The sequence below is a fragment of the Topomyia yanbarensis genome, chromosome 3 (genome assembly GCF_030247195.1).
Source record: "Topomyia yanbarensis strain Yona2022 chromosome 3, ASM3024719v1, whole genome shotgun sequence".
Classification (NCBI taxonomy): Eukaryota; Metazoa; Arthropoda; class Insecta; order Diptera; family Culicidae; genus Topomyia; species Topomyia yanbarensis.
Genome location: NC_080672.1, coordinates 73551968 through 73769280, shown reverse-complemented (window position 1 = coordinate 73769280; position 217313 = coordinate 73551968). Strand labels below are relative to the sequence as shown.

Below are 217313 nucleotides of genomic sequence, written 5' to 3'. Positions count from 1 at the left end.
CTTTGGGCTCCATACTCGGCCCAACGCTCTCGAATATAATGTACAATGGAGAGTTAACATTGAAACTGCCCAGGGGAGTGGAAATCGTCGGCTTTATAGCTGACGTAACCCTGACGATATCCGACTAAACCCGCGAAGAAGTGGCGATGGTGACGGCAGAGACAATATGTATTGTGGAAAACTGGATGGCTGACGTCAAGTTACAGCTGGCTCACCACAAGATGGAGGTAGTGCTGATCCAAAAAATCCAGCGCGTCGTGATCGGCGGTTGCGGACACTCAGTCTCATCGATGCGTGCGCTAAGCCACCTGGGTGTGATAGTCAACGATCGGTTAAATTACAACAGCCATGTGGACTATGTATGCGAGAAGGCTACGATAATAATGTATTTGCAAAGATCATGCTGAACATCGGAGGAGCAAGATGTAGTACGAGACGTTTCCTGACGGGTGTTTCATCCTCAAGACTGACGTATGGCGTATCGGCCTGGGCTGCTGCACTGTACTCAAAGCGGAACCAGACGAAGTTGACAAGCATGTTTCGCCTAATGGCCGTTTGTGTCACGAGTGCGTACAGAACGATATCATCGGAGGCAATATGCGTCATTGCCGGGATGATTCCCATCATATCTGGCATGCATCATATCTGGCTGAGGACGTGGAAAGCGGAGAGCGGAATCGTTGGCTCAGTGGCAGCAAAAGTGGAACATCGCGGAGTAAGGAAGATGAACTTCCAATTTATTTGACTCAGTCTTTGTCCGGGCACGGATGCTTCCGGAAGTACCTGCATAACCTTAGAAATGCCTTGTCATCTTTTTGCCCGAGTTCGTGAACCTATGAGCCACCGGAACACGTGGTCTTCGAATGCCAAAAGTTCGAAGAAGTTTGAAGGAGTATGCCTGGTGTGACAGTCGATATCGTCGAAGAGATGTGCCATGATGAGCATATCTGGGAAGCTCTCAATAGAGTGGTTACGAGTTGCAAAGGACGTGGCGAAGGGACCAACAAAGAAGCGCCGTCTACTAAAAAGCCGCCGTGAAACCACCAAACGGGTATCAAGAGAAATTTCGGCAGCGGGAAACTCTCCGTCGGTGTAGACTAGATCCATCGCCGGAGGCCAGTTGAGTAGTACGCAACGTAGCACCGGCTTCAGGTCGCCAGTGCACCAGACGACAGGCTTCACCAGGATCGCCGAACTGATCGCGACTCCCTACTGGGTTGCTCGTGAGTAGGCTAGATCCATTGTCGGGAATTAGAATGAACCGGAAGCTACGCTCTATCCGGAATCGCTAGACAGAATTGGCACCTACTGGCTGGCCCGTTGAATAGGCCAACCCACCGCGAGGGGTTAGAACGCTTGCGGGTTGTCGAGGTGCCAGTATACCGGAATCTCCGCATCGACCTCTGCACCCTTCCGGGAAGCTCATGTGTAGCCTTGATCCACCGTGCAGGACTAGACTGAAAGGACCGCGTCCAAGGTACCAGAATCTCCGGCACGTACTTCTTGGTCAATTGAGTAGCCTAGGTCCCCCGCCGGGTACTATTTGAGTTGATCGCGACAAAGCTGGGAGCTATATGGATAACGGAAACAGGATCTCAATGGCTCGCGGAAGTTAATCTGCGGGGACTATCCGATTAGTGTTCGGAGCCAAATGGCTCAAGTAAGTAGAAGGTCTAACCTGTCTAGGGAACGCGAATTATGAAACACCTTAAATAGTTCCACGGCTTGTTGACAAAACTCCAATTTAATTCCACCACACAGTGTTCTCAATTACTAGGTTAGTCATCGTGATTGTTAAACTATGCCCTCTCCTCTAGGTTGGTCCAAATGGTACGACTTTTGCGATTCGGATCTACGCACGGCCATGCAGCTAATCCGGTACACCGACGGGTTCAACACGTTGAAAATACACTGGCCGCTGATACAGGGTCTCTGCGAGAAGGTCGCTTACGGCGGTCGCATCGACAACGATAATGACTTCGAAAAACTGGAACATTTGCTACGAGAGTTTTTCGATGAAAAGATCATGACTAGTCGCTGGCAGCCGATGTTTATGAACGTTAGCTTTCCGAATTCTAATAACTTGGAGGTGGGTTAAAATTGGTGAATGTTTTATTTTATTAAAATTCAATTTTTTTTCTTCAGGACTACGTGAAAGTGCTTGATCAACTGCCCGACACGGAAACTCCCAGCCTGTACGGAATTCCTGTTTCAACCAATGCTTCGCGGGATGTGATTTTCTGTAGGAACACCTTGAAGGAACTACGGCTAATGTACTTTAGTAGCACAACAGCCCAAAATTACGAGAAACGCGTCAAACCGATTATTAACCTATGGAATAAGTTGATGGTAACTTTTTGAATTGGTGTTTCTGCTGTGAAAATATTCATGATTCTTGTATTTCAGAATGGCACGATCGCCCAACGGCTAGACGGAATTGTCGATCGCAACAAAAACAAGGACGATCCTTGGATGATATTCGTCTTGTCGGAGTTGACGATCGTTAGCAATCTTTACGACGCGATCAACGAATGTCTGCAGACTATCAAGAACTCGTTGAAAGAAATCAATATTATTTCAGGTAAAGATCGCTCGATGCTTGTTACCATATGCGACAATCAGGTACCCCTGCAATGGCGTCGAATCTGGAGTGGACCCAAAACTGTGATCGAATACCTGAAGGCGATTGGGTTCAAGACCAAGGAAACTGAAGAGCTATACAATAGTTTGGTGGAAGAGAAAGCGATCAAGGAAATCAATTTCAACTGCCTGTTCAATGTTGAAGGATTTCTAACAACGATCAAACTTATTAAATCGCACGAACTGAGTGTGTCAACGACGGAGCTACAGCTGTGTGCTTACTTCGATGATCGAAGAAGGGAAACGGCTCTAACTATCGCTCAGTTGTTGGTACGTTAATTTTACTGGATACCTAACCTGTGTTAACCTAAAAACCTTGTTTTTTATTCAAAGATTGATGGTGGTTCTCTAGCGAACGGAAGGCTTACGATCAAACAAGGAGCTATGGAGCAAACCGGTCCCGTTTACACAGGAACTTTCAGCTTAGATTATACCTTGTTGCCTAGTAATGTGCAAACCAGCTCTGCTAGCAAAACTCGCGACGATCGGTTTGAAATTCCACTGTACAGCAACATTTCACGGGATAATTTGATCTGCGAAATTACTGTCGATGTTGGTCAAGGGATTGGCAGATCCCAGCTGGTGGCAGCAGGAATTGCCTTCGTCGTACCCGAAAGCTACTAGAACGTCATTGTAGTAATACTCGCAAACCTTCATTTACTATTTTGATTCAATTTATAGGCCTAAAATAATGTAGAATTATTTACAGAATTTGTTTATATAGTCTTAAGCACCGGTAGTTTTTAGCTCCTAGTTTGTTCAATAAAGCTACGATTTCACGTCGTTGGAATCGCTAATAGGAACGGACTGAGGATTGCTACCGCTGACAGCGCTTCCCGATCGATCTAGATTTCGGACCAAACTGGTCGCTGGTCCTTGAAGTACTTTGCGTGAAAGACGCATAAACCCGGATACCGGATCCCGGCCGAAATATTTAACTTGTATCTCCGTACCGACCTCGAAACCCAAAACCGATGGATGGGCAATCTGCAATAATTGGAAATTACAATTGCCACAATGAAAAGAACTTATTTCAACTCACCTTCCGCTGATCCAGCTGCGAATTGTGCAGCAGTGCCGGTGGCATCGTTGGATATAGCTTCACCATGACTCCGGTGTCCAGCATTTCCACAATTTTGGCAGTGTAAATCGACCCAAATTCCAGCTCCGGCACCCTGTCCACCTTCATCAGTTTTTCGAGATACTCTTTCGCTTCGTGCATTGCCGCATCCGAGGGAGCAAATATCCGGAACGTGTTTTCATCTTCCTGGGTCAATTGAACGCCCGTTTCCAAATACAGACGTCGGATGTTGATTCCCCCAGGCCCGACCAATTTTGAGCGCTGGTGAGGTTCGATTTGCAATCGATCCGTCACTGGCCAGCAGTCTTTCTTTAACGTTCTAGTCGTTCCGATGGTCTGATCCATTATGTCCAGGACTTTGAAACGTGCTTCCATCGCCTTCTGAAGCGATTCCATTACGACCTGTCAAGTCCAAGTTCGATCACTGTGAGAATAAAAAATATCCCCTTGAAACTTACCTTCAGTGGGATTCCCGGAACTTTTATATCAGCCTGAATCGCCGTCATTCCCTTTCGGGTTCCGGCTACCTTCATGTCCATATCACCCATGTAATCTTCGATCCCCAACAGATCCGTCAATATTCGATAATCTTCCAGATGCTTAGTATCGTTGTTTTCGTACTTCGTCATTAACCCAATGGCAACACCGGCTGCTGCTTCATGCACTGGGATGCCAGCGTCCATCAGCGCCATCGATCCCGCACAAACCGTCGCCATCGAACTGGAACCGTTTGATTCCAGCACCTCCGACGTCAGTCTAATCGTGAAAGGATGGTCGTTGGGAATGATTGGCAATAGACCTTTCTCAGCTAGTGCACCGTGACCAATTTCCCGCCGACCAACGGGACCAATCTTACCCGTCTCACCAGTCGCATACGGTGGAAACTCATAATGAAGAAAGAAGTTTTTTGACTTGACGCCCGTGTCTAGCGAGGTAATCGGATCTAGCTTGAGGGCGCTTTCCGGAGAATCCAAAGCCACAGTGGCAAACACTTGCGTTTGACCGCGTTGAAAAAGTGCTGACCCATGCAATGGCCTGTGTAGATTCACGGAACAGGATATTTTTCTTAGATCGTCCAAATATCGTCCGTCACATCTTCGATTCTCTTCGAAGACCATCTCGCGGAAAACAAACTTCGCAAACCGATTAAAGCAGTCGGTGATCAACGCTGGATCTGAGCTCGGATAACATGACCACACTTTATCAATTGTGTCGATTCTGGTGTTGGTAACAGCATTATCCCTACTGAATTTGTCGTGCGCAAAATCCCTAAAAATCTCCCGCAACCGCATCTCTGCCATAGTCCGTACGGCAGCCTCAATTTCCTGTTCCGCCTGCGGCAATGGTTCCAACGTTCTTTTCGGTTTCCCAAACGATTTCTGAAGCTTCTCAATTCCATTAATAATCAACTGAGCTTCCTTCGTGCCCTTCTTGATTGCCATCCTCAGCTCGTTCTCATTAACGACATCACCCCGACCTTCCAACATCACAACCAAATTCTGCTTCGTGGCAGATACTACCAAGTCCAAAGCGGAAAGTTGTAGTTCCTTTCTCGTAGGGTTGATAATCACCTCATTGTCTACCAGCCCCACTCGAACTGCCCCAATCGGCCCGTTCCAAGGAATATCACTAAGACTTAACGCTGCCGAAGCAGCATTAATCGCCTGCACGTCCGGTAGGTTACTGGAATCGATTGCCAACATATTACACACCAGCTGAGTATCACTTCTAAACTCCGCTGGGAACAATGGCCTCACCGAACGATCCACCAAACGGGCCGCCAGTATCTCCTTTTCCGATGGTCCCAGTTCTCGACGCAGAAAATTTGTTGGAATTCTGCCAGCGGCCGCAGCCTTCTGCCGATAATCAACTACAAATGGTAGAAACGAATTACTACCGCTGGTTGGTTTGCTTTTGGCTACCGCCGTTACCATCACGGCCGTATCGCCTATCGATACAACGGAACAGCCATCCGCGAAGCGGGCGTATTTGCCGGAAGAAATACGGACGATGCGACTGAAATGGACAATAACTTATTGCGAACGCATTAAATTTACCCATATCGCACTAACCCTGTACTGAGCGATACGTCCACATCCGGTGTCTCCAGCACGGAACTGAGCGAGCGGTGGAAATGGTGATGAATACGAGGTCCTGACAGTATCCTAAAGCCTACACGTTTCCGATTGATGTGCCGTAACATTCTAATTTAGCTAATATAATCTTACGAATATTATTAACTATTTCGATTAAACGGGACCTGTTACGACAACGAATGGCCTAATGTACTAGCGACTGTCGATTTCGATTTGTTTTGCACGAGTACCGGTCGTGCTGTCAGAAACACGTTTTTTTGTTTTGGCCTTCTTTTCGCGCAGAGACGTCGTGTAAATTGGGGGCATGTTTTCAAAAGGTTGCCCTGATTCATGAGCCTATTGAGTTCTACAAGATGACGACACGAACGAACTCATAATGAATGAAGTTCATGTTTGACAATTCTCGGTGGTTTGTTTACTTTGTCAGATGCGTGAGTGCGAGCGCAACGGGTGCTCATCTGTTACATTCGAACTCACGTAACTTCCATGTAAACAAACCACCGGGAGTTGTCAAAAGAAGTTCATCCGGCTCGTTTTGTGGGGTTATGTCGGTTGGTGTAAAACTTAATAACCAGTAAACCAAGAGGCGGCTAGGCGAATTAAACTAGATGCTGGCGATCGGTACACTCAAAAAATAAATCACGTTTCTTCTACGTGAAAACATATGTGAATCTCATCCACCGCACTTTTCACGTAAGTTCTATCGGATGCTCCGGTAAATTAAAATCATTTTCAATATCTGATTCATCAGGTAAAAGTTACGTGTTTTAAGGATAATTAGCAACAGAAATTCACGTAAATATTACATGAAGCCTGACATAACAACTACATGAAGCCAAACGTAGTAATTATGTGCAACCGAACGTAACAAATATATGAAACCAAACGTGAAAATTACTTGAAGCCGTTCATAGATTGTATTTTCAATAAATTTGCATTCTAAAAAAGAAAAATCTTTTAATGTCAATTTCTTTCAATTTATTTTAATCCTTAATTGCGATAATTAAACATAAAACATCCTAATTTTAAATCGTGTGCCTCAGAATTGTGTTAAAACACTCTCGAGAATAAAGCAGGTTTGGTACAACAAATCCTGTTTTTGAAAGTAAGAATCAATTTACTGTTGACGACGTCTTGGGCCGTACAATACTGGAACTATTTCTTCACCCCGAGATGCAAGGTTGGGCAGATCGATTTCCAATTCGCCTTGTGTCACTATATGAAATGCAAATATATAAACACGTTAGTAATCAGATTTAGTAACTGTGATAATGGAAATAACTTACCATGTATGACGAACTCGAATTGCCAGAAGACATTTTTAAGCGGTGCTTATGGTTGACAAACGTTCATCCAACGAAATACCTATTGGGAACTCCTGACGACATGTTTGACATCCGTGTGTCGCCATCATCCATGGGAGATGCCAGTAGTCACCGCGTATTCCCCGGATAAAAAGTTTATTTCGTCTCTATCTATAATTTAGTCAGTATTATTTCGGAATAATTTAAACAGTGGCTGATGTTTCAGCCATTTTTTTCACACAGGAAATTCACGTGAACTACGTTACGACAGTCAACGTTGCATCACTTAAAGGTTACGGGTGAATCAAATAAATTTTACAGGATTATCAAATGTCGTTCATATGAATCACGTAATGTATGTTAAAAGATGTAAAATATTTATTCACGTGACAATTCATGTAAATTCAAAGTGATTTATTCTATTGAAACTTTGTTCTACACTCAAAAAAAAGTAAACGTTATGCCTATTGATTTTACACATAAATTTTTGCAATTAGCGGAGGCAGATAGACACTATTTGCTGGCACATAAACCTAATGTGTGCATTTACAAGACATATTAATCTCACATTCACATTTCATAACTATAAGGTACATAAAACCCGATTCTGTAACAATACGCACATATAACTTATGTGTGCGCATATATAGTTTATACAGTTGACACATAGAAGATATGTGTGCGCGTGATAACATTAGCATTTCTTCTTTACATGAATTTTAAGTGGTTTGAAGCAAATAGAATTAACGTTTGGTTTTTTTTTTCAGTGCAGGCTGTAGTGTATAAGATATTGTTGGAAGAGGAATAATTTATCTAAAACCGATAATTTTAAGAAATATCATTCCAATATTAGAATATGTCAGTATAAAGTATACATTCCACCTTAATGAATCGGTATATCGGTACGAATGTGAATGCAACAGAATAAGAACATTCAAGCAGTCTCGTTGATGTGTATGTTTCACTATATATGCCATGTGAGAAGAAGAGGGGTTGACTGGTTGACTAAATACAAGAGCAATGAGTACAGCTGTGTGCGTTTCAGCGTGTCATGCAGTGACTACAGACATCGAACACACGTAAGCGAGTGTGTTGATATATTTTGCGGCAGGGAAACCGATGGAAGTGCGAATACGATTCAGTCTGTTAAGAACTATTGATAGGTGAAGACGCTTTGAAGCGGAAAATACTTCGACCATGGATGCGACAACGGCGCAGTGGCTCCCAGTGACTAGTGCTTGAGAAAAAAAAGTGAAGTAAATATGTATTCGCGTTTTAAATAGCATCATGCACTTTTGGTTTGGCTTTGCAAACTAATGAAAGCAAGAGAAACTTTTTGCAGTTTTGTTGAATTTGATCGTGTGAGGTGGAAAGATATTGACGTGCGGAAAAAACGACAGAATATCCATGTACAGTACAACGGAATTTGTATTTTTGTTGCCTCTAAGTTTCCGTAGTGGTAATCAAGAAGATGAATATACAAATGAGAACATGTTTGTTAAAGATTTCTTGCGTTTTGACCGAATATTGATTCGTGTTTGAAAACACGAATCAGGGTTGAATTGTATTGATTCGTGCGAGAGGACGCGAATTATATTTGCATTCGTGCGAGAGGACGCGAATTATGTTTGAATTCGTGCGAGTGGACGCGAATCAGATGGAATATGTTTGAATTCGTGCGAGAGGACGCGAATTATGTTTGGGTTCGTGCGAGAGGGCACAAATCGGATGGAATATGTATGAATTCGTGCGAGAGGACGCGAATAGGTTTAGATTCGTGCGAGAGGACGCGAATCATGCTCCGATTCGTGCGAGAGGACGCGAATCGGATGGAATATGTTTGAATTCGTGCAAGAGGACGCGAATTATGTTTGGATTCGTGCGAGAGGACACGAATCGGATGGAATATGTATGAATTCGTGCGAGAGGACGCGAATCAGATGGAATATGTTTGAATTCGTGCGAAAGGACGCGAATTATGGTTGGGTTCGTGCGAGAGGACACGAATCGGATGGAATATGTATGAATTCGTGCGAGAGGACGCGAATCAGATGGAATATGTTTGAATTCGTGCGAGAGGACGCGAATTATGTTTGGGTTCGTGCGAGAGGACACGAATCGGATGGAATATGTATGAATTCGTGCGAGAGGACGCGAATAGGTTTGGATTCGTGCGAAAGGACGCGAATTATGTTTGGATTCGTGTGAGAGGACGCGAATCATGCTGGGATTCGTGCGAAAGGACGCGAATCGGATGGAATATGTTTGAATTCGTGCGAGAGGACGCGAATTTTGTTTGGGTTCGTGCGAGAGGACACGAATCGCATGGAACATGTATGAATTCGTGCGAGAGGATGCGAATAGGTTTGGATTCGTGCGAGAGGATGCGAATCGGGTGGAACATGATTGAATTCGTGTAAGAGGACGCGAATAGGTTTGGATTCGTGCGAGAGGCCGCGAATCGGATGGAATATGATAGAATTCGTGTGAGAGGATGCGAAATATGTTTGAATTCGTGCGAGAGGGCACGAATTATGTTTGGATTCGTGCAAGAGGACACGAATCGGGTAAGATAGGTTTGAATTCGAGCGACATTGTTTTTTTTGTTTGTGTGCACAAGGAAAATTTTATTTATCCATGATACAAGATAATGGACTATGGGATATAAATAGCGAATACAGAGAGTTTGTGAGCGAGACGTTCATATAGAGAACAGTACTCAATAATACAGAACATTCATGACATATTTTGAATTTTTCGATACCGTATTTACCGTTGGAGTAGAGGTGAGAAAGGATGTAGTGTATAAGATATTGTTGGAAGAGGAATAATTTATCTAAAACCGATAATTTTAAGAAATATCATTCCAATATTAGAATATGTCAGTATAAAGTATACATTCCACCTTAATGAATCGGTATATCGGAACGAATGTGAATGCAACAGAATAAGAACATTCAAGCAGTCTCGTTGATGTGTATGTTTCACTATATATGCCATGTGAGAAGAAGAGGGGTTGACTGGTTGACTAAATACAAGAGCAGTGAGTACAGCTGTGTGCGTTTCAGCGTGTCATGCAGTGACTACAGACATCGAACACACGTAAGCGAGTGTGTTGATATATTTTGCGGCAGGGAAACCGATGGAAGTGCGAATACGATTCAGTCTGTTAAGAACTATTGATAGGTGAAGACGCTTTGAAGCGGAAAATACTTCGACCATGGATGCGACACAGGCTTCCCGCCGTAACTTGCCGTTCACTGTAAAAGTAGTGTGGATAACGACCTGGGGTGGCATTGCGCATCTCGCATCTTGTATGACAAAGTCGATTCGAAATGGTTCCATAATGTCGCCTCTGTTCAGGGTATCATCCAAACAATATGTGGAATCGTAGGACTATATGGGTTAAAGTTCGTGTATAATATTTTTATTAGGGTGAGATAATAAAATTCATGACATAATTATATAGATCACCCGAATCGACTTATCCCAGGTATCCCTAATAAACATCTTATGATTCAAGAGCCTACCCTAACAGAAAGCAATATCGAAATTGATCGTAGAAACGTTGAATTTGCAACAGTTTTATTTGTTAACAACAACTTTTCTTGTAACATCAATGTACACTGAGAAACAATAATATGCATAGTTAGCATACTTTTTATTCCCGTCTCTTTTCTTCTGCTGTAATTTTTATGCATTTTCATGCATATACTTCTAGTAAGCATTCCATGAGTGGATAGACCGAATATGTCCAATGCATAAAATTTACAGCAGAAGAAACGAGAGGCAAATAGAAAAGTATGCCATCGATTCATAAATAAAATTCTGCGTGTACATATGATGCAGTCCTTCATGCCTCCAAAATCTACAACGGAAAAACAATGTAAATCGATGTTTTTTATTTCAGAATGTATGGGAAAAGATCAATTTTGTTATTGTTACATCCCTTAACAACCCCCCTTTTTCATGGAAAAAATCGGGTTTACAATGAAATTGGCCGTAGAAACAACAAATGGTATTATATTTCCATTGTAAATTTTCCACAATAACATTATTTTTCGTTGTAATGTAAAAATAAAAAAGGCTGTAATACCGTTGTGCATTTCTATTCGGGTAACGACCTGTTCAGGGTATCATCCAAACAATATGAGGAATCGTAGAACTATATGAGTTAAAGTTCGTGTATAATATTTTCTATTAGGGATCTGCAACGCCGCCATGATTTCTATGCTAACATCTACACGCAGAATTTTATTTATGCATCGATTGCATACTTTTCTGTCTGGCTCTCATTTCTTCTGCTATAAATTGTATGTATTGGACATATTCGGTATATCCACTCATTGAATGCTTACTAGCAGTATATGCATGAAAATGCATAAAAATCACAGCAGAAGAAAGGAGATGGAAATAGAAAGAATGCATATTTTTGTTTCTCAGTGTAAAACGTCGCGTTAGGGCCGATCCACAATAAACTGAATCAATTTCATTCGACACAATTTTGTTGGTGCACCAAAGTTTTTGTTATTCACCGACATGTCCAAAACAAGACATTTCTTCAATAGGGATCTTTAAGGGTGTGCGGGTTAAGGCATATTCTGATGCAGATATTAACTCACTGTGCTCAGTCTCTTTTTCAATTTTTAGGCCCGAAACTATTGAAAAGAATATTTTTTAGTTTGTTTCCTTTTAGGACAATAACACATCCAAACCCATGCGACTTGCACGACTCTATAGGTTGCCTTATCAGATCTACCATAGTTTGCAGATGAAACTTGGGATGGCAGGCTTTTGCAAAAGTACCACAATGATAAAATCAAGTATCCATTAATGCGTAGAAAACTACTCATTTTCAATAAAAGTGGAATAATCCATTAAATGGGTAAAGCGTTTGTACCCTAGGGGCAGATTACTTGTGATGTATTTTTAAAAATCAGCGAAATTAAATGCATTTATTTCCATCAAAATAGAAATTCATAATGTATTTAGCGTTGCGTGCAATGTTTTTGCGTTGCCTGCAATGTGGTTTGCGTTGCGTGTAAGACGTCAAAACCCTACAGAAAAACTAGCCCTACATTTAACAAAACGTCGAATAAAGTGGATCAGCGTAGGACGTTCGTTAAACAAACTTTTCTGCGAGGGAGTGCTAAGCTGATGCAAAAATGGAAATTAAATGCATTTTTTCTAATTTGATGCAAATTTGTTATACATTCTTAGAGTGATCTGCCCCTAGTTTGTACCCATAAATGAGTACAGACCTTGTACGTCAACCTGGGTATGTTTCACCCATTATTTTTCGTAGAATGGTTACAAAAAGCGTAAAAAATACTCATTCATGAAATTCGCGCCAGAATGAAAAGTACTGTCAATAGAATTATTTCTGAATTTAAAAAAAAAAAACATAAAATAACATTCATTTCACATTATTGTTTCGATATAAAACTATATGAATATAGATAGAAATCCTATTCTAAAACTACTTAACAAAATAAAACCGCCAACTGGATATATTTTTGATGGCTGGATCTTTTGGCTGCTCTAAAAATGCCGAACTGACGCATATTTTCAACATCCTCAGTAGTCTAAACAGACGTTGTTTTCGGAGCATTGCCGAAATGTTCCGTTTCCGCCACGGACTCCGATGCAGGGCGATAATTTGCAGGTTCCACTACGATCCTTAGTTTGCAGGTTAACTCGCTTGAAATAATGCTTAAGGATTTTTCACCCATTATCAAGATCAATATACCCATTGACATTACCTCATCGAGTAGTTGTGAAATGGATAAAAAGTACTCATTGTTAGAAACAAAAAATACCCATTTTTTGACAGCTCGAATAACTTCCGAAAATGGGCAATTTGAATACATAAAATGGGTAAAGTTTTTTTTACCGTGCAGATCATGCTGTGTGGGGTGCTGTCCCGGTTAACAATGAGGCGAACGAGATATTTGCAGATACGTCATTTAGTAGGACAACTGTCAGTTTGTTGGTTAACTTTAATTTGGTTTTTTTAAATTTAAAAATCAGAAAGGAATAATTAAGGTTTAAGAATGATATGAGTGTACTCGTAAGGACACCCGCTATCAATACATATAAAAAACTGATACCATTTTTCCAAATTAAAGATCCAATATTTCGCTTTTTAACAAATGTCTAAAAATTGAGTCATGCCGTGCAGTATCTCACTAGTGAAAATCCTAAAACAAGACGTGACAATCGGCTTCTTATTTTTCTTTCGACGTTCTTCTTTTCGCACATTTTCACCCTGCCGAAATCTTCCGAACAGTGTTGCTATTTTTATTAATGAAAATGAAGTCTTCTTAATTTATTTTATGCCGGCAATATTTTGCATCTTGAATCCACTATATTGAACAAGGGCACCGTTTTTCCATGTCATGGGTGTTTAGTAAGGTTTGATGAAGCTATTTTCTGAATAATTTTAGATTATGGTGTGGTTTCTGTCTTATTTTTGTTAAAGTTAATCAACCACGTATACGGTAAATGCATGATAAATACTTGTTTCACTTCGCCGCACAATTTCAGTTCAATTTAGTAATTTTTACTTTTTTAACGATAATAATTTTATTTGTCAAAAGTAATGACAATCTTTTCCTATAAATAATGCAACACTGCCAAACATCATTTCGCTATCCCTGCAGCAACATTGCGTACGGTGCAAAAAATCAGAACCAACCATTTTGACGTAAAATTGGAACAAAAACGGCCCCCATATTGTCACGTCTTGTCTTAGTGAAAATAGAACTTCGAGCAAAACAAGCAGAACAACTTGAACTGTCAGTGGGGCCCATAATTTGTGTGCCCGCTGAGATGTTGACTTATGTCAGTTCAATATAAATGGGATAGGGGTGCCATATACGTGACTTATCCCGTTGCGTTGGGATTTTGCTTGGTACTTTGCCGTTTAAATTTTTGCAATGGGAGACAAACAAACCGCTTCTGGGCCAATGGGAGGGCAGTAGAATAAATGAGAAATTTCAGTGTGTGTACTTATTTATAACGTCACAAATCTCAATAGGGATCATTAGGGGAATGAGGGGCGAGGGCTACGGCATTTTCTGAAGCAGATTATTACTGTGAGTCAAGGGGCAGATCACTTGTGGTACATTTTAAAAATAGCAACAAAATTCTTGCCATCAAAATCGAAATTTACAATGTATTCTACGTTGCGTCTGCGTGTAAGACGTTAAAGTCCCGCAAGAAGCTAGCTCCAAATCCAACAATATATCGATTGAAGTGGATCAGCCTAAGGCGTTTGTTGTACAGACTTGTCTGCGAGGGAATGTAATGTTGATGCAAAAATGGGCATTAAATGCATTTTTTTAAATTCGATGCTAATTTTATGTACATTTAGAGCAGGCATTGTAATTCTCTCTCACTCATGCGAGAAGAGGCTTATCCGCTGTCCAACTTTTCCGAGATAAGATGAGTCGCAAAATTCTCCGTCTCCATAAATAGCGTGAGAATATTTTTCCGGGTAAAGTTTATTTGATTTTTCCTTCTCACCGGAGAAGGTGATAATTTTTTAATTTCGTGAAAATCAATGAAAGCGACAAAACTTACACTTAATTTGAAATAAAAGCGGCAAAGAAGTACGACAGACTTGTTTTTTTCGTGTTTTGGAATAGCAACGGCAAGGCAGCGACCGCAAAAAGGATACCATGATAAACTCATTCGCTCATTCTCCGGTGGTTTTCTTTATCTGGAGAAATAATACGTTGTATTTATCCGGAGAAGTTGTGTGAGTGCCAATAACTTTTCGTGTGAAAATGTGAGTTTTTATTGTCGCAGTTACAAATTATCCGGACGCATTTACTCATATGAGCGATAAATGCAATGCCTGATCTAGAGTGATCGGTCCCTATAGATTGGAAAGGAACTTCGGATACAACGTCGACCTGATAAAGCTCATTAGATATGCTTCTGACGTTGTGTTCCGTAAACTCGTGCTTGTCCAATTGGGGAACTGCAATAATAAATATGCATTATGTGAAAAACCAAATGCGCAAAAACATGTAATAATAATGATGTTTTTTGATAAGTCGCATGATGAAAATTTGCGATTTGATGAAAGTGACCCCCTGGGACCATATTCCGGATTCACCGGAAGTGGCCCTCAAACTTGATTTCAATGGCATTCACCATCTTGTGAAGCTCACTAGATGATTTTTGCGTCATCGCAAGATGAAGGTTTGCGATTTAGTGAAAGTGACCCTCTGGGACCAGATTCCGGATTAACCAGAACTGACCATCGCTGCCAAATGGCCTCGAAATTTGTTTTGAATGCCTTCATCCACCTTGTGAAGCTCAGTTGATGTTTTTTTTTATACGCCACATGATGAAAGTGACCCCCTGGGACCATATTCCGGATTCACCGACGAACCTGTCAAGTGTCCTTGTAGTTTGAAAATGGTTGGAATGGTTCTTAAACATACTCATGACTATGTTACTGCCACCTACACTGACTTTGTCATTATTGAAATCATTTTTTCGATGGATCCAATGAGCATTCATTACTGGCCCACTGTAACCGGTTCCAGGACCTTCGGGGAAGATTGGCCAAACCTCAAATTACTTTATTATAATGTCCTCCAGTAAATCCTACAAGTTTTTAAACGGTTTAAGATTAGTCCCATAGAAACTTTTCATGTTGTTAATGAAAAATCACAAATGGCAAAACCGACTTACCCCAACGCAATCCGAAATAACTCCGGTGTTTTTGGACCATAGTGGTCAAGTCGCCATTGGTATGAACTAGAAGAATGTATATTGAATCAGTCTGTTTACCGCGTGTTTTCGACTGCCGCTTTTTTTTTGGTTTTGTTGAAAAAACGCAGTTTCTAGTAAATGCATTTAATTTCGCTGATTTTTAAAAATGCATCACAAGTGATCTGCCCCTAGTATAATTCACATAAACTTGTGTAGTCCTACACGTCTACAATTCGTGCAACCCCATAGGGCTGCCCCTAGGGGCAGATCACTATAGAAATGTATAACAAATTTGCATCAAATAAGAAAAAATGCATTTCATTTCCATTTTTGCATCAACTTTGCACTCCCTCGCAGAAAAGTTTGTTTAACAAACGTCCTACGCTGATTCACTTTGTTCGACGTTTTGTTGAATGTAGGGCTAATTTTTTGTAGGGTTTTGACGTCTTACACGCAACGCAAAATACATTGCACGCAACGCAAAATACATTACGAATTTCTGTTTTGATGGAAAGAAATTCATTTAATTTAGCTGTTTTTTAAAAATGCATCACAAGTGATCTGCCCCTAGGGCTGCCCCTTGTAGTTGTTTTAATCGAGGCGGAAATTTATAAACTCGTTACAATATAGGTTACAATCAACAATTTGTATGTGATTATTTTTGTACGTCGTGTTTGCTGAATATGTCACGGCATTTAATATTCCAAGAAGTTATCTAATTTGACGTCGTTATTTAATGTACATCGTTTTTTATTGCTCATCGCTGTGAATTACGACACCGGTTAATTCGATTTTATTTGCTATTGAGATATCTGACGTTTAAATTACTCACACTGAGATTTCGCATTTTTATACTACCGCCCTCCCCTTAAGCCCAGAAGCGGTTTGTTTTCCTCCCAATTCGCCGTGTAAACGATTTGTTTTCCTCCCAATTCAAACGTCAAAACGCCACAATACTAACGCAGCTGGATAAGTCTATGCACATGCACATTTTATATTATTTTACAATTTTTTTCTGGCGTCATTCATGGCTCCACCCTAAATGAACGGTTTGATCTAACAAAGCCGGTGCTAGCAGGCATTTCATTCAAAACAAAAGGCAAAAAAATGCAATTTTGTTTTGAACTCAGTTTTGTTCTACGCGTCGCAGAAAAGCGAATCTGTTGCAATATTTTCCCATTTACCGGTCAGCAAAAAAAATTTCAACGCATTATTTTCAATCCAGTGCAACCTAAACTAGTGATACAGTGCGATAAAATGATTGGTTTAAGGAAAGCCACGTGCTAACGGCCGATCTCTGCTAGCAGCTTGCGCCGAAAGTGATAAGAGATGGCCACCGGTAACAATAGTGGTGACACGAACAAGAAAGAAACCTTCCGCCAGCGGCAAGAAACAGAATTGGAAGTAATTCGTTCCATCTACGAGAGCCAGGTGGAAGATTTACGACCGGCAGGAGGGAAATGGTGTCCCCTGGAAGTACGACTACGACTTACCCCGCAAAAGGGTTCCGCCCGACAGGCATACGTAAGAACGGACTTGCGAGTCAGTTGTAACAAAAATTATCCGAAATAGTGAGATAACTGTTACGTAGTGTTTTTGGGGTCAGCTTCAAGCTAACGATTTGTATCTTTTAGCCCACCGAAAATAGAGTTGGAGAATACCGTTGGTTTGTCGGATGAGTTGTCCAATGAACTGCTGCAGCAGCTGAAACAACAAGCTGACGAATTGAAGGGTGAAGTGATGATCTATGAGCTAGCAGGAACCGTGGAAAGTTTTCTCCACAAGTATAATGTACCACCAAAAGGAAGTTTCTACGATGAAATGTTGGCCAACCAGCAGCGACTGGCGATGGTTCGACAGAACACTCTTAAGGCAGAAGAAGATCAACGCCGGCAGGTGATACAAGATGAGTTGCAGAAGCGCAAGAAGGAACTACAGAGAACTAGGAAAGAATCGAAACATAGCGTAAACGAAGTTAGTCCCCTACATAGAAATACCAGCTCGTCGGAGAATAGCGACGGAAACAATTTCAGAAGGTTGTCCAATTTTTGTCTGGATCACCGACGGAGTGAGACTTTGTTCCTCCGGGACGGTAGGAAGATTGTGAAGGGATGCTGCTTGGGACACTCACAGCGAGGTTGTGTTGCATATTCTGGCATCGATGTTCAAACAGGGCAGCTGGTTTATCTGACTGAATGGAACATTGAGTTCAACGAGGATGGTAAGACGGTTAGTGGCCGGACGGCGGAGGAGATTGTAGCAGACATCGAAAAGCAGGTGGCCGGTTTAGTTTCCCTAAGGCACAAAAATCTGATTTCCTATGATGGAGTTATGTGTAAAGTTGGAAATGATGGCATTGATATCTTTTTGGTTCAAGATTTCATTTTGGGGACAAGCTTGTTTACGATATCCGGTTCGCTCGGGTGGTCAGCTGAAGGAGCCAGCATGGTGGCCAAGGGTATACTGGAAGCACTTATTTATCTTCATAACAACGGAGTCTCGCACGATAATCTTTCTGATTCCACCGTATTCATGGATAATTCCGGTAGCATTAGAGTAGCGGATTTTAAACTTATTCCTTACATTCAGGAGCTCATAACTGGTCAACAGTGCGTACGAAGTGACCTTCCCTCGCTGGGAACATTGGTCGAGTCTCTGTTTAATGCACACTCGGAGATGAAGGATTTTATTGATCGTTGCAAATCGGAACGTACGATATCGGCTTCTGATCTTCTGGAGCATCCGTTCCTGCGGCCTATACTCTTTCAAGATGTCTTGAATAACCATCTGCAACATCGAGAAATTAAGCCATCTGACCAATTGCCACCGGACAAATCCCTCCACATGATGCCTGCTTATATGAACACTTCGTTGACTTGGGAGAAATCAAGACTTCAAACCGAATTCGAAGTTCTGTCCCATATCGGGAAAGGTGCCTACGGAGACGTATTGAAAGTTCGAAACATTCTGGATAACCGTCAGTATGCTATCAAGCGTATACTTCTACCGGCGCGCAGTAAACAGTTCTACAAAAAGATGACCCGTGAAGTAGAGCTTCTGTCAAGGTTGAACCATGAGAATGTCGTTCGTTACTATAATAGTTGGGTGGAATCTGTCAGTCCCGGAGATGATCAGCATCATGGGGTGGAATCTAGCTGTGATTGGTCCGTAAGCGCGGGAAGTGCTCGCAAACGAGTTGCCAAGAAGAATAGCGAAAAGAATTCGGACTGGGTGCTTGATTGCATGGCGATAGATTCCAGTAGCGACGACGACGATGACGATGATGAAGATAGTTCCGATGGAATAGAGTTTGTAAATTCGCAAGGGGAAGTAGCGACATACGCGAGCTTCAGTGATGGTGTGACGCCGGAAAACGAAAAGGTAAAAACGAGTGGAGGAACGCCGGCAGTACCAGTGGAAATGCTGTACATGTACATACAGATGGAATTTTGCGAGAAGAGCACGCTGAGGTAGGTTTCGTTGGTTGATGTCCTCAAAATATTTTGGAAAAAATTATTTTTTCTAGGACCGCTATTGATTCAGGTTTGTATCAGGACGTCGATCGAGTTTGGCGCCTTTTTCGAGAAATTGCTGAAGGGCTTAGTCACATCCATCAGCAGGGAATGATTCATCGGGATCTGAAACCGGTAAATATCTTTCTTGACTCACGGGATCAGGTCAAAATTGGAGATTTCGGTCTAGCCACAACTAGCATTTTAGCGCTTCAGAATCAACAACAAGGTAGCAATTAGTTGATTCCGTTTTTATTTCTAAATATCTAATGAGAGATTATATTTTACAGAACGCCTAACTCACAGCCATCAGATCAAATCGTTAGATATGGGCAATTCGCTTACGGGTAAAGTTGGCACTGCTTTGTACGTGGCACCAGAACTAACTGGAAATGCTTCGAAATCCACCTACAACCAGAAGGTTGATCTATACTCACTGGGAATTATTTTATTTGAAATGAGCACTCAGCCGCTTGCAACAGGGATGGAGCGTGTGAAAACACTGATGGACCTCCGGACGGATACAATCCGATTCCCTGAAAGTTTTCTCAGCGAAAGCAAATACTCGCAGCAGGTTCAAGTCATCCGCTGGCTGCTGAACCACGATCCTAGTAAAAGACCCACTGCCGAAGAGCTACTTTCTTCCGAGCTGGTTCCACCGATCCGCCTAGAAGCGGGAGAAATACAGGACATCGTCCGACATGTGCTGTCCAATTCACAATCGAGACACTACAAACATCTGATAGCTCGCTGCTTCGCCCAGGAAAGCGATACAATCGGAGAACTTAGCTACCATCTTGATATGGTTCCTATCATTCCCCACTTCGATTTCCTCAAATCAAAAATAGTTGAACTGTTCAGAAAGCACGGCGCGATTGAAGTTGTAACTCCCCTCCTTACACCATACACAAAGTCAACGGCCCGGAATAACTCAGTCAAACTGATGACCCACTCCGGCAGCATCGTATCCCTTCCCGATGATCTGAGAATTCCGTTCATGCGGCATGTTGCATTGAATGGAATTAAATTCATCCGACGATACTCTATCGGTCGGGTTTACCGAGAGAAAAAGGTTTTCAACTTTCACCCGAAACAGGTCTACGAGTGTGCGTTCGACATTGTCACTCCAAACCGTGGCAACCTAATCGTGGATGCCGAGTTGGTCTCGATAGCCAATGAAATCATGCACGAATTAAATCTCCTCGATCAACAGCGAAATGTGTTCTTCCGTATGAATCACATTAGCTTACTGCGGTCTATTCTACTGTACTGCAACGTTCCACTGGATAAGTACAAAGAGCTTTTCGAAATTTTGCTTGATTTCCTGGATGAAAAAATCTCCAAATTTCAACTGGTAGCCTCGATCAATAGTCAAATCACACAACCGGGAGTCAAAATCAACACTGCCTACCTCTGCGAGGCGCTTCAGATAGAGCTACCACTGGGACAGATCAACGGAACACTTCTCAAGGCATTGATCCGTGGGAAAGGGGAAGCTGCTATGTTGGCTAAAGTGGCCATCAGAGAACTGGAAACGGTTGTTTCTCTAGCCCAAGGAATGGGCGTTCAATGTCCGCTGAACATTTGCCCCGGGCTGCCCATCAACTATGAACGAGCCAAGAGTGGTGGGGTGGTATGGCAGCTGATTGGAGCCCTGAAAACGAAAAAGAAAAACCCACTAACTACGATTGCCGTTGGCGGCCGGTACGACGCTAAATTAGTCGAATTTCAGTAAGTGCTCTTATTTCGCTTCTCAAAATAATACAATCAAACAAGGTTTTGTTTTTACTACAGAAAATCCGGAATCAACAATGGTCTGCAGGTTCCTAAAGTTGAACTATCCGGTGCTGGATTCAGTTTTCATTTGGATAAGCTGGTTAACGCTATTGGATCTTCGCCGGGTTGCGAACCCGTGGAGGTCATGATCTGCATCACTGGTTCTAGACCTCCCCTCCGGGAAGTCGTCCAAATTCTTCGTTCTCTCTGGTCTAACGGAATTAAAACTGGAGTGCTGGAAGGTGCCCTATCGGTTGACGAATCTGCAAAAGAGGTCGGTGCCAGCCTGGTAGTCATGCTCGGTGATGGTGGTGAACTTCGTGTTCGCTGTTTGGATCATGATCGGTTTCATGAGCGGCACGTAACCCGTGTAGAACTAATCGCTTATACGTTGAGAATTCTTCGACCAGATTCGACAACAAACGATATAACAGTATCTCTGCAAAATACGTCCCTCACCAGTGCTACCTCAACCAAAAGTGCTCCTTCGTTGAGTGGTCAATCGCAGAATAGCAGCACTGCCTCGCTTGATCTCATCTTTCTTACCTCGGAGAAGATTAATACGAACAAAAAGCGACGCTACGAGAACCAGGTCGAACACAAACTTTCCCCCGTGCTGTCCAAATTTCAAAAGAAGGAGAAAATTACCTTGATCATGGTTGATCTTCCGAATGCCCCGCTCCGAGGGCTTATCGGATTGCTCGATCCGACTGAGTGCGGAAACGATGATGAATCATCACCGAATTCGGTGGAACTGAATGCCCTCATTGAGCGCTACCCCAAGTACAAGCGTAACATTATGGAAATTTACGGCGAAATTGTGGATATTTTTAGCGAGAGTAAAGCGTTGCCCGTGGTCGGGGTGTACAGTGTGATAGATTCGTTCTGTCGACTTATATTGTAGGGTGCGTTACTAACTCGAGTATTTTCGTCAGTGTAACACGTAAGCCTAATGTCTTAACATCTTTGGCATAAAACGCTTCTAATGATGATTGATTTCATTTTTCAGAAGGAATTTGTCAGAATATATTTTATATATGTACCTATTTGTTTTATTTGCGTGACCAAACTTCATATACCAAATGATCTTAAACCACCGACGAACCGACGTGCCACATGGAACAAAAAATGCGTCAGATATTGTCCTAATTGTTTAAATTAAATCGTTATCGACGAAGACTACCATGCGAACCATTATACAGATGCCGCTTGTGTAACAACGTATTTTAATTTAAACAATTAGGACAATATCTGACGCATTTTTTGTTCCATGTGGCACGTCGGTTCGTCGGTGCCATGATCATGATACCTACTCAGTATGCTGAGTGTGACAAAACCAGTTCCTTTCAAGTTTTGTGACTCGTCGGAAGAACTAAAGAAACTGTTACTTTCATTCTTGCTGTGCTGATATGTCGAGATGAGTGAGTCGCAAAAGCAAGCGGTGGAGCTCCAGTTAAATACGGAGACAATCGACATCCGGCCTTTTAGCATAAGACCGAGTATTCGTGATGTGAAACATTTGCTGATGGTGAAAATGGAGGTTATGCTTACGAAAGTCGCCTTTAACGAGTTCTACCGTGTCAGGCATTCAGTGCTGATAGTGTTGAAAAAATTAACCCAGGTGAAACAATTCATTTTGAATAACAACTTGTAACATGAGGTTTCTGTGACGCCGCTATATTTAAGGGGTTACATAACCTTCTAATTCTCAAAAAATCGAATTTTTGTTTATTACGTTATCTGAAAGTACAACTACTTAAGAAGATTTTCCCAAATTTTTATAGATGTCCGAGAAATAGATAGCAAGTTATAGCGCTTCCACGCGCTTCTCGAAATGTCGTTTTTTCTAAAAATGATTTTTCCGTGATCACGATTGCCGAAAAACCACTCAGCCGATTTTCTTCAATTTTTTTTTTTTTTCAATTGACTGCAATTAATTTTTCTCGTACCTTAACGATTTAGTTTTTTATGCATAAATTTTCGTTTTGAAGATTTTGATGAGAATTTTGACACAATTTTTAGTGCTTAAAATAGCGATTTTTAGGAAAAATTTTCCAGAACGCAGGAAAATAATATTATTTATTCTACTAATCGTTAAGGTACGAGGAATACTCATATACTAATGGAATTTTTCGAGTTTAAGGATTTTAGTTTATCACCGCAAACCTCTTAAATAAAAACCTATTTTAATCCACCTAGCGGTGCAATTGTGCCTTTCTCAATCATGAATCACGAGAATGTGTGCGTTGTTTATATTCATTAAAAACTTTTAAATGCATATATTACATTTTATTATTATACATCACATGACAACTATATACAGGAAAATAAATCATTATTCGAGTTCTAAAATTTTGAAAAACAAAAAACAGCCACGGTAATATTGAACTGAAAAAAGGTGCGAAATCGGCAAAGTCCCAAAAAGTCGATTTTTATAAAAAAAAATTTTTTCGAGATAACATAAAATCTCGACGTTTCATGCATTTTAAAGATGTTTGCATCAAAAATACGAATTCGATTTCTGAAATTTCATGGGGTCCCCCCTTTGGAAAAAAAAAATTTGAGTTCCGGCTTATATGGGAATTTCATATGTGACCGGACGATTTAGTCTATATTTCCGGACCCATATAAGCGATCCGTACGAAATTTTATAGACATCTGTGGGGATAATATAGCTATCATTTGGGACTAAGTTTGTGAAAATCGGCCCAACCATTTCAGGGAAACTGAGGTGAGTTCGTAAATTTTGAAAGATGACCGCTTTTCCCGGGCACTTCCGGAACCGTCTATGGTGGTCAATGTAGTCAACGAAAGTTTGTTTGGCCGTCGGTGACCTAGAACTGCAAAGTTAATTTATTTGAGAGACATTTTAGCGAAATTTTTACCTTTTTTGCTTCCATCGGAGTATCGGTTTGAATCACAATTTGCTATGTGATCGCACGCCACAACCCGTAACTCCGGAACCGGAAGTCGGTTGGGGATAAATTTTAATAGCCATTTACGGGGAAGCAACATCTTTCATTTGAGACTAAGTTTGGTTGATTCGGTCTAGCCACCTCCGAGAAACCGATGTGACTGTTAGTCTGAATTTGGATACTTCCGCCGGGGCTTCCGGAACCGATGATGGTGGCCAATGTGACCAAAGAGACTTTGAATGGCTGTTAATGACCTAGTACTACAAATGGAAGCAATTGTGGTCACATTTTGGAAAAATTTTCACCTTTTTTGCTTCCATCGGAGTATCGGTTTGAATCACAATTTGCTATGTGATCGCACGCCACAACCCGTAACTCCGGAACCGGAAGTCGGTTGGGGATAAAATTTAATAGCCATTTACGGGGACGCAATACCTTTCATTTGAGGTCAAGTTTAGTCGAATCGGTCTAGCCATCTCCGAGAAACCGATGTGACTGTTACTCTGAATTTGGATACTTCCGCCGGGGCTTCCGGAACCGATGATGGTGGCCAATGTGACCAAAGAGACTTTGAATGGCTGTTAATGACCTAGTACTACAAATCGAAGCAGTTGTGGTCACATTTTGGAAAATTTTTCACCATTATACATTCATTGCAGAATTTCTTAAAATCGACGTTTTCTGCGTGATCGTACTCATCACCCTGTAATTCCGGAACCGGAAGTCGGATCCATTAGAAATTCAATAGCAGCCTATGGGAACGTTGCACCTTTCATTTGGGACTAAGTTTGTAAAAATCGGTTCATCCATCTCTGAGAAAAGTGAGTGAGATTGTGTTCGCGTACACACACACAGACGCACATACACACACACACATATATACACACACACATACATACACACACACAGACATTTGCCGAACTCGACGAACTGAATCGAATGGTATATGTCACTCGGCCCTCCGGGCCTCCGTTAAAAAGTCGGTTTTCAGAGCAATTGCAATACCTTTCTATTGAGAAAGGCAAAAAGGGGTTTCGGGCAAAAACCATAACTCCGCCAATTATCAATATAATTTGATAAACTTGTACATCTTTAATTCACTAAAAATGTGCTACCAAAATACTATAAAATTGATTTAATCGTTACCTTATGCCGTAAATTCAAACTTTCTTGACATTTTTCCCACAATAAACATCGATCCGGCAATTTTCCCAGTACACTAGCACCACCTTTTATTCACAGTCCCAAACACTCATTTGCTAATGGGTTACCCCTCAGGTTTGGGAACAATTTTTCACTATAGTGGTCTATCCCCCATATGCTTGTTCATATGTCAGTGGCGCCATAATTTCAAATGCTGGCCACAATCCCAACTACAAATATATTTAAAATGACCGTTAAAGCGGGCGAAGCATTGTTTTCGACTGTTATGTCTGTTAGTCTGTGCCTGTACCTCCAGGCGCTAGCGATGTCCGGAAATAGAATCCGACGACGTTTTTGGACATCTCTTTAAGGGCCAATCGGCACTTCGTAGTAATGGCAGAAACTATACAAACAAGATAGAAAGTTAGATTTGAATGGAACGCAAACTCAGAGAAACCTACCTTTTCATTTTCTGAACGTTCCGCGTTGACCATCATGGTTTCAATCGATGTCAAATTCCACGCACTTTTACTTGAGAATAACTATTTTTTCACCCGAAACTTTTAAAATTTTATGGTTACTCACCAGTTGAGTTTATTCTACTCAAATTAAAACTCATTTTTTGACATAGAGTCGGAAAGAAGTAAAATGGCTAGGCTACGTCGTACTGGAGAATTACGGTGATTTCATTCCTTTATTATAACTTTATTAATTGGTTTATTATTCTACCATGTAAATGTTTTTAATTATTCTTTTATAATTTGCTTTGCAATCGACAAGTGTATCAATAACTTTGGTGGATTTTCCTCCGAACAAACATATCAACGCTTTTTTGTGAAAAGGGCGATACTTACAAATGTAAACATAAGGCTTTTTCATACATGCTAATGAGGGCTTTGAAACGCAACAAATTAACCAAAAATTTTGGATTCTACGATATTGCTTTCTTAAACTACAGCAAAAAATACAACGGGCGAAACTGTATTTTTGTTTGTTTATTTAAAGTTTCGCCCTCCACGCTCCATGCAAACAAACAGAGCGATACTTTTTTTGCAGTATAGAGGCGAAGCTATTTTTTTCGTATTTTTTTAGGATTATCAAGCTGATACCAGCTGTAAATAGTAACAATGATCGCTATTGAAAAAACCCGGACGAAATCAGTGGTGTAGAACGGTAGTTATTGTAAAAAAACGTAAGGGCGATACTTCAATGCTGATAGGTGGGACCGAAAAGTAAGCAATCGCCAAAGGGGCGATACTATAATTTTATCAATTTCAATAGCAAAACCAAATTCTAATTTAATAATTTCAAATACTTTATGATGTTTTGGGTTTCGATCACTGAATCATGCAATCTAGGATGTTAAAAACACAATAGATCTTAAATAGGAAATAAAACCAAGTCTGGAAATATTCACTGTTGATTTTCTTTGAATGGTGTCACTGCTAGTATCGCCCTTTTCAAGAAAAAGCGTTGATATATATATTATGTCGTTTTCGATTGAGAACCTAGAAACTAAACCAGGTTAGTTGCTTCAAACGAACGTTTTCAATGAAACTGAGTTGGGTTCTCGCCAAACAGCGGTGGTGTGAGCGAACCCGAAATATATTTCAGGTTGGAACCCAACCCGGTTTTCAGTTCAGTGGTGCATAACCTAGGTTGGAAACTGCCCCGCTTGGAAGAAAAACGGGCAGCCAGTAAAAATCCGTCAGGATTCCGGCAGCTGTCAAAATTATCAAAATGGCGCTGCCAGAAATCAGCTATACTCCTTCCAGTTATGGCAGGCAGATTCGCCTCACCGGTTCTGTTTTGTTTATCGTTGTTTTATTTTCGCCATATTTACATTTTTCCAAGAAGGATAGTGTTGGCAGATGAAAAAATAGGAAGAAATAAAGATTTTGGTTTCAAACATGGTAAGTAATATGGATTTCATGTCCCCAGACATGGTTTTATTATAAATTTACATAAAATTTAAAAAAAATTAAGAAAAATACAAGCAAAACCTGAAACGGTACAAAACCGGTCCTGCCGGTGCGCGCCTGGCAGAAATCCGGCAGAAAAAACCGTTAATAACCGTAAGGCGAAAAATTCTGCCAGAAACGGTTGTTGCATTTGAGAAGGCCGGCTGGGCAGCGCTCTGCCAGCCAGACCCCCAGAAATTCTGCCAGACTTTTGATTTCGCTGCCGGCTATCTAGGGGGAAATCTGCCAGGCACGTCCGAGCGGGTGGCTTCAAACAAACGGTTTGACAGCAGTTAGGTCCGAAACTGAGTTAGTTTCTGCTTCAAGCGAAAACGACATTAGTGTCGTCCGCTCGTGGTTTTACAAAATCCAGCTACTGTTACACAAACTAATGTAAAGAGTGTGAACTCTTTAATTTGTTTTACCCATTGGCTCTCAAACGTGAAACTTTTTCGCTCGATGCGCCAACTGGATTTCATTTTCGGAACTAGTCAAATGATGATGAAAACATTTTCTTGCATTGAAGGTATAGGATGGTTGTTCTATTTTAATTGCTATAAAATAAATATCACATAGTTTTACAAAAGCTTGATTACACGTGATAAGAAAACACTCGTTCTTTCGTTTGACACCAAAACATTCAGTTGAACTCAATATTTTATTACGAATTATTGAGATCCGGAATTATTTTTGTATTGTTGAGGTTAGGTTGGTTGTTTTAGATATGGAAAATGTTTATCTAGAAATTGGACTTATCAGTGGATAACCTCGACTACCAACAACTACACTCTTTAATCGAGTGATTTTTGCCCACCATCGTGTTTTCTATCGAAATTTCAGTCTCTGAATTTCATTTTAGTATAAATTGAAACCGGAAGAACAAATGTGAGTGAAGTAACAAGAAATTTACCATCTGGATATTTTTCAGAGGCAGGAAACATATTTTCTTCACCAATATTACTTTTCATTAGAAGAAATAACGTTTAATTATAATATTGATTGAATTTAAAAAAATCAGAATTTACTTTCCAATGCGTTTTGACAGATGAAATAAAAACATCATCATTGAACTTCCGTGCCCTCTGGCGGTCGACATCTAGCGTATACATACTAATGTGGTTTTCGTTTGAGGCGAAACTGAGTCAGTTCCTAACCCCAACTGCTGTCAAAATGTATGAACTGACAGCGGTTGGGGTTAGAACCTGACTCAGTTTCAGGTTCAAGCGAAATCGCCATAACAGTTAGTGTTGGGCAATGTATTAGATTCTATACAGGTGTGGCAATGTTGTTTGCTCTCTTGCTCAATTTGTGTAAAATTATGACGTAATAATTCTCAATTCCCATATACTTTCTTCGAGTTTTCAGTTACTGGTGCATTCAAATGTGACGTTCACCCACACGTGTTTAATATAGTACATTGATGATTGTGAGTTTACATAGCACAAACTGGGTTTGTTATAGAAAGAAGAAACTACGATTGGCGCTTGTTTCATGATGTTCGAAATGTGTACAGCTAATATTATCATTTTTATTATTTAACATTTTCGTAGGCACTGATCGATATTTTCCCACTCGCTAGATGATAGAACTCTTCGCAATTTGCATTTTCTAGTATTTGCACGTTGTTGTATTAAATAAGTGCTATTCTTATCGTTTTTCTTGTCTGTATTCTTGCTTTATTTCTAGTAGTTATCATAAAAACTACGCGCGATTGTCGTCGGTTGTATGTTCGCCGTGCAAAGTCGGTTATTTTTGGTACTTATGCGATGCTTATATTTTACTCATAATGCACTCCAGTTAGCATAACAACGCGTGCCAATGGCTATTGCGTGGCGTCTTCGTCGAGAAAGAAAACAATACATAGTTATCGTCTCGTTGCATATAATAAAACCAAAGTTTTAATGCGATAAATAATATTTATAGTGCGAAATAATCAATGGCTCAAGATGATAAAAGTAATCGCTTTGTATTATATTGTATTATTCGGATGACGCGTTTCGAGGGAGTAAAGAAACAAGCAATAATTACATCGTTCACGTACCGTTTTATTCAACTAAACATAAGCAACACTTCCGACGGCCGGCAGTCCGGAGTTGAAGTTGCATTTCTAACAAACCAAGCATTTCTGAATTAATTCAATAAACGATAAATCTATTATAAATTCTCGGCAGCCGGCTGCCCAGAGCAATAAACACATGATAATACTTCTGAGAGTTGCATAGATTGTATCACTTATCAAGGTGAATCCAAATTTATGCAACTTTTTACCCCATCCCACTAACAAAAACTCCTTCCGTGACAAACGTGGAGATGCAGAGGTATACCGGTCTCCATAACAACGTTTGTTACACTAACATTCCTTTCCTTCCCCGATGACTGTAAGGACGTGGCCGGCGCTGTTATTGGCATTTCAAAGTATAGAACTCTCGAAACGTGCACATTGAGGATGGATAGCTACTCCCAGGCTCCATTCGTTGATTCATTGTGCAATTTCGCCTGTTCTGGCCAATCACGGAGTAGCAACTACGAATTGTGCGGTCATCATGCTCATGCTCATGCTCAAATTAAAACTCATTTTTTGACATATTGGCTCTATTTTTGAAATTGAGTGCTCTGTACTCAAATTTTGAGTAATTTTGAACGAGTGTGATCACCATTGTTGCTGCTGGGCGCACTACCTAAAATCTGGGATATGTGCGTTTAGCATGTATACATGCCTATAGGCCGACTAGAAATGTTGCTGCTGGGTGCACTGCCTGGAATCTTGTGCAGAGATGCCAGATTTGCAGACATGTCTGCAAATTCGCAGACTTAATTTTAGCTGCAGATTTTTTCGATGACGCAAATATTTGCAGATTTTTTAGTTTGGTTGCAGATATTTGTAGATTTCTTAGTTTGGTTGCAGATATTTACAGATTTTTGAATATAAAGGCTTTTGGTTACACTAGCTTTCCTGACATTTTTTGTTCTTCCCAGACTACAAATTATTATTGCAGACATTTGAAAAAAGTATCTGGCATCTCTGATCTTGTGCATCCGCCTTTAGCTAGAAACCGCAAACGTCAGCGAATCTCAAGTCAGACATTGCGCGAAGTTAAAAGCTAAATTTCGTAGTGCTAATTAAAATTCCTTAAACCTACGGGAGTGATTTAAACTAAAATAGAACCCTAGGGGCAGATCACTCTAAGAATGTATAACAAATTTGCATCAAATTAGAAAAAATGCATTTCATTTCCATTTTTGCATCAGCTTTGCACTCCCTTGCCGAAAAGTTTGCTTAACAAACGTCCTACGCTGATCCACTTTGTTCGACGTTTTGTTAAATGTAGGGCTAGTTTTTCTGTAGGGTTTTGACCTCTTACACGCAACGCAAACAATATTGCACGCAACGCAAAAACATTGCACGCAACGCAAAATACATTATGAATTTCTATTTTGATGGAAATAAATGCATTTAATTTCGCTGATTTTTAAAAATGCATCACAAGTGATCTGCCCCTAGATAGAACCTAAATTTATTATTCTAGTTTTAAATCGGTGAATTAATATTGTAAAAACTAATTTGTTATTCTAATTAAAACTCAGAACTAATGCTGTTTTCGGTTTTAGAATCGAGTCGCCCTAGGTTCGCTCTAATGTTTACAGTTTCCATACAAAAGTGACAGCTCCGAGCGAACCTAGAGCAACTCTGATCTAAAAACGAAATCAGCATAAAAGTGGTTAGGATTTATACCCTGAGCTCTCCACGTGTAGAGTGGATCATCAATCCAGTGAAAAATACCGAAAGTGTAGGTAAAATATTAGACAATTGTATAACCTAATTAAAATGAACATATTTGGGACCATTCATAAATTACGTAACGCGTTTAGGAGGAAGAGGGGGTACGACAAGTTGACATATGGGGGAGGGAGAGTAAGCTAGATCGTTACGTAACATGTTTTCACTGAACAAAGCTTTTTTTTCGAAGAATTTGTTACGTAATGGAGGAGGGGTGATAGAGAAATTTGTGACAATTTGTTATATGGGGGATGAGGGAGTCAATTTTGAGCGATTTTCGCGTTACGTAATTCATGAACGGTCCCTTTGCAGTATAAAGTTGCACTGCACTGCATTGAAGCAACGGAACATGCTGCTATTAACCGATGTTTCATTCACACTTCTCCCCAACACAATTTTATAACTTTCGTTATAAGCGATCAAAATTCCGGTTCAAAGGACCAGGACGGTCCGGGAAACAGTTCGCAACAAACGCCGGACGGGAGGCTGCGTCGGATGTACGCGCCCCGATTTCTGCGATAATTTTGTGCAGTGCGATAACTGAGACAGCTGTTGGCATATGCGTTGTGCGAGAGCAACCAGTTCGATAGAGGAACGGCCGTGGACGTGCCGCAATTGTTTATTACAGAGTGTGGTATCGTCATCCAGCAACATCGATCCGACAATTTTTCCAGAACACTAGCTCCACCTTTCATACACGGTCCCAAACACTCATTTACTGGTGGGTTACTCCTCAGGTTTGGGAACGATTTTTCACTGGTGTCTATCCCCCACCCAGTGAGCAAATTTTCTGGCAGAGACCGCTCTGCTAGATTTCTGTAAGTCTTGGTTTGGCAGCCCTGTCAGATTTCTGCGCGTATCCTGTCGGGTTAGTTGAGCTAGTGCGAACTCGGTTTCGCTCGCGTTGTCTGGCAAATTTTGACAGGAACCGAGCAAAACCCTGGCATAACTCGGACATAAACTGTGCAAAGATCCTGGCAATTCCTACCTGGTAGAATTTAGTACGAATCGAGCAAAACATCTGACAAAGATGTGGCAGGAAGCGGGCAGAGATCTTGGCCGTACATTTCTGGCTGGATTCTGGATAAAAGTGAGCAGCATCGGTTGATTTAACCGATTCTGTCAGAAACGGTTTTTGCATTTGAGCGAATTCGTTGCCAGAATTCTCGCACAAATCGCGCAAACTGCTCGCAGAAACTTTTGCTAACTTTCTGCTTGCCACGCTGACCGGGCATATGCTTGTTTATATGTCACTGGCGCCATAATTTCAAATGTGGCCACAGTCCTGAATACAAATGTATTCAAAATGACCGTTAAAGCGGGCGAAGCTTTGTTTTTGAGTGTTATGTCTGTTAGTCTGTGGTACGAACGAGGGACGGTCAGTCGGCAAAAAAAGCCAGTACAGCGGGGGTGGAACGCCCTACAGATTGACGTCAAAAGCAGGGAGTTCTGCAGCGAAATACTGGGGTGATACCTAAAGAGGTTCCGTATTATCGCTCGAATTCGTATGGAGCTAGCTTTTTCCCCACACTGCCCCCCTTTATCAATGCATTTTCCGCTCAACAGAAGATCCATACCATCAATTACAGACGCAACTAGGTTCAATAACCATCCTCCGTTCTATTTCCCACATTGAGTGGTTTGCTCCCAGACCAATGATACAGCCCAACTTCAGTTAAGTGAATGCGCCTTTTCTTTCGGCGACAAACATAACGTCTGAGTAAGCCCCTACTCCCTCGCAGTTAGCCGCGCGACAGATAATGCCCCGTGATTTACCTCCCTTCGCCGGTGATCCCGCGGACTGGCCGATATTTATCAGTGCTTTCGCGAATACGACCGCTTCGTGTGGATATTTCCGTGTAGAAAATCTTGCGAGATTATAGCAGTATTTGAAAGGTGTCGCGTATGAAGCCGTCAGGAGCCGTCTTCCCCTACCGAAATGAGTGCCACAAGTGATCAGTACGCTACAGCTTCTCTATGGACGACCGCAATTACTGATCAACGTGCTGTTGGATAAGGTACGATCAACTCCAGCACCCAAGGCGAAAATCTCGAGACACTCATCCGGGGGGATGGCCGTGAAAAGCCTGTGTGACCATCTCCTAGCAGCAGGACTACAATCTCATACGAATCCATACTTGTTGATAGAGTTGGTTGAGAAGCTCCCATACCATGTAAAGATGGAGTGGGCAAATGTCATGCAGCGGTATCCAGAGACGAGTCTACAAACTGTTACCTGTTACCATCCTCTGTTACATTTCAACCGCAGTGACCGAACGTCTGGAGAAATGCCAACGCGAAATATCGAAGCGACTGGAAATCATATGCATCGCTTAATCAATCGTTGCTGTTTCGTATCTTGCCAGTGACTCTGTATGGGCCACGGAATGTGATTAAAACGTTTGCTTTCCTCGATGATGGATCACATCTTACGCTTGTTGAAGAACAACTCGCCAAGGACCTTGGGGTTAGTGGCAGTAATGCCCCACTCTATCTAACGTGGGCGGGCGATGTTTCGAGAGTAGAACCAGACTCGAAGCAATTGCAGCTGCTAGTATCAAACTTGAACTTGTGCGACCACCCCACTCCGTTATCGATCTGGACTAGCTGAAGTTGCACAGGGAATCAGTAGATAATTATGCTTGAGAGTAGCGAAACATCTTTCAATGTGCAGCTCCTGGTAATCCTACACTTTTATTGATCAATTTCGGCGCCGGCCAGGCCCGAATGTAGATCGCGGAAGGAAAGGGAGCAATGCTAGTCCGATACTTGCTTTTGCTAGAGGCCGTATATAGTACTGCGCACTCCACCAGTATCATGGGAGGAGCGCTTACCACTAAACCACTGGCGCCGTCACTAACATTATGTTTGATTCTGATGAGACGAAGTCGATGCGCAAATTTCATAACTCATTTCGTTATAGGTTTTGTGCCCTTCGCGCGCAAGTGATTTTACCCAATTTTCGTAGTGGAGAAAAATTGGTTCTCATCCAATTTTTTCTCCTTAACGAGAAATATTGCGAAAGTTCATGAGCACGTTAGAGAGCCATGGTTGACCTTGGATTCTTTTGACAATGGTTTCCGCATACTAGACTATAGCACGAGTTGCGGCATAAAAACCACCGAATATAAATTGACAACAGCTCAACGCAACATCTTATGTTGCTCAAGATGCATAGGATCCCAAATTATCCATCCAGCCTACATACCGTACATTATTTCGGTCCGTATTTATTGTTCAGTCGCTTAGCATTGTAGTTTTGGAATTGTCATCCTAATCTCATGTCATTGGTTACAAATTTTGAGATAGCTCTTAGCTCCAGATAATTAAGTAATACAATTAGGAAAAAACACCTTCCATTCAACAGCAGCCTTTATATTTCCATTTTGTCTTGCCGCAAACCTTTACTCATCATCGTCCTCTTCGTCTTCTTTTCGCAAGCTACCAAACACCTTTGCAGGGACTGCTTGCTTCTGCACCGGCATCTTCTTGCTGACATCCTCCTCGTCATCTACACCTTCCGCTCCATTCATTTCGTCTTCTTCCTCGTCATCCTCCTCCTCGTCAACGTCAATATCAATCTCGTCCGGATTAACCACCTTGTCCGCCTTCTTCGACCCACCCTGCGTTTCCCCTCGCACAAACATTATATTTCCACCGCTTGCTCCTACAGCCGCAATCGCTCGAGCCGCCGTCTCGGCGGCCTTCGCTTCCAGTGTCCGCATCGCGTCCTTCTGTTCCGACCCGGCCCCAGTCACTGCCGAATTGATTAAAGTAGCCGACATCATGTTGATCTGAGTGTTGTAAGTAGCCTGGATGGAACGTTTGATGCGTAGCATTTCCCGCATCGTGTCTTCATTGCCGTGCCGGATTTCGAACTCCTTCCACGTTTGCCAGAACTCGGCAGTGACTCGCGGATCACACATCTGACTGCAATGAGCGTAAATAGCTCGAGCCCGATCGATCTCGCCCAGCTTGGTTTCCATTTCGGCAAAAAGCATGCACATTTGCCGAGACTGTGCTTCCGGTAGCGCTTCGATGGCCTTCTCGTAGATTTGACGCGTCCGGGGGATACCGTATATTTCCGCTGCCTTCTTGATGTACAGATTGAACATGGCGAATGTTTCATCTTCTTTAACGGCAGTAGTGGCCCGCTCGTAGACGGCCATCGCGTGGCGGGCGAGACCGTGGTCTTCTTCGAGTTTAGCATATAGAAGGTAGAGATTTTTTGCCAACTCTGGTGGACAGCCGTCCAGACATTGCTCGAAGAGATCTCGGGCTCGTTCTAACTTTTGACCGCCATAGCGTTTGAGAAACTTGGTCAAATAAGTGTTCCAGATGTCGTACACATTTGGCCATTTGAACAAAGAAATTCCCTTTTCGTAGGCTTTGAAAGCTTCCTCGAAATAGTTGTGTTCTTCCAGAAACAACCCATAGTTGATGATGATTTGTGGGGTACAGATCTTAAGATCTAGAATTCGATCGTAAACCTGTTTACAGGTTTGGAACGTTCCGAAAGATTCCTCCAGATCTGCATACATGGACCAAAGTTTGAGTGACTTATAGACTCGCATCTGCACCGTTTCGGTGTCGTCGTGGTAGGCAACCTTCCGTTTAGGCATAGCAGTGGCCCGTTGCATTATCTTCAAGGCATCGTCAAAGTTTTCCGCCCGGATTTCCATTTCTGCCCATTCGCACCAAACACTAGCCAGTTCGTCTACCTTCAAATAATCGACTTGAACTGCTTTTTCGAACACGATGCGAGCATCGGATAGTTGCTTATTTTTCTCGTAGAACTTTGCGAATTCCACCCATAGCGTGTAGAGCTTACCAACTGCCAATTTAGGCTGTACCGTGTGCACTGCTTCCGTGTAGGTATTGATGATCTCATGTGGTTTCCCTTCGTACAATTCGACACGTTTGTGCCATTCCGCTACATTATGCGGATTCTGTCGCAATAGAACACTGTTCAACAGCAGCAGTCTACGTTCCATCAAATACTCAAAACGAGCCATCCGCAGTTCGATATCGATTTCTTCATCTTCGTTTGCATTAGGATTCTTAGCCATCTCTTCCATGACTTTGCTCAGACTCAACTCTTCGAACTGGGCATACGCATCGAACACTTGACTGAAATCCCGAACAGTCGTAACCGTTTGAATGGCTTCTTCGTAGATGTCTCTTGCCCTATCGAAAAGACCACTTCGCACGTAATAATCAGCCAACGAATTCCACAAATGTCCCAACTGATCAGTGTATCTTCTCAAACCCCCACGAATGATTGCATCAACGTTCAGCGAGTGAACCTTGTCGGGATTCTTCGAAATTAACTCGCAAAGCTCATTCCACAGCTGATGGTTTGATTTGCCGTGTTTCGAAACAAAATTCTCATTATCAACTATGCTGGCCAGCTGCTGCGCTGCTTCGTCCAGGTGACCGATGGAAACTAGAAACTCTACATACTCTTCGGCGTCCTCCGGACACAGCTTCAAAAATCTCCGCCAGACTCGTACTGCCGTCTCCGGGATGTCAAATCTACTCAGAAACTCCAAATACAATGGCCAAATCCGCTGATGCTGCGTAATCGGTAAAGCTCTCAGTGCTCTATCGAAAACTTGCCTGGTTCGCGTAATCCGGCACTGCCCCGTCATAAAGCTGCAATAATCCATCCAGATCCGGGGCATCTTGTGCATAAAAACCAGCGATCGTTCGAAAGCATTGTTTACCTCTTCGTACTCGGGATCGGTTATGCATTTACCCTTAACCTGCCTTCGCAACGTCTTCAGGTAGTTGTACCAGAGCTTGTACGATCCGGGCAGTTCTTTTAAGGCTCGCTCGAACACCGTGTTGATAACGAATTTCGGAGCATTCCGTTTGTGTTCCACATAACGCATCCAATGTTTTACCGAGTAGGCATTCCGCAGGATTTCCTCCTCGTACGGAAGGTCTTCTTCGTTCTGTGAAGCAAATCAGATGGAAGGTTGGTTACGAATGATCGGTAATATTGTTACCCTAAAGTGATACTTACGAAAAACACATCGGTCAAATCAACTTCCGATGAAATCGGCATCGTCGCTGGGCGTTTTCGGCAAAGTTAAGTGCGAAACAATGCAACAATTGTATTAGTAAGTTAATAAAATTGCAAATTACAAAATTACGTTGTCGCAAAACGTTTCCAAACAAAGTCGGCTTCATCGTTTGACAGAAGATTGCTGATGCATTAGGGGTGTCAAGATCATTTATGGATGAATTCGATGAACTGAATAAGCCGGCTAGCACCATCTTTATTTGATTGTCCGAAGCAGAGCTGCCATTTATACAAACTTATACGCCACCAAAAAAGCACTGAACGGTCACGTTAAAACTACCTAATAGTTCAGTGGAAAATGTGGTAAAAAACAAAAAAGGAAATTACCTGAAGAAGTGGTGGACAGATGAAATCAACGAAGCGTACCAAGCGAAAAGAAAAACACTGAAGGAATACAATAGGGAAAAATCCCTGTCAAAATATCTCACACTACAAAAAGCACGAGCCGTGGTCAAGAAGCTGATTCGCAAAGCAAAGAGAGAATACTGCAAAAAGCTATCGGAAGCGATAGACGAGTCCACCCCGAGCCGCCAGCTGTGGAACATAGTAAAAGGAATAGACACAGCGCTAACACATCCAACAAACAATAAGCGTGAACTAAGCCTAGAGGAAGGGAGGACATTCATGCACCATTACTACCAGGACAAAATGAAGTGGGTCCTAAAAATCGAATCAGAAACAAGCCCGGACATGAACGGCTATGAAATGGCACTCACGGACGCGGAGCTAATGTCACAACTGCGGAAAAAGAGCAACCACTCTGCTCCAGGCGACGACGGCATGTCCTACGAAATCTTAAAGGGACTAAACATAGATTTACAATTAAAAATATGCGAAATGATGAGCAGAGTTTTCGTCACGGAGGATATCCCAGAAAAGTGGAGGATCTCTGACGTCAGACCAATCCAAAAGCCGCGCAAAGTCCCAAACAACCCAGCCTCGAAAAGGCCAATCTCACTGATGAACGTAAACCTTAAACTCATAAACGCGGGAATTAAAGAACGATTGGCAGAAATCGCTGAAATCCAAAAGATCATCCCCCAACTTTCTTTCGGTTTCAGGAAGAACTGCTCTGCAATAACATGCGTCAATTATTTAGTGAACAAGGTCAAAGTGGCCCAAGAGGAGGGAAAGATAGGAATGGCCATTTTCCTCGATATGTCCCAAGCCTTTGACTCAGTTGAGCTTCAAACCATGTTACTCCAGCTGAAAACCCTAAAAATACCGAACAAGATCTTATCATGGCTACATACATACCTGCAACGCAGAGTAATGAAAATTCATACGAACGAAGGCTGAGATTAGCGAAGGTTTACCACAAGGCTGCCCGCTCTCACCGATCTTGTTCAACCTCTACACCACAATCCAATTCGCAGATGACTTATCGGTACTGGTCATAGGTGAAACCATGGAAAATATAGAGGAAAAGGCAAACAGATTCCTCAGGAAACTTAACGAAGAGCTCCCCAAATTAAACTTAAAAACGAACGTAAGTAAAAGTGCTGGGATAGTTTTCTCCAAAAGGAATACCGATGGACTACGAATACGCCTGGGTCATGATATAGTCCAACTCAACAACACACACAAATATCTGGGATTCATCCTAGACAGACTCCTGACCTACAGAAAACACATTGATTATGCACGAGAAAAAGGAGCAGACAAACTCAAAATCATCAAAATGCTGGGAAGGAGAAACAGCAACGCCAACCCACAAACGCTCATCAAAATCGCAAACGCAGTCGTAAGAAGCCGAATCGAGTACGGAGCGCAGATATACGGAAGTGCCGCGAAATCCAACATCCACAAGCTTCAAACGATCCAAAACGCTGCCCTCAGATCGGCCATGCGCTACCTCAAAACCACACCCATCCACGTCATCCACGCGGAAACAGGTCAACTGCCTGTCGCCGAGAGAACAGAGTGGCTGACCTTAAAGGATATCGCAAAAAGCACATACCACAACAACCAGATCCAACAGTTCATAGAAAAGGCGGTGAACTACGACAAAGGAAACGGCTCCTTTCTAACGAACATCGCAGCTAGAAACAACGACATTGTGATGCAAATTCACCCAAAAGATAGGACAATCTACAGGCTTAACAGAAGGGTCTATCTGGAACTAGGCAAAGATCATCAAGCCAAACCTGTTTGAAGGCCAGAAAGCAAAGCAGGAGTGCAACCCTGAGGTATGGCAGCAACACTTTCGAGCGATAAAAGCCCAACACACTCATTTCAACTACCTATACACGGACGCGTCGAAAACAACGGCTGGAACAGGCATGACCGTTTTTGATGAAACAGACAACACGGTGTTAAGAAGGAAAATCAGCAACAATTACACCACTACCAACGCAGAACTCCTTGCAATCGATAAAGCTGTATAGACGTAATATTAAATAAAAACTACAAGGGGCAGCCCTATGGGGTTGCACGAACTGTAGACGTAGGACTATACTACTTAATGTAAAATATTTATTTTCTTAGTACTTAGTGTGTGGGAAAAAACACCCGGACCGGTGAAGAAAAATCAAATTTTAGACAATATAATCACATCTCATGTATAGACCAAGCTTTCTAGTTGCTCTCAAACAGATCCTAAAAGTTCAAACACCCATGGATAACCCCAAGTTTGTAGATGTGTTTCGATGCCACAGGATTGTATAAAATGGTTAATATTACGTCATGAAAATTCAATTCTTCCGTGACAATTTTTTTTGCCTGCAAAATGCCCTGTGTGTATGCAAAGCTCATGATTTGTTGGGATATTTGCATTGATCGGAAAATGCTTTCCAGCGCTGCGCATTGCATACATACAGGACATTTTGCAGGTCACCAGAAGCTGTTCATTTTACCACCGCCACATGTTCATTTTACCCACTCGTTATAAACATGTCTTATTTTTGGACATGTTTAGAAATCAAGAATCATGTTTGAAAAAATGTGTTTATGACGAATTATTTTTACCAGATATGTACAAAACATGTCTAACAAGAAACATATAAGGAGATTGTAATATCTCATTCACTTATTAGTTAGAAAATAATGACTTTTCTTAACGTGTTCATTTTACCGCCAGTTCATTCGCCCTAAGCATTGAACCCAAGTGCACAATGCAAAATGAGTCAACGCTGATGATGATGATGGGTAGAGCGAAAGAGACAACTAGTACCACCACGACACTATTAGTGCGTTTCACCAAAATTCCACGCGGCCTTTCCCGATTGAAAGGAACGGCCGCGCTTAGCCCACCTGTCATAATATCGCGATTTTGCATAGCGAAGGGCTGAATGATAACACATTTCGTTCCAAAAAACAGCCCTGCGTTATGCAACACTTTGTGCAGGTTGATTATACCAGTTGCAAGTGGGGCCAAATTCACCAAGTTCCGTAAAATTCCTCTTAAATTACAGAATTGATAAAATTGCTTAGATGAGCTAAACTAATTAATCAAATCCTGTTTTAAAAACTGTCCTTGCGTTTAAACCAAAATGGGAAGCTTATTACTATCACTACATTACTTAATTTCAAGCGCAAATAGCAAATACATGTGCTAGTTAAACCAAAAATTTACTGGCAATTTACAGCGGCATTTAGGAAGCAGTTGGAGCCTGTTGGACGACACACGGTAGCGTCCCTCCACAGCCAGTGTAACGGACTTCTAATTCAGCTACACTGGCTGTAAAAACACAGCGCAGTGATCTGCTTCGCCAGCCGTTCAACAGGGAACTGAGCGTGTCTGGCCAAGTCCGTTCTTTAAATAGTCGATGATGACGTCATTCATAGAAGCGTAGCGCGCTAGGTACACCAATCTGTCGTACAGGGCTTGGGAAGCGCTATCTTCTGTGTGTTAATGCGTGATATTTTGACAAGGTTGTATATTATTTAATTTTTTAATGCTATGATATCAAAAATCTTTGGGTTTATCTATTGGAATTTATTCTTAGAAGTATTTCGGGGCGATTTGCGCAAAAAAATTGAAAATTTATCGTGAGATGGCTGAATTATATGCGTTTAAAATTGGACCACTTTTCGTTACATACCATTTTTGTAGAATTTGCAGAGTGCACCCCCATATCGAAAACAAAGACGTAGTCCTACGGCAAAACTACAAAAAAGCAGTTATATTCACCGACTCACAAGGAGCGTGCAAGATCCTTCTAAACAACAACATCGCACATGAACATTTCATAGCCTGGCAGGTGATAAAAAAACTGAAACTAGCACAAAATAAAAGAATTCTTATCCAATGCAGCTGCAACGGTCTCCAAGACGACTTCACCGCGCTTCCTCTCGCAGACGTCTATACATTAGCCAAAAAGGAAATACAGGAAAGCTGGACTAGTTCATACCAAAAAAACAATCGGAAGAGAAAGGCAAATGGCACTACGAATTCATGGAAGTACCCGGGAACAAAATATGGAGCCATGACCTGGCTCTCAACTCAGAAGAACAAATTATTTTGAATCGGGTCAGAACTGGCCACACCCTAACAAAGGAGCGCCTACACAAATGGGGATGGGAAGCCGATGAACTTTGTGATATTTGCGAGGAAATAGAAGACTTGGAGCACATCTTATACTTTTGCACAAAGTACAACAACGAAAGAGCAGAATATCCAACCCTAGAGTACTGCAAACCATTACAACAAATACTCAAAGAAAACTCCGAAAGCGATTTGAAGGAAATAGTACACTATCTAACAAAAATTAATATCTCGACAAACATATGATTACGGCCTAAAAGCCAACTGTCAAAATCCACTTTGAATGAAAATTCCAGGCAAACCGTTACTAGTCGAACACAGTTCATAACAGTTTATGAAAGAGAAAACTTTTCTCTTTCATTTACTACCAACATCTGTGATTGGCGTGTAACGGTTTGTCCGCAATTTATTTTCAAAGTGGATTTTGACAGTTGGCTTTTAGGCCGTAATCATTGTTTGTCGAGATATGCACCTTTAATTCAAACAACCAAGCCTACCAAGTATACATCAAAGAGAATAGGGAAAGAGACGAATAGTGTGAAGCCAAAAATACCTTATTGAGCAGACCAATCGTGCAATGTAAATAAACATTACTCATGCCTGAGTTGGAGGAGATAAGTATTGTACTTCTATCAAAAAAGAAATTTGAATTTTCATCAGAATTTAGTTCAATCGTGATTGTAAGGTGCATTCTAGAGTATATGTATGAGTAAAAATAAGCTTTAGAATTATTTCATCTCTTTGTTTCGAAATGCACATCGTTTGATAAACAAATCCATCGATCGACATACGGTTTGTTTTCAAAATATAATAGGAGTCATTTAAAGTGCTGCCTATAGAAGCGGTTGCCAAAATTCTAGTGTTGAAATCATCATAAAGGGCGTGTTGCCGTTTTGACTGATTTTCACTCTTCGTCTCTTTCCCTATTCTCTTTGGTATACATCAACCACGGAAAACCGAAATTCCAAGAACACACACAGACCACAAAAGGCGAGATGGACCGTGAACGATCTCAGCTGTCAAGTAATTGACACAGCAAAGAAAAAAAAAAAGATTTCACAAATTTTTCCTGAGTAATTGCAACGTCCAAAGTGAGAAAACAAGTAAAAATTGCTAAAAACCGCTAATAAACTTGTTCAGTTACGTTGTGCCACTCAACCAACTGCGACAATGGCTTCGATTAATAATTTACCAAACGAGATCCTGGAGTTCATATTCAGTCTGCTTCCTCCGTATCAGGATCTGGAACAGTGCGCCTCAGTTTGCAAACGTTGGGTTTCTTTGGCCAACAGTATGGAAAAGAATCGTAGTAAAAAATAATGGCTCCAATAATCTAACAATATCCATTACAGATGTACGAATACGGAAAAAAGCATGTCTACAGAAAGGACTGATGGATTTCAACCTCTGCTGGAAGGAGGAAATTCTGACTGGTGGCCAAATGCCTAGCATAGCTGCCCGTTTCGCCCATGCCAGCTCACTGCATCGCAATTCGATGTACGTGTTCGGTGGAGCTTCATCTTACGATACGACCTTCAATGACCTGTGGCGGTTCGATCTAGGTCGGAGGGAGTGGACTCGCCCGATTTCGATGGGCACCTATCCTTCCCCGAAGGCTGGTGCTTCGTTAGTATGCTTCGAGAATTTATTGGTTCTGTTTGGTGGCTGGAGGCACTCTTATACACCGTTTCAGATGTGCACTTTATTTGACGAGCTGCATTTCTACAATATTGCTGATAATAGGTACGTCTATTTAATTTCGCGGATAAAAAACTGTTTTAATGCATAATATTACAGATGGACAATACACGTTCTTGCTTTTGGACCACCGCCAATGACCGGTCATTCGGCAACTGTGCATCAGAACAAGATGGTTGTATTCGGCGGGTATCAAAAAACCATGGAGAATATTGGCACAACAAACGACATTTGGGTACTGGATTTGGAAAAATTGACTTGGAAGAGGCCAACGGTTGGCGAACAAAAACCACCTGCTCGCTACGGTCAATTTCAAATGGCTATCGGAAAGCATCATATTCTGATCTTAGGCGGAACTGGCGGAGTCAACAGAATTTTCAACGATGCTTGGTTACTGGATATGAGGAACGATATCTGGCGCTGGAGGATCGTTCAGGTTAAAAACAAAAAGAGCACTGTGACCCATAATTGGAGCTATCCTGCATGTAATGTTGGATCTAAAATCGTGGTTTTAGGACCAACTTCACCAAATGATTTCCAAATCATCCGACAGCATAGACCCACAAATCACGGACTTCACCCACCAAACCTGGGCAGAGCGAGACCTGCTAATCAAGCCGAACGTAATAGGGCTGCTGCGAATGAACAAAACATTCCGCCACGTCAAAATCCTGTTCGATCGCCTCCTCCTCCACCACTACCAGCGCCGATAGCGCCAGCTCGTGCTCGAACCCCATCCCCCACAAGCTCACGTCAACTGGAACCCCAGCCCGGCCCTTCGAGGCTATCTAGCTCTAGCTCACCGACCCAAGCAACAGGTGGACCATCGCGATCACTTCCTCTGATTCGCAGTCCCATTTATCGACATCAGCAAGATGATGACCATATGCTGCCCAAACGGTTCAACCAATCGACTCCCCCCGATCACGGTCACATGGCGATGGCTGCCTTTAGCGTCCCTCCGGCAAATCCGCCTCCTTCACATGCATCTCGTGAACGTCAATTGGAACGACTTCGTAAAATGGAGGAGAAAATTTCTGCCATGCGACGGATAAAAGAACAGGAGCAGCGTGAACAAGAACAAGCAGCGGCTGCAGCTGCAAAAGCCGCCCAGGAACAATCCGTCACGTCGAAACGGATCAAACGCAACGGACTGGCCATTTACGTGTGTGACATCTCACAATTGCTGGCTAACGATGGGAAGAATCCAATTATCGAGTGGCAGGAAACCAAAAACAGTGGTCTCATAGTCGGAGCTCCCGATCATTTCACATTTTCCACGATGGTCGGTGGAACTGGAGAGCTGATTGTGTTCGGTGGTTTGAACAAAAATCCAAAATCAGAAAGCTCCAGTGTAACAAATTCTGTACATTTACTAACCGTACCCACGACAGTGGTTTGAAAAACTACACAAATTATTGCTACAATCGAGTAAATTAGGTGTGCGATTTCTTTTTTAAACGTGTTTTGTTTAATTTTCTCGCATTCGATCAGTTGCAGCCTTTTTGCCCAAGAATTATGGTCTTATTTTAAATGTTGGCTCCAATAAACTAAAATGCTCTCAAAATTTAAAAAAAAACTAGGGTTTTTCTATGAAAGAAACAATTGGAAATTCATTGAATTATTTCCCATTTATTATTCGCAATCACAAACCTTACCTAGTTCTCGTCAAGTAACTTATCTGCCACTTGAAACTTCAGGGCATTTCTAGCCTCCTTCTTCTAATTGACTACATCCGCTAGATATCGATTCCTTCCTGCTGAATGAGAATGGTTTTAATCTTTTGCAGTAGTTCCTTTTTCACGGTGTCCGGAATTAAAGCTCGTGCCTTCGGGGTAACTTGCTGCACCAGGGCGTCACAATTGATGGTGTCCTGTTCCTTGATAGCCTCTCTGCAAAGCAACCGAACCTGATCGCTCCAGCCGCAGGCATTCAAACGGAGTCGTAGGAGGTCCTTCAATCTGTACCGAACAGAGGTTAGAACTCCGAGCTATACTAATCGAAGAAAATGGTACTTTTATAATGTACTTACTTTGATCGGTCTCCTTGTAGAATTGTCGTCTGATCAACGCTTTTCGTGAATGTCATGGTTGTGTGAAGAAAATTGAGTTGGTAAGCAGCGGAGTCTAATTATTGGTACGGTGATTTTATTTGTTTTAGATTATATATCAAGGTATATATTTTTTATATTGCGGCTCTTTTGTTTTGAAAGATTTTGTTTGACTGCAGCTGCTGATTTTTCGTGAGCTTTCATGCTCGCATGCTTTAATGCTGTCAGTTTATGTTTATGCTGTGAAATTTACAGTGGGTAGGGTACAGGGGATGGTGTAAAAAATACAACCCGAAAGTGAGCGACCGAAAATAAAAGTCGCACGGACAGAACATGATTCATATAATCAGCTTCAAATAGATTAGAATGTAAAAATCGGAAATAAGCTTCAAGCGTATCGGAATTTTTCTCTGTAAGAATCGGATAAAAACCTTCATTATAAAAATCGCAAAACAATTTATCCGATTCTTACAAAGTAATTTCATTGAGCCGATTTCTAATCTTGAATGTCACAATATGCAGAAGCCATTACGTAAGAATTATTTAATTTGAATTGTTTTTTATAGTTTTTTTTTCAAAATCGCTTAACACATCTCTACAAACATATGATTAGGGCTCAAAAGCCAATTGTCAAAATTCACTTTAGGTGGAAATTCTGGATGGACCTAGAGGCAGATCATTTGTGATGTATTTTGAAAATCAGCGAAATTAAATGAATTTGTTTTTATCAAAATAGAAATTCATAATGTATTTGCGCTGCGTGTAAGACGTTGATCAGACCCTGTTCATTTTGACAAAATTCTGTCTTCAGTTCAGTAAAGCCATCGAACCAGTTCGCATGGAACTAATCATCTGCTCATTTCACACACCTACACTAATACAGAGTGTCGTAAAGTGCACGCATATGTGTGAGCTGTCATTTTTTTTTCTGTTCCACGCTTCAATGCACACGGCGCATTTGAGAATATCGTTCTGTTCGCACCGACATGAGAGCGAAGAGAATAGCAGATAAAACAAAATCATCAAAGAGAAAGGAGCACATCGTTTTGAAGGGCATTAGCAAGGCAGTAGAGAATGACGGGTACAAACTGGAAAGAGTCTGTTTGAAAAGTGCTTTTCGGTTCTTGTTTTCATCTTGCGGCTGCCAACACAGGTTAGAGAGATCCATAGCTGAGTCAGTCTGCCGGGGGGCGAATTATTTTTTTAATAATGAAGTGTTCGGTCAGTTCCTGAAAGATCTACACGCCGAAATCTTTCCTATTCTCTTTAAACCATTATTATATGCTGCCTGCAAAATCTGTAGCCCTTTAATAAATATTACAGTAAGAACTTTTCTTTAGAAATTTTCACTATAAACGATGCGCTCGGAAATTTCATGAATAATCAGGAATCAGTCGCGACTGACTCAAATGGCACGTTCCTCATGTTGATCGGAGATTTGTGCCTTGCCATGTTTTGTCTTTTCATCATTTTCCTGATGGGCAGGATTGGGGAAGTGGTAAGGTTAGGGATAAGGAAAATAACGACACAGAGAACATAGACAATACGGAAGTATTCTTCACTCTCAAGGGCAAAAAACACTTCTCGATGAGCGGATATATCAACACCCCTCAGGGGATATTGAGATAACCGAACGACAACCCCCCTCGAAGAGATGCTCACATTCAAATTTGGCTTAAACCGATTTAGGTTTATAAACTTTCGTCGTGACATTTTGGAAGCCATAGTCCAGTTTATAACACTTTTTCGCTAGAAATATTAAAGAACGGTCGTCGATACTGCAAAAATACGGCTGTATTTTCTCTGTAAGTGACTTGATTCTCAGAACTGCCCACAAACCAGGATTATGGAACTTTAGCCTCATCAATACATCAGTACTCTTCCAACATTCGTTGGGATTCCACGGAATGCAAAAGAATACATTATTCTGGTGAAGGCTATATGGTTCGACAATAAAATGGAAGTCCCCTGCCTTCTCACTTATCTCCTCCAATTTCTCTTTCAGCCAGGTACAGCTTTGTTCGTAATCCGGAGCAAACCAAACAATAACCTACCTAGCCAAATCCACGGAAACTGGGGATGAATGAGTTAGAATAGATTGAAAGGAGCTCCCGTGAACAGCTTTTAACAGATCATCCTTCAGCGCAATCGGAAAGTGACCTTTCTCCAGCCTTGCTTGCACTCGATAAGTATTGAGGCTCGAAAACTCTATACAATGAACTGAAGCATTGCGCCTTTGCTTCTTTCCTTTGATTTTGATAAATTTTTTCCCCATTTTAAGGTATTAGAAGGAGCACGTTTCTCGCAACTACTAGTATTCACACCTGATGTGACTCAATTTTCGATTCCCCGAATCCAAAAGGATCTTAACGCATCAATGGTTTCATCAATACGAGTGGGAATTTAGAATCTAGCAAAGTCCACACAATTAAATACAAATTTTTCTACCATTTATTCAAAATTAAATTATTACCCAGTAGAACCGCAAGAGGTTGCTAGATCTAGGCGCTCAAATGAGCAAAGGCGATGTACTTATGATCAGATAACGATGGCTCGAGCTCGTTGGGCACAAGTCAGTTTGCCAACTCATGCGTAATACAGTTAGAGCAGAGAGTTACATCTAACACCTCTTCTCTGCCAGATCGTGCAAATGTTGGGTGATTTGCTACATTAAGTATGTGCAAATTTGTGCTGCTTAAACAGTCCATCAATTCGGTGCCTCTCAAATTGATATCTGAGCTACCTCAAATTATGCATCATTGCCGATTTTGAGTGGAAACCCATTTCTGCCACAGTATGACCCTTTTGAAATTATCAGAAGGGTATGATTCATTATGCGGCAAATATGCCGAATAATAGACGTATTTTCTGTTTACGTTATCAACAGTCACATTGACTGGGGCAGATCAAATATCACGAGTGTGAGGTCAGAAAAAAATATATGCGGCGATAGCACTACAGCGAAGACCCGTTTTTATCAGCCCCCTTTGTTTATGTTAGGTTGATAAAATGGGGACAATGGGAAAACATATTTGTTTATTTCTTTTTAATAAACCGAAGCTCTACAAATATTCTTCTTTAATCCCTAGACATAGTCTCATTATGCTGGTTGGTCGATAAAATCGGGTCAAAAAACTGATAAAAATGGGTTTTCAATTTATTTACAAGTTTACCAGCACGATGCATTCAGCGTGCATTTGTCATGCCAATTTTTTATAAGCTTACGGGTTATAGTAGCTTTCCGACATAGAAGTTTCCTTCATGGAAATACGGTTCATGTACCTATGAAAGCTTTTGCTTCCTGCAATAGGCGGGATAGATTCATAGTTGCTGTACGTCTATGTTGAAGATTAATTTGGGCTACTCGAACCATGGCCGATCATAGCATTGCACATCTCATAACCGGCACTTATTTTACAGCTACTAGAAAACAAAAAACACGTTGGCTTATAATTGCCTCCCTGTCAAAAAAATGCGGACGAACATGGTCAGGCGATTTAAACAGTTTGACGTTTAACTCAACTCGCATGTGCTACTTGCCCCTAGGAACAAATGCAATTTGCGAATGCGATTTAAAGGCAATTTCAACACTTAGACAAATTTTCTGGCGGCTGAAAAGGACCTGGTTGTTTTTGCGTTTTTCAAACATGGCAGTTCATGTTTAGCTTAAGCTTAAAATAGTTTTTTAAACGATTGGCGTGTTCTCGCTTGTGTTTTGTTTATCTAGTGCACTTCATTTAGCCAACAAATGTGGGAAATTGTGGAATAGTGTGTAAATATAGTGGAACAAGATATCTGACCCAAAATCTTAATAAAAGTCAGATTGTGGTAAGTTTTTGTGTGCAATGTCAGTTTCACCATTGATTCTTCCTATAGTTTGGTGGTGATTACCTAATGTAGTGATAAGTTTATGTGAGTAGCTAATGAATCCGAAAATAAGTAATATTTGTAATTTTCGTATCAGGCAATTAAGGGCGATTAAATGGCGCGTTCCCTGGGCGATTAAATGGCGCGTTCCCTGGGCGATTTGGGGGCGATTTAAGGGTGGGTAGAGCGGCTAAAAAATGACGGCGGCAAATCGCCTAAATGTTGCATTTGAAATAGCCTCCTAATTGCCAGCAATTTGCTGGCAAATTGAAGGGCAATTAGCGCATTCGAGTTGGCAAATAGCCCCCCGTTAGCCAGCAACTTGCCCTTTTTGACTGGGAACGAACCCCGAAATGGGCATTAGTGACGTGATCATCATTTAAATCGGAAAAACAAACGTCCACTGTGTAGATATTCGCTTAACACAGCAAGGACAGTACCCACGACACTCTGTGTGCGACGAGTGGATCAATTCATAGCTGAGATACTTCAACACGCCGGATGCCACACGGTCTCTAGGCTGGTTGAGTTAGGAGAAAGATAATAGACTGTTATCACAGAGAACAGACGTCCATCTTCAGCATTCAACTAGTGTAAAATCTCTAACGGTTTCGAAGGTAGTTGGGGTATTCAAACCAGGTGCGCTATTGTTGTCATGTTTTTTGAGGCTGACTTCGACAGAATTGACAGCGGTTATTCCTCTACCCATTCAAACTAGTCCGGAACCGGGTCGGAATTCGTGCATGAATTCCAGCTCAAATGCATCAACCGATAGAGTCGGAATTGGTTGTTTTCTTTCAGCAAGATTCCATACTGAATCCATTCAGGATTTCGAACCAGTTCCGGAATGGATTTGACGGATGGTTGGGATAGGTTGGAAAAGATTAAAATCTCTGCCGTTTTTCAACCGATTTTGATCACAAATAGGATGTTGGATGGCGAATTAAATGCTCTCTTTAAAAATTTACTAAAACAAAAACGCTTTCTAATGAAAATGTTAGGCAATTTTCATATTTTTCATATATAAATCGAAAAATAATAGTAAATTTCATATTGTTGTCCTTAAACCGCGTAATATTTTTAACAAAAAAGCATAACATACCAATTCTCCTTCTTTCCAGGACATCCAACAAATTGAAAACCGGTTGAAAAATGACCACGTAGAAAATTGTTTAGTGCCGAAAGTCCTGAAATTTTTTTTTGTATAAATCAAGATTTTGAGGGTATACTAATCTACAACTTTTAACAGGTCACTTGAAAAGTGCATTCAATTTTTATTATTTTGTAGCACCGTGTAGTGAATTTAGCAGTACGCTATTATTTGTTGTTATAAAACCAATGCTAGCGAAATTAAAATGTACATAGATTTATATTTAAGTGCAGTTACACCATGAAAGGTAATAAGGATGCAGGAAAGCGTGAAATGAAAAATTGAAAATAAAAATTCACGACTGTTCGGACGTCGCTAAACGCAAAAAAAACAAAATCTCGAAGCAGCTGTTTTGGACTATACGAGTCAGCACGAAACTATTTTTTATTTAAATTTTCGTTTTCGTTTCCGGTTTTTCAAAAATGCTAGTTTACTGGCATCCTTCGTTTTTTCTCCAATAGACTAATCCACGTGCAGTCGTGTTAGTACGTAATTGAGGTTAAATCGGGTGAAATTTTGGACAAAAAAGCTTAAAACAGGTGGAAAATCTCAAGCACACTTTTATTTCGTAGAAATTTATACATATACACACTGTATTTGTGTCTTTAATGTCAAATAACTCAATTTTCAACGTACGACTCTGTGATGCTTCACAATGTTAACAAGATGCGCATTAGTTGCTCACTCCAATAATAGAAGAACAACGAAAGGCACAAATTCACTATTTTCGAATTTCAATTGCAACAAGAATAATAAATATTCGGAATATTCATAACTTTCGTCTGATTAATTTCGTTAAAAATATCCAACGCGCATTCAAAATGACAAATATGTCTACCTTTCTTTTTCCACACCGTGGGACTGGCACTCACGCGATTGCGCAAAATCATAAAAGCTCCGATGACGAATCAGCTGCTTCGGCAAGGGGATTGACAAAAGCAATGTCTTTAGTGCATTGTCGCTTTACGGAAATAATAATTATTATTGTAGTTTTTTTGCAGGGTTTAGAAAATGTAATCCCAAAGTATTGCTAGAAGTTTTTCCAAGTATTATTAGTACGACAGTTGTGGATTCTGGATACTGATAGATAGGGGAAAATTTAATATTACTCGACAAACATATGATTACGGCCTAAAAGCCAACTGTCAAAATAATCTTTGAATGGAAATTCCGGACAAACCGTTACACGCCAATCCCAGATGTTGGTAGTAAACAAAAGAGAAAAGTTTTCTCTTTCAAAAACTGCTGTGAACTATGTTCGGCTAGTAACGGTTTGTCCGGAATTTCAATTCCAAGTGGATTTTGACAGTTGGCTTTTAGGCCGTAATCATATGTTTGTCGAGATATGAGTAAATGCATATCGTCATTTATCTCCAAACCCAAAGCAAAACACTCATTTTACCAGAGAATTTTTAAGCTAGAAGCCGACCAGGTAAGCTCGTGTGTTCGGTTTCTATGCTCCTGCGTTCCTTCGGAGCTTCAACTCTCGTTCCGCTTCGCTTTGTGGAAATCCATCCGTTGAAGCTCTCGGCTTTGTGTTTGTCCATCATCAGATCAGTTTCGAACGGGACTTCTGAGCGGTTGCAAGTTTTGTGTGTACGGTTGGTTGTTTACTTTCTTTGGGTAATGCATATAACCGTTGATGGTGTTACAGTGTAGAGTGAAAAAGGATTCGCGCGCGCTGCTAATCTTATTCTTTTGGGGAGTTTTTGGTGGAGAATAATAATCGTGACCGTAGAGTGGAATTTAATCAAGCGTGGAATTCGATTATGTGCTTGTGTTGATGCGGAATTTTACAGCAAACCGGTGTACTGAATTACTGAAGTTTTGTGTAAGTGTTTCGTTTCTAAACATGTTTCAGGATTCAACATTGCTTATTTTGTTGCGGATAGAATCGAAGGGTGCGGTGCGGAGGTGTTCAAACAAAAATACGCGAAATAGGAAACTGAAGCGCAGGATGCTTACTATATGTATAAAGGTGGCGCGTGTTGTTGGTTATTACGGTCAATGGAATGGTTGATGAGGGGGGGGGCGGAAGTGGGATGAACTAGGAAGTGCAAGGAAGTGAAACGTGAACCACACGTAGAAAAGACGGAATATATACGTGTAGATTCTTCGCTGGTGTATGTGTGAGTCGAGGGTGGATGTTGGCGAATGGGGAAGCGTGTTTTTAGTGTTGTGTTTCTTTTTTCTGTGTTGCTGTTTGTGTGCTCAGGATATATTCCACCGACCGACCAACCGACCGCTGATGGTGGAGCACAAAAAAATCGATATCGTATTTGCAATTTTGTGTGTTCCCGTTCGTTTCTGTTTTGCTGGTCCCCCCTCTTCTCGCGACCGTATACGGGAGCCGAACGCGTGCTGTTCACGAGTACTCGTGCAAATAAAGGATACAGACAAACAAGGCATGAGTCATGCAATCCAGGGGTGCAAAAATTTACAGGATGTGACCTTCGGAGGTGGACTATGTGTCGCTGATGCATTGCAGAATATGGTGAAAAGAGTTGTGTTGGTTACTCTTCGTAGGCAATAGTGTACCGTAAATCAGTAATTTTTGAAGGTGTACAGTGTTGGACAAAACATTTGCAACTGATGTCGTACTTTGGTATAAAGCGGCAGAAAATTTGATCGTTTTTTAATTGTAACACAGAAACATTCCGCCTTCGACGGTTTAGGAGTCTAGTTTCAATCCTTAGGATATTAAGTGCAATCAACTGTTCACTAGCAGTAGTTCATTAGTCATTTTTTATTGACGAATGTAATTCAACATTTATAAAAACAAGTGCAACTATGAGCTTTCTTTTGATCTATGCTATATTTTTTTTTCTTTTGATGTTTTCTATCGAAGATCTGAAAAAACAAGTGAAAATAGTTGCATTTTAAAAAACAATTATATAGCGTTATGGTAACACTCGTAAGTCAATTAAGACAAAAGACTACACTTCACACGATCGCATATTAGACCCATAAAGATAGGAAATCCCATAGAAAACGGGACACCTATGTGACCATGGGTAGTACACTACTGTAGAATTATAAAAAAACGGATTGGTTTAAAATTTTAAATGGCTTTGAAATGATATACCAAAAATGGAAAACGACAATAACAGCTAAATGTTTGAATTTGAAATTCTGCCAGCGTACTGAAAACTAATTTGAACTTGCCGAAAACTTAATTTGAACATATGATTTCTTATCGGTTTGAAATTTTCAAAGTATAATACAAATTTATTTCTCCAGCGACGCACGTAGGATTTGTATTGCTCTATTTTTTGAATAAACAGTTCTGTGTGATTATTATGACATTTTTTGCGTTTTTCTTACTAAAAAGGGTACCATTTCGAGAAACATCAAGATAATCGACAAAATCCTACGTACGTCACTTGCTATTGTTATAAGAAATCGACTTTTTGACCGTTGACCCTTCCAGAACAAAAAAGCGCCCACGGGAAAATGCTGCACAGCCACCATCTTGTGGCAAAATTATTTGAAAAAATGTTTTTGTGCTAGTATTATAAATCTTAAGTTACAGAGATCTCAATGCACCACTTCATTGCGACAAGAAATATTCCTGAAACATGCCTAATTTGTTTTGTGTTCTACAGTGGCGTAATAGTGGTAGCCCTTACGAATTTATAAACGCTATGCCAACATACAAACGCCGGTTTTCGCGTTTCTTAAAGCATAATCTTCCGGGAGCTCCTACTCTAAAATACAGAAACCGCACAAACTAGACCCAGGACGCCATAGTTATAGGCCCCAGGGAGGTGGGTGAGCTCACTTTCTTCCTTTATTTGAACCGTACACTCAAAATTAAACATCAAACTCGCGCGAACGTTCAAAAGCTCACGTGAATATGCAGACGGCTACACGGTTATATAAATAAATAAAAGTTATGAACACGTTAGTATGTGCGAATCGTCCATGCGAAACCCGTTTACATAAAAACACTTGTGCCCTTCGCGATAATACAATTCTGAGCACGCATGGGATCATGTTTTTTTTATAGTAAGGTTTAAAAGTTTCAAAAGCCTGCCCTGTAGTGTATTGGAACTGTGTGTGATTCACGACTCACGTTCATGTTTAACCACTAAATACACTCATTACTCTTTTATCCCCCATCTTACCCACGAAACTACATTAAGGCACAGAGAACAGACGTCCATCTTCAGACTTCAACTTGTGTAAAATCTCTAACGGTTTCGAAGGTAGTTGGGATATCCAAACCAGGTGCGTTACTGTCGTCATGTTTTTTTGTGGCTGAGTTCGACAGAATTGACAGCGGTTATTCCTCTACCCAGTCAAACTAGTTCGGAACCGGTTCGTACTTCCAGCATGAATTCCAGCTCAAATGCATCAACCGATAGAGTCGGAATCGGTTGTTTTCTTTGAGCAAGATTCCATACTGAATCCATTCAGGATTTCGAACCGGTTCCGGAATGGATATGACGGATAGTTGGGATAGGTTGGTGTGGCGGCGCTAGTGCTTATCGTATATTAATTCAAATGTTTACACAAGTTTTTTAAACATTTTTGTTTGATCATGGATGTCTGTTCTCTGTGATTAAGGTGTTACTTCGTGGGGGGCTCGTTATGCTTTCGTCGCATCTCTTTCTTCTACTCTATCTCAGAGCCTCACTAGATTCATGCAATGGCTCGAGCTTTAGGCTTTGATTTAACTATCGACTCTCCTCTTGCTTCTTGTCTCCACCTATTACATCATCATTTAACTCTCGTCTCCGTGAGCCGTTTAGATACCGATTCCATGAGCCATTTAGCTCCTGTTTCCGTGAGTCATTCAGCTCCCGGCCTTATCACGATCTACTCGGATAGTCCCCTACGGTGAACTAACCCTACTTTTCGTCGGAGGAATTTCTCCCGACGTCGATACACGCTTTCTTGAGCCATTTAGCTCTCATCTTTATCGAGATCGAATCGAATATTATCCGGCAGTGAACTACCCTACTCCACCTGAGAGTTCCCCGGCAGCGGAATTTCTCAGTACCGGTTTTTGTTTCGTGAGCCAATTAGCTCCCATTTTTGTCACGATATAGTCGGAATGTCCACGGCGGCGAATCTACCCTACTGTGGATTCCCCGGCGGTAGATTTGTCTCGATATTGATGTTCGTTTCCGTGATTCATTTAGCTCCCGGCATCGTCCCGATCTACTCGATCTAGTCTCCGGTAGTAGACCTAACCTACCCAGCGGACCAGGCAGTAGGTGCTGAGGTCTGTCCAGCGATTCTGGATGGAGCATAGCTTCCTGTTTACTGGTGCCCAACGACACAGTGTTAGCTATTAGGATCATGTAATCACAATCATCTGTGCACATCTACGCCGATGATCAAGTCAATATGTTAGGACTTACGAAGTTGTAAACTTCGTCTCAAGTGTGATTATAACATTCCCACGAGAACATGAATCGGTCTCACGCGATCAAACACGTCAACAGACAAACGCTCGATCCCTTCACGATCATTTACGCACACTTATGCCTGCGATCTCGCCAACATGGAAACGGTGATTAAATTAACGTTTTGCACTTATAATTTTATAAACGCGGTCTCAGGTACAAAATCTAATATTCAAATTATTTGTAAACTAAGATTTTTTTTGCAAATGTCCGATGGAATAACAGATCGAAATATGAATGGCTTCAGCCTGTTATTTCGTTGGACCTTACTAAATATCTCAAATAACGGTACGGACAATTATGTCAAAAGTTAAAAATGAATTTTATATTGTAACATTACGAAACAACATAATAATGAATAGTAAAAACTTCCTTAAAATTCTTTGGTTCACTTTTTTGAGTCGAGTAATCCAGCAAAACGAATAAATTTAACACCTTTGTCAATTTTTATTGTCTAAAGAGGTAAAATTGAAGAAGTTCCTCATCTCATTCGCAAAAAAGATGTTCACCCATGAAAATTTAGAAGATCTTAAAAAAATTATATGTATTACAATAGATAAACATTTATTTAATGTTTTAAAGAAAAGTGCTTATAAGCCCGAAATGAAAACATCGTCTATCAATACTTCTCTCTCTCTCTTTCTGTTTCTTTCTCTCTCTCGCTCTCACTTTCTCTCTTTTTCTGAACCTGAACCTTTTCGAGCTCTAGGATATGGAAAATATTGCTTAATTTCCCTATAGGCAGATATAAAATCAATGTATAGAAAGAACAGCTCATGTTAAAAAGAAGGGAAAAATCCACAGAATGTTTAGATGAATAACAACAAATACTGTAAATACAAGATTAAATAAACAGTATTTTATTCAAGATAAATAATATTGGTTACTAATTAGATTGTACCTATGTATTTCTCTATTACGTTTATCCAGTCAAATAGAATGGGTTTTTTTGTATACTTTTAGCCAAATAATTCTAGAAATGAAATCAATCGGCCCAATGACATTCGGCAAAATGGCATTCGATAACCCATTCGGCTAACAGTCATTCGGCTAGGTGCCAATCGGCCTAATAGCGTTCGGCCAAACAGCGTGGCTTTCACTCAAATGATCGGACACCGTCAAACTGCCATTCGAACTGCTGGCGATGCAATCCATTGCGCGAGTGGCTACACGGCAGTAGATCAGTTCACGTGATTCTTCATTGCAGAAAACATGTGATACTAAAAGATAAAATGTGTCTCAGGCAATTTGATATTCTTTCTATTCAGTTTCACCATGTACGTGATGTTGTACTGATAGGATTCAAAAGTATCGGCTAACCAAACAATTTTTTCCGTTCACAACATGCGCCACTCTGTTGACTAAGACAATGTTAGGATAAAGATCCCCGTGTATCATGAAGATAACGAAGGTATGACTATATCTTTGCATGCACTCGATTGCACTATTCGCCAGTTTATGTCGCAATGCAGAAAAGTTCGTCCTTCTTGCCAGACGTTGACAATGGTGTTTGTGTGTTTAGAATGCGGTTGAAGCACCCTATTCCTTCGTGACCCTGTGTCCTGGCTCTATCCGGGCTTATACCACGCGGTGTACTTATGACAATCAGTCATTTATCAGTACTGCAAACAATCTGCATACCTTAGGCAACCTTGCGCTGGATTACCGAGCAAAAAACACCTACTACAACTAAAATAGATTTTATCATATCCAATTAATTCATAAATTGTTTTCCAATTACCAACACATGTTGAACCATCGACGAAAATTATTTACGACTACAGTCAGTACCTCTAAAACAACAAATAGCACCGTCAAAAAAATACAGGAAACGAGGAAGATAGTTTCACGACCATAATTCGCAAACTAAAGAAGCAAACCAAAGAAATCAATAACTTCCAAGACAGCAGTAATGATGAAAGTATGGACTAGACTAAAGCGACGAAGAAGAAAGTCGATTGAATGACCCTTAAGCATACTCGAGTGACGCTGAAAATGGTCCTCGGCATCGGAAAAGAATCTCCGCGCGCACTGATAAATTGCGTGCGAAGAATCCGATGGACACACATTAATAGATATTCGTTGAGTTCATGCATCAAGCCGTGTTAAATAAATATTCAGGTAGATTTTTTTTGTGGAACGGTGTTATTTTATTTTTTTTCTCAGAAAAATAAAGCAATACATAACTGTCGTTTTATTGCCTAAAGTGCGCACGGAATCAAAATGTATCAGTTCAAAATTACTGCAGCTTTTTTTTCCAGTGGCTATTTTCTATTGAAATTTTGGGTGAAATTAGTGCAGTGTGTATGGTTTACATTGTGTACGTTACACTGGCCATTGTTCAACTATAGTCATGATTCGCTGGTTGGACATTTTTTAACTGAACCGCTTTTTAGTTGGACCTCCGCTAGTTGGACCATTGCCCAACTGAAAAGCATCTGAACGTCAAAATCTCGTGTCAAATTTACTTTGACAATCAATCTGACAATATTTACAGATGTGAACAGATGCATTTACACCAGGGGGTGTCACTACTGTCATCAGCTATTGAGATATACAGACTTTGACAGTAGTCAACATATGTGGGCCTAGCCGGCTCTAGGCCCATGTCGCCCGTGCAATAGCATTGGGTTGTTTTGATTTTAACAAAGGCAGATGTTGGCTAGGACAAAATGGCTGCCTAGCAGGGGCCTGATTTACACTGACAACATCTCCTTCGGAGAGTTTTTGACATTTGTCAGTCGACCTAGGACAAGACAAGACAACTAGTAAGCGATTTCTCTAGCCAGCGTGGAGCCCAAATGACGTCTTCGAATTTGACTAATGGGATACTGTTTTCGTTACCACAGGGCCCATTTCACAGTGTTGGCATCATGATCAATGCAAGTTGTCTAATAATATAATTTGAATTCGCCAATTCTGTATCGTAAATAATTAATATATTAAATAACTCTGAATATTTCAATAAAGACTCGACATATTAATCATTTGGTTACCATTCATATATTAGTTTCCTTCCGATCGAATACCTGTCAATAGAATTCATATGAATCAATATCTTTTCGATTTCTTTTTGAAGAACATTTGTATTTATATGTGAATTTGTGACGTTAGTCTGTTAGCGTATTCAAATTTACTGTTCTCGTGTATGATTAGAATGTCACTGACCTATGTATAAAAAGAATACAAAATATATAGATGACGAGTCATTATCCAGTGTTCTGCGTTTTTATTATCGTTCTTGCTTGAGGCAGAAAATAACTCAGTTTCGGATCTAACTGCTGTCAAACTGTTTGTTTGAAACCAGTTTCGAAATATAGATTATGCATCACTGAACTGAAAACCGAGTTGGGTTCTAACCTGAAATATATTTCGGTTTCGCTCACACCACCGCTGTTTTGCAAGAACCCAACTCAGTTCCATTATAAACGTTTGTTTGAAGCAACTATCCTGGGTTAGTGTCTAAGTTCTCAATCGAAAACGACATGGAATCGGCGAAAAATCCAACACCATTTGAAATTTTTTTTTGAGGAAAAACTAAAAGACTTACAAACTTCTGCTTTTGAATTCCTTAAATAAAAAGTGCGTAGTTTGCAGACTGTTCTGTGAGTCGAATAGATTTATGAATGTTAGTTTTGTTCGTGCGGTCTGATATGATATGCTGGCCAGATTTGCTAGAAATATGTAGTGTTTGATATGGCGAAATGTTTGTTAATGAACCGGACATTGTGTATTATAGCAACATATCTAAATATGAAAAAGAAATTGGCGGCACTGCCAACATCGCTAGCTACATACACGCTCATTCATAAAAACTCAAATTTGAGTGGCCAGCCACTCAATTTCATAAAAAGTGCACGTAGTCAAAAAATGAGTTTGCCTCGTTTACTCAGTTTTGAGTTTGGGATGCTAATGTCAAATTTGAGTAGATTTTACTCAAAAAGCAAATACGGAAAATAATAATTCCGTATTTTTTATATAACAACAAAGAATCTCACCGGCACTTCACATATCATTTACCTGAACCTCCAGGCGCTAGCAATGCCTGGAAATATAATCCTTAAAGGTTTCTCCGCACGTATTCCATGTCTATCGGCGCCTCATAGTAATGGCAGAAACTACAAAAATACGAATGGATGTTTGATTTGAATATCAACAAACCTCAAAGAAACTTACCTTTTTGTGAATGATCCAAGTCGGCTCTACAACTACAGGATTTGCGGCTTGATCTTTCATAAAACTTTTAGTCAACGACAAAGTTCGTTCATTTTCTTTTGAAGTTAACTATTTTTTTCACTCGAAATATTGAAAATTGAATGGTTACTCACCAGTTGAGTTCAATCTACTCAAATAAAAACTCATTTTTTGACACATTGCTTCTATTTTTGAAATTGAGTGCTCTGAACTCAAATTTTGAGTAGTGTTGTATGAGCGTGTACAGTCAACTGTCATCAATTATTCAGCAGGGCACAAAAAAACAAGAAAACCACAAGTGAGAAGCCTTTTGTCTCGTCTTGTCTTGGTATTAAAATTTGCACAACACTGAACGCAATAACTAATGTTGGGGAGACTTGACGAAGATTTTATGGGGAGACTTGACCAAGTGGCAATAAACTGAAGTAAGATACAAAATTTCAGATATTTACTATGCTGTGGTACCTACTGTTAGTGTTAATCACGTCACAAAAAATCTCACCTCAAACATCAGTCTATATCTTTTAGTACTACTAAAAAAAGTTAGCAGTAATATGGCTGATTTCGTGACATGTGAACACGCCAAAGCAGCAGTACAATTAATCCATTAAAAAAATCGAAATTTATGAAATGCAACCCTTTTATATTTTTTACTGATACCTAAGGATCTCTACTTCATAAAAAAGGATTACAGTATATTTTATGTCATTATTTTTTGCTCTGTTGTTCAAAATTCAAAAAATCGCGAACACGCACAATACCTTTGCAAATCATATCTCAATGAGTTTTGTAGGATTGAAAACTTTTTTTTGGTCAAGTCTCTCTATGTTCCCCTATATTAGGAAACTGGAGTTATACCTATTAGCATATATATTTCGCTAAGTGTCTTGTTACAGTTAAGGTAATCGCTTTTTGTTACATTACATTGTTCATAAAATGTCGTGTTTAGGCGAAATAAAGAATAAGAAATGATAAAATGCCTGTTGATACAATTAAACATAAGTGTCCAACCGTCGCTTGTCCAGAATTGAAATAACATTTTTTTCAAGCTGAGATTTTCCGCAATAATTCAATAAACGATATATCTCATAAATTCTCGGCAGCCGACTGCCCAGACCAGTGATCGTATGATAACATTTCTGAGAGTTGCAAAGATCCGGAATTCTTGAACTCTTTATTCATTTCCTCAAGCAAAAACTCCATCCCACAGTAAACGTTGACATGCACACGGTTTCCAGAACAATGGATCTTACACTAACATTCCTTTCCTTCCCTGATGAATGTAGGAGTGTGGCAGGTGCCGTTTTTGCCATTTCAAAGTATAGAACTCTCGAGAAGTGTACATTAAGGATGGATAACTACTCCCAGGTTCCGTTCCAATGTTCATGATTAAATGTGTGTGCACCACTGCATATTATTTCCAAAGCATCATAAACAAGATTGAAATTGTTTAAACTACGACAGGTTAATTTTTGAGCAATAATTCGTGTGTCTATTACTTCGAAACCCTGTAATATTTTTAGATTTCCCGTAATCAACACTAATATTCAATCAAATTTGCTTTGTTTCTTTTTGCAGAAAGCAGCCGACATCTAATTTTGCGGAAAGTGCTGCGATTCGGTTTCTTTTGATCGTGGACCCATAAAAAAGAGCCAGAGGATTATCTGAATCTTTGGTCGAGAAGTAAAATCTAAAAAATAGTGAGTGCTGACAATTAATTTCCAACCGGAATAAATGAGGATAAGTGTAACAGTGAAAGGTACAGCAAAAATATAAAACGAATCCGTTGATTGTATTTTTTGCAAACACCTAGCAGTGAAGCCGGAGCCAGGGTGAATGAAGCAATTGGAATTGTGATCCGGATACCTATTTGTGCTGGTCGGCATCTACCATCAAATTAATAATCTGCTTTAATCACCATTTGGTACACTGCGGCAGTGTAACAGCAGCTGCTGCTAGAAACGGCGAAGAAAAAAAAGGTGAAATAACATTTTGCCAAGCTTGCACGAGCACAACAGGAAGTCGCCGAAACGAACAAATCGTACGGAACAGATTTGAGAATAGAAAAAAAAATATTGAAAGGTGAGTACCTAACCGGGCCTGTACATGTTACCTGTGAATACGAGCCTCTTTACGGCGAGCTCTACGGGAGGAATCGAATTGATCCCAGCATTTGCCCAACTTTCTTTTGCTATTCACATAGGACTAGATTAATCTCTATTGTGTGTCAACTGGGTACCGAGCAATCGGATGACGGGATTGGGTGGGGAGTGGATGTTTGATAGCTGGAAATGAAATATCTATACCTTTATTTACGGTTATAAATCTTGCGGTGGAAAATTGTTCCTCTTGTGATGAATGCATTAAAATAAATTGAGGTGGGTTTTTGTCAGGGATATTTGGGGTCAACTGAGCGGGCGCACATTTGATTGGATAGTCACCATATTTCGAGAAAATCAACTTATATTTGCTGTCATACAATTAAAATAAAATTTAATTTTGACATTTCAATTTAACATAGTGCGGCGCTTTGCTTTGATATACATAATTATCAAGGTATCTAATCTGGCTTCGTATACCGCTTGCTTATAAACAACTGGATCAACTTTCAAGCATAGAGACCACCTCGCTAATGACCTTTTCCGATGCCGGCTTGTTTCTCCCTTTCCCATTCATTCATTCATCAAATTCCGTTCTCCTATTCACAGTTTCCACCGTAAAAGTAAACAAAACATACGTACCTATCTGACGGAGGCAGGCGCGCAAGACCACAGCAATTTTTCCCATTCCGCGAACCTCGCTCTCTCTTCATCGCCACAGAGTGTTGGCGTTAGCTTTCTGTCGTCTTCTACTTGGCAGCCAGGCACTGGATCCTCAACTGGAACATGACTGTCGTTTTGGCGAAGTATTCCTCGTAACAATTCTACAGTTACACGTAGTTGCTGAATCACCTGCATGTGTGTCGTGAGGAGAAAATGAAAAGAACTATTTTCGCAACACCGGATGGAATTCGAACTTACCATCTCACCGATGTGTGCCATCGTATTCAGTGCCACGCTAATAGCAGTCATACTGAAATCTAAATGTGCCCATACTTTGTAGAAACCGTTTGACGGAGCCATGAAGTGGCAGCATAGCAACAATGAACCTCTTCCGTCGGCCGCTACTATGTATTTTGGATACATGAAAGCGGCTTTTTGGCGTCTGATGTGGTTCTTTACATAATGGTAGCCAACTGTTTGTAAAGAAACGTCTCTCCTGAAGTCCCGTTACGAGATAATAATAGGTGTATGTACAGATCCAGTGGTTTGTTTCCCACTAGTAATTGGATTAGGCGCGTTGAACATCGTTTATTTTTTTTAAACGGCTCACTTGACCCACTGTGCGTCGCATGAATGTAAGTCGGTTACTTTAGTGTTGACTACAATGACAAAGTTTTTCAAAATATTGGTTTCAGAACCATGAATTTGTTTTAATTTTTTTAGTAAGTAAACAGCTTGACGTATTTCCAGCAAACACAGGATTTCTGTGGGTTTTAGAAACAAACTTTTAATGGAAAACTTACAATTTTTTGTTAGAAATCTGAAATGATGTATTTCACAACCTTTCGTGAAACTGGAAACATTTTTAGTTTAGTTTTAAGGATGTTATAAATACATACATACATATTAGACCTCTCCACATTTTGAAACAGTTTTGAAATATACATGGGTCAGATCAAATTTTTGTTCTAGGTGTAAATTTAAGAACTTTTGCCAAAAATGGCTTAATTTGGACATGATTTAGAGGTGTCTCCAATCAAAAATCGTGTTTTTGCTATGTTTCCATAGGAAGATGACTTACACTCTGATTTAATAGGCCCTACATGCCCACATATCATCAGAGGTTGTTCCTTAGACATATCTTAACATGTTCTAACAGGTGAACATAGCTCTAATCGCAACAGAAAATTTGTTAACTAGATTTTCATATAGAAAATATATCAAAACCAAGGAAAATTAGTAGTATTTTTTCTTGGTTTTTGTGCTCTTTTCTATATAAAAATCCAGGCAACCTTTGATGATATGTGGGAATGTAGGACCTATTAAATCAGAGTATAAGTGATCTTCCTATGGAAACATTGCAAAAACACGATTTTTGATTGGAGACACCTCTAAATCATGTCCAAATTAAGCCATTTTTGGCAAAAGTTCTTAAATTCACACCTAGAACAAAAATTTGAGCTGACTCATGTATATTTCAAAACTTTTTCAAAATGTGGAGGGGTCTAATACATATACATCTAAAATAAATAACTGTCTTAAGTTTTCAAGAAACACCCTTATGTCTCACATAAACCCAATTTTCTGGCTGTTCCACTGTTTTCTGGGCAACCCCTATTTGAGTCTTCAAACAAAGAAACGATTTCGTAATCAGGAGCATTACTTAAAACAGCTGTGTCGTATGCAAATTTATTCCAGCACTCTGGGTAACCGCAAACTACACGACCTACCCGTACATACATTTGAACAAATAAAATTGAAATTGGAACCACGTGCGTCAGTGTTGTCTCCAAGTCAGGGATTTATGACCTTCGTGTCTTTGCATATTTCGCCCGCTCCATGAGCCCATTATATCTTTAATGTCTTTTATCTAGCATCGCAATAGAAGGAAGAGATTCCGAAAAATCGATTATTCCTGGTTCGTGAAGTGTTGGATTTTCCCTGCCATTACATTAGACAATATACATTTTTATTTGTCTTACCTTCCCAATCCCTTGCTTCAGAAAATCTGCAGAGATTTACACTTATACAATTAAAGAATTAAAGAAAAATGAAAACAATTGGCCACCGAATAAATCAATCCATCAAAGATTGAATGCAGATGCGGAATGACGCAAATTCAACCCACTGTTGAATGCCTCTGCATTTCTAGCTGTATCATCTGATCTTCCACCCGGTATTTCCAACTGCCTGTTACTTTTTTCTCTTCAACCTGCTCGATTCCGTAACCGGAAAGGTGGAATCATTATACTGCTTCCGGTCTTTACGAACGGCGCTTTCCTATCTAATGGTAATCCCATCGCAACCTGAACGGCTAGTGCTGGTTGTGAGAAGATGTTATCCGACACTGTCCGACTGTTTACACGTTCTTCTCATTCGAAAGCTCTCCAGATGATCTCCCTAATGACTTGCGTAATCGGTAAACGTGAACTTGTTTTAATGACTTATGCACCCTCGTTTCATTCGGACTGTCCTCACTTTCGTTGCCAGCGATGACTCACGGTGGAATTTTCTTTTTTGCTGAAGGCTGCCACAGCCGGCAGAAACCGCACCAACGTGCCACGTTCCAGTCCGTTGGATCCCAGTTCGAGCAGAGTTGATTGCGTTTTATTCCCACGGTGATGGTTAAATGCCACAACTAGATGGGCAGCACGCAATTTCAGAAAGAAAAAGGGTAACAGAAAAGGCGATGAAAGTCCTAAAATAAGACAAAGTAGCTTCGGCCGTTCCCATCAAGGACCACCGCGGTCCCGATCATATTTCACTTCAGTCTGTGGATAGATGAGAGAAATAATTAGCAGTCACTAAAGGTGGTCTCAGGAATATCGGAGCTATGCTGCTTTTTAGCGTTCTTATATTTTAAAATAAATTAGCTGCATACCATTAATTAGCAGCGGTGACATGTAGCAATATAAATAACATATATTTTTGTTGATACTTTAAGAAGTCATTCGAGTTAATTTTGATGCAACTGATTGGTGTACCTTCTAGTATATTTTACAACATATCCTGTCTGTTGACTACTTTAAAAAAAACCTTTACCCACCAAAATAGTGATTTCTCCTGAAAACGAGGCCTGATCTTAACATTTGACACGACCCTCGCCGTTCAAAAATTCATCGGCACACATGTCCAACCATAGTTTCATTCATAGGTGTCAATAGTTTTTTGACGTAGGACTACGTCTTTGTTTTCGATATGGGGGTGCACTCTGCAAATTCTACAAAAATGGTATGTAACGAAAAGTGGTCCAATTTTTAAACGCATATAATTCAGCCATCTCACGATAAATTTTCAAATTTTTTGCACAAATCGCCCCGAAATACTTCTAAGAATAGATTCCAATAGATAAACCCAAAGATTTTTGATATCATAGCATTAAAAAATTAAATAATATACAACCTTGTCAAAATATCGCGCATTAACACACAGAAGATAGCGCTTCCCAAGCCCTGTACGACGGATTGGTATACCTAGCGCGCAACGCTTCTATGAATGACGTCATCATCGACTATTTAAAGAACGGACTTGGCCAGACACGCTCAGTTCCCTGTTGAACGGCTGGCGAAGCAGATCACTGCGATCTGTTTTTTACAACCAGTGTAGCTGAGCTGGAAGTCCGTTACACTGGCTGTGGAGGGACGCTGCCCTGTGTCGTCCAACAGGCGACCGCTCCAACTGCTTCCTAAATGCCGCTGTAATGTTGCCAGTAAATTTTTGGTTTAACTAGCGCATGTATTTGCTATTTGCGCTTGAAATTAAGTAATGTAGTGGTAGTAATAAGCTTCCCATTTTGGTTTAAACGCAAGGACAGTTTTTAAAACAGGATTTGATTAATTAGTTTAGCTCATCTAAGCAATTTTATCAATTCTGTAATTTAAAAGGAATTTTACGGAACTTGGTGAATTTGGCCCCACTTGCAACTGATATAATCAACCTGCACAAAGTGTTGCATAACGCAGGGCTGTTTTTTGGAACAAAATTATGTGTTATCATTCAGCCCTTCGCTATGCAAAATCACGATTATGACAGATGGGCTAAGCGTGGCCGTTCCTTTCAATCGGGAAAGGCCGCGTAGAATTTTGGTGAAATGCGCTAATAGTGGTGGTACTAGTTGTCTCTTTCGTTCTACCCATCATCATCAGCGTTGACTCATTTTGCATTGTACGCTTGGGTTCAATGTTTGGTGTCAAAGTGTTGGTAGGTAGGGGAACTGGCGGTAAAATGAACACGTTAAGCAAAGTCATTATTTTCTAACTAATAAGTGAATGAGATATTACAATCACCTTATGTTTCTTGTTAGACATGTTTTGTACATATCTGGTAAAAATACTTCGTCATACACACATTTTTTCAAACATGATTCTTGATTTCTAAACATGTCCAAAAATGAGACATGTTTATAGCGAGTGGGTAAAATGAACATCTGGCGGTGTTAAAATGAACAGCTTCTGGTGACCTGCAAAATGTCCTGTATGTATGCAATGCGCAGCGTTGGAAAGCATTTTCCGATCAATGCTAATATCCCAACAAATCATGAGCTTTGCATACACACAGGTCATTTTGCAGGCAAAAAAATTGTCACGGAAGAATTGAATTTTCATGACATAATATTAACCATTTTACAATCCTGTGACATCGAAACACATCTACAAACTTGGGGTTATCCATGGGTATTTGAACTTTTAGGATCTGTTTGAGAGCAACTAGAAAGCTTGTTCTACACATGAGATATGATTATATTGTCTAAAATTTGATTTTTCTTCACCGGTCCGGGTGTTTTTTTCCCACACACTAAGTACTAAGAAAATAAATATTTTACATTAAGTAGTATAGTCCTACGTCTACAGTTCGTGCAACCCCATAGGGCTGCCCCTTGTAGTTTTTAATTAAACTGGAATATTTTTCAAATAAAACTGGAAAAACTTGATTGAAAAAAAAACAAAAATTGTTCTTTAATTTGAAAATGGACAGAAACCTACCATTATTTTAATTTTAAATTTCTATAGACTCTGCATTCTATGAATATCTATTTTCTATTGTGTGTTGGAATATGAGTAGGGACAAAAATCGCTACTAATAATTAACTTAATTGATCGTAATTTTGCGGCAAGAAAAATTATCGAATAGCTTTAGGTAGCTAATTTGCAATATTTAGGAATGTCTCTCTTGGTCTGATAACATTGTGAGAATCCGTTTTGACCGCCTAATCCCATTTGTTATCATACTTAGGGTACGTTTTACGCTCAGACAACAGTATACATCTATGCAGATAAGATACGAATCTACTCTGTTGGATGATTGGTTTGCCTCTCGATTAAAAATTGACAACTAAAACGAAGAAGTAACACCACTAACTCGTCTCTCACAATACGATAACAAATGAAAACAAGCAATCAGTGGCCGCAAGCAGTAGGACAATAATATGGATGAAAGCGTAAGTAAATCTTCGCATGCACTATGGAATTGGTCATGATTTGATAATACTACAGGATATTTTGGAGTCACCATAGATTCATAACACCATATTTCTCCTTAGTGGACAAAAATTTAGGTAACTATTTTTAATCACTAATGAAAAATCACACAAATCTTGTTTTCGTTTTTGGAGCTAGTGTCCGTTCGGCGTCCTGTCACCATATTTCCCGGATTCTAATGGGACGAAGTGGAAACGCAAATTCCATAACAAATTCACCAAAGTTTGCAATACTCCTTACCTTATAAGGCATATACGCATATTTTTAGGAAAGATATAAATTAGTATTAGCAGTTTAAAATTGCAAGCAAACAAAATATATTTTTTTTAAATACAGTGCAGACCCGATTTTATCAGCTTTTTGATCTGATTTTGTCAGCCTCATATGAATTTTTTTTTATGAACTCTGGTTGACGAACCAAACTAAATTCGAGTAAACACTTTCTGGAGTATACTTTTCTTCAAAGTTGTAGAATAAGCAAAAACAAAAAAAAACTTTTTTTAATTTCTCGCTGGAATACCCCCTTAAGTGAAATTTATTCCAAATAATCAGAAAGGGTTATGGGGTTACATCTAAGAACTATAGAAGAATATATTAGCATCTTCGATTAGTTTGAAAGACAGACAAAATGTGTGCCGATTTTGGCCATATCCTCATTTTATCAGCGTAAAATAAACAATGGGCTGATAAAAACGAGTCTTCGCCACACGAAGACTTCTCAGACCCTCTTCAAACTGGTCGATCCACCTTGTTTGCTGCGCATGTCTTCTTCTTGTACCTGTCGGATTAGTTTCGAGAATCAAAACCAGAAAAAAAACAAAACCCGAGATTAACCAGTTTACAATTAAAATTTCTTGAAATATTGGATAATAATTAGGATTTGTTTGAAATTTTAAATTATTTTTTCTAATACTAAGAGGAAAATATTTTGGCTATGCTCTACATCTTAAAACAAGAAATTCAGATCGATATAAAAAAATATTAATGCAATTTTGTTCAGACAAAAAAATGCAGAAAGAAATATTTTTAAAGACTAGATACACAATTTGTAATTTTTTAACAAGAACTATTATTTGATTAACAATTGAAACAAGGAGAAACACTATTAGGTTTTTTATATGGAAGTCAAAAGACACACACACAAGAGGGGCTGATTCCAACATCAATGTAGCAGAGACCGTATCACGGAAAGTGAAGAGAGGATGGACTACAATATCAGGGAATATAAAAAAAATAAACTTTAAGCTTTTCTGGCAAACGGAAGGTCACTGTCAGGGCATCATGAGTCGAATCGCCGACTGGTCTCCTTGGATCCACTTGGAACTCTATGGGAACCAGATTTCCAGGTAGCTGTTAGCATATCAACCAAAAGAGAAGAGAGAACTAAATTTGGCTGTTTTGTATAGGAGATACATATATGGGACATCTCGGACTGGAACGAGGACGAAGAGATTCGTTTAACGGAAATCTGGTGCTAGAGCACTAAGCGCAATACCAGACAACATGTTTAATGTCGCGAAAACCGTCACCAAAAACGCAGAGATTACTCTCCACGACCCCAATACGCCAGAGGTACCCAAGTAGCATTTCTAGTTTTATAGCACACTACAAGTGCATTCTAAGTTTTAACAAGGGCTTCAAGAGTGCCATAAAAGCTCAATTGTTACTATGGTAGGAATTCAACGTATAATGATTGTACATGACCAGAGATATTGCCCAAATTAAGTCCCGACCCTCATTCATCCCCTTATACGAAAGTTTGTTGTTACCTCAGGGATTCCTAAACTTCCATTGTACCATTAAATTTGTGCATCTTTTTACAAAAAATACAGTTTTTGTGCATCTTTTACCAAAAAGTACGTTGTAGCTACGCGATCTTTCATAAATACGACCTACTAATGCGTAAAGTGACCGATTTCTCATGACCATTCTAAGCTAAGTGTCCGCCTCCTCATTACTCGAATTGGAACAATGCGAAAGAACTCAAATTAAGGTAATCTGTTATTATTTTTCAGATAAAGTACTCAGGAACTCTCATGTTTTCCCCACGAAATGCAAAGAGTGCTTCCGATCAACAGTAGAATCAAACACATAACGAAGGCTCTAGCCACAAGACGAAACATTGTTTCTCTCGTTAATCCGTCGACGGACCGGTGCCAATACTCACGTTTTTCAGCTTTCATTTGCGTTTCTAGCGTCGCGTATATTCGAAACAACTCGGGCGATCCGACGTTCGTTTTTTAACTTCAAAATTAATTTACGACAAATGTTTACGTGTGATTAAAGTATTTGAACTTTAGAAAAATGCAGTTTTCTAGGGGGTAGTGCTAACTTTACTGTAAAGTTAGCACTACTATGCCAAATTTTTAAAAATAAGTGTACGACAAATTTTTGGATTTAACAACTAATTTACGACGATTAAGCGAAAATTAATCCATGTACATATCAAGGTTCACTTTTTCGTAACTTTATCCACATCAAAAAGTCCTTATAGAACCTTTTCGCGTACAATTGTAAGCAAACTCTGGTCACCACACAGTGGGAGACTGTTCACGGTTGTTCGCGATGGTATTCATTTCGTCTGACCTTTAATCGCAGTGCAAATGTCATGTGTAAAATCTGCAGAAAATAGGGACTGAAATGTAGGGACACGTGTGGTTTTTGATGTCCCATGTGGAAATTCCTGCTAGTTACTAAGATTTCCGAGACCAGGAACCACTTACTTCGATTTTTTAACAGGCACCCTTCAAGGGACACTCAGGCCGTTATGAGGAAACTTAGGAGAGAAAGTGATTTTCCTCTTTCGAAAATTTATAGGCACATTAGAAGATGTTCCCACAATGGGATGGTCAGACTATCGCTCTTTAGTTAATAAGGAAGCGTAGAAATTAGTCGTTGCCAGTGACGTGGCCCTCCTTAGAATTTCTTCTTGGAGCTCCTTAAAAGAGTGCTTCATTTTTTCCCAAACAATTTATATGCGGGATATATCGAAAGATCATGCGGATTCTCTCCACAGTAGGACGATTTTTCATGATTATATCTACATTTTCCAAAACGTGCCTTGTTTCTACAATAGGTAACTGTAGACCTAATTGTTTTCAACGACAGCAGATCATGCCCGCAACAGAAAAAAGTGAAGAGGTAGAAGAGCCCTGCTCAAAAGAACAAAATTTGTAAGAGCAGATACGGCCAATCGCTCGAAATAAGGCTGATTGAAAATAAGTTGTGTTTTTATACTCCTTGATTTTTGCAGAACGTGCAAACACCAGAATTTTTAGTGACCATAGCAACGGGTTATTGGTGGAGCCAACTCCTTACTTCGCGATTTGGGCCCCTGACTGAGACTACTCCATCAATCTCTACTTCCTGGACGGGTACGTAGATGCTTATTCGAACACGGCCGACGGTTATGTAGTTTGATTACGAATAGATTGCTGATGTTAAATGACTTATTTTTGGTCCGGAATGTATTATCGAGGGGCCGGTTGTATTAAATGGATATAATTCGCATCGAAAAGAAGATTTATCGGCATTGTGCCATAGGAGAAATATCCAAATTGACCTCCTTTGAGTCTGAAGAGATGTCGGTCGTCGGAGATACCTTCCCATTATCCAATACTATCATGCGGGCTTCAGTACTCGCGAAAAGATGGTTTTTATCGGAGGGAACGGAAAATTAATGCAACGTAATTTAAATGAATGCAGTACTTAGTTGTGGAATATTTGTAGTATCGTAATCAACAAAATAATTTTCGCTGAACCGTCGGTCATACAGCCCTTGAATAAAGGGTGTTTCCAAACAGCCACCAGGTATTATCCGGAAGTTTTCATTTTCACTTACACACACCACGTCTGAACTTTCGTCACTAGGGGTAGAAATCACTCCAAATCTTACTATCCACTCGGGAAAAAGTATTCCGCCAGTCCGGCCACCGCAGCACAATTAACACGCAAATCGTAAGAAAAATTTGGTATTTTAAACTCAACTGTGCACTTTAAACGGAAGCCAGTACCACAATCTACAACGAAACAATTCGAAAAAATAACAATTTGCCGGCGTACACTTTACCGTAAACACTGCGAATAGATAGTTCATTATTGAATTATCATTGAATCGTACTTTACATTTTCGCGCCAAAAATTAAGTGAAAACGATGACTATTATACTGAAAACGTTGAAGCAACACCAAACGATATTACATTTGCCGACGAATCGAAATTCGAGCGGAAGGTCTTGGTGTAGGCAGTCATTTCTGAGAAGGCTTTTTCAGTGACTCTGAAGCTGGTTGATACAGATGTTTATATCAGTAGATGCTTGCTCTTTCAAACTGTCATTATGTGAATAATACGATGGATTGGTTGAATAGACAAAAATATTTGTGCAGAATAAGGACAATCCTCCAAACGTGCTACAAGAACGTCAAATCGAAAATTAAGGTTATTTAGGAACCCTAATTTGACAGGCGATTAACCTTTACAATACTAGCTTACAATTTTTCTGAAAATTTGATTATAATCTTGCTCTCATTTCGTCAACTTTTGACTGACTTGGATGGAACTGGCTTTAGATGATCTGGAATTTTGTCCAGTTTCTGAGCACCTATTAGCACTAGAATCCGTAGACCGGTTCCGGAATTAACCCGAATTCCCATGGGGTATATCCGGAATCCCAGAGGGGTGACGGACGAGTTTTGAAGAAACATCTAATAAATTTACGTAAGCGTTTTTTGAAATGCGCTACATTGATCCAATCTTGGCCACCGGAAAACTGTTCCGGGAGAACATACACAAAAAGTAAATATTTTTCTATCATTCCAGCATTTTGGGTTGATAAATTTATAAGGAATGCGAAGTTCTTTCACGGTCCTACAGCTCCTTCAACGTATGGCGTCAAGAATCAATTTTTGTTTTCTACTGACCACTCCCTTTCAAATGATACCCATATTGATGATAGTTTTCACTGGGTTGTCGTAACCGGTTTTAACTCCATCCGGAACCGGTGGCGGAATGGCCATATGTTGATGGACCTGCAGGACCGTCCGATTGAAAGAACTTTGCATTTCGTATAAACCTAAAATGATAGAAAAGTATGTTCTTCGGTTCTCGCGGAACAGTTTTCCGGTGGCCAATATTGGTCCAATTCATATCTATTGTGAAGAATCAATGGAAAATAGTCATACGTAGCGCATTTCAAAAAACAATTAGGGTAAGGTGGGGCAAATCCGACCGTTGGGTAAACCCGACCCCCCTCTGTTACCGAAAATCAGAAGCACTACGCGAACTAATATCAATGTTATCGTGTAGAGCATCGAAAATAATCATAGTGGTGGTATGACAGCATTTCATTAGTCTACATTGAGATGCTCAAACGACAAAAAGTGTGTTTTTACAACTTTTGATTTGACTTTTGTGCATCATTGACTACAGGATATTTCTGATTGTTAAAGTGATTACATAATAAATGTAAGTGGATTTAAATTCTTTGATTAAAGTCCTACAAAGTGCGTAGAAGAAGTTAGTTCAATCTTTTTCATATTTTTTTTAATTGCCTCGTAATGAAAAATGACGCGGTGGGGCAAATCCGACCACTAAATATTGGGGTAAATCCGACCGCTTTTTTTGCTAAGAAAATTTTTATTTTTCAAATTGAAATATATTTTTATTGTTATTATTTATTATTTTTATGCAAAATGGTTTATAATTACAAACGAAAGACACAAAAACGTGATGATTATAGTATTCGCCGAGCAATTACTCCGATGCAAATGGGAATATCATTACGTGCTATTGCTCGTGATTTTAGCATTCCAAGGTTGACATTGAACTCCATTTGCTTCATGTTACAATTCAATGACACAACTTTCATTGATTTATCATCACCATAAAATTTGGATAATATCTGCACTAAATCAACCAAAAACATAGGGGGTCGGGTTTACCCCACCATTTTTGAAAACAGCAAAAATAAACATTTTTGTAAAACGCTTGTATCACAAGATATTCCCAAGATCAAAATAATATGCTATATACAGAAAGTTGCGCAGGAGTCTAACCTTTAATTTGGTATATAAAACGACTTGATCCTATGTAAAATGAGCATTTAACAGCCAAAACCATTCACTAGGTCGGATTTGCCCCACCTTACCCTACTTAAATTTATGAGATGTTTCTTCAAAACTCTTCCGTCACCCCACTGGGATGCCGGATATAGCCACACTGGAATTCGGATTACTTCCGGAAGTGGTCTATGGATTCGAACGCTACTGAGTACACAGAAACTGGACTTTCCAGATCTTTTAAAGCCGAAATGAGAGCAAAATTAAAATCAAATTTTCCGATATACTGTAAGCTGGTACTGTAAAGATTAATAGCAACGGGCGTTTGATTGCGCGCTTCTTGCACTACTCTCACCATCCATTGTTTCGTCATTTTGATGTTTGTCTGGCTAAGTCTCAACATTGACAAATTGCTACTGTCAAAAAAATTATTAATTTCAGCACAGAGATCATTTTCGGACTGAAACAAACGAACACTTGTGTTTTTGGCACTCAGTGAAGTATTTGGAACTGCTTGTCATATATTAATCTTCCGAGACCAGGAATTCCTTGCTTCGGTTTAGTTACAACACACGCGTGGAATGTTCCTTAAGGGAATGTTTCACTTTATCCCAGCGCAGTTTGTACGCGGGACATATCGAAAGATCATACAGATTTTTCCCACAGTAAGGACACTTATCAGCATTCTCACTGCATGGATCATCCATGATTCTCGTCGCACTTTCACGGCGCGCCTTATTGCTACAATAAGTGACTGTGTGGCCCAGTTGTTTGCAAGCAGTTCATGATCCGTGTAAATAGATAGACATACAGACGCTTATACAAGAGGATATAGCTCGGCAAAGAAGATCCAGCAAAGATTCACGTTTAAAACGGAATGCAAACGATTGCTATCCAGTATTTTCACCGGTTGTAGTGAGGGGTCTTTAAAATAGCCAACCATGCATTTCAGCAGATTTTGTAGGTTAAACTCTCATCGGTGATCACACCACCGATCTCGACTTCGCGATCAGAGATGTAGATGCGATAATGCATGAAGAAATCGCAGCAAGCATTATTGTCTACCTGCCCTGTTGCTTCAAACAACAGCACCTATATTGGATTCGGTTTCGAACGACGCACCAATCCAGACTATACTTTAATCCTCGTGCTACGCGAACTGTACAACGTGTAATATGCACAAAGCGAGCAGAAACAAAGCATCTATTATCATACGTCGCACAAAACAGAAAAAAATACCCGGACAATGAAATGTATTAGTTACGACCATTTCGAAAATGAATCTTATTACCATTTTGGAAATAAGAGTCTTCATATGCGGGGAACTTGCTCTTATTCCCTAGAAGTGCCTGATTTTGAGTGTATTTTATTTGAACAATCTCTGCTACTGCTGAAATATGCATTTGCATGGCCTCCTTCCATCACAACACCATTCGATGGTTCACCCATCTACTACTCACAAATATGCATTGCAAATTAATTCTTCTGAACCGCCGAGTAAATATTTACCTTTATTTCAAACAACACGAACCAGGGCACTCATAGGCGCTAGGCATATTAACGACGCCAGCCTTCCCAGATCACACATCTGCCCCCTGGTCCTCAAAGCTAATTAAAGCGTTTATCGAAGTGACAGGCTTGCCTGGCAAACTGAATCGATCCGATTCCTCTGTTGGATTAATCCCAGCAAAGAAAGCACTGCATTTAATAATATTTTAATGACCCACACGAGATCAACAACCGTCTGAGCCCTCGACAAAATTGTTTACACTACCACTGTGCTTCAACGTCCTCGTGTCGAGAAAGTTTTTTCCACGCCGCCACCACCGTCAATAGGAAATCGTATCCACCATAAGATGCAGCGGTTACGATTATTGAAATGCAGAGTTAAAAGCATTTTGACAGATTGACCCTTCACCGCCTCTCAACCCCCAGTGCAGCTCGCATTTGGAAAGTTACTTCTCTAATTCAGCGCTGTATCACTTTTTTTATGGCCCAATGTATACACCAGCCCAAAACAGGCCTAGGCAGACGCGAAATTGTTTATCTTTCGCATCGAAGCCAAAAGTGGTCTTGCTATATAGATGAAACGAACGACCAGGTGGAGCCTTATAGCGGCCGTTGGGTATTTGTACGATTTCGGGTAACGGAAAAATAAACATTCGAGAAGAGGGTGTTCCTATTTTGGATGGTGCGAAGAATAGAATACGCTAATAGAAAAAGGATCTGTTTTGGCATTGGTTGAAAATAGATGGACTGATGAGCTCTTTATATAGGCTTCATCAACGGCTTAAAATAGTGTGATTGACGAAATATGATGAACAGGGGGAGACGTAACGCATAATGAATAGCCTTGCATAACATAAGACTTAAATTGAAGAGCCTAAATGCACAAATGATATGTTTTAGGGCTCTTCGGCTAACTGCCTAATAATCATGTTACGTTCATTTCTAGTAGTTAGTGAAATCATCAACCATACTAATTGTCCAAAACAATCTTTAATCGAAATCGTTGGTTGAATAAGTTGTTTTCCGTGAAATGAAGAAAAATGCATTTCTGATACATTAATAAAATCGATTCAGCTTATCTAGAACATTATGACTCAACAGATGGAAACGGACCGTTCGCGCTAATTAAACGCTCCATTGGCGATGAAAGGTAGAACTAGCTACCACTAGGTTGCGCAATAGAAGGCACCATTACTGCGAAAAAATTGCAACAGCACTATACATGCACCAATTACCGTCCGTTTTTTTTTTTTCCTTTTTTTTTCATACGTTTATTTGACACGGCATTTGCAAAAGCTTTTTACGCCAGTTTCTTTTTTACATAGCACGTTACAAAAATCCTTAAGACTAATTTTAACTATACTAGTACTTTGTCTAAAACTAACACTGAAATCACTTTATTGTTTGCTTTTTTCCTTACATTGTTGTATTTCATAATGATCTAGTATTTTCGGGTGCATTTATTTACTTTTTTTCTGTTTTTGTCTAAATTTAAAAACTAAATATTCTAGGACACTTTAATTGGTGAATGATTAGCCTTGGATGAGAGTATGAGGAGATGAATTTAATTAAATTTTGACAGACGCTGTTTTTAGAAAATGATAGATAAGTTCCATGTATAGAGGATCGCGATACGCCAGGATGTCTCTAACAGGAACATGGATTGGTCTTCCTCGGACTTGTAAAGAATCTACTAATTGTGATCTGGCTTCACGATATTCAGTGCAGGACCAAACAACATGCTCAATGTCGTGGTAACCTTCTCCACAAGCACAATGATTACCCTCAGCGAGCCCAATACGACGGAGATGCGCATCTAAAGTATAATGATTGGACATGAGCCTAGACATCACACGGATGAAGTCCCGACTTACATCCAATCCTTTGAACCATGCCTTCGTTGATACTTTAGGGATAATTGAGTGTAGCCATCGTCCCATATCTCCATTGTCCCAAGATGTTTGCCAACTAGCAAGTGTCCTCTGTCGAGAAGCGCTATAAAATTCATTGTAAGCGATGGGTCTTTCATATATTTCACCATCTAGTGCACCAATCTTGGCTAAATTATCAGCTTTCTCATTGCCCGCAATAGAGCAATGGGCGGGGAGCCACACTAGGGTAAATTTATAACATTTTCTTGTCAGGTTACTCAGAGATTCTCGTATCTTCCCCAAAAAGAATGGATCGTGATTATCAATCCTCTTTGAGCGTAGAGCTGCAATTGTGCTGAGACTATCAGTGAGGATAAAGTAATGGTTCGGAAGTAAAGTATTAATTATTTGAAAACTATAGTGAACTGCTGCTAGTTCCGCTATATAAACAGAGGCGGGTTCTGCAAGTTTGAGAGAAATTGAAAAATTATTGTTGAAAATACCGAAACCAGTGGCCTCACTGATTCGTGACCCATCAGTGTAAAACATTTTAAGGCAGTCTATGTGTTGATATTTACTTGTGAATATTTTAGGGATCTCCCGCGAGCGTAGATGATCCGGAATTCCACGAATCTCTGCTTGCATGGACGTGTCGAAGAATAAAGTGGATTCAGGAATTACCGTCCGTTTTATTTCTTTCTCTCTTCTAACCATCAATACGAACATACCCTTGTTTCTATCTCACTCAAGAACTTGTACAGCTGAAGGAAAATGGTTAGGAAATGAAAAGAAAAACTTGTTGAAGCGTCAATTGAAAGAAAATTACGACCATGGCTCGCTTATCATTGCTTGCTTCCCCCTGGCTCGGGCGGTTAACCGAGGTGGTAGCACACCAGCTGAGACCCGACCGAACCAAGAAACTTTAATGAATTACAGATACAAAAACAGATGCGAAAAAAAATTGCAGCTGAACGAGACAGAACCCGGCTACGGACGCACGGCAGCAACTCGCAAAAAGGCAAAAAAGCGGAAATCGTCGTATCAATAGTTAATTAAATAGTTTCCATTGTAATTTCTACCTTTAGACAGCGTTTAATTTATTGGACCGTTGAATCGGATTTAGCAAAGCATTTTTTTCTGTTCTGCTGACTCGCTGTTTCATGTTTCGTCGTCGTGTGCTTGAAGTCCGATGTGCAATCTTTGCCAAGATAGACATGAAGAGAGCCGTTTCGCAACAAAAGCGAACAACCATCGAAAGCCGCCGCGTGCAAGAACGGAATCATGACCCCTGGCAGGTAAATAGTCAAAAGTCGGGGAAAATGTACGGTTAGTTTTAGGTTGGCGCCATCTTCGCGTGTAACCGCAGACTTATTCGAGAGTCTCTCCGGTTATCTCCGAGGTATTCTACCGATAACGATGGACAACTTTTACAGCTTTAGCTTCGCGGTAAACTCGCAGATTTCTTTGAGAGAGGAAAAACGCCTAACCATAACCGCTGAAGCACTGTAAGCGGATGTGCAAAGTCTTGTGTGCGGCGAGAAAAAGTTCCATCAGGTACACGGACAACATTTGATCACGTCTTGAGATGTCTATGATTTCACAGCAACTTACGGAACCGTCTCCTTTGTCGGGGAGGAGCACGCCTCCGGGTTAGGGTTGACTGGCAGCGGGTAATTGTTGAATCAACCGTGTGCGACAGATTTGGGTCAGTTAATAGTTGATTTCCATTACAAGCTATAATGTGGTTGATGATGGCCGTTAAGTGACGCATCACGAGAGTTACTTGAAAGTTGAAGCTGGGAGAGATTTCAAAAAAGCTGCAAATATGGTTGCCACATTTAATGTGATTTTGACCCTGAGAATTTTACTGATCTGAGTGTAGATCTTAAAAGAAGCATGAGTTTTCGCTGCAACCAGACTGAAGTTCGAATTAATGCGATTGCCAGATACAATGTTAGAACACTTTGGTCAATTTGAAAAACAATCGACAGAAAATACGATGTTCGAAATGAGGGATTCCATGAAAAACAGGCCGACCACAAAATATGACCATCGCCGATACGAACGAAACTTTGCAGTTGTGTTCGGTTTATGAATCTCTATAATTTTCTCTGCCAATTGCAATATTTTGATACAAGAGCTATTTTTCAAAAGGACGCAAACATTTCTGCGTGCATTAGCTTCGAAAATTTTCTGTTCGATTACTGTATTTTAAACAGCTAAATAATCTGAACACGAGCTATAGGGAATAAATAATTCTATACGAAAAAATATACACTAAAAAAATGTGTCATTTTTCAAAAACAAAAAACAAAAATTTATGTTTAAAATTTAAACTACAAAAAACCCATCTTTTAAATTTTCAACGGAAACCTAAAGAGAACAGAAACATTTTGGATGTGATTGCTTGCTTCCCATTGGCTGCTATTGAATTTCTGATGGATCCGACTTCCGGTTCCGGAATTATAGGGTGATGAGTACGATCACGCAGAAAATGTCGATTTTAATAAATTCTGCTATGAATGTATAAAGGTAAATTTTTTTCCAAAATATGACCACAACTGCTTCGATTTGTAGTATTAGATCACTAACAACCATTCACAGGTTATTTGACCACATTGGCCACCATAATCGGTTATGGAAGCTCCGGCGGAAGTATCTAAATTCAGAATAACAGTCAAATCGGCTTCTCGAAGATGGCTAGACCGATTCAACCAAACTTAGTCTTAAATGAAAGGTGTTGCGCCCCCGTGAATGGCTATTTAATTTCATCCCGAGCCGACTTCCGCTTCCGGAGTTACAGGTTGTAGCGTGCGATCACATAGCAAATTCCGATTCAAACCGATATTCCGATGACAGCAAAAAATGTAAAAATTTCGCCAAAATGTCTCTCAAACAACTTGAATTTGCAGTTCTAGGTCACCAACGGCCAACTAAACTTACGTTGACTACATTGATCACCATCGACGCTTCCGGAAGTGCCCGGGAAAAGTGGCCATCTTTCAAAATTATCGAACTCACATCAGTTTTCCGGAAATGGTTGATTTTCACAAACTTAGTCCCAAATGATAGCTATAATATCCCCACAGATGTCTATGAAATTTCGTACGGATCGCTTATATGGGTCCGGAAATATAGACTGAACCGTCCGGTTACATATGAAATTCCCATATAAGCCGGAACTCAATTTTTTTTTCAAAGGGGGGACCCCATGAAATCGAATTCGTATTTTTGATGCCAAACATCTTTAAAATGCATGAAACGTCGAGATTTTATGTTATCCCGAAAATTTTTTTTATAAGAATCGACTTTTTGGGACTTTGCCGATTTCGCACCTTTAACAATTTAATATTACCGTGGCTGTTTTTTCTTTTACAAAATTTTAGAACTCGAATAATGATTTCTTTTCTTGTATATAATTGGCATGTTGTGTATAATAAAAATGTAATATATACATTTGAAAGTTTTTAATGAATATAAACAACGAAAAAATTCTCGTGTTCATGATTGTGAAAGGCACAATTGCACCACTAGGTGGATTAAAACAGGTTTTTAAAGTATAATTTCAAATCAAAATTAATTTAACCAAAAATCTTCCAAAATGCGATAATTTTCGAGATATTTGGAATTTCGCTCCAACAAAATCAATTAATTCGTGTAATTATGCTTTTTTAAAAGTTATTCGCCTTTACGCATCATGAAATGTCAACAATCTAATGTTTATCGTTTTAAAGACGGAAAAGAAACTTTTTAAGTGTATTTGGATCATGAATAATTTTTCCTAACAACAACTTTTGACATATTTTTATAATTCATGCTATTTACAGTCAAAAATACATTTTCTGTTTGGATATTATTCTAAACGCCATTTCAAATCAAAATGCTCTCAGCAAATTTTTTTTTTTGAAATGTTGTAGTTCACGAGATATTTTAAAATTTGTTTTAACAACACAAATATTTTGTTTTATTATGACCTTTTCATAAGTTGTTCGCGTTTTTTTTATCAACAGCAAGAGGTTTTCCAAAAGGCCGACAACATTGTGTAGTCAGAAAAAAATTTATTGAAAACCTCTCCATCAGCTGAATATACTGAAAAAGTTTTTTACGTTTTTAAACGATAAATATTAGATTGTTGATATTTTAAGATGGTGAAACGCGAATAACTTTTAAAAAGGGCACAATTACACGAATCAATTTTTTTGTTGGAGCGAAATTCCAAATATCTCGACAACTATCGCATTTGGTAAGATTCTTGTTACATGAATTTTGAATTGAAATGATACTTAGAATTATATTCTGTAATAAAATTATCGTTTTGTATGTGAATTAGTATGAAATTTAAAAACATGTAGGGTGAAGTGCCTATTTTCACCATACTAAGGAGGGCGCCTCACTGATTCATTAATTATTCGGCCTACAAACAATGGAATGCGTACAAATTGGCATCAATAGCTTTGCTACGTTGTTAAGTACCAAGATAATAACATACATGCGCTGAAAACAGTGAAATTCTCGTGTTTGAGCGCAACGAAAACACGAATCGAGTGCCCCTATTGTTGCGCTACCATTTGACTCAATGCGTTAAACAAAGATGGCAGACACTGCTCTAACCAACGGCTTCAAATAGGTAGCGTGATAATAGAAACATAGCGATAATGGGCTCATCACCCTATAAAGTTATTGTTAGAAGAACTATTCTACCGATAAGTTCTCCATCATGAAATTACATTCAAAATGTTTCTTTCCTCTTTAGTTTTTTATCGACAAAATATAAAAATTTAAAAAATGGCTTTTTGCAACTCAATTTTTATAAAAAAAATTGTTTTTGTGAAAAATGACACAATATTTTGTTCAGCGTTTATTTTTTTAACAGAAATATTCACTCCCTGTAACTCGTTCTCATATAGTTTTGTTGTATAAAATACGGTAATCAACATTTTTTTTCGAAAATGCTACACGTAGAAACTTTCACGCCCTTTTAAAAAATGCTCTTGAGTCAAAATACTATTATTGACTGCGGAAAATGTTTAGTCTTCCATGCCGGTGATGGCGGATCTTCCTGGAATTCCTCAAGAAGAAGTTGCTTCCTTTCGGCCAAGTGAAGCAACTCCTTCTTTCAAAGTCCATCACAGATCACATTTTTCCGCTCACTTTTGGCAAAATGCTTTTATTCGCTTGTAAACAATACTCAGAACTGTCATTCAGCTTGGTGATCCTCCGATCTGCATTTTCGGTCGTTGTTGTACGCATCCATGTTATTGTCGCTATTGTTGTCTTGGTGATTATTGTTGGATGTTTCTGACTGATTCTTGATCTTGCATTTTGCGATCGTGTATCTGCTAGCAGCATTTGCCTTTTCGCTTGCTGTTATGTCTATTGCTTTTGAGGTACTAGGTGCAGTGATGAATATTAGTTTTTGATGCGCAATTATTAGTTTAGCAATCTTTGGTGGTTTGTGACTTAACTCTTTCATGTCTAACTTTTTTCTGACTTATATAGGGTTCCAAAACTATTTTAAAGACTCTAGAGGTCAACTTGTTTTAATCAAAATATGTGTTCTCTCGTAGTATTTGACTCTGCTCCATTTTCACTTTTCGATGCTAAGTGCAGTTCTATAGTATTCACAATAGTCCAATTACATGAAAAAGATAGCCGAAAACAATCTAAATTGATAGAATGTATTAGCTTTCAATGTAGTTTCACCGATTGAGCTTAGAATTTGCAGTTATTCTAGGACCCAAATGGAACACAAAAAGTTGCTCGGAGCAAAATTTAATTTTTTTCATATAACCATGTCCCACTCTATTGTGTATTCGAAGATAGATTATCATTCGTTATCGAGCACTCAGTCGAGATAGAAGTCTTTTGTCATCGGTCCGTACACTCTATAGCGACAAATAGTGTTAATCCGCGTTCAAGGTTATTGGCACACTCTACGCCTAGTTGAGGTTTCATTATTTTTCCCTTCTTTTGTGTTTCTGTTTCTGAGTACCGTTAGCCGGTCAGTGAAGTGAAGCAGTGTTCTTTTAGTAAGCCGTCTGGATACCGTTACATACACAAGCTAAGTATTAGTTTTCGTTTCCCCTTCTTGGTTGTCTTAATAACGTGCACTGGGCAATAGGCCCGTGCAAAAATGACTTCCCCTGACGGCGGTTCATCTCAAGGTGAGATGGACGTCGAAATAAAATCGGCTCCCCGGCTCAAGGTATATCCGAGCTCGGCCACCGGGCCATTTGTGATCTTCTTCCGGACCAAAGAAAAAAAGTGTTTGAATCTGTTGCAGATTTCTCGAGTTCTGACGGATCGGTATTCGGCCGTGACAGAAATATCGAAAATTCGCCCTGATAAGCTTCGGGTGGTGGTTAACAGTTCTACTCAGGCAAACGATATTGCTGGCTACGAGCCCTTTACGAAGGAGTACCGGGTTTATATTCCAGCTAGCAGGGTTGAAGTCAGTGGGGTCGTTTCCGATTCGAGTCTGAATTGCGAGGACCTGCTAAAATATGGGACTGGCTGTTTCAAAGACCCCATGCTTAAGCCAGTGAAGATACTGGAATGCAAACGTTTGCATTCAGCATCAGTCGCAGCTGACGGCAAGAAAATATACGTCAACTCAGACTCTTATCGGGTGACCTTCGCCGGCTCTGCCCTGCCCAATTACCTCCTCTTTGACAAGGTTCGTCTACCTGTTCGCCTCTTTGTGCCGCGGGTCATGAACTGTACTAATTGCAAACAATTGGGACACACAGCCTCCCATTGTAGCAATAAAGCCCGCTGTGGGAAATGCGGTGGGAATCATGCGGATGATTCCTGTGGTAGAGATGTCGAAAAGTGTCTCTACTGTGGGGGAAACCCACATGATCTCCCTTCATGTCCCGCGTACAAACAGCGCGAGGAAAATCTTAAGCGTTCCCTTCAGGGACGCTCTAAGCGATCTTTTGCAGAAATGCTTAAGATAGCTACGCCACCTGTCTCTACGAACATCTTTACCAACTTGTCTACTGACGAAGGCGACTGTGATGAACCCCAGGAGGGGACATCTTCTGCTGTGCCTAGAAGTAGTAGAAAAAGGAAGAACATTTCTTCTTCCAAGCTTCGTCGTAAAGGCCAGAAGGTGTCTCTTCATGGTCCCCCTAAAATAACTACTCAAGGAAGTACTGGTGCAAAACCGAAGCAAGTCGCTCCCGGTCTCAGTAACCTGAGCTCAGAAAAGGAGTTCCCAGCACTTCCAGGAACATTAAAAACCCCAAGTGTTCCCATATCTCAGCCAGAGAAAGAAAACACTGCTGGCTTAATAAATTTCTCTGACATTGTGGACCGTATTCTTACAGCGTTAAACATTTCTGACCCCCTTAAAAGTATCTTGATAAGCTTTCTCCCCGCAGTAAAAACATTTTTGATGCAGTTCACTGCGAAATGGCCCCTTCTTTCAGCGATTGTATCCTTCGATGGCTAATTCATCGAACGAGGTCAAGGATTTAATCACTGTTCTACAGTGGAATTGCAGAAGCATTATCCCGAAAATCGATTCGTTTAAAATCTTACTAAATAATTTGAAATGCGATGCATTTGCCCTATGCGAGACATGGCTCACTTCAGAAATAACCTTACACTTTCACGATTTTAATATTATTCGCTTGGATCGAGAAGACTCTTACGGAGGAGTACTTTTGGGGATCAAAAAGTGCTATTCTTTCAATCGGATCGACCTCCCCTCGACACCAGGCATTGAAGTTGTCGCTTGCCAAACCAGAATTAAAGGCAAAGACCTTTGCATTGCTTCCACCTACATCCCCCCTAGAGCCTCAGTTAGCCACCGACGGCTTTGCGATATTGCGGAACTCCTCCCCGCACCGAGGCTAGTTTTAGGTGACTTCAACTCCCACGGCACGGCATGGGGTTGCCTTCATGACGATAATCGATCTACCCTACTCCATGAGCTTTGCGACAACTTCAATATGACCATTTTGAATACGGGTGAAATGACACGGATTCCTGCCCCTCCAGCGCGTCCGAGCGCCTTAGACCTGTCCCTCTGCTCGACATCGCTGCGGTTAGATTGCATGTGGAAGGTAGTCTCTGATCCCCACGGCAGCGACCATCTGCCAATCGTAATTAATATTGCTAACGGTTCAGGGCCACCGAATACAATCAATGTTTCGTATGACCTCACACGAAATATTGATTGGAAGAGCTACGCGTCCGTGATATCCGAAAAAGTAGAATCGACACAAGAGCTTCCTCCGGAGGAAGAGTACGGGTTCCTGGCTGGCTTGATTCTCGATACCGCGATTCAAGCTCAGACTAAACGCGTACCAGACGCGAATTTTTTTTTTTTTTTTTTTTTTATTTCAATTATAGAGGTTTTAACCTTAAGGTCATTCGCCTCTTCGGGTTAGAAAAATCTCTTAGGAAAAATTTCTAACCCTATGTGCGGGGTCGGGACTCGAGCCCAGGTGCGCTGCGTACAAGGCAATCGATTTACCAATACGCTACGCCCACTCCCAGACGCGAATTCACGCGGGCGTCCTCCCAATCTATGGTGGGACAAAGAGTGCTCAGACGTGTACGCGGAGAAGGCCGCTGCGTATAAGACCTTCCGGGACGACGGGCTGCCAGCTAGCTACCGACAGTACGCGATGGCGGAAACGCGCATGAAGAATTTGATAAAAGCCAAAAAACGTAGCTACTGGCGCCGGTTCGTCGACGGACTAACGAGAGAAACATCGATGAGCACTCTTTGGAGTACGGCCCGACGCTTACGAAACCGAAACAGTACTAATGAGAGCGTGGAATATTCAAACCGTTGGATATTCGATTTTGCCAAGAAGGTTTGTCCGGATTCCGCCCCGGCACAGAAGATCTACCGCGCCGCGTCCCCTCACAATAACGCGAACGAAACACCGTTTTCGATGGTGGAGTTCTCACTTGCTCTCTTATCATGTAACAATAAAGCCCCAGGGCCAGACAGAATCAAATTTAACTTGTTAAAGAATCTGCCAGACTCTGCCAAGAGACGCTTGTTGAATTTATTTAATAAGTTTCTTGAGGGTAATATTGTCCCTCATGACTGGAGGCAAGTGAAGGTCATCGCCATTCAAAAACCAGGAAAACCAGCCTCCGACCACAACTCGTATCGACCGATTGCAATGCTGTCCTGTATCCGAAAGTTGTTCGAGAAAATGATCTTGTTTCGCCTCGATAATTGGGTTGAAGCAAATGGCTTACTGTCAGATACACAATTTGGTTTCCGCAAAGGCAAAGGGACGAACGATTGTCTTGCGTTGCTCTCAACAGAAATTCAAATGGCTTATGCTAGCAAAGAGCAGATGGCATCAGTTTTCCTAGATATAAAGGGGGCTTTTGATTCAGTTTCTATCAAAATTCTTTCTGAGAAGCTGCACCAGCATGGTCTTTCACCGACTCTAAACAACTTTTTGCTAAACTTGCTGTCTGAAAAACATATGCATTTTTCGCATGGTGATTTATTGACATCACGAATTAGCTACATGGGTCTTCCCCAGGGCTCATGTCTAAGCCCCCTTCTCTATAACTTTTACGTGAATGACATTGACGAATGTCTTGTCAATTCCTGCACGCTAAGGCAGCTTGCAGATGACGGTGTGGTCTCTATTACAGGTCCCAAAGCCGTCGATCTGCAAGGACCATTGCAAGATACCTTGGACAATTTGTCTGCTTGGGCCCTCCAGCTAGGTATCGAGTTCTCCACGGAGAAAACTGAGCTAGTCGTATTTTCAAGGAAGCGTGAACCAGCGCAACTACAGCTTCAATTAATGGGTCAAACTATTGCTCAGGTTTCAACTTTCAAATATCTCGGGGTCTGGTTCGACTCTAAAGGAACCTGGGGATGTCACATTAGGTATCTGAAACAGAAGTGCCAGCAAAGGATCAACTTTCTCCGTACAATAACCGGAACATGGTGGGGTGCCCACCCAGGAGACCTGATCAGGCTGTACCAAACAACAATATTGTCGGTGATGGAGTACGGGAGTTTCTGTTTCCGCTCCGCTGCGAACATACATTTCATCAAACTAGAGCGAATCCAATATTGTTGTTTGCGTATTGCTTTGGGTTGCATGCACTCGACCCATACGATGAGTCTCGAAGTGCTGGCGGGCGTCCTTCCGCTGAAAAATCGATTTTGGGAACTCTCATATCGATTGCTCATCCGATGCGATATCTTGAACCCGTTAGTAATTGCAAATTTCGAAAGGCTTGTCGAGCTCAATTCTCAAACCCGATTTATGTCCTTGTACTTCGATTACATGGCACAAAATATCAATCCTTCTTCATACTATCCCAACCGTGTCAATCTCTTTCATGCTTCTGATTCAACTGTATTCTTCGACACATCCATGAAAGACGAGATTCGTGGAATCCCGGATCACATACGTCCGCAAGTGATCCCAAGCATCTTTCATAGTAAATTTCGAGAAGTCGACTGCAACAAGATGTTTTACACCGACGGGTCAAGCCTCGACGGCTCCACTGGCTTCGGTATATTCAATCAAAACCTCACCGCCTCATTCAAACTCAATGATCCTGCTTCAGTTTACGTCGCAGAACTTGCTGCTATTCAGTATACCCTTGGGATCATTGATACTTTGCCCACCGATCATTACTTTATTGTCTCGGATAGCCTCAGCTCAATCGAGGCTCTCCGTTCAATGAAACCTAGAAAGCACATTCCATATTTTCTGGGGAAAATCTGGGAGCGCCTGCGTGCTTTGTCTGTAAGATCGTACAAGATTACCTTAGTTTGGGTTCCCTCGCATTGCTCCATTCCAGGTAATGAAGAAGCGGATTCTTTAGCTAAGGCGGGCGCTTTACAAGGTGACATATATGAAAGACCAATTAGCTTCAGCGAATTTTTCAGTATTACTCATCAGAGAACCCTCGAAAGTTGGCAAACTTCATGGAGCAATGGTGAACTGGGAAGGTGGCTACATTCGATAATCCCTAAGGTATCGACGAAACCTTGGTTCGGAGGGATGGATGTGGGTCGGGATTTCATTCGCGTGATGTCTCGGCTCATGTCCAACCACTACACGCTGGACGCACATCTCCGGCGTATTGGGCTCGTGGATAGCGGTATCTGCGCTTGTGGCAACGGTTATCACGAAATCGAACATGTTGTCTGGGCATGCGCCGAGTACTGTTCTGCCAGATCTCAACTATTCGATTCCCTTCGGGCCCGAGGAAGATCACCCAATGTCCCGGTTCGAGATGTACTAGCAAGCCGCGATATTCTCTACATGTCCCTTATATACACGTTCCTCAAAACCATCAATATCCAAATTTAAATGCCCCTATCTTTTCTCTTATTATTCCCAGAAGTGCCCTCTTCCGCCTACCGTACCCCAACGATGGTTGGATACGACTCCAAGACGAGACAAAACATCTGTCGAATGACCCAACAACACGAGATCTACAGTACAACATCACACACGCAGCGCGGTGTGTTCCCGATCCGTATCTGAGCCGTACTACGAAATCGTCTGGAGGAACCCCTGCCGGCTCGAGGAAAACCGCCCGGCGTCCCAATACTTGATACATCCGTTCGAATCTGTAATCCTGGTCGTTGATTCCTGATGCCGGAAACTGAAAGTTTATATCCCCCCCCCCCTATTCAGCCTTGTCCACCCTCTCTCCCATGTCTCTGATACACAGATGTATGACTTCACCCCTTCTCCCCTTGAATATCTTCCCAAAACTTATGTGCCCCCCTATCTTCTAGTGTTAGTTGATCAATCCGTTCAAATCTGTAATCCTGGCCGTTAATTCCTGATGCCGGAAACTGAAAGTTTATATCTCACCCCCCCTTCAGACTTGTCCGCTCTCCCTCCCATGTCTCTGATACACAGATGTATGACTTCATCTCCTTCTCCCCTTGAATATATTCCCAAAACTTAAGTGCTTAGTTTTAGTTGATCAATATTTAATCTCGTTAAGAAATGACCAACAGTACCACTACTTTAAAATAGCCCTAATTAATTCCCCTTAATCTTGAACCACTCTTTCTAGTTATTTCTAGTTAATAAGCTTGTAAAATGTTCCGCTTAGTTAATAATTAATTTCTCCTACAATCTCCCTTCTAAAAATCATAAAGTGAATTACTATACAAAGAACACACAAAATGACCCGTCCCCCAAATCTTACGAATATTATATTATACCCTCTTTTATATGTATAAGTTAGCTGTAAAGTTTTTTTTTTAGTTTCATTATATAAAACAAAATAATATTGAAATGTGTAACCCCCTAGTTTTAAGAAATTCAAAATGTAAAACAATGAAAAAATGGCACCTTTAAGCTAACGCATACGTGCCTTATCAAATAAACAAATTGAAAAAAAAAAGATAGATTATGCAATCGGCTTTCTATTGCGTTATCTTCATTGTAAAAGAGCGTTTGGAGTTAACATTGCTACACTCAACAAAGTGTTGTATGTTATTACGGGGAAAATTGATTTGTGCAGCCATTATTCATTTTACAAAGCATGTTAGAAAAAATTTCAGAATCCAAAATATCAAAATATTTTTGAGTATATTTATTCACATTTCATTTCTGCTGTTGACAGTATTTTAAACGAAATTGAAATTTTGGGGAAATATAATGTTGGTGTCTGACTTGCCGAGGATGAGAGCATGAGAACCTATTGCTAAAAAATGTTTGACAAGTTATATGGATAAAGGATCGCGGTAGGCCAGCATGTCTTGAACAAGAACATTGATTGGTCTTCCTCGGACTAAAGAAAGACTAAAGAATGTATTTTCACGATAGACGGCGCCGGTGGTTGAGTGGTAAGCGTGATCGCCACTCATTCCAGTTGGCCTGGGTTCAATTCCAGCCGAGGTCGTTGAGATTTTTCTGAGGTGAAAAAATCTGTGGTCAAGTCTTCCTTCGGAAGGGAAGTAAAGCCGTTGGTTTGGTTTGGTGGATCGATATCTAGTCCAGGTAGTGGAATCACCTCTCTGGCGTCAGTAAAGAAGAAGTATATCCAACTTCTTTACTCTACTAACAAAAAATATCCTCCTCCCGTGATACTTGTGGAGTGCGCAGTAGTATATACGGCCTCTAGCAAAAGCAAGTATCGGACTAACAATTCCTTTCCTTTCCTTCCGCGATCTACGTTCGGGCCTGGCCGGCGCCGGTATTGATCAGAAACACTTCAGGATTACCAGGAGTTGCACATTGAAAGATGTTTCGCTAATCCCAAGCATAATTATCTACTGATTCCCTGTGCATCTTCAGCTAGTCCCGATCAATAACGGAGTAGCAGCCAGGGGTGGTCGCACAAGCTCAAGCTCAAGCTAAAGAATGTATTTTCACGATATTCAGTGTATGACCAAACAACATGCTCAATGTCGTGGTAACGCTAAGCCATTGTTAAATTCTATCAGTACGATATTGTGTATATAGAATAGCTGAATAAGACTAGCTTGAGTGTTTCATTGACAACTGGAAGAATACGACGCGCGGAACTGCTAGAGCTGCACAGCCAAACGTCCGTTCAAAGTCGACCAAATTATGTCAAATAGGTGCAAATTATTGATTCTCCAGAAGCACTTCTTTTCAATCCACACGAATAATATTAATATCGTCGAAGCTGAGATGCAATTGTATTACATCTCAAACTGTTTAGTAAAGTTTTGAAGAAATCTATTTGTGGAAGGATGCTTCTGCAATTCCACAGTGCTCGAATCGGTGACCTTGTTCGACAACTTAGCTATTAAATGATTCGATCACTGCAAAAGGGATCATTTAGTTGTCAACTGCTTCAATAATGTATTCAGTATAAGAAGAAAAGTTATCAGAAGACGTATCAGTAACATTGAAGGCTGTGAAAATTAAATTCAACAACTTGCTTTAGCTTTAAGACAGGATTTGCATTGGATTTATTGGGTGTAGTTGGCGCAGGCAATCTAGGGGAGGAAAGATATTTGCTCTTCCTGGTCCCCCCCCCCCCAAAATTAATAAAAAAAATTCCCTCAAGTGGATCATCAGATTCATACTCAACACAAGGCAAAAGAGGAAATAAATTTTCCGAAAGGACCGGGCTATGCATTCTTTGAGCGTTCCATATGAGAGCGTTTAGTTTAATTTTCACACTGCTTGTACTCAGTGTATTATAGACGATCATGCGTAGTACCCCCTCCGTTTCTTATTACCACAGCAGGTAATGTGAGACCCAACTGTTTGCAATTGATGCAGCTGGTACAAAACAGGCGGTACAAAACAGGCGAACAAGTAGACAGACTTTATCTAAGAGGATATAATTAGGAAGTGAAGACCTGGCGAAAATACCTGGAAACGAGTCTTTTTGAAGGTAAGTAGTCTTATTCTCCTCAGTGTTTGCTGAACGCAACTGCTTACAGTACAAAATCTTCACATGTTGAAGTGAGGCTTCCTTAAAGCAGACAACCCCGAACTTCAACAGATTTTCACCTGGCAGGGCGAATACGCCATCTATTTCTACTATCTTTGCAGGCACGTAGACGCGTAACTGTCACAGAAACCAATCTGATTTGCCTGTTCGAGGCTATTCATAACAATTTTTCATTACTTTCTTCCGCCCTTATTATTCGGGTCACAACCGAAGTGAAATTCGTAAAGTCCCGTGAAATTTTTAGTATATTATAAGCTCAACAGGCCCAGATGACTGGCGAGTAATGTTTGATGCGATGTTTATTTGCATAGTGCTAGAGGAGATGTTCTGTGGGTGGATCACCATGCATAATATTTGATGGGAAGATTCCTTCCCCATTTTAGGCGGTGAACACGTGATGCGACCAGAGAAAGGTTTACTTATTTAACTGAGACAAATCTCTGTTTACTTGTTATGGGTAATGAATACGTCACCACCCTGAGATTTAAAATATTCGAAAAGCTTACTTGAGCTTCTAGAAAAAATATGCAAGAAATGGCGCAGTATTTAACTCACAACAATTTACTTCTGAAGATTCTCATTGTGAAAATTGAGATAGATTATATTTCAAGTGAGCAAGTAAACTTTATATGAATTACTTGTTTATTAATCAGTCTGCATAAAATTTGAAAAGTTGTAAAGTGTAAACTTGTAATTTAATTCAAATTCATCAATCATAATGATGGTTTTAAAGTACCATTGTTTTCGTCCAAACTGTCCAAATGAATGAACGAATGGCAGTAGACACTCCAATTTTTATAGCGTTTTAGTTTATTCCTGCGGTTACACTGGAGTAGTGTAAAAGAGAGACATTACACCCAAGTTTGTAGAAACCAAACCAAACACAGAAACACCGGTGCAGTGCATTGTTGCAAACGACAATACCATTATTAAAATTCGTTGAATAAATTCCTCAATCTGGTTAAAAAAATTAGTACAGTTCGATGCAATAGAAAAAAAATCATGAAATCAAATCTACTCACAAACATGCTAAATATTACTCATTGTGTATCAGGGGATATAAGATTTAACCAACTTTACACTGAAAATGCGAAGAGATAGAACGTTGAACCTCTTGGCGCTTCAATAGCGGTTAAAACACTTAAAATGTGTCGGAGAAATAAAGTGTCTAGAGAACCCAAAATCTTTCGAATTGGATACAACAGACTCGGAACTGTACTCTTGAACTTAACCTTCGAAACATAAATCACCGAAATCACAGCCACAAAGCAAAACAAACCGTAACACTTCAGCATCCTTAAACGGTTTTTTTGCGTGCCTTCACCCACCATTCGCTTGTCGTGATCGCAAACCATCGCTATTCGGGGGAAATCGGAACCCGCGCCGCTGCTGATGGCTTGGGTGGCGAAGTAACTCAATTCTTATTAATATTAACTCTTTATTTGCGACGTTCAAACTCAAAGATTCATAAATCGAGCTGCACCCCGGTTACCATTCCACGATTACCCGCACCTATACGGGACTGATCTTAGTCCGAACTTCTTCAGTATTCAAAATTATTTACATTTACGTTTATTCGAGAGGAATTGCCGGTACGAGGAGTCGGAATGGAGGCAGAAAAGTGGTTTAAATTTACTTCAACGAAAATATTTCACTTATCACTGTCTGTACGCCTTTTCCTTGTGGGGGCTGCACAGGACGGCGGCAGTCACTCCGCGCGATTCAAAAAATTCCAATTCTGGCAGTAAACTGTGAAACGACCGTTCAACCGTGTTGTGGCGGCGGTGGCTTATGACATCATCACCGTTTTACCGGTTTTTGCATCGGTTGTTAACCAGTTGGCGCATTACTTCGCTGACTCTTCAGACTGGGAGTGACGGCTCTGGGGCTCACAGATAGAACGAGGTAAAAAGCGTGAACGTTAAAAAAAAGTCGTTAAAAATTATCAACGCAAGCAGCGAAAAAAACAGCTGCGTCTCGCCAATTTGAATGAAGGAGAGCAATTCAAATTTGAAACATTTGCAACGAAAACAGAGTTGGATGAAGAGGTGAGGTGAAGAAGAGGATTAAGTTAGTAAGTAACAAAGTCAGAGGCCTAAAGGAAACAATTGAATGAGGAAAGAAAAACGGTAACGAAATGAACATTACTCAAGTGAATGTTTGTTGCTCTGCGAGTGATTAGCTTTAGAGTCTGCATTTTTTAGCTCCGTTTTCTCCGAGCCACCAATTTTCGCCGTCTGTTGCGAGGTACAAAATTATGCCAAAAAATGTAGCAAATCGGCATAATATTAGGTCATGAGCCGCAGAGGCGTTGCACATTCGGACAACATGTTTGATTCAGGCTAAAAAAATTGGATTGAGTTTTTCGTGTTCAATGTTCAGATATTTCATTGCCTAAAAGTTATCATCCGTATCTAAAATATATCTTATGACACATTCATTCACAGATTCAAAGCAGCGCAATTATCTAGAAAAGAATGTATTTTGCTGAAAATTACACTTTAAATTCAGTCTGACTAAAAACAAGTTTATAGAAAAAAAAATCAATTTCTAAGTTCATAGATCGTATCTTCTCTCATGGCACTGTACTGTGAAACATTACCCCGGTGTTCGTGTTCGAATGCGTATGAGCGATTCGCGAAAAAGCTTCTTGAGATAATTACAATATTTGAGTGCTTCCCGTAACGGATAATGATTGCAAATCGCCACAGGCAGAGGTTAATTGGATGTGAGTGTAGATTAATGTACGTAGAAGACTCGGCGGGTGCAACCGCGGTGGCGCCAACTTCGGAAGAAAATTACACAAACTTTGCACGGAAAAAAATTGTTCCCAAAATCGTGAATAAAGTGCCATGAATTCTGCAACAATCATGTCACGGGTTTTAAGCGGATTTTCCAAATAACGCAGTTTTACAAAGACTTCGAAAACCTTCGGAAAGATGGAAGAGACGGGTCTGGAAGACTTCTGACCCGCATATCAACAATATGGGTATTTTCAAAATGGTCTTCACTACCAGGTGCCAGAAATTGTTTGACATTTTGATATTCAAGATGGCGACTTCCGGTTTAGCAAAATTCGCTATAACCCAATCAATATAAATATTTCCGGAATGGTCTTGATGAGTTGGTGCCAGAAATTGATTTTTGACACCATTTTGAAATCTAAGATTGCGACTTCCGGTTTAGCGAAATTCTCCATTACCCAAACTATGGTTATTTTCAAAACGGTCTTGACGAGTTGGTGCCCGAAATTGTTTTTTAACACCATTGTGAAATCCAAGATGGCGACTTCCGGTTTAGCGAAATTCGCTATAACCCAATCAATGTGGGTATTTTCGGAAGTTGAAGCAGTAGTACAAAAAGTTTTAAGTAAACAGTTGAATTTATTTGAAGTTTAGCAGAGTGTTTAATTTGAATCAATTCAAGCCTCCAAGTCGCACCACATCCTTCTCTTTCTTCTCTAACTTGTATTCTCACCGGATGACCACATAAAAATATTTTGCGTTTCGCTGGTTTAAGATCAGATCTTATTCGAGGAAGTTTTGGATGATAACCCAGGTTTTTTGTGCGGGAGATAGCGCGTTAATTGAAAAATTCATATTGGTTAATTCATAGAGAATTTCGGTGCACCGGAAATCGCCATCTTGAATTTCAAAATGACATCAAACATTGACCTTTGTCTCCCACTCGTCAAGTCCATTTCGAAAATACCCATATTGATTGGGTTATAGCGAATTTCGCCATGGATTTCAAAATGGCGTCAAAAATCAAGACCATTCCAAAAATACCCATATTGTTTAGGTGCGAGGTTATAAGGACTCTTCCAGACCTGTCTCTTCCATTTTTCCGAAAATCTTCTAAGTCTTGTGCATTCCAAAGCAATTAGAATATTTTTGCAAAAAACGTAGTTATTGTGAAATCTGTGCAAAAAAAACTGCCAAAATTCTTCCTTTTTCCTTTTACTTAGAAGTTTCCTTTTACTTAGAATATTTTTTTAGAAAAAGTATGCCTTTTGCATTCAAAAGGACATTTTTGCAACAAACGCGTTTATTGGAATTTCCACGTAAAAAGAAACCGCGTTAATTGGAAAATCCTCGCAAAAAATACCCCGTATAGTAGTTAAGCCTACCGACCAAACCTAAACCTCTTGTATTTCGCAATCGTCATCCATGCTGGGCAACCGTTAGGCGTTACTGCAGTTGGGATTGTGATCTTGCTCTTTTATTTGTGGTTAATCGTTCATGTTTCCTTTTCATTGCTGCCTTTTCTTGCTTGTTGTCCAACCTTCGCGGTATATCTGACCTTCTCAGTTCTCCTGCAAATATCGCTACCTGTTGAGACACCAACCGATCCAGAGGTGTCGACCATAATAATTTACATTTCTTAACAACCTCCTTTGCTGGAATTCTTATCGTGCTGGGTGCTACCTGTTCCAATTTATCTGCTAGCTGACGCTGAGACTTCCTTGGCGGCTGTATTTCTCCCGATACTGACGCCAATTTTTGCAAGCCATTTAGCTGCCAGTCACTCCGACGGAGAGATAATCGGCGATGAAATTTCTCCAAACAACGATATCCTGATTTTCTACGACTTCGTGTTTTTCTTCTTTATCTCCCGTTGCTAGCCCGCTGACCGACCTTTGCTGTGTAACTGGTCTATTTGCAACAGTTACTAATATCGAAACTTGTCGAAACGTGAACAGATCCACTGAAGCCGACCAACTTATTATACATTTTTTTTCAGCGACTCTCTCAAGGTTTTTTCAACGGCTTGGCTCTAGAGTGACCGAACTCAAATGACATTTTGTGTGTCAAAAAGGCTCGCATTATATTTTTTCCTGAACAGGAATTTAATAAATTTTTAAAAACTTCAAAACTCTCATGGGGAGGCTTGAACCACCAAAGCCCTTCCTTGCGCACGGGCCTGGTCGGGACTGACCATATGTGCCCGTGAATTAGTTCACAAAATCATCAAATACTCATGTAATCGTGAACTGGTCTATGATAATAGTATAATAATCACGACTTACCATTCGTGCTCGTGAAATAGTTCATCAAATCATCAAATATTATTCATGTATACGTGAACTGGTTCATGATTCCTAATATAATAGTCACTACTGACCAAACATGCCCGTAAAATACTTCACAAAATCATCAAATATTATAGATGTATTCGTGAACTGGTCCCTGAATCCTAGTTCAATAGTCAGAACATTGCACAGTGGTCCAGAATACAAATTTAGCGAGAATTTTGTAATTTTACTCAAACTAACCAACTTAGCCTTATTAAGTCTTTAGAGAAATTTTTGTAGTTTATGAGCCCCTCCTTTTTGTTAAAACAACAGTTAGGGTGGTTCTAATTTTACCAGCATCAAAAAATTAACTTTTTCATCATTCTAACTAGAGCCAATCGACCTTCAGCGAAGTTGTAGAACAACAAATTTTGGAAAAGTTTGCTGAAGACATGTAAGTTATACCTGTCATATTTTTAATTTTACAACAAATTTAAAATCGAAGGTTGGGATGTTTGTTAGAAAAACTGTTTCATTCAAATAACTTTTGCGGTATTGATTTCAAACTGAAGTAGTCTTCAGGTAACTTTAAAGCGAATAATTTGTTTCATGGCACCACATATCTAACTATTTTCGCTGAAAAGTTATAGGGACTTTTTTTGTTTAAAATGGGGTTCTTTGGATTAACAATATCACACATTGGGGCAATCAAAAGATAATTCTTTTTCAACTATAAATTAGTTCATGATTTGAGTTATAATTGAGCAAAAAATGGCGAACACGGTATAAAAATAAAATTGATTCAAAAACTATATTTTTGATATATTAGGTGCTTATATATTTTGAATAATAGAAGCTGAAGTTTTGATGTGTTACAAGAAAATTTTTGTCTTCAAGAACTCCGAAAAACATCTGAAGGATAGGTCGAAAAAAAAATTAAAACTGAAAAAGTTATATAAAAAATGTGGTTTTTAATTAATTGACCATTTTGTAATATGTTTAAATTACTTTCACGGTAGATAATATAAAAATATAGTTTCGTTTTCATGATAAAATATTGAACTTTACAATACTTTTCTATTATTTTGAATAGTGGGTAGGGTTCTAAATTTAGTAAAATCAGATTAACGTTTTAATGGTTCGAGATATAGTCTCGCGGTCTTCCAGAAAATTGAAGAAAATAAAATTTAAAAAAACTTTGTCGAAAACACAGGAACTCTATGTCGTGTACTTTTCATTTTACAAGAAATTTACCAAAAAAGATTAGAGTGCTTCTTAAAAAATGATTTTCTTTGTATAACTTTTGCAGTTTTGATTTTTCATTAAGATCACTTTAGAAATACTTTAAGATATTTTGGAGAAAAACACTTTGTCTCAATATACCGAACCTCTAGCTTCTCTCGTTAGAAGGTTATATATATACTTTTTACTAAAAATAAACTATTTTTGAGTAAACATTGCAAGATATAAAAAATATCGTATTTTCCATTTTTTGGTGATCTATACTACAAAGCATGCTATTTCATATGACACCAACGGTATTTAATGTTAAGTGCCCTAAACAATGATCTATTTGAAAAAGTTCATTTTTTTATATAAAAGTTCTCATAGCTTTGAAACGGAAAAAATGTACTTGGTGTTTTAAAGCAAATTATGCGCACTAAAATAATCTTCAAGTTGTCCAAAGGGTAGCATCAAATAAAACTACAACAGTTATAGAAAAAAAACCGAACACCCTAAAACTTACATTTGGATGTCTCGTGCAATGGAAAGTATAAAAGCTAGAGCTTGCGCGTCTTCGAAAATGAAGAAAATGAAGAAGTCAAGCTCTATCTCGAACTGTTAAAATTCAACTTCAAATTTTGCTTAAATTAGAACCACCCCAGTTTCTGTTTAAACAAACAGAAGGGCCTTGCAAAGTGCAACAACATTGCCAAACATATTGTAAGGCTAAGTTATTTAACTTCAGCAAAAAGTTAAAATTCCTGCTAAATTTACATTCTGGACCACTGTGCATCGTGCTCGTGAAAAATTTCACAAAATCAAGAAAGGCTATTCATGGATTCGTGAACTTGTTAATAATTCCTAGTACATGATTTACGATCTATCTTGCGTGCTTGTGATATTTGGAAGATATCCCCAATCATTTTCTATTTCATGCAACATTGTCAAGACATTTTCCTATAAACTACACAGATAAAAAATTTCATGTAAAATTATGCTAACTATACTGCACATAAATGGAACGCGACCAATAGTATAAAATTATGCGTGTTGTTAATTTTACATTGGCCACAAATCGTGCTATAAATAACATTCGTATGTGTTGGTGACCATACCGACATAAAAAAAATATCCTCGTGAAATAATACCAAGACTTGAACCGACGATCATTGACTCACCAAAGACACACTCTTACTGACTGTGCTAAAGTGACACATAACAACTTGACTGCAAAGTAGCGTGCATAAGTTTCGCTTGATCGTGAACGATCTAAGCGCATTGAGTTGCGGCTCGTGCATGTATTGGGTACAACGCAGTTAGTTTTTCTCTCTGCTCAACACCGTTTCGTATAAAATCGTGTAAAAATAAAATATTTTGGCTGAACGTTGAATGAATAGCGCGCAAGTTTCGAGCAGAATAATGTAAATTTTCATTGGAACATGCAGATTAGCATGATTTTCAGGATTCATTTTATGTGCATGATATATAGCGAATAAATTCGTGAAACATACACACCAAAAATAATGAAATTTAAACGACATGTAAATCAATACGAATGTAAACATACAACGATTGAATCAAAAATTTGATTGAAAATTTCTTTAAAATCAATTGGAGCATCAAACAGCATACAATTTTACACTTTCATTCGTGTAATATTACATGTCATTCATTTTACAGCAGTATTCGAGTAAAAATACGTTGAAGTGCATTGGTTTTCCGTTTAAAGAAACTGTAATTTTCAATCCACGTGTAAAATTATAATAAAATTCATTGAAGAAAGCACGACAAGTCGTGTATATTTGTGGTGAAACTTAATTTTACATTTATATTCATGCTCCAAATATGTGCATGAAAATAAACTTAAAATTACAAAATATTTTTTCTGTGTAATTACACGAATAGTTTTTCTGCGATGTTATGAAATACGCTTAAGTTAATTTTCATATATTTTTGCTGCGTATTTCACAAAATTTCAAGTATTATTCGGAAAATCATTTTTGTTCCATGCGCTATTTCATGAGTTGTCCAGCTGTTAGCGATTAGTAATATGTACGAGGAGTAAATATAAGAAAATTGTTGGGACCACAATCATCGATATTTCTTTGATAAGGTTCAATGTGATGTCTGGCCAGAAAACGAAAATTGCGAGAGATACAAATCGTGTTCGTGATATAGTACACAGAACAAGATCCAGTTAAAATTGTCACGTTATTCCGAGCAAAAAATCCGTAAGCAACCAAAGCCTAGATGAAGGCATAGGACCTGCGAAACTTTAGTGATAGACACAATAAAATATTATTCTAAGAAACCCGTGACAAAACGCCATATCTCATTACTGAATACAAAGTGGTCGTTCGTCTTTCTATCCAAATCTGAGAAATTGCGAATCTCATGATAAAACTGTTGATATCATGAACATAAGTCACATCATTCCACGCATCAAATTGGAAAGTAAGCTCATGAATAAAATATCACGATAACGTGCATATAAATTACGAAAATCGAGGCTAAGATCCTGATATCATAGCACAGCATAGCATAGCATAGCACGAACACCTGCACAAATCGTAGATGGAGTTGCAGAAGCATATCCATTGTCAAATCAGTTTTCGTCACGATCTACGTTGACGTGGACCCGCTCATCTCCACACACCTGGCCACGTCCTTACAAGCGTTTTTATTTTATAATAGTCTTATCATCTACTGGCAAAGATCCTGATATCATAAACAAAAATCACTCTACTCTTCACTAAAATATCACATTACTAGTGATTAAAATATCAACAATCGTAAAATCATGAAACTTGAATCACTCTACTCATGACGTGAAAAGAAATTACGAAGATAGCGAATAAACTCGTTAAATCATGAACCTCGCTTAACTGTCGGCTGAGTATTCCGAAATAATGAACCAGAATCATAACAAAAACTAAACATGTCCAGGTAACAATAGCTCAACCAAACGTTTGAATGTAACGCCATGTATGGTGAATTGTTTTTAGGCTCACAAATAGTTTCATGAATGCAAGGTTTATTATTCATAATTCCCGAAATTTGAACACGATTTTCGAAAAATTGTTCAGTTCAAGAAATTGTGATCTTTTTTCTTGAATTTGTGAACCGATTTTTTTTCCGTGTGCGCATTTTCACCTTTCCGTGTACCTACACTTCTCTATCTGTAGTAGTTAGCATGTCAGCCAAATTGCTGTGGGGACCGAGATGATGCCCAGCTAACCCGTTAAATACAAAGCACTTGTATTTACCATGATTTCTTGACAATTTCCATTACAAGTGAATGATGATTGAATGTCGACGTACGCACTTTCCTATTCACGATACATGTGAGCATTGTACTAGTATACCCCGCCTCAAGCATATTTCCTAAAGCTATCATAGAAATCCATTCCAGAACCCTTGCCAGGAAAACAATTTTGCCAGGCAAATTGTGTCATTAAAATTCTATAAACTCACTTCAAGCCAATCTGTCGCTTTCTGTTGTATGCTGGAAGTGAAGACAGAATCTGGAGAAGAGGGTCGACGGAATCTGTCGCTCAAATATCCAGACTAATTAATCAAACGAACGAACGCGTCACCCTTCGTCGGTGATTGCGGTTCCTTGGCAATGTACGTGTCATTTATCTGGCCCCCAGTACATCCCTCAGGACTTCAGGACTCGAATGAGTTTTTCAATGTGATATCGACTCAGAAGAGTTAAAAAATACTACGCTTAATTATAATGTCTCACGATTCGCTTCATCATCGCGTCATTCTGATAGTTCCACAACAAACCTCAGCGAGTGAGCCCTTCCCACTCACGAAACCGCGGACCGACCCGATTCTGCCTATCGGTGTATAGAGACCGAAGCACACCAACGAAGGTGAAGGTGAAACAAACAAGTTTCAATCATAATTTATTAGACCAATTTAGGCAGTTGTGCTAAACCGGGCAAACGACGACCTCCGGCAGCTTTCGAACGTACTCTCGGTTCTCGTGTACCATCGGCCCACTAGGTAGTAGAGCCGCAAGGGTAGTAGTAGTAGTAGCAGCAATGCATCACTGTTCCCGCAACTCGTGACTGGACTGGGCTCTTCTTTTACCTCTTCTTCGGCACGTTGGGCCTATGTATTCAGATCAAACACGCCAATTTGTGCTGTACTGAAGCGAATAACTTCATAAACGCAAAAAGGATGGTCGGAAGAAGGCACCACCGTGCCCTAGACCCTCGGGGGTGCAATAGTGAAACCTGCACAGCTGTATGCAATCGAAGACGACCACCTTCGCGTTCGTTGGTAGGTTGGCAGTCTTCTTTATGACATTGAACTACACATTTACCGGAATAGCATCCATTTAAGGTTGGTTTATGCGGCAGAGACGATGGTTTTGCTTTAGGGAGTTTTATGCACCAAAGGAAAAAAACATTACAAACATAACATGATTCTTATATGTACACGTGGTTATATTTATTGCCTATACCCCGTCAACGTCGTCGTGATGCGGATTCCGCATCATTTGATCGGTACAAAAATGCAATATTTCACGTGGTATGTTAGCGTTATTGGACGATAAAAAAAATCAAGTGAAGTGTTTTCCAAAAATATAAACTATACATCAGGAATCAGAATATATTGGGTCGATTGACACGTTCCTAATGTTACTCGGAGATTTGTGCCTTGCCATGTTGTCTCATCACTTTCTTGATAGTAAGAGAGAGGGAGGTGGAAGAAAAATAGTAGAGAAAGAGAAAATGACAACGCAATACAATCACAACATTAAACAGTCCCGAAGGAATGACGAGCCCTACTGACAGCCTATAGCTATTCACCAGACTGGGTTAGAAACAATAGCCTATCCTTGGTTTTAGTTTTTTTACATAGGTTCATCTATGGATGGAGCACCAAAAATCCGGATACGTAATTGCATTATTGCAGGGCAGTTATCAAATGATGTGAGGTTCCGTAATCTAATTCACAAAGAACACACGAATAATACTCAGCACGCTGAATAGTATCCATGTCAAAATTGAATTTGCAATGTCCAGTCAGTGTCCTAACTAGAATACTGCAATTGTGCTTGGAACGCAAGTTTGCAAGCTACGCCAATGGTTCGCATGTTCGGATGCAGCCCAAGCGTGAATCTTGTACTTTATCCAACTTATCGACAGTGGTAGAACTGGTTCTGTACTAACGAACGCAGCACCCGTCCTAGTCAATTCGTCCGTCCATTCATTTCAAGTAGTACCGGAATGGCCAGGTACCTTTAAATGGAACATAGCATTTGAAATGCTAAGTACTCTGATTAGAGCTCGACATACGATTTCTAATTTCGATCTCGAATTTACCAAAATAAGTGGTTTTAGGGCAGCCTGACTGTCAGAACAAAAATAAATACCTTAACCTCAAATTCGCCGTTGAAGCGCCGATTGTACGTCACACAGAATCATGAAGATTTCTGCTTGGTATACGATGCAGTATCTACCAAGCAAATAGCATGAATCTAATCGCATTTCGCGACGATAGATACCAGCACCGGTTCGATCCTCCAACAAAGAACCTACGTGTAACAAAATACGTATTCTTCAAGCAGCCGCATCATACAACCAGTCATTCCTCGCGAGGAGAAATTCTCATATTAAAAGGAATAAAAAGAAAACTGGGTACACTTAGTATAAGTATATACTCATCTCATATAACCTTTTGGGACCCCAGTCTTGTGTGGCTAGTTACACGATCTATTGGGTTACTGTTCGAAAGCCCAGTAACCTTAAGACACACAAGTATGCACAAGAAAGTGCTTCTTGTTTCTAAAACACATATAGTGGTTTTATGTTCAAGAGTTGTCGTGAACGCATCAATCATAGTCATCATGATCATTCTCTGAGGATCGTTTAACTTTGACTGGATTTTCGCAACTTCTGCCTTCTGCCACCGTACAAGGCAGGCCAATATTGATCTAACAATTGTTGTGAGGATCCGCTGAATGTACTTGGGTTTGAGTCCCCAAAATTGGCCGAAAGCCCGTCATTGGCAGAATAACATGCAATCTCTCTAGATCAATGTGAGCTGACCAATCGAGTTCCGCGTTAAGAATTATCCCTAAGTACTTCATTTGATCGTCGAAAATAATTTCAGAGTCAAACAACTGCAACGGACGAGCTCTGGTTGTAATACTTTGTTGTGTCATAAGCACCATTCCTGTTTTATTTGAATTGACTGATAGTTCAACATGAAGACAACATTGCTCAACAGAACATAAAACTTGCTACATCAAATCAAAAACTGTGTTAATGCACGTACCGGTGATCATTATATGATAATCATCGGCGAAACCATACGTGGGAAAGCATGGCTCATTAAGTTTCCTCAACAAACCATCAGCGATAAGGTTCCAAAGTGGTGACAGCACACCACCTTGAAAACATCCCAACTTTTACCTATCTTAAATATGAGCACGGATGTCGGTTGCTAAGCATTGCGTGTATCCAGTTCTTGATGTATATAGAGTACCTCGTTCTGTTTCCAAAATGTATACGAAAGACACGTTGTCAAAAGCACCTCCCAAGCTAGATTACTTTTGCGAAAATATTTTTTCCAACACATGATGGTTGTAGACTTCCCCCGCTGATATGCAAGGTGCATTGCAGGCAGCGGGTGCTCGGCGAAGCTAACATTCGGAATGTAGTGGTCGATTAAACGTTCCACTGATTTGAGAAGGAAGGAGGTTAAACTGATCGGTTTAAAGCTCTTTGCCTCCTCATAAGTGACGCTCTTCGGGAAAATCGAAATAAATAGCGTCGACCCGTTGTCGTTCCACAACAACTATTTATCTCGAGGACTTCCATTTACCAAATCGTGAATGAGATATATATTTTTGGGCGTAGCTATTCAGTTGATCTCCTTGTACCCAGCTCATCTGGATTCGACTCCCAACTTACGCACGTAGGGTTTGGAATTTTTTCTATGCCGAAAATAGAGGCGAATGGTTCTTAGGTTAAAACCTCTATATTCGAATTTAAAGAAGCTTCAATATTTCTTTACATTAGGGCTGCTTATGGAAACTTTTTTGTTTCTTTTTTTTAGCAAGAAAAACATATAAAGATTGTAATTGATTATTAATAATTCACGCTAGATACTGTTATTTTAATACACATATACCGTAAATATATATGTAGCTAATTACGCATAAATATAACTTACGGATATTAGGCATAATGTACGTTAGGAATAAATCGTTAGGCCTAATGGACGTTGGGCATTAATTATTATGTTGATGAATCATTTAATGAAACGCATTTTCGGCGTTTGTAAATGGCATTAGATGAAGCTGTCCAAATTCGATTTAATTCTGTTGTATATGTTTGAAAAATCTTTGGTATAATAAAAGATGCAGATGTAACTCTAAACATTGGGAAACTCGTTAATATTTAGGTATGGAAAACACACTTATACATTGAGTAGCGTTACATACATGCATGTTGCAATTATCCATGAAGAAGATGTTTGCCTTGAAGAACAGCTAATGAAATGAAGAATGACCATTTTATCATTATTCAATCAACAAAAATAAAAATATTGCTGTTTCTACAAATATTTCCTTACATATTATTCGATTTAATAATTATTTTCTAGATGCCATCAAAGATAAAACTACGCAAACTGTTCAGAGCAAGGTACAGATTATTCCATGAAGTGCGACAAGTTTCTGGAATAAACATAGTGCCTTCCCGAACGTATTATCCTTGCATACTTTACCTGTCTAAAGCACTGCAAGCTTTCATAGGCTCCAGAAATTGATAGATAAATGGACAAACCAGCTTAAAGTTGAATTCCGTAAATTGAAAACGTAATCGTTTTATGTTCATTATTGTGCAGTATTCATCACTATTTGACTACAATTGTGTCGGTAATACAATTTAATAGACTTGAATAGTGTTTGAACCAAAACTTCACTTACATGAAGCAAACATCCAGTCCTTCCTTTGCAATAGTACAAAAAAGTTACGCTTGTAAAGGATAAATAACTTGCATAGTATTGTTCATTTCTGTAGATTCTTGTTAAAGTTATACGCGCTGATGGTATAGCATAGCGTAACTATTTCTAACCTAAAAACGATGTTAAGATCTCTGCAATAAAAAAGATATACAGCTATCCTATTTATTTGTGAATTATTCGCTACGTCCATTATGTCTAAGGCAAATTATACCAATCGTCAATTATGTCTAGCGTACACTAAGCCTAACATACGTATGCCTGACGTACTTATACCTAACGCATCCATGCCTGGTTTTACGTTGGATACCGTCTATCAAATTTTGCGTTGTTCTCGTATTCACTTTATATGATACCGAACCTCAATTTGCTTTGAATTGTTTTCAATTTCCAACTATTTTTGGAGTTTTGCTTAAGGATTTCCCAATAATTTTCAATTGGACGCAACTCTGGCGAATTTGGAGGATTTTTGTCCTTGTGTACGACTGGCACTTTGTTGGAGGTATACCATTCCTCAGTCATTTTCCCGGCCGCTTTTCCGACCATATGCGCAAAGTGCCTGCCAAATCAGAGATTTTTTTCGGAAGCTGCCAACTTTTTCTGCTTTAACATTTTCCTTTTTCGGTACCCCTATGTAACTTTTGAACTGGGAGTTGGTTGAAATCCGACTTAGCGTATGGTTCAACGCCCATTACGACGCAATTGCAATATTGAATACAAATTTATGCGTTCTTTCTCTTGCAATGGTGTTTGTCATCGCAATGGTGCATGTCATCTCGATTGGGCGTCGTTGTCGGCTCGTTTTTTGGCTTTTAGCACGGTGTGATATTCCTAATTAGTTGCCGACATCTCTAATGGAAAAGTTAGAATAACGTTCGGATGTGTTATCTACTCTTATTTTTGTTTTGGTTTCATCTTGTAATACCCCGAAACAAAATATGTTTGACGAAAACTAAATGTCCGACGTTTTTAACCATTCTTATTTTTTCATCAGTAATACAATCCTAATCCGGAATATTAACCTCCCGAATCACAAAATTTTGCGAACATTTAAAATCACTGATCCCCAAACATGTCACAAATCGCCTTGAGTAGTTCTGACTGTAAGTATAAATGTTATGAAATTTATAACTTCGATCGGCATTCTTGAGCTTGAGATTTTGCGACCACCCCTGGCTGCTACTCCGTTATCGATCTGGACTAGCTGAAGTTGCACAGGGAATCAGTAGATAATTATGCTTGGGAGTAGCGAAACAGCTTTCAATGTGAAACTCCTGGTAATCCCAATGTGTTTATTGATCAATACCGGCGCCGGCCAGGCCCGAACGTATGGTAATCATCCGATACTTGCTTTTGCTAGAGGCCGGATATACTACTACGCCCTCAACAAGTATAACGGGAGGAGGATATTTGTTAGTAAGTATAGAAAGTAGGATTCTAATTCTTCATAATCGACGCCAGAGAGGTGACTCCACTATCTGGACTAGATATCGATCCATCAACTCATGGACCAGGGACCAACGACTTTACTTCCTTTCCGAAGAAAGACGTGACCACAGATTTATTCACATCAGAAAAATTTCAACTATCCCGGCTGGGATTGAACCTAGACCAACTGGAATGAGTGGCGGTCACGCTTACCATTCCACAACTGGCACCGTCCCATTGGAAGCTCTTAATTAAGTATCAAAACTATTGTTGACCACAATTTAACCTATTAGTTCTAAAGGTTGGTCGTAGTAGTTCGTCTGCCATAAAAAACCTATTTTGACTATATCAACTTATTGAGTTTCAAAAGTTTCAATTGTGATATTCGTGTGATTAATGAATGTGAGATATGAAAAGAATTTCTTCTTGATTTAATTATATTCTTTTACACTAAACAAACAAATCTCAGCAAAAATTTTGTAGTTGCCACTAGCCCAAGAAACATAGTATAAAAGGAATACTTTTGAAAATTTGAAGGAATTTTTTGTAGAATGGTTCTGTGGACTAATTCTAATACTTTTTTTTTCCTTTTCATTCATTTTCAGGTAAATATCGCCAGTTCTTCACATGGATTTTCAGAAATGAAAATAAAAAAAGGAAAGAGCCTATTTACTACTTGTAATATACTATATAAGAAACAGTTGTGGAACATAAAAATTACAAGTTTAATGAAACAGCAAGATGGAAGATATTATTTATTTGCTTTTGTTAACGTCTAGCGGAGCGGTTGGATGCTGCTCTTCACAAGATGAGAAGATAGACGGCATAAAATTAAACGGAGAAGTACTAGTGTGGTGAATCGGTATACATAAGTACGAAATTATCTTTAGGTATTTAGTAATGCTTTGCGAAAATGCAGAACCGGGAAAATTGGTTTTCAGAACCTATCAATCGCTCCGCTATTGCTATCTGTAAACCGGTTCCTCCTGATCTTGGTTTTCTAGCAGTTGTCAGGCGTTCCTCGAATACTTCAATAAACGTTTGACACAGTTGTTCATCCTGCTGTGACGCCATTTTGACAACTGCATGGAATATTGCAAAAAATGGGGCCATCATTCCGTACGCACAAATCTGTAAAATGAGGGGTATTCAAGTTAGCTTTCTACATTTAAACGAAATTGGCCATTTTAAGGGTTTCACAACTGTAGAACACGAAAAATTAAGAAATATTGTGAGTTTTTTTACTTGATTCAATAAAAAGGTGAATCGAGGACTTGTAAAATGAGATTAGTAATACTAATTGTGCAGCACAAAAAATAATGCTTTAATGAGTATTTTTGTCACAAGATGGCGGTTGTGCAACATTTTCCCTCATGTGCGTTTTATGGAAAGGTTCGCGGCCGGGAATCTATCTCCCGCAATTTAAGACTAACAGATTAAAAGCAAACGTTTTTCAATTCTTTAGAGCGACAGTAGACAACGTACGTAGATATTTTTATTTTGATTTTTCGCGAAATGACAAACCTACTAATCGAAAAACACTAAACATGTCAAACATCATCACAAAATTGCGATGCAATAAACAAGGAAAATAATCCATAAGTCACTTTGAATTTTGAAGAGACTGTGGACATTTCAGAACGAAAGGGTTTTTACCTTTGTTCGAGTTACCTTTCCGGCCCTCTCAGAAAAGTGGTATCGAGAAAAACGCGGTTAAAATTTTTAGTACACTCAAGGTATACATAAAATGTATAGCGATAGAATTGAAAATTTGAACATTTATATAGTATTGTCCCCTTCCATAGTTTGACATATCATTTTTAAGAGCCTAATGCACATTTTAAGCCTATAAAAATTTCGAACTCCTTAAGTCTACTACTTTTGAATCGTGTCACCCTTTATATGCCTGTATGACAATGCAAATATGTCTTTATAAGAGCAAAATTTCACTCAATTATCCACAAAGGGTCTCCGTCTGTGGGTCGGCCCAGATTGTGAGCCTCCTGCAACTTTGACATGTTCATCGTATTCGAGACGCGTAATGAAGGATTGATTGCCAATAGGAACACTTACATATATTTGTCCTTTCCGTCAATAATGATCGACTGTAAAATCAGTCGAAATTGAAGAACTATGCTAGGTTGTTTTCAATATTATCAAATCTAAATATAAACTTAATGAAATTCCATACAAACTCTATTGAATCCATTGAAAAAATGAAGTGTCCATTATTTACAACATGTTCCATCCTTTGCAAAAGTTAGTTGAACCACGAAAGCTTTCTGCCAGAGACCCTTCTGACGGACGGCCCTTGCAACGACGTCCGTGGCTGACCGCAGCAAATCGATTCTGCTGGCTTGCCCGCCTCCCGGCAAGACCCGCTATGCCTATTAAAGATTTGATCAATCAATCGTGTACCTGATGCTAGAACGAGTGGACCGGCACCACCAAGCACGACACGGTGCAGTGAGCAAGTGCATAATCTGAAGAAGAAAGAAGTAAAAATATACCGTTTTACGGTTCGCCTAACCTTGCCCGAGTCGAAGACCGCTTCGGTAGATATAGAGGTAACTTAATCTTTCATTCGTCTTCATCACGTGGTATTACCGTGAACACTCAAACACTGGCTCGGAAAAATGCACAATTGTAAACATCCGGGGTGAGTCTCGTGGATCGATCAATAGGCGAATACTCTCGCGAAGCATGCAAACCAACCGCAAACGTTTTCCGCATATAGCGATTCTGATGTTTATTGTTCCGCAGCATTTGGCGTGATGTTTTCTTCTAGCATTGCTTCTCTAGTGCGAAATAAACAATCTTTTCTTGCATTCTTCTGCATATTGGTGCCGTGGCAATTCTTCTTTCTCAGCCGACGAAGCACACCATTTGCCGAGTTGTTGAGCGATGACTCCTTCCCGTCGCGTCGCGTCAGTTACCGGTTACCGCAGAAAGAGCGTGAGAATGCATTCGAGAGTTACATTTCGATTCCACTCCCACAAGAATGAAAGAAAGAACAGAAACTCATTAAAGTCGTGTTAAAAGTCAAATAATGACAAACTGCCACTTAGTCAAATCAATACCCAGTGTAGGGCGGTTCTCAGCGGTCCCGAGAAGATATTGAATCCGTCTTGTATTCCGCGGAACAGTGCAGGGCTCGGTCGGGAGTGTGCTCTAATTTGATTTGCCCGCTAATGACTCCGTCCGGTCTAATTGATTACTTTCCACCTCCCGGCCGTTGGTTGGCCGAGACTGTACTGCACGGAATGGGTGGTTGTGTAAATGGAAAAAAATTGAAGGATGACTGTTAGGATTATTGTTCGAGTTGGGGAAGGGTTATTGTTAGAGTTGCAGATATCTGTTTGGTTTCGATGACTGCGGGGTGGTGGCGGACTAGGATGGAAGGAGGTTTATTAAAACGGCGTCTTGATGGCGACGTTGATAGAAATATACGAGCGCTGCCACACATGAATGTGTAAATAAAGGAGTCGTCGTGGTCCGCAGCGGTATGGACTGAATCCCTTCGCCTTCCATAAAGTTATTGATAAACATTTAATCAAAAGTTCGAGAACAAGTCGAACGATAACCACACAAATGAAACGTTAGTAGTTTTTGGTGGGTTTCGTAATGTGTGAGTGCTATTTGGGTTCATTTGGTCAATTCTGAAAAGGATTCACTACTTTTTTGATCAATTTATGCGATACTACCGAGGTTATTACGAACCAGATATTGCTTTTGCATATTTACTAGAGTGGTGCAAAAAAAAATTTTCGTGCGATGATGTCCCAACCGGATTTTGAAAGTATAAGCAAAAATAGAACAAGAACAAACAAGCCAAACAAGTTTATTGGGTTAAAAAAAGAAAATTACGGGAGTACATAAAGACATTGCTATAGAATCAAGTTGAAGATATCCATTCCAATCAGTGTGGTAAAAAGGATGGGATCAGATTTCATAAAACTTTATACAGTGTGATAAGTGTGACAACATTGGGGTGCTATTACCTCCATTAGGAATGGGCAAAAGAATACTAAGAGAATTTTAGTTTATTCTTAACAAAACTCAAAGTGAACGAAAAATGCAAAGTGGCACGTAAGAGAAAACTTTTAGACAAAAATATTCAATAATTTAAATGCAAAGATTTCATTGAATGAGCACCCCCCTCCTCTCGCAAACCGACGGTGCAGGTTCTCGAGAATTCTGTAATCTACAGTGATTCTACAGAATTAAAGAATTGAGAGAAAAGTCTGTTATATTTAAGCAGACAAGGGAAACAAAGTAGTAGTCATAGACAAAGTACAATATGGGACCATTCATAAATTACGTAACGCTTTTAGGGGGGGGGGGGGGGGAAGTTGGAACGTTACGTAACAGGTTTTAAAGTAGAATACTTCTAACGTTTCAATATAGGGGCCCCGTTTCAAAATTTTCTGCGGATGTTTTACCCGATTTTTAAACGTGTCGTGTTTCTGTCGTTGCACTGAATGAAAAAATAAGATTATTGCGCTATCTGATTGGAAATATGTACAACATTTTCGTATCCAATTACGTAGGATGTACAATTACTAAAAATAATGGATTTTATGAGAGCAGTAATTATCTGATCCATAATTGGTCGGTACTATTCGACTAAGCAGCGAGCGTTGCTAGGACTGCCCCTTTGTCATCGAATGAACTGCGATACATATAAAAAGAGGGCATAAGAAAAAATCGTTAGTTTGTGTTCTGACGTTGTAAGCGTAGCAGCTGCTGCGTTTCATGTCAGCTCGCATTCTTCGGTGATAGGTAATACATCCTATGACTGCCGCCAGGCGCTGATAGCATTTCATTCTAACGATGCACTGGTGTGCCAGTTTCATGCATACACGGAATATACAATAATGACATACCACAGATAAAGCAAAAAGCTCTTTATTTTGGTGGTTTGGGCCGAGAGAACCGCGCTCTCTTGCTCTTTAAATTATATATGGCGTCAGGTGCGTGTACAGATAAATTCACCACGGTTCCGCTTTAGGCTGTTAATTCGAATGCTACAATGCTACTAATTTCTGAAAGGTTTTATTAAAATAAGTTATTTCGGCATTTCTAAAGGAAATAGCGAAATAACGGTACAAGTATATCCGATTCTCTACTGTTGCCAAATAAATTGTTTCACTTTCATTAAATGCTCTTTCCAGAGTTACCATATGAGGATAAATATGTTAGAATATTTTAGATTCCGTGGGACGTGTACCGAAATTTCGGTATTTCCATTGGAAATAACGAAATAACTGGTTTTAATACAACCTATCAGAAGATAGCCATAATTGTAGCATTTGTATTAACAGCCTAATAAGTATTCTACTTCATTCCGGTTATGTCTCTGACATTACCCACCCATCTTTTTTAAAGAAGAAAAAATTCGTTTTGAAGAATTTGTTACCTTATTGGGGGGGATAGAAAAATTTGTGACAATTTGTTACATGGGAGGAGTCAATTATGGGCTATTTTCGCGTTACGTAATTTATTAATGGTCCCTATAACGCTGACATGAGAGTACAGAGAATAAATCCTCTCCCCGAAATGATCAAACTAGTGAACAAATCTCTCAAAGAGTGCAAACCAATCCCGGAAGGAAAAAACTCGACTTAAAGTTTCGAACCACTCCTTGCCCAGGATAAAGGAACTTCCAAAAATTCATAAACCTACCAAATCATGGAAATTATTTCAGCAGTATGTATCCCAACCCAAAAACTTCAAAATATGCCAAAAAATTCCCCAGCCGATTCGCCCTTCAACTTAAGAATTCAGGTGAAATCGAAGAGGACGAAATAATGGTCTCTTTCGATGTAATCGTGTTATTCTCAAGTGTCCTTTCTTGAGGATTGGTTACTTCAACAAAATGGCGATTGTCTGTTGAAAAACAAAGTGAGAGCTTACATGAAACCTACACGCCTTTGCTTGGAAGAAAATTATTTCACATTCTGTGGTGTCTTCTGAAAATAAGCTAAGGGGAAGCCCCAATGGGTCACCCGCTCTCTCCATTTATTTGTGAACTACTCATGCAGAATGTCTGAAGGAAAAAGGTGTGAGAATAGAGCTTTGGTGGAGATACGTTGATGATATATTCTCCATCATCAAAGGTAAAAATTTATCCCAGATGTTGGAAGCCATTAAGGGGGATATATTTTGAGGTCAGCAAAAAAATTGATTTTTTTTTTTTCATTCTTCTATCGTAAAGAACAAAATCACTGCTTATGTTTCTGAATAAACCCCTGATCTTGCGTGATGTCCCGCAACAAAAGGAGTTCTGATAAGGCTGATGAGAATTAAGAGAGCTAACCTGGGCTTATACATTAAGTATACGTTTGGGTCAATTACAGAATCGGCCGCATTTAAATATGATCGGTGGCGCAGCACAAAAAGCAACATCGGTATGCTAATTTTCCTGAAATTGGCGGCGTGTGAAAATCATCGGCGGCGGCGGCAGCGTGGCGTGGCGGCGCTCACCTCTAGTTTCAAACGCATTCTCACCACTCGAACTCCGCTGAAAATACTTGGTAAAAAATTGCCGGTTGGATAACTGTATATTTGTTCTTGTTTGTTTTGAGAGCTTTTCGTGACCGATGTTGTCGGAGGATGGAAGCTGTTCATTCTTACTGCATGAATTCAGTTGTCGTCTTTTTGGATAGGCAATTTTAGACGTACGATTGTGCAAAGCAGGTCCCGTTAGCACAGAGAAGAGAAAGGTAGACTCGACGTCACGTTCTGTAGTCTTTCACTGACGACGAACATGGACTGGAGAGTATGCGAGAAGTATACTGCCCGCTATCACATATTTGTCCCGCGTTCTATGGGATTTCCTATCTTTATGGGACTGATTTGTGATCATGGGTAGTAGTTTTCGGTCGGACAGCAGAATCGAGAACGTTGAAACGGCAGATCTAAAAAACGGCCGAAGCCGCGAAAACTGGAGTCACGTAGTAGACGACTTCCAGCTTACTGGTGAAACGAGACGCTCTGTACGCTACGCGCTTTCTCTCTCAGAGCTAGAAGGCGGGCTCAGAGAGCAATGTCGGAGCCAGATGGAGAGGAGCGCAAATCGAAGTTTCGGGAAGCTGAAACCGCTTTTAAAACGGAAGATGAAGCTTAGCAAGTTTGATTATCACAAGGAGTTATTCTGAGAAGTAGACGCACATCCCTGGAGCACATGTACTGTGTCGTGAGATGAAGAGACCTACTGAAATGTGCCCGGGAAAGCTGAAGATAATCGTTGAGGGTCTTTTACGATCTGTCGAGACCGTACGACGAAGAAGAAAGAGCAAACACGGACGATCGGAAAATGACAAACGGCGAGCTCGCAGAAGTGTCGATGCAACTAAAATCAAAAAAAGCCCCCATTCCAGATGGAATACCAAACGTGGCACTGAAAGCTGCGATCCGGGCATGTTCAGCATGGTACTCCGGATACCCGGGCATGTTCAAAATGGCACTGCACAAGTGTTTAGATCAAGGTAACTCTTCGAAATGGAAGGTACAGAAGCAAAGCGGATGCAGATCAACATCAGCGGACACGAACAAGATTAAAAACAATAAGAACGAAAATGAACTAACATGTCATCTTTTGCTTTAATAATTAATCTACAATATTTTTATACTCATGAAGAAATATGGTTAACGTGACAGTGATATAGTGCATGTACTACTCCAAAGCATAGTCAAAAATTCATTACAATAAGAACAATTAATATAGTTCATTGATGAATTAATGGACTAAAACTAAACCAATGTTCTTCGTGCTGATATAATTAGAAAGTCATCATTCACTCAGACAAGATCATGCGTATTCCATACGCACATCAAATTAGTTTCCTAGATGGTCAAATTATTCAACCGGCAGATACGTGTTCTTATACGATGCCATCAAATCAAATAAAATTTAAAGTAACAACGACAAAATATGTGCAATTCAGAATATAACGAAATGAAGACTGCCTAATTATTTGCATTAAATAAGATCGGAAAAAATTAGTTGCATAGCCGAGGTGGTTCATTTTCAAAGATGGCACTTATAAATAGAAGTGATAAGGGACGCGGACGAAAGTAGCTGACCACCGCCTTTCACGAACCGAATTTATTGACATGAACATTAAAACTTATAGCTTTGCGTATATCCTAATGACATACCATTCTACTACATTACATTAATGGTAGTGTTTCATGCCGCTTTAAATTTGAGTGTACTGAACCTACATGCATCAAGATGTTTATATTTTTAATTGGCGAGTGCTTGCAGCAACGCTTCGTATACGGCGGTTAAAATCGGTAATTTTTTAGATATTTGAATCTTTGCAGTCAGCTAGAAAACACGCGTTTTCTAATTGATTACAACCTAATTTAAACTAAAAAGCAAAAAATATATTTGCATATGGCGCTTTGTTGAGAAAAGGGAGTTCAATTATCATTAATGTTTACGAACTTAAAAGCAACCCTACGATTTCCAGAGAGATCCTTCAAACTTCAAACTATTTCTTCGGAACTATGGTAAGGTCTGCAATATTCTAAGGAGTCATATTAATTCAAACACTTCAACTAACTTCAGTTTTTTTATGTGCTTCATGGAAGCTCTACGAATTTCAGTGATGCTCTATAAACTCCGTATTTGCCGAGTTTGATCCTAGAAATCTTACCCATTTCGGCAATACGTTTTACCGATTGTGCTACAAACATTTTTTATTAAGGAACAGAACTTATAACTAAAAGCACTGCAATCGTTGTCAGACCATCAACGAAAGAATTTGGAGAAGGAGGTGCGTATGGCAACCTTTTGGCCACACAGTTTTTGTAGGTCATGGTTTTCAAATCAATGCTACCTTCAAGATTCAGTACAATTGATCTTCAAAACGTATGGACAGTAGAGTGGGACATGGTTATATGAAAAAAATAAAATTTTTCTCCGAGTAACCTTTTGGGTCCCATTTAGTTCCCAGAACAATCCTGCAAATTTTTAACTCGACAAGTGAAACTATATTCTTGTGCCCACGGTTTAATGTTTACATAGAATTTCGTATGGGGAAATCGTTTTTTGCAAAATAATTCTTCCAATATATGCCTGTTACCTCCTAAAAATAAATTAATGTTTAACTTTTATAGGCAATTTGTCAAGGAAACAAAGTCTAGAAGACCGCGAAACGATCTGAGGCTTGTGGAAAAAGTTATTAAGCAGAAACCGATTGATGCCCTGCACTTTGCATAGCATCACTGCTGCTGACGGTCGAATTACATACAAATTTTTTAACTTTCTCCTATTATGTACAAAAGAAGCCTCATTTTATCCCCCAAACCTTTGCGAAGGGGCCAAACAGTATAGATAAATTAAAGCATTTAATTGGACAACCAACGGCAGTGGTACTAGAAAAAATGAATATTTTATAAATCGTCAGAGCATCATTCAGTTTCTGCTTAATAAATTTTTTCTCAAGCGTAAGATCGTTTCGTGGTTTTCGAGACTTTGTTTCTTTGTTAAATTTCCTATAATCGCCACATATCGATTTATTTTTAGGAATCAATGCGCGACTCCTGGAGGAATTATTTTGTGAAAGTTAATTTTCCCATACAAAATCCCATGTAAACTGGAAACAACGGGCGCAAAAATATAGTTTCAGGGATCGAGTTAAGAATTTGTACCATTGTTCAAGGTACCAAATGGTACCTAAAAAGAAGCTCGGAGCTGGAATCTAATTTTTGTCCCACCCTAACGAATAGTGATCAACAACCTTGACTGAGTAGCCTGTTGTTCTGGTATACTAAACAGAGCTATTTCCGTTGAAAATAGCGTCAAAATATGTTATCATCATCATCACCTTAAGTATATCATATGGTAAATACCCCGGTAAATGACCGACAATAGACGATATTCTTAGAAAATGGCAAACGAGACCGAATGTGTGTCACGCTTCATTCACTATAACCCCACCCAGGTCGAGATTCATCATCCTGTGCTTGGCCATCTCACTTCACTTAGTTCCAGCTCGTTTGCAACATCGTCTCGTGTCCATTGCCAATTCAGTGCCGCTAAATCAATTTAAATCAATTGACGAAAAAATATTTTCACTTTTTGTCTTGCGTTGCGGTCGAGCTATACGAGAAACTCGTTTAATACCCAGAGAGCGCAGGACATCTATTCCCCAAGATGATGCTGATCGGGAATCATCGACCCATCCGAGAGTAAGTCATCACACCGGGCGTCCAATTGTGCTGTGATTTGGAACCGACCCTGCGACGAATGGCGAGCGAAGAAACGCTAGGGAAAAAATTATCCATCCCGTGGCTGGTGCGTCATGATGATGTCCATAACGGATGCTTACACCGTACGCCTATACCACCCCACTAAGCAGCATTAACTGGCGGATGATTCGTTCCAATTTCTGGAAAGGAACGAAGGAAGAAAAAATAATGAAAGATTGTGCACAAAAGGGTACGACTCACGCAATTAAGACGCCCGAGTCATATGTTGCGTGATTGCGCGGTGATTTGCTTGCCCATAATGGAGTTTAAAAAAACTGGATATGCCATCAGTGTGCAATGTTGCGCGGCCTACCTTTCCGACGTGTATTGTTGCGTGTTTGGGACGCTGAAGACGACGACGACGACTACGACGGTGCGGTGGTCTTTTCCTGCCCGCTACTGCATAATGAAGTCTCAGAGGATAAGACACTTACCAGTTTACGCCGGGAAGCTGGTTAGCTGTTGGCTGTCGTTTGCCGGTTCGAGCTACGCAAGAGGACCGTCTTTTCGAACACATATACTACTTCGAAGCAGAATAAATTAAACCAGCGTACTGTTATAGTACTAGTGTGTAACATTTGATGAATGAGTCGTGATTTATAATACACGCAGTTTGTATTGCTTTCCATTAAGAAAAAATGGTTCGTATTTTTTACTGTGGAAATTATTCAAGGTTCCAACCGTGTTCATCGAGCTGAACTTGGTCATGATACTTAAGTGATTAATGTTGGAGATTACACACAAATTAGTGTAGGTGTACTCACATATAGAGTCACCATGTGCTCTGCAAAATGAAATAAACATGAGTTTACTTAAAAGAAATAAAATGTATTTGCTGTTTGGCTTGGTTCGAGATTGTAACAGTTTTTTTTGGGAGATAACCACTGATGACACTATTTACTTTCTTTGGATAACACACATCTGAAAGACCGCGTAACACCGGTACCTGACTTCCTGTTCCCATACCGTAAGAGGCAACAAACCATGTTTCTTCTTCAATTCTTGCATCTTTTAGATTTTCTTGCTAAATTTTGAGTAGCCTTTCTTGCTTCTATCTCCGAGATCTATAAAATAATAAAAAATTCAAACGTCTACATCGTCTTCTTTGGCACATAGTTGATACTTATAGTATGCTTAAAATGCTTTTTTTCATTATAGTCGTTTAAAATGCTTTTTTTCATTATAGTCGATTCTTTTTTTGTTGTTGTCTCAGTTTGTTTATTATGTACCCTCAATTAAATTCTTGACACTATTTCTTTCCTTTTCATCGGTCAACTTATCTTAAAAATTCCAGACGATTTCTCGCTACTCACACATTGCGGTAATTCTACATAACGTTTATGCGGCGCTCAATGAATCTCCTGCTAGGGGTGGAGATAGCGTAGTTGGTAAATCGATTGCCTTGTACGCAGATCACCTGGGTTCAAATCCCAACCCCGCACATAGTGTTAGACATTTTTCTAAAGAGATTTCTCTAACCCGACAAAGAGGCGAATGACCCTAAGGTTAAAACCTCTATAATCAAAATAAAAAAATGAATCTCCTGGTAGCAGGCGCCTAGAAATTCTGCATTCCCACGTATTCAGTTACAGTTGTTAAACGAATTCCTATCAACATTCAAAAGACCACACGAATATGCAAGCGGTTACATAGTTATACGAATGAATTTATGCGCGCGAAGTTACATACGCGGGATATATACACGCCCACGCCATAAAACCCGTTAGTATACAAACACTCGAGCTGTGCGCGATAATATAACCTTGATCACAAACTCGAACATTCAATTGCGATCGTCCACGCAAACCTACGCCCGCGACCTCGTAATATACTTAACGCGTGTTCCCACACGATAATGAATCGGTCACTTCCGGGAATCCCTACCCCCTATCCGCCTAGGCCCATGCCGTCTGTTGCATCCATTGCTGGAAACTTTCAGTCATCAGACTCGAGGTCCGCACAAATATTCACACGGTTATGCAATCGAATCCATAAGTGTGAAATTACATACACACCTGCATTCGCGACAGACAAACGCCCATGCCATCAAACACGATCATCCATCTACGTCTGCGATCTCGCCAACATCACAAAGCTCCGGTGATCAAGTGAACGATTTAGGTCTTAAATTTACAAACGCGAACATATAAACGCTCGTTCCCACGCGATCATGGAATCTCCACGTACCAATATCGGAAACGTACACTCAATATAAAAATCAAAATCACGCTGCAATTGGCCTTAAGCAAAGTTTTAGTGGGTGGGTTACATTTCTCATCTCGTTTGCAATTGTAGTGGGTGGTTCTGACAGGGAACCTTTCCGAGAATCCAGCTCTATAGCTCTGTAGCTAGACCACTCTAAAAATTCTGTCAATACCTTCAGTGCGAACAACGAAACCGGAAAAACCTTTTTTTAATTTGGCCCGCTTTTACATATTTTTAGTCTTCTTCATTTTTTAAATATTTTATTTCTATTCTTATATTTTTCAATATATTTAATAATTAATTCATTATATTTAATCTAATTAAAGAAATTTCTATTTCTCACATTTTGAGGGATTTTTGCCTTTTTCTTATTGTCGATGGTCTCATGTTCATATCTTAGTTATTGCTTCCATTTCTTTCATTCAATTCACCTGTTTCTTATTTCATGATCGCATTTTTAATTTTTCTTCAAATTTAGATTTTCCATTATTCTTCTTTTCTTATTTTTGTTATTAAATTTTTCGTTGTTTTCCGAATATTTGCAATATAATTTCATATTTTTTTATTTTCCATTGCTTAAATTTCTTTATATTTTCTTATTGTTTCTATTGTTCCAGTATTTTTCCTTTTATTTCATTTTCATTTTATTATTCTTTCTATAGTAGTTTTTCATTTCGATGTTTTTTTATCTTTCACGTTTAGTTTCCATTTACTATATATTTTTTATTTTGTTTATTTTGCGATTGTTTTTTTCCCTTTTCATGTTATTTTTTTCATTTTCTTCTTGGCAAGCAGACAACACGTTTGAAGGTGCCATAGCTGGAGACTAGTGTCATGGAGGAATTCATTCTCTTCTAGCATCTGACCCGTAAACTCCAAATTGAACATCAGAATCACGGCCCGCTGCAGTTAGCCAATTATCCTGCAACTTGGGAAATGATACTGACAGAATTCCCCCCGAAAATGGATATCTGTTATCTCATTTGTTCTGGTTCTATTCCATATGTTCTATTTGTGCGTTTTTATCGTCTTGCTCATTTTTTCGTTTTTATTATTTGCTTATTTTTATTTAGATTTTTTCATTTTCATCTAAGTTTTTCATTTCGTTATTTTTTATGTTTTACATATATTTTTTTTTGTTTTTTAGATTTCTGTTATTTCTTGAATGTTTCTATTGTCTCTTCAATTCCATTTTTATATTGCTAATATTAAATTGCTATCAAATTTAAGTTGTCTTATTTCTGTTTCCAAATTTACCATTTATTCCATTTTAGTTCCCTCCCCTAGGTTGACGCGTTTGATGGTATTTGCCAACATCCAACAATAAAGCATATTTGTACATCTGACATACAATTGCTTTAATATGGTCATTGCATTACGCCTCGACAGTGGTGCATCGAGGAGACTGAGAGGGCTTATGGGGCTTTTTTATTTTTGTCTTTTTCATACTCCGCACCAGCCCAAACTAACGGTTAGCCAACAGCCTGTGCATACTGTCGGGTCGCCGTGGATTGACTTTTTCTGTGGGCCGTGTTTGCACGACTTCGTCATCGTGCACAGGCTAAAAAATGTAAAAGTAATAAACTTTTATGTCACCAAAATGTAGCTGAGGTTTTAAACTAACAATTACGACCTTTGATCGATAAATTCTTTCACATCTATCCACCTAAAAGGGCGATTTGCTTAGGTAGGTCCGAATAGCCCCGGGTTCCCCTATGTGTTCACGCGATCATTAATTGGTCACATCCGGAGATCTTTATCCTTCATCCTAGTAACTTAGCTCCATACATTTAGTTGGATCAATCTAAAAAAGATCCTATCCACTAGGCAACACGTTCCATGGCGACATGACTGGGAACTCTAGTGATGTGGAAGAACTCACTTTCTTCTAGTATCTGAACCGTACACGGAAAATTCACTATTAGATTCATGGTCCGCCCACTATCATCCAAGAACACACGCGAATATTCGAAAGGCATACTTTGGTAAAATAGAATTACACGCGAGGTTACATACACGTTAGCACACGCGACTTGCAAACGCACACCCGATCGAACTCGTTAACATTCAAACGTTCGAGCTCTTCGCGATGATAATGCGATCATGAAGTCCCTACGCCTGCACATATCTGAACTGTACAATAAATATCACATTCAGAATCACGGCTCACTGCAATTGGCCTTAAGCAGTTTTTAGTAGGTGACATTTCCCGACTCGTCTGCAATGGTAGTAAGTGATTCTGACGGGGAGCTCTTCCGAGAACCTAGCTCTACAGCTCCATTAGGACAACTCTCGAAAAAAATAAAGTTGATAAAAATATTACAAGTTGATCTATTCTATCATTTAAAAATCTCCAGCAAATGACCATACCTCATACCTCTCGTTGGCCAATCGATTTCCAATTGAATGAAGTCTCATTTTTTTCTAGTTCAAAAATTCCTCTAAATCAAAATATGTCTCCCGAATACCTTAACTGTTTATTCCACTATTTGAAACCTGTTCTATAAACATCTAGATTGCATTTTTCTACCCTCCTATCCCGGTGAAACCGTTGATCATCTATCAAGCCTATGCAGATCCAGCAGACAACCTTGCTATAATTTGCATACCGTCTGTCACAGCCGAAGCACTTAATCACTTGAGAAATGAGTTCGAATCAATTACCAACTATGATTCGGCCGGAGCGAACGGCCAACGTCCACATGACTGACTATGCGACGAATCTATTTGTTCCATCTGACTGGCGATCTGATGGCCGTCTTTCCGTCTCGTCAGCCAATGATTATACCGACCTAATCGGGAGTTAAATAGTTATGCGCGCTAGTAATGAGCCGCGGATCGCCATTAAGATAAAAAACCGTTATAACCTTGCGGCTAACGGATTAGAGCGCATTAATTAGATAGTTAATTATTCTCGAAGGCGTAGTCCCTGTTGCGCTCAATTGAGCTAGTAGCGGGAAATCTTTTCATTGGTTGCTTTAAATTGGTTAAAAATGGGACAAGGTTCGTAAAGTGTTTACATTGGGCTAATAATTCTGAAGGTTAGGCAATTAAATACCCATTAATTTCCGATACTAACCACATATTTCAGTGTAGTTATTCTAGCTTTATAGCTTTTATAAACGAGCATCCGTTGGTGCTTAAAGACGATTTCCGAAAGTGGTTTACTCAGAGCACTATCGCTATTACTGAAAGGTTGAGTAGCTACTACTACCCAAGATTTGATGAAATGGTGCGGTGCTATGGAGATGTTTGCTATGAACTAGTACTTTTTGGATGGTGGTCTACCCGTAACATTCTGTTTATTGAATAAATTTAATTTTGTCTCAATATTTGTTTTAAAGGGGTGTCATTTATAATATTTCATCGAATAAAGCAAATCAATAAAAAAATAATGCTATAAATATTATATCCATTATTACTCATAACAGAGCACGTTGTCAAGGATGCTACAAGCGCTCTCGCACCACCACCCTACTGTCAAGGACTATGCCATGCACTAAACGCGCGTGTCGAAGAAATATTTTTATTATAAGGGGGAAAGTTATTATTGTCGACCCGTTGAATCATAAAATATTGTAAACAAGCATAACTACTCGCGGTTTGAGGTGGCTGTGCATAAGAAGGGCTGCGTTTGTCGCAATAAAAATTGAAATAAACGTGCAATAAATTGGATGAGTCGTGCTCAATACGACTATACCAACGCCCGTTCTCACGCGATTTTGAATTGGCCAATCTCTTACCTTAGATCCTATCAGCCCAGGCCCATGTCTTCAAACAAAACAAACTCGTATACGTTAAAATTCTCAAGCGCTTTGGTCGGATACTCTAGTGCTATTGAAAAAAATCACTCTCTTCCAGATCTGAACCGTACACTCAAAACCGCGGTTTGGTCGAACATTAAAGAAACCGGCAAAAATATAAAACAAAGAAATTGGCAAACTCAAAACTAAACATTCGACTCGCGGTCCACGGGAACATTCAAGAACCCACTTGAATATGTAAAGTGCCAAACTGTTATTCCATCGCATTTTTACACGCGAAGTTTCATATAAACTAGCACACTCGACATACAAGCGCCCAAGCGTTCAAACATGGTAACATACAAGCGCTCGAACCGTTCGCGATCAAACACGGAACCTAAGGCGCAATCAAACACGAACGATCTTGTAGACATCATAATTCCCTCCAATATTAAGTGAAAGTTTTAGCACTTTTTGAATTTATTTACTCGATCCCATGCATAAGATTCCATTATGAGGTTATTCATAACACTTTACACAAGATTTCTACCAGTACTTCCACTACTACCGGTATTTTGACTACTACTTGTAAACTTCTTCAGTGTATGTATTGTAAATAGACTGATACAAACACTGAAGAAGATTACAAGTAATAGGGGAATCCGAGAAGACTTGAAACAGAGAAAAGTTCAAACAAAGCCCATTTCTAGCAAAACCGTACCGTTAGGAATTTTGCAAAAATACTTTTGTTAAACTGTACAACAGAAGTACTTTCGCCAGATTTCTAGCGGATTTGGTTCGCTAGCAATGGGCGCAGTACAAACTCTCCTCTGTCTCAACTCGCCTCGGTTTCCTCTAGTCGAAATACCGGTATCTGTTAAATAGTGAAGTGCAAGAGCATTTAACTATAAATAAACATAGTGGAATTAAATGGTAGACAACCTGTGGAAAGTGTTATATACATTTCACTTAGAACTCCGTTTGCATGTATATTGTAAGGTTATTCATCTTTGATAGAGAATTTTTACCGTAAAACATTGATCAATTTTTCTACACTTTTTCGAATAACTTCAGGTTGTTGTAACTGGTTGCATTTTTAAAAGTACTGGTACCCATAGATTGAAAACGTCCAAATTGTTTGGTAATTTATTTCGTTTTACTACAAAAATAAAATAAATTTGTTGTAAATTCTCATTCGTTGTTTTCGAAATAACTTTGATCAGCAAAATATGAGTATCCAAATGAGAAATAACGCTCACAATGTTGTGTAAATCGCATATTTGCAGGCGATTTCATGGCACGATATTGTGATATCTCGAGAGAGAGAGAGAGAGAGAGAGAGAGAGAGAGAGAGAAAGAGAGAGAGAGAGAGAGAGAGAGAGAGAGAACAAAATCGCCCAGAAGGATACAGCTGACTTTTATCGAACTTTAGTCTCGGGTTTTGAAATAAATTATTGGACAAAAATATTAACGGTTTCCAAAAAAATGATCTGTTTAGTTTAAGTTGATTTATTTTATTAATATACAAGGAATTGTTTGAACAGATTGAAACGATGCATGCAAGTTCCATCATTTCCAATTTAAATTTGTGTTCATAAAAATTACATTGAATGACGAAAAAATCATTGGTGGTAAATGTTGAACGTTTTTAGAATATGGTTTATATTTTGTTTCGATGATTTTGTTAAAGGGAATCATTTTATCGTACGTTACTTAAAAAAATCTCATTTGATCAAACTTACCCCGGTGATCAAATATACCCCGTTTTACGGTATCCCTTACCCAGCCGCGGTACCAACACGTGCAACCTTAATAAAGATCGGGTAACCAACCCCGATGAAATCTTTGGTCGTATGCAGAGAGGAGGAAAATCGGACAGTATATGTTCTCCATGTTATGAGCGACCTAAAACAGCGTCTGTCCCGGAACGGGTGACTGAGGTAGAAATGCTGTGCCACGTCATCCATATCCAATAAGAAAACTTCATAAGGATGCTAGTTATGGCAGCTCTTGTAAGCTGGCATTCCGTTTCTACAAGCAACAACTAATGAAAAGGAATATGCAGGCAAGAACAATCGGCTGGTGAGCGAGAATTCAGCACCCAATTGCTGGTGCCTCGTTAAAATAAGACATCTACGACAGTACCGAAGACAAGGCCGAGCATGGAGTGAGCTTTGTAAAACTTGGTAAGCAGCAGCGATGTGTCATCAGGTTAGTAACCGTATCGGCGTGTTGAGGATAAAGAACATTGACCGCCTACGCGCCGACAATCAAAAAACCCGACGATATGAAAGATGAGTCATATGAGCGAATAGACAAGACGCCCAAAACAAAACGTAAAATTAATCATCAGTTATAGGAACGAAGATCTTAACCACGTCAACCACCAACGACCTAAGGTAGAACAATATCGAGGCATGACTATTTAGAGCATTCGGCAAATAGAGGCATGACTATTTGTAGCATTCGGCAGCACTCCTGGAGACATCTGAATGTGCGGAACATGCTTCCAAATCGACCATATTTCGATAGACGACCGTCATTCGATGCCATTGATTTCAGGACCAAACGTCGGCTGTGATCATTATACGGTGGTGTATAAAGTATACTTAATACTATCCAGTATTATCGGTACTACACGTGAGAGAAGTATGTACTACCGGGGAATACACCCAGAAACGTAACGGACGAATCCAAGAACGGCCAACACCTGAATAACCTGAACGCAGTGTGGTAGTAAGTCCATGAGGCAGTTAGTACAACAGCTACAGAGGTGTTGGGTAGTACACGTGGAAATCAACAGAATGGCTGATTCGACGTTAAGTGCTAAAAAACTACAAATTAGAAAAAAAAAGGCTAGAAGCCGAATGCTTGCAGCGGATACACGTCTGAACAGGCGAGACGGTGAGCTTATGGAGGTCGAGAAAAAACTATCGATTTAAGAAACATGGGTATGTCGAAAAAGTACTCGCTGATGCAAGGGAACAATTGCATTGGATAGCCTCTTATTCACTATCTACAAGAAGTGTCATGAACTCGGGTGTAATAACTATCAAGGAATAACGATTGTAAGCCTTCCTCACTCGTGCTAGTGCACTGAGAGCACGCCGCTATGAATTTCTAGCAAAATCGTCTTAGGGCACCAGCTGGTCGTTCAGTCAATTTCTTGCGCGTATTCCAGAGGGTTAATATCGTCTTTAAGGTAGTCTTCCGGATTCTGTTTAACAGACTGAGCCGATTGGCTGAATCCTGTATCGGCGAACAACAATGCGAGTTTCGAGAAGGATGACCAACGAGGAACCTGTTGTTTACTCTATGACAATTTCTGCATAAACTCCGGGAACACAACTTGCAGACTCACTATCTGTTTGTGAATTTCAAGGCAACGTACGATTCAGCGGAACTATACAAACTGTGGCAGATAATGCTTGAACATGGTTTTCCAGCAAGACTTATTAAACTTATTCATGGGACACTGGATAGGTCAAAATCAAGCTTCAGAATAGCCGGAGAGACGACATCCGACTCGTTTGTGACGTTAGATCGATTGAAGCATAGCGAACCGAACACATTATATCTTGATGCTTAACATAGCGCTCGAAGGTGGTGTGCGAAAGAAAACGCAACTCTCATCACATGATCCCAAATGCTTGTTGACTTTGCGGACTACGTTAACAACATTGGAGTCGATTGTAAAGCAGTGGCAGATGCGTTTATGGTTTTTCAAACAAATTCTGCAAGACTAAACTCTGACTAGACGAAGTGCATGGCAGCTGTTAGAGAACGAGGTAGTCCGAACGATTTTAGTTGCGAAGTAGAGATGTAAAGGGTACAGTACGAGGTTGTCGATGGAATTATATAAAATGGAACATTATCATACAGCCTCCTATTTTAAGAATTGACCTTTTGACTTGAAGTATGATACTCGTAGACTCAGGCGCACATAGGCTCCGCGGGAAAACTCATAAACAATTCTTCAAATTCAGGTCTGTAAAAAACTCACGATCGCTACGAAGTCTCGACAATTATGTGTCGGAACAGCAGCTTGCTTTTCATGAGTATATTAACCGTATTGAGACTAACATTAAACAGGCGCAATAGATGCTCACAATGTTCATCTGGTATGTTGAACTTCACTCATGATAAATCCAAAAAACTCTTTTGTAAGTTGATCCGTCAAAAGGTCCTGGGCCCGACCCTTTACCTATCTCGTTTATTGAAAAATGTGCAGCAGCGATCACCGCTTCGATTGCAATAATCTTCAACTAGTCTCTTGTCTTCGGATGTTTTCCTGAAGTCTGGAAACTAGCTTTTATCACGCCAGTTCGTATGTTTGACACCATCCATAATGTTGAGAACTATCGCCCGATCTAAATTTTAAGCGTGTTCCAAAAGACTTTCGATGAAATATTAGTGCTGTTCGTCCAATAATCTCCAACTACCAGCATGGTTTTATGTAAAACTATTCGACTACTTCCAAACTAATAACGTTTGTTTTTGAATTGACAAAATTGTAAAAATGCTTCCAGATTGATGCAGCGTATATAGATTTCTTCTAGACTTTTGATAAAGCTCTTCATAGCTGACTGTCGCAAAAATGCGTTGCATGGATCCCTCGCTTTGGATTACACATTTGATAAATTCTTTCCTGACTGAACGGAAGTCTTTCCTGAAATAGGCTCTAAATCGACTACCTTGGAGGGTTGCTCACTTGATACCGCCATACCGCGGTCGCTGCAAGCTAATTGATCTAGATAGCTGAGCACTGAGTTTAGATGCATCACATGTTTGCATTTGATCTGCTAACTGGGAAAAATACGGTCTACGAACCACTCTGCGGTCATGACGAACCACCAGCCATTTGTTGCAGGTTGTTAATGAAGTTTGTCAACTTTACGATTCAATTATCACGAAACAGATTTTTGAGAAGGCAATTAGAAATTTAAGATAAATTATTTTTATGTTTTAACTGTGCGACAATTGTCGAAGATGAAAATTTAGTTTAAAAAACTAGTGATATGTGATAACGATGTTAGTCGCAAGTTTGCGTAGTCAGCCAAAGTCCTATACACGCCGACTAAGCTTGCCCTATACAACTCGTAGATTCTTTCCATACGGTCATGAAGGGTGGTCGTTGAAGAAGACGCACTATCGTGTAGCGGCTTGTTTGAATGAAGAATTGTGCTCTTAATGCCTGGCCTCTCAATAGAAATGGAGCAGATTCATGAGCCAGTTGGTACAATTAAGTGTATTAACATGCTGACATCTGCAGGCTGATAAAACTCGACAGGCTACGGTGGGCTGGACATGTAGCGCGAATGCCGAAATAGAGATCAGCTAAAATTGGGCTCAGCTGAGAACCTAGAGAAGGCCAGCGACTACATGGCACACCCGCACTCACTGGCTGTGCGTAATCGAGGAAGATACGGAAGCTTCGACCCAAGATCGAACAATATGGAACTCTGAAGCACTTTCAGTCATGATTCGGAGCACCTGGATTGTTAGGCCACGATGATCATAATGACATTTGTGCACCGGTTTTCTCGTCCACCCCTGGTCCTTACACAAAATCGTGATCGAACCAGTTTTCTCAAAAATTGTTATTTTTACATAAGCCCTAGTAAAGGTGGCGCTTAAGCGCCTAACGCAATAATATTAACATTGTGGAAAATCAGCTTACATGAAATGGAGTTTGTTATTAATATTCATTTTTTTGAAACGGCCCAAGGTGTGTGCTTTACTGAGTAGGCCTATCTTGTTACAGTGATTTCTTAGTGGCTGTGTTGTAGTATTTTGTCCTTTTGCGGTGTTACATTATGGTTGTCAATTTTGTTGATTGGAGGTAGTTTGGTTGATTGTCACTTGAGGAATCGAATGCTGCTGTTATTATTAAATGTATGCTGAATACTGACTGAGCGCTGGTCATAGTTCGTCGCTGTTGTGCTATCTTATGATAAACGCCATTTTGGGGTAAACGGTGTCCAATATGCCACATTTCTTTTCTGCAATTTTTTTTACAAAGTGGCGTTTTCAGAATATTGAAATTTTTCGAGGGTACTGAAATACAGCGAGAAGCGTGACGTGCATTTTTTTTGCTCTAAATCACTGTATATTAGGATTGGTTCAAATTTTATTGCAGTTTTGGATACCTCTATGTGTATAAATATCTAAGGAAAACAATGACATAATAATTTTCAGAACAAAATACATGTGTTGCGCGAAAAATGCAGTTCTACTTTTAAACTGGAAATATTGCATGTTTGGCAACACTGTGACCCAAAATTACTATTTTTCTAGATTCGTTGACCAATTTCCTTCAACCCTCCAGAAGTCGCGCAAATGGCCCACTGAACGAGCAGCCGCTGGTGCGCTAAGACGATTTCGCTAGATTTTCAGAGCAGCGTGCACTCAGTGCACTAGCGCGACTTCCAGAAGGTTAAAATGTATCTCACCAATCGTCTCTAAACCAAATAAAACCGAAGATATGAATAGAGGTTAATAATTGATGCTTTATTTGTATAGAAAATTTTCTATGTACAATTATGACACGTCATACAAATTCTGTGATCAAAAAAACACCTATGACGTATCACTTTTATTTACATTTTTAGTAAAAACTCTCAAAATAATCAACGGATCTTCGTAATATTTGAGTGATTAATATAGAATGGGAAAATATACTTTTGCATATAAAATATTTAAAATAATCCATAAAGAATTGTAAAACGATCCATAAAAAGTTGTTGTTTCCTATGGACTTACCAACTTATGAAAAATGAGGCGCCGTTTGTTAAATACGCATGATACACGTAAAATATCTGAATAACTAACCATTTTACTTTTTTTACTTTTTAACGACATTCAATTAGCTTGAGATTACTGAGTAGGAAAAGTTATGAAAATTTGGAGCCATAGTACTCAAATGCGAGCAAGGATGTGAAATGTACAGAACTAGAAGTGGCAGGGTCATTAGAAACAGGCTTAGAATCTTACTAACTAATCTTTTGTCTTCTGCTGGTAGGAGTCGAACTTTGTCAGCATTACTACAAATCGCAAAAAAATAACAATTTTAGCTAAGGCAAACTTTATATGCTATAACAAAATTAATCAAAAATCACCTCAACCCCAAGATGTAGTCGAATCTATTTTCATCACATTGTGCTCTAATAATCGTTAGACCTAACACAAAAATGAGCACGTAACCTTTTCTGACACGTACGTACGCACGGCGGAGTCTCCCATCCATTCGCCCGAAGCCATTCAAAGTTCATCACTAGCAGTTGTTCTGTGCCATGATTGCCACAAATGTCGCTTGTATTATTTGCGGAGTGGTTAATGAAAAAGCACAAAAAAGTACTCTTTCTCTAGGGCATCACGCCTCCACCGACAGAAGCGCAGAGCTGCCAACTGTTGTTGTGGTCTTTGCCTACCGTTCGCGATTAGTCTGTGCCGATGAAGATATACATGACCATGTGAGGAAACATGCGAGTCCCGCCGTGCATGTTCCAGATGGACAATTTTATGCGCATATGCGTCTGGCCGTCAGGAGAATGCTCGATTTGGCATTTTTGAAAGTGGGAATCGAAATGATTGTCACTTTGTTTTGTTCTCAATCGCTTCGTCTGTTGTGGCATTTTGGGCCTCCCGGTTAGCGCTTTGACTGACTCGCGTCGGTTCAATCGGGGGAACGCTTTGCGCTTTTATGGCCTTTTGATTCATGATGGTGATGACGATGGTAACGATCTGCAGCAGTGGCAGCCAGCCACCGACGACGGATAGATTCTCGTTCTCATGTTGAATTCTAAAGCTCTTCTGCGTGCAAAGCGGAATCAGGAATAATCGAAATCAGTAATGCTTTTTCGTTGAAGGGGAATAAACTCAGCTGCCACTTCACACCTCATGGATTACAAGTATGGAACAACCAAAAGCGACTCTTTCAGACAGTCAGCCTCGCGACATCGAACGATTCAATCCAGTGCGACGATAAATTCTCCCAACCGCAGTCCTGAGCTATGTTGCTTTTGGTTGGTATTATCTTCACACACACGCATTGTCACGTATCGTGTTTTCTGTGTGGTTCCACGCGGCTTCAGCGGAATGGGTTTATAATGAGCCGGTAAGACTGGGGTATTATCTTAACTTGTCTACACGACGGATAGATAGAGGAAACGCGTGGCTGCAACGGGACTTGATTGATGTGATTGTCTTTAGGATCGATTGTTTGGAAACATGGTGTTGGGTGTTATATTTATTACGCACATGGCAGTTTTTATGTATGTTTCGGAGGTTTTAGATTTCACTTCATAAACTTATTTTGCCTCGATCCGATTTGCTGAAATATTTTTATACTGAAAATTAGTTGATTGAATTGCATAAACGAACTTTGGGAGCGTTATAAAGCTTTAGTATGCTGAGACAGCATATTGTTTTTTGGAAAGTGAATGGAAAATGATGAAAAATTGCGTTTTTCTTTCATACGTCAGGATCGGAATTAATTCATATATTCAACGTAATCAAGTTTAAATAGGGCACTTTTAAATTGCTCTTTTTGATAATTTTGGTGGATATGAAAAGAACCCTTGATGTTGTTTTTGACTGTTTATTGTTTATTTGTACATTTCAGAATAGGGATCTTTAATTTGGAAAAATTTTCTCAGTTTTTCATATGTATTGATAGCAGGTGTCCTTACCAGTAAACTAACATTGTTTTTAAACCTTTTTAAACCTTTTGGATTTTTAAATTAAAAATCACCAAATTAAATTCAGCTAACGAACGGACAGTTGTCCTACTAAAGGACGTATTTGCAAACATGTTCGTTCGCCTTATTGTTAACCGGGACAGCACCCCACACAGCATGGTTTGGTACTTTTGCAATCCGCTAGCAGCTTGCAATCCCAAGTTTCATATGCAAACTATAGTAGATCTGATGAGGCAACCTATAAAGTTGTACCAGTCTCATGAGATTGGATATGTTATTGTCCTAAAAGGAAACAATTTAAAAAAAAATTGGTTTGAGATATTAATTCACAGTAATAACCTGCGTCAGAAAATGCCGTAATCCGCATACCCCTAAAGATCCCTATTGACATTTTTTTAGCTTTAATCGAATTCTTCGTCAGCTTGAAGTCAAAAGCCGTCGCCACACTGTTAAAAACCCCTCTGAAGTCCAATAACAGCGCTCTGGCTCCCATAGTTGGTTCTCCTGAACGGGACTCACAGAAGAGAGTTATTGTGTAGAGCTCGAACGCTAGCTTAAAGATCCAGGTGTTCGAGGATTGTAGGGCAATCCACCCTGGCAGATAGTAAGTCCGTGACGAACAAGGCTCGAGAGCAGTCCCTCCGAATGCTTGGAACGTCGAGCTGTATTAACTGAAAACGGTTTTCGTAGCTCGGCAACTGAAATCTGTTTTCCAAGGAAGATGTGGGAGTGCAAAGCAGATGAACCGGCGTTGAATGGCCTCGTTTCTGTCAACGCCGTTCTGGTAGTATGGATTCCAAACAGCAGAACAATATTCTAGTGTTGAGCGAACCAGCGTGCAATAAAATGATTTTAAACAGTATATGTCCCTGACGTTTTTCGCTATTCGGAAGATGAATTCAAGCTGTCTTGCCTTATCCACAGTGAATGATGTATGTGGTTTGAACGTTAGTGCCGTATCCATGATGACTCCGAGATCCTTCACGTGAGAGTGTCTTGGAATGCTTAAGTTGAAGATGACACCATGTACTAAAACTGTCCAGTTCACTCTGAAGAAACTCGGCATCGGTTTTATCCCGAATTTGTCGAAAAAATTTCATATCGCCGGCAAAAGAAAGGGTGGGTCATTAAAGTAGAGGAGAAATATCACTGGACCGAGATGGCTTCCTTGTGGGATGTAGCGAAGAATTGTGCATATAGACAGTCCTTAATACTGATTTGGAGTTGTCTTCCATCGAGGTAGGAACGAAACCAGCGCAGGAGTTGTCCATGAATACCTAGTTTGTCCAGCTTTGCTATTGCGAGATCATGATTGATTTTGTAAAAGGCTGCAATCCGCCAGGGAATACATCGAGTACATATGTTGTGAACGAGAGCAGGTTGGTCGTTGTCGATAGTTTAGGCATAAAAACGTGTTGGTCGTCTGCGATATAGTGTTTGCAGTGAAAGAAAATAGTGTCTAAAATATCCAGCTCAATTAGTTTTGATACGGCACTTAGATACGAGATTCCCCGATAATTATTAATGTTCGATTTACTTCCTTTTTTATGAACTGGGAACATTTGCGTTGCTTTCCAGCAGGAAGGGAATGTTTCATTAGTGAGTTATAGCACGAAGACTCGCCGAAGTGTTTCAAGAAGCCCACTGATGCACTTTTTGATAAAAACTACAAGGGTCAGCCCTATGGGGCTGCACGAACTGTAGACGTACGACTATACTACTTAATTTAAAATATTTATTTTCTTAGTACACTTAGAGCAACAATAAATCAAATATATTTCTTACGTATAGTTTAAGCACAAGCAATCAACATCGAATGTTACATATTGAACCAAACCTTCTTGGTTATCAGGTCATTTCCTTTGTAGTAGGTGATCGAATCCGATTAAACTTATTTGAGAAGATCTGAAGAAAGAAGACACAAAACCGAAACCGAACTGATATCTGGAACTAAGTCTTTATAGCACAATATCAGCTTTTAAAAATTGTAAAAATCGAAAAAAAATGTATATGGACTTAGAAGCGTTTTTGTAACGGTTTTTCGAGTGGAAGTGTATTCATTCATAAATAGGCTTTGTATACTACACCTACTACTACCTATTAGCAGAATCAAAATAGGATAGGCTGAGTGGAGATGAATCACGTGAAGTGGAAATGAATCAATGAATTGATCGAACGTAAATAATAAACTTTCGTTGTGCTTTCCATCGATCCGCGTAAATTTGTTGCTAAGAAAGTTTTCGTCTTTGCACAACGACAGCACAGATTGCTATCATGCAGGTTATGTATGCAACCGCTAACAAACAGGGATGCCACATTGAAATTTGTGTTTCGGTCAAAAATATCTTTTTATCATCTGTGATAACTGGAACAGAAAAAAAATCTGTGACAAATTTCCGAAAAATCTGTAAAAAATCACAATATTTTCATAAATCTGTGAAAATCTGAAATTTTCATTAAAATGCCAAAAATCTGAGAAAAAGAATCTCTGATCAAAAATTGTGAAAAAATCTGTGACGTTACAGAAAAATCTGTGAATATGGTAACCCTGCTAACAAATTAGATATACCTACCAACACATTCCCCTCAAACATTGAACCCAACCGCACAAAGCAAAATGAGTCAACGCTGATGGGTAGAGCGAAAGAGACAACTAGTACCACGACACTATGTTAACCGTGTTTGCAAATGGAGTTCGAATGTAAAAGCGATTTTGTGTACGAATAATTAATTGTGTTCGAGATTGTACATAAAAGTGCGCTGGAAACGAGCACAACACAAAACAAAGCATAGTGTTTGAACGGACAAACTCAGTCGTGTGTTGGACGGTACTGGATAGCGTATCTCCACAGTCAGTGTAACGGACTTCTAACTCAGCAACACTAGCTGTGAAAACACAGCACTGTGATCTGCTCCGCCTGTCGTTCAACAGTCAACTGAGCTTGTCCGGCTAAATCCGTTCTTTAGATAGTCGATGATGACGTCGGTCATAGAAGCGTAGCGCGCTAGGTACACAAATCTGTCGTGCCAGACTTGGGAATCGCTATCTTCTGTGTGTAAATGCGCGATATTTTGACTAGGTTGTACATTATTTAAATTTTTAATGCCATGATATCAAAAATCTTTGGGTTTATCTATTGGAATCTATTCTTAGAAGTATTTTGGGGCGATATGCGCAAAAAATTTGAAAATTTATCATGAGATGGCTGAATTATATGCATTTAAAATTGGACCACTTTTCGTTACATAGCATTTTTGTAGAATTTGCAAAGTGCACCTCCATATCGAAAACAAAGACGTAGTCCTACGTCAAAATCGAGGGAACGCCATCTGGGCCCGGGGAACTAAATGATTTCAGCTTGGAATTTGCAGCAAAAATTGCAGCATTATCGACGCAAATTCGGTTGATGGTTCGTCCTAGGGAAGGAGTTAGGTTGGCGGCGTCAGCTACTTGTGGTGGATGGCTCTCGTCGGAAAAAAAACGCTTGAAAATTTGTAGGAGAACACTTTACAAATTTTCTTAGTGTCGGAGCCTAAAACTCCAAAAAATGACATACAAGATGGTAAGTCGGATTCTTTACGTTGCTCGTTTATATACTTCCAAAACGATTTGAGCTTAAATTCCAGTTGACGCTCGACATTTCACTGGTGTCTAAAAAAACGCGTCTGTATTGCTGTTTTTATTCGTGGTTGAGTTGAAAGTAATGGTTTCGTAATGTCTTATGTTTCGAGAATTTTTTTTTTTCAAATTTAGCTCGTTTGGCAGGTTTTAGTCGCCTAAGGACGGTTGATTGCCAGGGAGGGTGTTGATTGGCACTAATTGTTCGTTTTGGCACATGGTGGTCAAATAGGTAGTTAAAATATTAGAAAACGTCATCGTTGCTTCGTTCGTGTTGTCAGTGTTAAGATTTTCGTCCCAGTTTATATCCAACAACAGTTCATATCTTAGACGAATGAACTTGAGGCGTCTTCAAAGTTTACTCCTAGGTTACCAGCGAGTACAAGATGTAGCGGGAGATGATGATGCACATGCTGGATTAAAGGAGTCGGAGCAGTGCAGCAGTACGGAGCGTAGTCCCGGGCACTTACAAAGCAGAGGGCCAATGTACGTCCATTCTCGTTGATGACATTATTAATTTGCCGAAGAGTTGCACTGCTGTAGTTGTCCAAGATATATCTGGCATTGTTGATAAGCGCAGATTTTTTGATATCCAATCGTAGAAATCCATTACTTGCCTGGCACCACGTTAACTCAGGTAAGGTAAAGTCACCCAGTATAACCATATCATCAGACGGGTCAGCGATCGAGGTGATGAAACAAACAGAGAAAAGGTGTATATCGATCAGGCTGTAATCACGAATTTTGTCAGATGGAAAATACATGATACACAGGAACAGATTGCGATCGGCATGTTTCACTGATATCCACACTTGCTCGGAGCTCGCCCACCGCTTATCGTTGATCACTCGGGCTTTTATACCATGGCGAACTGCGATAAGTACACCACCACCCGATGTCTTGTAGTTGTTGAGGGCGTTGTGGTCACAGGGGTAGACATCGAATGTTGAACTAAACACCTGGCGAGACAGAGTACAGTTGTCGAGCCACGTTTCGGTTAAGACAATGACGTTATAACAGCAGCCCGTGGTCGCGAGTAAATAGCTGTCCGTCATTCTGGTAGTAAACCTCGATGTTATTGGATAACGGATCAGGTTTAACAGATAGCGAAGCCATATTGCCATTTTGAGCGTGTTGGTAGTTCCTTTGTTCAATCCCACGAACAGTATTAGAATGGCTTACGGTCGCTTGGTCGCCTATGGTGGGGGATTCGAGGCAACCCGAATCAACTGCCCCGGAATGCGACGATCATCGTCGACGCACAGCAAAAAAAAAGTCGTGTAACTTTACGTCTTGCCAGATGCACATAAAAGGAGCGTCCCAATTCACATAAATTTACATGTAATTACATGTAAAAATGTGAGTTGTTCGGCTTTTCCTAGGTCATTCAGCCTAAGTTTTACATCAAAAGAGTCACAATATTTAATTTTACACATCATAGCATGTAAAATCCTAATAACTGATGAAAAAAATACGTGCCTAACATTAAGTGACAGTTCTACAGTCTTCTACACGCTAAAATGAATTTATTGATATTGAATCTTAATTTTAACAGTCACAAGATGTCGAAGCAAAAGGCAAATTACTGGAAGCGAAGAATACATCAGCGCTTGAAGTGTTCGAATCAGAGGTACACTTGCCAGTTGTGGCGATCTGGAAGATCCTTTCACCCATCCCACACACAGAACCGGGACAACGGATGATCGCTGGCTGCAATTGCTCGACTGTGGCGGAGAGATCGACGGCTTCCTTAGTACCAACTGCGGTGCGTCCCAGTATGCATTGAACCCCGATGGTGCGATGCAGAGAGCAGGAACTGGATGGTAGTAGCTTACGGCGAGAATCGGACGATTAGCTGGAAGCGTGAATCGGTTCTACCGCAGTACCGTTATAATTTGTATAATACTTGACGTGAAAGGCGGCTTGGAAGACAGCTTCTCCACCCACACATACAGGACCGGAACGACTGCTGAACACTGGTTGCAAGGGCTCGACTGTAGCAGGGGGATTAAGGGCTTTCATAGTACCAATTGCGTTCCGTCCCAGTATGTGATCAGCATCGACACTCCTTCGGTGTAGCTTGGTATAGTGGCAATGCCAATCGTTACGGAGTCCTCTGCAGGGTTGTTGATGGACCGGGTTGCATTAGTGGAGTACATGCTCCTTCTGGTGGCGGAGGAAAATCAGTCGGCGGGGATTAAATATTCTGGGTACGGCTATCCTCAACAAGCATCACGGTACTTTGGGTGAACTCCAATTTTGAAGGTTATGAAGTTCAAAGAACTGATGTCTGTCTTTTTTACAAGCGAAATAACCTTTATCCCCTCGTAGCGATTTGGTCCTTCTCTGGACATTTTTCAATAGTCTTCTTGCTAACACTGGGAGTGGGAGGTGGAACCGTGAGCATGTTGCTATTATCGACTAGCTTTCGACCACCGACAAGAATACTGCTCGGATCAGGGCCATCCTCGCGACGACATTTCTGAGGTGGTCGAGAGGTACCGGAGTTTGGCCGGACTGGAGTAGCTGTTGAAACTCTCCTAGCGAGGCGCGATATTTTCTGGTTATTTTTGGATAACTCGGCCTTTAGTCCAGCACAGACGTCATTCGTTTTCCCAGCGATAGCAGCGATAACACATCCAAGCAAATCCAAGCGTTTTCGCGAAAGCGAGGAAATTTCATCAGTTTAAATGTGTTAACACATACATTACACATCCAAACTAAATTTGGGTTTTCCGCAAGTTTTTTTCAAAAACGGCTTGTTAAGTTGTTTCCCACATTACATATGCACCACATTTTTGCAAAAGCCAATGTATTCGATAAAGTCGTCGTCCGATTTGACGGTTTTCGCGCAGTGATCGCATGCACTTGCCATAATGCGTTCCGATCTGAGAATGCGAACAATGAAATATAGATAGCGCTGCGTTCGGTGGAAAGGTTTGGTGGTTAAATCACAGAAGTTCACTTGATTGCATTCTTCGCTGGTTTTTTCGCAAAACAAAAACAAACAGGAGACACTTTTAACTGCACAATAACAACGGTAAAAACACAATTCTCATTCGATTAATGCGATAAACAACGATAAAAACTTCATAAATCTCGTCAAAAATTGAAAATAGTTGGAGCGATTGATGTAAACAACTAATCGGTAAAAAAGTGAACCAAAAAAAAGTCGCGTCCTTCGAGGCGTCTGGACTTAAATAAGCAGTTTGATTCGTTACACGGTTTGGTTCAGTTCGGCATAAGCCGCATCATTCTCCACGGTATCGAATTCGGAATATACTCCCAGAGTAATCAAAATATATCCGATATCTGAGTTTCGCATTATTGTTGAAGAAAGTAGCGAAATATCATAGGATCGGTTAAATGGTTCCGGAGTAATTGCGTATTGAAAACAGATTATTTTGGGTTGTAGCAAAATAATCTGTTATCCCAGCGCAATTCGCAACTAAGCCGGAACCATTTAACAGACATATGCATAGTTTGACAAAAAAAAATATTTTTCACGTTCAAGAGCAGCATCTACCCAACGATAGTGCATAGTTTTGTAGCCCTGAATTATCACTTAGGCCAGGAACTTTTCAAATTACATTCATTTGAAATTCCCAAAGCAATGAACGTTGGAGTTTGTAATTTGTTGAATGATAGAGCTGATAAAAGATAAAATTTTGTAAGAAAATCTACAATATTATCGCAAAGGTTATTTTTATTGTTTATTTATGGCATGTATTTGAACGAAACAAGTAGCTATCGATCAATTTTTCTGGTTTTTTCGATAGGATTAATCTGGGGCTTTTCTACCTTAAGCACTTAGTCTACACTCACAAAAACGCGACGCGAGACATGACAAAACTCTTACGGCCAATTTCTTCACTGGATGAAAACCGGTTTTCGCTGAAAACCAGTTTTCAGGTCGCTGGTGACCAATTAGCCGAAAACCGGATTTCAACGAAAACCGGTTTTCATCCAAGTGAAGAAATTGGCCGTTATAGTTCATATTAACAATAAAAAGGATTTAAAAATTATCTTTTTTTGTCGACCGGTTTCGGGTTCGATGTTGCCCATGTACAGGACGATGTCTGATGTGACCCTCTTAGAACGGTTGGTTTCAAAATCGTCCAATGAAGGACGTTCGTTGGACCAATTTGGACAACGTACAAATAACCGTTCAACAAACATCCATCGTTGGACCCGTGTTGAACGATTTTGAAACAATTTTTTGGACGTCTCAGTGGGGAGTGTTTCAATAGGTTTCAAAATAAAACTAGTAGATTAAAAAGTTTATTTAAAGCCAACCGCAAATTTTTAAAACGTGGTTTCGCGCTCCTTTCGATACGACTGCCCCTTCTGCCAGTAGTACGAGTCTCCTTCGTACTATTGCTCTGACGTCATTTTAACATTTTTCCCAACAGCGCCTCCATATCGAGATTATTGATAGACCAAAAGCCTTAGCAATTTCGATCTCACATTATTCACCTGGGCACACGACAGTCCACTACCGCATTTCGTGGGCAGTGCAAACATAAGCAAAAACTGCGCACAATATTTACGTTCCATCAAGCTTGCAGTCAGTCGATGATGACTGGTTAAATATTTTTCGTAAACACGCGATATGTAATCGGTACGACACGCACCGGTTGTCAGAGTCTAACTGGCGCTGGGATCGGCAGCGAAGCGAAACTTTGACGTTTCCAAGTGGCGCCACTGTACATCGAGTTGATTTGAATACTTTCCTTCGCAATTTAGTGCCGTTCTGTTTGTTCTGAAATGGCAGCAAAACACTGGAAAACCACTGTGGACACTGTGAAATTACCACAAAACGCAAACGGGTTGATATCGTTGGTAAACAGTATCGGGCAACTTCTGCTGGAAAAAGTAAACAAATGAGCCGCTAAAATGATTGGGTTCATTTTAGGGTGGTACGACTAACGGTAGGTGAGTAATAAAATGGTTAATACATTTAACAGAACAATGAACTGATCGCCGGTGAAAAAGTATACGCAATAAACTACCGAATTGTACACCAATATTCTATCCATTGCGAAGAAATTGGAAAATCTTCATAGGATAAAGACATTTGAATTTATATAGATGATTATATAGATGTGAAACTCTAGTATTCGACAATACTGTGGCGATAATTAAATTAAGTAACCGCTAATTTTCCGAGACAAAATTGGGCACCAACGCAAATTACTTAATTGAATAATGTATTTTCACAGTAATTAAACATGATAAGCAACTCGCGGTAAAATAAAATATTTGGCACCTAAACATTTACCTGTATACTCGTATTAGATCTCGTCACACCTCTTAACCCAGTCGGCTGCCTTGTTGCCTATTTTCTTTATCCACTGTTCCATCTAGTATCTTCATTTATATCTTTCGGAATTGTTTATTGATGATGTGTTATTACCAGGTTATTACCTCTACCAGGACTGCAAAACGTATCTATGTGATGCGTCTTCAGACGATCACTCTGGGAAAGTCGCTGTTTCTAGCCGCTCCTAACTTGGAGAACGGCACTCTTCGGTTTCCAGTTCCCTTTAAACATACGACCAAATATTTCACCGGGTTTGATTAACTAATTTTCACTAAGGTTATTCGTAACACAAGCGTTTATGATAGGAGATCCATATCACAGGTGGATGACCATGACCACAGAGTGGAATCTTATGATGCACATGATGCAGACTTGTTTACAAAATAATATAACTCGTAATTACCTACTTCGTAATTAACTCGACTGTTTGCATCTATCTGTTTTTAGATAGTGTAATATAGAAAAATTGCATCATATTGAATATAAACAAATTCAAGCGTGCCAAATAATTGGGTCATTAGTCATCCTATTTAGTAAGCAGCAATGTTTGATAACAAATATTTCAAAAAACAACATCATTTGACTAACGCAAATATTTACTCGCAACCTTCGCCACGTTTGTTTAACAAAAAATGTTATCAGCCGAAGAATACAGCGAGTGAAACGGGCCTGAAAAAAAAGAAAAAAAAAACAAATCATTCAACGGCCAACGAAATGAGGAAGGGGTCGAAAGGTCAACTTGTGCAATATGTCGTCTCTCGCGCCATAAGAGCACACGGGCGCTACAGCTAACATCATTGGCACCCGGGTCAACACCAACAATAACTGTGGCCATAGCCAGGGCAGGGAGAAAGTTAATTGATGATGGCCAACTTCCATCAGTGCAACTAAACGGACGGGTGGATAAACGGAGCCGTGCCTGCAAGGGCATCGGAACCGATGCAGCTAATGTTACTGCTGGCTATTGAACGTTGTTGGACTCCAGACGTGTCGGGAATTTTGTTTACTTTTTCCTTCGTCCCTATGGGTGCTGAACCCGTTTTGGCGTTAGTCATCTTACAGGAAGCCATAGTTTTTGCTTTTATTATAAGCGATTACGGGTTCTCAAAAATACTACTAAAATACTCAAAATGTTAATATTCGAACTAAAAATTTGAAGAGAAGGGTTTTTTTTTTCAATTGAAACTTGGTTAATTCACACCGACAGCAGGAGTATGCCAGTTCCAGTGTAAATAGCTGCACAACTCTAATTGTGCTTTCCGGGTGCAAACGTGAGGAAAAGTTATGTCCACTGTGTGACCCGGGAAGAGGAATAAAACCCTTTCTTCACTGCAGTTAAGAAGAGAGATTAATTGATTTATGACCTGGTTCGAATAAGTTGATTAGGAAAATGAGGAAATGGGTAGATAAATCATACAAATGTGTAGCAAGGTTAATCAGGGTTGGCGGCGACTTGTTACAATAAGTGGTGCAATGAGATCATAAAATATCTCGCAATTGTAAGATATATATTATTTAAATAAAATCAATCAATTAATTTCGAGACAGTGCATTAAAGTTAACTCATAAACCCTCACGTTAATAGGACGACGAAGATTGCTTTGTGCGCAGCTCACATAGGGTTTAGAGATTCTTCTAGAAGAGGTTTTTCTAACCCGGAAGAACAGGCGAATGATCCTAAGCTTAGATTTATATAATCGAAATAAGTAAAGTAAAAAATGTAGTAAAAGATTCTTTAAAAAAATTGAGTCTGAAAGGTTTTTAGGGCTTCAATATTTTACACAGATTGTTTTCCCAAAGATTATGACGTTGATATCGATTAAATTATTATATGCGAAACCGAAGTCTTCAAGACAACCAAATTCTAACAGATTTTCCTTTTCTTCATTACAGATTATTCGACGTCGTGTGTGATCCAGCCCATCGGTAAGCGCTTCGTAATAAATCAAGATTTTTATCAGAGTACTTCCATTCAATAACACATGCGTGCATGCTAAGACTCATTAATTTCTACCGAACAAATATAATGTATTATAATATATTCAAAACCAGCGGGATTTCGACCAATTCCCATCGTTTAATTTTGACCTCCCATCCGACGCGGCTGTTTGTGCGATGCATATTCATTTGTTTGACCGTTTCATCAACCATTACCTGCCGGAAGAGAACAGCAGCACAACTTTGCACCACACCGAGGTCACTCTTGGCAGCCGCATAAAAACATTCAGTTTGTATTCAGAAACTTTTCCCCATCTACCATTGAAGGTACGTCCCCAACGTGCCTTCTCGAATATGTATCTACTTTCAGTAACTGTCGACCCTCTGCGTCAGCTCGAGCAATATTTGAACAGGACCCGAAGCTGCCAGGAGTGAAAATTAAAACCACACAATCTAAATATTTGAACATTACGTACTTTCCGTCCTTGCCTGGTTGGGATGGCCAAATTTGTTAATTGAAATGCTGTCGGTAAATATTCAAGTACCAACTGGGAATACCCTTCAGTGAAGGTGTACTTGGAGAAGCGGAAACTGGAGCAGCTTCATACTGTATACCGCTGACATTGGTGATGCTATGACGTAGATCACGCCCCTAACTTTAGATACAGGTGGTAAGTGGGTGCCGCAAACAAACATGAGAAATGTTTCAATTCCAGTAATCATCTCTTCATTACAGCGACAGGTTATCTTAATCTTTGGGTTGACTTTTTAATTTATTTCATGCCTCAAATTGTCAGTTTTTGAATTTTTATGAGACACTTCAAATAAGACGTTAAAATTTGAACGAAAATTTATGCTTCCAGCTTCTACGCCAAGACCAATTCTAATATCGGATCTGATAAAGCAACGATTGCATTTAATTGGACTAGCCGAAGATTAGACAGAGATTGAGTCTAGGGTGTCTGGATTTACCAGTATAGAGCAGCTTGCTGTGCTTATACGATACACGCTATCCAGTTTGCGCTGGTGCTAATCTAAATTTTAAATATTCATACCCAGCTCTAGGCTGAAAAGTGTCTGCTTTTGAATAGGTATCAAATTATTTTCACCGGAAGTGATAAGATTTACGATGATTTTCAAGATATTGTAAAATGAACGAGACCCTGATTAAAAATTTTAATAGATCGAGTTTTTTAGGGTAGATGATGGTATGTATTGTAAACTAGTTACCTTTTCTCAGAACTGCTCTCATTCTGTTATTGGGAAAAGAGAGATTTTTTTTGAATAAATTACTGAAAGGTTTTACAATTATTGATATTGATTAGTGGCGTCTAATTTGAGAACAATTGATTCCTCTTTAAAACACATTTAAAAGAGCATATAGGATAATGTCCTGAAACAGATTCAATAGCCACTTGCTATTCCAGGAATTGAAATACTATTCTGATATTATGATAGTTTGAACATTTTCCTTTTCATGCTACTGGTTTATATAGGACTTATTAATCCATCTCTCCGGAATGAGAATTCCGAATGAAACTATTCGTAAGGATGGCTGGAAAGAGATTGCATTGTAATTGATTGAATGTATGTACTATGGACAATATCGCCAACATAGCCTAGACACTTCACACGTCATGCTATTTGCTTCAATGCAAACGTATACCATTAACAGATATTAATGAATGTCGCTCTCTGTTTATAGGGTTACACCAGTGTAGAATTTTCCAAAAATCTTTTTTTTTTCGATATCCTAAAATATGCTTTAAGGTCTTGAAAATGATATACCAAACAACCGCAGGCGACAATCAATGCTGAATATTGGAATTTTCAATACTGCCGCAACAGCTCTTGTGTATACTCCGAGCGCATTGAAAACTTTAACCGCGTTTTCTCGAAACCATATTTTTGAGCTGGACGGAAACGTAACTCGAACAAATGATTTTTGATCGTTTTGAAATTTTTAAAGCATATTCAAAATTGATTTCTCCAGCGACGTATGTAGGACTTTATTTTTTTATTGGTTACTTTAATTTTGCGCCGATTTTTAATGAAACTTTAAGCGATTTTTCACTAAAACGAGCGCCATTTCGCGAAAAAACGTTACGTACGTACGTCGTTTGCTATTATTATAGGGAATTGAAAAACTGTAGTTTTGCGTTCTGGGTTAAAAATTGCGGGAGATAGGTTTGCAGCCGTGAACTCTATCCAAAAAGAGACGCTACAGGAAAAAGTTGCACGGCCGCCATCTTGTGACAAATTTTTTTGAAAAAAATATTTTTTGTGCTTCACAACTAGTACTATAAATATCATTTGACACGATCTCGATGCGCCCCTTTATAGCGTATGGAAAAAATCCCGAAAAATGCTTCGTTTGGTCGTGTTCGACAGTGGTGTGACCTCCTTAAGGGAATTGAAAACATATGTGACCTTATCTCAGTTTACTATTTCCTATTACGCGTTAAAATGGTGGACCTGAAATTTCATTCTTTACAAAAATCTTTTCCAGAAATCCAAACCAAAAAGACATTTTTAGATACCTAAACAAATTTAACATTCCAGTTTCCTGGTGACTAATTAAGCCCCAGCAATAAAGTAGAAACACCAGATAATCTTAAACAACGCCGTCAAAAAAAGAAACACGAAAACGAAAAGGTTAAAACCAAAAAAGAATGGAAACACTAGAAAGTTTTCAAATCCGTACAATTCGTTTTATTCTTTTGCTTTATCAAAATAGTTGTTTTCAATATTTCATTATATATACTCATTTTGTACAGTTCGTTCATTTCACGGATTTTATTCATTTTGTTTATTTTATTCATTTTAAATATTCGACTAATTTTAAATATATATTCATTTCATTTTAATCATTTTTTAATCAGCATTCTTTTTATTCATTTTGTTCATTTTAGCTCATTTCATCTATTTTTCATTCATTTTATTCACTTTTTTCATTATGATAATCTGACTAATTTTTTTAGTCATTTATTTTGTTCATTTCTTCCAGAATATCAATTAGACACGATTTAATTTATTCTATTTCTATAACTTTTTTAATATCGCCTTATTTTTCATTTTGATCTGTGTATTTATTTTCTTTTTATCCATTTGATAATTTTTTTTCATTTCGTTTATTTTATTCATTCTATTGGTTTTATTGATTTTTCAACCCCTGCATTCTTACGTTGTTTATAAACAACAACGTTTCCAGACAGCTATAATGTTGGGACAATATTTCCTCCCAACAAGTAAGGCTAATTAGTGTGACTATTCCCTTTAATTTAAGCTCTAACAGCTAGAAGAATTATCCGTAGAACTGAAGTCATTGCAATTCTTCTGATTAAATTTCGCTGGAGCAGTGCTGCCAGAGACATTTTCGATTATCAGTGGAAAAATTATGTTTTGATATATCTTCGCTGCCTCAATTTTTTTTTGAGAACTGATCAATCTTATCAATTTAGACTGTCTTCGACTACTTGTTTCGCCCAATTGAACTATTTAAAACTTTGCAGGAAACGTGTACTAAGGATCGGAAGGTAAAAATTGTGCAGCATCTAGCATTGCTAGTGGAGCACCTACCATGGTCAAAACAGGTTTTTCGTGTTTCACTTTTAAGATAATACAGTTTTTTGAACTCCATATGCGCTAGAAAAAAAATTGGGTATGATGAATGAGTTAATTTCATCCATATTATTCATTTTAGTTGTTTTATTAATTTTATTTTATTAATTATTTTTTCTGTTTTATTCCTAAACATTCATGTCATTCATTTCATTATTTTATTTATTTTAGTATTTTCTTGTTTTTTCCAATCCCTATAATTTATTCAGTTTCTTCATTTTGTTAATTTTATTAATTCTCTTCATTCAATCTTTTCATTAATTTTGTTAGTTTGGAACAATTTCGTGTATTCTATTATTGTAACTTTTTTAATATTATCAATTTTCATTTGAGCACATTTAGATTGACGGCCCGCGATCATTCAAGAACACATGCGAATATGTGACTGGTATCACGGTCACAAAATCGTATGCCTACACGCGAATTCACATACACGCTAGCACACGCGAAAAACACGTTAACATACCAACGCTTGAGCTCTTCGCGACCATTCACACACACACCTTCGCCCGCGATCTCGCAAATATGATTACACCTCAGTGATAAATCGATCGTTTCAACACTCATAAATTCTCAAATGCGGTCTCAAAAGGGAACGATCACGAATCGGTCACGTCCGGAAGTCTATCTTCGATCCTAGAAGCCTAGGTCCATGGATTCAGTTGGACCAATTAAGAAAATTAAATATCAGACTCACGGTTCGCGCGACTATTCAAGAACACACGCAAATATGTGAATGGTCACGCGTTTACAACATCACGTCATCTGCATACAAACGTTTGAGCCCCTCGCGATCATCCAAACAATCTACGCCCGCGATCTCGCCAACATGATAACACCCCGGTCATAAGATAAACGTCTCAGATCTCAGAAATTTACATGAATCGGGCCCGTCCGGAAATCTCTATCCTCGGTACCAACAGTCTAGGTCCATGCATTCAATTGAACCAATTAAAAAAAAAACAAAAATTAAAATAATTAAGAAAACCAGCCAGTCTACTTTCTACTTCTGCCGCAGTCAGACGTACAATCGAGCCAAGTGAACAACAGGCCTCTCAATCTAGTGTGCATTATCTCGAGAACAAAGGAAATATCGGATTATTCTTGCCATCATGAGTAAAGTTGACGAAAAAGCTCTACTCCGACCCAACGCAGCGGTCGTTGACTTTAAATTTTGTTTAAAACGACCGAGTTTTAGTGAAGTGGAGTACCTTCTGAAGGTAAAAATGCAACTTAGACTTGCGGAAGTCTTGTACCTTCAGTATCATCATCTTCGCAATGTAGTGTTAATATCATTCAACACGTTAGCACAAGCCGAGCGTTTCGTTTTGAAGAACAACTTAAAACACGTGGTTGAAAGTGACAACGTTGGAATTAAGATTCCCGTATACATTGAGAATGATTATATAGATGTAAGGTTATATGACCTATCACCTCGTATCCCTCCTGAGCCAATTGCAAAATGCATGTCGCAATACGGAGAAGTAGAATCCGTTACACCTGATACTTGGAGAAACTTCTTCGGGTACTCCTAACGGCGTTTTTGTAGTGAGGATGCGGGTTGAAAGGCCTATACCCTCCTACTTGGCAATAAAACTCAATACTCATGGAACTACAATTATGCAAACTACGCTATGCACCCATGAAGGGCAAACTCCTACGTGCAAGTATTGTAATCAGATAGCTCATCATGGACAACCTTGCGCGGAGGATGCAGAGGAAGACGCATCTCATCCGATTGCCAACTCATCTACGGCAAACCAACCCAAAACAGAGTTTTCAATACCAATGCCTGAACCACAAACGGTGGCCAAATTTGTGGCAGCAGTTGCACAGACCATAATGACAACCGCTGAAGAATCATCCAGCACCCCAAAAGCAACTGTAAGCAACTTTGGCAACGAATGCAGTAACAATGACGACGGATTTACACTGATCAACAGTAAGTGCAAGAAGCAAGGGAGAACATCTGATCCCGGACATCAAGCCAGCTTGGACCGGGACGTGAAAAACAAGAGAGAATTAAATGACCCCCCTGACGCTGTTTGCCAACAGACCTCGCGAAAAAAGGTCTCCGCTCGCAATAAAAAGTTGCGCGCACGAGATCCAATTAATTAATTTATAGTTTATTTTTATTTTTACATTTATTGTAAACGTATAAAAGATCCACGGCTCCGTAAAGCTACCGCTATGAGCCGTGTCAAATAAACGAATTAAAAAAAAAATAATTAAGAAAAAATAACTCTCACATCGACTAGACCAGCAGCGCACAATGGGAAAAAATGGACCCAAAACGAAAAGACTGGACGACGTTTACCAGAAAAGGTGTTTTTATGTAAAAAGCTCTGGAAAATTGATTACTAGTATTTACAACGACCACAGGCTACGCTATCATTTCCGTTTTTCCCCAATTCCTCATTTTCAAAACTGATTGTATAACTCGGCAGAAAGATGAATACAGCTGGCCAAAATTATTATTTCTTGTTATTAAAAAAGTCCAGAGAATCGATCGAAGATAATTAGAATAATCTCACGAAACGTGTACAATAGATTTGAATTTTGAAAACGTATTCGGCCCATGCCTGAGTCGATTCCTAGTTCCACCAGAAGTACTTGCTCCAAATTTGAAGCAAATCGGGCAAGTCTACCTACTGGACCAACGTGCTTGGAGTTTGTATGGAATTTTTCGACAATTTATATGGAGAAAACCCACTAGCTCGCATTTTAGATGGTTAGAATGGCCGCACGAAACGTGTATACCCGTTTTACCCAAATTCTTCACACATTGTATGTGTGAAGTTATTCATTCCTCATTATTTCAGAAAGAGGCTGAAAGCGGCTCACCGAAGTAATTTTTCTTATATAAAACAGTTCAGTGAATCGATTGAATATACTTAGAATGACTGGACGAAACGTGTTTACCGGTTTTACCCCAATTCTTTCCCTTGTACATGTGCGAAATCAAACTTACCCCACATTTCAGAGAAAAGGCTGAAAGCTCCTTATAAAAAGTAATTTTTTATGTTAAATAGCCCAGGGAATCAATTAAAGGTAGCTAGAATATCCGCATGAAACATATGTATCCGTTTTACACTAAGTTCCTCTCAAAGGTCAAGTCCATATCAACATTAGAATAGGGCTAATGAGATTTGTAAACAAACTTTTGTTTTGCTAATTTCTCTTAATTTGTTATATTTTCAACCTAGAAGACATTTGAAATTGATTCTACCAACGGTAAAGATGTTGATTCATGTGTATCTTTCATGAAATTCGACTCGAGAGCGGAGTAATGAGCGAATTAGGTTTGTTTATAAAAATCTCATTAGCCCTTTTGAAGAATTGATATTGAAGTGTGAAGTTAAACCTGGGTATACTTCTCGGAAAGAGGCTGAAAAGTAGTCATTTTCATGTACAACAAAATCGCGTTTAGTCTGTTTCTGAAATTTAGTCAGGTTTGTCTTAAAACATGAGATATGAGAAGAAGTGGGACAAATTGGGCTCACACGTTTCGTACGGACATTCTAACTATCTGTAATCAATTTCTCTAGGTTTTATTAATAAGAAATATTATTTTTGATATACTGCACCCAGCTTTTTTTCTTAAATCTAGAGTAGGAATTAACTTAATTAAGTTGAATTCTGGGAACTGGGGTAAATCGGGTACACATGTTTCGTGCAGTCGTTTTTATTTATCTTCAACCGATTCCCCGTACTTTTGTTTTATAAATTAATGTATTTGGTCAGTCGCATTCAGCCTGTTTCTGAAATGAAGAGTCAGATCTAACTTCACACTTGAGTTATGAGATGAATTGGGGTAAAACGAATGTTCAAGTTTTGTGAAGTCCTTCTAACTATCTTCAATTGTCTCCCCGGACTTTTTTACACAGAAATAACTACTTTGGATGAGGCATATTCGAGTAAAACGGGTTTAAGCATTTCATGCAGACATTCTGACTATCTGCAATCGATTCCCAAGACCTCGCGGCATTAAGCCTCCTTCCGAGGTGTGGAGTAAAGGAAAACTAAAAACTCAATATTTGGGGAGAATTGGGGTGAAACGGGTTGAAGCGTTTTATGTAGACAATCGTACTATCTTCTTTAGAATCTTTGATCTTTTTTGCATCAGAAACACCAACTATGATACCTTACATTCAGTATTATTCCAAGTTTTAAAGCCAGTTATAAAAATAGGCACTAACAGAAACGGGGATTTAGGGCAAAACGAGTTTGAGAGCGTACTTTATGGTCATTTTGAATATCTGCAATCGATTCCTCAGACATTATTACGTAAGGAGTATGCATTTGTGAACATTACAAGCACTTTCATATGGTGTTAGTATTTTAATGATTAATTTACCTAAAAGTGAGATATATTTACCGACATTCCTGCAAGTGCACATATTAAAATTATGTTTTCAGCAAAGTTGCAGAACAAGTCTTTGCCAATAACTTTGCTGAAGACACAAAGTCTTTATCTTTGTTGTTTGTGGATGATCCCTATGAAGCCGATTAATTGATATAACTTTTTAAATATATTTCTGACAAGTTCAATATGTTCTGTAAAAATGTTTGAATTATCAAAATAAACAACTTTCTATACTATAACAATGGCTTACCTCGTATATTTTCAAAGTAGCTTGGTAAATTTTGAAAAACAAAGTGTTTCAAATGGGGATTGGTTATTAACGTGGAAACGGCTAAATTTACGTCAATAGTGTTTTCGGACAACTCATCAAAAATAGCAAGATTTGTCATTTGCTGCTATGATTTTCGTGATTAATCCTCCTATAAGTGAGATTTTTCAACATTTTTTTGTTTGGTGAAATAAATGAACTATCGTGTTTAAAAAAGTTGTGGAGATTACTTTCACGAATATTTTGCTGAATACACGAAGTCATTTCTTCAAATGCTTGAAAAGTTATGACCACCAAAAATCTTTTTTTGAAATATCTTCTCAATTATCACTCCTACAAGTTTCTGCTGTTCTACGAAGTTAATTCTCTCGTCAAAATACAAAAATTTTATTAACGCATAATTTTTCTTATCTCGAGTATTTTCGGAGATTTGGACGTTTTTTGAAAAACAATAGTTTCTTTAACGATCTAAAACTCTACTGCATACAACAGGAAACAAGGAAACTCTATTGAGTTTTATAGTGTTGATACTGCGTTTCTAATTGCAACTAGAGCTGGCTGCCTATTTTTGCCCGTTCAAAAGTTATCACTTTCAAAACTATTGCTAATTTTAGCATAAATTACCCAATAACTTCTAAATCGCAAAAGATAGACCGATTTTCTCTTCTGCGAAGATATGTATCTTGATAATACGAACAACTTTGTCGAACATACTGAAGCTTTATCTATGATATTTAAGAAGTTATGTTGAAAAAATGTTTTACAGGGGTCATTTACAAACAACGGTCAATAACTTCGAGTGTACTATAAGTAGAGATTTTTGGTCTTCAGTAAAGATGTTCGCAAAACAAGTTCTTCAAAAAATTTGAAGACTCCATCTTGTTTTTCATACCTTGAAAAAAATGCATCAAAAATCGCACTTCAAAGGGGATTAATCACTATAACTACAGCATTAAAATGAAAATCTTAGGTCGTCATAAAATATACCAGAAGATTTAATTGCTGTACGCTTTACCGTTTTCGAATAATTTTTCACTTTGGATTGTGACAAAATCACCTGACAAAATTATTTTTTGTGCTTTTTAAATATTATTGTAAATCCCATTATACATGATTTCGATTCACCTTTTTATTACATCTAAAAAACCCGAAATATGCCTATTTTTTCGTGTTCTACAGTGGTGTAATCCTTCATACAGTGTTTTAGTGAGTGACATTTCCCGTCTCTTCTGCAATTGTATTGAGTGATTCTGACGCGGAGCCCTTCCGAGAATCTAGCTCTACAGCTCCAGTAGAACAATTATCGAGAAAAAAGAAGCTCCCTTTTCAAAAAGTTGAAAGGTATTCTGAATTGTAACTACCGACTTCTTCTATGTTTTTCCAATGCAATAAATATTTCAACACAGCGACTCTAAAAACGGCGCCTACGCTCACAGAATGATGATTGACACATGCTACCATAAATTGGCCAGATTTATCGCAATAATATCTGATCGCATCAATCGAACAAACCACACAAATAGAAATCGCAATCACATATTCCCGCACCGACAGACCCAATCAGCATCAGCATGCGACATGGGGCAACAATGATTCTCGAACGGCCTGAAAATGTAATGCACCCGCCTGGTGGTAGCAGAAGAGAGAGGCACTGTGCGAACAAACAATTGACTCTAATTTAGGTTGAATTTATTTGTCATCAAAGTCGAAAGTGTTAAGCAGTGTACGACTTAGTACGAATGTAAACTCACAACCGTAATGCGGTTTCCGCACCTCCCGGAGTCCACGATGCACCGGACTGCCCCCACAGTTTGCTATATGAATGTTATTTCCAACCAACAGTCAACATTGCTGTGCGAGGGTGGACGGATTCAATCGCTGTACGATGTAAGCTATGTAGAACTAATCCACGCCTCGTTGGGCATCTTGCGGGAATTTTCGGATTAGCTTGGATGCTGGATCGAAGAAACTGGCTGAACAGTTCTATTCTGGGTTGAACGTTCCATCATCATAGGAGCTGCTGATGCCATGAAATGGGACCATTTAGCCGCCCAAACAACACGCAGGCCTTTGCCATAAGCGTAGTTGGTGGCATATTTTAGATAAGGGGTTCAGTGAATTCACTTCCTTAACTATCGATAGTTTATAAACAGTTAGAGGTTTGTGAACAAACTCTAATTCGATTTGTCTTGGAACATGTTAGTTAGTGAAAGCCTTTCCTTTTAACCCTTGCAATGTCCCTGGTTTGTATACATTCGCCTGGATGAAATGGTAAACACACTGACCATAGCTCACATGAAGTGTATGATTTATGCTGGGTCGTCGATATTATTTCCGAAGAGAGATGCGCCCGGAGGCGAAAACCGGACCAACCACCTCAGTGTGGTGTGGAGTGTTTGCTATGTATACATATACAAATAGTGCGGAGCAAATTGTGTTGCATAAGTCACTTAAACATTCTAGCCTGGATTTGAATGCTGGCCGGTCGTGCACAATGGACCGTATTTAGCTGCCATTCCACATATTCCTAAGAAAGCCCGATGGCACGTCGTGGTAATCTAATTGCTGGAACATAAATTTTTAATTGAGTTTCATGTTCGATTTTCTCCGGTAGCAAATTTTCCAACATGATATCAAATTACTTACCACTGCAGCATGAACCGGGCGGCCTCGGGTGAAAAGCAGGAGGTTCTCTTTTGCATTCTTATGCAAGTACGGAACTTTTTACGATTCATAGCAAAACATCGCCTCGATGCCGGTGTCCTTGGACCGCTTGGCATGCTTCTCAATAAACCGGGCGAAAGGAATCCACAGATTCCTCATCAGAACGATATAAAAAAGCTATACCTACAGCACACGATTCCGAGATGAAGATAGATCAGGGAAAATGGAACGATTCACCGCACTAACCAGAGCAGTTGGGTGAAGTGGTGGTATGGTATGACCTGGAAACGTGTTCGTGAGTCATCCCAGCTGCTGAGCTTTTGTGCTATTGTTGCTGCCGCCTAGATGGATTCTGTGCTTGTCGTCGACAAGCTGGTGCCAGTTATCCTGTTCGAGGCGGTTATATAGTTTTCCTTAAACTGTTGCATAGTATGAGTTCTACTAATCGATTTGCATGTTTCGATGATTGGAATTGAAAGTCTATTTCCTGTTTTTGTCGAAGAGAGTACGACAACAGTTGCAATTGGCAGAATAATGTACACTTCCCTGCCAACGAAAATATACATTTTATGAGTTATCTTATTGTTGTATTGAAAATTGACAACACGACAAAACTGTAAAACCCCCCACACGAAATCATCGAACCGAGTGAATCAAGTTCCTCAAATTTTCAAGCGGTTTCGTACGCCATTAAAGTGAAGTATATGCAAATATTTGGCAGACTTCAACAGCGCCTTTTGGAGTCATCAGTCATATTTCCATCATTCAACTGCCACTGCCCCCTTCCGCGCTCATCCCATGTCCCCCGCGACCATGTCAATCGATCGAACTACTACGCAGAGGAAGACAATCGCTCCAGCAGCGGTAGTAGTTATTCAACCACAACACAAAAGGAATCAGATCTCCTTTCTTGGTTCGGTACACCGAAGGCCCCCTCAAAATCATACAAAAACCATGAAAGCAGAACGCCACACAATGAGAACCAATGGCCGAAAATTATCTTTCATTGATCTGGTTAGTTGTTCATTTTTTGTCACCCCATAGACGGGGGGTCAGACACGCGTCTATCTTTTCGGTGGCAGACATTTTTATTGTTTGACGGATGTTATTTGGCCTTGGCCTGAGAAGTGATGCAATTTCGCGTCGAAATGAGTTTTATTTAGATTTGCGAGCTCTGTATTCGATTATTACGTCATGCAAACTGGATTTTAGATCTAAGCCTCAATTGAACACCTTTTCTACAAAAGGTTTCCAATTGAGGTAACGTAGGGTAAGAATCACACTTCTTTTGCATCCGCATTCTCATATGACTTAGAATGGATATGTTGATGTGGTTATCAGAAACTTGGTTTAAATGGAATAGATGCAAATTTCCATTTAGAGAGAAAGTTTATACTGAATGTTTGATTCACGGAGTGTTTAGCAAAGTACATTCTAAATCTAGATACTATTCTAATGGGGAGGGGGGGGGGGGGGGTTGCGGTTCTTAAATTCGGAAGCATTTTGAGAAGTTAACAGAAATAAGAATATACCAAATACGGCTCCCATACTTTACTTTACTCTTGATACTACTGTTTATATTTGGAATTGCATCTACTTTGAAACTGACTAAAATATTTCAAGTATTTACTATTACAAAATGAGTAAAGTTACGAAATTGCCGTAGAAATGGTAAATTTCCATAGACATTTCCCAAACAGAGCCATCAATATGGTGCTCCTGTTATATAAGTACAAATTGGCCTGTCTGCCCGCCTGTCAGTTTTTTTCAGTGTTGCATAATCAATCTTTCAATGTTGGTTATTAGAGACGACATGCAGCGATTTAGAGACCAACCCTCCGCAAATATTAGGTGATAACAACCCCATGCAAAAGTAATCGAGCATTAGGAGAAATGTAGAAACGGAATCCTTATCAAACATGGGGTGATCTTGCAGTTAGTAAGAAGGACCAAAATGGCCAATCTGTCGGTCGCAATTCTTGGCGTTGTCAACAATCAACGAGTAACTGTCATATCATAACTAGTCGGCCACTCTCAATACCTCTTAAATGGAATTCAAACGAGAGGCAAGTATTAAATCTTCAATACGACGCAGGGCCAAAAGTCGTACTGAATTAGTTACTTTAAGTACCATAAAGTACATTAAGTACCGTCAATATTTAAAAGTACGTGCCAAATTCATTTTAATTTAATTACAGAAAAGATTTTAAGTTCAGCGAGTTCGTACTTTAAATACACAAAATATTTTAATTACCGCCAATATGTACTTTAAATACTTTAAGTACTTGGACATCGACATAAATTACATTAAGTATCTTATTAAGTACAAAAGATGAATTTTTTTAAATATTTTCACTATTTACTTTAATTACATCCAAAATACCTGCTAGTACTTGCCCCTCGAATTCAAGTAATTTTGTCACAAGATGGCGGATGTACAGCATTTTCTCGTAGACAAATTTTTTTTTTTGGTAAAGGCTCCACGGCCGGAAATCTATTACCCGTAATTTTTTGCCAAATGTTTAAAAGTAAAGTTCTTTCGATTCTTTATAATAATAGCAAGCGACATACGTAGGATTTTTTCAATACTTTGATTTTTCGCGGAATGGTGCTCTTTTCAGTAAAAAACACTGAAAATATAACAACAAACGACGTAAATTTGTAGAATAAAAACCAATAGGAAAAAAATACAACCCTGCGTACATCGCTGGAGATATCGCGGAGAATATACTGTGAAAATTTCAAAACGATCAAAAATTATTTGTTCGAATTACGTTTCCTGCCAGCTCAAAATAAGTGGTTTCGAGAAAAACGCGGTAAAAGTTTTCAGCGGAATATACGTGAGGCGTTGCGACAGAATTGAAAACCTGTACAATTTTCAATATTTGTCGTCTGAGATTTTTTGGTGTATTTTAAGTGTCTTCTAAAACACATTTTAGACTAATAAAAAATCGATGTTATATGTTAATGTTGAGATTTGTGAATATCAAAATCGAAAAGTGGGACTCTTATTTATTAACGCGGCTATTGATTTTTCCTATTAGACCGAGTATTTGCCAGGCGGAACATTAGATAAAAGTTTTCAGAGTTAAGATTTACGACAGTTATCTCTATCCATTTCCATCATATTAGGCATTCTATAATGATGAAATCACTTTCCAGAACAACTAAAATTAAATGTATAAAAAGAATCATATTCAATATCCTCGTGTTGATGGATAATGACTAAATCGAGATTCCACTACACGATCTGGCACTTCGTACTTGCAATGTGGCCATTAAAATATTATATTACAATTCAGAAAAGTGTAATCAGTACTAAAGATACACGGTTATTTCGTGGTAAGAATACAATTCTTTGCATTTATCAATGATATGCCTGTTCTACGATGATATTGCTCACTATCATAAACCGTGGAAAGCAGTCGCTAAGAAAAATACAGCTTCGACAATCAAAGCCACAGTCTTCAAAACCGCCACCGGAACCAAATTTGTGGCTGCTAAAATTGTTCTCTTTGGCTTAACAAAGGCCAAACGTCCCACAGCTCCATTTTTAATTTCTCCATTCTTTTAGATTTGGTTGCATTAATTTGCCCCCCTCCATAAAACCTTCTTTGCGCGGGTAGTGATTCCCACATGATAGTGTTGATTAATGGGAAGACATCTCCGACGACCAACATCCTCTCAGGCTCAATAAGGGGTTGATTTGAAGGTTCTCTGATGACAAAAATGGTTCCGGTAACTTTTCTTTTCGATACAAATGGTATCCATCTAATACAATTCTACTTCCGAACCAAAGATAAGCCATATAAGATCATCGATATATCGCGTGATCTAACTAAACAACACTCGGCCGTGTACGAAGAAGTATCTTGTCTACGTACCCGCCCGGAAAGTAGAGATTTATGGTGTAGTCTCCGACAGGGGCCTTACTTGCAAAGATTTGCTGAAGTTTGGGGCTGCTTGAAGAACCCTTTGTTCCATTCAGCGAAAATTCTAGACTGCAAGCAATTGCGTTCGTCAAAAATCAAGGAGTATAAAAAAACTACTCATTTTCCATCAACCTCATTTCGAGCCTTTCGCCGGATCTGCTCTTCCATACTTTGTTCTTTTGAACTAGGCGCGTCTACCTATTCGCCTTTTTCTACCGCGGCACATGAACTGCCGTCGTTGGAAACAATTGGGCCATTGTAGAAAATGCGGAGAGAATTATGAAAAGTATTCCTACTGGGGAGAGACTCCGCATGATCTCTTGACATATCCTGCGTACAAATTTTGCGGGGAAAGCCTGAAGCATTCTTTTAAGGAACGCTTCGAGAAGAAATGCTAAAGAGGGCTACGCCATCGGCCAGGGCTAATTTATACGCACTCTTGTTCACTAAAGAGCGAGAGTCTGGCAATCCCATTGAGGGAATATATTCTAATGTGTCTATAAATTTTTGAAAAAGGAAAATCATTTCCTCTCCTAAGCTTCTTCGTAAAGACCTGGAGGTGTCCTAATATTATAACTAGAGGAAATGCTGTCACAAAACCGAAGTAAGTGGCGCCTGATCTCGGAAATCTTGAAAAATTAGTAGGAATGTTCACATGGGACATCAAAAACACCAAGTATCCCTATATTTCAGCAGGGTTGGACCTACTACTGGAGAGATGAAATATATGATATCGTGTACTGGATATTAAAAACTTTCAACAGTGAGAACACTTTTGAAGCAGTATCATTCAATGGATAATTTATCGAACGATTTGATCATTGTTTGTAGACATCTCATCAATTTTTTGAAACATGTAATAAACAATCTGCAGAGTGTTGCTTTGCTTTGTGTAAAACCTGAATAATTTCCGACGTACATCTTAACTTCCACAACTTTAACGTTCTTGTCGCTTGTTAAGTCTGAATCAAAGGCAAAGACTTATGCATTGCTTCTACATACATCCCACATAAAAGGCTTTCAGACAACACTAAAACCCTACTCGCGCCTCAGCTGGTTCTAGAAGACTTCAACTCCCACAGAGTGTTATGGGGTTTGAGTTTTGACGATGATAACCGATCTACCTTAATGCATGATATTTTGCGACAGTTTCAATGTGACCGTCTTGTATACGGTAGAAATGAAACGAATACCCATGTGCGTTAAATTTATCATTGTAGTCGACCTCGCAACAATTGGAGTATACTCATCGATTGCAACAGCTACAAGTCCACTATATCTGAAACAATCGAATCAAAATAAGAAATTCCTCCGGTGGAAGAGTACAAGATTTTGGCTGGTTTTATTCTCGACACTGCGAGTATTAAGGTCAGACTAAACGAGTACCCAGAGCGAACACCTGTGTACGATCTTACACTCCGTTATGGGACAAAATGTGCTCAGAATTGTACGCGAAAAGGTTGAATAAAGACTTTTTGAACGTTGGATTGCCCGACTATTCCGCATATAATCAACGTTAGTAACACAAATGAAAAACTTGTTGAAAGTTGAAAAAACACGAATATTGGCCCCGGTTCGGCGACGGATTAGCGAGAGAAGCAATTTTGCGTCTTGTGGCTAGTCCATATGTCGTGTATTCGATTCAACCTTTGATCGGAATCCACGAAATCAAGAATCCTTTTTTGGCGGCAGCAGCATACCGTCCACTTTCAAACAATATACGTTTCGCGATGAAAAGATAATCTAAATATATAAAAGTCAATGTTTGTATGTACATGATTAATAGACACCCAAACGGCTTAACCGATTGCCGTAAAAATTTGTACATGGTAGGCGTTTGTTATGGAGCGTGTTTGTGTGCTATTGGTTGGGGATTATCTGCCCGCCAGATGGCGCTTCGGAACAAATTATGTTTTCCTTATATAAAAGTCGCAGAAACTCGCGATGGGTATTAGCTAGTACTGTATAAAAACGTAATGATTGTTCTTTAGACACAAAAATTCTCTGACACCAAGTGCTAAGCATTGTTGTACGCATATCGTAGTGGTGAGGGCGATCATTAAAGAGGCTGTGCCGCAAACATCCTCCTCACGAAACTGATTATTTTATATTTACGTATCAACGACCATGCCCATATCGTTTCAGTTCCATGGAGGCTCTCCTTTCTATGGAACATGGAAAGTACTCCTTGTATTTCCTGGGGAAAACGTGGAGTTCCTGAGTGTTTTGCCTGAAAAATAATACCAGACTATCTTAGTTTGGGTTCTTTCACATTGCTTAATTCCGGGTAGGCGATCACTTAGACACTAAAAGGTAATATTTATGTAAGATCGTATAGCTTCAACGAGTGTTCAGTATTTTTTGTCAGAGGATGCTAGAAAATTGGCAAATTTCGTGGAACAATGGTAGTTTAGGATTCCCAAAGGTATCAAACTAACCTTGCTTTTAAGGGATGGATAAGGATGACGACGTCATTAAGCTGATATATCGGGTCATACCCAATCATTACACGTTGGATGCGTATCTCTAGTGTATTGGGGTCGTGGAGAGCGGTCTCGGCGCTTTGTTTACGGATATCGCGACATTAAACATGTTGTTGAGTAACAAATGTTACTCATATGCATATTTTTTAAACGCGATCAATATCCAAATTTAGATACCTCTTCTCCTTTGGTTGATATGCTAACAGCTACCTGTCAATCAGGTCACTAAAGAGCTCCCAGCGGTTTTAGGGAAGATCAGTCGACGATTCGGTCCATGGTGTCCCGACGGTGATCTGCCGTTTGCAAGAAAACTGCAAGTTTGATTTCTTCTTTTCCCTGCGATTGTTATCCGTCCTCTCTTCACTTTCCCTGATATGGTCTCTGTTACTCTGATGTTGGAATAAATCCCTCCTGTGTATTTATTTAACTTTCCTTATAAAAAGCACAATAGTGTTCCTCCTCGCTTTATTTATTAATCAAAAAACAGTTCTTGTTAAAAGGGGCGGGTATAGTGTAGTTGGTAAATCGACTGTCTTGTACGCAGCTCACCTGGTTTGGCCGCACATGGGGTTAGAAATTGTTATAGAGATTTTTCCAACCCGAAAAACGAGACTAATGACACTTAGGTTAAAACCTTTATACTGCCTATAATCCCATAACAGACGCATAAAGATAGGAAACCCATTGAAAACGGGACAATGCGATCATGGGCAGTATTGCCGCAATTGTATTTGTACCAGGAGTTGAAAAATCTTTTCTATCTGTACTATTCTCTAGAAAAATCTGTATCGGATTCTGTACTCAAACAATAACAAATTCGAGGCAACTAAACCAGAAATTCTGACTCGGAATCGGTTGTTTTGTTTGAACTGGAATTCCGCAAGAAAACCAGTCAGAATTCCGGAGTTTGACTGGGTAATGTCAATATCAGCTCCAGCTCAAACTCTCGCCGCCACTCTGTTTGCAACCTAATGCCGCTGACAGAGTGGCGGCGAGAAGCTGAGCATTGCCATACAGTAGGATGCGAGAAACCTGCTTGCAGCAAATCAAATGGAGTATGTCAATGTATACGTAGACAATCCGCGTAGATCCACTATGAAGAGGGGGAAAAAGGCATGATTTTGCTGGAAGCAGGTTTCTCGCATATCCCATTCTAATGACAGCTATAGTTCAAGCTCAGTCAGTACTAACTCTACTAATATTCATTTCACTAATTATCTAGGCAAATGTTTTCAAATGCCGGTAAAGCATATAAAACAACAATTATCATCGCTTATATTGTGCCAGGGCCTACTAAGGCCTTTAATTCGTTGCTGCGCGTTCGCTTCGTGTACTAATCGGAAACGAATGAAAATCTGCATAGATCAACGGGCGGTTTGCCGTTTTCACAGTGTCACTAAATATTGAAAATAAATGCGGCTGAATATGATCAATTTTCATGCAATGAATTTGAATATTTGTACCTCTGCTTCTATCGTATATCTAGTCTTTTAAAATATTTCTAGTTTCTTTAGTTTGAATAAAATTGCATTAATGTTTTGTTGTATTTCGATCTGAATTTCTTGTTTTGGATGTAGATGTTGATGCATTTCTCTTAGTATTAATATAAAAAATATTTTCAAATTTCAAACAAATCCTAATTATTATCCCATATTTAAAAAACAATAATTGTAAAGTAAAGATATTAGTATCTGAAGAGAAAAATTGTTGAAGATTGTTGTACATCAAGAATTTCAGACATATGTAATTTGTTCGCGAGACACATACATGGTTAATCTTAGGTTTTGGTTTGTTCCAAACTTTCGAGTAGGTAATACGACCCATACTACCCGCGTGATCCGCCGACCCTGAGCCTTGCGACAACTCGGACGGAGAAGTTGGGGTTCCGCTTGAAATAGCTGGCCACTTTGTTTGTCGTTTTTGCGGCGTCCGGTTTCCGATTTCCCTCCGATTCAGTCTCCCTGGTTGTCGACAAACGTTGGTGACCGTTGATTTGGTCACATTCAATAATTTCGCCATCTTGGGGAACAAGTAGTTCGGATTTTCGCGATGCGCATGCAAAATTTGGCTTCGTTGCCATTTTCATACCCGAAAAGTAAATGTCAAAATCAAACAGTAGACATACTGCTAAACGCTTACATCTTTCAAATGAGAGGCATCCAATGAAAACATACTTCTAGTTAAAGTTGATCAATTTTTGATCGTAACACTCTTTAGGCACGAAAACGTCATCGAAAGCTAGTAATTCCATTTGACTGTCTTTTAGGGGCATTACTGTGCGTCACAAACAAACCACAGCAATAACCATTAATCAATAATGTTGCTCTACCTCGCGAATATAAAAAAAAACACCTTTCGACAATCCTATACACGGAAGTAAATACTTACGCCCAAACTCTACCAACATGCCCAGTCTCCACCATGCTGAGCCCTAATGACCGGGGCTGTCATCCGAGCTTCCGAAAACGCAAATACTAACGATAGTTTGCTTATCAAGGACCGTCAAGCCGCTAGCTATTATCCATCCAGAGGGTGCCGCACGAGACAAGGTTTCATCGGAAACCACCCACCGGCATGGTGTGTGTCTGTGTAGCAAAAAAGAGTCAATGAACCGAAACAGTCGCTGTTGCGTGATTGGGATTGATTTCCTTTCGGACGGCAAATAGAGTGGGAGAGACAGACAGACAGAAAGACAGAGATTGTTTAAACGGAAGAAGAAAAAAAAACTGTTGACAACACCAACTATAGATGTAGATCGGTTACACGACACGAAAGTGTTCCTCCGTGACCACAACAAAATGGCTTGAATGGCGGTTGAATGGTTTTTGAAACGCGACCTCAAGTTTGCGTGGGATTTCTAAATCCAAATCGACGGAAGACTTATGAACAGTGACGAATCAATTTATAATAATGGGCATAACGATGTGAGAATGTGGTTCGAAAATTAAAGAAAGATAAATTGAGAGATAGGAAAGCAATTTGATTAATTTAATTTAATAGTTTTTATATTTTATCGGATTATTTCAAATAGCAAGTCGAAACTTAGAGTTTTTTAGAAGTTTTCGATACCGTGTAGGTTGATGACCATTGACCATGTAGTCGTTTTACGTTGAACTAATAGAGAAAAATTATTCAGACTTATGTCTGAATGACGTTTAAGGTTCAACCGAGAACGCATCCAAAAGCGGCAATCTTGGAAAACGAAAAAAGCAGTTTTTTCAGTGTATTCGGGACAATATCTTCACAAAAATGTCCCGAATACACTGAAAAAACTGCTTTTTTCGTTTTCCAAGATTGCCGCTTTTGGAGGCGTTCTCAGTTGAACCATAAACGTCATGTTATGTCTGAATAATTTTTCTCTGTTAGATCAACGTAAAACGACTACATGGTCAATGGTCATCAACCTACACGGTATCGAAATCTTCTAAAAAACTCTAAGTTTCCACTTGCTATTTCAAATAATCCGATAAAATATAAAAACTATTAAATTAAATTAATCAAATTGCTTTCCTATCTCTCAATTTATCTTTCTTTAATTTTCGAACCACATTCTCACATCGTTATGCCCATTATTATAAATTATAAATAAATAAATTACAACGGTGTAAGAAACAAAATGCATTTTTCGTTTTCCAAGATGGCCGCTTTTCCAAGCGTTCACAGTTAAACCACAATGCTTGTCTTCGAATCACAATATTGATTCTCATTTTTATATTACCCATTTGAACTGCTTAACACCATGACTCGGAACATCTACACACCCAATAAAATCAAGACGACCAGCATTTACGTCGAAATTTCAAACTAATCGATTTTGCGGTGAGATTAATTCACCTCATAAACGGGTCAATAAAATTTAATCGATTCCAATTTTTCCGCAGCAAAAAATTACTTTCGCACTACATTGGCTACCCTGTCGGTGAAATGCTGACGTTAAGTACTTTCACTTAACCTCCGCCGCCGGCAGTCCATTAAAATTGATACATCATGCAAAAGAAAAAAAAACGAATCAGAATCATAAGTCGATTGCCCCTCGAAGACATCGATCAATGCCCAGCGCTGGAAGACGTCGACGTAAAACTTTCTCAGCTGCTCTGCTTTGTAAGCGAAACTGTCGGATTTGCATATTATATGCAGCTGCATTTCCGCCATTTTTGATAATATGAGGTAGTGTATGTGCTAAATTGTAGGGTGGGATAGCGTAAATCTTCCTTCTGTCGAAACACCATCTGTCGAGAGTAGAAAAATGAAAGTTATTACTATGATGTTTTTGGATAAATATTATCATTCGTGACGTGCAATCTTAGATTAATTTTTTTTTAAATCATCGGCTACCTACGCATTCAAATGAACAACCCATTATATATTTGAAATAATAAGAAGCTATAATTTTGGTACTTGACTTATCTAACCAGCACGTATTCCACTTCATCTCGCCACCCTAGTGCACGGTATGGTGGATGGATTGAACGAATTTCGGAATCGCCATACAGTTTTCCAAATGCAAATTAACCAACTGCCGGCCGGCCGGCTGGCCGGTCCGTCAACCAGTCTGCCAACATCGTGTCCAGCGGCTTAATGTCAAGGCTAAGGCATTATTTCTTCCAACAGCTTAAATCATGCTGATGGTAATCAGTAAGCTGAACCAAAAACAAAAAAAACTAAACTGGAAGCTGACTAGTGCGAAATTCCACTGGCACATTTTAGCGCGACTGGACGGGGTTTAGTCGATAGTAGGTCTTTTCGGTGGGATACATATAGATAGAAATTTGAGAAATTATAAACTACAAATTGATGGAAGCTTTGGCCGGAAATGTTCAATTAGCTACTTCGACACTGTTGGGGAGATCACTAGTTTTCGCCTTTCGGCAATAACATTTTACCCAGAAAACAAATCGTTTGATTTAACATTCATAGCGGATATGTGTGAAACGTTTTATTGGACAGCATTCCCGTGTACGAATCCCTGATAGAGATATTACTTTAGGAGACAAAGAGTGCGAGCGATTTAATCCCTGATTCATTCTAGTTCCAATCAGGAATGCTAAAGAATTCAGCTTCAGTTAACCACCTTTCCGCTCCAATACACATATCAATCGGTCAACAATAGCCAACCGCAATGATAACCCTAATTGGCCACCCGTAGATTCGATGTTTTTTGTTGTCCAACTGCTCTCGAGTGTCCTTCGCTACCGTCACATCACGCTGGCCGTGACGTTAACAAGCCTGCCGGAACAGGGAGTTGATTAATGTCCTCTGTAGTCAGCCTTTCTTAGGTTTTATTGTGACTGGAAGCACTTAGTTGACAATAGTCACACGTGCCTATTATGTTCAGTGGCACTTATCGGCATAAGAGGTGACGAATGGCAATCAATGATGTCACTCGGAAATCGATGGTGAATGTATTCAACCGAGTAGGAATTATAATAAAAGGCGTTCATTATTGCTTGATGTAATATAATTCAAACTCACAGTGTTTTTTAGTCTACCCTAAAGACTGTCAATACATATTAGGGTGGGGCAAAATAGTTTGTTGTCAGAACAGAATATTTTTGTTTCCTTTTAGAGTCCCATATAACTATGCAAAATTAGGGGTCGATGGGTTAAGGCTTGGTTTTTCATATTGCATTTCAAGTTTGTTTGCCGTAAATTTGGAAAAAATCTGCTTATCGGCCTTTAGTTTTTTCCCAAAGTATGTAAAGTAACTTTTTAACGTAAAAATATAGCTTCTTAAGTTGAGATTAAAATCATGTACTGCTGAGCAAGTTCTCGAGGTTTTCTCCGTTTGTAAGAAGTATGCTGTCACCTTTCCAAGCTGGAATTGGTTTCAGAGGTTTCTTAAGAAACTTAGAAAGTTGTCAGAAAGGTTTAGAACATGGCTTGATTTGTTAAACTTTTTTCGCAAATTTTCAATTGTTAAGAGTATGAATCTATACTTAATTTCTTCTTGTAGATCCTGACAGATGAATTTCATAGCAGGATCGCGAGAACGTTGATACTGACATCTTCGAACATTCTTCAAGCGAATCAGGAGTTGAAGATTGTCGCAATAATAGGAGTAATAAATTTTATCTGTGTTGTTGGTATTGATAAATTTCTAGCATCAATTATAGAATCACTTAAATTTTTGTATTCTGTAAATCATGATATTAATAAACATTTATCTCAATATGAGTTTTGTACCTTACACAGTTCGCTTTGTAATAATTAAACACTGACCTAATGGGATTGGAAAGTGATTCTTCAGATAGTGAAAAAGTTATTGGAAGGTGATCAGAATTAAAGTCAGCATGTGTAATCAATTTGCTACGAATGTGATTTTTATCTGTCAAAACCAAATCAATTGTTGATGGATTCCTTACGGACGACTAACACCTAGGTCCATTCAGGAACAAAACTGAATAATAACTAGCAGAGCAATCACTAAAAAATAGTTGGAATTGCTTTGAGCATTAATTCGCCAATTATAAAGAATTTCTACCGATTTCTTGTAAATCTTCTTTCAAGAAATCAGGTTGCTCGCTAGGTCATTGAAAATGTTAATACGGGTCATTTAAAGGTTGAACAATTCGTCTTCGTGCGTTTTTAATGAACGAGTAGTTTAATAAATTGAAATGATTTAGAGGTTACGTACCTTTTTAGTTTTCAAAAAATCGATTTTTTTATTACTTTATCTGAAAGTACAACTCCTTGAAAATATTTTCCCAAATTTTCACAGATCCGAGAAATAGATCGATAGCTACAGCGCTTCGAAGCGCGCTTCGTCTACCAAGAGCAGTGGTAACTTCAAATTTTAAACTTGATTATCTCGAAATGTCATTTTCCAACAATGGCTTTTTTGTGATCAGGATTTCCGACAAATTTCTTAACCGATCTTCTTCTTTCTTAACCGATCTTCAATTGATTGTAATTAGTTTTTCTCGTACCTTAACGATTTCTTTTTTATGCATAATTTTTCTAAGGGTAAGACTTTTTTAATGCAATTTTTAGAGCTTAAAGCATCGATTTTTAGGGGAAACGTACCCGAATGCAGGAAAAAATATTATATATTCGACTAATCGTTAAGGTACGCGGAATACTCCTATGCTAATGGAATTTTTTGAGTGTTGGGATTTTAGTTGATCTATTGGTTTTCAATCGTGATCACCGCTAGCCTCCTAAATTTAAAAGGATTTCGGGGAAAAAGCCATAATTCTGGCAATTATTAAGATATTTTTATAAACTAATGCTTGTTTTTCACTGAAAAATGTACTACCAAATTTTTATAACTTTAATGTAATAAAATTATTACTTTATGCCTTTAAGTAAATTCAAACTTTCTTAATTTTTTCGCAAAAAGGTATGTTACCCCTAAAAGCCATTATTGAACTACAAATTCATTACAATTTTGTTAGCAAATTTCTATCCAGTTTGAAAAGCTTCGAACGTGATGCTAGAATTTAGCATTGCAGTCATCAATTGAAACATTGATTGCTGCAAAAAATAATCAATTTTTCTTCTATAATGCTACCTAGATCGATTGGAACCGAGGAAGCGTTGCGTGGAAATGAAATTGGAGACATGGTAGTTGTCGTTTATTTTTGTCTCGTTATCTGCCACTGAAGCATTACGCACTATTGTAGGATGCTGTGACTGATATAGAAAATCTTTGTATAGGTAGAGAAATTCTATATTGAATTTGATGAACACGCTTGAGGGGTTACACCACTGTAGAGCACGAAAAAATAGGATTTATTCGAGAATTTTTCTTGACGCAATAAAGAGGTGAATCGAGATCTTGTTAAATGGGATTTATAACATAAATATTGAATCACACAAAATAATTTTAGTAATTTCATCATAAGATGGTGGCTGTGCAGTATTATCCCCCATGCAAGTTTTTTTCGGAAGGGTTCTACGGCCGGAAATCTATCTCCCGTATTTTTTTCCTAGAGCCAAAAACTGAAGTTTTTCTGATTCCTTATGTCAATAGCAAGCGACGCACGTAGGATTTTTTTTCGATATTTTGATTTTTCGCAAAATAGCACACTTTTGAGTGAAAAAACGCCGAAAATGTCATAAAAATCGACACAAAGTTAATTAAAAAAACTTAAGCAACAAAAAAATAAAATCCTACGTCGCTGTAGAAATCAATTTTGAATAAACTATGAAAACTTCAAAGCGATCAAAAATCATTTGCTCGAGTTTCATTTCCAGCCATGTCCTTTAGCCGCACGAGTTAGCTAAAACGTTCTTTAGGGTAATTTGGGGACAGATGCCGCACATTTCTAAAAATCGATCCTGCATCAAAGTAAACCATTCAATTTTTGATGAAATCATTTTTGTCAATTGCGTTAAGTTACTAAAATACTGTGAAATGGTTTTTGCCATGAAAAAAAATTCATTGAATTTCCACGAACATTTTAAAAAAAGGTCATTGCGGGAAAGATGCCGCACCGTGGTCACAAACTGAAAAATGATGAATAAAAGTATTTTTGAACTCTCGTTGATGTTTTTGTGATTAGGTGTGTTCAGCTGAGTTTCATGAAGTTTGATTACACCAATAAATCGGCTAGGGCCTTAACTTTTCTTTAGAGGGTACTACCATTTTTAGAAATATTGTTTTTATCCAATAATCTAAAAATATTTCTATCTAAAAAAATTGTGTAACGGGAAAGTTAGAGTAATTTAATTAAGGGTACTATTTATCTATATGTTTGTACGAGCGATATATATCTATGTGTTGGTTGAAGTTCCTTAAAAGCAGTGTTTGGCTGTTTCTCCCAACAATGAATTTATATGACTTTGGTTTGTTCTTGAAAGATTCATTTTGAAAATGCATCAATTCGTTGAAATTTTCGTTTTTATCCCAATATTGACATCACTACAAATCAATGCGTTCGCGAAAATTAGTACCTGGAAAATTAAAGAATAAACCGAAGTAATTAATACTTAGATACATATCGCTCGTTTAAATATATAAATAATTAGACACATAATCCTATGTGACACTGTGTTAGGTCCGTTAGTTTGTGGATTCACATTACCTGTCGCAAATGATCATTCAATGACATTCCGAGGCAAAAAAATACATTTTAGCTACATATCCTCCGCCATCGAGTGCGGCATCTGACCCGCAATTTTGATGCGGCATCTGTCCGAATTGTAGGAGAGAGATGCCGCACGAAGACATTTTTCTCTGAAATTATGGATGACCGTGCTCATGTTTAGAATGCCTTCTAAAAGGTCCCAGCTAATCAACTAATACATAATTTACCAAAAAAAACGAACAATTAAAAATTTAAGTAATTTTAATGCAGTGCTGAAAAATTTTCGGCATTCCGTGATGCAACTGAATGCACATAATCATTAATAAAATTTTCGTGAGTTAATAATAAGGATTATTTTACATCGCCAGTGTTGTAAATCTTCGAAAGACAAACTCACAAATTTCATATCACCTTATAAAAATGATCCTATATACGAGAAGTAGAGCGTGCGGCATCTCACCCGACGCGGCACCTCTCCCGAAATTACCCTATATAATGCTTTCGCGGGGGCGTGTGAGTTCCGTTTGCCTTTCTCTTCGTAAGAATAACATGTCAAGAAGGAAAACGAAGACTGCATATTAAGAAGACTGGCAACTCTGTACTGAATCTGGAGACAGTAACAGCAATGCCACTTGCAGGTAAAGGTAGTACTTCCCATAGTGATGCACATACACATATACACTTTTACATTAAGCTTCTTCCAATACAAGCGCTGTAACCTCTGTCGCTCCTCGTTTGTATGGGGAAAGGAAAGAGATACAGTCTTCTTAATATGTAGTCTTCGAGGAAGGCCAAGTAAATTCTTCTATTCGTCAGATATTTCGTCCAAACTTTGACCTTGCGATAACCCTTTCAAGACAGCCTTGAATAGTCTACCTATTCTAAAATCATATGAATAACATTTATTTAACTTCTCCGTGAGATACTGAAAACGGCGTTTGTGACCAATTATTCCATCCGCTGAAGTTCAACATTATCCTATGCGACCAATCTGAAAAAAGGCTTTTACATCCCAAAAGAACGTTGAAAGCTCAGTTCGAAAGGCTCTGAAGTCGGAGATCATCACTGTTATCGGCAAGGAGATTTCTTGTCATTGGCAATACGTACAATGCATGGAAATTTACTAATTTCTTCAGCTTCACATTCGGATAAAACATCGAATGAGTTGCTACAATCAATTTGATTTTCATGTGGAGAAGTTAACCATTTTAGTTTCTTATTGATATTTGGCACACGGTCTTTCTGGGACAGGACTCAGACATGTTGGAAGAATTTAAGATTTCTATAGGCTGAATTATTCTTGACAACGATCGAGTCTTGAAAAAGACAGATTGAGTCGAAAATGTAGGTAGCCTTGGGAAAAAGTGTTGCTGTTAAAAACTCGCCCTTTTTTAAACTTGTGGAAATGTGCTGTAAGCTGAACAAACTCGATCAACGTTCTATCATGCTGTATAAACTTTAAGAGTTTTTTACTCAAATAAAAGAAGCGAACGCTTAGCAATAGTTAACTGCTACCTACGAAAACTGTCTAATGCGAGAGAGAGAGAGAGAGAGAGAGAGAGAGAGAGAGAGAGAGAGATAGATAGAGAGAGATAGATAGATAGAAGGATAGATAGATAGATAGATAGATAGATAGATAGATAGATAGATAGATAGATAGATAGATAGATAGATAGATAGATAGATAGATAGAGAGAGAGAGTGAAAAAAATAGCCCATATACTGTGCTGAGTTACCGAAACTAACAAGGTGTCGTAAAGTGATCACCGTCCCTACAAAGTCTGAAAAGACATTCAGCACGTTCCAAAAGGACCCTTGAAGTAATTGAACTTCAATTTGATTGCTTATTTGCTGGCGAACACATACATACATACCGCCAACTTAGCCCGGGGCTGGGGTAAGTTGACGGGTTTTCCGCGTCACATACTTTTGTCTATAAAAACAAAAATAATGCAACAAACACTTTGATAGAACTCAGAGATGTTGCCAATAGTCTGCCATTTTATGCAACTCAAAATGGGAAAAATAAAAAAAGACCGCCAACTAGCCCCAGTCTCCCCTAAAATTCTACGTACGTTGCTGGAGAAAGCAATTTTGAATATACTATGAATATTTCGTAACGATAAAAAATCATCTGTTGTTCGAGTTACATTTCCGACCAGCTCAAAAAGTGATTTCGAGAAAAATTCCGTCAAAGTTTTTAGTACACTCTTGGCATACATAAAGGGATTGCGGTAGAATTGAAAATTTGAACATTTTTATTTCATAGTCGCCCTCCATATTTTGTCATATCATTTTTTAGACCCTAAAGCAAATTTTAGGCCAATAAAAAAATTCAATTTTTTTTTATAAGGCAGTGATGTAACTGGAAGTAAATTATAATGTTTCACAGTAAATATTGTCGGTGTGAAGTACCCTAGTAACATTTGTGGTTTTATAGCACTCCTGAAGATCTCCTTAAAACTTATAATGTACTTGTAGTGCGCTATAAAACTATAAATGCTACTTGGATAAGAGCGAACTAAGTAACAGAGCCTCAAACATTGAGATAATGCACAGTATTTTAAAACGTTGTTTTTGCGCCCAAAATTAATAGCGTCTAACTTGTTAATTTTAGAAGTATAGTTTGTTCGGAGAAGTTATTACCTTTAAGATTGATATATAGGAATACAACGTTCAATTATTGCGAATAGTTTACCTATAAGTGATATACAAAATTTATTTCCAAGCTAATTAAGATAGAAATTTTGTGTTTTCAGCATTTTTTATGTAAGACCCCTTAAAATTTGTTTTTTAATGATAACGTTTTTAGTTATTCTCCTACTTTCTTGATATCTTCCACAACGAAGAAGACTATACGTAATAGTTGAAATACTAGTATCGATTGATGGTGAAAAAAACAGTTCTTCATTATTATTATAGAGAAATTAAAAGGAGAACATCTGTCTTAACAGGATTAATTCTACAATGTGTGTCGGTATCGAAACACGTATTTTTGCGGAACAAAGTAACTTTCGATTTGTTGAATTTAAAAAGATACGATAATAATATAATAATCAATCCGATGATATGGAACCACTTTTGCTCCCAATCGGGTAGTCTTCGGAAAAAATCTCAGGAGACCAAAAAAATAGAAAAGGTAAATAAAAGGTGTTTTAATTAAAATAATTCTCAAATATCGTGAACATCACGCTAGGAAGATATTCCGGCAAAACATAAACGAAGAACTGATGCATTGATGTATCAAATGATTTTCAGATGACGCCAAAGCTCTTCTGCTGGAGTAAATGATTCATGAGCCAACCTGACACTGAAGACGATTGTCTCAATTCAATTTTTTCTCGTTGACCATGACTACATCGTCGATCACCACTTTGTGCGTGGATACATATACGCGTTGATCCTGCGTCGAATGGTGCGTTAAAGCTTTTGAAATTTTTAGAATACTAAGTGGTTTCTCTCTGATCTGGAAAATCACATACGGTCCGACCGGTATCGATAGGTATGTTTTCAAACAGGTTTGACGACGATTCTTGTTCTGCATATATTTTACAAAATGTTGGGTATTTTAGAGGAAATCCTTTATGCATAGGTCTAGAGCCCGGCGCAAAAGAGGAACGCAAAGAATGAAAAGACAGCGTCGCTACGTAGTTTACGTCAAATTAAATTTTTAGGAGTGTGTATTTACTTGACAAAGGAATAATAAATCCAGATATGCTCAGTCAAACTTTAAAAAAGTTATCGTAAACCATAAAAACTTATTATCATGACGATTAAAAAGTTTTCAACATTAGGGTCATTCACCTCACTTTTTTTTATTTAAAAAATGCTGGGATCTGAACCCAAACGAGCTGCGTACAAAGTGATCCTACCAACTACACTATGCTCGTCCTTCACCCATTTGGCACATGAATTATTACTTGGATTAAAGCCATTTCCAAAAAATTTTACAACTTTCAACCGTTGAGATAAAGAAACGTACAGATCATCTAACAACGGACAGTGAAACTTGATCAACAAGTAAGACGGAACTGAGTTAATCAATCATATGAAACCAAACTCTGAAATGATTAACATGCTAGTTGTGTGTGATATCCCTACAAGTCAACCCAATTTGATCAGTGGCACACGCACGCATGATGGCCAGTTTCTGCGATAATATTATCATTCATTTCAACTATACCAACAACCGACGGATGGCACCGCACTCGAACCTCCAGAACGTCGCAAGCGTATGTATACATTTCGAGACCGTAATTTATTCTCATTCTTTTTATGGGCCACTATGTCACATCAAAGACAACAACCGAGGACATATGCATATACGCATGCCACGGAACACATTTCGGGCCCGTTGACGCGCTGCAACAATAGACGAGAGGAAGGAAGTGTTATCGCATAAAACTATTATAGTTAGTATGTTGTACATATATGGAGTCTAACTCTAATTAGTCATTAAAAAGATATTATGGGTGTCGTGACGTGAATCTCTTGTGGATTGATTTTAAGCCAGTTTTGAGAAGCGTGGCCATATGTAGCTAACAGGTGTGGATTACCCAAATGGCAGCTCATAAACTCGTGACTGCGGAGCGACCATAGAATGAATGCGTTATGGCAATGCTACTGTTGAATAATGGGAACATATTAATAAGGAAATTTCAATTCTTGAGAATTGTTGGATTGCTTTTCACTGTGGTCACCGCTCCGTGGAAAGTAGTTAGGTGCATTCGACGAAGATTGCGTGTACAGCCGTCTACTTGAATTCACTTTTATTGTTTCATAGTAAATAACGACTGGAACCTTGGACGTGGAATATGTGCATTAGTGCTCACGATACTATCCGACGGTTTGCATGACTCGAACGTCTCACGTCATCGGGGTCCATTTTGCATATTTTGCGACCGAAATCGTAACCACTCGGAATCGTATGAAACGTGAAAGAAATCGAGGTGCATAAATTATCCTGTATTTCAATTGCGTCACCTCCTCGTACATACGACGGGACACAAAGTAATAGAACACTTTGCACGTCACCTTGCTCGTGTGTAAGATGTTCGGGCAAGATAAATCATTCGCTTCTTCAGGGAAAGGAAGGAGGGAGCTCACGTCAGTAGTGAGCGGATTTGATGCATTTCATACAATCGAGTAAGTTTAACTTAATTGAAAGTGTGCTAGAAGGACGCTAACTGATCTAGATCAATTAGACGAGAGTGGAGAACAAGTAGATTAATAGTAAGATATTATCACATTGAGTGACTCAATTTACAGTGCGGCTATAATTAAAGCGAACTAGAGCTATAACTTCTACGGAATGTAGTTTTTATATGAGGCAGTTTGACCTAGGGCGAGTAGTAAATGTTATGCTCTCGCGATATGAGACCCGTTAGCATTCAGTTTCATGTTCAAATTTTGTACTCATTGTCTCCTAATCAAAGCGTTTAAATCGGAGCATTTTTTATCAACAATCTTTTTGATGGGAATCTTGTATATTTCAAACATATGGAAACTACATGCCAACTATCTGTTAACTAGGTAAAGGATAAAATTATCAAGATCTCTGACCGAAAATAATGAAATTATTGTTTTAACATCGTAATATTAGCTGTAATAAATATTACGTCTAGCAGTCTCAATCAAATAAACCTACATTTAGCAGAGCCGTAGTTCCATTTCCGCCCGATAAAACTACCCAAAATAAACACCAAGGGCGGCGGTTGCCTCAATTAATGCACTGAAGCACTGATTAATGGCTCCCGACTGATAAATTTATTTGCCCTATTCCGAACGTGGAAACACTTTTTCTCTTTAATTTTATGGATCAAAACTCCCCTATGATCAAGCTCCAGCATATGGCCTTCGTTCGAATTGTCTTTTGCGGTTACCGCCGAAGTCGCGTGCTTCGCAGGGCTGCTTTCAAACGGTATGGGTTAGTACCTATATTCGTTTCACCAACCACACAGCACAGCAGAGGAAATGTCATAACAATGAAAGCCATTAAACCTCGACCCGGACGCCGCAGGGTGCATTTGCCATCGGGTTCACCATCAGGACCGGGAAGCGGAAAACGGAAAATGAGCGGGGAACCCGGTTCGTTTTGCCCTGATCCGGGTTAAATTGGTTGAAGTTCAATGAATATGGAGCTGCAGTGGGACTTTTTTGGGCAATCGAATTTGAAGGAAGACATGTTTCTCTTGTATCATTCGTCGCATACCAGCACTGAGTCAACCACTGTACTGCACTCACTGACGTTCGCGTGGGACGGAAACATAAATTAACGGCTTTGTCGATGGTATGTTTTTTTGCGGGAATCGGAGTGGATACAACCAGTTTTGGGAAGTGTTAACATTGCTTGCTCGGATCCATACCGTTATTTCGTAGAATTGTTACTGGGTCACGGTATTTTTGTATGCAACTATATTATTAAATAAAGTAATGATTTATAAATCTTGCTTTTTTCGACTCCCTTTTTTTCGTTTACATATTTTAGAATTTTTACTTAGAGCTTCCATACCGGGAATTTTTTTTCCAACAATCCCAGGATTTTTGCAGTACCCGGGATTTTCTAATCCCGGGAAATTATATTTATTCGTTCCCGGGATTTCGGAAATTCCAGGATTTTTTTATATTTTTTCAAAGGAACTTAAGTAGAGAATATTTTGATCAAAACTTCATCGAAAAGGGTAGTAATTACTGATATTACTGTTCTTGAGATATATCTTAACAAATTTTAACAGGTGAACATAGCTCTAATCGCAATAGAAAATTTGTTAACTGAATTTTTATATTGAAAAGAATTTCAAAACCAAGAAAAAGTACTACTAATTTTTCTTGATTTTGATATACTTTTCTATATAAACATCCAGTTAACAAGTTTTCTATTGCGATTAAAGCTATGTTCACCTGTTAAAACATGTTAAGATATGTCTCAGGAGCAACATTTGATGATATGTGGGCATGTAGGGCCTATTGAATCAGAGTGTAAGTGATCTTACTATGGAAACATAGCAAAACACGATTTTTTTATTGGAGACACCCCTAAATCATGTCCAACTTAAGTCATTTTTGGCGAAACTTCTTAAATTCACACGTAGAACAAAAATCTGGGCTGACTAATGTATATTTCAAAACTTTTTTAAAATGTGGAGAGGTCTAGTATACAACCTATCTTCTACCGACCGGCTGTATTTTCATGAATGAATTTGTCTGTATCTATTAATTCATATATTCATTACATTCATACATGTAAACATTTTACGCCCTGGGGATGGAAGGTGATAGCTCTAACGAACGTTCTGCGCTTCTAAACTCTTTAACTGCCGCTTTCGGGGATGTAGTATTTTTGCATGGTCACGTGATCTAGATACTCGCACAAATATAAACGGGAAATCAATGGTGGACTTCTCTTCGCATTGCATCGTTCATTCGTTATTCACTCGATTTTGATTCAATCTTCATTCGAAGAGGTGTTGAATTTATTGTAACAGAAACGGATTCTGTATATCACGTTTTTGAACTTGGCGGAGCAACTGAATCATTTATTCAATTTATAAGACATCCAATGAGATACTTTGCATTAAATTGACCAAATACCATTGAAATGCTTTGTCACAAAAACCAACCCTAAGGGTCATTCTACTCCGATCATCTTCCAAAACTCATTTTGATGCAGCTGTCTGTGCAATCCATCGGTTATTAAAACTTAATTTCTTTTACTTTAATAAAACAGTTTTATTTACAATGTTTTTCCTGTATTCCCGGAATACCGGGATTTCCCGAGAAATTAATTATTTATTTCTCGAATCCCGAGAAACTGAAAACCATCGAGAAATAGATGCTCTAATGATAACAATACCGCATTTTCTACATGGTGAATCTGTAACTATTTAATAAAGTGTTTATGCTAACTTAAGCATAGTTACGGCCAAGGGCTAGGCACTTGTATTTATTTTTTTAAATCGTAAAACAATAAATGAGGCAATGACTTTTTTTAAATTTCTCCCTGATCAAAAATAATTTGAACAAGTAACACATCAATTGTCATTTGATTGAATTCGGCTACTCTGAGATCTGGTTCTGGGTTGGATTCTCATATAATCTTTTCCAGGATTCAGTTTCAATATTTCCCAGGCTTTTAAAAGCATCTTGCTTAGCATTTCCACCGAATCTATCTCTACCAGTGGCGGATCCAGGGGGAGTGCCTTGGGGGTCCGGACCACCCCCCGATTTTTTTTACTTGTTGAGAAATTTCAAATTAGTTTAAATTTTATATCCAAATCTTCCAAAATGCGGTAGTTTTCGAGATATTTGGAATTTTGATCCAACAAAAAAGTTAATTCGTGTGATTATGCTCTTTTTAAAAGTTATTCGCGTTACCCAATTCTAAAATGTTGTTTGTTGTTCGTTTGTTTATTAAGGTTTTAACCCCAAGGGTCATTCGCCTTTTTTGATTTCGTATACAATTCAAAAATAATAGATTACAATTCATAAAATAATAGTAAAAAAAATCAAGTATTATTGCTGCTTTCCGCTTCTCGTGTTTATTTTCTTTTTTGGTGGTGAGCAATGAGTAAATCTGACCGGCTTTCAAATGGTTTTCAATATATCCTTGATTTCAAAGAGAAAGTTACAGGAAATGTTATGGGCCTTTTGAAAATGTTGTTATTGCTGATTAAGAAACGCGAATAACTTTTGAAAATGTCGTAAGAAAACAAAAGAATTGTATTGTTAAAACGAAATTTGAAATATCTCGAGAACTACTACATTTCAGAAAATTTTTGTTATGAGCATTTTGATTTAAAATAGCGTTTAAAAGCATATTAAAAAAGAAAATTGTATTTTGACTGCAAATAGTATCAATTATAAAAATATGTCAAAAGTTCTTGTTAGGAAAACTTTTTTATTGAAAGCTTCTCCATGATTCAAATACACTGAAAAAGTTTTTTTACGTCTTTAAAATGATAAACATTAGATTTTTGCCATGGGGGGTAACGCCAATAACTTTTATAAAGGGTATAACCACACGAATTAACTGTTTTTGTTGGAACAAAATTCCAAATATCTCGAAAGCTATCGCATTTTGGAAGATTTTTGTTAAATACATTTTGATTTAAAATAAGACTAAGAATTATATTCTGTAATAATATTAATGTTTTGTATAGGGTAAGGTGGGGCAAATCCGACCTAGTAAATGGTTTTGGCTGTAAAATGCTCATTTTACATCGGATCAAGTCATTTCATATACCAAATTAAAGGTTAGACTCCTGGGCAACTTTCTGTATATAACATTTTATTTGGATCTTCGGAATATCTTGAGATACATGCGTTTTACAAAAATGTTCATTTTTGCTTTTTTCAAAAAAAAACCCCCTATGTTTTTGGTTGATTTAGTGCACATATTACTCAAATTTTATAGTTTTTCAATGATAAATCAATGAATGTTGTGTTATTGAATTGTAACATGAAGAAAATGGAGATCAATTTTAATCTTGGAATGCTAAAATCACGAGCAGTAGCACGTAATGATACTCCCATTTGCATCAGAGCAATTGCTCGACAAATACTATAATCATCACGGTTTTGTGTCTTTCGTTTGTAATTATGAACCATTTTGCATTAAAATAACAAATAATAACAATAAAAATATATTTCAATTTGATAAATAAAAATTTTCTTAGCAAAAAAGCGGTCGGATTTACCCCAATATTTAGAGGTCGGATTTGCCCCACCGCGTAATTTTTCATTTCGATGCAATTAAAAAATATATGAAAAAGGTTGAACTAAATTCATCTATGCACTTTGTAGGACTTAAATCAAAGAATTTAAATCCACTTACATTTATTATGCAATCACTTTAACAATCAGAAATATCCTGTAGTCAATGATGCACAAAAGTCAAATCAAAAGTTGTAAAAACACACTTTTTGTCGCATGAGCATCTCAATGTAGACTAATAAAATGCTGTCATACCACCATTATGATTATTTTCGATACTCTACACGACAACATTGATATTAGTTCGCGTAGTGCTTCTGATTTTTGGTAACAGAGGGGGGTCGGGTTTACCCAACGGTCGGATTCGCCCCACCTTACCCTATCAATTAGTATGAAATTTAAAAAAATGTATAAAATTATTGTTAGAAAACCTTTTTTACTACGGTTCTCCATCATACAATCACATTCAAAATATTTATTTTCTCTTTAGGTTTTTGTTTCTAAAATATAAAAAATCAAAAAAGAAAATTTTTGTTTTTGTGAAAAATGACACAACATTTTTTTCGCACATAAATATTCGTTCCCTGAAACTCGTTCTCAGAAAGTTTTGCTGTATAAAATACAATAATCGAACAAAAAAAAAGAAATTAATGCACGTAGAAATGTTTACGCCCTTTTGAAAAAATTGCCCTTGTATCAAAATATTGCAATTGTCAGAGAAAATAATGGCGATTCATAAATCGAACACAACTTCAAAGTTTTGTTCGAATCGACGATGGTCATATTTTGTGGTCGGCCGGTTTCTCATGGAATCCCTCTAGTACGTAAAAACCTCATTTAATGAAAATCAGTTTTGGTGGTCAAATTTGGTTTGAAAAGATTTAGAGTTTGAAACTTATATAAAATGCAAACTAATTTAAAAATTTTCAACAGGTTCAAAATTTTCGGGAGAGGTCATGTCTCCCAGGACCCTCTTTCTGGACCCGCCACAGTCCAATTCGGTTAAAAATATGCATTGTTATGAGCTTTTCGATTTGCGTGATTCGGGTAAGACGATTCTTATAGCAATAGTAGTTTAGGTACCTCGTTTTTATAGTACAACCAAATACAAATATGTATTTGTATTTGGTACAATGTTTACCTTGTTTTGGTTCTAAAATTATTTCAATTGTCACGCAATGAACAATTGCTATTGTTTGAAGTGAATCACATCGCAAACTTGAAAAACATACATCGAAGATGACGCAACTGAGACACGGTAACACGATCTTACTCTACGAACCGCTCCAGAATAAATGGAAAAAATACCACATACAAATAGACGTAACACTATGAGAACATTAGTGCCTCCTTATAAAGGCCGTCCCAAACACGCATTTGAAAGTGGGTTATCCCTCAAGGTAGGGAACATTTTTTTCACTAGTGGTATATCCCTCGTAAGCTTGCTTATCTGCCAGTGACGCCAGAATCGCATATGCGATGACAGTCCCATATAAAAATATACTTGATTGAAATTATCTTTGAAGCGAGCGAAGAATTGTTTTCGAGTGTTATGTCTGTTCGTCTGTGGTTATACTGCGTTGTGCTTTTCATTAGGGAAAATCAAATCAGGAATTTTTTTTATTATTATGTCAACGGCGTGTACGTGTTCCCGTAACCCATGGCAACCCCACTTAGTTACCGCGATCGTATAACAGAATCTTTTATTTACAATGTACTGTGGAGGACGTCGTGACAATAAGGAATGAAATCAACAATTTACTCAATAATATTTGCTGACGTATATTCAATCAATTTGTGGGTGACAAGATCGAGATTCTACACCGATCGATCGATCAAACTTTAACACTACTGAAGCATCAACTTTATTTATTACGAAAAACCCTAACAATCACAGAACAAATTGCCCTTAATCTCTTCTGTACTATTCCCACCGTTTATCGTTCAATAATTCTAGGGCCCAAACACCGATTTAACCTATGACAGCAGCGTGCAAACATTTTAATTTATAGCAGATCGCAATCAATAGAGTGTCAAGTTCGCCACCGTCGATCGCCGTCGCAGCTGGTTTCTGAATTCATTAGCACTGTTAGCTAGTTTTTCTAGCTTCTCTAGCAACTCATTTCCTCTCCCACGGAAATAGCATTTAATCGTCGCACCGCTATCGACGAAGCCGGTTCGCTGAAGCCGCGTTCCTTTCGTTGATTATTATTGTTACTGATGTGTGATGTGTGTGTATACAAACAAACCCTTCAGTAGTTTAATACCTGTTAACAATCGTACAGATTGAGCTCTAGGTTAATGATTGCTTGTACAGTACTCAGCCGCATTTCATGACTAATCATAAATTATTACTTTACTACTTATTACTTCTCGTTCCCTCCGCAGGTCGTCTACTGGTAACGTTCTGTTCCAGAATTTGAGCACCGAGTCGCTGGTTGTTTGCCATTTGCCTGCCCGGGGGATTGATCATTCACAAGTGGATTGCCGGTTTCGAGTGTTGTGTAGATCCAGCTTGGCAAGTGTTTAAAGTTTTATCGTTCGGAAACTAGCTCAGATTAGTTTGATTAATACGAAGCAATCAGTTTTCGCCAAGGTGAGAAAGGCGTGTGCACAGTTACGAAGAAAAAGTGATAGAAATAGCGCTCTGACGGGAATGTTTTAAGTGTCGAAAAAGTTCGAAAGTAAATACAGAGAAAAAAAGTGTGCTTAATTTGGATGTGATTGAAGGCCACTCAAGTGTTTCGATTTCATACGAAGATACGTTCGAGCAGCAAAACAAACGGATATATTGTTTCTGTGGATTGGTGCAGGAAACCATCAACAACAACTTACTTCGGACGGAATCATCTACGACTGAAAATCTAAAGTAAGTAATAAAATGTATAATTTATTCATCATCAATGAGCGACCCTTTTAGTCTGCCGTGAGCGTGCCGGCAATTATGACGCCCCAAGTGTTATGGTTCTGTTCGTTCGTAGATTTGCGACCAATTGGTTCTGAACAGCCGTACAAGGAAAGCGGTTGATTGTGTGTAAAATTTCAAAAATTGTATAACCGAAACATGCAACCAACGGACCCGTTACGATTTGTAGTCTCACTATTCTCCAGTAAGGTCCCATACCCGTAGCGTGACGAAACGCAGTAAAATTATGCCGGGCTACGTACCCCACCATCGCAGCGCCAAACTGCAGAGGGCCCATAGCTGAGGTCTTTTTCGTACCCCGAAACAATTAAATGGAAAATAATGCGCTTTCTCGGAACCACATCCAACCGGTCTCCAGAATCTGCTTTTATGGCTTGTTTGTTACCCGTCGCGCCGCGACTGCTGCCCTGAAGACCAGATTGAGTTGAACTGAGTTTATACGTTGTAAAGAATACAATGGGAATTTCGTCTCTTTGCATTTTTTTTTCCTCGGGTTCATCCATCACATTGCGACCATGCGATAAGCTTATTACTGTTTACACAAAATACCGAAATCTAGGATTCTTGTTCAATCTTATGTGCAACCAATGTACACGGAAAAATGTGTTCCCAAATCCGTGAATAGAATTGGTCGAAAACTGGAACAATAATGTTGTTATATTACGAAAACAGGACCGTGAAGAAATATCGTGTATTTCGCAACAATGCAGTCTAGGTAACTTTTTATTTCTGCAAGGCATGGTAACTTAACGTATGCAGAGAAAACGAGCTACAAAATAATAACTACACAAGCTAACACTATGCGCGTGTTTTGGTAACAAATGACATTTATTACTAGCCTGAAGCAAATTATATTTTTTAGTTTAACTTTTGCCCCATTTGTATGTACTGTTCATTGACATAAAGTTATTCAACCAGTTTTTTCTGTTTGTGCTATTTTTAATTATACGCAGGTAAAGAATTTTGAAATGTCGGCGTCCTGTCACGGTGCTCACGACCAGAGACCCTATTTCCACAGTCACGTTACCTAGTGACTGGAAGGAAATTTTCCTCTAGACCCCAGATGTTTTAACTTGCTTCTTACACTTACGTATCACTAGTGTTGGCCCGTCGTCTTTCGCATTTACTTCCTTGCAAATGGCGCTGGCTGTTGATTAGGAGGTATTGGAACCAAGTTTTTATGCAGATGTACTGGGACTTGAAATCACATAAAACTAGCCTCGATGCAGGGAAAAGTTCCGCAATATCGCAAAGTCGTCGGTGGCTAACTGTGGCTCTAGGGGGGATGTGGGTGGAAGCAATGCAAAGGTCTTTGGCTTTAATTCTGATTTGGCAAGCGACAACAATACTTGGTGTCGAGGGAAGGTCGATTCGATTGAAGGAATATTACTTTTTGATCTCCAAAAGTATCCACCGTGACAGTCTTTTCGATGCAAGCGAATAATATTAAAATCGTGGAAGCTCTATTTCTGGAGTAATCCATGTTTCGCATAATGCAAATGCATCGTATTTCAAATATTTTATTAACATTTTAAAGAATCGATTTTCGGGATAATGCTCTTGCAATTCCGCTGTAGAACGGTGACCAGATCCGTGACCTCGTTCGATGAATTGACCATCGAAGGATACAATCGCTGAAAGGATGGGTATCTTCGGAGAGAACTTCATTAAAAATGTTTTTACTGCGGGGAGAAAGCTTATCAAGATGCTTTTAAGAGGGTCAGAATGATTTAATGCTGTAAAAATACGGTCCACAATATCAGTGAATTCTATTAAGTCAACGCTGGTATTTTTCTGTGGCTGAGACATGTAAACACTTGGAGTTTTTGATGTCCCTGGAAGTGATGGGAGCTCCTTTTCTGAGCTCAGGTTTCTAAAACCGAGAGCGACTTGCTTCAGTTTTGCACCAGTACTTCTTCAAGTAGTTATTTTTAGGGATCTTGAAGAGACACCTTCTGGCCTTTATAACGATGCTTGGGAGAGGAAATCTTTCTGCTTTTTCTATTGCTTCTAGACACAGCAGAAGATGTTCCCTCCTGGGGTTCATCACAGTCGCCGTCGTCAGTAGACAAGTTAATATAGATGTTCGTAGAGGCCGGTGACATGGTTATCTTTAGTATTTCTGCAAAAGATCGCTTAAAGCGTCCGAAGAAAAAACGCTTAAGATTCTCCTTGCGCTATTTGTAAGCGGGACATGTCGGGAGATTATGTGGGTTCCCGCGACAGTAGAGACAATTTTCGACATCCCTTCCCCTCTAGAACAAAGCATGCATGGGAAATTATTACACACACACAATGATAATATAAGAAACCGATTTTTCAAGAGCCACCCTACCTTAAATATTCAAAAACTAATAATACATAAACCATTAGAGGTAGCCTTACAGTTGCTCCAGCAAAGTTGCTTCAATTGGATTGTTTTACCACTTTCTAGAACATTCCGTAGCTTAATTTTACATATATAAAAAGTTGATATTATAAATACCCTAACCCCAAGGACCATCCTAACTTAACTAATATATAAAAATTGGTCAAGCAGTACTAAGAAAGTTTGCAGAAGATATTGTATATTATAAATTAATTTTATTGGTAAATTATTTGAAACGGGGGTGGGTATAGGTTGGTTGTAGTAGTCATGCAAATGATTCTTTCTAACGCATTACTGTCTTAATGATTATTTTTGTTGCTGAAGGAATGAAAGTTCAACTGTGAACAATTTGCACTAATACTAAAATTACTTCCTTGATCGAACTAGCGACATACCAAACATACATGTTTGGATTAACAAATTATTCGAAATGTTTTGCACCTATCTAACGATCAACCATTAGCCTGTGTACGCTGGCGTGGCCGACTGGCGGGCCGACGTGGATTCGCTTTAGCTGAGGGCTGTGTTTGCAAACATTGTTTTGGAAAACGACCGGATGGATTTTAACCATTAAATGCGCAATGTTGTTTTAAAACAACATCCTGAAAATCGTCTAAAAATTATTGTATTAACGTGATATAGCTGTTAGACGATTTTCACAAAATTCTAAAAAAAATTGATTTGCGCCTTTAAGGGCTAAGCGAATTTTTGGCTCTTACCTTCTGTAAATGAGAACGGCTGTTGTATACTGCCCGACGTTTTGGCCATTGGTTATGGACTCTTTCAAGGTAAATATGTTATCGTTCTTCGTCAAAACATCGTTGGCATACGATGTTTTGACGAAGAACGATAACATGTTCCCTTAAAAAAGGCCATAACCAGTGGAGGAAACGTCGGGCAGTATACAACAGCCGTTCTCATTTATAGACCGTTAAAGCCGAAAGTTCACCTAAAAATTAGGATTCACTGTCAGCACGCGATCATTTATGAATACACGCGAATACGCGAAAGGCCACACGGTTATAAAGTCCGATTTATGCAGGCATAATTACTTACACGCAACAAACGCTTTCACATACAAACACTCGAGTCCTAAACGATCATCCACGCACAGCTACGCGTGCAATCTCGCAAACAGGATAATACCCCAGTGACTAAGTGAATTGCCGTTACACGCATCATTGTCCCATATATACAGGGAATCCCACAGAACATGGGCCAAATATGCGTATAATGGCAGTGATCGTTTTGGCACTTATGAACCTAAAAATGCGTTCTCAAGTGTAACCGAACGTTATAGAAATCAAATCTAAATTTTTGGATTATAGGCGAATTAAAATCATTCAATTTGCTTAATTTTTACACAAAATTCACTCAAAACAAGTACTACGTACGTTGCAAATACACAACAGCACCGCTGGGACTCACTGCTACCAAAGACCGGAACCGAACCCTCGGAAACAAGGCAAAAAGGCCATCAACTAGTCGTCGTCGGTTACTTTCATACAGGCGAGCGAGTGCGTAAGAGTTGTTGCAATTAAATAACCAGTGAGTTAGTGAGTTATATAGAGTGATCAAGTATCATCGCCATTCAGTACCTTTTCATACTTACCATAATTTGACATTCCCGAAAGTTTGCGAACTCCTGGAGACACCGGACACGCATCGGCCTAGGTGACTTGACGGTCACCTACGTCTAACTGTAAAAGACCACTGTTCAGCCTTCTTTTCGACAACGGAAACCGGAGACGAAGACTCTCGAGTAAAGGCCCTAATTATCAAGCAGAGCTACCATTCGAGAAGTGGCAAAAGTCGGTCACATCTATCACCAACCGATTTTGCCAACAAAGGAACCGCCTATTGGACACCTCGCTCAAAACGCTTTCTGGGTCCGCCATTTTAACCAACACTGCAGTATCGACCCACACGCCCAAGAAGCAGCCATCGCCATCTTGAACGAGTTAGTCGTAGCAACAATTCCAGAGCCGAAGCCAATCAGCGAGCGCTCGCCGGTTCATTTAGCTACCAACGAAGTCGACAGTACGATACATACTACATAGCAGTGCAAATTTGATTGCATCTTGATCGCTGGAGTTTTCCGCAACTTTCAGGGGATTTTTTTGTACTTTTTCAGTGGCTTCCGAATTAGGCCTCTGATTTGATGAAAACCGGTAATGTTCTGAATCTTCAAAGCCCCATATCTGCGGTCGCAAGGACGTGCAGTGAACAAATTTGATTGCATCTTGATTGCTGGAGTTTTCCGCAACTTTAAGGGTATAATTTTTGTACTTTTACTGCGGCTTCTGAATGTTCCGGGTCTTCAAAGCTTCCTATCTCCGGTCACAAGTGCGTGCGATCAACAAATTTGATTGCATCTTGATCGGTGGAGTTTTTCGCAATTTTAATTTGTACTTTTTCAGCGGATTCTGAATTAGGCCTCTGATTTGATGAAAACCGGTAATGTTCCGGTATTCAAAGCCACATACCTCCGGCCACAGTTCAATGCGATGAACAAATTTGGTTGCATATTATTTCCCAAAAAAATCCGCAACTTTTGGTGTATATATTGTCATACTTTTTCAGCGGCTTCCAATTAATTGCCTTTTTGGTCGGATTTCTTCCTTTGTGCAGTGTTTGGTGAAGCCACCAGTGATCCGCGAAAAACCACACAACAGCATACAATAAAATACAGACGTTAAGAAAGTTGATTGTTTTCAATAGCAAAAGATCAGCGAAATCCCGCTAGTTTGGTCAGTAGCACACACGCCCCTACGACTAAGTCCGACTCACGTACTGCTGAAGCTTTTCGGAAAAACCATAAGTTACACAAGAGTGAACCAACAAACGTCCGTGTTTGTGCGATCATGACTCGGTTTCGTCCGAGAGTCCCTAATATTCACTGGACAACATGACTGTGTACTCTAGTGATATGGGAGAATTCAGTCTCTTCTAGCATCTGGACCGTACACTGAAAATGAAGATTCACGGTCCGCACAATCATCCAAGAATACACGGTTATAAAATCGAATTTATACGCGTGAAGTTACATAGTCGCTAGTCCACAAACACCCATGCGACATACAAACATCCACGCGGTTGAACACGTTAACTTACAAACGCCCGAGCCGTTCGCGATGATACACAACGACGAACATGCAATTACGATCATCCACGAACAACTACGCTCCCAAGATTTCGCAAACATGAAAACGCCCCGATGATTAAGCATAGCACTTATAATCTGACTTTCGCAGTCTCAAACTGGAACAAATATACGCTCATTTCCACGCGATCGTAATGTCCTTACGCCCGTACATCTGAACCGTATACTAAATATCACAATCAAAATCGCCAGCAGCAATTGGCCTTAAGCAGTGTTTTAGTGGGTGACTTTTCCTGTTTCGTCTGCAATTGTAGTGAGTGATTCTGACACGGAGTCCTTTTGAGAACCCAGCTCTACAGCTTCAGTTGGACTACTTTTGAAAAAAACACAACGCCTTAACGAAAAAAAACTTCATGGTCATTTATCTGATTAGTGACTGGAATGAATTAGAAAGTGAAATGAATGATAAGTTACTCAACGACAGTTAGTGATGTGATTGGAATATTCGCACTGCTAATTGGATTGAATTGATTTTACTGAATGAAGAGTTTTCTTCGTACCAACCGTAAATGCAATCAACTTTACTACTGATGCGGCAGTGCAATTTTCGGTGTTTTTATGGGGACCTCATTATACATCGTCGCCATCCTCTCTCTGACATCAAGCAACCTGTAGATGTCCCTTATAGCATTTTTGTGTTTATATGATATGATGCACTCGTGTAGTGAAAAAGTAATGACATATTCGTTTTTGACATTGCACTACTATTTCTTTGTTAAACTACACCGGTATAGTACTATGCTATAACGTTATAACGTTATAGCTATTAAACTACACTGGAGTAACAGAAAAGGATTATTACACGCAAGTTTGAATGAGTAGTCGGTAGATTGCAATGTGGAAAATTCAACTGCCATTTAATTCATTATTTTTAATCACTTGAAATCAATTTTTCGAGAAGGATACGGCATAGGTTTTTGTTGAGATCTTATTTCACGCAATCCGGAATGTTGCCAAACGACAACAGCAATCATTTAAGAGTTAAATCAGATCCTGCCATTTCGCATGGCAATTTGCTTCGATTGTAAGTTTTAACTTTCATGTTTATTGCACCAAAAAATTAGTTTCGTTATGACCACTTTAATACCAATTAACATTGTTAATACTTTCGAAATAATGTCGTCATCAGCAGATTGTCTGTTTTGATGTTTGGCAAGTCTTGCTTAAATGTTAATTAAGTATACTAAATTTTATAATTTGAATGCGATTTTCTCTTGTATATGAACATTATGTATTTTGTGTATATCCCGGAAACACTAGAATGCGCAAGTACTCCACTTTCGAAATTTGAACGTCAACTCCGTCTCCATGATATTAGAATGACTCAAACTCCTTCAACAAACAAATGAATTTATATGACATAATCTTATTTCAGACATGACATGATCCGTGCGCCCGATGATTTTGAACTTATCGTCAGAATTTCACACTAAATATTTATTAAAAAAAACTCACTTTCTACTACAAATTTCCTCAACGAGATCATCTATCCAAGTCATATGAGTCTTTCGAAGCTCTCGTCGTTTTTTCCGACGTCCCTGAAGTACCTTAAATCTATCTTTTGCCATCTCAGGAAATGGCCGAATTGGTGCTTTGTACGGAACAAACTGTGAATGTCTGCTTTCTCTCGGCTTTTCATTGATGTAGTCGCTCAAACTCCACTTGACTAATTTCGGTGTCTTCATCCTACTTGAAACTATGGGTGAAATCGTACGCAACGAACCTCGAATTTTTTTAGCAGTTTCTTCATCCGCCAAACGCCCTTTGATGTACTGTTTTATAGGACTCTCTGTTGATTTGTGTACCTCCCGCGGAAGTCTGGGAATTTTAACTTTTGGTAATTTCAGCTTTTCTAGCTTGGTACACGTTCCCATCCAGCGAGCCCACTCGGATCTCGTCATACAGGTGTGTACCACCGGTTCGTCTGGAACATCAGATTTGGCATCGTCATCACCATCGGCACTGTCAGATTTGTCACTCTCATGGTCAGCCGCTCGAAACTTTCTCAGCTTCAAATCCTTTTCCGGTACATCCATCTCTATCCCGGCCTTCCGATAATGATCATCCACCATAATTGCTTCATCTCTTAGCTCTCGGCGAGTGGACATAATTTCGTCGGTATACTTCTCGAATTGAGCAGCGGTTTGCGGAAGCTCCTTTGGAACTCGTTTCTGCGAATCTTTTAATTCTTGCAAGCGCGTAGCCAGTTCCTCCCTGTACTTTTGCTTTTGTTTGTTAAGAAAGTCTTGTTCCGGAACATTTTTCATCATCTCCTCTTCATCCAGCGGAGGCGGGGACTTTTCCCGCTCGATTTGTGCTTCCAACTCTTCCTGATCCGTTTTTGCATAACCTTTCCACATAAATTGACGAATTTTATCCAGGTGCTCCAGCTGGTGCTCCTGAACGCGAACTTTGTCTTCCACGCGAATAATTTCTGTTGATTTAAAGTCGTCTACATCCTCAACAACTACAGCTACTTCTATTTCCTCCTCTACCAATCCATCTTCTGATGCGGTACTTTCCGAGGAAACTTCCCACGATTCCACCTCCACCGGCTTCCTACTCTTTTCCTCAACATAATCATCGTACTGCCGCATTTTGAAAAGTTCCCTCCTGGCTTGGAAGAATGTTCGCTTGCACTCCTTCAGCACTTCGTCTCTGTTCGGTCTCTGCTGAAACGCTTCCCAACTAAGCTCCGATAATTCCTCACTACTTTCCGAACTAGTACTCGCACCGGAGTCCACATTATCCGCTAGCAGAACTTCGGAAACAAGTTCCGAAACAGTTGGCCCCAGTGGCTTCGTTACTGGCTCTAGACAGACATTCTTCTGCGGTTGTTCTGTGATACAATACGTAGTTGCATCCGTTGTCCGTTTATGAAAAATTTCGTCTACGTGGGTTCGTTTGTGAAATGGATCCGGCTTCTTTGGATGGCATGTCTTCCGCGGTGGTATGCCAAGTCCTCCCAGTTGACTAAGATAAGCCGGTAGTGGTTTAAACGGGACATCGAATTGGCGAAGCTCGTACGGTCGACCGGAGACTGGAGCTTCACGGTCCCATTTCTGCTTAAGACCAAACGTGGAGTAGGAGCTTTTTCGATCAGGGATATTCAAGACTTTGGACACAGTGGTGGAAGAGGATGACTCGGATGTTTCGGATTCGGTAGAATTTGACACCGATGACGATGACGCCCTTGTGGATGGCTTGCTGGCGAAAGATTTGTACAGACTTGGATAGGAATCGGTGCTGATGGTCGATCCGGAGGAGGAGGTTTTGTTGCACGACATGTTGAAGCTGTTGTACATCGACAGTGGATCACATTTCCTAGCTTACTTTGTTTACGAAAAACAAAACCAAAACTACTGCACGGTTCATAGACACACGTTTTAAATTGTTTATGGCTTAAACATGAGATCACATTTCTTAATCAGTGCTCCTCCTTGCTGTCCTTGACGGATATAGTTTCACGCAATAAACGAAGCACCATCAAACCCATTCAGAATCATATATGTACATGTATTTTAGATAGGCAGATCCCATTACCACTAGCCCTGACAGTTCATGTATGTGTCACCATGCACACGCCTTCGACTTGCTCGTGTCTTACGGAGCCCTCGCAGTCTTGGAAGGAGTTAAATTGAATAAAACGTATAATATGCATCATCATGAGCAAAAGGAGCACAAACCCATGCCAACCAGCCAGACCAGACCAACTAGTGTATGCGAAGGCCGCTCTGGCGGATGAAATGTGAAACGACGGGAAGGATGACACCATGCACACGTAAGGCACCAAGAGCACTTACCATTTTCAGCATAGCGGCTATTAATTAAGAACACTCTGGATGCAAAAATTCAATTTATAAAATATGCAAGTCGTTCACATTCTTTTGATGCATACGATATTAGCCTAGCATAGGCGGAGGCATGTCCGAGGCCACTGAGACCGTCATCGAGTTCCGAGAATTTGAATGCGACATCTCGACACCAGACTTTCTCAAGCAACACACGGCTTGACCGGTGAAGTAATACGGCAACCGGCTCTGAAAGTGACTTGGGCATAACTCAGTAAGACAGTTTTTTTACGAGCACTTGTCGCCTAGTTTTCCTTATTTTGTTTTTGCTATGCGTTATGCACGTTTCGTGACTCAAGGCTAGAATTGCCTAATCCATGCTGGAATCCTAATCGCAAATCACGTCAGCAATTTACATTTTACTCTGTAGATTTTAGGCGTCCATCCCGTTTAACCAATGGCATTGGCGAAATTGAAAGATGCGGGTATATTATACATATACGGTACAGTGTGATTCGCGAACGGTGAATGCACCGTTTTATTGGTTTAAAGACCTTCGTTTAAATATTGATGATAAGTGCTACCACCTATACGGTATGTGTTCTCTTGCGCTTCTACAACATCAACAGCCACTAGTTACGAGCTCGATTTATCTGCTTGTTTCATGTCAGCCGTAGGCATCATCGGTCCATTCTGGCGGTTGCTCGCCACCGATGACGGTGATTGTGACGGGTACCGACACGCTGGAGATGGAACGGTTACGGATTCGTTATGGTCGCGTGTCGTAAAGTTTAAATTGATAGCGTTGTTGGGCAATCATCTTAATATTCGAGACGAATTTACATTGCTTGAGCAGGGATTGTTTTTATTTAGGCAGCAAATATGGCAACGCGGGGGTTATTTTGGTCAATTTTCGAGTTTCATTGAATTTAACATTCAAAACCTATTTATAGATTTATGAAGTAAAAGGGTTCCGACTTTAGTAAAGCATAATATATGATAATATAAAAAGATCATATACCAAGGATAGGCGAAGCGATTGGCGCATGAAAAAAACCTGTTTTAATCTACCTAGTGGAGCAATTGTAACCTTTCTTATTTATCAATGCTATGATTTGATAGCTGGTTACGTTCAATATAACATTGTCGAAATGTGTATTATATTCTCATTCCACTTGGTAAGTATATATGAGTGCACGACTGCCAACCCGAGCAAATACTTATGGGTTCAAACACCACATAGCCCCTTGAAAAGACCTTAAACATGGTCCGTACCAAAATTCACAACCATCAAGACACCATAAAATGGTCTCCGTAACCCATAAATATACCAACATATGGTAATTTATATGGGATCAACCGGACCATGGTGATGGTGTTTTCATGGGTTGAACCCATTTCAAACACCCATGTCAAACCCCATGAGAATGGGGGTATTATGGGCTTTTCGTTTGCTCGGGAAGAACCTGATAAGCAATATGTCGACGCTGACACACTTAAAACAAACAAAAACATAATATTTAATTAGCTTAAACAGCATGAGTTCAATGTTGTCTTCATGTTAAGCAGGGACTTCTAGAATTATCGATAGTGGACCATATATTCCAAGAATCTTTGATTCACCATCAGTGATCTAGCCCAGCGAATCGAAGTAATTTGATGTTTATTTCAATAGATTTTCAACTTATGAGGTATTACCATTGTACCGGTTTATATAAGAAATTCCTATGTAACCGCAATTACCAACCTGTGACTCCGGAACCAAAAATTAGTACTGAATGAAATTCAATAGCAGTCAATGGAAGTATTATATCTTTCGTTTGAAATCAAGTTAGGAACCATCAAGAACCGTCATAGGTGGTCAATGTGGTCGAAGCTATTTTGATTGGTCATTAGTGATCTAGACCAGAAAATCCAAGTAATGTTGAACCTATTTGAATCTGTAACACATCATTCGAAACCCATGGTGTTACCAATTTATAAGGGAATTTGCTGTGTGACCGTACTCTTCAACCCATAACTCAGGAAACGGAAGTCGGATCAGCTAAAAATTCAATAGCAGCGTATGAGAGCGCTATACCGTTCATTTGAAACAAAGTTTGTGCAAATCCGGTTTAGCCATCTCTAAGAAAATTGAGTCACATTATTTGACACACACATACACTCAGACATTTTGCTATCTCGACGAACTGAATCGAATTGTATAAGAGACTCGGCCTCGCAGGCTTTGATGAAAAGGTCGAAATTCCGACCGATTGCACAACTTTTCTATTTGAGAAAGGCAAAAAGGAGCGAAATCAACAAAGTCCCTAAAGTCTATATATCTCAAAAAAAATTATAGGATAACATAATCCTATAATTTTTTTTGAGATATATAGATCTTGGCGTTTCATGCATTTTTAAGGAAATTTGGAATCAAAAACACGAATTCGATTTCTGAAATGTCTGTCCCCCTTTGAAATAAAAATTATAGCTCCGGTTTATATATGTATTTCTTATGTGACCAGAGGATTCATTCTATATTTCCGGAACCACAAAACCTATCCGAACGAAATTCCATAGCAGCTGATAGGGTTTCATTTGAGACTAAGTTTTTGTGAAAATCGGACTAATCATCTATGAGAAACTGATGTGAGATTTTATTTTTGAAAGATGGCAATTTTTCCGGGCACTTCCGGAACCGTCTATGGTGGTCAATGTGGCCAACAAGATTTCGATGTGCCGTCAGTAACCTAGAACTGCAAATGCAAGATATTTGGCTCCTGTTTTAGCAAAAAAAAATCCATTTTGCATGCATCACGGTATCGGTTTGAATAGGAGTTTTCTCTGTGACCACACTCCACAACCCGTAACTCCGCAACCGGAAGTCGGATCGAAATAAAATTTAAGAACAGTTTTTGGGAATGCGTTTGTTCATGATAAATTATGTGTCTTTACCAAAGAGTAATAACATTAAAAGCAAATGAAATTAGCGTTAATCTACAAACCAAAATTTAATTTAATTAGATTTACATATGCGCTTGTTAATGCTCTTTTATACTTATTAATTGTTTATAGTTATTAATCGTTTCAATATAAATTTTGTGATGAATCATAATAGAAAATCAGCGGAATCCAAATGCGTATCACGATATAATTGTTTCCATTCATTTGTTCGTTTCCACTGTACATTTTGCCACATTAATATATGTGTTTCAGATCATACGATACTTTATCTGTGATGGTGGAAACAAACGACAGCAAATATTTCAGATAATCAGCACATTAGTGGTGATCTAGAGTTCTGAAATTCGTGCATAGTATTCACTAATAACGCTGATCAATGTAACCGTGATGGTGTCTTGAGCACAGTCGTTTAATTTGTTTTTTAATTATGGAAGTTCATCATCACTATGACAGTTTAAACTAGAAATACAATTTCCAAATTTATGTTATTAGCAAAGTTAGGGAAACAACCACTTGACACTAAAAGAGTGATCATTCATATTGTGTCTCTCGAACCGTTCGGACGTGTATCCAGTGAAGTGCAATGAACCCGGACGAAACAAAGTAGACTCTGCTGTTCTTATGCCTCATCTAGATTTTTACACATTATTTTATCCAATGGAAACAAAAGCGTTGTGTTTATCTTTGCTGCGCTGTTTGTACATTCTTTGTGCTAGCTGTTTGGATGTACCGTCGCCGGTCAGTTCATAACCAACATCCAACCATACACCTAATAAAAATATTTACTTCTCTATCCCTGATTCGTATTATTTCCTTACACTTCACGGATTTCTTGTCTTTTCATTAGTATTCTTTGCGTTCTTACTTTGTGCCGGGCTCTGGTCCCGTGCGTATACGGTTTCTGTCAAAAATGGTAAAATGGATGTCCAACAAGATTCGCGTCATCAAAAACTTCAAAAAACCCGTTTGATATCCTACCCGTTAAACTCAGTTGGGCCGCTTGTGCTCTTTTTCCGGCCCAGAGATAATTTTAAAGATTTCAAATAAACTGACTAACGATATTTGATCGAGCTATTAAAAAAATGCTGGAGAAAAGTTCCTTACGACGTAATTTCGTGTCTACCTACCCGTTTACAAGGTAGAGATAAATGTTGTAGTCACCGATTCGAGTTCGATAGACATCCCACTAATCAACATCACTGCGGTTATGTTGCATGTGGAAGGTAATTCTCGACCCCCATGGTAGCTATCATCTGTTCATCGTAATTGCAATCGCTAAAGTTTTAAGACTGCCAGAAATAACACGATGCTACAGTGATGTTGTACTTTTCAAGTGACTGTATATGTACAGATATCATCAAATGCAACACAAAACCATGTTTGAAAAAGTTTGCATACCCCAAAAATCTGAATTAACAACAAAAATTTTTTGGGCCTTCGGCACTAACAAATTAGCTACGCTTCCATTGTCTAACCGATTTTTCGATTCGGTTTTGGAAAGAAGAAGAACACCTCTTTCCTACGGTATGCTCCAGTGCTTCAAAATTTCAAAATTAGTTGACTATTTCTACTTGTATTTATCGAAACCTACATTCAGATTCAACGCCTCGCTCATTCAATAACTTTCCAACTGACTGAAATTTCATGTAGAATCGAATGCTTGAGTGCAGAGGAAATATAAATTTGAAAGCAGAAGTTGGCATCTTCTACATTTTCGAGTATAAGTAATCTATATCTGGAGCACTTTTTCTCAAAAATCCGTCTCAGAGCTAGCCTAGAAACAAAATGCTATATTACCCCCTAAGGAAAAAAATGGTTTAAAACCGAATTTATGCATGAAGAGCACAAAACTTAACTGTAATTAGTCCAGGTCATTTCGTTTCGACTTCGTCTCTTCAGAACCACGGCGCTTGACCAATTATAGAATTATGGACTAATTATAGAAGCAAAATTCAGTTAGCTTCTGAAACCGAACATATCCGCACCTGAATGCGCTGTATCAGGAGAACGAAAGACGAGAGAAACGAACCAAACATTTCATTCATCGCGGCGGGCATGAATTAAATTTCGCTTCTCTTTCAAGTTCACGCAGGGATGTCAAATTTTTTAAGCTCTGTTATGCTCTTTTGTTAGAATAACTACGCGGTTTTGGAACAATAGTACGAAAATAATTATTATTGGGCGATTTTCAATGAAAAATATGTAAATTCCAAAGTTCCGTTGCCCTCCACTGCGAGTGAAATGAGTGAACACAATCGGGATTGACTTACGCAGACCCGTCTTATATCTACAGTGCGCGAGGTGGAACAGTTAATCAAGGTGAAAATGAAACTTGTGCTTACAGAAGTGTCACACATACAACTACATCACACGATACAAGTCGTACTAATAACGTTCAACTCCTGATCCGGCCAGGAAGCTTCGTCAAAACGTTAAAACCAAGATCCCCGTGTGTATGGTCCTTGACCTGACGGAAAATCGCCTACATGATTTGGCACCTCACACTACCACGGATTATAGTAGAAGATTCATGTCGATGTATGAAGAAATGGAATCCGTAGGGTAGTGCGAATGCGACTGAACCAACCTATACCGTACTATTTGACTTTCGAGGGCAGATCTTTTCAAGGTGACAAGCAATATTCCACGATATCCCCAAGTCAATAGTTAACATACCTAGGGAAGAAATAAAGATGAAGGTTAGGCGATGCTAAAGTCACTCGAAAACACAAAACGCACCAAACATCTAACAGCGAAAATCAAAGCTCCAGCGACGACGACATGGGCACAAACACAAGCGAAAGCAGACGGAATGACTAGCAAGCGCCAGAGGGTATTGCTCACTACCGAGAAAGAAATTTAATACAACCCGTATCGGTGTATCGGCACAAGATCCAGCTACCTGATGATAAATATGTCGTAATTTTAATCGATTCTCGTAAATCGTATATCAATAGCCGAAGTTGAAATGCTAATGCCACAGTTTCAATACGCTTCAACATATTAATAATTGAAATATATAATCCCTCTGCTCAATAAGGATTAATTTCACGAGCGCATTTCTATGAAGTAATAACATCCCAGTACACTAGGACACGAGCATCTCATCAAGTAAACACACGTGTTGACGACCCCGGAAAATCGTTCCTGTATTTGCCTAGCTGCCCATCTAATACCGAATGGACATTGGTTCGTAATTCGAACCGTGCAACAGTCGCCCATTCTCCGATTATTGTAATTTTCGTCCCTTTTCGATAATCAAATACTTCGTACCGGTCCGGTTATCCATTTATTTATTCGCTCAACCAAGCCAACCAGCTAGCTAGCTGTGGTCTTGTGTTCGTTTACTGACCGTCCCGACTCACGCCTACGGACACCCTGCAACCGCATAATTTAAGCACCTTTCTTTACGGAAGAAGGGTCACCCTTCGTTCTCGTTTTCAAGCAACAATGTAACGGTGATCCTTGATGTGCTGTGTCGGTTAAATTTTAGAATTGGGTGGAAATATCCGGGTCGATTTCCACTTAATGCGCAAATTAAACATTAATTTAATTTCACACATATCGCCGTTGATCCTGCAAGTGTGTTGTTCATCTCGAACTGTTCAAATAGATGAAACTAACCGTTGCAACGCTGGTATTGGGTTGCACTGTAAATAAACAGAACACCCGGTCTGACCGTCAAAGTGCTACCATACCATACTCGATCGAAAAACGGTACCGCCCGAAGCAAACTTAACCCAGCTGTTGTTGCTGTCAAGCGAGCAAATTGTTGATTTATTCTTTCCTAATTTTTTTCGCCAGAACACCATTAAAAGCAATATGTCCAAGTTTCCGAAATCGTTCTGTGTTGTGTTGTATAGCGCTAATTCAATTAGCTACGACTAAATAAATTTTCGGTATAACATCAATGCGAATAGTATAGTAGTGTAACCACGTTCATAGGCTGGACGTTGACCGCCAGCGGAGCTGCTATTGAGCAAAGGGGAAGAGCCCGAAGACCTACCGCTGAGCGATTCACTGCTTTTCGCTAAATGAGTTGCGTCCCCATTCTGTAGCCGACGGTGGCATATAGAACAGCGTAAAATGGGGTGAATCTACCAATCTAGACAATATTCATTGCGCTGTCCTCAATATTGGTCATTGCACGTCGACATTCTTGCTTGTATGGATCGGTCAACTACCTTGTTCGGTGAACGGCAATTACGACAGACTATATACCGACATAAATAGCGTAGATTTCCGTAGGATAATGGTGCTACTGTACTGTCTCCGTTCCAGATTGTTATCTGGCGTATGAAAAATTGATTGAGTTGCTGGTGCATTGTTGTTCTGACCCAGACGAGGATTGCTCCAGATTGCAGAGAATGAAGAAAATTCAGAACATCGCATCGTTTTTCATAATCAGTAGGGATATTTTGCACTGCATCTAGGTAATGGTACTCAGGTGAATATTTCATTTGTCATCCCGAATGCCCAGTAGAAAATCTATTTTAATCCTCCTTGTGGTGCAATTGTGCATTTCTTATTCATAAACTTTATGCTTCCATGGTTGGTTCTGTTCAGTATAAATTTTGGAGTATCTTTGTTACACTTGGCATCTATACACAATCAACATAAGTGTATGGAGAATAATGCTAATAATAGACTTTTTTAGTCTGTATAGCATAATTCCTTTGATTACCCTAAACGCCTATAGTAGTTTGTCAAATCTTGACGTTTTAATGTATTTTAAAGACATTTTTAATCAAAAAAGGATTTCGAAAACATTATGTAGAGTATTATGCCTATATAGCGGAAGATCCAAGAGAAGATCCTATTGTTATCATATTTCGCATCTCTTGATTTAGATTCAATTTTATACAATTATTATGAACATATCTGCTCAAACAATCGGTAAACTGCAATTTAAAAATGAATAATGGAATTTGTTTCGGTTTAGCAAGCCAATGCAGTATCCACTATGTTATATATACCTCCCTAAAATGATGAGACAAAAGCGAAACGCAAATTCCAAACTGTTTTAACTAGTTTTCTCCTTAGTTAAGACAAAATTTGTTTTTACACAATTTTTTCTCTTTAGGAAAAAATGGAGCATACTTGGTACAATTTGTAACTAGGGGATGGGCATAGCGTAGTTGATAAATCGATTGCCATACACGCAGCTCTCCTGGGTTCGATTCCCAACCCCGCACATAGAGTTAAAGATTTTTCCAAAAAAAGATTTTTCTGACTTTTACCATTTTTTTTTTGTTGACCATTTTTGTTAACGACCTATTGAGTCAATTTGTCAACAGTTTTTACGGCATTTAATTAGCAAGGGACTGGAAGGTGAAGTATATTTTTCAATATTTAGAGCCATAGTACTCAAGGGAGAGCAAGGTGTTGTAGGGCGAAAGTTTAGAAAAGCGTGGAAGGATCATATATGCAAGCTTAGAGCTCACCGGCGACTTAACATGCCGTAGACTAAGGTGATTCGCATTTCTAATGCCAAAAGACCCTGACTCCTACGGTAGCAGACAAAAAGTTAAGTCGCCGGTGAGCTCTAAGCCTGCATATATGATCCTTCCACGCTTTTCTAAACTTTCTCCCTTCAACACCTTGCTCTCCCTTGAGTACTATGACTCTAAATATTGAAAAATATACTTCACCTTCCAGTCCCTTGCTAATTAAATGCCGTAAAAACTGTTGACAGATTTTTCTAACCCAAAAAGAGGCGAATGATTCTAAGGTTAAAACCTCTATAAGCAAAAAAAATTGTAACTACAATAACGTAACTTTCTTGAAATATCTGGTCACCTAAACTTCGAATTGTTGAATGAAAAATTCTCTTTGATATATAAAATTCTACTTTAAATATTTAATAAAAAGTAAGAGCTCATGACAAATAACCTAAAACAGGTATAAGCTATAACGTCGAAATCTGACAACCGATTTGCGGAAACTCATGTTTTCCTGAAAGCTCGACCGACTGCGCACACTTTCCTCTCAAACGGTTTTTCGCGATCGCGTATCAGATCATAGGTCCGAATTGGACCAACCGATATTCTAATAATCACACACCGATTAAACGAAAACAGTTGATAGTCTCGCCCAAAACAAGATATTAAATAAAAGATATTATTCGGCAGATGCAATATCATGATAATGGATTTAATTAACTGTGCGATCCAAAACAACATTCGCCCCTAGCACGCAGAAGAAAACTGAGAACTGCAAAATTTTGTGAGATAGAACAGAGCTACATGACAGCCATGAAAATGATATATACGCTTTTCATAATATTACCATAGCTGAGAAACAGTTGACCAGTGGTCCGAATTGGTTCACTTCCTCCTACAAAATTAAATATATCTTTTTGTTTTGCACTGGATATTTTTACTAAATAATCAGAACCATCTTGGGTGTTAAAATGACGTCAGACCTCTGCATATTTGTCAATCAAGTTTCCAAACACTCCACGTTGTCTAAGATATACAGAATACCGCTAAGCCGGTAGTCGCCATTTTCTATTTCAAAATGGCCTCGGACATCGATCTCCATCTTGCGCTCATTAGGCCCGATCTGAACATATGCATACTGATTGGGTTTATTTCGTTAGACCGGAAGTCACCACTTTGGTATTCCAAATGGCCTCATACATCCCTATTTGGCATATACTCGTCAAGCCCGTTACAAAAACGCCCATATCAATAGGAATTCGAATGTACCAAAAGTCGCCATCTTGGTTTTCAAAATGGCTTCAAACTTCGATATCTGGCATCTACTTGTCAATCCTGTTCTAAAAATACCCATATTGATTGGGTTTTAGAGAATTGCGCTAAGCCGAAAGACGCCATCTTGATTTTTAAAATGATCTTAAACATCTATATTTGGCGTCTACTCGTTAATACTGTTCCGAAAACAACCATATTGTTGAAGTGCGGGCGCGGTTTTTTGATCGGTTTTCGGAATTGCCGCGGTTTTTTTGCACCTTAGTGCATATTGATGTATTAAATGTTTTTATGTAACATCTGTGGAACGCTATAGCATTGGAATTTTCAAACATATATGTACTCACTTTTAATTTTTGACTGGAATAATCACATATTTGGCAGCACGACCGCAAAAAATTTGTTTTTTTTTCCTAGATTCCTTCAAAAGCATCTCGGGGATTGCCCCTAGAGTAAATAGTAGAGTAGAGTGGTGTCAAGTAGGTCAGTTTTTTTTTCGTTGGAAAGGACCATACACCTGGCAACGTTTTGGCAAGAATGATTGCATGCCTGACTAACTATTTTTCAAGCTAAACCCCATAAAGCGAAGATACTTTGTTTCGATGTTTTTAAATATTCGAGGTTAAATAAAACAATGTATACCCCCAGAAAATCAGCAATTCAACTTTTATTTGAAGAGTATGAATGCAGAATATTTAAAAATTAATAACACAATTAATAAATGCAGTCCATCCTGAATTCAGGTAAGAAAATGAGAAAGTGGCAAATGATATGAAAAAACATGAAGGAAATGCTGAAAAAAACATTCTTTTTCAGCAGCTGCGTCTGGCTTTGTACTTCTGTGTCCTCATCGTGGCCAGAGTGTGGAATTGAAGTTGTGCATTCCGGCTAACGTGGTTGCTTAGTTGTGCGACGATCACATTTGCGCTTTAGAACATTTTTTATTCCTTTTCCTTCTCTTTTTTGATTATGTTTTTTTTTTCGATTATCTGCTTCAACAACACCTTGAATTATTATATTGTTAACACTCGAAAATATCTGACTCGCTTTCATTGTTGACGAGCACTTTCCTTCCACACAAGGACGTAATGTTTTGAACGGAATCTTGAATTGTTTGAAGACTGATCGAATACTGGCGCCATCTCGAACAGATGCAATTACGTTCTTTAGGTCCTCTTCACATCGTTTTGGTGAATTTCGTACAAAATTACGCATCATTTTTCTGTCAAAATAATTCAAATTTATATTATAGTAGTTACCTACAGAGGCGCCATTACGCTAGATTTATCTGGCACAGCCAGAGTTTTTTGCAGCTTCCAGATAAAAATTCAAACCTTTCATTCTGCCAGATTTTTGAATTATAGAAGTGTTTGCATACACATTTTGGAAATTTGAGGCATATTTTCCCAAATTTATCAAAAATCGATTGATAAATTTCGATAACTTTGAGGTCGCTGTTAAGTGACAGATTTTGTCAGACATTTTTAGATGATCTGCCAGATATTCTTTGAAAAATGTTGGCAACCCTGGTTACCTATAATATCCCAAACGGCTGACCTATCGTGCCCCCAAGCGTATGTTTCATGCTGATGTCTCTTTTTTTAAAAAAAACAAGAGTATCGAAAAACCAAAACGAAACTCGTGTTCAGCATTAATTTTTGCGTAAGAAAACTCTCACTTGACATTTTTTACATTGATTAAATGTACTGTACTGTGGACGAAAAACAATGCGTTTTCGCAGAACAACACGCGAAAAGATAAACGACGCTGTAACTAATACAGCTGATCCACGGTAACAGCCAAAATGACAGTCGTCAACGATGTTCTATACCATGTATCTAATTCACGTAACACGAGCCACCTCTGCAATAACATAGCATAGGTAATGCCCTGTACCTATTGTACCCCCATACCTATTTGACCCCATTCTATTCTACTGAATAATATGATAGGAAATCATTCTAGAAGCATTAATATTTGCCTATTCATTGAATGAAAAATAATAAAATTTTCCATTCTTTAATTCATGAGCTGTTCTTCAAGGTAATTACTTGCTTTTTGGACAATTGCAACATGCATGTGTGTTATTCATACCTAAATACAGAAAAAAAATGATACGAGGATGTGAAGCCTGTTGTTTTGGCTTAAATTATAGCACGAAAAAGGGAAGGGTAGGGGTCTCTCGTTCGAAGTTTCGCTTCGCTTTTACGCGCGAGATCATATTTTCACCCGTTCTGTAATTGTATTGTTTCTAGAAGTCAAACCAAACAAATATGCTACCAGATGGGTTTGTTGATGGTACCCAATGAGGAACAACTGATCGAAATGGTGAGTTAAGCGAAAACTAGTTTGTGAAAAATCTCCCCAGAGGCAGAATTCGAACCTGCAACCCTCCGCCCAAATCACAAACATGATGAACACATGATTATAACATTTGCTTCAGCGATCGTACCCTGTCTCTAAAGTGGAATCACACACAACCGCAGCTGCCACCCACAACACATTTGATCTATTTGGTTTTCCTGCTAAATACCAAGACCCGGGTTTTTTATTGCCTTGTGTCTAATTTTAGCTCATTACCATTACGTGCTTCGGTGGGTGACGAAGGTAGTGGAAACAGTCGATTTCTGGTTCATTGTCCTGTTAACAAAGATGTGACGGGAGCGAACCCGCTGCTCGAACAAAACAAATAATTCATTTTTTTTTTTTTGGTTTTTGACGTAAGTGGCCATACTTTATTTAAAACTTGTTGGTGGAATCTAACGGGGAAAACAGCGAACGAAATTATGTAAAAAAAATTCCCCAGAGGCAGGATTCGAACCTGCAACCCTTGGGACTCTAGCTCAATGCATAAACCCTTATGCTATTCCTGGGATATGATGACCTGCTTCTAAAGCTGTCATCCACCGAAATAGGTAATGGCTAAAATTAGACACCAGACGATATAAAAAAACCCGGGCCTTGGTATTTATCGGAAAAATTAAATAGATCAAATTTGTTGTGGGTGGAAGCTTCCGTTGTGTGTAATCTCGCTCTAGAGACAGTAGTACGATTACTGTTGCAATTACGATAATCATGTGTTCTTCCTAGGGCGTCATCATAGCCCAGGGATAGCGTAACGGTTTGTGCATTGGGCCTGAATCCCAAGAGTTGCATATTCAAATCCTGCGATCGATCTATTTCCCCGTTGGATACCACCAACATGTCTTAAATAAAATACTGGCACTTACGTCCAAAACCAAAAAAAAAGAATTATTTGTTCAGAATCAAATGGTGGCCGAGTTTGACCAGATTCCAGCGTAATTCTAAAAGATCGAAAAAACACAAACATTCAAGCTCTTACCACATGACGCCATCACCGCCGAAAAATAAGTTTGTTCAAGTAATACGTCACTTAGACAATTTATGCCTCATGTCCATCACACCAACCGTTAATTATGCCTAACGTCTATCATACGTAACATCCATTATGCCAAATGTCTTTATACCTAACGTGCGATGGTGCGTAAAAGACCACATCTATGGCAGTGGATCCGAGAAGACAGAACATGGACTGGACTTTGTATGCTTGGTAAGCAACAGTGACAGGCCACCAGATGGAGGCGTGTGAGCAGCTGTATCTGTGTGTTTATGATAACAAACAAGTTCTTTAACTATACCTTGATCACCACCTAGGCACTGTCAAACGACAAACCCGATGATATGAAAGATGTTTTCTATGAACGTCCAAACCTGCCGAGAATATTTAGAAAATCAGTACAATTCATCGCGGAAGCTTAACTAAGCCAGGGATCCTTCCAATTTTTAAAATATGCAACAATAATAGCTGTCCGTCGGGTCTTGTTGATTCAGTTTGTTGCTGCGTTTTGAGATCCTTTTTTCTTGGCAATGAAGCATTAATTATGTTGTACATGGAAATTTGAAGGTTAGTTATCGTATTTTCGTATTCTTAATCGGATATTCGTGTTTGTTTCCTGTTATTACTTGTTGATGTTGTGTTTCCGGCTTCTTCGAAATTTGCTCCTTTGTAGGATTTTGGTTTGGAGGTACCAGGCGCAATCATTGTTAAGTGAGTGTTTGATACTGACTGATCCGCAGTTATTTATTTAGCAACCGTTACCATTGGATAGGCAGGTAGAAGTGGATGGAGTTTTCCAGGCGCATTCGCACCACATAGACATCCGGTACGAAATTCCTCCCAGTATCGAAACGGTATTCAGATCATCGTATTTTGACATTTGGTGTTTAATACCATTTTGAGTAGTACGCGGTTCCAAATAGTGTATTCGTACCTCGATTTTGTCATTTTTATATTGAGGGATGCTGCATCGAATGTTTAATTCGACATATTTTCAATTCATCATCAGATTTTGTAATTTATCATCGAACATTATAGTCTAAATGATTTGGGTGGGAAAAATTCGTTTTAGTTGGCCTCCTCCTACCAGGAACCACTATCTTTTCGTAAGATTAGATGTACAAAATCAAGGAAAATTACATGTCAAGCTGCTTATTATTAATACAGATATCAATCACAGTAAACTCAATCTTCTTATTCTGCTTGCAAATATTTTCGAGGAGTCACTAAACTCAAAGGGACTGTCAGCACGAAAAAAGCTTCGAATCATTGAAGGCAGTGGTTCATGGAATCCAAAACGCAACGTTTTGGCAAGAATGATTGCATGCCTGACTAACTATTTTTCAAGCTAAACCCCATAAAGCGAAGATACTTTGTTTCGATGTTTTTAAATATTCGAGGTTAAATAAAACAATGTATACCCCCAGAAAATCAGCAATTCAACTTTTATTTGAAGAGTATGAATGCAGAATATTTAAAAATTAATAACACAATTAATAAATGCAGTCCATCCTGAATTCAGGTAAGAAAATGAGAAAGTGGCAAATGATATGAAAAAACATGAAGGAAATGCTGAAAAAAACATTCTTTTTCAGCAGCTGCGTCTGGCTTTGTACTTCTGTGTCCTCATCGTGGCCAGAGTGTGGAATTGAAGTTGTGCATTCCGGCTAACGTGGTTGCTTAGTTGTGCGACGATCACATTTGCGCTTTAGAACATTTTTTATTCCTTTTCCTTCTCTTTTTTGATTATGTTTTTTTTTTCGATTATCTGCTTCAACAACACCTTGAATTATTATATTGTTAACACTCGAAAATATCTGACTCGCTTTCATTGTTGACGAGCACTTTCCTTCCACACAAGGACGTAATGTTTTGAACGGAATCTTGAATTGTTTGAAGACTGATCGAATACTGGCGCCATCTCGAACAGATGCAATTACGTTCTTTAGGTCCTCTTCACATCGTTTTGGTGAATTTCGTACAAAATTACGCATCATTTTTCTGTCAAAATAATTCAAATTTATATTATAGTAGTTACCTACAGAGGCGCCATTACGCTAGATTTATCTGGCACAGCCAGAGTTTTTTGCAGCTTCCAGATAAAAATTCAAACCTTTCATTCTGCCAGATTTTTGAATTATAGAAGTGTTTGCATACACATTTTGGAAATTTGAGGCATATTTTCCCAAATTTATCAAAAATCGATTGATAAATTTCGATAACTTTGAGGTCGCTGTTAAGTGACAGATTTTGTCAGACATTTTTAGATGATCTGCCAGATATTCTTTGAAAAATGTTGGCAACCCTGGTTACCTATAATATCCCAAACGGCTGACCTATCGTGCCCCCAAGCGTATGTTTCATGCTGATGTCTCTTTTTTTAAAAAAAACAAGAGTATCGAAAAACCAAAACGAAACTCGTGTTCAGCATTAATTTTTGCGTAAGAAAACTCTCACTTGACATTTTTTACATTGATTAAATGTACTGTACTGTGGACGAAAAACAATGCGTTTTCGCAGAACAACACGCGAAAAGATAAACGACGCTGTAACTAATACAGCTGATCCACGGTAACAGCCAAAATGACAGTCGTCAACGATGTTCTATACCATGTATCTAATTCACGTAACACGAGCCACCTCTGCAATAACATAGCATAGGTAATGCCCTGTACCTATTGTACCCCCATACCTATTTGACCCCATTCTATTCTACTGAATAATATGATAGGAAATCATTCTAGAAGCATTAATATTTGCCTATTCATTGAATGAAAAATAATAAAATTTTCCATTCTTTAATTCATGAGCTGTTCTTCAAGGTAATTACTTGCTTTTTGGACAATTGCAACATGCATGTGTGTTATTCATACCTAAATACAGAAAAAAAATGATACGAGGATGTGAAGCCTGTTGTTTTGGCTTAAATTATAGCACGAAAAAGGGAAGGGTAGGGGTCTCTCGTTCGAAGTTTCGCTTCGCTTTTACGCGCGAGATCATATTTTCACCCGTTCTGTAATTGTATTGTTTCTAGAAGTCAAACCAAACAAATATGCTACCAGATGGGTTTGTTGATGGTACCCAATGAGGAACAACTGATCGAAATGGTGAGTTAAGCGAAAACTAGTTTGTGAAAAATCTCCCCAGAGGCAGAATTCGAACCTGCAACCCTCCGCCCAAATCACAAACATGATGAACACATGATTATAACATTTGCTTCAGCGATCGTACCCTGTCTCTAAAGTGGAATCACACACAACCGCAGCTGCCACCCACAACACATTTGATCTATTTGGTTTTCCTGCTAAATACCAAGACCCGGGTTTTTTATTGCCTTGTGTCTAATTTTAGCTCATTACCATTACGTGCTTCGGTGGGTGACGAAGGTAGTGGAAACAGTCGATTTCTGGTTCATTGTCCTGTTAACAAAGATGTGACGGGAGCGAACCCGCTGCTCGAACAAAACAAATAATTCATTTTTTTTTTTTTGGTTTTTGACGTAAGTGGCCATACTTTATTTAAAACTTGTTGGTGGAATCTAACGGGGAAAACAGCGAACGAAATTATGTAAAAAAAATTCCCCAGAGGCAGGATTCGAACCTGCAACCCTTGGGACTCTAGCTCAATGCATAAACCCTTATGCTATTCCTGGGATATGATGACCTGCTTCTAAAGCTGTCATCCACCGAAATAGGTAATGGCTAAAATTAGACACCAGACGATATAAAAAAACCCGGGCCTTGGTATTTATCGGAAAAATTAAATAGATCAAATTTGTTGTGGGTGGAAGCTTCCGTTGTGTGTAATCTCGCTCTAGAGACAGTAGTACGATTACTGTTGCAATTACGATAATCATGTGTTCTTCCTAGGGCGTCATCATAGCCCAGGGATAGCGTAACGGTTTGTGCATTGGGCCTGAATCCCAAGAGTTGCATATTCAAATCCTGCGATCGATCTATTTCCCCGTTGGATACCACCAACATGTCTTAAATAAAATACTGGCACTTACGTCCAAAACCAAAAAAAAAGAATTATTTGTTCAGAATCAAATGGTGGCCGAGTTTGACCAGATTCCAGCGTAATTCTAAAAGATCGAAAAAACACAAACATTCAAGCTCTTACCACATGACGCCATCACCGCCGAAAAATAAGTTTGTTCAAGTAATACGTCACTTAGACAATTTATGCCTCATGTCCATCACACCAACCGTTAATTATGCCTAACGTCTATCATACGTAACATCCATTATGCCAAATGTCTTTATACCTAACGTGCGATGGTGCGTAAAAGACCACATCTATGGCAGTGGATCCGAGAAGACAGAACATGGACTGGACTTTGTATGCTTGGTAAGCAACAGTGACAGGCCACCAGATGGAGGCGTGTGAGCAGCTGTATCTGTGTGTTTATGATAACAAACAAGTTCTTTAACTATACCTTGATCACCACCTAGGCACTGTCAAACGACAAACCCGATGATATGAAAGATGTTTTCTATGAACGTCCAAACCTGCCGAGAATATTTAGAAAATCAGTACAATTCATCGCGGAAGCTTAACTAAGCCAGGGATCCTTCCAATTTTTAAAATATGCAACAATAATAGCTGTCCGTCGGGTCTTGTTGATTCAGTTTGTTGCTGCGTTTTGAGATCCTTTTTTCTTGGCAATGAAGCATTAATTATGTTGTACATGGAAATTTGAAGGTTAGTTATCGTATTTTCGTATTCTTAATCGGATATTCGTGTTTGTTTCCTGTTATTACTTGTTGATGTTGTGTTTCCGGCTTCTTCGAAATTTGCTCCTTTGTAGGATTTTGGTTTGGAGGTACCAGGCGCAATCATTGTTAAGTGAGTGTTTGATACTGACTGATCCGCAGTTATTTATTTAGCAACCGTTACCATTGGATAGGCAGGTAGAAGTGGATGGAGTTTTCCAGGCGCATTCGCACCACATAGACATCCGGTACGAAATTCCTCCCAGTATCGAAACGGTATTCAGATCATCGTATTTTGACATTTGGTGTTTAATACCATTTTGAGTAGTACGCGGTTCCAAATAGTGTATTCGTACCTCGATTTTGTCATTTTTATATTGAGGGATGCTGCATCGAATGTTTAATTCGACATATTTTCAATTCATCATCAGATTTTGTAATTTATCATCGAACATTATAGTCTAAATGATTTGGGTGGGAAAAATTCGTTTTAGTTGGCCTCCTCCTACCAGGAACCACTATCTTTTCGTAAGATTAGATGTACAAAATCAAGGAAAATTACATGTCAAGCTGCTTATTATTAATACAGATATCAATCACAGTAAACTCAATCTTCTTATTCTGCTTGCAAATATTTTCGAGGAGTCACTAAACTCAAAGGGACTGTCAGCACGAAAAAAGCTTCGAATCATTGAAGGCAGTGGTTCATGGAATCCAAAAGATTCAATAATAACAATAATAATGATGTGATTTTCTCGCTACTCGGAAATCTAAGCAGGACAGCAATTCAGGCGCATCACATTCTTTGTTTAAAATTTTTGCCAAGGTAGTAGCTTGCTGGATACTGCGACGACATTCTAAGGTCTCCAGGTTGAGCAACTGGCAACGACCACGATACGGTGGTAAATATTGCGGATCACGCGAAGGCAAGTTCCTAAGAGCTAACCGTATGAGCCTTTTTCTGTACTCATTCCAATTTTAAACACCAAGCTAGGTGATGCGGATTCCAAACCGGTGAGACAAACTCGAGGATTAGTCTGACCAGATTTTTGACAGTACGGATCCGTAAAATCTTCGATATGAACCATAACTGCCGATTTACTTTCGCAACTGTGTTGATCATATGCGCGTTGAAGGGCAGTTTGTGGTCAAGAATTACACCTAGGTCACAGACTTCATTGACTCTCTGTAGTGCAATCCAATCATTACTGTAATAGAAGATTGACGGTTCGTTCTTCCTATGTAACGTCATTACGGAGCATTTGGCAATATTTACAGTAAGCTGATTCATTCGACACCACTTCACAGAGCGATCCAATAGTGCTTGCAGTCGGCGGCAATTCTCAACTGACTGGATAACTAAGTACAGCTTAAGGTCGTCGGCCAATATGAGCTTGCACCAGGAACCTAACACTACAGCTACACTATTAAAAAACAGTGTAAAAATCAGTGGGCCCAGATTGCTGCTCTGCGCTACACTTAATCTATGGTAAAAGGAATCGATATACAATAATCCACGTTTACACAAATCGTAAAAGATAGAAGCATAGCCACGCTGTAATCTTATCGCTGGTAACACTTTTAATATTTTTTCAGTCCCCGGGTAACTGATCTTACAGGATATTTCGAAAAATCTACAACACAGTTTGCCTACAATATGACAACTTCCTGCTTCGGACAATGATTTGTTAGTATTTCTTTCGTATTTTGTGACTCGAAAAATTTCTTTTGAAATGGCTAATGTCACCGTGGTAGTTCCTTTTTTTATTATGCGATGGCTATTATATTTTACATCAAATATAGTCTTAGTTTTAAGTCGAAAAGTCTTACAAGATTACCTTTGTGAAACCATACAAAGGTAATCTGATAAAACCTTTCCGATTATTCTTCGCATTATTCTAATACGGGCTAAAGCAAATGAGGATATTTTCTGCGGTGAAGGACAATTGAAGCGGCCGTTTGTGAATCCAATTGCCTTAATTGTGGATTTATGTCTGCATTTTTCTTCGTGGCGTGCATCATTGTGACGTCGTTGAATGTAGTACAAATGGGCTTGGTTCCTTACAATGAAAAGTTAGTTATAAAAATACAGTGAAGACCCGATTTTATCAGCCCCCGATTTTATCTACCCTCGATTTTATCAGCTTTTTGACTCGATTTTATCAACCTCATATGAAAATTGATAGTTGATAGTTTGATGAACTTTAGCAGACGAACTAAGTTGAATTCGAGTAAATTCTTTCTTGTTCATATTTTTCAAATCTTGGAGATCCGAAATATGCAAAAAAAATAATCAAGGGAAATTTAAACCAAATAATCAGGAAAGGCTATGAGGCTATATCTAGGGACTAAAGAAGAACATTTTAAGAGCTTCGGTTTCTTAAAAAGAAAGAAAAATGTATGTCCCGATTTTGTCAATGTCCCCGTTTTATCAGTCTAAAATTCACCAAGGGGCTGATGAAAATGGGTCTTTACTGTAGTACGGAAAACAGAGGTGACTGCGCCTTTACTTAACTGCGAGATGCCCCGTTCTCGCTTTCAGTAAATTAAATCCCAAGTAAATCTTTTTCACGTTATTACACAGTTAAAGCAGTGCGCCACATCATGTGACAGCTTTATGAGCAGAGCAGCACTTCATCAAAAACCGACAGCAGATCAACTTTCACCTATTTCATCGTCATCTTTTCCTCGTGCACATAAGAAAAATCGCACCAGTACCGTTCAACAGTTCACTCGAACCGAAGAGCATCTCGTCAATTGAAGAGACAATTAATTTTTCCCATCCTTTCTTCGGCCTGCCCTGCCATATCGTTCGCGAAGGTTTCTTGTGTCAATCATACCCCTACTTAGTGCAGACCGCCCATCGTGAGACTATAGGTACCTACATATACAGCAAGTGTCAACCGATTCAAGCAACCTTGAAACCCGGAACGAATAAAGCTTTTGCTGCCTCAGCCAACACCGGTAGTGGCATAATATGATCGTAATTATCCCCCTTATTTTGCAGTCTGTCGCTCCGTCCGAATGTACTGCCCGTACGTACCGATATGCTAATGTAGGTAGGTATGTACGTGTAGAGCCGGGCTACATTGCAGAAAGATCTCAATTTGCTGGTAAAAGAAAGGATGTATCGAATTACGAGGCGCCTATTATCTTACATTATAGGTATGGCTACGAGCAGAAGAAATCGAATTGGTTGTAAAAAATAAATAAATAAATAAGAGGGCTTTCTTGCCATGAATGAACTTCCTTTTGTTGCGGAGAGCACTCACTTCAATTCGATTGCACTCCAAAACGATTTTGCTGAACGGAGTCTTGAAGAAAATTGCAATTATTCCTACTCCCTAGTCTGCTTTGCTTGAAATAAGGCTATGGTACCGACTGAAAAAAGTAAGAACAAAATTATAACAAAATGTAAAATTTTAGTAGCAAGTAGCGCATAAAATCTGTTGTTTTAGTAGGCTAAAATACTGTAAAAATCCAGATTGAAAATCTATCTAGCAGTGAAATGAGACCTTTCTTGTAACACTATATGCTCATTCACTAGATTGCAGAATTTTTGAGCGCATTTTGCTCGCATCCCTTATTGGTTGTTTCGTTTCAGCAATGCTGTCTGCGCATATATACCCACATGGAAACGCATTTAGGGTAATGAGCCTATTTCTGTCATGTTCCTATTATCACCCTACCCATTTAAAACCGTTAGTTAGAGCAGCATCTGTTATCTTTGTTCAACGCATTGAGTCAAATGGTAGGGTAACAATAGAGGAACTCGATTCGAGTTTTAGTTGCCCTCAAACATGAGCATTTCTCCACTTTCAGGGCATTTATGTTATTATCTTGGTTATTAACAACGAAGCAAAGCTGTTGATGCCAATTTGTAAGCATTCCATCCATTGTAGGCCGAGTAATGAATGAATGAGTGAGGCACCCCACACAATAGGATGAAAATAGGTACTTTGCCCTATATTATTTCCGTTCGTATTTTATTACAACATTATACTGTAGTGTTGCTCTTACTATTTTATCTAAACGTCACATAAAAGTAAACTGATTTGACAATTTCGTAAGGAAACGCACCGAGTGACGCCGGTCAAGCTGTCATATTAATTACACGGTGCTACGAAATAAAAAAATGATTGTGCTTTTAAAGTGATCTGTTTGTTGTTTCACAAAGGGTTGGTGTAGTCGTACATAATTTTGCATTCGTTGAAGGTTCTTTACGTGTTCGTAGTTGGGCAACAATTTGTGAATTATTTGAAGATGATGAGGCCACTGTATTTGTTTTATTTACTGTAGGTGGCAATCCAGTGCGGGGTTTCCCATAGTGTGCAGATTGCTTGCAGTACTGACAAGTGGGAGACTAATTATCATAGGTACACAGCGTGGTCTGGGCACAGGTAGAACCAAGTCGCAGGCTCACGAGGGAAGGAATAGGGTGCTTCAACCCCAATATAAGCACTCGAAGAAGTTCCTCCATCTATCATCTCTATTGGAAACTTGGGAACTTCTCCGTATTGAGACATGAACTGGCGAATACTACTATCGAGTGTCTGTGTAGACAGATCCAGTAGTCGTAGCTTGATTGCGTTATCTTCATAATACATGAGGATCTTGACCTTAACATTATCTCACTCACCATGTTGTTAACGGAAATAAATTGTTTGGCTAACCGATTACTTCTGAATTCTATCAGTACTGCGTACATGGTGAAATCGAATAGAAAGAACATCAGTTTGTTTGAGACACATTTTATCTTTCAGTAAGCGCTCCACTTCTCGTTTGGGTGATTTTGAACCACGAAAATCTACCACGGCAGTGCAAACACGGTGCAAAGAAATATTATTCTCTTCGCTATCACTGAAGGTCGTCTTGGTCGATACAATCCTCACTGTCCGAACGATAATAGCGGTACTTAACTTATATAAAACAAAACTAAAAAGAATGCTGGTACTTGTACGGTACCAGCCACGCTACGCTCGCCCCATATTTGAATTTATTTATTTTTATTTTGTTAAAATTATCGTAAATGCTTCCCCTTGGTTGGTGGGTTTGACGGTATTGCAAAGATCATCAAGCATATTTGTACATCAGTTTTAAAGAACTTCCGTTTCTTCGTACTCTTCATCCGCCCAACCTTGTGTTTCTTCGTACTCTTCATCCGCCCATACCAACGATCAACCATTAGCCTGTGCACGCTGGCATGGCCGACTGGCGAGTCGGATTGGCTTTTGCTGTGGGCCGTGTTTGCAGACATTATTCCACAGCCTAATGCCAGTGTTGGTGGACGCGGCTCGCAGTGTCAGTCGATTTATCGGTCGACTTCGTTATCGTCACGTTGTCACAACTGTTATGTGCTAGTCGTATGTCTATCTGTGTATGTGCTTGTCTGAGTATTTGTGATAGTGGGTCAGGGAATGGATGCAGAACTAGCGTATGTGATAGAATAGTGGGAAATTCTTCTTAGGATTCTTTGGTCACTTTTTCCGGTGTTCCATTCGCGCGTTTCGATTCGATTCTTTCGAGAAGATCGGATTGGATAAATTAAGATACGATTAAATTACCAACAGAATGCAATTGTCGTTAACAGTAAATAAATATCATTTGCTGTTACATGTTTGCGTTTCGGCTTCGCCTCATCCGAAACCGACACTAACTTTTTGTCGGAATAGATTAGCGCCGGCTTGACGCAAATCCCTAAAAACTAAAACACACTTTGTGTTTCAATCGAACGACTGATCAAACGTGATGTCCCGTCCGAGCAGAAGTTCTGCTTATGCCAATGAGACACAGTGAAGCCGAAACTTGTCTTGGCTTAGCAGGCCCATGCGGAAGCACTATGCTATATTTCATCCTAAGGAGGAAAGTTGGGTAAAACACCAAATTTCTCACTAGGACGAAATGTTTTTTGGTAAAACCAGTCTTTGCACTTGAAGGGCACAAACCCTTACTTGTTACATGTTTGCGTTTCGGTTTCGCCTCATAAGAAACCGACACTAACTGTTTATCGGAATAGATTAGCGCCGTGTTTACCCAATTTTCCTCCTTAGGATGAAATATAGCATAATCATTTGCTGGCATTTGGACGAGTTCAAGTAATTTGATTGCATGTTACATATGTTCTTTTCATCTACGTCATTAGTCTGTTTTTGTTGTACTTCTAATAGTTCGCTTTTCCACTACTCATGTGTGCCAAAAATACCATCGATCAATTTATACGCTTCTACTTAATTTCTTTCATTTTTGTGTTTATTGGACAGGTTATTTTTCCTTTTATTACTATATCCTAAATAGATTCATAATAATACTCAAGCAACACTTGCAACATGTAATTGCCGCGGATTGTTGCATAACCATTAACTTTTACTGGTGCGCTTTTTTGGTTACTAAATCAGCTGTATAATGGTAAACGTACACTTCTTTTCAACAAATTATGTTGCTTGTCAACAAACGGTGTTGCTCGGGCAAAATGCATATTCTCTCATATACACGCACAATGTCTCATTCCAAATGTACGGACGCTCATGGCCTTCGCGATAATACAAACTTGGTCACAAACGCGAACATGCAATTGCAATCATCCATACATACTGACGCCCGCGATCGCGCCAACACTACAACACCTCGGTAATTAAATGAACGTTTTAGCACCTACAAATCTACAAATGCGGTCTCAAGCGTTAACCCACCGCTCGTATGGTCATCAATTTTTCCACGTTCGGAAGTTTTTACACTCGATCCTAGCAGCCTAGTATCATGCTTTTAGTTGTTCCAATAAAAAATGACGCTCAAATTTACTAGACAACACGCTCCATGACGACATAACCGGAAACACTAGTGATATGGGGGAACTCTTTTAGTACCTGAGCCGTACACTGAAAATAAGCATCGGATTCACGGTCCGCACGATCATTCAAGAATCGAATTTGCAAATGGCCACAGGGTTATAAAATATAATTTATACACGCGAAGCTATATACACGCTAGCACACGCGACAAAAACGTTAACATACAAACGCTCGAGTCCTTCGCGATCTTCCACGCACACCTACGCCCGCGATCTCGATAACAGGCTAACACCTCGGTGACTAAATGATTGTTTTCGTACTTATAAATTCACAAAAGCGGTCTGAGGAATGAGCCTACGGGCGCCTGTTTGCGCGCGATCATGAATCGGTTACGTCCGGAAGTTCCTACCCTCTATCCTATTACCATAGGTCCAACGCATTCAGGTAGATCAAACTAAAAAATGACACTCATATCCTCTAAACACTTAAACAACAATTGCATGGGGACATGACCGGGAAATCTAGTGATATGGGAGAACTCACTCTCTTCTAGCATTCAGTACACCGATAATGAAGTACCGTAAACCGGGGTGACTTTTATCATCGGGGTGACTTTGATCACTCGTAACTTTTTTCGCAGATTTCTTATTAAAACAGAATAGTCTACCGAATCAGTTTAATTTGAAATGATTTTTACTCTAAACTTATAAATTACTGATTTGTTATACTTTTTGAGTATATTGTTCGATTTTTGGGTACAAAACTACAAAAATCCGAAATTTGACTTTATCTTATTTTTACGAAGCTTCGTCAAGTGTCTATTTTTTATAAAACAAATAAATCTCAGATTTGAGCAAGAATAATAAATTACAAGCGAGTTTTTATTTTCCTTTAGACTGGGCTCTGCCAAATTTACTTTTCAGAGTTTGTTTATTTTAAATACAAACTAGTTGGCAATTATTTCAAATTATTTTAAGTTAAAATTCGCAACATATTTTTTTTGTTCAATATTTAATACATTGATAAAGCACCCTCTCGCAGGTTGATGGGATTGACGG

The 217313-nt window shown here is 39.1% G+C and overlaps 6 protein-coding genes and 1 long non-coding RNA gene across 9 annotated transcripts; 4 read left to right on the top strand and 3 right to left on the bottom strand.

Annotated features, from left to right (window-relative positions):
- The first annotated feature begins 1821 nt into the window (after positions 1–1821).
- Positions 1822–3264, top strand: LOC131691897 (cytoplasmic dynein 2 heavy chain 1-like). The gene is made up of 4 exons (XM_058978639.1): positions 1822–2089; positions 2146–2349; positions 2407–2910; positions 2974–3264. Exons 1-4 carry the CDS (start codon positions 1865–1867, stop codon positions 3262–3264), a joined length of 1224 nt encoding a protein of 407 aa, XP_058834622.1. The 5' UTR covers positions 1822–1864.
- Positions 3131–6046, bottom strand: LOC131691896 (polyribonucleotide nucleotidyltransferase 1, mitochondrial-like). Of its 3 annotated transcripts, none has more exons than XM_058978636.1 (5): positions 5794–6046; positions 4180–5737; positions 3683–4123; positions 3375–3627; positions 3131–3323 (listed from the first exon to the last, which is right to left on the bottom strand). In XM_058978636.1, exons 1-4 carry the CDS (start codon positions 5922–5924, stop codon positions 3409–3411), a joined length of 2349 nt encoding a protein of 782 aa, XP_058834619.1. In that variant the 5' UTR covers positions 5925–6046; the 3' UTR covers positions 3131–3323; positions 3375–3408. The 3 variants fall into 3 exon arrangements, with proteins under 3 accessions (XP_058834619.1, XP_058834620.1, XP_058834618.1); XM_058978637.1 differs by having other exon boundaries at positions 3131–3300; XM_058978635.1 differs by lacking the exon at positions 3131–3323 and having other exon boundaries at positions 3361–3627.
- Positions 6047–16958: 10912 nt separating this feature from the next.
- On the top strand, positions 16959–22181 carry LOC131690694 (eIF-2-alpha kinase GCN2-like). The gene is made up of 5 exons (XM_058976624.1): positions 16959–17422; positions 17486–19321; positions 19378–19592; positions 19654–21094; positions 21158–22181. The coding sequence occupies exons 1-5, from the start codon at positions 17181–17183 to the stop codon at positions 22041–22043; spliced, it is 4620 nt and encodes a 1539-aa protein (XP_058832607.1). The 5' UTR covers positions 16959–17180; the 3' UTR covers positions 22044–22181.
- A 12109-nt stretch (positions 22182–34290) lies between these two features.
- On the bottom strand, positions 34291–37126 carry LOC131691041 (pre-mRNA-splicing factor syf1 homolog). The gene is made up of 2 exons (XM_058977189.1): positions 36965–37126; positions 34291–36893 (listed from the first exon to the last, which is right to left on the bottom strand). Exons 1-2 carry the CDS (start codon positions 37004–37006, stop codon positions 34341–34343), a joined length of 2595 nt encoding a protein of 864 aa, XP_058833172.1. The 5' UTR covers positions 37007–37126; the 3' UTR covers positions 34291–34340.
- Positions 37127–42466: 5340 nt separating this feature from the next.
- LOC131691381 (F-box only protein 42-like) lies at positions 42467–44644 on the top strand. Its single transcript, XM_058977717.1, has 3 exons — positions 42467–42801; positions 42863–43253; positions 43308–44644. Exons 1-3 carry the CDS (start codon positions 42681–42683, stop codon positions 44608–44610), a joined length of 1815 nt encoding a protein of 604 aa, XP_058833700.1. The 5' UTR covers positions 42467–42680; the 3' UTR covers positions 44611–44644.
- A 176-nt stretch (positions 44645–44820) lies between these two features.
- Positions 44821–45455, bottom strand: LOC131690814 (enhancer of yellow 2 transcription factor). The gene is made up of 2 exons (XM_058976852.1): positions 45241–45455; positions 44821–45169 (listed from the first exon to the last, which is right to left on the bottom strand). Exons 1-2 carry the CDS (start codon positions 45294–45296, stop codon positions 44947–44949), a joined length of 279 nt encoding a protein of 92 aa, XP_058832835.1. The 5' UTR covers positions 45297–45455; the 3' UTR covers positions 44821–44946.
- A 6371-nt stretch (positions 45456–51826) lies between these two features.
- On the top strand, positions 51827–182375 carry LOC131689795 (uncharacterized). Its single transcript, XR_009305473.1, has 4 exons — positions 51827–52106; positions 61462–61965; positions 143369–143401; positions 181876–182375. It is a non-coding gene; the product is annotated as an uncharacterized LOC131689795 (long non-coding RNA).
- The last annotated feature ends 34938 nt before the right edge of the window (positions 182376–217313 follow it).

What these genes read in the sequence shown, in the direction of transcription:
- LOC131690814 (XM_058976852.1), bottom strand. Translation starts at nt 45,296, where the DNA reads ATGACATTCACGAAAAGCGTTGATCAGACGACAATTCTACAAGGAGAC. An exon ending in CTACAAGGAGACCGATCAAA is followed by an intron (nt 45,170 to 45,240) that starts GTAAGTACATTA and finishes TGTTCGGTACAG; the next exon opens with ATTGAAGGACCTCCTACGAC.
- LOC131691041 (XM_058977189.1), bottom strand. Translation starts at nt 37,006, where the DNA reads ATGCCGATTTCATCGGAAGTTGATTTGACCGATGTGTTTTTC. An exon ending in ATTTGACCGATGTGTTTTTC is followed by an intron (nt 36,894 to 36,964) that starts GTAAGTATCACT and finishes TTTGCTTCACAG; the next exon opens with AACGAAGAAGACCTTCCGTA.
- LOC131691897 (XM_058978639.1), top strand. Translation starts at nt 1,865, where the DNA reads ATGCAGCTAATCCGGTACACCGACGGGTTCAACACGTTGAAAATACAC. An exon ending in CGAATTCTAATAACTTGGAG is followed by an intron (nt 2,090 to 2,145) that starts GTGGGTTAAAAT and finishes TTTTTTCTTCAG; the next exon opens with GACTACGTGAAAGTGCTTGA. An exon ending in ACCTATGGAATAAGTTGATG is followed by an intron (nt 2,350 to 2,406) that starts GTAACTTTTTGA and finishes CTTGTATTTCAG; the next exon opens with AATGGCACGATCGCCCAACG.
- LOC131690694 (XM_058976624.1), top strand. Translation starts at nt 17,181, where the DNA reads ATGGCCACCGGTAACAATAGTGGTGACACGAACAAGAAAGAAACCTTC. An exon ending in TGCGAGAAGAGCACGCTGAG is followed by an intron (nt 19,322 to 19,377) that starts GTAGGTTTCGTT and finishes TATTTTTTCTAG; the next exon opens with GACCGCTATTGATTCAGGTT. An exon ending in GCTTCAGAATCAACAACAAG is followed by an intron (nt 19,593 to 19,653) that starts GTAGCAATTAGT and finishes TATATTTTACAG; the next exon opens with AACGCCTAACTCACAGCCAT.
- LOC131691896 (XM_058978636.1), bottom strand. Translation starts at nt 5,924, where the DNA reads ATGTTACGGCACATCAATCGGAAACGTGTAGGCTTTAGGATACTGTCA. An exon ending in GACGTATCGCTCAGTACAGG is followed by an intron (nt 5,738 to 5,793) that starts GTTAGTGCGATA and finishes TGTCCATTTCAG; the next exon opens with TCGCATCGTCCGTATTTCTT. An exon ending in TTCCGGGAATCCCACTGAAG is followed by an intron (nt 4,124 to 4,179) that starts GTAAGTTTCAAG and finishes TGGACTTGACAG; the next exon opens with GTCGTAATGGAATCGCTTCA.
- LOC131691381 (XM_058977717.1), top strand. Translation starts at nt 42,681, where the DNA reads ATGGCTTCGATTAATAATTTACCAAACGAGATCCTGGAGTTCATATTC. An exon ending in TTGGGTTTCTTTGGCCAACA is followed by an intron (nt 42,802 to 42,862) that starts GTATGGAAAAGA and finishes TATCCATTACAG; the next exon opens with ATGTACGAATACGGAAAAAA. An exon ending in TACAATATTGCTGATAATAG is followed by an intron (nt 43,254 to 43,307) that starts GTACGTCTATTT and finishes ATAATATTACAG; the next exon opens with ATGGACAATACACGTTCTTG.